The sequence below is a fragment of the Ranitomeya imitator genome, chromosome 6, assembly GCF_032444005.1.
Source record: "Ranitomeya imitator isolate aRanImi1 chromosome 6, aRanImi1.pri, whole genome shotgun sequence".
Lineage (NCBI taxonomy): Eukaryota > Metazoa > Chordata > Amphibia > Anura > Dendrobatidae > Ranitomeya > Ranitomeya imitator.
This window is the reverse complement of record NC_091287.1, coordinates 533,654,816-533,943,173: the sequence shown is the minus strand read 5'-3', so window position 1 is coordinate 533,943,173 and position 288,358 is coordinate 533,654,816. Positions and strand designations below refer to the sequence as shown.

The following is a 288,358-nucleotide window of genomic DNA, read 5'->3' as shown; positions in this document are numbered from 1 at the left end:
TAAATGGACTAAAGATCAGCCACAAAGCACTCCTCTGTCTCCTCGAAGGACCCAACGTCCGTACATTACACAGGTGCTCCATTGATGGGTATCCGGTAATGCCTTCATTTCCCTGTGGGGGCGCTGCAGGAGAACTGAACATTTGTTATCCAGTTCCCATAATGATTAAAGTAGGTTGTCGATAGGCAAACAGTCATTAGCTGAATTTTGTGTGGCCTTCTAAAAGTGATTGCCATTTTTACTCTATGTACGTTCAACAATACAAGACCCATTCCTAATAAAAAAAAGTCATTGATATTTAATATATGATAAGGTAAAATCAACAAAAAATGAAAGATAAGGTAGAAAACCAAAAAAGAAACCGGTGGTAACATGATCAAGTATACTAAACACAAATGTAAAATGCGAAAGCACATGGAAACACGGGAATCCAATGCAAAATAATCAGCTGAAATGGCAGAAAGAGCGAGACAACTTATAAAGTATTAATGTAAAACAAAAGCAAAAAGGACATATAAAGTAATGCAGCTAGTCCGCCATATACTATAGTACACCCCATAGACAGATATAATATGCAAGGATACATGTAAAGAAGATATGTTCAGGCCAATTAAAGTAAGTGCCCATCCGGTCCTGTGTGATGAAGAATAACCCAAGGTAAGTTTGAACAAGCTCTTATTTTGACTTGTCGAATTACATCTCTTTTAAGGGTATCCTCCCATATTATATCCACCTTTATATCTATGTCTACTTAGGCTTTGAGCAGCATTAGAACAGGATTTCTATTACTTTTGTTGCACATTTGACTGTTCCCATTTAGATATAAACTAGGTTGCATGTGGAACTTCTCTTAAAGAAAAGCTGTATTTTGTCATAAATATATATAATTTTTTTTTTTAATCTGGTTGAATGCCACTGTTCTAGTGAATCCGGCGCTGTTTTTATTTTTTTCCTGCTCCTCTCCTTTCCTGAGATATGACCCCTTTTTCTCTGTAAACAAATCTAGTCTTTTTTTCCTAGGTGGGCGTGGTCATCAACTCTTCTTTGTGGGCGTTTTTATAAAGAACCACGCCCAGTGCACTAAAAACACTCTATTTAAATACCAGGAAGATGAGGCTATATCTCAGGAACTGGAAGGTGCTGGAACAAAAGAAAAACAATGCTGGATTCAGGAAACAGTGGCACTTACATCAGGGGAAAAAAAAACATATTTATGGCAACTGATTAATACCCTTTAAGAAGGTGACAATTGTAACATAACTTATATATCTAATTGAGGAAAGTCAAATGTGCACCATAAGCAACATAACTTCATTTCTAATACTACTACAAGCCAAAGTACACTCAGACTTAAAGGTGGATATATTATGAAAAATGTACGATCACTTGGGGTTTGGCTGCTGAGACCCCCACTGATCCCTTAAACTGAAGAATCATAATTCGCAGATTAAAGGGAGCAGTAGTGAACATATAGATAATGAATGGAGTGGTCGATACACATCATATATCATACACATCATTACTGCTCCATTAAAATGATAAAACCCTACCCTTGGGATCGTGGCGGTCCTGCTTTCAGACCCTCAAGGATCATACATTTATCATCTTGTCTGTGCATAGATAATATATGTTGTTTATTATAGGACAGCGCTACATATATTTTTGCATACAATGCACAGAGAAGCAATGATTTCCCCCTAAATATTTGGAGCCACATGATACAGACCAGTTGCTATATGTACATTAAATCTTTCTAGAATAAGCTGATATTCATATGTGTACATGAGGAATAACACTCATTTTTCCATTATATGACTCGCAGAATATGGCATTTTTCCCCATTTATTCTCTTCTATAAGACCTACCTCCAACCTTCACTTGACTCTGAGCTGGCGGGTTGAGACTACCTATTATGGAGGTCTCCAATACACAGCAAACACAGATATGAGGGATTCCTGCTCTCATTTTTCTATGTAGCACATATTCAGGAGCAGCATGGAGGACATTTCACAGCAATACTTAGAAGTGTTACTGGGAATCCAGAACTGGGTGTGATAAAACACTTGCTACGAACGAGCAGCAGCACAGAGAACAATGTAAAGCAGTACTTAGCAGTGCAACTGTGAATCCAGCATTGTGGAGAGATAAACACTTAAAAGCAGCAGCAGCAACACCGAACTGTGGGTGTTTCTCTGCATCTCTTTCTCATACTACTCCATTATAATCCTCCATTTTTGCACCCACACATCCTCGGGTGCTCAAAGTACTAAGTCTAATCCCCAAAAAGGAGAGCCAAGTTGTAGAAAAAGGAGGATAATTATGAGCCAAATTATTTCCCAGCAAGACCCCCTGAAGGGACAAACACACATATATGTTAACTACACAGTGATAAAGCCAGCAAATAGCAGCACAGAATATTTAAAAGCGAGGAATATGCTGACCTTGTAGATTGCAATAGGTGGCTGTAATTGGATCTCTCAGTGAGCTGGTAATGTCATTTTTTGAGAAACAAGGCTTTTTCACGTTTTTTCACAGTAAATTATAAATTCAGGAGGCAAGGGGAATGGTATGAAGTGGCTCCTAAGTGGAGAAAGAAGAACCATACCTTTCTGACAAGGAATATTACAAAGTTTTTTAGATTTGCTCGTACTACTGATTTATGCAAAGTGTGTTGAAACCACAGTGACCGTTTAATTGTAATAACCTGGGATTACCAGACAGAACAATCATGGTGACCAGTTTGTCTTGTACAGAGATCTTCAATTTTGAGACAAATTGACACATATCCAAGAAAAGACATGTCGTGAGGAATCCTGGTATGACTCTTTTTGTAAAAATAGCTCTTAGTGGAGACCCCCTTTAAATATTTTTATAATATATGCTTCTGCTTTATTTATGACCCGTACCATAAAAAAAAACTCTTTTCCATCCATGAACTCAAATGTTCTGTAAACACACAGTAAATACTTCAGATACAATGACCAAAAAAAGAAGTACAATCTCCGCGAGAATTCTGAAAGGAAATGAGTAATGCAAGTTCTGAATTCATTTCGGCCAGGAAGCATGGGTCCTTACAATCCACAGTCATGCTCTATGATTGGAGCCAAAGCTGCTTCTTATTTTTAATAATTATTTTTATTTTCTTGGCCGGCAAAATCCTGATGACAAATGCTTCATATCCTCCAAGTTCCCTTTGTCTAGAAATCCAGGGTACAAAGTAACAAAGAGCTTGGGTTTCCTCCAAGAAGTGTAACAATGCATGAAGTATCTCCTGTTTTGTTCAGAGGGTACACGTGTTGCTACCAGAAAGGCACCTAATACACACCGGGGGTGACTTGTACCCGGGCCAAGAGTCATCCAGTGTTTATGTCACATGACTGGATGGCTGACTTTTGTACAGTAAGAGCAAATGAGGATATAACCGCTTTTCTTCAGCTTTCAGGGAAGGAACTGTACAAGATAAACTAGTCTAAACTCCCTGTGAGCATAGGCAGAACTGGAAGGCTACCGGCTGGTGTTTGAGGCTTGCTTAGGTGGATTGGGTAGAGTATTTAGATGCAGGGATAAAGGAATGAATTAAACCTGTTAGACAAGTCAAGGGAAGTCATTTTCCACCCATGCTCTTTTGTGAATAATGAAATTGGGCTTCTCACCCAAGCACTAAAGTGCACAAGGGTGTAATCTATTTCAAACCCTGTTTTTTTCTGTAGTGCTGTGCTCTAAATTCGAGTGTGCTTAAAGTGACAAGTGCCACAAAAAAGTGCACTGGAATATGATCAGTAGTAGTTTTCTCCAACAGGGAACAGACCCCCAATAAATCTATCCCCGCCCCTTCGAGCCTGAATGCCACAACGAGGGTCAGGAAATAGTGGCCTTTCCTAGCTGAAATCAAGGGAGACCCAATTTTGCTCTCTGTGGATGCCTGAGTTCCCACCTAAGCAAAACTATGAACCATCTAACTAGGTCGTCTCCCCTCTCGAGAGAAGAAAGCCAGGAGCTTTCAGAGGGTTGCAGAACCTGATGGCCATACAGTCACCCCCCTAGAACAATTGGAAGGGAACCCATAAATGAACCATATACTGATAGGTCATAGATACTGGGAAACATGTGCAAAAGGTGACACTAAAGTGAAAAACAATTATATAAATAGTAAAGGTTTTCTAGTGTGATACTAGTCGGACATTCAATTGGGAATTTAAAATTTCTACACTCTAGCCATAAGACCCGAACTGGGTGTGTGCCCAAGAAGAGTGAAAAGTTAAGGTGTAGGAGAAACAAAACTCAAGTGGGTTTCCCAGGTTCAGTGAGTTTGGGCACCACAGAGTCACCACTCCAGGATGACTTCGCACCTTGGGTTCTCAAACTTACCAAATCTAATGACCTCAATCCTGGAGGGCCAGTAGTATCACCACCGGATGACTATATAATACATCCGGAATACTGCCCAGTGCACTGTATCTAGTGTGCATGATGTACCTGTGACAATATAGCATTTAATCTTAATTATGCAGACGTATATTTTCAGTAGGCCGGGAAACATAAGCAATTATCTTTATGTTGACTATAGAATTTATGGGTTTTCTTAGGTTTGTCAAGAAACACAGACTATTGTTTGTATGAGCCTGGATGTTGATTTTTGAGTTGCTGTTAGCTATAGATCATTGTCTGCTATCTTTGATAAACAGTGACATAGGGTAATTGAACAATAGGTGTTTGTTAGTATGTTGAATACACACCATACAAGGCCAGCTAGTTTGTTGATATGTTGTTGACCTGCAAAACAGAGAAGGGTGAACTAGGCAGATTGATTAAATACTTAAACAATGCAAGTTAATTTCATCACACCTTCCCCTTGACCTTGACCTGTGGATGATGGCTTGAAGGACAGTTGTGAACTATAAGGGGGACATGCCTCAGTTTCAGCAGTAGCTTGATAGAACAACAGCCAGGACACCATGACTCCATAAAGGAATACTCTATAAGGACCACATGGCTCCATCAAGAGATACACAGATTTAACATTGTAGAGGATGTCAGCATAAGGGACCACGACCCCAGCTGAAAGAACACAAATCTGCTCCATTCACTATGACTGAACCCATGGATTCATTCATAGAATCCAGGTTGTGACCTTCCGGTTGCCTATGACTCTCCGGTCACTTGGCCCCATGGAAAGATTTGGGGAAACAAGGTTGGGATCATCTGGTCATCTGACCCCATGGATACGTTTGGAAAAGCCAGGTTGAGACCATCCGGTCACCTGGCTCCATGGAGATGCCCGGGAAAATCAGGTTGGGACCCTCCGGTCACCTGATCGTGTGCCTCAATGGACTGTCAGCTTACTAAGTTTGCCGCTAGTCAGCCCTGGAAGTCCCGAAGTCACAGCTGCTCTAATCTCAGTGAGCCAGCGGAAGGGTGGGACTCTATAATTCTGCCAAATCTTGGCAACTTTGCTGGGATTGTTCAATGTTTATTGTCTGCTTGGTGATTCAATAAAGTATTGCCCCACTGTTTTGCCCTTACCCTGTGTTGTCTAAGTAGTATTATGCTCAAGGAAAAAGGTGAGCAGGTGCTCATTGGGTTGAGCCCTGGTCCATGGAGTCTCGGGCCAGCAGACTAGAGAGCCCACTGACCCCCATGTCTCCACAGTACCAATCTACTAGCGTTGCAGAGGCCAAAGCCGCCTATTCGAACGATACTACTGGACCACGGTGTGAATTACTTGTACGATGGACTCCTCGCCAGAGACGGACTACACCTCAACAAACCTGGGAAACACACATTCGCCAGAAGACTCGCTACACTCATCAGGAGGGCGTTAAACTAGAAGAAGAGGGGACGGGAAGAAAAACATTAGACTTGAACAAAGAAGATCCAGGAAAACATACTCAGAAGGGAGGTAAGAACATTTCTAAAACAATCCACAGCGAGGAGATTGGAACAAAACAAAATCCTCTAAACTGCATGCTTGCAAACGCCAGAAGCCTGACAAACAAGATGGAAGAACTAGAAGCAGAAATATCTACAGGTAACTTTGACATAGTGGGAATAACCGAGACATGGTTAGATGAAAGCTATGACTTACAGGGTTACAGTCTGTTTAGAAAGGATCGTAAAAATCGGAGAGGAGGAGGGGTTTGTCTCTATGTAAAGTCTTGTCTACAGTCCACTTTAAGGGAGGATATTAGCGAAGGAAATGAGGATGTCGAGTCCATATGGGTCGAAATTCATGGAGGGAAAAATGGTAACAAAATTCTCATTGGGGTCTGTTACAAACCCCCAAATATAACAGAAACCATGGAAAGTCTACTTCTAAAGCAGATAGATGAAGCTGCAACCCATAATGAGGTCCTGGTTATGGGGGACTTTAACTACCCGGATATTAACTGGGAAACAGAAACCTGTGAAACCCATAAAGGCAACAGGTTTCTGCTAATAACCAAGAAAAATTATCTTTCACAATTGGTGCAGAATCCAACCAGAGGAGCAGCACTTTTAGACCTAATACTATCTAATAGACCTGACAGAATAACAAATCTGCAGGTGGTCGGGCATCTAGGAAATAGCGACCACAATAATGTACAGTTTCACCTGTCTTTCACTAGGGGGACTTGTCAGGGAGTCACAAAAACACTGAACTTTAGGAAGGCAAAGTTTGACCAGCTTAGAGATGCCCTTAATCTGGTAGACTGGGACAATATCCTCAGAACTAATAATACAGATAATAAATGGGAAATGTTTAAGAACATCCTAAATAGGCACTGTAAGCGGTTTATACCTTGTGGGAATAAAAGGACTAGAAATAGGAAAAACCCAATGTGGCTAAACAAAGAAGTAAGACAGGCAATTAACAGTAAAAAGAAAGCATTTGCACTACTAAAGCAGGATGGCACCATTGAAGCTCCTAAAAAAACTATAGGGAGAAAAATACTTTATCTAAAAAACTAATTAAAGCTGCCAAAAAGGAAACAGAGAAGCACATTGCTAAGGAGAGTAAAACTAATCCCAAACTGTTCTTCAACTATATCAATAGTAAAAGAATAAAAACTGAAAATGTAGGCCCCTTAAAAAATAGTGAGGAAAGAATGGTTGTAGATGACGAGGAAAAAGCTAACATATTAAACACCTTCTTCTCCACGGTATTCACGGTGGAAAATGAAATGCTAGGTGAAATCCCAAGAAACAATGAAAACCCTATATTAAGGGTCACCAATCTAACCCAAGAAGAGGTGCGAAACCGGCTAAATAAGATTAAAATAGATAAATCTCCGGGTCCGGATGGCATACACCCACGAGTACTAAGAGAACTAAGTAATGTAATAGATAAACCATTATTTCTTATTTTTAGGGACTCTATAGAGACAGGGTCTGTTCCGCAGGATTGGCGCATAGCAAATGTGGTGCCAATATTCAAAAAGGGCTCTAAAAGTGAACCTGGAAATTATAGGCCAGTAAGTCTAACCTCTATTGTTGGTAAAATATTTGAAGGGTTTCTGAGGGATGTTATTCTGGATTATCTCAATGAGAATAACTGTTTAACTCCATATCAGCATGGGTTTATGAGAAATCGCTCCTGTCAAACCAATCTAATCAGTTTTTATGAAGAGGTAAGCTATAGGCTGGACCACGGTGAGTCATTGGACGTGGTATATCTCGATTTTTCCAAAGCGTTTGATACCGTGCCGCACAAGAGGTTGGTACACAAAATGAGAATGCTTGGTCTGGGGGAAAATGTGTGTAAATGGGTTAGTAACTGGCTTAGTGATAGAAAGCAGAGGGTGGTTATAAATGGTATAGTCTCTAACTGGGTCGCTGTGACCAGTGGGGTACCGCAGGGGTCAGTATTGGGACCTGTTCTCTTCAACATATTCATTAATGATCTGGTAGAAGGTTTACACAGTAAAATATCGATATTTGCAGATGATACAAAACTATGTAAAGCAGTTAATACAAGAGAAGATAGTATTCTGCTACAGATGGATCTGGATAAGTTGGAAACTTGGGCTGAAAGGTGGCAGATGAGGTTTAACAATGATAAATGTAAGGTTATACACATGGGAAGAAGGAATCAATGTCACCATTACACACTGAATGGGAAACCACTGGGTAAATCTGACAGGGAGAAGGACTTGGGGATCCTAGTTAATGATAAACTTACCTGGAGCAGCCAGTGCCAGGCAGCAGCTGCCAAGGCAAACAGGATCATGGGGTGCATTAAAAGAGGTCTGGATACACATGATGAGAGCATTATACTGCCTCTGTACAAATCCCTAGTTAGACCGCACATGGAGTACTGTGTCCAGTTTTGGGCACCGGTGCTCAGGAAGGATATAATGGAACTAGAGAGAGTACAAAGGAGGGCAACAAAATTAATAAAGGGGATGGGAGAACTACAATACCCAGATAGATTAGCGAAATTAGGATTATTTAGTCTAGAAAAAAGACGACTGAGGGGCGATCTAATAACCATGTATAAGTATATAAGGGGACAATACAAATATCTCGCTGAGGATCTGTTTATACCAAGGAAGGTGACGGGCACAAGGGGGCATTCTTTGCGTCTGGAGGAGAGAAGGTTTTTCCACCAACATAGAAGAGGATTCTTTACTGTTAGGGCAGTGAGAATCTGGAATTGCTTGCCTGAGGAGGTGGTGATGGCGAACTCAGTCGAGGGGTTCAAGAGAGGCCTGGATGTCTTCCTGGAGCAGAACAATATTGTATCATACAATTAGGTTCTGTAGAAGGACATAGATCTGGGGATTTATTATGATGGAATATAGGCTGAACTGGATGGACAAATGTCTTTTTTTCGGCCTTACTAACTATGTTACTATGTTACTATGTACTCTTGATCTTAGCCAAAAGGCCAAGAAGCTATCTTTCTCAAACTCTGTATGTGACAATTAATGTCTCCTGACCATTTCTTAACCCTCTAATAAAAAGCTTCTGCGAGGAACAATGACAAGTGGTCACCTATCGCAAAAGCTTCGGGAGACAATTTTGCATCTGCACATCCTCTGATACTCAAAGTACCAAGTCTAGTATTTTCAAAAAGGAAAGCCAAGTTGTGAAGCGGAGGATCATACTAATTAGTCACACATTCCCCAACTAGACCCTCATATGGGACAAATACACAGGTGCAAGCTAAAAACACAGTGGAGCAGTCAGCAAATAACAGAAGCACGGAATAGTTAAAGGGGCGGAATATGCTGACCTTGCACTTGCCAGGGAAGACAGTGCTGAATGTAAAACGGGCAGCTTCATATTGAGTTAATCGGAGGCATGAATAGGCTTCCGAGCAGCACAGAGCATTTTAGCAGATGGTTGTGCTGACCTTGTAGTAGACAGTGAACTGCATCTAGTCGTGCTTTTGGGGTGCGAACTGCTGGATGTAACAGTGGCAGTATCATTACAGGGATGAAAATGATGTCCAGTAGCACAGAGTATTGAGCAATATTAGAGAGAAAAGGAGTAAGGTCTCCTAAAGCACAGGAGATGATAAACCTGTCCACATGCAATTACGATAGTGAGGACTGAATTTACCCAGCATCCTTCACCATGTCCTTAAAATGCATCCTTAGCCAAGAACCGGTTGATTGACATATGAAATGGATATTTAACTCCTGTGCTCCCAGGCAAGCGTGAATCAAAGCAAGTATTCCGGACAGCTGTAGGGCTATCATGAAATCCTATATGAACACAAATAATGAGGCCGGCACCAGAAAAACTCAAATGATCTCTAGGGTTACCGGCCATTTGGTGTGACAAAGAATGCTGACCACTATCTTCCCGTAACCTCTGCTCCTGGAAAATCTGTCAGGTTATATTTGGTCAGCACGCCCCCTTACCTCACTCAGCATTCATAGGTCTTATTAGCTCCATGCACAGGCAGGGCGGCCCGGGCGACTTCCATTACACAGCACTTCCACACATAACTTACCCATCTAATTTAGAAGTGGGCATTGGCCGGTAATCTAAGACCCTTCTATTTCTAGATAACACCTTAGCATTGTAAATGATTGATGCCATATGCATAAAAATAGGGCCCATGAGAACAGCACAGCCGGATCATGGGATTTCTCCTACTGGGAAGGTTGAGCTTGTTCTCAAAGCCAACATTTGAGAAGAGACATCAGGGACATTCTACAAAGCGAGACGTGTTTTATCTTATGCTTACCCACTTACATAGGACATGGCCTCAACCTGTCACCTGTCAAGGATCGCATACCTCTATTTATCACATCTCATTGACCCACACCAGAGTATCCTTACAGGGGCTGTCCAGTCACAATATATTGATGAAATATCTGTGCGATATGAAACATTATTATATGTGGTGGATGCAGGGGGCCATTATTATATGTGGCGGATGCAGGGGGCCATTATTATCTGTGGAGGACTCACAGGCCATTATTACATGTGATGGATGCAGGGGGCCATTATTATATGTGGTGGATGCAGGGGGCCATTATTATATGTGGAGGACTCACAGGCCATTATTACATGTGGTGGATGCAGGGGGCCATTATTATATGTGGTGGATTCAGGGGGCCATTATTATATGTGGTGGATTCAGGGGGCCATTATTATATGTGGTGGATACAGGGGGCCATTATTATATGTGGTAGATGCAGGGGCCTTTATTATATGTGGTGGATGCAGGGGGCCATTATTATATGTAGTGGATGCAGGGAGCCATTAATTTTATGGTGCAATATTGCTATTTTATGGGGAAACTCAGCTTGAATTATTCTATGTGGAGGACTCGGGGGCTATTGTTATATGTGGAGGATTCAGGGACCTTTATAATATGTGGATGATTTAGGGGCTATTGTTATATTTCAGGAACTCAGGGACCAATATTATATGTGGCAGACTAAGGGACTATTATTATATATGAGAATGTTAGAGGCCATTATTATATGTGGAGGGCACAGGGGCTGTTATATGTGGAGGACTCTGGGGCCAATATAATATGTGAGGAACTTAGTGGCTATTATTATATGTGGAGAACTCAGTGGCTATTATTATATGTGGAGGACTCATGGGCCATTATTATATGTGGAGGACTCAGGAGCCATTATATGTGGAGGACTCTGGGGCCAATATTATATGTGAGGAACTTAGTGGCTATTATTATATGTGGAGAACTCAGGGGCCATTATTATATGTGGAGGACTCATGGGCCATTATTATATGTGGAGGACTCTGGGGCCAATATAATATGTGAGGAACTTAGTGGCTATTATTATATGTGGAGAACTCAGTGGCTATTATTATATGTGGAGGACTCATGGGCCATTATTATATGTGGAGGACTCAGGGGCCTTTATTATATGTGGTGGACTCTGGGGCCAATATTATATGTGGAGGACTCTGGGGCCAATATTATATGTGAGGAACTCAGTGGCTATTATTATATGTGGAGAACTCAGGGGCCATTATTATATGTGGAGGACTCATGGGCCATTATTATATGTGGAGGACTCTGGGGCCATTATAATTTGTGAGGAACTTAGTGGCTATTATTATATGTGGAGAACTCAGTGGCTATTATTATATGTGGAGGACTCATGGGCCATTATTATATGTGGAGGACTCAGGGGCCATGATTATATGTGGAGGACTCTGGGGCCAATATTATATGTGAGGAACTCAGTGGCTATTATTATATGTGGAGAACTCAGGGCCATTATTATATGTGGAGACCTCATGGGCCATTATTATATGTGGAGGACTCTGGGGCCAATATTATATGTGGAGGACTCTGGGGCCAATATTATATGTGAGGAACTCAGTGGCTATTATATGTGGAGAACTCAGGGGCCATTATTATATGTGGAGGACTCATGGGCCATTATTATATGTGGGGGACTCAGGGGCCATTATTATATGTGGAGGACTTAGGGGCCATTGTAATATGTGGAGGATTCTGGGGCCAATATTATATGTGGAGGACTAATGGACCTTTATTATATATGGAGGTTTCAGGGGCCATTATTAGATATGAGGGACTCAGGGGCCAATATTATGAGGAGAACTGAGGGGTGATAATGTCAGTCTTGGTCTTTGTATATTGATTTTGATTTTTCAATAACAGCATGGTCACCTGCTGAAGTTCCCCTTTATCAACTATAATTAGGGTGCACCACTGTAGCTTTAAGCATAGTAATCTAGCATAGGGCCCCCCTCAGATCTGATTTGTCCCCCTTCCTCCATACTGGACCACTAGCTATACTTCTGACTATCAGAGTTTGACTTGAGCGCAACAAAGAATCCCTTATTACTCAGGTGGACTAGTCAAATCTAGGCATTTGGTACCAGAGTTTTAACACAATCCTTTAGGGTTCTGGTGGACCAGACCAAATATTTTCAGAGTTTGACTTAGCAACATCATAAAATGGCTTAGTACTCTGCTAGACCAATCCAATCCAGACAGTTGATACCAAAATTAGATTAAATGCTCATCTGCCTTCAATTGCCAGAAAGACTCATGACATTGTCCCCACAAGGCCAATAATTGGCTTAATTGTAATTGGCCGTAAAAGCACTTGACTTTCAATATATCCTTGAATGCAATACCCTGGTAGCAACGGTTCACTGGACAATGGTGTCCTCTCCAATCTGTCGGCCTCCTTCCTCTTTCAGCCAAATAAATAACTCAACAGACAAAGTGCTTTTTGTCACCGAAGGCTGTCTACGTGTCTTGACCATGAAGGAGCCATTCGTCAGTAAATGGTAATTGATATCAGTCACCAATGTTTGGAGCAAGCCTTCATTTAGAGCAACACAACTGTCACATGAAAGACCAAGTCTTCCAGATGAGAGGATCAATGACAGATGGCCGACCATGGTAATGAGGCTTCATTATTAATAGATGGCAACCCTACAAGTACTATGCAGTGCAATGACTGGGAACCTAAGAGGTTTCTAGCTAATGCTGGACATAAAGCGTGGTGAGGAAGGAAATCCCAGAGACTTAATTTCAGAGGACCAAAGATATCAGTTGAGCTTTGGTTCTGGTGCCTATGAATTCCAGTAGCATTAAGAGATGCCATTGTCAAACTCTGAGACCAAAGTTGATGTCTATATTAGGTGATAATTCTCACGAGTAACCAACTATTAGTCAAGAAATTTGATATTTTCTTGTTTTAAGAAAACCGAAGGTATCATAGATAAACCTGTAAATTCTGAATAAGGGGGGGATTTTTGTATAAAAATGACTGAGACTGCTAATAAAACACTAGTTCACATATAGCTATGGGGAAATTCTCAAACATCTCAGATTCTGAGGAAATTAACTTGAATTGCACAGGCGAGATCTTACTCATCATTTGTTCTCCAATATGTTCATGAAATATCAACAGTTCACCAGTAAGGCAACTTGATCATTTAATGTATGTTATTTTTTATAAAAATCATCTGCTAAAAGTAGTTATTTAACAAGTCAAAAGAATTTCGACCAAACCGCTGCATGACCAGCTCTACCCTCGCCTACTGTATTCTCACCCATCCCTTGTAGATGGTGAGCCCTCGCGGGCAGGGTCCTGTCTCCTCCTGTACCAGTTATGACTTGTATTGTTTAAGATTATTGTACTTGTTTTTATTATGTATACCCCTCCTCACATGTAAAGCACCATGGAATAAATGGCGCTATAACAATAAATAATAATAATAATAATTTTAAGCCACAATTGTCCAATTGTATTTTATACATTTTCAAGTCAATTTAAGGAAGTACAATGGAACCCTGAAAAGCTATTAAATAGAGTTAACTTAATTTATTCTAGTGGAAATGAACTGGATTTTAATTTTACAAAATTCCATATTCTTCAGAATGCATTTTTTTTTTGTAACTCACTGCGTCAATTTAGGAAAATGGCAGCCGGCGGCGACCAGCTGCTACAGTGCTGAACTGTAAAGGTCCACCATGGCTTGTTTTCCCTTGTAGTGTCCTCAGTGCGTCTTCTTACTGCCATGCTCTGAAATCCTTTGCATCTTGACATTAGGCTTGGACTTCCATATAGGCGAATGCGCATTAAAAAGTCGGGGCGACACGGTTATGATGTGTGCTGCAGCCCTATCACTTGCACTATAGGCTGGGACTTCCGACCAAGCAAGAAGATGCCCAGGGTTTCAGCATACACACGTTAAGAAGAAGCACAAGGATCATAAGGCAGTGGAGATGAGCATTTTTATCTACAACTAATGATAATTTTTCCTTGGGATTTCACAATACCACAGAAGCACAATAAGCTGCATTCAATTCGCGGAGAATACATTTCCTGTGAATCCAATTTCCCGTTAAAAAATTCACACCATTTGGCTTATTTCAAAATCTTGTTAGTTCCACTCATCTCCACTTTTAAACATTTGGTAAATTTTAGATCAACAGGGCTGTCCAGTTTAGAAAATACAATTTTCATACACCTCAATGGGGTTGTCCACTACTTGGACAACCTATTTTTGATCTAAGTGTTTGGTCTCCATAAAATAATAAAGCCCATACTCGCCTCCCGTGCTGGCGCCGCTCCCGTGGTGTTGGCCCTTGCGGTCCTGGGGCTCCCATGCGATTGTTTTTAACATGTGACACCTGCTCCTAATCACACCATGATTGGGCATCACAGTTTCCACTTTCGGACAAATTGAACATGGACAGGAAGTCCAGGTTGCAGCTTATCTCCAACTTCCTCTTCCTGCACAATTCAACAGGGACACCATCACTGATCGGGCGCCGGAGTCATTTGTTTGGGTTTCTCAACACTTAATCAAAGTGGAGAACAGTTACAAAGAGCATCTCTCTTTCTGGAAGACCTGTCCAGTCCTGCATTACACACACAACCCATTGATTTGTATGACCATTGTGTAATGCTTGATTTTCCCTGTGGTGGTGCCGCGGTGAAACTGAAAAATTCCTGCTAGGTTCCTTCACAGATCAAAGCTCATTGTTGGAGGTCTCAGTAGGACAAACCTATATGATGAGATTTTTATCAAATGCCTTTTAGGGATTGTCCAAAGTGGTGTGTTTTTTTCCACTACTTTTAAAAGATATTTTCTTGATTCTTTAGGAAGGCAAATTATTATTTTTTTTCCCCAAGATACCTTACATTTACAACTTCATAGTTCAGCTGGATTTTCCAGTAATCCTAATTCTTAAAGTGGTTGTCCCAGGGCTAAGATATTGATGACCCACCTGTTGGAATAGCTTTTAAGGTTGAAGGTAGACTTAAATCAATCGAGTTCAACCAACAGCCTAACATATTCATCCATAGGAAGGTGAAAACTCCATGAAACGGATCCTACGGGGAACATTCCTACTTGACATTCCCACATACGGCAATCAGACTAGAATAGGTCATTGATATTAGGTCAATGGAGAATCTGACACCTGACACCCCCACAATCATTGGGGCATTGCCGGGAATCACAACACCCTACACTATGTAGGGGACAATTTCGAGTACTAAAGCTCAGCCCCTACTGAAGTGAACGCAATGAGCTGCAGTACCAAGAACTGCCAATACATTGTGTATGGCGCGCTGCTGTTCCGACTCATGTAATTCTGTGGGTCATGGTAACAACCGATTGATCAGGGTTCCAGGTGTTGGCCCCCTAATATTGATGACTTTTCCTAATTATATACTATTAATATTATAGACCTGGGCAAACCATTTCATTCTTAAAAAAAAAAATACAAAAAGACCGATTTTTCATCATATCGTGGGCAAATCTTCACAAGTAGTCATTGACTTCATGCCATACATACGCAACTGCCTGTAGCTTGGGATATAAAGGGATCTAGGAAGTCCGTTGTTACAGAAAAAGCAAAAAAATCCAAAGTAACATTAAGGGCAACACAGGACACAAGCAACAAGAATGAGAAATGTCTACAAAACATGTTGTAAGTGAAGGATACATGGAGAAGTGGAGGGAAGTCTAAGACTCAGCTAAAAGGACAATACCAGGAAAGATTTGTCTTAAGATTTGCTTTGGAAATCTCACGTAGGTAATGCGTAGATACATTGGGTTAAGGCAGGACAGCGTTGAAGGGTAATCTAAATATTATAGCAATATAAATAGCTGGGTTACAGCAGGATGAGGCGAGCTAAAATGGAAGAAATCTACTCGAGAGTCTAAACTATAATAAGATCTCTACGGACAAATTTATATCTAAGCTTAAAGAGATTGTCCAATAAAAACTTATAACCTATTCACAAGATGATAGTTGGAACTTTTGACTGCTGGGACCTCTGCAGATGCCAAAATGTGAAGTCCTGTGTGAATGGAGCCATATTACCTGTGCGTGTCATTCACTGTCTATACTCACTATTGGCCCTATAGACCTGTACAAGCGAATTAGTTGGTGATCACCAATGTTCAATCTTGCGCCATTAACACAGGACAGTTTAGAAACCAGATACTCATGATCAGTGGAGGATCCAGTCATCGAACCCCCACATTTATTAGCTTCCTGTGGATAGTGGGTAAGATTTTTATGTCAATAAAGGAAGTGATTGTAAAAAAAAAGCCTCTTTTGAAATGGGTGCAGATAACTTTGTCATTTGTAGAAGAACGGAGACAATTTACCAATCATCAAAGGGGGTTGTTACAAGTTTAAAAGGTATATCCTATCCTAAAAGGATAAGGTATAACTTCCCAACTGTTGTGTGGCCGACCACTGCAACCTCCACCAATCCCGAGAACAAGGGTTCATGTGAATGGAACGGTGGTTAATCATGTGCACTTCCGATCGACGTATTCTTAATGGGTGTGCCAAAGTCCAACCAAGCGCTATTCTTCAGTTTCCCAGTTGTTGGGATCACAAGAGGTCCCTGCAGTCAGACTCACAGTGATCGGAAGTAATCCATTTACTTATAGATAGGAGATAAGTTCAAAACTTGAAACTACCCCCTTTTTAAACTGGGCCCCACAGTTGGGTCATCTTTTGCTACCCCAGACAGGAGTGCTTAGAATTGCTTACATTCTCATTGGACCATTTCAATTTTTGGTCACTATGTATTACCTCTGGAGAGGGGAGTCTCTGACATTTATTTGGCACCACACAGAAAAAGTGATAGTGCCTTTCCAACGGCTACATATCATGGCTCTATGCTGGGTATTCCCTCGAATTGAAAAGCTTTATAAGACGTTTTTCCCTTAGGAAGTTTATCGAGTTTGGAAAACCCTCATCATATACAGGGTGGGCCATTTATATGGATACACCTGGGTGGGCCATTTATAAAGATACATCCAAAATGGCCGACTACAAAATGGCCGCCATGGTCACCATCCATCTTGAAAAGTTTTCCCCCTCCCATATACTAATGTGCCACAAGCAGGAAGTTGATATCACCAACCATTACCATTTTATTTAGGTGTATCCATATAAATGGCCCACCCAGGTTTATCCCCATATATGGCCCACTCTGTATATCTACTCTTAAACAGTGAAGACAGAGCCGGTAGTAAGAGTATCTCTGACTCTGGAGGACCTGACCTGACCTGTCCTGCATTACACAGACCATACAATGACTAGAATGGGCACTGTGCAATACATAATTTTCCTTGTGGAGGCGCTGCCGGAAACAATTACTGCTAGGTTTCCCCACAGATATCAGCTGATCTCTGAGCTTTATGATCAGCTTATTATTAAGGTACACTGATGGCAATTGTACACACCACTGATGGATCATTACTTCTAGGTCCTGTTGGCTGTACTGGGAAGAAGAGTGGCACATAAGCTGTTGGGAACAGAGACTATACAACATATCAGAGGTCTTTGGTCAGTGCTGTAGTTCCTTTTTATACCCTTTTGATTATCAATTCAAACCCCCAATATGCTAATGTTTCATTACCCTGAGGACATCTCTTCCATTAGTCTGAAAGTAAAATCAATATCAGACACATTCGATTAACTTACACCCAGGTCTGTGCTGTCCTCAGCATTTTATAATTTTTGCCTGAATGGCACATACAGCCATAATTGATTTATTGAATCCAGGGTTTCTCTTGTGCTGCACCTTTTTTTCAGAGTGCACTACCATAGATAATCAGGCTTAAATGGAACCTGTCACCTCCCCCCCCAGATATTTTTAACTAAAAGAGCCATCTTGTGCAGCACTGGTGCTGCATTCTGTCAAGGAAGCTCTATTAGTTGGGGTCCCTTCATATGCGGAACTATTCATTTTTATAATTTGCCCCTCATACCTGTAGTCTGCCTAGGGGACATGTCTTTTCCCCCCCAGACACAAATGCCTCCCAGCCATCCCTCAGCCCTTCTGTGCGCTGGGCACCTCCACCTCTGCAGTCATTAACGTCCCCGGCGCCTGCGCTGTAAGTTTTTTTTTTTCGGGCATGCGCAGCTTGCGCTGACCTTCGACTCCCATCACATGATGGGAACTTACAGCGCAGGCGCCGGGGACGTTAATGAAGGAAGTGGAGGCTGCACCCAGCACTCGGAGGGCCAGAGTGATGGCTGGAGGGGCCTTGGTGTCTGGGGTGAAAAGACATGCCCCCCGGACAGACTACAGGTATGAGGGGCTGTCACCGGGTCCTTCTCCAATTCCAAACAATCAACAGAGCGAGGGAAGTGTGAACAATCTCAAGACCTTTATTATAGGCAAAACTAGAAAGGTCCATAAACAATCCACCTTACTGAGGATACAATAGTCCAGAAAACGAATGCAGTTCAGTAACAGGATAAAATGTCCAAGGAGATGAGAGTCCAATAATCCAGCAGAGGATAAAAAATCCATATGCTCCCCTTTCTCTCTGACGTGCTGTGATCACACCATGCTCACCACATAGGAACTGACTTCCCAGCTCCTGTCCTCCCCAGCCCCCTCCTTCTGTCCAGGGGTAGTCAGACAGGTTGGGATGGTTTTCAGGCCTCCCAGACCTGACAAAGGGGCCTCGGGGATTAAGGCACTACAGGGGGTCATCAAGAGGCATAGATACAGTCAGGCTGGAGACAGTAAAGGTACCTTCACACTCAGCGACGCTGCAGTGATATAGACAATGAGCCGATCGCTGCAGCATCGCTGTTTAGGTCGCTATAGAGACGTCAAACACAGCAGCTCCAGAACGATGCAGGAGCGATCCTGTGACGTAATGGCGACTCACTTATCATTGTAGCTGGTTGTTAGCTCCATGTAAAACATTGCTGGCGTCGTTGCTTTTGATGTCAAACACGACGATACACGCCGACCTGACGACCAAATAAAGTTCTGGACTTCTAGCTCCGACCAGCGATATCACAGCGGGAGCCAGATCGCTGCTGCATGTCAAACACAACGAGATCGCTATCCAGGACGCTGCAACGTCACGGATCGTTGTCGTTCTCCTTGTAAAGTTGCTGAGTGTGAAGGTACCTTAAGTGAGCTAATTCAATTATCAGCCTTTTGGAAGGTAATTGAGACTCTAGACAATATGGGGAATACACGGAATGATACAGGGCAACAAGAGAACACTATGAAAAGAAGTAAAATATAAATATACACAAAATGATACCCACATAACATATCACACCATCACAGGGGCAAATTATAAAAACGAATTGTTCAGCGTTGGAAGGGACCCCAACTAAAAGAGCTACCTTGACAGAATGCAGCATTAGTGCTGCACAAGGTGGCTCTTTTAGTTAAAAACACCTGGGGGGGGTGACAGGTTCCCTTTAAATGTGAATGTCCTGAGTTTCTTTTTTAATGGCTTTACGCTTGATGTCAAGACATGGAGACTTGATGATGAACACTCTGTAAGAAGATCGATCTTGTGCAACCCTAGATAGGTCTAGCAGGGTCTTCTCAGCCATTATCTTGACTGTATCAAGCCATTGAGTTGCTGATCTTCCTCTTCACCTTGTTTCTTCTATTCTTTCGACCATGATGTCCTTCTCCAGTGATTGCTCTCTTCGTATGATGTGTCCAAAGTAGATAAGCTGTAGCTTGGTGATCTTTGCTTCGATTTACATGATTTGTTCCAAAATTGATTTGCTTCTTACCATCCATGATATTGATAACATATTTCTCCGGCAACACATTTCGAAGGAGTCCATTCTTCTTGTCTTGTTCCTTTATCGTCCAGGTTTCACATCCATATGTCCTGTAAACCCACATATATATTTGGTGCTTCTGACTCCTTTAAAACTTTTACAGGTAACTAGTATTATAGCCATTAGTTTAATCATTGGTTAAATACATGACCTCATCCTCCTCACCTACACCTGCCCTTTACAACCTATTTATCATTCATTCACCATAGTCACATTACTTCCTCTTAATGTTCCCGTGCCCTTCTCATGTTCAGTTTTGCTGGCTGGTGTTTATAGAGATAAAACTTCAGCAACTTTGCGACTAGAATGGATTTAAAATCCTCGACCAAATTTTGTATACAGCTCCTCTGCTAGAGCTGTGTGGCAACAGACGTGGCCTTATCCTGCCCTCACATAACCTTCTTTCCACCTGTGTCCTACTCTTTGTATTGTGGCAAGAAGGGGATGAGCGTTATGAGCTGGATCTCAGGGAGATATTATAATGTGCGCTGGACTTTATTCCCTAGTTTTTTTTTTGTGTGTGTTATTATATCAAAGCCATTTGCAAAACTGCATCTTTTTTATTTTAGATGAGGTATTAAACATAGCATTTAGGGGTTTTAGAAGATAGATACCTTTATACTAAAACAGTGCCATAGCTGTGCAAAAGTTGTGCTTGGTAGTGCAGCTCATCTTTATTCAATGGTTATTGACACCTTTTATATGAAAAAAAACATTTTTCCCATGTGTTATTGGTTGTCTTTAGTTCATAAGATTGCACTAAGATTCACTCTGCATATCTACATTTATTTTCAGACCCTCTGATCTACAGCTTGTGGCCTAATCCAAGCTTCAGATTTTTCTCTTGTGGGAGTGCCTCTCTCAGTAATATAGGCTGGATGTGAGGCCTTTATGTATCCAGATTGATGCTACCTTCTCCTCAATATTGCTGTCACGACACAGCTGTCGGGTGACCCTGAACCAGGGGCTGCTCTCCTGGCCCTAATACTAGGGGGCGCCCTAGCTCACCCTGATCCCCGGGATACTTCAGATGGCGAAGATGCCCTTTACTTATCTCCTAAGTTAGCCCTTGTCTGTTCTCTTCTTCCACCCAGGGAAGAGGAGGCGCTACTGTGCACCTCAGTACACCAACCCGATAAACAGGGCAACAAAGACAATGGAAAACTGAAAACTCCACACACACAAAATATTCACTCACATGTAACAGAGGAATCCATCAGAGTGTTGGAAGAGGAAGAAACCAAAATAGGGAAAGATAAGGAATTATCAAATGTACAAACCAAACAACCATCACTTATAACTCCTCCAGCAATCCTTCTCAAACCAATTTCTATCCCTTCTTTAGACATGCAGCAAAAAGCCAACTCTGATGAGGATTAGTAATAGAGTCCAGTATAGGGAAAAGGAGTGGCTAACCAAGCACAGCTGAGAACAGGGATTTCCAACATGGCCGATAAACCCTGCTCTGCCGGAAGAAATAAACACGTTTAATAAGATGGAGAAGTGCTTCTTCTCAGTGCAGGAGCAGAGAAGGAGAAACCAGACGCTTCAGTCTTCTGACTCCGTTCCATTACAATTACTCTTATTTCGTGCTTATCTATAGGAAGTTTTCTCTGCCCTCCATAAAACTTTAAAGGGAATCTGTCACCCCATTTTTGGCCTATAAGCTGCAGCCACCGCCATCAGGGGCTTATCTACAGCATTCTATAATGCTGTAGATAAGCCCCCAATGTATCCGGAAAGATAAGAAAAACAGGTTATATTATACTCACCCAGGGGGCGGTCCCGCTGCGGTCCGGTCTGATGGGCGCTACGGTCCGGGTCCAGCGCCTCCCATCTTCATGCGATGACATCCTCTTATTTGCTTCCTGTCGCGCCGCCGGCGTACTTTGTCCTGTTAAGGGCAGAGTAAAGTACTGCAGTGCACAGGCACCGGGAAAGGTCAGAGAGGCCCAGCTCCTGCGCACTGCAGTACTTTTCTCTGCCTTCAACAGGGCAAAGTACGCCTGCGCCGGAGCAGCAGCAGGAAGACAAGAAAATGACGTCATCCTATGAAGATGGGAGGTCCTGGACCAGACCGCGACGCCCATTGGACCGGACCGCAGCGGGACCGCCCTTGAGTAAGTATAATCTGACTTGCTCTTCTTCTCTTTCAGGTTATATCGGGGGCTTATCTACAGCTTTACAGAATGCTGTAGATAAGCCCCTGATGGCGGTGGCCGCAACTTATAGGCCAAAAGTGGGGTGACAGATTTAAACACTTTCCTCCCTTTCCATGGCAGATTCTGTGCAAACTCTACCCCCATCTTCTTGCTATTTTTAACATTGATAGAAGTGTGGTTGTATCACAGATAGAATAGAGCCATTAGATCCAGGAGCTCTCGCGTATTGCAATTTACAGACATCTGCAGGAGCTAAAAGGTAGAAAATTTTCAATAAAACTAGTTAGAAAGTTGCTTCCAGGAGTTGTCCAGTGACTGCAAGTCACAGAAGATGGGTGATCCGTGAGTGTCCCACCACCAAGACCGGCACCAAACAGGGTACTTTTACACTCATTACAAATTTGCCGAACCACCACTCCATTGATTATTTGCACAACTGCCGGGAAAAGCCCCATAGGGAACTAATGGAGTGCATGTCCCACTTGTGTCCTGCTGCTCAATTCTAACAAAGAGCCAAGTTTCTCATTTTTCCGATTGGCATGGGGCCTAACTGATAAACAGATTATAAACTATCCTCTGGATAGGTGATAACTTGTTTCCACCATACGACTCCTTAAACTGTGGAAGCAAAGGAATAATAATAAAAAATTGTGTGACTGTGGAATTAAGTAAATGTGGCTGATTTGCAATACCACACATAACCTGTGGATGGGTGTGGCACTGTTTATTAACAAAAAAAAATACACACATGTTTTTATAATAAAACAAAAAAAAAATGAGGCGGGCATAAGCCGATATAGATGTAGTGCGTAAAAAATAGTTCCTACTGTAGCCATTTTACAGAAAAAATCTAAGAAAAACAAATTGAGCATATGCCCTGTAGTAAGTAAATAGTAATAGTACATGTAAATAACATGGGGGTCTTAGTTAACACTATTTGGATCCAAAAAACATAAACGCCATCCCACGTGACAAGGTGTACTCAATCGGGATGGTCCTATCCTGTCTCTAGTACTATAACCTTACCTTGTGTCAGCCTACCTCAATGTATATAAGGGCAGAGCAGGACATGGAACCCACTATTAAGACACCTGCCCATAAAAAGATAGCATGTGTAGCTAAAAAATTGGCGGCCATACTACTGTTTGTATAAAGCACAAGAAACTACAGTAATATATAAGAGCACGTTCACACAGATAAACCCAAGAAAAAATATTTTTAGAATCCTGTAGAACTGCTTTAATATCCGTATGTAAAATCCAACACGATTTTAATTGTATAGTGGTCAAAAATGGGAAATTTTAGGCAAGTTTTTATGCTTGGCGCCCAAAATGTGCTTTCAACTCAACTATCCCCAATTTAGTGATTTTGAGGAAACCTACATTGTGCACGTCAATGGGTCATTAATTGACATCTGGTATAAGCGAGAGGACATAAAAGGAGCTAGAAAATATTTGGGGTGACTACTGGTATCACCGTAATGTCATGTCTGGTTACGGCACAGTCTACGTTGTCTCGCTTTACCTGCAATGAAGCTGAACTCACAATCACTACCTGCTCCTTCTTGTTCTCTTGCACAACCATGAGAAGGTTTAGAGAACAAGGATCCTGCCTATGTGGGAAAATCAAAGGATGGGGCAACATGCCCTTTGCCAAAATAAAAAAAAAACGCAGAAAAAAAAGAAACTGGTTTTGGCTTTAGGGCTCGGGAGCGTGCCAAGGCACACAGTACACTGAGTCATTCTTAACGCTTGATCCCGTGGTGATCACAGATCATTTCCCATGACTGGCTGAGTGACGTATGGTCAGGTAGAGCAATATTTACATACTCATTCAATACTTGTGAGCTGGGAGCGAGCGAACGGAGGGAAAAAAAGGCGCGCTTATTCTATTGTTGGAGAAGATTGCAAACCGCGGGTAATGTCTAAGGCTGCAAATATGTGAGGCACTTCTCCTGGCGGGAACAGAACACCGCATTGTGCGAACTGTGCCAAAGGCTAATCGTTAACCCCTTTGTTCCTTTAGTGCATTTCCGATTCTTTGGTGTTTTGAAGCTGAAGGTTCCAGTAACACATAAAAAACCGATACAAGCTCCCTATTTCTTTTATTATTATAAATTGTCACTGTTCTGCTTGGATGCAATACGACACCTCTTTACTTGCCGGTCAAAGCTCCTTAGCACACAGTTTGAGTCTGTCTCAGTTGCCCATGAAGTATACAATAAACCCCTAGAGATCATGTTCCGACTCTTTCTTGTCCCTCTTGTCACATGACGCCGGAAAATCAGTAATGGTGAATCTGCACCAAAATGTACATAATCCAGGTGGCGCTCATAGCAATCTGGTAGTGGCAACCATAAAAGTCTGCTGGAGACCTCTGGTTGTCATGCCAACCCATCGGTGACCCGCAGTTTTGTGACATGGGCGCCGGTGGGCGTGATTTCCGGCACGCTTGCCAGAAACGTGTTATATGCTGCTGTCAGAATTTGACAGCGGCATTTAACTAGTTAGCAGCCGCAGGTGGATCGCGATTCCACCCGCTGCTGTTAGAGGCACATGTCAGCTGTTCAAAACAGCTGACATGTACCAGTAAAGATGTGGGCTCAGCGCCAGAGCCCACATCAAAGGGAGGGAGTCAGACATCGACGTACTATTTTCAATGGAAAACATGAGATCTCATTTGGCTGGATGTTTTGGTATCCACGAGGTCAATCTTCTGTGCCTTTATAGACTTTCTACTAGGCACTGCTCCTGATAGCCAGTTTCCTACTCCACACTGATGAGGGGCAAAACCCCCGAAACAGCTGTCTGTGGATGGATACCATGCTTGGCATAGGTGGTTTTCCTTTATTGGATGTTTTCCTTTATTGGATGCTGCCCTTCCCTTGGTTGTTCCTTCCTGGGGAAAGGCCTGGCTATTCACTGCCTGCGTTGAGAAACACGTGATGGTGTCTCTGCAGCTCCTCTACATAAGTTTAAGTCATGACATTACCTCTTAGACCCTGTCGGAGGCTTTTGATCCAGCCAAATCAGCCCTCTTGCATTGCACTCATTAGGGGCAAACAAACACCAAGAAACACATCTGCAATTAGAGCATCTGGTTTGGCTTTTATCATAAGTCAAGTGGCAAGGCTCGTTAAAGGGTCAATATTAACTGTTATGATTTCTACTTCCAATAGGTGGCACAAGAGTTCAAGTCCTCTTCCTCGATCCCTATTTAATTGCCAAGAGCAGCATTGCATCGCCTATAACTTTCCTTACACTGGCTAGACACTTAGCAGACGGAGAGATTTTACCCCTTAAGTCCCCAGAGGCTTCTCATCCAGCCTAATCATACCGCTTGCTTTGCACTGATGAGTGGTAAACACCCAGAAACACGTCTGCAAAGAGAGTGATTAGGATTTTCAAACTCATGTGGCAAGGCTCGTTAAAGGGTCGATATTGACTTTTAGTATCGCTACTTCCAATAGGTACAAGTCCTCTACCTCTCTGAGTAGACATGATAATGTGCAAACTGTAAAGCGCTGCGGAATATGTTAGCGGCCGCTAAATAGAAAAAATAAATAAATAAAGATTATTATTATTATTATAGACCTGAGCTGTGCTTTTGCTGTAAAAAGAATGGATAAAAGTCGCACACAAATCAAAAGTGACTTGCATTGAAGTCTATGACAAGTGAGTCACATGCAACTTATGAAGAGTGACAGAAAATACAACACAGTTGTAACTTTGTGTCGCAAATGACACCATAGAAAATCATTAAAAAAGTGATGTAGCAATGTGTCACTGCGATTTGAGTAACATAAGAAAATATCGGTCTAAGGTGTCCTATGCTAAAGAGTGTTGTTGTTGGAAAAATATATTGTAGGCCTCAAACTGCTAAAACATATTGTGGGCCTCAAACTGTCTCTGTTTCCCATAGCAACCAGTCAGAGCCCAGCTTTCATTTCTTACAATGGCTTTGAAAAATGAAAGCTGCACTGTGATTGGTTCTTACGTTATACACAGAAAGGTGTGTTCGTCCCCTATAGTCTGTGTGCGCCATGTAAAAATGCAGCATGTAAACAAAGCCTCAGACACGAGAATAATAACCAGCCACATTTACATCACCACTGAAACTGACATAAATGTTAATAAAGTAACTTACACCACAGGCCTCCTGCTAAGAAGGCCTTCATTAAAACATCATAAAGGGGCCACCTTGTGATGCTAATCCCTTCTGTCTGGGAACTCGGGGAGTTTAAGATGTTGACATGTAAAAGGCCATTACATAATCTCTTCATTCAACAGTAAAAAGGCATTAAAATGAAAGAGGTAATCTGTACAGTAAATATTAAGGAGGAATAATATCGTCAATTTTTTTTAGATCCCGCGACATAAAAGCCGCCTTTTCGTTTTCAGACTAAATAACAACTTTAATAAAGCACTTTATTCTCTGACAGCGTTTGCTTTGGATGAACACAGAGCACCCGGCGAATAAAAGATTGTATCAAGGTCGAGCAGTTACAAGGTTATGAATCTAGACGTTATCCAGCGAGTCTCATGGACACGAGCGCCTCTGCCTCGCTGAAGATGTTCCCAAAAATGGCATCATCTACTGCGCTCTGAAAACGTACAAGCGGTATAAGTTATGCCAAGACCTATAGACTAACACTTGGTATATACAATCAGTGGCCTCGTGGGAAAGTGCACAAAGCATGCCTATTATTACCGCCACACTGTGCTGATAAATAATACTGCCATATAATACCCACTAAAAAAAGTGCACAAAGCATACCGCCACACCGTGTACCTAAATAATGCTGTCATATAATGCAAAGCATACCGCAACACTGTGCAAATAATTAATGCTGCCATATAATGCCCACCAAAATAATGCACAAAGCGTACTGCCACATTGTGTAGATAAATAATGCTGCCACATAATGCCCATCAAAATAATGCACAAAACATACCGCCATACAGTGTAGATTAAAAATGCTATTATATAATGTTCACAGCATACCGCCATACCACATAGAAAAATAATACTGCCATATAATGCCCACCAAAATAATGCACAAAGTGTACTGCCACATTGTGTAGATAAATAATGCTGCCACAAAATGCCCATCAAAATAATGCACAAAACATACTGCCACACTGTGTAGATTAAAAATGCTATTATATAATGTTCACAGCATACCGCCATACTACATAGAAAAATAATACTGCCATATAATGCCCACCAAAATAGTGCACAAAGTGTACCGCCACACTGTGCAGATAAATAGTGCTGCCATATAATGCCCACCAAAATAGTATCACATATTTTGTCCTTAAAAAGCATTAGCCATCGAGTATCATAGGTATATCACCACCTGAAATAGTGCCACACATAGCCCAAGGAGCCTCATACCAAATACCACCTTCCTAAAATAATACTAAACATGCCACCTAAAATAGTTACTAATTAGTGATGATCGAATAGCTTTGGATAAGTGCTTATCCGAATAGCTATAGTGCTTACCTGGATACCTGGAGCGTTCCCAATAATCAGCTGTTTGGCGTCACAGCTGCATGTGTCGCGGCGGTGTGACAGTCACAACACATGAATGGAGAGCCTGTGTGTTGTGACTGTCAACCCCATTACTAATATATAGCGGAATAGGTACTAAAATAATGTCATTGGTATAATGGAATGTAAAATAGTGGCCGACATGCCATGGTGTTGGTATAGTACTATCTTAAATACTGGCTGACACATAGTAGCATTGATGTAGTGCCACCAAACATAGGGGCTGACAAATAGTGTCATTGGTATAATGGCACCCAAAATAGTGATATTGCCATAGTGCCATGTAAAAAAGTGGCCGACATACACTGTAGCATCAATGCTATAGTACCACCCAAAATAGTGGCTGACATATCGTAGAATTGGTATAGTGCCATCTAAAATAGTGACATACATACAGTGGGCATTGATATAGTGCAACCTAAAATCTTGACATACAGTACATATAGTGCCTTTGGTATATTGCCATGTAAAATATTGGTGGGCATGTAGTGGCGTTGGTAAAGTACCATCTAAACTACTGGCCAACACATAGTAGCATTGGTAGAGTGCCACCCAAAATAGTGGCATTGGTGTAGTGCCATGTAAAATAGTGGCCGATACGTAGTGGCATTGATATAGTGCCAACCAAAAGAGTGGTGAAATAAAGTGGCATTGGTGAGTGCCACCTGTAATAGTTGCCGACATTCAGTATCTATGATACAGTACGACCTAAAATAGTGCCTTTGGTATAGTGCCACCTAAACTAGGCAGAGACATATAAAGCCTCTAAAATAGCCATACACCCCAGAACATAGCCATTTTTATGGTCACTTCTCCCCATTCCAACATGGCTATGGGCCCGACTCAGATGGGTGTGGAGAAATATACATGAGGCAACAGGTAGAATGCAAACTAAATCTAGGATGCCACTTACAAAATGGATGGAAGGGCAAAGAGCATATGCCACCATTTCGTCCTGCGGTCAATTGATCCAGTTTAGCTGTTAAAATCACAACCGGATTGGAAAAATCAGATTGGTTAAATTTGCTAATGACACAAAGCTAGAAAAGACAGGTAATACTAGAGAAGAGAGAGGATTCAAAAAGATCTAAACTCACTGGACCTGTGGGCAGCAACTAACAGAATGATTTTTAACAGGAATTGATGCAAAGTCCTACATCTGGGCAATAAAAATGAAAAAGCATATACAGAATGGGAGGAATAGAACTAAGCAACAGCGCGTGTGAAAAAGACTTGGGTATACTAATAGATCACAGACTGCACATGAGTCAACAGTGTAATGCAGCAGCAAAAAAGGCAAACAGTTCTAGGATGTATTAAGAGAAGAATAGAGTCAAGATCACGTGAAGCAATTATCCCCCTCTACTCCTCCTTGGTCAGGCTTCATCTGGGCAGTACATGCGCACCACATTGACAAACTGGATGAAGTTCAGAGAAGAGCTACAAGAATGGTGAGCGGACTGCAAACTATGTCCTATGTTGAACGGTTAGAAGATTTGAGAATGTTTAGCTTGCCAAAGAGAAGACTGAGAGGAGACTTAATAGCTGTCTACAAATATCTGAAGGGCTGTCACAGGGTAGAGGGGTCATTATTCTCATTTGCACAAGGAAACAAGAGAAACAAAGGAATGAAGCTGAAAGGGAGATGATACAGATTAGATATTAGAAAAAAGCTTTTTGTTAGTGAGGGTGATCAATGAATGAAACAGGCTGCCACGAGAGGTGGTGAGTTCGACTTCAATGGAAGTCTTCAAACAGAGGCTGGACAGACATCTGTCTGAGATGGTTTAGTGAATCCTGCACTGAGCAGGTGGTTGGTCACGATGACCCTGGAGGTCCCTTCCAACTCTAATATTCTATGATTTTATGATCATTGCTTATACGTTTTAATGATGTGATTATTGGGTCCAGTGGCATGAAACCTCCTGGGAAGAAAGGAGTCATGGGGCTGTTTTATCCCCATAACCTCCTCTTTCCATATACCCTCGTATACTTTACCCCATAGTTCTACTCTCTTCCCTTTCCTGGTAGGACCTCGGTTGATTTACAGTATCCTGATACTTCTGGTTCATGAATGTGACCCTGCGTTAAATGTAACATTCCCCCTACGCCTTTCAGGGTTTATATGAAACAGTTCTGACGGGTGTAGTAATGTGGGAAACGAAGGTAACAGCTGAGAAGCCCAGTAGAGGCATACTCGGAATGGTTTACGAGAATGTGGGGCTTGCTAATGATATAGTTAGTCTAAGCACCTACTAATCTGCAGCAGATGACTCGTCTTCCAACATTCAAAGAAACGTTTCCTGTCTTGGTTTATGGATCGACAGAGAAAGTCAATTAAAGAAATCTCCTGAATTTTGAATAGTCATTTCCTCTAAAAATGAGAATGTTTCTGCAAGATGTGGACTATGAGGGGGTGTAAGGCTCAGGACATAGATGCCTTTGCTTTATTGCCAAGTGTGGAGCATGCTAGAATAGGACTACCAGGAGAAGATTTCCTTGCTAGTAGTTGGGTGTAAGAACAGTGTCTGCGTCCTGTATCAAAAATGGGCCCTACAAGAGCGGCTGTAGTTACTTTACATAGACTCTTTTTTATAGCTGGACATTGATAACTATGAGCTAATCTTTTCGAAATTTGCGTCAAATTTTCTGTGATTTGCTTTTGGGTGAATCCTGCAAAATGGTGGCTGTACGGCTGTCATTATTTCTAGATAGTAAAGGGCCAGGAAAGGATGAAAAACACCTATTTCCACCCGGCCCAGTCATCTTTTTTGGTCCCATCTAGTCTTCAGTGGTAAAAAAAAAAAAACACATCACTAAAATGCCATAAAGAGAATCACATTGGGAAGAATTTTTTAAAGCGAACCTGTCACTTCCCATAAATTAGTTTTTTTTTTCACCTGGTGAAAATGCCGCTGTTCTCCTGAACCCAGCATGGTTTTTATTTTTTTGCTCATGTGCCTCTCTGTTCCTGAAATATGGTCCCCTCTTCTCTGTATACAAATCTAATCTTGTTAGATCAACCATACTCTGTGGGTGTCCTCTTGAAGACCACACCCACTTTGCTAAAAAGACTAGATTTATATACAGGGAAGAGGAGGCCAGATCTCATTAACGGAGAGGAGCAGGAACACACGAAAAACATTTCTGGATTCAGGAGAACAGTGCTATTTACACCAGATTAAAAAAAGACACAGTTAAGCCTAATGATAGATCCTCTTTAAGATTTGTGAACTAGAATTGTGGCAAAAAAAGGTCGTAAATGTTGGCGCATTCTTTATCTGCACAAAAATGTATTACTTGTATTATGTTTTCCGCTTCTCTTATATTAAAAAAAAAAAATAGGATGGGGAAAGGTACAGAGCGCCCACAGCCGAACAAATTTACTATAATTTACTACAGAAACGAGGGTAAATTATATTACCAATCATTGTAAGCTTTGATTTTTATGTATGGACTGTCAATTAAAAGATGTAACTAATAAGTCATGTCAGACTAACTTAATTTCCTTCTATGACAGAATCACTGACTGGGTGGATCAGGGAAATGCTGTAGATATAGTTTTTCTTGACTTCAGCAAAGCATTTGACAAAGTATCTCACAAAATCCTTATTGAAAAAAATTACTAAATAATGAATGGACAAGTCAACTGTTAGGTGGATTTATAACTGGCTTAGTGATCGGACCCAAAGAGTGGTCGTAAATGGCCACACATTCAGTTGGAAGAATGTCTCAAGTGTGGTAGTACAGGGCTCTGTCATGGGCCCTGTATTGTTCAAGATCTTTATCAATGATTTAGATGAAGGAATTGAGGGTAAACTGATTAAATTTGCTGATGACACAAAGCTAGGAGGGATAGCTAATACTAGAGAAGAGAGAGATGATGAGAGGAATAGGGCTAAGCAATAGCACATGTGAAAAAGACTTGCGTATACTAATAGATTATAAACTGAACATGAGTCAACAGTGTGAGACAGCAGCAAAAAAGGCAAATACAATTCTGGGATGTATTATCAGAAGCATACAGTCTAGATCACGTGAAGTCATTATTGCCTTCTACTCCTCTTTGGTTAGATCTCATCTGGAATACTGTGTCCAGTTCGGGGCACCACATTTTAAAAAAGGCATCAGCAAACTGGAGTAAGTTCAGAGAAGATCTACCAAAATGGTGACTGGTCTGCAAACCGTGTCCTATGAGGAACGGTTATAGGATCTGGGAATGTTTAGCTTGTAAAAAAGAAGACCGAGAGGAGACTTAATAGCTGTCTACAAATATCTGAAGGGCCGTCACATTGTAGAAGGATCATCTTTATTCTCATTTGCACAAGGAAAGACTAGAAGCAATGGGATGAAACTGAATGGGAGGAGACACAGATTAGATATTAGAAAAAAAAACTTTTTGACAGTGAGGGTGATCAATGAGTGGAACAGGAAGCCACGAGAGGTGGTGAGTTCTCCTTCCATGGAAGTTTTCAAACAGAGGCTGGACAGACATCTGTCTGGGATGATTTAGTGAATCCTGCTTTGAGCAGGCAGTTGGACCAGATGACCCAGGAGGTCCCTTCCAACTCTACCATTCTATGATTCTATGATGTGTGTTTCTTAATAAATTGAGGCATATCTTACATCAAAGCACAATAGATTAAAAACTGAGTATGAAATGCAAATCTTATGATGATTTTACAAATGTTGAAAGTTATCCCATTGTTATGATAGTCTAGCAACTCACTCGAGATGAAAAATAAAGCTGAAAACTGCAACTGACGCTTCTAGTTCCTGTACAGACTAGAGATCCTGACCCTGCAGTCTCTAGTGGTTCCTGCATGGACAGAGATTGCTCTAACCACAGACTAGGAGATGGCAACTTGGACCTATGCTTCATGAAAGGCCATCGAGCGCTTCAAGTTTCTTCTAAAGAACCGGATGGTAGAGCAGAGTGTAAATTACATACAAAAGAGAAAGTGTGCTGAAAAAAAGGAAATATTCCAGAGTGAATAAAATAAACCAAGAAATACAAAACAAATTATAAAGTACGTACTGTTAGAGAATATGCTGCCTACTTCCTAAAAAGAAACAGAAGGTAGGTACAGAGTAAAGAACAGAAACAGCAAAGGGAGAAATCTTGGCTGGAATTTCTCTGACTGGCGTTAAATTACAGGAGAATGGCTGAACATCCACATGAAACTATCACCAGAAGGAAATAACAGCAGTGCTAGAGAATATAAAGCCGCACCAGAAAGGTGATAGGGCAGACAATTGAAAACACCCATGTTATGCTAAACAGTCTACAGCCAGAATAACAGAAACTAAACATCCGGAAAAAGAGGTGTTTCCTGTTGTGAATTCTGTTGTCGGGCTCCCTCCTGTGGTCATGAATGGTACTTCGGCTGGTTCTGTCCATGGACTTCCTCTGGTGGGTGTTTCTGAGTTTCACAGGTGACAAGGTTAATTCGTTATCTGCTGCTCTATTTAACTCCACTTAGATCTTTGCTCCATGCCACCTGTCAATGTTCCAGTATTGGTCTAGTTCACTCCTGGATCGTTCTTGTGACCTGTCTTCCCATCAGAAGCTAAGTTCCAGCTTGTATTTCTTGGGTTTGCTATTTCTCTGTCCAGCTTGCTATTTTATTTGTTGTCTTGCTTGCTGGAAGCTCTGGGACGCAGAGGGAGCACCTCCGCACCGTGAGTCGGTGCGGAGGGTCTTTTAGCGCCCTCTGCGTGGTCTTTTTGTAGGTTTTTGTGCTGACCGCAAAGTAACCTTTCCTATCCTCGGTCTGTTCAGTAAGTCGGGCCTCACTTTGCTAAATCTATTTAATCTCTGTGTTTGTATTTTCATCTTTACTCACAGTCATATGTGGGGGGCTGCCTTTTCCTTTGGGGAATTTCTCTGAGGCAAGGTAGGCTTTATTTTTCTATCTTCAGGGCTAGCTAGTTTCTTAGGCTGTGCCGTGTTGCATAGGGAGCGTTAGGCGCAATCCACGGCTATTTCTAGTGTGTTTGATAGGTTTAGGGATTGCGGTCAGCAGAGTTCCCACGTCCCAGAGCTCGTCCTTATTATCAGTAATTATCAGGTCATTCCGTGTGCTCTTTACCACCAGGTCCATTATTGTCCTGACCACCAGGTCATAACAGTTTCCGCTGTGGCTTGGAGGACAGAGAAGCTGACCATAAAACAGGCCCAAGGGTTCGAACCAAGGAGCATGACACCTGTATCTTATGAGCAGGGGATAACTTTTTGACCACTTGGGGTCCAGATGCTCAGTGATCCCGAGCATGTGCACCTCCACTTTATTCAAGATGGGGCTCTATGGATAGGGCATAACTTTCGATCTGGCGAAAACACTTTTAATGAATTCTCCCCATTATTTGTAGCATGTTTAATATTTCACCATAGTCGTAAAAGTTTCATCCTACTCTACAAAAAATCCTGGAAAAATGGGGCAAAAATATGCATTTTTTAACTTATTTTTTAACCCAAAAATGTCTTCATCAGGTGTCTATGGTCATTTACTCTTACCATTCCAGGTTGCTCTGAATCCCATGTACAGGGATCCTGTTACATGGCTTACCACCACTTTTTCAATTTGACTACTTTGCAATTTAGACCTCAAATAAAGAAAGTTATTCAGATAAGTAACAAACAGTTGGTAAAAAAAAAAAAAAAAAAAAAACTTGCCGAGAAATGATCCGGAATCAGAGTCAGCAGGAATCGAGCAGACACGTTTATTTTAAAGCTTTTAAAGGGATTACCGTAGGTTGTTAGTAAACTTTGTAACCTGATGTTCCAGGTCACAGGGACTGCCCTGATTTGCCCCTTATCTCCCTGGGTTCTTCTAAATGGGATACGGAACAGCAGGTGTCAGATATCATGGATGGGAGACAGGCATTCCGGGATGTTCATCCCATCAATAGGCAGCAGAAGAGGGGATCTTGGATGTGTTTGCAGGACTGATCGCTTGCATCGAAAGATTTTCCAAGGGCAGCATTATTATAGTGCACTTTGAAATGTTCTCAAAACTTTGGTTTATTTTGTCTCCCGTTCCTAAATAGTAAAAGGAAAGTATTTATACAATGCTTCATGTTTGCCAGAGCTTGTAATATGCACACGCCAAGCATGGTGAGCGGGGGCTTACCGCACGGGAAGCTTTTACACCTTGTTGTGCACAGTTTTGCAACTTCGATTGGTTTCAAAGACTTGAGGTGGTCATACAAAGTCAGCCAAACCTGCCAATTTTTGGAAAGGATTGATGATCATCCATCCAAAGTTTATGATGGTGCTTTAACATTTCCACAACTGCAGGTGTTGAGGAAAGGAAGAATCGGGCTGTTGGATTCGCAGGTATCTGGCAGCGGTTTAGACTTCTCTTACAATTCCGAGCACATGCACTCTCGACTGAATAGAGCATGCAGTGGGCCAGGAGGAAAGACTGTTGACTGAACAAGCCAAGAACTGCATGTTTTCATTAAAACCCTGCTATTGTCTTCGGTCTGGGGAGACCGATTTTGAACTTTGGTATTTTTTGGGGTGTTCAAGATGCGGTTCTGAAACTTGTGGTTGATTGACTTAAATGAGGATGGGTCGGTCGGCCACGGGTTTCAGAGCCGCATCTTGAATATTTTAAAGAATATTGAAGTTCAAGACAACAGCGGGGTTAAATTCCAACTCACTGCCCCAATGCTTGCCTCATCCAATCACACACGTGTTGCCAGACACCAAAAGCATCTGATTAATTCCCATGTGAACAAAGGATGGGGCATGTTGAAATCCAACATGCTCACTCCATCCTTCTCTTAACATTTGCTAGTGTGGGAGAGAGTCAAGACTCCCCGCCATACATATTTGATGGTCAGTCAGCCACACTGAAATTGGCAGGTTTGGTGGCCTTTTGGTTGTTGACTGTGTACGGACACAAGTTGGGCACCATGTATTATCACTAGTTCTTCCCAGACAGACAAACCCTTCATTATTACAGCATATAGAAGCTATACAGAGATAAGTCATCAAGTATGGTGGATGGAGTCATTGACATCAGGTGATGGCCCAGCGTACGCTTGATCAACTTTTTCTAGGAGGTTTCTCATTGATATAATTTGTCAAGGAGATTGACCTTCACCGATACTCAGAACATCGAGGTTGCAATCCAATCAAAGCAGGCCACCCTTCTTACTTACCATATCAATTATATTCTATATTGAAAATATATTCAATGGATAAATCAATATAATGGCCCGCAAAATTTGGGTAAAATTTACAATTGGCATCTGGTATTGAAAACCTTTTTATTTTACCAATAAGAGAATCTGGAGTTCATACGTGTGAAAGGCCATTATTGAAGATCCCAATTACCCAGCATGGTTGCAAAATGCATCTCTCATTTTGGAGGATCCATATTGGCCGGCATTACAGAGACAATTCACTTAGAAATACATCATAGTTCATATTCCCTGTGGTGGTGCTGTTCTGGAACAGATCACCTATTTTAGAGATCTCACGCAGTTTACAGATGAATGCCAGAGGGTCTCCGAAGTGGGGCACCCTGTACTCAGCGTTTCTTCACCTGATGCTTCTATTCATAAGAGAATGGTTGGTGTAGTTCAGAAGAGTTTTATAGTTCTTTTGCTCAGTGACACATGCAGGCAGCAAGCAAAATCTAAAATCCATTTTACTCAAGATAAAAAGAATTGACCGTGCACTGAGGGGTCAGATTAACACTGCCTATTGAAGTCTATGGAGTAAAGAGAAAAAGAAAAGGAGCAGAGTTTGAAAGACTGGCAACTGCCTTTGGTAAGTCTTTTATCTTACTCTAGAGCTGGATTCACAGCTAAGCTGCTCAGTACGCTTTTGGTAAGCCTTTTATCTTACTCTAGAGCTGGATTCACAGCTAAGCTGCTCAGTACTTCTGTAGAGAGACAGGAGAGCAGGAATCCCTCATGTCATGTGTGAGCTGTGTATGGGAGACATCATAGCAGACTAATGTCCACCCACTAGCTGAGAGAGAACTGAAAATTGGAAGTAGAACCTGCAGAGGAAAAATGGGTGAAAAATGCAAAGAACAAGCATATAATTGCCAGATTCAGTACTAGTCCTCATGTACATCAATGGCACCTGAACCAGATACACTTTAACAATCCCTACTGTGGGGGTCCTAAAGGAGAATATGACAGAACCTATGAATAAACATTTTTTGCTACCAAAAGTATCTTTAACTATGGCAGACCTGACTTATTCATTCATTACAGAGCAATCTTGTGGATTTCAACGGATACCGTGTAATTCTTCGTTAAAAAAAATAATAATAATAATAATCAGCCTATTACCAAGGAATCCTTCTGACAAAAAGATTATTTATTAAGCACTAAAATAGATTTTATCATTTAAAACCTTTATATTATTCAGGACTCAAATAATATAATCTGCATAATATACTGCCAAATACTGCACATAATATCAACATATATAATACAAAAAACTGTCAGATATAGCACAAATCTAACAAGTGTCTGCCCAGGGGCCCCTTCTGTACATTCCTGTGCATTTGACCATTTATTGCTGCTTTTCAAGTAGGAAATGGATTACAACTGGATAACTCTAATGGCAGCCTGCACTAGCCAGCTGCCGCTGTGGAGAAGAAGCTATTGTGTGCCGCGGCTAAGGAAGACATTTATGAATCGGGGCTGACAATGAAAATGTCACATAAGACAAGTGAAAGCGGCTCAGCCGGCTTCTCAGATCAGACGTGTCTCACTCAAAATACACCCTGGGTCTAATTCCCTTTTTGCTCTGCATCCTTCTCTTTTTTTTGGACTCCTCCTCTCCTCGCACTCTGCAATTGTGCGACATTCTTTGTTTTCACATCTGTCCACCGGCTGGCAAAATATATGTTATCAGATCACTGATCGCTTGATGAGAGCCATTAGCTTTCTATTAGGATATGACAAATAACCCCCCCACCAATACCCATTAAAACAAAAAGCCAATTAATAGGTTAATATAGGAGTCCCTGATCAGACGCTCATTCATTAGCTGCAGCACCTCTTTATCTCATGGACTAGGCACCTTCATGCATGGAAAGACCACTGATTTCAATTTGCACCCACTAAATAAATGTTCCATATGTTTCAAAGCTTACCTGTCATCCAGTACTTTCCATCTCCCATCAAGTCTTACTTGTCATTCAGTACTCTCTATCTCCCATCAAGTCTCATCATCCAGTGCTCTCCATCTCCCATCAATTCCTACTTATCATCCAGTATTCTCCATCTCCCATCAAGCCTTACTTGTCTTCTAGTGCTCTCCATCTCCCATCAAGTCTCATCATCCAGTATTCTCCATCTCCCATCACGTCTTATCTGTCATCCAGTACTCTCCATCTCCCATCAAGTCTTACTTATCATCCAGTACTCTCCAACTCCCATCAAGCCTTAATTGTCATCCAGTGCTCTCCATCTCCCATAAATTCCTACTTATCATCCAGTACTCTCCATCTCCCATCAAGTCTTACTTATCATCCAGTACTCTCCAACTCCCATCAAGCCTTAATTGTCATCCAGTGCTCTCCATCTCCCATCAATTCCTACTTATCATCCAGTACTCTCCATCTCCCATGAAGTCTTACCTGTCATCCAGTATTCTCCATCTCCCATCAAGTCTTACTTGTCTTCTAGTACTCTCCATCTCCCATCAAGCCTTACTTGTCTTCTAGTACTCTCCATCTCCCATCAAGTCTTACTTGTCTTCTAGTACTCTCCAACTCCCATCAAGTCTTACCTGTCATCCAGTATTCTCCATCTCCCATCAAGCCTTACTTGTCTTCTAGTACTCTCCATCTCCCATCAAGTTTTACTTGTCATGCAGTACTCTCCATCTCCCATCAAGTCTCATCATCCAGTGCTCTCCATCTCCCATCAATTCCTACTTATCATCCAGTACTCTCCAACTCCCATCAAGCCTTAATTGTCATCCAGTGCTCTCCATCTCCCATAAATTCCTACTTATCATCCAGTACTCTCCATCTCCCATCAAGTCTTACTTATCATCCAGTACTCTCCAACTCCCATCAAGCCTTAATTGTCATCCAGTGCTCTCCATCTCCCATCAATTCCTACTTATCATCCAGTACTCTCCATCTCCCATGAAGTCTTACCTGTCATCCAGTATTCTCCATCTCCCATCAAGTCTTACTTGTCTTCTAGTACTCTCCATCTCCCATCAAGCCTTACTTGTCTTCTAGTACTCTCCATCTCCCATCAAGTCTTACTTGTCTTCTAGTACTCTCCAACTCCCATCAAGTCTTACCTGTCATCCAGTATTCTCCATCTCCCATCAAGCCTTACTTGTCTTCTAGTACTCTCCATCTCCCATCAAGTTTTACTTGTCATGCAGTACTCTCCATCTCCCATCAAGTCTCATCATCCAGTGCTCTCCATCTCCCATCAATTCCTACTTATCATCCAGTACTCTCCATCTCCCATCAAGTCTTACCTGTCATCCAGTATTTTCCATCTCCCATCAAGCCTTACTTGTCTTCTAGTGCTCTCGATCTCCCATCAAGTCTCATCATCCAGTATTCTCCATGTCCCATCACGTCTTATCTGTCATCCAGTACTCTCCAACTCCCATCAAGCCTTAATTGTCATCCAGTGCTCTCCATCTCCCATCAATTCCTACTTATCATCCAGTACTCTCCAACTCCCATCAAGCCTTAATTGTCATCCAGTGCTCTCCATCTCCCATCAATTCCTACTTATCATCCAGTACTCTCCATCTCCCATCAAGTCTTACCTGTCATCCAGTATTCTCCATCTCCCATCAAGTCTTACTTGTCTTCTAGTACTCTCCATCTCCCATCAAGCCTTACTTGTCTTCTAGTACTCTCCATCTCCCATCAAGTCTTACTTGTCTTCTAGTACTCTCCAACTCCCATCAAGTCTTACCTGTCATCCAGTATTCTCCATCTCCCATCAAGCCTTACTTGTCTTCTAGTACTCTCCATCTCCCATCAAGTTTTACTTGTCATGCAGTATTCTCTATCTCCCATCAAGTCTCATCATCCTGTGCTCTCCATCTCCCATCAATTCCTACTTATCATCCAGTACTCTCCATCTCCCATCAAGTCTTACCTGTCATCCAGTATTCTCCATCTCCCATCAAGCCTTACTTGTCTTCTAGTGCTCTCCATCTCCCATCAAGTCTCATCATCCAGTATTCTCCATGTCCCATCACGTCTTATCTGTCATCCAGTACTCTCCAACTCCCATCAAGCCTTAATTGTCATCCAGTGCTCTCCATCTCCCATAAATTCCTACTTATCATCCAGTACTCTCTATCTCCCATCAAGTCTTACCTGTCATCCATTATTCTCCATCTCCCATCAAGTCTTACTTGTCTTCTAGTACTCTCCATCTCCCATCAAGTCTTACTTATCTTCTAGTACTCTCCAACTCCCATCAAGTCTTACCTGTCATCCATTATTCTCCATCTCCCATCAAGTCTTACTTGTCTTCTAGTACTCTCCATCTCCCATCAAGTCTTACTTATCTTCTAGTACTCTCCAACTCCCATCAAGTCTTACCTGTCATCCAGTATTCTCCATCTCCCATCAATTCCTACTTATCATCCAGTACTCTCCAACTCCCATCAAGTCTTACCTGTCATCCAGTATTCTCCATCTCCCATCAAGCCTTACTTGTCTTCTAGTACTCTCCATCTCCCATCAAGTTTTACTTGTCATGCAGTACTCTCTATCTCCCATCAAGTCTCATCATCCTGTGCTCTCCATCTCCCATCAATTCCTACTTATCATCCAGTACTCTCCATCTCCCATCAAGTCTTACCTGTCATCCAGTATTCTCCATCTCCCATCAAGCCTTACTTGTCTTCTAGTGCTCTCCATCTCCCATCAAGTCTCATCATCCAGTATTCTCCATGTCCCATCACGTCTTATCTGTCATCCAGTACTCTCCAACTCCCATCAAGCCTTAATTGTCATCCAGTGCTCTCCATCTCCCATAAATTCCTACTTATCATCCAGTACTCTCTATCTCCCATCAAGTCTTACCTGTCATCCATAATTCTCCATCTCCCATCAAGTCTTACTTGTCTTCTAGTACTCTCCATTTCCCATCAAGTCTTACTTATCTTCTAGTACTCTCCAACTCCCATCAAGTCTTACCTGTCATCCAGTATTCTCCATCTCCCATCAATTCCTACTTATCATCCAGTACTCTCCATCTCCCATCAAGTCTTACCTGTCATCCAGTATTCTCCATCTCCCATCAAGCCTTACTTGTCTTCTAGTGCTCTCCATCTCCCATCAAGTCTCATCATCCAGTATTCTCCATCTCCCATCACGTCTTATCTGTCATCCAGTACTCTCCAACTCCCATCAAGTCTTAATTGTCATCCAGTGCTCTCCATCTCCCATCAATTCCTACTTATCATCCAGTATTCTCCATCTCCCATCACGTCTTATCTGTCATCCAGTACTCTCCAACTCCCATCAAGCCTTAATTGTCATCCAGTGCTCTCCATCTCCCATCAATTCCTACTTATCATCCAGTACTCTCCATCTCCCATCAAGTCTTACCTGTCATCCAGTATTCTCCATCTCCCATCAAGTCTTACTTGTCTTCTAGTACTCTCCATCTCCCATCAAGTCTTACTTGTCTTCTAGTACTCTCCAACTCCCATCAAGTCTTACCTGTCATCCAGTATTCTCCATCTCCCATCAAGCCTTACTTGTCTTCTAGTACTCTCCATCTCCCATCAAGTTTTACTTGTCATGCAGTACTCTCTATCTCCCATCAAGTCTCATCATCCAGTGCTCTCCATCTCCCATCAATTCCTACTTATCATCCAGTACTCTCCATCTCCCATCAAGTCTTACCTGTCATCCAGTATTCTCCATCTCCCATCAAGCCTTACTTGTCTTCTAGTGCTCTCCATCTCCCATCAAGTCTCATCATCCAGTATTCTCCATGTCCCATCACGTCTTATCTGTCATCCAGTACTCTCCAACTCCCATCAAGCCTTAATTGTCATCCAGTGCTCTCCATCTCCCATAAATTCCTACTTATCATCCAGTACTCTCTATCTCCCATCAAGTCTTACCTGTCATCCAGTATTCTCCATCTCCCATCAAGTCTTACTTGTCTTCTAGTACTCTCCATCTCCCGTCAAGTCTTACTTGTCTTTTATTACTCTCCATCTCCCATCAAGTCTTACTTGTCTTCTAGTACTCTCCATCTCCCTTCAAGTCTTACTTATCTTCTAGTACTCTCCAACTCCCATCAAGTCTTCCCTGTCATCCAGTATTCTCCATCTGCCATCAAGCCTTACTTGTCTTCTAGTGCTCTCCATCTCCCATCAAGTCTCATCATCCAGTATTCTCCATCTCCCATCAATTCCTACTTATCATCCAGTACTCTCCATCTCCCATCAAGTCTTCCCTGTCATCCAGTATTCTCCATCTGCCATCAAGCCTTACTTGTCTTCTAGTGCTCTCCATCTCCCATCAAGTCTCATCATCCAGTATTCTCCATCTCCCATCACGTCTTATCTGTCATCCAGTACTCTCCAACTCCTATCAAGCCTTAATTGTCATCCAGTGCTCTCCATCTCCCATCAATTCCTACTTATCATCCAGTATTCTCCATCTCCCATCACGTCTTATCTGTCATCCAGTACTCTCCAACTCCCATCAAGCCTTAATTGTCATCCAGTGCTCTCCATCTCCCATCAATTCCTACTTATCATCCAGTACTCTCCAACTCCCATCAAGCCTTAATTGTCATCCAGTGCTCTCCATCTCCCATCAATTCCTACTTATCATCCAGTACTCTCCATCTCCCATCAAGTCTTACCTGTCATCCAGTATTCTCCATCTCCCATCAAGCCTTACTTGTCTTCTAGTGCTCTCCATCTCCCATCAAGTCTCATCATCCAGTATTCTCCATGTCCCATCACGTCTTATCTGTCATCCAGTACTCTCCAACTCCCATCAAGCCTTAATTGTCATCCAGTGCTCTCCATCTCCCATAAATTCCTACTTATCATCCAGTACTCTCTATCTCCCATCAAGTCTTACCTGTCATCCATTATTCTCCATCTCCCATCAAGTCTTACTTGTCTTCTAGTACTCTCCATCTCCCATCAAGTCTTACTTATCTTCTAGTACTCTCCAACTCCCATCAAGTCTTACCTGTCATCCAGTATTCTCCATCTCCCATCAATTCCTACTTATCATCCAGTACTCTCCATCTCCCATCAAGTCTTACCTGTCATCCAGTATTCTCCATCTCCCATCAAGCCTTACTTGTCTTCTAGTGCTCTCCATCTCCCATCAAGTCTCATCATCCAGTATTCTCCATCTCCCATCACGTCTTATCTGTCATCCAGTACTCTCCAACTCCCATCAAGTCTTAATTGTCATCCAGTGCTCTCCATCTCCCATCAATTCCTACTTATCATCCAGTATTCTCCATCTCCCATCACGTCTTATCTGTCATCCAGTACTCTCCAACTCCCATCAAGCCTTAATTGTCATCCAGTGCTCTCCATCTCCCATCAATTCCTACTTATCATCCAGTACTCTCCAACTCCCATCAAGCCTTACCGGTCATCCAGTATTCTCCATCTCCCATCAAGTCTTACTTGTCTTCTAGTACTCTCCATCTCCCATCAAGTCTTACTTATCTTCTAGTACTCTCCAACTCCCATCAAGTCTTACCTGTCATCCAGTATTCTCCATCTCCCATCAATTCCTACTTATCATCCAGTACTCTCCATCTCCCATCAAGTCTTACCTGTCATCCAGTATTCTCCATCTCCCATCAAGCCTTACTTGTCTTCTAGTGCTCTCCATCTCCCATCAAGTCTCATCATCCAGTATTCTCCATCTCCCATCACGTCTTATCTGTCATCCAGTACTCTCCAACTCCCATCAAGCCTTAATTGTCATCCAGTGCTCTCCATCTCCCATCAATTCCTACTTATCATCCAGTACTCTCCATCTCCCATCAAGTCTTACCTGTCATCCAGTATTCTCCATCTCCCATCAAGTCTTACTTGTCTTCTAGTACTCTCCATCTCCCATCAAGTCTTACTTGTCTTCTAGTACTCTCCAACTCCCATCAAGTCTTACCTGTCATCCAGTATTCTCCATCTCCCATCAAGCCTTACTTGTCTTCTAGTACTCTCCATCTCCCATCAAGTCTCATCATCCAGTACTCTCCAACTCCCATCAATTCTTAATTGTCATCCAGTACTCGCCATTTCCCATCAAGCCTTGTCATCCAGTACCCGCCATCTCCCATCAAATCTTACCATCCAGTTCTCTCCATCTCCCATCAAGTCTTACTTGTCTTCTAGTAATCTCCATCTCCCATCAAGTCTCATCATCCAGTATTCTCCATCTCCCATCACGTCTTATCTGTCATCCAGTACTGGCCATCTCCCATCAATTCTTACTTGTCATCTAGTGCTCTCCATCTCCCATCAAGTCTTACTTGTCATCTAGAACTCTCTATCTTTCATCAAGTCTTACTTGTCATCTAGTACTCTCCATCTCCCATCAAGTCTTACTTGTCATCTAGTACTCGCCATCTCTCATCAAGTCTTGTCATCCAGTACTCGCCATCTCTCATCAAGTCTTCTCATCCAGTTCTCTCCATCTCCCATCAAGTCTTGTCATCCAGTACTCTCCATCTCCCATAAAGTGTGTGGCCAGGTTCACATTGCGTTTGGGCGATCCAATTAACGGATCCGTTACTTAGTGGCATTAATGCTATGTAACGGATCCGTTAAAGTGCCCATAGACTCCCATTATCGTAACGCATCCTAACGCATGTCAAAATCGGCATGCATTAGAGATGATGCGTTACTTTGTGATGCACCCTTGAACGCGGTCTACCGCGTTTTCGGGTACATTAGGTCTAATGCTCTGCAAACGGACGTGTTTGCTGTGCATGCTAACGCATGCCAAAGCAATGTAACCATGCATTAGCGCATGTGTAAGCGCGATTGTATAAAAAAAGAGATTTTGTGCATCAGTGTTAGCGCATCCGTTTAACGGATCCATTAAAAGGATGGCACTAACGCGATGTGAACCTAGCCTTACTTGTCATCCAGTACTCACCATCTCCCATCTAGTCTTACTTGTCATCCAGTACTCGCCATCTCCCATCAAGTGTCATCATCTAGTACTCTCCATCTCTTATCAATTCTTATCATCTAGTACTCTCCATCTCCCATCAAGTCTTACCTGTCATCCAGTACTCGCCATCTCCCATCATATCTCATCATCTAGTGCTCTCTGTCTACCATCAATTCTTTCTTGTCATTCAGTACTCACCATTTCTCATCAAGTCTTACCATCCAGTACTTCTCGTCTCAGAACAGTTCTTATCATCCAGCAATCTCCATCTCCCATCAATTCTTACTTGTCATTCAGTACTTTAAATCTCTTATCAATTCTTATCATCCAGCACTCTCATCTCTGATCAATTCTTATTTGTCATCCAGTACTCGCCATCTCCCATCAAGTCTCATCATCTAGTGCTTTCTATCTACCATCAATTCTTTCTTGTCATCCAGTACTCTCCATCTCCCGTCAAGTCGCATCATCCAGTACTTCCAGTCTCCCAACAGTTCTTATCATCCAGCAATCTCCATCTCCCATCAATTCTTACTTGTCATTCAGTACTCTCCATCTCCCATCAATTCCTATCATCCAGCACTCTCATCTCCGATCAACTCTTATTTGTCATCCAGCATCTCCATCCAGCACTCTCCATCTCCCATTAATTCTTACTCATCATTCAGCAGCAACCATCTCTCAACAATTCTTACTTATAATTCCGTTCTCTCCATATCGCACCAAGTCTTACTTGTCAACCTGTACTTTCCTTCTCCCATCAGTCATTTGGCACTTTCTGCTTTCCATCAACTGTTCATCCAGAAATCTCCCTCTCCTATCAATTCTTGCTTCTCATGCAGGAATGTCCATCTTCTACCATCTTGTACTCATCATCTAGTACTCTCCATTTCCCATCAATTTTTATCATCCAGGCAGTAGTTTCCATCTCCCATCAATTACTTCTCATCGAGTACTCTCCATCTTCTATCAACACTTAATCATCACTCAGTACCCTCCCATCTCCCAGCAAGTCTTCATCCAGTACTCTCCATCTCACAGCACTCTCTATTTCATATTTTTAGCTATCACCAGTACTCCCCATCTTTCATCCAGAGATGGATTATAATTGAGGGAAAATTAGGCAACTGGCAGAGGCCCAAGACTATTGGGTGCCATCCCTGATAAGATTGCCATATTAAAATCTGAAGTGTCAGTGGCGCAGTGCCGTGAGGCAGAGGTAGTTTTATGTAGCTCCCATGCCTTCCATATGCAATTATGCCTGCATCTTAGGGATGTGGATAGAATTAAACATAGCAAAGGGTGAGATCCTCTGGAGTGAAAGGGTGGACAGCAAATGGGGGATGCAGTCGGTAATTAATTATAGAAGAGGGAAAGAGGCAGTGATGGGTATTGAATGGGGAGGGGGGGAGAGGCACTGTTGGTTATTGGATGGGGGAGAGTTCTGGTGGGTTACTGGGATGAAGAAAGACAGTGGGTTATTAAATGGCAGAAAAAGCCACAGCGGGGGGGAAGAGAGACACAGTGGGTTATGAATTTGGGGGGGGGGGGAAGAGAGACAATGAATTATTAAATGGGGGGAAAGGTGCACAGTGGGTTATTGAATGGGGGAAGACAGACAGTGGTTTATTGAATGGGGAAGACAGAAGTGGGTTATTGAATGGGGGAAAACAGACAGTGGTTTATTGAATGGGGAAGACATAAGTGGGTTATTGAATGGGGGAAGACAGACAGTGGTTTATTGAATGGGGAAGACAGAAGTGGGTTATTGAATGGGGGAAGACAGAAGTGGGTTATTGAATGGGGAAGACAGAAGTGGGTTATTGAATGGGGAAGACAGACAGTGGGTTATTGAATGGGGGAAGACAGAAGTGGGTTATTGAATGGGGAAGACATAAGTGGGTTATTGAATGGGGGAAGACAGACAGTGGTTTATTGAATGGGGAAGACAGAAGTGGGTTATTGAATGGGGGAAGACAGAAGTGGGTTATTGAATGGGGGAAGACAGAAGTGGGTTATTGAATGGGGGAAGACAGAAGTGGGTTATTGAATGGGGGAAAACAGACAGTGGTTTATTGAATGGGGAAGACAGAAGTGGGGGTATTGAATGGGGAAGACAGACAGTGGGTTATTGAATGGGGAAGACAGAAGTGGGTTATTGAATGGGGGGAAACAGACAGTGGTTTATTGAATGGGGAAGACAGAAGTGGGTTATTGAATGGGGAAGACAGACAGTGGGTTATTGAATGGGGGAAGACAGAAGTGGGTTATTGAATGGGGAAGACAGAAGTGGGTTATTGAATGGGGGAAAACAGACAGTGGTTTATTGAATGGGGAAGACAGAAGTGGGTTATTGAATGGGGAAGACAGACAGTGGGTTATTGAATGGGGGAAGACAGAAGTGGGTTATTGAATGGGGGAAGACAGACAGTGGGTTATTGAATGGGAAGGAGAGGCAATGGGTTATTGAATAGGGAGAGAAGAAATGGGCTATGGAATGGGGGAAAGAGGCACAGTGGTTAACTTAATGAGGCGGCAGTGAGTAATGAATTGGGGGAGCACAGTGGTAATGGATTTATATATTTAATAGGAGGGGGTGCATAGTTTTAAATTTATATTTTTTAATTTAATTTTATATTTAATTTTTTATTTTAATTTACATTTTTTGTTTTTATATTTTTCAAATTTTTGTATACTAAATTTGTCTTTTTTGGGTGAGGGAAAAGTGGCTATCTAGTTTTTAGGGCAACAAAGGCCTCTCACATGTTTTCAAATCTACTATTATTTTCTACAGAATTTGTTTTATACTTTAATCTATTACTAGCTCATCGCTGGTAGAGATTTGATATTTTTATGCATAGACGGCCAGAAATGTGCCTACATTTTTTAAAAGGTGTATGCTATGAAAAATATTACAAGAATGCTGCATATATATTTTTCATTATTTCTTTCTTGACTTAAAGATTTCCTCAGCGGGTGGAAGTGACCTTTTAACCGTTACCATTCCAGTTTGCTCTACCCACTCCACTTACAAGGATCCTGTTTCACAGCTTGAACCGACTTCCTTCTTCAAACCTCTCACACAGAGAGACATAGTGGGTTATTGAATGGGGGTGGCACTGTAAGTAACTGAATTGGGGGCAGTGGTTAATGATTTGGGGGGTGCACATAGTGTAGTTGATAGAGGGATGCACAGTACTGGCTCATTTATTGATATATATGTGTTATACAGTGGCTAATTATATATCAATGATGTGGTGCACATTTGTATTCAGTGGCGAAAAGTGAGAGCTTTTTTATTCAAGTGTCATGGTCTGTGCAGGAAACTCTACCTAGACAAATCCCGGACTGTTGATGTAGATGTGAAGGTCTGACCAGATGGAACAGAAATGAAAGAAAATGGCTCCAATCAGGTGGAATATCAACGGAATGTTACTGAGCATAAATCTAATGATTCTATATCTATGCTGTATGGCCTACTCCCTGACGATGGGAGTAACAATCTTATTTATAAAGCAACCTTCCTTATTTCGTAGTGTCCTCCTTTATGTGTCGCACCTTGTACTGTTATAAAGGGCTCTCCATTATTAAGTATTCAGCTATCCATTATTAAAAAGTATGTTACTTTACTACATATTGTGTTGTACAATATTGCAGTGCCCTCCCTTATTATGTGTAGCGTCATTCATTGTTATATCGTGCCCTCCCTTATTATGTATAGTGTTTTCCACTGATATAGCGTATTCCCCATTATTATGTATTCCGCCATCAATTATTACATAGCATGTTCCCTTGCTACATATAGCATTGTACATTATTAGTGTCCTCACTTATTACGTATGGTATCATTCATTGTCATAGTGCCCTCCCTTATTCTGTGTAGTACTTTCCATTGATAAATATTGTACTCTTTCATGAATTGCGTCATCATATGTATGACAATCCCTTACTGCATACATATAGTCTACATACACTTCATTCTTTATTATCTATAACGCCATCCTCCTTACTACGTCGTGTATCTGATGCCTCCGATTGCAATTTTTATAAGTGTGAAAATTTCCAAAGCCTAATGTTTCTTCACCAGCATTTTTTTATTGTCCCTGAAATGTGCACCTGAACAACTGTATGTTCATAATGGGACTCATCATTTGACTTCTCCTGGCACATAACTTCCACTGTCAGGGGTCAGGGAACCTGTCACATAACACATCAGTTGAACAAAGGGACCACACAGTCTGAACTGCCCAGGGCAAGCAACCCTTGCTTCCATCAATTCTTACTTATAATAATACTTAAATAATCACTCCTCCTTCCATCAAAGTTTTTTATCCTCTTAATTTATTGCAGTCAGCATACTATACAGCACTGTGTACTTACAATTGCTCTTTTTGCCTTTCTACCCAGTTAATTCTTCTGTTTTCCCTGCTCTATGTAGAAACTGGAAGTCTCTTCTGGTAACAAAAGTCATTTTTATTTATAGGTTAGGTATGAATATGTTGTATGGGAATCCCTAAAATATTTCTATAGTTACAAAGGCAAGGTTTTGTAAAGCGTTTCTTCCATGGCGTAACTTGAAGAATGTGGGCTTCAATGCAAAAGAATGGCGCCCCCAATTATTGCAAGTCTTTAATAGTATTAGTCTTTTTCTATAGGCACAAATTGGACTTATTGGGCCCCCAAGGGCCTGAGTGCGAACTATTGTAGTTACGTCCCTGCCTTTCTTTCTATCTTCCTTCTCAGTAAGACGTCCATCATCTGGTTTTTGGATCATGAAAACAGGGATCCTTCGTGAATGATGCGGTAGAGAGCACGTGCGACCACAGCTCAATTCACTGTGCAATTCGCGAAGTTTACACTTGCTCACAATGCCTAATTCATGCAGATGACTTTGTGCCCCCCATTCTCAGGATCGGTGGGGTTTTAGCAGTTCTATCCCTGGTGATCAACCGTTTATGATCCATCTGTGGTAAATGTTTATGGCTACCTTTACTAGTGTAAAGCAAAAGAGACAAAGTGACATGTTCTACAGGGTGGGCCATGTATAAGGATACACATAAATAAAATGGGAATGGTTGGTGATATCATCTTCCTGTTTGTGGCACATTAGTATATGGGAGGGGGAAAACTTTTTAAGATGGGTGATGACCATGGCGGCCATTTTGAAGTCGGCCATTTTGGATCCAACTTTATTTTTTCCAATGGGAAGAGGGTCATGTGACACATCAAACGTATTGAGAATTTCACAAGAAAAACAATAGTGTGCTTGGTTTTAATGTAACTTTATTCTTTCATGAGTTATTTAAAAGTTTCTCTTTGTTTACAGCCATTGACATGTCTCAAGAGGTTGACACGTGAGGAGCGGATAGAAATTGTGTTGATGTCTGGTGAATGCAGTAACGGGGTCATTGCAGCAGATTTCAATACAAGACACCCTACGCAAGAAAACTATCACCATTCCCATTTGATTTAGGTATATCCATATAAATGGCCCACCTAAAAAAGTTTGCCTCATCACTGAACAGAATGTTCTGTGTAAACTGAGGGTCCTGTTCCAATTTTTGTTTTGCCCATTCTGCAAATTCAGCGTGCCGATCTGGGTCATCCTCGTTGAGATGCTGCAGAAGCTGGATTCTGTAAGGGAGCCATTTGTGAATAGCTAATATCCACCATAGGGATGATCGACTGTTGCCACAATGGCACTCTGAATTTCTATCCGCTCCTCACGTGTTAACCTCTGCGATATGTCAATGGCTGTAAACAAAGAGAAACTTCTAAATAACTCATGAAAGAATAAAGTTACGTTAAAACCAAGCACACCATTGTTTTTCTTGTGAAATTCTCAATACGTTTGATGTGTCACATGACCCTATTCCCATTGGAAAAAATAAAGTTGGATCCAAAGTGGCCGACTTCAAAATGGCCGCCGTGTTCACCACCCATCTTGAATAGTTTTCTCCCTCCCATATACTAATGTGCCACACGCAGGACATTGAAATCACCAACCTTTCCCATTTTATTTAGGTGTATCCATATAAATGGTCCACCCTGTATTATGAATAAGTTGAGCTGTCGGGCAATTCTCTACAATTTCTGCATGGGGTCTTTCCCGCACCCCTTTATAGGGGTATATCACTAGAGACCATGTTTTAATCTTTGTGTCCAATTTTTGTGCTTTTCAGCAATATTATTATATAATTACTAGTGATGAGCGAGTGTACTCGTTGCTCGGGTGGTCTCAGAGTATTTGTTAGTGCTTGGAGATTTAGTTTTCAGCGCCTCAGCAGCATGATTTGCGGCTACTAGGCAGCTTGAACACATGTGGGGTTTCCCTAGCAACCGGGCAACCCCCACATGTACTCAGGCTGGGTAGTAGCTGTAAATCATTCAGCTGCGGCGATGAAAAGTAAATCTCCGAACACTAACAAATACTCGGAGACTACCGAGCGTGCTCAGGAAAACCCAAGCAACAAGTACAGTCGCTCATCACTAATAATCACCAACCTGCTCAGACTCTTAGAAGCAAATCTTAGCAAAACTCTTGGGTAGGGATGGGTCTTTTGGTACCTGACCTGAACTTTTTGTAAAAAAAGAACCTGAACCCCTTTGAAAATATGGTTACCCAAACTGGTAAGGAAAAAAAAAATCTCTCTCCCCTTACCCGAACACTGCTCTGGACTTCAGCAGAAAGTCTGTGTTCGGCTTTCAGGCCCAGTCACTGTCCTGTATGAAGACTAAACATTTCTGTTTGAGTTTGCCAATCTATACTCTTGGGAGCCTCCAAAGTCTATTGCAACCTTGTGAAACCAGCGCTTATGGAAGGTTGTCTTATTATCATGGCTTAAGTTCCGATTTGCTCTTCTGTATGAAGAATATCAGAATTTTTTTCATTGTTTATATTTCTTACTTCCCTTCCGAAAGTACAAATGACCTTTTTAAGCTATTACACTTTGTGCTTCCATCAGTGACTGTTTTGCTTAATTCTCCATGCAGTATTACATTTTGTAGTACCTTTTCACTTCTGCTTTTGAATAAACACGGATGTGAAAATTGGCCTCGTGCTCGAATAAAGTTGATTTTTCAAGATATTATGGTCAGCGTGTGGCCTTATATACCTTCCTCTTCTACCTGGAGATCTCCAGCTGGTGCTAAACTACAACACTTAGGATCCCCTGTTAGCACATTATAGTTTCTCAACAGCTGTAGAGCCGAAGGTTGGAGACCATTGCTTTAGCCCAGAGGTACCTTTCGTCCATAATCACATATGATGTATCTTCAAAAATGATCATCTAGGCCCATCCTTGACAACGACTGCAGTAATTATGTGCCTTATCAAGGGCATACATACGATAGAGGCAGCCTCCTGGAGAAACAAGTGCTTAGGTGACATGGCCTTTGTGAAGTTTGCTGTAAATTTTAATTGGTGGTACAGATCGATGCAAGGATCTCCTCTCCATTTATCTTACAACATTAGTAACGCAAAGGCTAGCTTAACTCTCCTGGCAGGTTCCAAAAAGAAGAGATCTCCCAAACTCTCGAAAGAGTTGGGAAATGTCACATATCCCTCAGAAACCTCCCGGAAAGTAGCTCTTTTGGAGATTTTCTTTGTGAAACACTTTAGGTCGTTCCTCCGTTAGACCAAACTTTGGCATCCACATGAATATTTAGCGGGAAGGAAATTGGACATTCCATAAAAAGACATGATTATTCAAAAACAAACCTCCCACACAAGCATAACCCATGATTGGCAAGTATGACATGGTAAGTAGTTTAGGACAAACCCCTCAAATTATCAAAGTTTTATTTCAGCCAATGGAACATGTTACGGCACAATGAGAATGTCTTGATAAATATAATTTATCAGCAATTTCCAGCCAATTCATCATTAGGAAACATCAGCAAAAAATTGTAGAAATCACAAGAACAGTGGTCTTCAATTGAATGCAAACCCCATCATTACAAGTAACCATGCCCCTTACAAAAAAGGTGGAGGCCACCATTCCACCTCTAGAACTAGGATCCCAGATAGCAGCTGTACATAGTAGAGATCGGGGTACATGCATGGTGCTCTCTAAGTTTTGAGAGTCTAATAGGGACTTAGAAACCACCAAGTCCAATACAATGAACCCCTCAAAGTGGCCAGATGCTCCCATCAGCTATGAGAACGTTTGTTTGTCTGACACCAATTCTGGACAGCCTCTGCTCAGTTCAGTCAATTTTTCATGTGTTCTATGTGGTGAGAGGAGAATAATAAACTTCTGCCAGACACCTATCTTATCTCCCTTGAGAACATTCATATTAGATGGCCAAAAGTGCCAAAAGTCGTGCCAAAAGTGGTTCAGCCAACAAAAGTTTAACCTGTATAACCACCTTTAGACTTCAAAAACGAGACACATGTGTGCAATCACCTCACCAATTCTTTTGGAGAGGGTCACCCAACAGCCATGAGAGACCCTAAAATGTGGCAAACACAAAAGGTGAAGAGCACTGAATATACTCCCAACATAATTAGAAACCTTCAGGGTGTAACAAAAGAATGCTGGGTGGGTCATTTTATAGGTAATGACTTGGGTATGAAGAGGAGTGGAGGTACCACTAGATCCTAAGGTGATGAAGACACAAAGACATGTTTTCCTTTACGCCCTTCCTGTTTTCAAGAAAAACAATATGTCCATCTGGGTTAGCTCAGCTCATGGTGCAAGAAAAACCTACTCCAGGCCACAAGTGAGGACACAGACTGTAGAGGGCCCATGTGCAGGAGCAATATATGGGCCCTTGGTAGTCCAACAGCTCATTATAATGTCCACCCATTTGGTAGGTAGAAGTGGGCCCATGTATGGAGGGCCTGCCACAACCAGGTTTTTATAGGGTAGTTGGGAGTTAATGATGCATTTAAAGTGTATGACAAGTTCATAGGAACATCCAAAAATGAAGCAATAGCGTGCAACCAATTTTTTTTGTAGATTAGGCCTTCAGTCTAATCTCCTCCAGAACCCTCAAGGTAGTCCAGTGCTTTTAACAAACTGACATTTTACCCCAACTAACGTTGCAAAAATATGCCAAAAATTGAAATTTCCATCAAATTCCGAGAGCATTTCTCCCACAGGTAGAATTCCTTTGCACGCATCTTGCCGAATACCACCGGATGCTCAGTGTAAAATAAGGTGCTTTTGTTTCTCACACCCCAGCAAATTCTTCACATGTCAAGTACTCGGTGCGGCCAGTTGATCCAGGAGCTCCACATACTGCACTGCCAGTTGACAATACAGAATGTGCTCAGCCGTTTCCTGCTGCGTGGCCTCGGTGAATTTCTTTGATCTGTAGTACAGTAGTTGGATGGTGGGGGGTGCCATCCCGGTAGCATAGACGTTCGGAACCATTCAATCCTTTCAACGACTTTACTCATTTAAGACTCGAAGATGCAAACTACAGAGTCATTTGTACTGATTTTTTCCATGTAGTCTTGCTTTTTGAGATGTTTAGTCCTGACTTGGTGGAATCAAACAGGTGACTTGTGGATATTTGCCATGTGGTTACTCTCACTTTCGTTACAGCAGACACGCACCTAGACAAAACAAAAACAAAACAACTCAATCAGAAAATTATTCATTCACATAGGCAGTAGTTATTCTGCAGGGAGGGGGAGGAGGGAGGTGAAGCTGAACTGTCCTTATTGCTCATTGTCAATGGTGGATCCTGTGTAACATGACTCCAGTTTGGGGTTATTTTTTAGTGTAACCATTGACTCTGATGATAATTATTATCTGACGCAAGCCACCCATACACATTAAATAGCTGTCAGGTAAACAATTGTTTGGCGCATGGATATCTTGGTGGATATCTTTTCCATCCCGCTAGGCCGAGCACTCCTATATTATCGAATAGAGACTCTTTTAGTGGTGGCTTATCTCATTGAGATCAAAAGGACCGGCAACCCGAAATCAGACATGCTGATCCTTATGAAGTTGGAGGAACCAATGCACATTAGACTGTTGGCTCAACCTGTCGATATCGATAGGATCAGGCAACATTAAGCCCACCCATCAAACTAATGGCGGCTATGGCCGTCCATATCGAAGGATTCAGCTGACAGTTCAGTGTGGATGGTGGCCTACGACAGATAATGTTGGGGGAAGTCAAGGATCCGGCATGTCCTATTTTGGACGGCCAAATATGTTTTTCCTTCCTGAGATAGACCACAACCAAAAATGTCTGACAACTATACAAAATGTATCGGGGTCTTCAGTTCCTCAGTGTACACAGCACAAACTGAAAAGTGAAGGTGATAGTGAATCTTCAATGATGTTTTCATTTGCCAACTCCCCCTTCACACAAAAATATTGCTTTCCATGCACCAGCACTGAAAGGTCGAGATGTACAGTGAGGAGCGGCCATTACTCTAACTATTAGGTACCGCACCCAATAGAAGGCCAGCAAAATAGTAAAATAATTCTAGGCCCCAACTCATCAGCTACAAACTAGAGGACAGGATCTCTTTCGGATTCAGGGGTCCACAAAAAGTCTTGTCAATTCCCTCCCAAAAAGTGTTTTGTTTATGAATTTCTTTTTTTTTTTTTTACATTAATTACTGTCTGGGCGCAGTCAGACGGCTGTATAAATCGGACGGAAATTGGGACAGAGTGAAAGGACTTGCCGGCGGCTCTCCCTATCAGACAATGACAGCTGCATAGAAATAATCAGGCTGGCAGAGCCGCCGGCCAGTCTGTGCACTGTGTTTCCATCTTGGTATGATTTATACCGCCATCTGACTGCGCCCTTTAACAAAGCTCACAGCCGAGATTGGGTAAACTAAACAAGGCAAAATCAAATTCTGAAGTTGCCCATAAAGTCAAAAATCTGCAGGTAAAAGGAAGTAAAACGTGAGAGTACTCAATAGGCTCTGCAGTGACTAAACAGAGGAAAGATAATACCGACATAAGGCACATACAAAATATCGCCATACAGTGACCCCAGAACAGTTTTATATAGTGCCAATATTTTATTCACATTAGCCATAGAGTGAAGTCAGAGCTGTTTTGTATAATGTCCACATAACGCTGCCATATAGGTTCACAGTAAGTAGGGTTTTTTTTAAAAGTGCAAAAATAATACCGTTATGCAGTGCACATAACAAATCCGTGAACCCAATACTGTTCAATAGAAAGCTAACATAATGCTGACATACAGCGCTTACAAAATAGAGCCAGAGTGAACCAAAAACAGCTCAATGCAGTGCAAAAATAATACTGTCATACAATATATAAATAATAGAGCAATAAAGTAAAGCCAATATAATTCTATACAGCGGAAAATAAAACACCGATGTACAGCGCTTACACAATAAAACCATACAGTGAACTTATAACAGCTTTCTATAGTGCAAAAATAACACTGACATACAGCGTTTACACAATAGAGCCAGAGATTCAACCCAATGCCGTTTTATACAGTGCAAAAAAAATAATGCTAGCTAAAAAATACCTCCACAGAAGGGCTGGAGGGGATTACATGGTCTGCACTGGGTCATCTGTGTGTTGTGGCTCTTGAAGCAATGACTCCAGCAGCAGTCCACTCCTTGTGAATCTCCCCCACATTTTTGAATGACCTTTTCTTAACAATCCTTTCGAGGCTGTGGTTATCCTGGTTGCTTGTGCACCTTTTTCTACCACACTTTTTCCTTCCACTCAACTTTCCATTAATATGCTTGGACACAGCACTATGTGAACAGCCAGCTTCTTTAGCAATGATCTTTTGTGGCTTCCCTGTTATGACCTGGTGGTGAGGACAATAAGGACCTGGTGGTTAAGAGCCCACGGAATGACCTGATAGTTACTAATAATACAGGACAAGCTCTGAGACGTGGGAACTCTGCTGACCGCAGTCCCTAATCCTATCACACACACTAGAAATAGCCGTGGATTGCTCCTAACGCTCCCTATGCAACTCGTCACAGCCTAAGGAACTAGCTAGCCCTAAAGAAAGAAAAATAAAGCCTACCTTGCCTCAGAGAAATTCCCCAAAGGAACAGGCAGCCCCCCACATATAATGACTGTGAGTTAAGATGAAAATTACAAACACAGAGATGAAATAGATTTAGCAAAGTGAGGCCCGACTTACTGAACAGACAGAAGATAGGAAAGGTAACTTTGCGGTCAGCACAAAAAACTACAAAAAGACCACGCAGAGGGCGCAAAAAGACCCTCCGCACCGACTCACGGTGCGGAGGCGCTCCCTCTGCGTCCCAGAGCTTCCAGCAAGCAAGACAAAAATCAAAATACCAAGCTGGACAGAAAAAATAGCAAACAGAGAAAAATAAGCAGGAACTTAGCTTCTGCTGGGAAGACAGGTCACAAGAACGATCCAGGAGCGAACTAGACCAATACTGGAACATTGACAGGTGGCATGGAGCAATGATCTAGGTGGAGTTAAATAGAGCAGCCAGCTAACGAATTAACCTCGTCACCTGTGGAAGGAACCTCAGAAGCCGCAGACCCACTCACAACCACCAGAGGAAGCCCATGGACAGAACCAGCCGAAGTACCATTCATGACCACAGGAGGGAGCTTAACAACAGAATTCACAACAGTACCCCCCCTTGAGGAGGGGTCACCGAACCCTCACCAGAGCCCCCAGGCCGATCAGGACGAGCCAAATGAAAGGCACGAACCAGATCGGCAGCATGAACATCAGAGGCAAAGACCCAGGAATTATATTCCTGACCATAACCCTTCCACTTGACCAGGTACTGGAGTTTCCGTCACGAAATACGAGAATCCAAAATCTTCTCCACCACATACTCCAACTCCCCCTCAACCAACACCGGGGCAGGAGGATCAACGGATGGAACCACACGCGCCACGTATCTCCGCAACAACGACCTATGGAATACATTATGGATGGCAAAAGAAGCTGGAAGGGTCAAACGAAATGACACAGGATTGAGAACCTCAGAAATCTTATACGGACCAATGAAACGAGGCTTAAACTTAGGAGAGGAAACCTTCATAGGAACATAACGAGACGACAACCAAACCAAATCCCCAACACGAAGTCGGGGACCAACACAGCGCCGGCGGTTAGCGAAACGTTGAGCCTTCTCCTGGGACAATGTCAAATTGTCCACTACATGAGTCCAAATCTGCTGCAACCTGTCCACCACCGCATCCACACCAGGACAGTCCGAAGGCTCAACCTGCCCTGAAGAGAAACGAGGATGGAAACCAGAATTACAGAAAAAAGGCGAAACCAAAGTAGCCGAGCTGGCCCGATTATTAAGGGCGAACTCAGCCAAAGGCAAAAAGGACACCCAATCATCCTGATCAGCAGAAACAAAGCATCTCAGATATGTTTCCAAAGTCTGATTAGTACATTCGGTTTGGCCATTTGTCTGAGGATGGAAAGCCGAGGAAAGACAAATCAATGCCCATCCTAGCACAAAAGGATCGCCAAAACCTCGAAACAAACTGGGAACCTCTGTCCGAAACGATGTTCTCCGGAATGCCATGTAAACGAACCACATGCTGGAAAAACAACGGCACCAAATCAGAGGAGGAATGCAATTTAGACAAGGGTACCAAATGGACCATCTTAGAGAAGCGATCACAAACCACCCAAATGACCGACATCTTTTGAGAGACAGGGAGATCCGAAATAAAATCCATAGAAATATGCGTCCAGGGCCTCTTCGGGACCGGCAAGGGCAAAAGCAACCCACTGGCACGAGAACAGCAGGGCTTAGCCCGAGCACAAGTCCCACAGGACTGCACAAAAGAACGCACATCCCGCGACAAAGACGGCCACCAAAAGGATCTAGCCACCAAATCTCTGGTACCAAAGATTCCAGGATGACCAGCCAACACCGAACAATGAACCTCAGAGATAACTCTACTAGTCCATTTATCAGGGACAAACAGTTTCTCCGCTGGGCAACGGTCAGGTCTATCAGCCTGAAATATTTGCAGCACCCGCCGCAAATCAGGGGAGATGGCAGACAAAATTACCCCCTCTTTGAGAATACCCGCCGGCTCAGGAACACCCGGAGAGTCGGGCACAAAACTCCTTGACAGGGCATCAGCCTTCACATTCTTAGAGCCCGGAAGGTACGAAACCACAAAATCAAAACGGGAGAAAAATAGCGACCAACGAGCCTGTCTAGGATTCAACCGTTTGGCAGACTCGAGATAAGTCTAGTTCTTGTGATCCGTCAAGACCACCACGCGATGCTTGGCTCCTTCAAGCCAATGACGCCACTCCTCGAATGCCCACTTCATGGCCAACAACTCTCGATTGCCAACATCATAATTGCGCTCAGCAGGCGAAAACTTTCTAGAAAAGAAGGCACATGGTTTCATCACCGAGCCATCAGAACTTCTTTGCGACAAAACAGCTCCTGCTCCAATCTCAGAAGCATCAACCTCGACCTGAAACGGGAGCGAAACATCTGGCTGGCACAACACAGGGGCAGAAGAAAAACGACGCTTCAACTCCTGACAAGCTTCCACAGCCGCAGAAGACCAATTGACCACATCAGCACCCTTCTTGGTCAAATCAGTCAACGGTTTAGCAACACTAGAAAAATTACTGATGAAGCGACGATAAAAATTAGCAAAGCCCAGGAACTTTTGCAGACTCTTCACAGATGTCGGCTGAGTCCAATCATAAATGGCCTGGACTTTAACAGGGTCCATCTCGATAGTAGAAGGGGAAAAAATGAAACCCAAAAATGAAACCTTCTGAACTCCAAAGAGACACTTAGACCCCTTCACAAACAAAGAATTAGCACGAAGGACCTGGAACACCATTCTGACCTGCTTCATGTGAGACTCCCAATCATCCGAAAAGACCAAAATATCATCCAAATATACAATCAGGAATTTATCCAGGTACTCTCGGAAGATGTCATGCATAAAGGACTGAAATACTGATGGAGCATTGGAAAGCCCGAATGGCATAACCAGGTACTCAAAATGGCCCTCGGGCGTATTTAATGCTGTTTTCCATTCATCGCCCTGTTTAATACGCACAAGATTATACGCACCACGAAGATCTATCTTGGTGAACCAACTAGCCTCCTTAATCCGAGCAAATAAATCAGACAGCAGCGGCAAAGGGTACTGAAATTTGACTGTGATCTTATTAAGAAGGCGGTAATCAATACAAGGTCTCAAAGAACCATCCTTCTTGGCCACAAAAAAGAACCCTGCTCCCAATGGTGACGACGATGGGCGAATATGACCCTTCTCCAAGGATTCCTTTATATAACTCCGCATAGCGGCGTGTTCTGGCACAGATAAATTGAACAATCGGCCCTTAGGAAACTTACTACCAGGAATCAAATTGATAGCACAATCGCAATCCCTATGAGGAGGTAGGGCACTGGATTTGGGCTCATCAAATACATCCCGGTAATCCGACAAAAACTCCGGGACTTCAGAAGGGGTGGATGACGAAATAGACAAAAATGGAACATCACCATGTACCCCCTGACAACCCCAGCTGGACACAGACATAGATTTCCAATCCAATACTGGATTATGGACCTGTAGCCATGGCAACCCCAAAACGACCACATCATGCAGATTATGCAACACCAAAAAGCGAATATCCTCCTGATGTGCAGGAGCCATGCACATGGTCAATTGGGTCCAGTACTGGGGCTTATTCTTGGCCAAAGGCGTAGCATCAATTACTCTCAATGGAATAGGATACTGCAAGGGCTCCAAGAAAAAACCACAGCGCCTAGCAAGCTCCAAGTCCATCAAATTCAGGGCAGCGCCTGAATCCACAAATGCCATAACAGAATAGGATGACAAAGAGCAAATCAGAGTAACGGACAAAAGAAATTTCGACTGTACCGTACCAATGGTGGCAGACCTAGCGAAACGCTTAGTGCGCTTAGGACAATCGGAGATAGCATGAGTGGAATCACCACAGTAAAAACACAGCCCATTCCGACGTCTGTGTTCTTGCCGTTCAGCTCTGGTCAAAGTCCTATCACATTGCATAGGCTCAGGTCTATGCTCAGATAATACCGCCAAATGGTGCACAACTTTATGCTCACGCAAGCGTCGATCGATCTGAATGGCCAAAGACATAGACTCATTCAGACCAGCAGGCATGGGAAATCCCACCATGACATCCTTAAGGGCTTCAGAGAGACCCTTTCTGAAAATTGCTGCCAGCGCACATTCATTCCACTGAGTGAGTACAGACCACTTCCTAAACTTCTGACAATATATCTCTACCTCATCCTGACCCTGACACAGAGCCAGCAAGATTTTCTCTGCCTGATCCACTGAATTTGGTTAATCATAAAGCAATCCAAGCGCCAGAAAAAATGCATCAACATCACGCAATGCCGGATCTCCTGGCGCAAGGGAAAATGCCCAGTCTTGAGGGTTGCCACGTAACAAAGAAATAATGATTTTCACTTGTTGAACAGGGTCACCTGAGGAGCGAGGTTTCAAAGCAAGAAACAATTTACAATTATTTTTGAAATTCAGAAACTTAGATCTATCCCCAAAAAACAAATCAGGAATTGGAATCCTAGGCTCTAACATCGGATTCTGAACCACAAAATCTTGAATGTTTTGTACCCTTGCAGTGAGATTATCCATACAAGAGGACAGACCTTGAATGTCCATATCTACACCTGTATCCTGAACCACCCAGAAGTAAAGGGGAAAAGAGAGACAAAACACACTGCAAAGAAAAAAAAATGGTCTCAGAACTTCTCTTATCCCTCTATTAAGATGCATTAATACTTTGGGCCACCTGTACTGTTATGACCTGGTGGTGAGGACAATAATGGACCTGGTGGTTAAGAGCACACGGAATGACCTGATAGTTACTAATAATACAGGACAAGCTCTGAGACGTGGGAACTCTGCTGACCGCAATCTCTAATCCTATCACACACACTAGAAATAGCCGTGGATTGCTCCTAACGCTCCCTATGCAACTCGTCACAGCCTAAGGAACTAGCTAGCCCTAAAGAAAGAAAAATAAAGCCTACCTTGCCTCAGAGAAATTCCCCAAAGGAACAGGCAGCCCCCCACATATAATGACTGTGAGTTAAGATGAAAATTACAAACACAGAGATGAAATAGATTTAGCAAAGTGAGGCCCGACTTACTGAACAGACAGAGGATAGGAAAGGTAACTTTGCGGTCAGCACAAAAAACTACAAAAAGACCACACAGAGGGCGCAAAAAGACTCTCCGCACCGACTCACGGTGCGGAGGCGCTCCCTCTGCGTCCCAGAGTTTCCAGCAAGCAAGACAAAAATCAAAATAGCAAGCTGGACAGAAAAAATAGCAAACAGAGAAAAATAAGCAGGAACTTAGCTTCTGCTGGGAAGACAGGTCACAAGAACGATCCAGGAGCGAACTAGACCAATACTGGAACATTGACAGGTGGCATGGAGCAATGATCTAGGTGGAGTTAAATAGAGCAGCCAGCTAACAAATTAACCTTGTCACCTGTGGAAGGAACCTCAGAAGCCGCAGCCCCACTCACAACCACCAGAGGAAGCCCATGGACAGAACCAGCCGAAGTACCATTCATGACCACAGGAGGGAGCTTAACAACAGAATTCACAACACTTCCCCTCCTTGTGGAGTGTGTCAAAGACTGCCTTCTGGACATCTGTCAAGTCAGCAGTCTTCCCCTATATATTATATGAGTTTCACTTTTTTATTGAAGAACACATATATACACACACACATACATTATATATATACATACAGTACAGACCAAAAGTTTGGACACACCTTCTCATTTAAAGATTTTTCTGTATTTTCAAAACTATGAATTAACACATGTGGAATTATATACTTAACAAAAACGTGTGAAACAACTGAAATTATGTCTTATATTCTGGATTCTTCAAAGTAGCCACCTTTTGCTTTGATGACTGCTTTGCACACTCTTAGCATTCTCTTGATGAGCTTCAAGAGGTAGTCACTGGGAATGGTTTTCACTTCACTGGTGTGCCCTGTCAGGTTTAATAAGTGGGATTTCTTGCCTTATAAATGGGGTTGGGACCATCAGTTGTGTTGTACAGAAGTCTGGTGGATACACAGCTGATAGTCCTACTGAATAGACTGTTAGAATTTGTATTATGGCAAGAAAAAAAGCAGCTCAGTAAAGAAAAACGAGTGGCCATCATTACTTTAAGAAATGAAGGTCAGTCAGTCCGAAAAATTGGGCAACCTTTGAAAGTGTCTCCAAGCGCTACAAAGAAACTGGCTCACATGAGGACCGCCCCAGGAAAGGAAGACCAAGAGTCACCTCTGCTTCTGAGGATAAGGTTATCCGAGTCACCAGCCTCAGAAATCACAGGTTAACAGCAGCTCAGAGACCAGGTCAATGCCACACAGAGTTCTAGCAGCAGACACATCTCTACAACAACTGTTAAGAGGAGACTTTGTGCAGCAGGCCTTCATGGTAAAATAGCTGCTAGGAAACCACTGCTAAAGGACAGGCAACAAGCAGAAGAGACTTGTTTGGGCTAAAGAACACAAGGAATGGACATTAGACCAGTGGAAATCTGTGCTTTGGTCTGATTAGTCCAAATTTGAGATCTTTGGTTCCAACCACCGTGTCTTTGTGCGACGCAGAAAAGGTGAACCGATGGACTCTACAAGCCTGGTTCCAACCGTGAAGCATGGAGCTGGAGGTGTGATGGTGTGGGGGTGCTTTGCTGGCAACAATGTTGAGGATTTATTCAAAATTGAAGGCATACTGAACCAGCATGGCTACCACAGCATCTTGCAGCAGCATGCTATTCCATCCGGTTTGCGTTTAGTTGGACCATCATTTATTTTTCAACAGGACAATGACCCCAAACACACCTCCAGGCTGTGTAAGGGCTATTTGACCAAGAAGGAGAGTGATGGGGTGCTATGCCAGATGACCTGGCCTCCACAGTCACCAGACCTGAACCCAATCGAGATGGTTTGGGGTGAGCTGGACCGCAGAGTGAAGGCAAAAGGGCCAACAAGTGCTAAGCATCTCTGGGAACTCCTTCAAGATTGTTGGAAGACCATTCCCGGTGACTAACTCTTGAAGCTCATCAAGAGAATGCCAAGAGTGTGCAAAGCAGTCATCAAAGCAAAAGGTGGCTACTTTGAAGAACCTAGAATATAAGACATCATTTCAGTTTTTTCACACTTTTTTGTTAAGTATATAATTCCACTTGTGTTAATTCATAGTTTTGCTGCCTTCAGTGTGAATGTACAATTTTCATAGTCATGAAAATACAGAAAAATCTTTAAATGAGAAGGTGTGTCCAAACGTTTGGTCTGTACTGTACTTAGAAAATTCCCAACGTGTCTCTGGTACAGGAAGGCTTGAAAAGTCCCACAATAGGAAGGTGCCAAGGTCATCGTCTTGTACATGAGATGATGACCTTGCAGTATTTCATGATCATTAAATTACACATTTCATTACAAAATGTCCATACAAACCAGGCTGCGGCCTCTGACCTCTAGATCTGACCTTACACTATATCTAGATATGGCTTCTGTCGATGCACCAGGGATCCATGAAGTTGGACAATGGAAGTCTGAGTACTTGTGTAAAAAAGCTTTTAAGAAAATGAAGTTGTGGAGAAAAGACATAAAGAGACACATTCAGAAATGAGATCCTGAAACAACCCGGCCTTTATTACACTGTGCTGCTTTCTGTCCACACACTATAGTACAGATGCTTGTAATATTGATCAGGTATGGGCTATGTATACATGAAACATCCTGCATCACCCATACATCGGGCTGCAGTGGAGTTTGTTGTAGTCCGTTCATCAGATGTTACCTGACATTGCACTACCAAGCTACAGTATATGTCAGATCTTACAGAGATACATATGGAGGAGAACAGAAGATAATCTTTACCTCCTCGATTCATTCAGGCTTGTATTACTTCCTCTTGGTGATGAAGTCATAGATATACCTTCTGGCATTCTACCACCAGAAATACATGGAAAAATTTATCAATACTTGGTGTGACCGCTCTTTGCCTTCATCACTTCTGTTATTGCCACTTGCACACAGTTTTTATAGGAACTCATCAGGACATTGTTCTAAACATCTTGGAGTACTGACCCCAGATCTTCTATGGATTTGGGCTGCTGAGAAATACAGGTAGATATTTATTCAATATGGAATATCATCAGGGAGGTTTCAGGAGGATCAAGAGGCATCTGATTGGCTCCAAATTTATTTTGCAGCCAGACAATGACCACAAACATACAGCCAATGTCATTAAGAACGTAGAGTGCAGGAAGCGATGATCCGGCCCCGCAGAGCTCTGATCTCACGTCATCCAGTCTGTGTGGGATCAAATAAAGAGACAGAAGGATCTGCACAAGTAACATCCACAGAAGATCAGGTGTCAATTCTCCAAGATGTTTGCAAAACCTCTCACAAACAGAGGTAAACACCGGGGAGTAGAGGATGGGGTAAAACCAAAGTAGGAGAAGGAGAGGAATTAGCATACAACCAAATCCTAGCAACATTCTCCAATAAATCAAAATGCCTTCTCAAACAACAACGACAAACCACCATCTCCTAAACCATGCAGCATGAAGCTATCTCTGACAATGAGTGCTTGCCATGGCCCAGAGTATAAAGGAGACGGGAGCGACTAGCAGTGAACAGCTGAGAGCCTTAATGCAGGAAAGCTTCCAAGAGCTCTCAACTAAGCAGATTAACCCCTGCACTGCTAAAAGAAACTTGCACCCTTTAATATGAAGGTGAAGTGCTTCTAAATTGCGCAGGAGTAGGAGAAAACAGATCCTGTGGTCTTCAGGCTCTTCTTTGTTGCGGTAAACCCATGACCAAATTATGACAAACTGCATCATATAACAAATCAGTTCCCATCTTCTGTTACTATTATATTATTATTTTCCATACTATTATTTGCAGTCTCCTTTTACTTTGAATATCTAAAACCTCAGTGACATCTACAGTCATGCCCAGTCTGTCTCATGATCCTCTGGGTTTATATAACGTTACTGGTCACCCTCTCGGTTAAGTTCAGATCAAAGTAAAGCATTAAAAGACCAAACATAAAAGTCTCGGGAGGTTGGAGATTTCTGGAAGAGTCACTTTTCCTGTAAAAGCGTCACCATGAGCGAGACAGGTGATAGATGTTCCCGGGAACCTGTGATATGAAACCCGAGAGGTAATTACTACTCAATTACCTACTTAGGCCCTTGACACGAATGATATAAGTGGCAGCAATGGATGAATGGCCTCTCCGGGATGAATAGACCTGGCCGCCGCTCATCCAATATACAGTATGTATACGAAACAAAAAAAAATAAAATAAATAACACACGAGAGAAAAAGCGAAGAATGGCTTTGATATCTGAGATTAAAGAGAAGAGTTCAGAGTGGAGGAGTTTGTGGATTATGATCCAGGCTTTCATCAGTGAAACCCAAATTACCAACTACACTCACAACCCTATCATATCCTCTGTGGCGCGGCACAAGTTACTTATTACAGAGCCTTCGATACCGTCATCTAAGTTTCAGGGAAATGAACGAAACCAGATCCTGGCTTTTCAATATATTTTTTTTTTATTTTCACCCTTTTTCCCCAGGGAAAGATCAGCTGTCGGAAACACATGCCTGACGATAGACAAAAACAGAAAGAGAGAAAAAGAGTCCTACGTGAACACAGTGACCATCTGGTCCAGAATGCTGAGTAATAAGATCTAATGAAATCTTCATCCCCGGCCCACCAGTCTGACGGTTTTTAACTTGGCCACAGCCGGGAAGTAGGAGCTGCCAAGAGCCAATTTAAAAGGAGTGCTGTGTTTTGGAAGAGCTAAGTCCAAGAAGAACACAAGCCGAGATTTAGAAACCACAGCTGATTTCCTCTACCCCCCCTCAAGGGCACATTCCTTGTCTCCAGTCTATTGAACATGTCATTGAGGAAGTAGACAATGCTCGTTCTCTCGCTCATACTCACCCACCTTATGTTTTCCATTTAAATGAGTTGGCAAGAGTTACTTCTCTCCACCAGACTTCACCTAGAAGTCATTTTACTTTCTTTTAGGAGCGAAGGAGGGGGGGGGGGGTTAATATTGGGAAGGGAGAAGCTGTTTCGCCCGGATGTGGATTCCTGAGAAAGTAGTGAAGATTATAAGAAATTTGTGTTTTGGTTGAATCATTTCTTCTGTGTGGCATTAGTGGGCGAATAAACCTTTCTTGCATTAGAGATACACAGGCATTCCTGGTCTTGTGGGTTTGACCATCATACAAGAGGAACATTACAAATTTATGTGGTCACTACTAGACATAAATCTAAAGAATGCTTCAAAGAACATTAAAGAAAGTCAAGTACACGTAGAGTTTTGATTAGATGAGACCCACCTTATGGTTATGGGTCATGTCGTTTTCAATACTTCAAGAAGGACATGGCACTTCTTAATTGAATTCCTGTAAAGAGTAAGAAGTGTGGAAAAACTCACAGGTTTTCTTAATAGACTATTTGACAAGGGGTGGGGCATTAGACTTGGTTGTCCCACCCATGAGGAACCATGCCCGTTGTTCTACTACTTTACAGTCTGCCCCTATGAAACATTCAACCTATACATAGACTATCTTCTACTGCATAACACCACTTTGTCACTAGACTTCACCCAAGAATCATTTTACTTTCTTTTGAGCATTAAGAGGGGGGATTAAAATTAGGAAGGGATAAGCTGTTTTGGCCAAATGTGGATTCCTGAGAAATTAACTAAGATTATAAGAAAGTTGTGTGATAACCGTGTTTAAACCATTTCCTCTTCCTGTGTGGTATTCATGGGTGAAGAAAGCTTACTTTCATGGAGATACAACGGCAATCCTGGTCCTATGGGATTGATCATCATTCAAAGGGAACACTAAATTAATTTGGTCACTCTCTAGTCATAAATAATTTAATGAGGAAGACCAAATAGTCATGGAAAGAGAGTAAATGAATTACAAGTAGTATTTTGAGATGAGACCCCATTATGATGGTGGGTGACGTCATGTCTAATAATTAAAAGGTTATTCCAAAAAATATTTTTTCACAAAGCATAGTAATTGCATATTTATTAATATACTAGCTGAAGAGCCTGGCGTTGCCCGGGCATGGTAACTAACTGTGGTTAGTTATAACAAAATATAATGATTATCCTCCATCTCATAGTCCCCTGCCCATATACCCAGCATACATATCCTCCATCCCAAAGTCACGTGCCCATATACCCATCATATATTCATACATAACCTCCATCCCATAGTCCCGTGCCCATATACCCATCATACACATCCTCCATCCCATAGTCCCGTGTCCATATACCCATCACACACCTCCTCCATCCCATAGTCCCATGCCCACATACCCATCCTCCATCCCATAGTCCCGTATCCATATACCCATCACACACATCCTCCATCCCATAGTCCCATGCCCACATACCCATCCTCCATCCCATAGTCCCGTGCCCATATACCATCACACATCCTCCATCCCACATAGATCCATGCCCATATACCCATTATGACATCATCTTCGCCATGGCAACCATTCTGACATCGTCATCACCATGGCAACTTATTATGACATCTTCGTCACCATTGCAACCATTATGACATAACCATCACCATTACATCCTATTATGACATCATCGTCGCCATGGCAATCATTATGACATCGTCGCCATGGCAACCTTTATGATATCATCGTCGTCGCCATAGCAACCATTATGACATCATCATCTATACACAAACACATACTCGTTTTTATATATAGATAGCGTAAGCACAAAATAAAGTTTCCTTTTTGTACCTTGGGTCTTTTTTTATTTCCATCTGCCAGTCTGTGCATCCAGCTTCACATAGCTGAATGGGTGAGCCTATTGTTACACTACTAAAACTACATTTGCCAGCTTCACCTTGCTTATACTCAGTGCTACAGACTCCTCCCTCTGCTCTGTGTGCCGGACTAATCTCAGCTCTCTGAATTATCATCAAGCTAATCTAAGTGTAGAATTCATCTTATGTTTCTGTGTATTCTCCGCTCTTGTACAGTAACCTGCCTGATTTTATCTTCTGCCATCTACATCAATATAGCTACCTGTGTGTTTTTACACAATTGTTAGCAGGTTTATAGCACAGCTCTACTTTCCTGCACTGCTCCAAAATGGGGCTTGTAATAATTGGGCAGTGCAGCTGAGACACAAGCTGAGCTGTGCTTGTTGCCTGCTGCAGACTGATCAGTGATGTAAAACTGCAAATGTCATTCAATTGATGCACATAGCAAAGGATTATCTTCTGCCATATACATGAATAAAGAAGTATTCGCAGTTTTACATAACTGATCTGTCAACAGCACGCAACAAACACAGCTCAGCTCTGTGCTGCCTAGTTATTACATGCTCTAATTTCGAGCAAGTGCAGGAGAATTGAGCTCTGCTAGAAACCTGCAAACAAGTATGTAAAGACATACAGTACATGTAGCTATACTGATGTAAATGGGAGAAGATAACATCAGTAAGGCAGGAATTGTACAGGAATATGCAGTGTGCTGGAGCATAGTGTATTCTAAAGGTAGAATATACTCTGACAGAGATGGTGGCAGAGCAGAGCTTTACTGGTAGGAAGTCAGCTGAGAGAAACTGCAATGTGTATGATCGAATAGGTGCAGAGGAACTGCAGCAGGATAATTGTGATGGCAACTGAAGGATAAGCAGAAACAGAGCCTGGAGGGTGATATGTTAAAAATGGGTCAGATTTAAAAATATGTTTTATTCTGAAAAATGTCTAAAGATTTGTGTACATTATTATACATCCACATTGTGAATTTGGGAAGAACCCTTTAAAGGAAGAACAAGACACTTAATTCCATTCTTGCAAAAAAAGAAAATGTAGCATAACCTAGAATCTAAGGAGAGGCGGAGCCTTGTACTGAGTTGTCCTGCCCACAAGGAACTCCGTCTACTTCTCTATTACTATATTGCTGCCTCTATGAAACGTTTAGCCTCTACATAAATTATCTTCTACTGTGTAATCCTACATTTTCTCCTAGCAGTGAAAGGGATGAAATTACTGGTCCAGTGGGTTACAGATAGCAAACTACAGACTACAAACTGTTATGTGATCCTGCACTTTTCTATTGCTTCACTCCACCTGCCCTCTCTCCTTGCCAACCCACAAACAATAGAAAAGGGGCCGAGTATAAGAATAACACATGACTGCTGTTATCTGTAGTAAATATCCATGAAAAGTCATAAGTAGGTCTGCAAAGGAGACGTATATGCAAAATGGAAGTACATTTGTAATCAAGATTAGAGTTGAGCGAATATGTTCGGAATCGGTCGCCAAATTTGAATTTGCCATATTTGTGCCATATTGGTACCCTATTTGTGCCAAATTTATGTTTCATGATTGGTTCCGAACATGTTCGTTCATTTCTACTCTCATTGACTCCAATGACATTCAGCTGTGTTCGGCAAACATTGCAAAAACAATATTCGTCGCCAAATATAATCGGAACCGAATTTTGAAAAATTCGCTTAACTCTAATCAAGATTATTTGCAAATTTGCTTCATCATTGTTAGATGTATTATAGCATAAAAAGTGACTTCAAAAGTATACATATACTGCAGATTTTAATTAAATACACCTAACTTTATTTAACTAAGAACCAGGGCCTGTGTTCGCTAGGTGTCAGTCCGTTGGATGTTGAGCAGAGTCAAGTGTGCTGCTGGTGAGTGACCAGCCAAAATGTGAGCTAAAGCTGGGAAAGATACAAGCCAGGATCTCTCTATGAATGGATACTGGGGAAGTGAGCAGTCTGTTTGTTAGAGCTACAGAGAAACGTGTGGAAGCTGCAGCCTGTTCAGTGCGAACCCAGAGCTGAACATTTCTGTTGGGCGCTGGAAGCTGCTGGAGCTCAGGCTGAACGTGACACCGAGACTGGTGGGACCATGCCTCTTCTGTGTATGAAGTTTGCTCTTGGAGAAAGACAGTAATCTGTTCGGGGAGCCAGCAATAACATATACGTGCCCTATTAAGTGAACTGTTAATTTGATGTATTAACTTTGTGCCCAAAAGAAGCTGTTTTGGGATTTAATCCCTTGAAGTTTTATGAAAGCAATAAAACTGCACCTGTTTGGACCATATCATTGCCTATGTGAACAGTAGTGCCTACCAGAGAGATGAATCCCTACAATGACTATATGACTGGCTGCACAGATGAGATTTTTAGGAAAGCAGAAATAAGGAACTAAGGGATTGGAATTAGATCTGACCAGTCCCTAGATAAACAGTACCAGGAGCGTGTGGGAGCTGCTTATTCTAAGACTTATTAAGAAGTCAGGAATTAGAGTTTTGACCCTAATGATTGCATGTCTGACATGTTTCATGTCATTGGCCAGATTTACAAGTAGGACGAGTGGGTTGGGGCATGCCTCCTGGCCCCACAGTTTGCCCTTTTTGGGGTATTAAGTAGACTCAATTGTACATATACATTTATTTTTTTTACATCAGTCGTTCTTGCATTTTTCAAAGGCAATCAATTGGAAGATTGCATTATTATAGCCTAATGCAGATATTTGCTGATGAAGAGCCGCTGTCATCCAGTTATCGTGATGTGCGGGAAGGAGATGACGACTTTTGGCTACGCTGCTGCTGGTCGGGAAAAAAAAATAATAGAAGAAATCAAATGCATTGTTTGTAATTTTTCAAAAGCCAGTCACAGATCTCTAACTAAAACCCCAGCAGGATTCACATTCCACTTTGTTGAGGCACAGTTCAAGCCAGATAAAAAAATTCCTAACGTATCAACAGCAATATCCTAACTGAAGTGGAATTTCCCCTATTAGTCACTCACAGAGCTCTGCCCTGACCATGAAAGAAGGATTCGGTTACTGTGTTATAGGGGAATCACGCTGACTGCGCTCCTAAAATTTTAAAAGGATACACAGGTTCCTCTCCCCCCTCCTCCAAAAAACACATGTAAATAGTCGTCTGTCAAGTAAAGCTATCTTTATTACCCATCAGGCCTCTGTCTGTTGTTCATGTACAAGTTCTCCTGGTCTCCAAAATATAGCTACCAAAATATAAAAAAAAAAAAAAAAAATCAAAAAGGTGCTCCAAGAGTGTTACCCACAATATAAACACAGTGACCAAGGAATGTTTCACTGCCTGGGTTGTGACCCGGAACAACTCCGTACTTGTAGGAATTAAGGGCCGCTGTATCGGCACACCACTAGGAACAAACGCATTCAAACCAAAACATGAAAAAAGTGATGATTCCCACAGAGTGAAGACAAGGACGATTGTTCTCTGGATCCTTATTCATGACACTTATTTCGAAGCAGAGTTCGAAACACGTTTTATTAAGATCCAGAGAACATAGATCCTTGTCTTCAGTCTGTGGTCGCACCTGGGAATCACCACTTTTTCATGTTTGGTTTAGAAAAAAAAAAATTTTTACTCATCTCTTCAGCCCCTCCGTGCCACCCGAAAGATTCGCCTGGAAATCCCTGGACCTCTCATGTTGAGCAGTGACCTCTGACTTTGATGAGGGCCCCGGAAGGATTGTGGGCAAGCGCGCAAAAGGTCACGTTGTCAAGATGTCACAGTTTGCATCATGACATTGCGAGCAGATTCAGGACCCTCCATGCTAAAGTGAGAGGTCTGGGGATTCGAGCTCTAGCGTCACTGATCTGAAGATGTGACAAGGAGTGGATGGGTGACTGTAAGAAGCAGTGGGGCTGGAGAGGTGATCGAGGAGGAAAGTATAAGGATTTTCTATGTTTATTATGCTCTGGGGCCTCCAAAGACCCTTGAACTTAATAAGTGACCTTAAATTTGCAAAGAAAAACTTTTCCGCAAATCGAAAATCCCAGGAAAATAAAATGCGTGAGTAGGTAAATTAGAATTTTGCCTGATCAACTCATCTCTAGTGCAGACATTGATTTTTTTTTCCTGTACATTCCTTTTTTTTAAATGTGTGTTTATTACTTTTTGTAGTTACGTTTTTGAACTTTTTAATTTCAGTAAAACAGAGGGGCTACATTGACAACCCCAAGAGAAATGTCTGTTTGTTTTTTAATAGACCATTCAAGGGAAAAAGTCCAAAAGACTCTGAAGTGAGACGGCCCGGGAACCCGAAATTTTGTGAAACCATTCTTCAAAGACGTTTATTTTTTGAGTTATTGAGTACATTGAAAGGAGATTCCAATATATTGAAAAGAAAAGATGAAGTTGTGCAGAAACATTTAGGATTCCCATTGTCTTGTGATCCCGACCTTTAATGATTAGCGATTCTAATTTTACTTCATAAGATGAAATACGGGTTCTAAGAACTTGATTGAATTCACGATTGCACCTGTGATGAGTGAACGTAAACTGGAGAAATAGCGCAGGAGTCTGGGAAAGTGGCAGAGGGCGAGAATCCCGTAGTGTTTGATCTATTATTACTACTGGGGGAAGCTGGTAATCAGTAGCGCCGTGCAGAGGAAGCCTCATCATTAGTATGATACACACTGCATATGGCAGGGGAAAGGTAACAGAGACTTTTGCCGGAGGATAAGATTGCCAGTGAATGCGTTATGAGGCCGAGTGGAGAGGAGCAGAGGGAGATGCGCTAATTAAATGTTGATAGCTGAAGGAAAGATCTGATTGAGGATGGAAAGTTAAATCACTTCTGTGCATAGGAAAACATGCCTGGGAAAAATTAGCAAACCGCCGGTGGAAACCAGCGTTTGCAAATAAATTAAATGTTGGGATTAAAGAAAAATCAACAGCAATGTATAATATATTCTGAATCTGTAAGATAGTCAAGACCATTGCGGAAATTTTAGCGGAGGGTGCCAGCGTTCCCAGACCTCCAACCTTACTGTTAGAACATCATAGTGCAGGCATCATCACATCAGGCAGAAGGCTGGCCACACCGAGCAGACTGGCCATGTCTGGCAAAGTCACGGCAGGTCGGCCAAGTCTGGCAGGATCCCGGCAGGCCAGCCACATCTGGCATGGTCCTGGCACACCTGCCACATCTGGTAGTGTCTCAGCAGGTCAGCCAACATTGGCAGAGTCCTGGCAGGCCGGCCACGTCTGACAGGATCTTAGCAGGACGGCAACCTCTGGCAGTATTTCTTAACATACCTAGCATTTTAGTGATACACCATAAAACCTTGTTGAAGCCTACAAAGTTCTTAAGAAGTTATGAGGGAGCACAAAAGCCCCTTTCCTATATAAGAAAACATGGCTTTAAATCTCAAGTAATGACTGAGAGGTCATAATACACATGTAATGTGGGGCCCAGGAACTTCTAGCTAACTTTCAAGGTGTTATACATTGGGCTGGAATGTTTGTTTGTCTCACACACCCATCTCACCAATGCTTATTCTCCAAAGGCTATTCCAAACCTTGACCAAACAGATCGGTTTACAAAATTGCCTTTCTGCAATTTTTGAGTCAAATATAACATAGGGGGATCCAAGAAGGACTAATTAATTAGTGTAAGGGGGTAGTGTGGATCATATTTACTTTGAGATGGTCCATAAGTTCCTTCCACCCAAGCTGATATCGGGAGCAGATTTGAATTCAAGCTTCATTTCAAGGTTTTATTATAAGGAGGCTGGTACATTTAGCCAACGTCACCCTTTGCATCAATGCTTATACTCCAATGACTACTTCCACCCTTAACAAGAAAGATAGTTTTACAAAATTTCTGCAATTCTGGAGCCAGAAGAAAAATAGGGGATCCACATTCCACAAGGATCACTTATGAATCAGGGTTTGGAGGTAAAGTAGATCATATTCGTTGAAAGTCAAGTTACATTTCAAGGTATCATGCAAGCAGTCCATGACTTTTGGTTGAGATCATCCAATGTTTGTTCTCCAATGGCCATTTCCACTCTTGACCAGACAGTTGGTCCTACAGATGGGGGACAGAGGAAAGTTAGTAGTTGGTCAACCGCTTACAAAAAAAAAAATTCAGAATTATTAAATTGGGTAAAGCAGTCGTCTTCTGTGACTCGAAAACTGATCTCTAGACCAGATTTGAATTTCCATGATGCTTTCAGTACAGTCGATAAAACCTATCCCAAGCCTTATGACATTGCCATGACCTACTGTACTTTCACGGCATAGTCCAAAGCTGCACAGTGATTCTTTCAAAATGCAGTAGAGGAACAGACTGTTGTTGAAGAGCCAAAAACTGTGACCCACAAGCTCCTCTTCCCTTCTTACAAACTTGAGCCAATCAGGTATCTGTCCTAAAGTTATAAAAGGAGTAGAACAATTTTTGGGGGGTGTTTGGAGAAAGTTTGGTCAGGACTTCAAAGATCATGTAAAAATGTTTTTGGGCTTAAGTATTGCTTGTTCCTTTGTAAACCAGATAGTAGGGTAACATATTTAACCAATAAAGATGTGAATACTTATGCACTGTACTAATGTAATATAATATTTGAGGGCATGAATAATTCTTACTGGTCTGAAGGAACCTTTGATGATTAACTAGTAATTGGAAGGTCTTATTTGTGTAATTTACATGGAGCTAATGATCTCCCACCATGCTTTGCTCACCCTGCCCTACACTGGTTTTCATGCATCTCAACCATGGGCTAAAGCGGTGGACCAATATTACAAAAACCCGGTTTCTTTTTTTTAACCAAAACATTAACACATCTGTCCACAGGTTGTATGTGGCTTTGCATCTCAGCCCCATTCCCTTCAATGCAGCTAAGTTGTAATACCAGACATTACCTATCAACAGGTGTGGCGCTATTTGTGGACAAATGCAGCCATCGTTTTTATTGTACTGCACAACCCCTTAAGCTAAAATCATCTGCCAGGAGCTCACACGGATAATACAAGGGCGTTCTATAATTACAGGATGGCATATGTGACATGTCTGATGGTAGTTCTCATGCATTGACTAGAGATATGCCTTGTATGACTATTACCAGGAGTCGTCCCACACTCGTAGTCGCTGACAAGCTCTGATTGCTGCTCACTTGCCAAAATATGTGACATAACTCAGATACAACACAGACACTGAGGGGGAATGACAAAGAATGGTACCGATAGATCCAGGTGGTCCGCCATAAGTGACCCTTCAGGTGCTGCAGGGAACCACATTGGAAGGTTTTATACTGTATTTATATGATATGTACACGGTAACACGGAGGCCATGACCGTTTTATGGTAAAAAATACTATTATTATATCACTATACATTTATATAGCGCCATTTATTCCACGGCGCTTTACATGTGAAACGGGCAAATATAAACAAGCACAATAAACATGAGCAATACAAGGCACACACAAGTACAGAAGGAGAGAGGACCCTGCCCGCGAGGATCTAGCAGAATTAAAACAAAAAAAACTCTCAAGGATCGATGAACCCAAGGTATTAGGACACCTCTGCTATATGAAGCCAATCATGACTTGACCACGACTAAAGACTGGATGTCCACTCCTTCACAGGGGCCCACCGGAGGATTCCCCTGTTCTCCTGTGGGCCAGTCCAAGCTGCTGTCAGATTACAAAGCAAAAACATTTAAAGACCCAAACTCTTTGTAGAAGTCACTACAATGTGTAGGTAAGAACCAGGCAAGTAAATAGGAGGCAGATGACCCAAATTACCTAGGTGTCCAAGCCACTATCAATCTGCCCCAGTTTAGAAAAACTGGAAAATTGAACAGAAAAAAAATCCAGCCTGCAAGATCCTTGCTTCCATCATCTGTACCTATGAGCCGTGTGTCAACAATGCGGACCTTAATTCTAATGTTTAGGGACACTTTTAGTAGTACCGAGACCATTGGCAAAAAAAAAAGCCCTACAAAACACATATAGAACATTCAATCTCCAAGCACTGACCGCCATGTTTCTATCTGGACTTAGTACTTCAAGTCAACAGTAACAGCCAGAGAGCCGTCATGCCATCTTTAGAAATTTAGGAAAGTAATTCAGGCATTTGTAAAATTAGAAAGAATCAGTCACCAGATTTATGACACCCCAGCACAAAATAAGGACAAGGACCCCGATTCTAGCGCCGGGTCACTTACTGGCTTAAGTTTGATAAATCACTGTTTTATCTGCTGTAGCTTTGCTAGTCTTCTCAGTGATGAGCTCCTACTATGTAGTCCTCAATATTTATGAGCTCTGACTGGCGCTGACCACCAAAACAGATTGACAACTTTTTGCCTACACACAGTATAAGCAGTCAAACAATGGAGAAGGCAGGCTTATGTAGAACTCATCATGAGAATACCAACAGAGCTGCAGCAGATAAAAAAGAGACTTTCAAAACAACAGCAAGAAAACCAGTAAGTGACACATTTCTGTTATCCAGGGTCCCTGCCCCCTACATCATGTTGCTCTCAGATTAGGAATCATATACCGTTTAACATATTCCTTTTAAAGAGAATCTATCAGTAGGATCAACCCTCATAAGAAGTCTATATGGGCATGCAGGTCATAGGAAGCTGAATAAAATGACACCTTGATATCTGGGATCCAACATCTTATTCCAGAGAAATCCACTTTTTTCTTAATATGAAAGTCCGTCCGTATCACTTATTGCTCCCATAAGCAGTGAAACAGAAAAAGCACAAAACTAATCATATATCAATAAAATCATTATTTTATTAAACACATTTAAGATAAACTTCTTTACAAAAATCTATTTCAACCATAATACCTCAGATGTGAGGGACCGATAGGCTACTAATCACACAATTACTGAGTTTTAGCAGTAAATAGTTATTGTTCAACCCAGGCTAAACAGTAGAATAATTTCTACACCTCTCCAACAGCGTTGTGTGAATCCACATTCATTGCATGTAGAGGGTGATAAAGCTCCAGCCAATACAATTTAAACTCCTAAATACTGCAACATAAAATACCACCATGATCCATAGGGCCCTTTAAACCCCATGAGGCACGCCCCCTGAAGAAGTGTGGACGAAACGCGCGTCGGGGTAGAGGCACCGGGCATTCTTCACACGGATCTGTAAGTATAGCAGTGGTTATTCAATTTCCATTATGGCTTCATTGTATAGCTAGCCTCATGGGGTTTAAAGGGTATTATGGCTGAAATAGATTTTTGTAGAGAAGTTTATCTTAAATGTGTTTAATAAAATAATGATTTTATTGATATATGATTAGTTTTGTGCTTTTTCTGTTTCACTGCTTACGGGAGCAATAAGTGATATGGACAGACTTTCATGCTGCTGATAGCACATATGTATGATGGGTCATTAAGTTGATTAAATGTTTTTTCTTAATATGCAAATTATCGGTTAAGATCTATGGGCCAGTCATAGATCTCCCCGAGAATCTGCCTCCAGAGCTTAAGCTTATTTTGCATGAAAGAGGGATTTCAAGTGAGAACAGGAGAGAGGACTGTCAGTCATTACATGTATCACACTGGTAACGCCTCCTCTTATGTAAAAAATTTCCTCTGGCGGCAGATTCTCCCAGAGATCTATGTCCGGCCCATAGATCTTAACAGCTCATTTACATATTAAGAAGAACATGGATTTCTCGGGAACCATCCATCAGATTCGCAGATATCAAAATATAATTTTATTCTACTTTCTGTTACCTATATGCCCATGGAAGGGTTGATCCTACTGACAGATTCCCTTTAAGTTCATCTGTGTCTTCCCAGGCATCTGACCTTACGGTTAGAAATTCATGGCGCAATGATAGCACCATCAGGAATTTCACCTTTTACTGAACCATACTTCCTGGCGCACAACAGCTGGCAGTGCCAACTCTCACTGACAGGTTCCTAGTACACTGCAGTAGTTAATAAACTTCTTGAGAAGCTAGTAAGCAAGGAGTTCTCTGCCATCTTGGGTCAAAAGATGGGCATCAGAGGCTTTATGGAAGGGCAGAAATAATACTTGCCTTTCATCCTAACTGCCAAATATTTCAATGGAGAGGACAGTGGACACGTGTGGAGTCTATTCCACTTAGCCACCTCTCATACATGGCCACCACCGGCCACAAAGGCTTGCAGAATGGGAGCCAGAGTACTACGCTTGATCTCCCAGAAGTAGGACCCTCACCCAAACTTCTTTTCTTTTTTGGGGGGAGGGTATCCAATTAGCAAAACCTTTTTAGTTTTATCTATTTGGTGCCAACCAATATGGCCCCCGATATGGTTTTCATACAACCAACCTTTCTCTGCAGATTTATAAGATCAGGGTTGTATCACTCCACGAGTAGGCTAGAGGACAACCTCTCTTGTAATCACAATGGTGGACATATTAGTTGTCACAGGCTTCCAGAACCTTTTTACTTTTTCAATTCCTCGCTGTGTTACAATGTGAGGTCTTGGCATCCACATCCATCTGATACCTAGAAAAAAAACCTGTGTTTGGTGTGTGGTTACAGCCCTCAGCCGGGTCTGCTGGGTCCGTGTGTGTCCACACAGGGCACTAAAAGATTAAACGTTTTGTGAGTCGGTGTTGTAATGTGTCTGCAATGTGCCAACACGGTTTTTTCAAGTTCACGCAATCATGTGTAATTCTGCACTGGCACACAGTCTCCCATATTGTTGTTGTAATCCTAAGATCAACTATGTGCCTTTCCAGCTCACCGGGAAAAGTACGGGAAAAAAAGAAAGGTCTGCTTTATTAAAAACACAACCCCGCGCTCTCCTCACGTCGCCTTTGACCTTCTTTTGTTAAACAATGACCATGGGAAAACAATTCAGGAGGGTCAGTGGTTATGGTAGAAGTTTTCTAACTTTCTGGGATGGAGCAGCACTGGGGGTACACACACACGCAAATGCCCATCCTGTATTCACCCGATTTACCCCCAAAATGCTAATTTTGACCACCCTGTGGCTACTAACGTAATGGGAGCAGCTTTCACTCTCATCCGTTACCTCTTTAACCCCATGTATACACACCATGAGCCCAGAAGTACCATGCCACATATATATGTATTGGCGATGCTAAGGGTTCTCAGAACAAAGATTCCCACAGTTCAACCCCTTAGGCTACTTTCACACTTGCGTTTTTTGTAATCGCAATCCGTCGTTTTGGGCAAAAACGGATCCTGCAAATGTGCCCGCAGGATGCGTTTTTTGCCCATGGACTTGTATTAGCGACGGATGCGCATGCGCGGTAGAAAATGGCGGATGCGACGTAAGAAAAAACGTTCCCTTGAACGTTTTTTTCATGACGACGGTCCGCCAAAACATGACGGATCCATTGCACGCCACACGTCGCGTCCGTCGTGCAACGGATCCGTCGTGTTTTGGCGGACCATCGGCACGAAAAAACGTTCAAGAGAACGTCTTTTCGTATGTCGCGTCTGCCATTTTCTACCGCGCATGCGTGGCCGGAACTCCGCCCCCTCCTCCCTGGACTTCAGAATGGGCAGCGGATGCGTTAATAAACTGCATCCGCTGCCCACGTCATGCACAAATTTCACAACGTGCGTCGGTACTTTGGCCCGACGCTTAGCGACGGACCCATAACGACGCAAGAGTGAAAGTAGCCTTAGATGCAGCATATAATAACTGTAGCATCCAAGTAGTTAGATAGAGGGAGTGGAAACTGATCATAGGGGTGCTAAAGCATCGTTATAGCAGCCCAATGAGCACAGATGTACCATGCCACATATATAAGTATTGCCAATGCTACGGGTACTCAGAACACCAATTCCAACAGTTCAACCCCTTAGATGCAGCAGCTAATAACCGTAGCATCTAAGCGGTTAGACAAAGTGTTTAGATAGAGGGAAAGGGAACTGATCATAGGGATGCTAATATATTGTTATAGCAGCCTGGGGACTAACAATGGACTTTATCGCTTCCTTCTTTGTATTGCTATTAGAATCTGCTAAGTTTCATTCATCCGCCTCTTAAAAACATGTAATAAAAAGGGATTGGAAAAAAAAATGTTAGTGATGAAAGTGTCATCTCACCATAAAAATTAAAAGCCGTAACATAGCTCCGTTGATGGAAAATTAAAAAAAAAAAAAGTTCCTGCACTTAGAATATGGTAAGACCAAAATAATTTTTTGTTTTAATTGTCCAAAAATATTCCAATGCTAAAAAATTGTATAAAAAAAACAAACAAAATTCTCAATTTGCTATCCCACTTTCCACCACCAAAATAATGACAACATAAGTTTTTCAACGCATTCTATGCACCCTACCAATCTGCCACTTAAAAATACAACCTATCCTCATGGAAAAATGCAACAGTTATGGTTTTTGGAACTCCACAAAAAGAAAAGTAAAAGCCCCCCATGGGGCTTGGATGAGGAATGCTTGGCCCCGCTTTGTATATAAGGGGTTAATTTAGTAAGTAGCTTGCGTCTGAAAGTTTAGGGGTGGGGAATAAGGAGTAGAGGGTTTAGGGCTTTTCGGATTGGTTAGTGGGAGGGTATATAAGTTTGTTTTGGTAAGGGGTTGGGAAGTGGTTGGTTTTGGTGTTGGTTGGACCAATACTTATACATTTCCAAAGTCAAAAATGGTTTGGGGGCCCCAAAAAGTTGTATCCTCAGGAGATTAAGATTGCCTTAAGAAAATAACAAAAAAGACAAATCTTCCAACATTTGCCAATGTGTTGATGTGAGGGGGTCATTAAATTCTTAAGAACTTCCTGTAGCCTTCAATTACCGGCCAAGAACATAAATTGTGCCCATCATCCAATTGATCATGTTATTTCTAGGAAGGGTTGAAGTAAAAAAAGAAAAAAAAAAAACTTTAGCTACCAGCTGTTCCTCACATTTTAAGAACATCTGTACAGATTCTGGGCAAAATATCCAACAACACCAATCCTTGATTGTCCCTCGAACCCCCCTCCCCCACCAAAAAAATGGCTGACAAAAAAATGTAATATCTGTAGATAGTAGGAAAGTCTCCGCGTGTCTGGTATCTCTCTGACATGGGCTTCAGTAGCTGCTGCTCAGGCTGTACACAGGGTGAACTATTTTTGGGAATAGCGAGATCTATGAGTGACTGTTATACAATCTTGGCAGTGAATTGCCCGTGTTCTGTGTCGGAATTAGTGACAAGTAATCATGCCAGATGGAAGAGAGGTCACTCAGAGTATAATTTTTATTGCAACATTAACCACAAGCTGTTCCTTGTGACGTTTTTTTTTCTATGCTTAAAGAAAAAAAGAAGAATCGACTCTGACGTTACCATAGATGAGCATGGACTTGAGGTTCAGGTGTCATCTCATTGCTGCTTTTAATTTTTTAAATATTTTTAAAATAGATTTAAAATCCTGTTTGTTCTCGAGAATGGAGGAATTATTAAATGTTATTGTTTACTGCTTTTTGCCTAGGTGACCGACCACCTGCAGTGCATCAGTTCCATTTAAAGTAATTCCCCATACGCTCCTCTAATGCTGCTGAGGCAAAAACTGCCTCTGCTTGCAACAATATTCTGGCCAGCAGCTTCTTAATATCGCCGATTCAAAATGTTGGTCAATGAGGAGCACACCGGTCCCCTGCTTCTTGGCTTCCTTCTTACTAGGGGGAATAGCGTGTTACTGAATGATTATGGATCAGAGTCATTGTGGGGTTGTTTGCCAGAACTTTGCACCCTCGCATGCTGCAAGCAGAGGCAGCTTTGCTTTTTCTAGTATCGAAGGAGTGCAGGGGGAGTTCCAGAGATTTGCCCAACTTCGGAGCAATTGTGAGAACAACCCTTTAAACCACTTCCTAAATGATAGTCGACAGGTATATGGCGAACAGACTATACATATTTTGCGTTAATCATATGAACCGTTTTCCATATGGAAAATTGTATCATGGGACATATTGTCACTATAATTCCCTCTGACAACAGTAAAGTTTATACTGTGATATTAGTATTTACCAGTAATGACCAAGATTTAATTGATTTCCACAGTGGGAACCAACTGTAATTATAATTAAAGGACTATCAACTGTTAGTTTGGTTGGGTTATTAAAGGGGTTGTCCAGTAACATACAGTATATGACCTATTTATAGGATAGGAGAGAACTTTATGATCGCTGTAGGGTCTGACCATTGGGACGGCCACGGCTCACGAGAACGAGGCATCCAAAAAAATTCTGTGCATGGAGCATGTGCAAACACTACTCTATAGGAGTGAAGGTCGCACATGCCCAGTGGAGCTTCATTTATACAGGAGATTTTGGGCCCTCTATTGTTGGGGTCTTAGCTCCTGGGCCCCAACAATCATACAATTTGATGATAAATGTTGTTCTGTGCAGAACCCCTTTACTAGTAACCTGCTTGTTTTGGGCTCCTCATGTACTCCACTTTATACGCTTCTCACAATAACGAGGCTGCCATTCGGCACAAGATCTTTTTCCAGCTCCACGCAGAGCTAAAATATTGACGGAAACATGTAGAACTTGCGGTTTCTTATGTGACCAGCATGGTATAAAGAAGAATGAGCTACCCCGATTAATAAATAGTTTTTTGGGGGGAGGAAATAAAATTAGTTCTACTAAGAATTTATTGCTCATTTTAGCTTTAGGAGTCCAGTGGGCGGTCCTAATCAGTGATTGACAAGCATTCCCTGTATCAGTATCTAGCTGTTAGACAATGACTTAGATTTGGCATCTTACAGAAAAGAGGGCCACACGGTGACAATTTTCCATAGAGCTGTATGCATGAAGAAGAAAATATCACAAGGAAAGGTATTGACTTTTAATGGACACCAATAAGGCAAAAATGATCACTAGATCATCTGATTTTCCAATTTATCAAAGCAGCATATCAGATGGAGTATTTTATAATTCTCCAAAATGATACTCCTTTATTCACCCATCCCCCATGGTCCTACCACAATCATCAGGTGTCGATAAGCTGCGTGTTAACAACTAGTGGGATCCAGCCAGTGCCGTATTTGCCACTAGGCACTTGAGGGCACGTGCCTAGGGCGGCAGGATGTGGGGGGGCGGCACCTGAGCCAGGCAAGGTGTTTTTTTTTAAAGTTTTTTTTTTTTCCAGCACAGGAGATGGTGCGCAGGGTTAAACCGAGCTTGTGATAATGCTTTCCCCTACATTTTCCTAGATACAAAATAAAGGTGATAATAACATCAAGTCTCGGCGCTAACGGCAAAGTAATCTCGAAATCTAACGGCAGTACAAGAACTGGGCCCAGTGTCAGACTGGGCTGGCAAAGGCCCACCAGTAACAAACTCCAAGGCCCCAATTTTCAGCTACATGAAAATATGACTATATTCAAATTTCTATAGCAATAAAATGGGTTGATTGATGATTCACTACGTACAGACAATGGCAGCATCCTTTTTATTCAAGCGTGTTGTGCCAACTACTGCTCATTTAGAGAGAAGGAGAATCGTGTTCTGCAAAAGTGGCCCACCGGAGGATTCTCCTGTCATCCTGTGGGCCAGTCCTAAGCCTGACTGGGCCTATAATGATCTCTTCTTTTATAGTCTTAGTCTCATATATATTCTGTATTAGAATAACATGATTTTTCTTTTAGGGGTTTTCCAGTCATAAAATTTTTCATCCCCCATTAACTAGGTTAAAATAATAAACTCATAGGTTAATCACTCTCCTCAGTTCCAACGCGGCTTCTCCGGTTTTTATTGACAGGCTGCAGCGGTAACTTCCTGCTTACAGAACAGGTGACAGCTGCAGCGATTATGCCAATGTAGGCGGCACCAGCCACTGAGCCCAATGATTTGCTGCAGCAATGTAGGCGGCACCAGCCACTGAGCCCAGTCATTTGCTGCAGCAATGTAGGCGGCACCAGCCACTGAGCCCAGTGATTTGCTGCAGCAATGTAGGCGGCACCAGCCACTGAGCCCAATGATTTGCTGCAGCAATGTAGGCGGCACCAGCCACTGAGCCCAATGATTTGCTGCAGCAATGAAGGCAGCACCAGCCACTGAGCCCAGTGATTTGCTGCAGCAATGTAGGCGGCACCAGCCACTGAGCCCAATGATTTGCTGCAGCAATGAAGGCAGCACCAGCCACTGAGCCCAGTGATTTGCTGCAGCAATGTAGGCGGCACCAGCCACTGAGCCCAATGATTTGCTGCAGCAATGTAGGCAGCACCAGCCACTGAGCCCAGTGATTTGCTGCAGCAATGTAGGCGGCACCAGCCACTGAGCCCAATGATTTGCTGCAGCAATGTAGGCAGCACCAGCCACTGAGCCCAGTGATTTGCTGCAGCAATGTAGGCAGCACCAGCCACTGAGCCCAGTGATTTGCTGCAGCAATGTAGGCGGCACCAGCCACTGAGCCCAATGATTTGCTGCAGCAATGAAGGCAGCACCAGCCACTGAGCCCAATGATTTGCTGCAGCAATGAAGGCAGCACCAGCCACTGAGCCCAATGATTTGCTGCAGCAATGTAGGCGGTACCAGCCACTGAGCCCAATGATTTGCTGCAGCAATGTAGGCAGCACCAGCCACTGAGCCCAGTGATTTGCTGCAGCAATGTAGGCGGCACCAGCCACTGAGCCCAGTGATTTGCTGCAGCAATGTAGGCGGCACCAGCCACTGAGCCCAGTGATTTGCTGCAGCAATGTAGGCGGCACCAGCCACTGAGCCCAGTGATTTGCTGCAGCAATGAAGGCAGCACCAGCCACTGAGCCCAATGATTTGCTGCAGCAATGTAGGCGGCACCAGCCACTGAGCCCAATGATTTGCTGCAGCAATGAAGGCAGCACCAGCCACTGAGCCCAGTGATTTGCTGCAGCAATGTAGGCGGCACCAGCCACTGAGCCCAGTGATTTGCTGCAGCAATGTAGGCAGCACCAGCCACTGAGCCCAATGATTTGCTGCAGCAATGTAGGCAGCACCAGCCACTGAGCCCAGTGATTTGCTGCAGCAATGTAGGCGGCACCAGCCACTGAGTCCAATGATTTGCTGCAGCAATGTAGGCAGCACCAGCCACTGAGCCCAGTGATTTGCTGCAGCAATGTAGGCAGCACCAGCCACTGAGCCCAGTGATTTGCTGCAGCAATGTAGGCGGCACCAGCCACTGAGTCCAATGATTTGCTGCAGCAATGTAGGCAGCACCAGCCACTGAGCCCAGTGATTTGCTGCAGCAATGTAGGCAGCACCAGCCACTGAGCCCAGTGATTTGCTGCAGCAATGTAGGCGGCACCAGCCACTGAGCCCAGTCATTTGCTGCAGCAATGTAGGCGGCACCAGCCACTGAGCCCAGTGATTTGCTGCAGCAATGTTGGCAGCACGAGCCACTGGGCCCAGTGATTTGCTGCAGCAATGTAGGCGGCACCAGCCACTGGGCCCAGTGATTAGCTGCAGCAATGTAGGCGGCACCAGCCACTGAGCCCAGTGATTTGCTGCAGCAATGTAGGCGGCACCAGCCACTGAGCCCAGTGATTTGCTGCAGCAATGTAGGCGGCACCAGCCACTGAGCCCAGTGATTTTCTGCAGCAATGTAGGTGGCACCAGCCACTGAGCCCAGTGATTTGCTGCAGCAATGTAGGCGGCACCAGCCACTGAGCCCAATGATTTGCTGCAGCAATGTAGGCGGCACCAGCCACTGAGCCCAATGATTTGCTGCAGCAATGTAGGCAGCACCAGCCACTGAGCCCAGTGATTTGCTGCAGCAATGTAGGCGGCACCAGCCACTGAGCCCAGTGATTTGCTGCAGCAATGTAGGCAGCACCAGCCGCTGAGCCCAGTGATTTGCTGCAGCAATGTAGGCAGCACCAGCCGCTGAGCCCAGTGATTTGCTGCAGCAATGTAGGCGGCACCAGCCGCTGAGCCCAGTGATTTGCTGCAGCAATGTAGGCGGCACCAGCCACTGAGCCCAGTGATTTCCTGCAGCAATGTAGGCGGCACCAGCCACTGAGCCCAATGATTTGCTGCAGCAATGTAGGCGGCACCAGCCACTGAGCCCAGTGATTTGCTGCAGCAATGTAGGCGGCACCAGCCGCTGAGCCCAGTGATTTGCTGCAGCAATGTAGGCGGCACCAGCCGCTGAGCCCAGTGATTTGCTGCAGCAATGTAGGCGGCACCAGCCACTGAGCCCAGTGATTTGCTGCAGCAATGTAGGCGGCACCAGCCACTGAGCCCAGTGATTTGCTGCAGCAATGTAGGCGGCACCAGCCACTGAGCCCAATGATTTGCTGCAGCAATGTAGGCAGCACCAGCCACTGAGCCCAGTGATTTGCTGCAGCAATGTAGGCGGCACCAGCCACTGAGCCCAGTGATTTGCTGCAGCAATGTAGGCGGCACCAGCCACTGAGCCCAGTGATTTGCTGCAGCAATGTAGGCGGCACCAGCCACTGAGCCCAGTGATTTGCTGCAGCAATGTAGGCAGCACCAGCCACTGAGCCCAGTGATTTGCTGCAGCAATGTAGGCAGCACCAGCCACTGAGCCCAGTGATTTGCTGCAGCAATGTAGGCGGCACCAGCCACTGAGCCCAGTGATTTCCTGCAGCAATGTAGGCGGCACCAGCCACTGAGCCCAATGATTTGCTGCAGCAATGTAGGCAGCACCAGCCACTGAGCCCAGTGATTTGCTGCAGCAATGTAGGCAGCACCAGCCACTGAGCCCAATGATTTGCTGCAGCAATGTAGGCGGCACCAGCCACTGAGTCCAATGATTTGCTGCAGCAATGTAGGCAGCACCAGCCACTGAGCCCAGTGATTTGCTGCAGCAATGTAGGCAGCACCAGCCACTGAGCCCAGTGATTTGCTGCAGCAATGTAGGCGGCACCAGCCACTGAGCCCAGTGATTTCCTGCAGCAATGTAGGCGGCACCAGCCACTGAGCCCAATGATTTGCTGCAGCAATGTAGGCGGCACCAGCCACTGAGCCCAGTCATTTGCTGCAGCAATGTAGGCGGCACCAGCCACTGAGCCCAGTGATTTGCTGCAGCAATGTAGGTGGCACCAGCCACTGAGCCCAGTGATTTGCTGCAGCAATGTAGGCGGCACCAGCCACTGAGCCCAGTGATTTGCTGCAGCAATGTAGGCGGCACCAGCCACTGAGCCCAGTGATTTGCTGCAGCAATGTAGGTGGCACCAGCCACTGAGCCCAGTGATTTCCTGCAGCAATGTAGGCGGCACCAGCCACTGAGCCCAGTGATTTGCTGCAGCAATGTAGGCAGCACGAGCCACTGGGCCCAGTGATTTGCTGCAGCAATGTAGGCGGCACCAGCCACTGGGCCCAGTGATTAGCTGCAGCAATGTAGGCGGCACCAGCCACTGAGCCCAGTGATTTGCTGCAGCAATGTAGGCGGCACCAGCCACTGAGCCCAGTGATTTGCTGCAGCAATGTAGGCGGCACCAGCCACTGAGCCCAGTGATTTTCTGCAGCAATGTAGGCGGCACCAGCCACTGGGCCCAGTGATTAGCTGCAGCAATGTAGGCGGCACCCGCCACTGAGCCCAGTGATTTGCTGCAGCAATGTAGGCGGCACCAGCCACTGAGCCCAGTGATTTGCTGCAGCAATGTAGGCGGCACCAGCCACTGAGCCCAGTGATTTTCTGCAGCAATGTAGGCGGCACCAGCCACTGAGCCCAGTGATTTGCTGCAGCAATGTAGGCGGCACCAGCCACTGAGCCCAATGATTTGCTGCAGCAATGTAGGCGGCACCAGCCACTGAGCCCAATGATTTGCTGCAACAATGTAGGCAGCACCAGCCACTGAGCCCAGTGATTTGCTGCAGCAATGTAGGTGGCACCAGCCACTGAGCCCAGTGATTTGCTGCAGCAATGTAGGCAGCACCAGCCGCTGAGCCCAGTGATTTGCTGCAGCAATGTAGGCGGCACCAGCCGCTGAGCCCAGTGATTTGCTGCAGCAATGTAGGCGGCACCAGCCGCTGAGCCCAGTGATTTCCTGCAGCAATGTAGGCGGCACCAGCCACTGAGCCCAGTGATTTGCTGCAGCAATGTAGGCGGCACCAGCCACTGAGCCCAATGATTTGCTGCAGCAATGTAGGCGGCACCAGCCACTGAGCCCAGTGATTTGCTGCAGCAATGTAGGCGGCACCAGCCGCTGAGCCCAGTGATTTGCTGCAGCAATGTAGGCGGCACCAGCCGCTGAGCCCAGTGATTTGCTGCAGCAATGTAGGCAGCACCAGCCACTGAGCCCAGTGATTTGCTGCAGCAATGTAGGCGGCACCAGCCACTGAGCCCAGTGATTTGCTGCAGCAATGTAGGCGGCACCAGCCACTGAGCCCAGTGATTTGCTGCAGCAATGTAGGCAGCACCAGCCGCTGAGCCCAGTGATTTGCTGCAGCAATGTAGGCGGCACCAGCCGCTGAGCCCAGTGATTTGCTGCAGCAATGTAGGCGGCACCAGCCACTGAGCCCAGTGATTTGCTGCAGCAATGTAGGCAGCACCAGCCGCTGAGCCCAGTGATTTGCTGCAGCAATGTAGGCGGCACCAGCCGCTGAGCCCAGTGATTTGCTGCAGCAATGTAGGTGGCACCAGCCACTGAGCCCAGTGATTTGCTGCAGCAATGTAGGCAGCACCAGCCGCTGAGCCCAGTGATTTGCTGCAGCAATGTAGGCGGCACCAGCCACTGAGCCCAGTGATTTGCTGCAGCAATGTAGGCGGCACCAGCCACTGAGCCCAGTGATTTGCTGCAGCAGTCACATGCACTGCAGTCCTAACGTCACCACTGCAGCCTGTCGATAAAGAGCAGCTGTGGAGAAGCAGAGCTGGACCTGGGTTTATTATTTCAATTTAGAGGTAATGGATGTGAAGGAAAAAACCTATTCTAGGAAAACCCTTTCGAACTTTTTAAATATTGGGAAAAATTTAAACAAATTGGAAAAAGTTGTAAATATGGGCTACATTTTTGCTTTTTTTTACTATGGTCAACAATAAGGGTTTTGGTTCATGCTCAGCAACATTTAGAGCCTAAGTTTAGACAATGGGGCAACGATGGGCATAAACCCATGCTGTTTGGGACAGTCCAGAATCTTCAGGCCTTTTCCCCTACTGGCCATGTGCTTTTTATAATATTGCTCCTTATATTTATGGCAAAGGGTCCATTGGGCACCCTCAAGCATTAGGACCCATGAACAACTAATGCCTGCTATTCCCATTGAAAATTGAAACAAAACCTCTATAATTTGGGAAGTCAGGTACAAAAGAAGGCTGCAGTGTATCAAAAGTTTTCTATTGGCATTACAGTTGTGCCTCACATCTTAGACTATGTTCCCCAAGCTAAAAGTGTTTAGGCCCATGTGAGAAGATCAATACTATTGAAGAACCATGAAAACTGGAGGCCAAGAGCTTCAAGTAATACCCTTGCTGGAATTCCTACCTGCCCAGAACCGCGGGGGTGGGACTGAGGAAGGTCATTTGGATCCCATTGGCGTATACTAATAAAGGTCTTAATAGGCCATATCCTACATGAACAGAGATGGCAGAATTGATTTGTCAGGTTCGAAATTTCCAACGATCAGAATAAATTGTATTTCTGAGAGACAATAGAGAGAAAAAAACCCCAGGAAAGATAAGTAGAGAAAACTTTTTCACATCTCTCCACGGCGAGAAGACAACCGTAAGACAATTGTACTGTAATGTATTTTATGACAATATTTGTCTATACTTTTCCTTATAACACCTAAGGCAAAAAATAGTCTTTTAACCTTTTCCAACCACCTGTCAACCTATCAATCAGAAAAAAGCCTTAAATTTCGGCTAACCTTTGATAGAAACCTTGCTGGAAGCGAGGAAATAAACTCAGCTGTGCTGTCTCAGAGTTTTCACAGAGTTTCACTGGAGGCAATTTGTGGATTTTCCAGCTTTTTTATCAGTTTGAAGCCCGAAGCACCAACACAAACATTAAGGTAGAAGACATAGGACTCCGACACTGAAAATTTAGGACACCCCATGTAATTTGCTTTATATTACCTAAAAGTTTGGAAGTTCTGAGCTTGTGAACCCTATTTACAATGGCCAAGAGGACAGCTCTACCACCAGAAGACCCTTAACCTCCCAAGTAACATTCTTCTCTTGAGTATTCCTTGTCCTACAAGATTAGCCATTTTCCTTCTTCCTTCTTAGAAATGTGTTTATTTTTGTAATAGACGTTAGATTGACATTGGAGGAACAGGTCAACAATTTTATGTGATTGGGATTTCATCACGAGGCTCTGACTACAGATGTTGGGTAAGAAAAAAAAAGATAGAGCATGGCGGATTTCAGCATATCGGATCCTTTTGTCCTCATGGGAAATAAGTCCCTGAGAAGGGTGTTCGGCAGTTGCTTATTCCCCTCTCCCCAATGAGAACACGCAAGGTCAACCAAGTTTGTATGACTATGTTGGGGTCAAGAGAAATAGGTGCCAGATGAAAGAAATTGGCAGACAACATTGAAGGTGTAGGGCCGCCATTAACCCACTTCTTGATAATAGCTCCTATACATATTATAAGAACGTTGTTTGAACCCGCCAATTTCGGTGGGATCAGCTGACCCTATGATGTGTAGAGTGGCCTAAAGTCAAGAAGTTGCTAATGGTGGCAATATATCTTAGATGTCGTTTGAGGGAGAGAATGATTAGAACTTTCTCATTTTAATGGCCGATCCCTTTGTTTTTAGGGGAGTTAAGCTACTTCCGGAAGAGTCTAGCAGCCGCTTGAAGATACATGATTGCACGGTTGGATAGGATCAAGTAGAAATAAGAAAAATGTAGGGGAATAGCTAAAGGTGCCGCAAAGGGTAGCAATCATGTCATTTCCCCAATGACCAGGTAGGAAGACACATGGAACACGACAGGTAGGGAGGTCATATTGTATATTTTGACTCAAAGACCAAGAGGTTTATTCTCTGCAATGTTTTGGGTGGTCATCCAAAATCCACCTCTTCACCACATGACAGTCAGGCTAACTGCCATGCCTTTCTCACCAAAAACGTAGCTGACAGGGAATCCTAGTCTGGCATGTGTATAAATACCCCTCCCAGATCCAGAGAAGCCAGCAATATTAACCCTGAGAGAGCAGGACATGAACCATGTCCAATACCATGACAGTTTCTTTGACCTGCCAAACTGAAGTTTTCATCTTTGCCCAATTCTAGGGCCATAAGATCGAGTCGTGGATGACAATTCTTACAACACGTGGACATTAAGAGTCTTCATCCAGAGAAGAATCTTATTTTAGAAATAGGTGAAATTTAAGAAAACATTCGTAGAAATGCAAAGGAAAAGGTTTTTGAAGCAGTGATAAGAGTCAGGCGACACCACATCCTGTTCTTAGATAAAGGTAGCATGTAACCGCCGCTCTCGAGAGTTTGTGCATATTCAAAGTAAAGTTGGGGTTTCAAAGTTAATTTAAATGGCTGATGCTAAGATATTCTCCTTCCCTTAACATATATATAGTATATTATAATGAGGACGGAGTTATCGGGGTTTGTGAGGTAGCAGTTACACCTGAACACTGGTGTCCATAGTGGCCCAAAGACTATTCGGTTAAACCAGTATAATAAATGGTAGCAGGTAGGCGGTCGCCCTTAAAACAAAAGTCTTATCACCGTGAATGTATATAATTAAATTAATTAGCACAGAATTTTGGACCTATTTAGGGGTGGTCCCTATGAAGAGGAAGTATGCTCTACAAGACAATGCCACCAATAGTAAAAAGGAGGTGACCGCCCCCTTGGATGCAGCTATGGCAGTGCTGGTTATGCAGTTTAGGATGGAGCATGAAGCTATTTTACCTTTATAGGTTACAAAGAAGCCCAGAGCACACACTGGAAAAGTCTGGCTTCCCCACTCCCCTCTTCCACCTATCATGGGCCATTTTTATTACTTGTGTCTCCTTATTTGGCAGAGAGGTGTTTGGCCCTCACAGATGCCAGAAGTGTTAGACTGGGTTAGCAGAGGCCCATTAGTAACATTTATTCTTTGGGCTCACTGTTCAGCTACATGCTACATGCACTGTTATGGACCTGGTGGTTAGGAGCACCCGGAACGACCTGATGGTTAAACTCACACAGGACAAGCTCTGGGAAGTGGGAGCTCTGCTGACCGCAACCCCTAATCCTATCACACAACTAGAAATAGCCGTGGAGCGTTCCTAACACGGCCTAGACGCCTCTTCACAGCCTAAGAGCTAACTAGCCCTAGAGACAGAAAATAAAGCCTACCTTGCCTCAGAGAAATTCCCCAAAGGAAAAGGCAGCCCCCCACATATATTGACTGTGAGTAAAGATGAAAGTCACAAACACAGAAATGAAACAGATTTCAGCAAAGGGAGGCCAGACTTACTAAACAGACTGAGGATAGGAAAGGTATCTTTGCGATCAGCACAAAAAACTACAAAAAGACCACGCAGAGTGTGCAAAAAGACCTCCGCACCGACTCACGGTGTGGAGGTGCCACTCTGCATCCCAGAGCTTCCAGCTAGCGAGACAAAATCATGATAGCAAGTTGGACAAGGAAACAATGAACAAATAATTAACTAGCAGGGACTTAGCTTCTGCTGGAGTAGACAGGTCACCAGAAAGATCCAAGAGCGAACTGAACCAGTACAAGAACATTGACAGCTGGCAAGGAGTAACGATCTGAGTGGAGTTAAATAGAGCAGCCAGCCAAAGAATAAACTATGTCACCTGTGGAAGGAACCTCAGAAGCAGCAGCTCCACTCACAGCCACCAGAGGGAGTCTTGGACAGAACTCGCCGAAGTACCATTCATGACCACAGGAGGGAGTTCGATAACAGAATTCACAATAATGCACCTGACCCTTTTACACAAATTTATTTTTGCTTCTATGTAATATTAACTTAGCTAGCTAGTTTAATGATTAGATTATACCTTTTTCTGCAAGTTGCGAAATAAGTGTAAGAGCGATATTCATTAGCATTCTTACACATGGGGCCCACCAGAGAATTTTCCTGTTCTCCTGTGGGCCAGTCCGAGCCGGAATGCCAGAGCTTCAGTATAGCTGCAGATCCTGCATATTTAATTACTGGAGTCATCAGAGACATAGCTTGAAGCTTCTGAGTCCCAGAGTAATACCTTATTTCCACAAATCATGGGCCATTACAACACTAAAATTCCTTCATAGCCAATTTAAGCCAGTTGGCTATTGTAAGATTTACCGTAAATCTTTGTGGCCGCCAAACATTTTTAGTAGTAGACCTGCCCCTTTAGATGCCACACTCATTCCTCACTCTGATCTCCACCTCTTTGTGACATCGGGGCACAAGAAACCTTCTGTAAGGAGATTTCCTCAAGATTTCATGGAGACCAAAAACGTTACTGATTTTTCTGCAAAAGTCTCCCCTTTTTCTAGAAGAGTTGGCAAGCATGGTGTATCCTTATATGGCTGAGGCCCCAGGACCTGACTGCTACCACTCACAGTCCTCCATCCCAAAGCTACACTTATGGGGCTAGGGCAATGAACTTAATGGGGTTGGACGGTGAAAGCAGGTTATCATCGATCTCCAGGATATGTGATGATAACTTGCTGATCAATGGAGGTCCGACCTCTGGGGTCCGTACTGATGAGCAGAATGGTCAACTATTACACCAGTTAAAATAGAGTACCAGTGTGCATGCTCAAATGTTGTTCAATCCATTCCCCATGGGCTGCCAAGCGCTGTGGTCAACTTTATCCGGTAGCCCCATATAGAATGAGTGGAGAGGGTCCATTTTGGAATGGAGATAAAAATTCCCAGAAGTCGGAGCTCCACCAATCAGTAAGTTATCACCAATCCTGTGGATAGGATTTTTTTTTTTTTTCAATGGACAACCCCTTTACTTCTTGCCCCAATTACAGAAAAAACAATTTACGACATTGATCACCCCAACCACCAACAGCCCTTCCAGAGATTCCCTAGGACCCGGAGAGGCCGATTCTTGATACATCAGAGGAATGCTTCTGCTACAAGTATAAAAACAGGAGTCCTCGTTGTCATTTATGAGCCAGACAAGTCGCTCTCTTTGAACTTCTGGACTCGCATTACATAATCTATTCTACATAAGAAGAAAACTTTCCGATTACCACAATGGCAGGTTAATTACGAATTTCGGCACTGTGGGAACCCAAACAAAAGTACGTACTAATGACTCGCTGGAATCCTCTCCCTGCTTGTTTTGTAATAAGGTTATTATTGCTGATGGCTTAGGAGGGACAGAGTGCATATATAATTATACTAATGTCTATCCAGGCTACGGGAAATTAGTAAAGCTTGAAGTAGGAGGGATCCAGCCAACAGACATTACGCAATATGGGTGACAGCGGCAGAAATGTGAATGCAAAGTCAATGAGTAGCAGGTTATTTATTTCCATGACAGATCTGATGGCGTCAAGGTGCGAAAATCTGCACGAAAATGTCCTGATGCATGAGATTAGGGTTGCAAAAACCACACGAGCAGGATGCAGATTATGGTTGGATTTCATACTGATTTCGAAGCAGAATCCAGGGTTGCCAAATGTATTTTTTTTTCTGGACAGCTTATTTAACCTTTAAAAAAAAATCAAGGACACCTGAAAATAATTTTTTTACAGACAGAGCCATATAATTTCCCTAATTTTACGAACTGTTCTGGAATTTCTGGACAGTTGGCAACCCTGGCATAATCTGTGGCCAAATCTGTGTCAAATCCTCGTGACCTAACCTTATTGGATTACCCAGCCCATATGGGCATAGCCCTTTCCGCTACATATTCTCTATGCTCCATGCTGTCAGCCATATAGTCGTATCTATCCTATTTTTCACTTGATCCATTCGGAACGTAGAGCAATTCCAAAAATGGATTCGAATTAGGGAATTACTATATACGTAATTTAGCAAACGTAGAGTTTGTTTAAAAGGTGACACCAATTTTTTTGTTTAGCCATGGCAGAGGAAAATCCTTTACGGACGCTCATCCAAAGGGTGTCTTCTTATATGACAAAGGTGACTGCGAGTCCCTCTGGCACCAATGACCGTAAGACCATAGCAAGACTGTGGTTGCAAGAGTGTCTCTTGCTTCCAAGAACAAGTGGGGGGAGGGTTCAAAGCATTGAGACACCTTACGATTAATTTATTATTGATTTCTATGCAATTTCATTATAGATCTGCATGACTGTTTCAGAACTATTTGCCTTACTTGAAGTCCTTGAAATTATTATTGACCAACGGAGATACTTTGGAATGGACCATGACCAACTCCAATCAGATCCCAACTTTGTTGATGTGTTTAGAGCATAGCAAGGGTTTTCATCCCAAGCCATCATAAATACCATCTGTCTGCCACAATACTGTTTTATATAGTCCCTGAGGGAGGAAGAGTATGGTGTCAAGTAGAGTAATCTCCGCTCATTTGACCTTGTAAGGCCATGACAAAAGTAGTGAATGACTTCCTTGTAATAAGCTTCGGACCCAATTCTGATCCTACACCAGATGTTTCTGCAGCATATTTTCATTTCCCAAATATTCTGCATACAGTAAAAACTCAAAAAGACCTTCTTAAGACCACCCCTCATCTAGACCTGACTTTTTGCATTCCCTTGTGTTCTGCATATCAATTTGGTCATCTAGGAGGTTTTGAAAATGTGGGTGATAGTCGAAAACAGGTTTTACAGTACTCAACATCTGAAGATCTACCTTGACCCTTTTATAAACCCAATAAATGGTGAAAAAACATTAAGTCATCAAAAAGAGCTTCCACTAATACAAAATATCAGCAAAAAATAACCGTTCAACCCAAGTACATTCTCACAGTATTAAGATTAGTTGATTAGTGTTTTCTCCAATAGAAATATGAGGGGAAACAAAGTGACTCAAAGGGCATCATCAAAATTCTTTGAAAAGAAAACTCAGCCACCTAGATAAAAGGGAATTGATTTGTAAAATGTTCCTTGCGGCTTCAAGTTTCTTCAAGAAGCCCGTCCCTACAGAAGATCATTTTAAACAACATTTTAATTGCTCATCTTAAAAAAGATCCAATAGTTTCTCCATTAAGATGTTTCAGCATACAAAAAGGTGCTAGCAGATTATGAGTGTGCAGGAAATCTCTGAGTTGAGGGTTCTACCAATTAAGGGTCTATATGGATCTTCCAGCTAAATATCTTTATTAAACCCGCAGTTGAGGTTCTACAACAAACTTCCCGTTGAAGATCTACATGAAGCTTCCAGCTAAGAGTTGACATGGACCTTTCAACTAAGTATCAACAAGGACTGTCCTGCTGAAGGTCTACATCAGTTTTTCAGTTGAGGATCTTCACAGTTATCTCAGTTATGGGTTTACCTGGATCTTACAAATGGGTGGTCTTCCAAATGGGGATCTACATGGGCCATCCAGCTAAGAGACAACAATTAACTTTCCAAACAAAGACTCTAAGGGTACCGTCACACAGTGCAATTTTCATCGCTACAACGGTACGATCCGTGACGCTCCAGCATCGTAACAATATCGCTCCAGCGTCGTAGACTGCTGTCACACTTTGCAATCTACGACGCTGGAGCGATAATTTCATGACGTATGTGCGATGTAGAAGCCGTTGGTTACTATGCGCACATCGTATACGATATATGTTACACCATGCGATCATGCCGCCACAGCGGGACACTAGACGACGAAAGAAAGTTTCAAACGATCTGCTACGACGTACGATTCTCAGCGGGGTCCCTGATCGCAGGAGCGTGTCAGACACTGCGATATCGTAACTATATCGCTCGAACGTCACGAATCGTGCCGTCGTAGCGATGAAAATTGCACTGTGTGACGGTACCCTAAGTAGATATTCCAGCTAAAGGTATTTGTTGATCTTCCAGATGAGGAATTGCATGGACCTTCCAACTAAGGATCGACATGGTCCTTCGAAACAAAGGCTCTACATGGATATTACAGCTAAATTTATATGTAAGTTTTCCATATGAGGATCTACATGGACCTTCCAGCTAAGGGTCGACTTGAACCTGTCAAAGGCTCTATGTGGATATTCTAGCTAAGGGTACATGCAGATCTTCCAGTTAAGGATCTACATGGACCTTCCCACGCAGGGTCCACGTGAACTTTACAGCTGGAGATTTACGTAGATCTTCCAGTTGAGAGTCTACATGAACCTTTTAATATAGTCAAAAAAGGAGAATGTACACAGAGATAAGTCATTTACGCGGAATATTTTGTGACTAATGAGATACTTCTTGTAGGAGGTTGGCTTTGGAACGGAAAATGTGAAGTAAGACTCTGCCCTGTCCTTCAAACCACACTTCAAACCACACATCCAAGCTCTTTCCACCTCCTGTCGCCTCCAGCTCAAAAATATCTCCAGGATCCGTCCTTTCCTCAACCCCCAATCTACTAAAATGCTTGTGCACGCCCTCATCATTTCCCGCCTTGACTACTGCAACATCCTTTTCTGTGGCCTCCCTGCTAACACCCTTGCACCTCTCCAGTCCATCCTTAACTCTGCTGCCCGACTAATCCATCTCTCTCCTCGCTACTCCTCCGCTTCCCCCCTCTGCAAATCTCTTCACTGGCTCCCAATTCCTCAGCGTATCCAGTTCAAATTGCTAATACTGACCTACAAAGCCATCCACAACCTGTCTCCTCCATATATCTCTGAACTAATCTCTCGATATCTTCCCTCACGTGACCTCCGGTCCTCCCAAGACCTCCTTCTCTCCTCCACACTTATTCGCTCCTCATCCAATCGCCTCCAAGACTTCTCCCGAATATCCCCCATCCTCTGGAACTCTCTGCCCCAACACGTCCGACTATCAACCACAGTCGGATCCTTCAGACGGAACCTGAAAACTCATCTCTTCAGGAAAGCCTACAGCCTGCACTGACACCGCTGCTGCCTCATCACTATCGAAGCTACCGCCTCACCAACACCGGAGCTACCGCCTCACCAACACCGGAGCTACCGCCTCACCAACACCGGAGCTCCTGCAACCCTCAACCTACTGTCTCCTTCCCCATAATCCTGTAGAATGTAAGCCCGCAAGGGCAGGGTCCTCGCCCCTCTGTATCAGTCCGTCATTGTTAGTTTGTTTACTGTATGTGATATTTGTAACTTGTATGTAACCCCTTCTCATGTACAGCACCATGGAATCAATGGTGCTATATAAATAAATAATAATAATAATAATAATAATAATAAAAGTAAGGGACATGGTCAAAGTTTAAGGAAAGGAACGTAGTTTCCTAACCTAATTGCATAAAAAGGGAACCACTTTGTATATTGTTCATGTAGGAGGTTTCATTTAGGCGTTCAGCCAAGTCTGCATAGATCCCTTATTATTTGTGCTTCAGTATAAAGTAATGTACCTAGAAATTCACCAGATAGGACATTGCCTGGTCCTTCTATACATAAGGTGTCCTGGGTGTCACAACGAGGGTGTGGTGAGGGTGCAGAGCAGGTGACACCAGCTGAGAGGGGAAGGGCAGGTCCTTGGCTTCATGACCTCTGGTGTCACTACCTTCTTGGTTTCCTGTATTTGCCTTTTTGTGTATGTTTGTTGCATTGTTCTTTTGTACCAATCAGAGCTGCTATGTAAACATTATAGAAAACATATGTACTGCTACATTGTTACTTTGCTCATCTTAAAAGTACAGACATCAGTGCAAAAAACGCATCAGCTTAAATATGTAATATTTTTATCTGATGTAAATGCCGCTGTTTTCCTGAATCCGGAGATGTTTTTCTTTTGTTCCTGCTCCTCTCCGTTCCTGAGATACGGCCTCCTCTCTCCTGCATATAAATCTAGTCTTTTTAAGACAAGTGGGAGTGGCCTGTGGACAAAATCTAGAAAACTACACCCTGTTGGCTAAATGACTAGATATATAATAAAGGAATAGGAGGCCATATCTCAGGAACGGAGAGGCGCAGGAACAAAAGAAAAACATCGCCGGATTCAGGAGAACAGCGGCATTTACACCAGGTAAACAATACAAAGATATGGCAAGTGACCTCTTTAGCCAAATTAAATTCAAAGAAGAAGGGCATGAGCCAAGGAATTTTTCCAGCTTTAGAAGACTTAGGGTATATTCATACATTGCGTTTTGCAGCTTTTATTCAATCATAAAAAAAACACAGCTCTTTATATTATCAGCAAAGTGAACCAAATCTCCAAAAGTTTCATTCACAAAGTGCGTTTTTTTCCTTGTTTTTTTTTTTAGCTGCAATGTGTTTCTTTTTTTAAACGACGGCTTGTCAATTCTTTTTGCATTTTTCATCCCCCAAAAAAAAACCCGCAAGTAAAAAATGCATCAATAACACATTTATAGTAAGCAACTTTTTTTTTTTTACTGCCAAAATGTGCATTTTTAGGGCAAAAAAAACCAAAACACAATAACGCAGCATGTGAACATATCCTTACTGTATAATTGAGGTATTTTAGAACTTTCTAATATTCTTTATGTTTCTGTGCCTCTTTTATTTACTACGGTATATAATATCGAAATAACACTTCTCAATCCAAAAATTAGGGAAGGTCCATGCGCCCAAAGATTAAGATTAGTGGTTCCCCCTGCCACAGTGACTGCACAGTTCACATATACAATGTCTTGTATATGTCCATTGATGTCATTTTATTCATTTTTTTACATTACATTTTGGGTGATTTATTTTTTTTCTAGATGAGTTTTAGATGTTTCATGTCTTCTGTAGCTCATATATATGTGCAAACATTACAGTTTTACTGCGGAAAGGGCGCAGACATCCCGCAAACTTCTTCCCACCAAGCCCCCCGGTTTCGCTTCGACGCGGCACAGTTGTTCGGGTCCTATTGCTTTTTCATAAAATGATTGTACAGAACTACAAAGATGAATCTGCACCTCTACAGTTGTGATATTAGTCGTCCTCATTCCTGTCTGCAGGGAGCGATTTTACCGAAGATCTAGTAACGGAAACGTACACTCGTCTCATTCTGGTAGCACAGAAATGATTGACTTTCCGTTAATAAAGAAGCCACGCACACGTAATCGTGACCAAGGCAGAGCAACAAAAAAAAAAAAAAATCAGTATGAATTTGCAGTTTAGTATTTTGGAGTTTCCTTTGTACCTTTATGTAAAAAAATTCTGAACGGTGAACTGATCACTTGGAGCATCCACAGAAGAAATTAAGGAGATAGGTAGCCACGTACAGGAATCACAACAAGTCCTTGCAGGCTCTAATATGTCATAGTTGGGGGCTTGCTAGGCCTTAGATTGGGTGTTGCATCCATCCTAAAAAATAAAAAAAAATGCCAAACAGTGCCCAGGCCATCAGAGAAAAGGATGTCCCATACAATATCTATTGCATTGCAAATTTAGAAATTGGTATGCAGCTATTGCCCACTACAAACAATCCCTTTTACTTGATCACATTCCCCATGACACTAGTTCAGGGGTGCACAACATTTTTTGGTCCAAGGGCTGCATCACCATACTGAAACAATCCTAAGATCTGCAAAAAGATTTAATGGGAACTTACATAAATACATCACCAGAACCACCATCAGTACATTAATACATCACCAGAACCACCATTAGTACATTAATACATTACTAGAACCATCACCACCATTGGTACATTAATAAATCATCAGAGCCACCATTAGTACATTAATACATGACCAGAACCATCATCAGTACAATAATTCATCACCAGAACCAGTCAGTATACAAATACATCACCAGAACACCATTAGTACATTAACGCATGACGAGAACCATAATCAGTACATGAGTACATCACCAGAACATTAATACATCACCAGAACCACCTTCAGTACATGAATACATCACCAGAACCACCATCAGTATATTAATACATCACCAAAACCACCAATAGTACATTAATACGTGACTAGAACCATCACCACCATTGGTACATTAATAAATCTTCAGAGCTACCATTAGTACATTAATACATGGCCAGAACCATCATCAGCACAAGAATACATCACCAGAACCACCATTAGTACATTAATACATTACTAGAACTATCACCACCATTGGTACATTAATAAATCATCAGAGCCACCATTAGTACATTAATACACGACCAGAACCATCATCAGTACAAGAATACATCACCAGAACCAGTCAGTATAAAAATACATCACCAGAACACCATTAGTACATTAACGCATGACCAGAACCATAATCGGTACATGAATACATCACCAGAACATTAATACATCACCAGAACCACCTTCAGTACATGAATACATCACCCGAACCACCAGCAGTACATTAATACATCACCAAAACCACCATTAGTACATTAATACATGACTAGAACCATCACCACCATTGGTACATTAATAAATCATCAGAGCCACCATTAGTACATTAATACATCACCAAAACCAAGTTTTGAGTATTTGAGGAGGATTTAGAAAGATTCTACTCAGTTTGTGCTTTAAAAAAATAAGTGTAAAGATATGCTGACTTGCACAGAGTTTCTTCATGGACCGCTTACTAGTGCCTGCACATCTCCGCTGCCTCTGCGGCACTGCTGTGCTGAGATCACAGTGTGCTGACCTCATCACGCTGCTGCACGTCAGAGTCGGGGCTTACTAGCGCTCCTGTACCCAAGTCCTGGTGCCCAAGTGTTGAAATGTATTCGTGAATACATTTCAATTTGGCAAAAAAAAGAGTCCACGGGCCGCAAAGAAAAAAACCGTGGGCCGTATGTTGTGGAGGCCTGTGCTAGCTGATGATAAAAGGGAGCCTTGGTATAACCTGGTACAAAATGTTGCAAGTTAAACCTATTCTTGCCTATAGTTGATCCAAAGGAAGCTGTAAAAGCCAAAACCACCATTAGGGGCAGCAGAGGAAATCAAAAGATCTAATTAATGTGTCATCATCAACAATGATCCCCCATAGAGTGAAAAATGAAAAAGGACGGATGGAAGAGGGGGGGGGGGGGGTCTCGTCATTAACTCCATATTCTCCAACAAAACTTAGAGATAGGGATAAGTCCTTTAAGCTGAAAATTATCAATAGGGACCATGGACGTCATCACTAAAGGAAATCCCAAATCTCTGCAGTGTCACCCATGTAGTGCATTACTATTATTTTCGGTACTATACTCTGTGAGCGGATATAGACGTATATGTCTGGTAAGTGAGCGCTCTGTGGTGTCAGTGTGCACAGAGTGTACCAGCCTAATGTAACTGTTCTGTACTGAGCATGCATGTAGTGAGCTTGCATATAATTACTGTATACGTAACAAGCGTCTATAGGGGTTCGTAGATGTAGTCAGTGTGTATGTGCAGGTATCTAAAGGTGTGTATATGGTGAGAGGGGATATGTAGGCATCTGTATACAGCATGTTGATATCTGCTTTGTGGCTTCCCCTCCTTGTGGAGTGTGTCAGTGACTGCCTTCTGGATTTCTGCCAAGTCAGAGTCTTCCCCATGATTGTGGAGCTGCTGAAACAGACTAAGGGACCTTTATAAACGCTTAGGAAACCTTTGCAGGTGTTTTTTGTTAATTATTCTAATTTACTGAGATAATGACTTTTGGGTTTTCTTACCTTTTGGGTTTTTCAACATTAACAGAACTAAACACTAGAAATAGATCACTCTGTGTGTAATGACTCTATAGAATATATGAGTGTCACTTTTTGTATTGAAGAACTGAAATAAATTAACTTTTTGATGATATTCTAATTTTGTGAGAAGCACCGGTATATTGCATGTGTCTATGTACATATAGTGAGAGTGCATGTAGCTGACTGTATACAGTATATAAGGAATGTGCATGTGTAGATGTCTGTATATAGTGAGCGTGCACGTGTAGATGTCTGTATATAGTGAGCGTGCACGTGTAGATGTCTGTATATAGTGAGCGTGCACGTGTAGATGTCTGTATATAGTGAGCGTGCACGTGTTGGTGTCTGTATATATATAGTGAGCGTGCACGTGTAGATGTCTGTATATAGTGAGCGTGCACGTGTTGGTGTCTGTATATATAGTGAGCGTGCATGTGTAGATGTCTGAATATAGTGAGCGTGTAGGTGTCTGTATATAGTGAGCGTGCACGTGTAGGTGTCTGTATATAGTGAGCGTGCACGTGTAGATCTCTGTATATAGTGAGCGTGCACATGTAGATGTCTGTATATAGTGAGCGTGCATGTGTAGATGTCTGTATATAGTGAGCTTGCACGTGTTGGTGTCTGTATATATAGTGAGCGTGCACGTGTAGATGTCTGTATATAGTGAGCGTGCATGTGCTGGTGTCTGTATATAGTGAGCGTGCACGTGCTGGTGTCTGTATATAGTGAGCGTGCACGTGTAGATGTCTGTATATAGTGAGCGTGCATGTGCTGGTGTCTGTATACATAGTGAGCGTGCACGTGCTGGTGTCTGTATATAGTGAGCGTGCACGTGTAATGTCTGTATATAGTGAGCGTGCACGTGCTGGTGTCTGTATATAGTGAGCGTGCACGTGTTGATGTCTGTATATATAGTGAGCGTGCACGTGTAGATGTCTGCATATAGTGAGCGTGCACGTGTAGATGTCTGTATATAGTGAGCGTGCACGTGTTGGTGTCTTTATACATAGTGAGCGTGCACGTGTAGATGTCTGTATATAGTGAGCGTGCATGTGCTGGTGTCTGTATATAGTGAGCGTGCATGTGCTGGTGTCTGTATATAGTGAGCGTGCACGTGTAGATGTCTGCATATAGTGAGCGTGCACGTGTAGATGTCTGTATATAGTGAGCGTGCACGTGTTGGTGTCTTTATACATAGTGAGCGTGCACGTGTAGATGTCTGTATACATAGTGAGCGTGCACGTGTTGGTGTCTTTATACATAGTGAGCGTGCACGTATAGATGTCTGTATATAGTGAGCGTGCATGTGCTGGTGTCTGTATATAGTGAGCGTGCATGTGCTGGTGTCTGTATATAGTGAGCGTGCACGTGTAGATGTTTGCATATAGTGAGCGTGCACGTGTAGATGTCTGTATATAGTGAGCGTGCACGTGTTGGTGTCTTTATACATAGTGAGCGTGCACGTGTAGATGTCTGTATATAGTGAGCGTGCACGTGTTGGTGTCTTTATACATAGTGAGCGCGCACGTGTAGATGTCTGTATATAGTGAGCGTGCATGTGCTGGTGTCTGTATATAGTGAGCGTGCATGTGCTGGTGTCTGTATATAGTGAGCGTGCACGTGCTGGTGTCTGTATATAGTGAGCGTGCACGTGCTGGTGTCTGTACATAGTGAGCGTGCACGTGTAGATGTCTGTATATAGTGAGCGTGCACGTGTAATGTCTGTATATAGTGAGCGTGCACGTGTAGATGTCTGCATATAGTGAGCGTGCACGTGTAGATGTCTGTATATAGTGAGCGTGCACGTGTTGGTGTCTTTATACATAGTGAGCGTGCACGTGTAGATGTCTGTATATAGTGAGCGTGCATGTGCTGGTGTCTGTATATAGTGAGCGTGCACGTGCTGGTGTCTGTATATAGTGAGCGTGCACGTGCTGGTGTCTGTACATAGTGAGCGTGCACGTGTAGATGTCTGTATATAGTGAGCGTGCACGTGTAATGTCTGTATATAGTGAGCGTGCACGTGTAATGTCTGTATATAGTGAGCGTACATGTGCTGGTGTCTGTATATAGTGAGCGTGCACGTGCTGGTGTCTGTATATAGTGAGCGTGCACGTGTAGATGTCTGTATATAGTGAGCGTGCACGTGTAATGTCTGTATATAGTGAGCGTGCACGTGTAGATGTCTGTATATAGTGAGAGTGCACGTGTAGATGTCTGTATATAGTGAGCGTGCACGTGTAATGTCTGTATATAGTGAGCGTGCACGTGTAATGTCTGTATATAGTGAGCGTGCACGTGTAATGTCTGTATATAGTGAGCGTGCACGTGCTGGTGTCTGTATATAGTGAGCGTGCACGTGTAGATGTCTGTATATAGTGAGCGTGCACGTGTAATGTCTGTATATAGTGAGCGTGCACGTGTAGATGTCTGTATATAGTGAGCGTGCACGTGTAATGTCTGTATATAGTGAGCGTGCACGTGTAATGTCTGTATATAGTGAGCGTGCACGTGCTGGTGTCTGTATATAGTGAGCGTGCACGTGTAGATGTCTGTATATAGTGAGCGTGCACGTGTAGATGTCTGTATATAGTGAGCGTGCACGTGTAGATGTCTGTATATAGTGAGCGTGCACGTGTAATGTCTGTATATAGTGAGCGTGCACGTGTAATGTCTGTATATAGTGAGCGTGCACGTGCTGGTGTCTGTATATAGTGAGCGTGCACGTGTAATGTCTGTATATAGTGAGCGTGCACGTGTAATGTCTGTATATAGTGAGCGTGCACGTGTAGATGTCTGTATATAGTGAGCGTGCACGTGTAGATGTCTGTATATAGTGAGCGTGCACGTGTAGATGTCTGTATATAGTGAGAGTGCACGTGTAGATGTCTGTATATAGTGAGCGTGCACGTGTAATGTCTGTATATAGTGAGCGTGCACGTGTAATGTCTGTATATAGTGAGCGTGCATGTGTAGATGTCTGTATATAGTGAGAGTGCACGTGTAGATGTCTGTATATAGTGAGCGTGCACGTGTAATGTCTGTATATAGTGAGCGTGCACGTGTAATGTCTGTATATAGTGAGCGTACACGTGCTGGTGTCTGTATATAGTGAGCGTGCACGTGCTGGTGTCTGTATATAGTGAGCGTGCACGTGCTGGTGTCTGTATATAGTGAGCGTGCACGTGCTGGTGTCTGTATATAATGAGCGTGCACGTGCTGGTGTCTGTATATAGTGAGCGTGCACGTGTAATGTCTGTATATAGTGAGCGTACACGTGCTGGTGTCTGTATATAGTGAGCGTGCACGTGCTGGTGTCTGTATATAGTGAGCGTGCACGTGCTGGTGTCTGTATATAGTGAGCGTGCATGTGCTGGTGTCTGTATATAGTGAGCGTGCACGTGTAATGTCTGTATATAGTGAGCGTGCACGTGTAGATGTCTGTATATAGTGAGCGTGCACGTGTAGATGTCTGTATATAGTGAGCGTGCACGTGTAATGTCTGTATATAGTGAGCGTGCACGTGTAATGTCTGTATATAGTGAGCGTGCACGTGCTGGTGTCTGTATATAGTGAGCGTGCACGTGTAGATGTCTGTATATAGTGAGCGTGCACGTGTAATGTCTGTATATAGTGAGCGTGCACGTGTAATGTCTGTATATAGTGAGCGTGCATGTGTAGATGTCTGTATATAGTGAGAGTGCACGTGTAGATGTCTGTATATAGTGAGCGTGCACGTGTAATGTCTGTATATAGTGAGCGTGCACGTGTAATGTCTGTATATAGTGAGCGTACACGTGCTGGTGTCTGTATATAGTGAGCGTGCACGTGCTGGTGTCTGTATATAGTGAGCGTGCACGTGTAGATGTCTGTATATAGTGAGCGTGCACGTGTAATGTCTGTATATAGTGAGCGTGCACGTGTAGATGTCTGTATATAGTGAGCGTGCACGTGTAATGTCTGTATATAGTGAGCGTGCACGTGTAATGTCTGTATATAGTGAGCGTGCACGTGCTGGTGTCTGTATATAGTGAGCGTGCACGTGTAATGTCTGTATATAGTGAGCGTGCACGTGTAGATGTCTGTATATAGTGAGCGTGCACGTGTAGATGTCTGTATATAGTGAGCGTGCACGTGTAGATGTCTGTATATAGTGAGCGTGCACGTGTAATGTCTGTATATAGTGAGCGTGCACGTGTAATGTCTGTATATAGTGAGCGTGCACGTGCTGGTGTCTGTATATAGTGAGCGTGCACGTGCTGGTGTCTGTATATAGTGAGCGTGCACGTGTAGATGTCTGTATATAGTGAGCGTGCACGTGTAATGTCTGTATATAGTGAGCGTGCATGTGCTGGTGTCTGTATATAGTGAGCGTGCACGTGTAGATGTCTGTATATAGTGAGAGTGCACGTGTAATGTCTGTATATAGTGAGCGTGCACGTGTAATGTCTGTATATAGTGAGCGTGCACGTGCTGGTGTCTGTATATAGTGAGCGTGCACGTGCTGGTGTCTGTATATAGTGAGCGTGCATGTGCTGGTGTCTGTATATAGTGAGCGTGCACGTGTAGATGTCTGTATATAGTGAGCGTGCACGTGCTGGTGTCTGTATATAGTGAGCGTGCACGTGTAATGTCTGTATATAGTGAGCGTGCACGTGTAATGTCTGTATATAGTGAGCGTGCATGTGCTGGTGTCTGTATATAGTGAGCGTGCACGTGTAGATGTCTGTATATAGTGAGAGTGCACGTGTAATGTCTGTATATAGTGAGCGTGCACGTGTAATGTCTGTATATAGTGAGCGTACACGTGCTGGTGTCTGTATATAGTGAGCGTGCACGTGCTGGTGTCTGTATATAGTGAGCGTGCACGTGTAGATGTCTGTATATAGTGAGCGTGCACGTGTAATGTCTGTATATAGTGAGCGTGCACGTGTAATGTCTGTATATAGTGAGCGTGCACGTGCTGGTGTCTGTATATAGTGAGCGTGCACGTGCTGGTGTCTGTACATAGTGAGCGTGCACGTGCTGGTGTCTGTATATAGTGAGCGTGCACGTGCTGGTGTCTGTATATAGTGAGCGTGCACGTGCTGGTGTCTGTATATAATGAGCGTGCACGTGCTGGTGTCTGTATATAGTGAGCGTGCACGTGCTGGTGTCTGTATATAGTGAGCGTGCACGTGTAATGTCTGTATATAGTGAGCGTACACGTGCTGGTGTCTGTATATAGTGAGCGTGCACGTGCTGGTGTCTGTATATAGTGAGCGTGCATGTGCTGGTGTCTGTATATAGTGAGCGTGCACGTGTAATGTCTGTATATAGTGAGCGTGCACGTGCTGGTGTCTGTATATAGTGAGCGTGCACGTGTAATGTCTGTATATAGTGAGCGTGCACGTGCTGGTGTCTGTATATAGTGAGCGTGCACGTGTTGGTGTCTTTATACATAGTGAGCGTGCACGTGCTGGTGTCTGTATATAGTGAGCGTGCATGTGCTGGTGTCTGTATATAGTGAGCGTGCACGTGTAATGTCTGTATATAGTGAGCGTGCACGTGTAATGTCTGTATATAGTGAGCGTGCACGTGCTGGTGTCTTTATACATAGTGAGCGTGCACGTGTTGGTGTCTGTATATAGTGAGCGTGCACGTGCTGGTGTCTGTATATAGTGAGCGTGCATGTGCTGGTGTCTGTATATAGTGAGCGTGCACGTGTAATGTCTGTATATAGTGAGCGTGCACGTGTAGATGTCTGTATATAGTGAGCGTGCACGTGCTGGTGTCTTTATACATAGTGAGCGTGCACGTGCTGGTGTCTGTATATAGTGAGCGTGCACGTGCTGGTGTCTGTATATAGTGAGCGTGCACGTGTAATGTCTGTATATAGTGAGCGTGCACGTGTAATGTCTGTATATAGTGAGCGTGCACGTGCTGGTGTCTGTATATAGTGAGCGTGCACGTGTAGATGTCTGTATATAGTGAGCGTGCACGTGTAGATGTCTGTATATAGTGAGCGTGCACGTGTAATGTCTGTATATAGTGAGCGTGCACGTGCTGGTGTCTGTATATAGTGAGCGTGCACGTGCTGGTGTCTTTATACATAGTGAGCGTGCACGTGCTGGTGTCTGTATAAGTGAGCGTGCACGTGCTGGTGTCTGTATATAGTGAGCGTGCACGTGTAATGTCTGTATATAGTGAGCGTGCACGTGTAGATGTCTGTATATAGTGAGCGTGCACGTGCTGGTGTCTGTATATAGTGAGCGTGCACGTGCTGGTGTCTTTATACATAGTGAGCGTGCACGTGCTGGTGTCTGTATATAGTGAGCGTGCACGTGCTGGTGTCTGTATATAGTGAGCGTGCACGTGCTGGTGTCTGTATATAGTGAGCGTGCACGTGCTGGTGTCTGTATATAGTGAGCGTGCACGTGTTGGTGTCTTTATACATAGTGAGCGTGCATCACTCTGAATTGGAGGATGGGGGGACAGAATATTTGCACTTTGGTCACCGGTGGGTTAATCTGACGCACTGTACATCCTGATACATTGTAACAGTTGACCCATTGTTGTCCGCTGTTGCCGTGGAGACGATACCTGTCAGTGATGGTCCCCGCTGTACCTGCGCGTGGCCGGTGATACAAGACACGTCGGTGCTGAAATATCCATCAATTTATGAATACGGCGAAGGGAAAAAAAATATTTTCCGGATGAGTGAATGCGGTGACTCCGGAGAACGTTCCCCGGATTCCGATCCTATTCATCCACGATGGGAGGGAGCGATGAATGAAGATACTGGCTCCAAATATATCGTCAGAACTCGGAGCCAAGAATCCAGCCTCCTCCAGGAACCCGGCCATCCACGGACGCCAATGATTGTAAATCCACGGGCAGAGTCCACAAATGCCACTGGGGGAGAGGTGGGCACAATGTAGCCCTGAAAAAAAAACACAGAAATAATCAGCAGCTGATTGGAGGAATTCTGGGGAGAGGCACAATATCTATAGAGGATGAGGGTATCGTCAGGACCATAAAGGGTTAAAGAAATACGCTGACTTTTTACGTTTACTGGCCCTTTAAGAGAATGATGAGGACCTAGGATACTGTTCTACCTAGTGTGAGGTCAGAGGGGCGGGGCATGACCCAGCCAGTCAGAGCACCAGCTGGGGAACTTGGGTCAGGCTCCACCCCCTCTGCCAAATTTAGTTTTATATCATCTTCTTAAAGAGCCAGTCGCGCATTTTTGTATAGAACGGTTATCACAAATGCACAAACGTGCGATAAAGTCGGATTCTAGACCTTTATTGATTAACACTTCAGCCAAACCTTTTACCCCTTCACGACCTTAGGTTCATGTAAGCAGGGCTAGCGACATGTTTCTGGTAAGCGCAAGGTAAATGCCGCTGTCAGAGATTGATTATGGCATTTAACATGTTAACAGCCAAGGGTGGATCACAATTCCACCCACAGCTGTTAGGGGCAGATGACAGATCATGATCATGTGTCTGAAAAGATGCGGGTTCGGCGTCAGAGCCCGCATCAAAGGGAGGGCGACCTAGGACGTATCCATACATCCAAGGTCGTAAAGGGTTAAACGACCGATAGAGAACAATATGCTGCATTCATCAGCACAGAAATTAAGACGTTGTAAGTAATGTCCCTTTAAGAGATTTTGACAGTGCACCTTAATGGATATATATTCGAAACCCCATTAAGCAAACACAGATCTTGAAAGTTATAGAATCCCAGGAAGTTCCCCTACATGTAAAGACAGAAAAAGCCATTAAAGGGGGATTCCCACTACAGACTTCATTGGCCTCCGTATAGACCTCCCAACATACTGCACCGCCACTTTAAATTTCTGCTGACTATGTGCGGCGGTTAGCTTTGATTTCCCAGACTTTACCATTCATTGCCACTTATTGTATATTGGCCATATAATTAGCAATATGGAGGAAGCAGAGCTGAGCTGGTGTGGTGTCGCAGAGCTGGAGTGGTGTCGCAGAGCTGGTGTGGTGTCGCAGAGCTGGTGTGGTGTCGTAGAGCTGGTGTGGTGTCGCAGAGCTGGTGTGGTGTCGCTGAGCTGGTGTGGTGTCGCAGAGCTGGTGTGGTGTCGCAGAGCTGGCGTGGTGTCGTAGAGCTGGCGTGGTGTCGTAGAGCTGGTGTGGTGTCGCAGAGCTGGTGTGGTGTCGCTGAGCTGGTGTGGTGTCGTAGAGCTGGTGTGGTGTCGTAGAGCTGGTGTGGTGTCGCTGAGCTGGTGTGGTGTCGCTGAGCTGGTGTGGTGTCGTAGAGCTGGTGTGGTGTCGCTGAGCTGGTGTGGTGTCGCTGAGCTGGTGTGGTGTCGTAGAGCTGATGTGGTGTCGCAGAGCTGGTGTGGTGTCGCAGAGCTGGTGTGGTGTCGTAGAGCTGGTGTGGTGTCGCAGAGCTGGTGTGGCGTCGCAGAGCTGGTGTGGTGTCGTAGAGCTGGTGTGGTGTCGCTGAGCTGGTGTGGTGTCGCTGAGCTGGTGTGGTGTCGTAGAGCTGGTGTGGTGTCGCTGAGCTGGTGTGGTGTCGCTGAGCTGGTGTGGTGTCGTAGAGCTGGTGTGGTGTCGCAGAGCTGGTGTGGTGTCGTAGAGCTGGTGTGGTGTCGTAGAGCTGGTGTGGTGTCGCAGAGCTGGTGTGGCGTCGCAGAGCTGGTGTGGTGTCGTAGAGCTGGTGTGGTGTCGTAGAGCTGGTGTGGTGTCGCAGAGCTGGTGTGGTGTCGTAGAGCTGGTGTGGTGTCGTAGAGCTGGTGTGGTGTCGCAGAGCTGGTGTGGCGTCGCAGAGCTGGTGTGGTGTCGCAGAGCTGCTGCAGTGTCGCAGAGCTGGGTTTGTCATGTCACAATAGTCAATGGTCCAAACAAAGAGTCAATTTTGCAACTACAAAGAGATAAATTCAGCTCAGCTACATCGGCGGGCGCTGATCCTGTCATTTACCACAGTTGTACAAAGCAGTAACATGTTAATTAGCCCTGAGCTCTTGGCAAAAAGAAAGCAAAAGTCAGCTTTAATCCATGTGTAGATGAGAAGCCAAGACGCCTCTGGTGAGCAGCCAGCCCCCTCCCAGCCCCAGTACATCCCTCTACGTTACCAGACATTTCATCAGCCCCCCAGTACATCCTTCTACGTTACCAGACATTTCATCAGCCAGCCCCCTCCTGCCCCCCAGTACATCCCTCTCTGTTACCAGACATTTCATCAGCCAGCCCCCTCCCGCCCCCAGTACATCCCTCTATTACCAAATATTTAATCAGTCAGCCCCCTCCTGCCCCCAGTACATCCCTCTCTGTTACCAGACATTTCATCAGCCCCCCAGTACATCACTCTCCATTACCAGATATTTCATCAGCCAGCCCGCTCCCGCCCCCAGTACATCCCTCTGTTACCAGATATTTAATCAGTCAGCCCCCTCCTGCCCCAGTACATCCCTTCCATAACTAGAAATTTCATCAGCCAGCCCCCTCCCACCCCCCAGTACATCCCTCTCCGTAACTAGACATTTCATCAGCCAGCCCCCTCCCACCCCCCAGTACATCCCTCTCCGTAACTAGACATTTCATCAGCCAGCCCCCTCCCAACCCCCAGTACATCCTTCTCTGTAACTAGACATTTCATCAGCCAGCTCCCTCCCACCCCAGTACATCCCTCTCCGTAACTAGACATTTCATCAGCCAGCCCCCTCCCACCCCCAGTACATCTGTCTCCATAACTAGATATGTTATCAGCCAGCCCCCTCCCACCCCCCAGTACATCCCTCTCCGTAACTAGACATTTCATCAGCCAGCCCCCTCCCACCCCCAGTACATCTGTCTCCATAACTAGATATGTTATCAGCCAGCCCCCTCCCACCCCCCAGTACATCCCTCTCCGTAACTAGACATTTCATCAGCCAGCCCCCTCCCGCCCCAGTACATCTCTCTCCATAACTAGATATTTCAGCAGTCAGCTCCCTCCTGCCCCCCCAGTACATCCCTCTCTAACTAGACATTTCATCAGCCAGCCCCCTCCCACCCCCAGTACATCCCTCTCCGTAACAAGATATTTAATCAGCCAGCCCCCTCCCTCCCCCAGTACATCCTTCTCCCTTACCAGATATTTAACCCAGCCCCTTCCCACCTCCAGTACATCCTTCTCAGTTACCAGATATTTCATCAGCCAGCCCCCTCCCGCCCCCCCAATACATCCCTCTCCATTACCAGATATTCATCAGCCAGCCCTCTCCCACCCCAGTAAATCCCTCTCCGCAACTAGATATTTCATCAGCCAGACCCCACCCTTCCCAGTACATCCTTTTCCGTTACCAGATATTTAAGCCAGTCCCTTCCCACCCCACTATATCCTTCTCCGTTACCAGATATTTCAGCCAGCCCCTTCCCACCCCCAGTACATCCTTCTACGTTACCAGATATTTCATCCCGCCCCCAGTACATCCCTCTCATCCTAAATATTTTGCTAGAGATGGCGGTATTATTTATGACCTCAATAGCAGGATTATGGCCGAGATACAGTGTATAGAAGCATTATATAAGAACTATATGATAGTATAGATAATGGAAGGTAAACTGGGCAATTTACTAAAAAGAAGGAAGACCGATTCCCCAAGAGCAAACTAGAATCATTCTTTTATATTTAGCTGTATATGGCGGTAATATTTAATAGCACGATTATGACAGAGCTACTGTACATGGGAATATTACCCTATGTAAGAACTATATGGCAGTTTTATCTTGGCTTTTAAGGTGTGATATTGTTCACACTCTTTTGGTACTACATGGTTTTATGTGGGTTGAACACGGCAGTATTATCCTGACACTATATGGCAGCATTATATGAACCAAAATGATGAAAAGCTGTATAAAAATGGCAAGTAATGGCCCTATTATATATTTTTTTAAGAAAGTTTAGATATGCTATCAGGGTTTGTCACAAACACACAAATGTGGGTGCACATTGTAACAGGATGTACAAGATCTGCCCATCAACAGCGTCCGGCAGAAGAAAATGCTGCAGAGCGGAGTTGTAGGTGGAGAAGCTCCAAGTAACAGTAATAATGTGAGTGCTGATTGGCTTCATGTCAACGGCAAATCCGTGGCAGAAATCCGCGCGTCGACCTGGGATTTCTGCCATATCTGTAGGATATACCGTAAATGACTGACAGATGTGGTCCCACCGCTGTAACTAACCTATACCTCAAGATTTGGGCCCCATTAGCTTTTTGGAGAATGATGAAGAAGCTGCGCATGCGCCATCGTCTCCATCCATTTCTAAGGGAGTTCTCCATTCCAAACCGAACTCAACGGTGTTGGCATCCCATTCTCAACAGATATATGGTTACGAAACCTCCACCTAGAACGGGGCTCCGTTTCGTTCAGCAGTCTCCATACATTTCTATGGCCGCTCTTTATCTCTAGTAGTGAGCTGTAGGGTTTCTTTCTACCATGAAGAGGATGCCGCGCATGCGCAGCCATATCCTTACATTTCCTTGCATTTCTATGGGAGTTGTCCATTCCTGTAAGTTCATAAAGGGACCCCATTATTCCAGAGAGATGCGAGTACCACCTCCATCTAGAACGGGGCTCCATTTTGTGTTTTTAGGAAAGAAGAAACAGTCTCAATACATTCTTATGGCCGATTTTCATCAGTAGCAGTGGGGCCTTTTTCTGCAAAGAAGAGGATGCCGCGCATGCGCAGCCATCTCCGTAATTTCTATGGGAGTTTTCCATTCCGGTACGCCCGTAATGGGACCCCATTCTTCTAGAGAGACGTGGGTCCCACTGCTGAAACCGGTTGCAGTTTGCGTTTAGGAATAAAAAGATGGCCGAGCACGCAAAGCAACGTCCATTATTTTCTACTGCTGGTCTCCATCCCTAACAGCGGTCAACAAGGCCATGACCTCAAGGGAGACGCGGTCCCACTGCTGCAACCTACATCTGAAATAGGGTTTACATTGCGTAGTTTTTGGGAATGAAAAGAAGGTTGCGCATGCGCAGCCCTCCCCATTAATTTCTATTGCAGTTCTCCATTTCCATACATTCGCAAGAAGGTCCCATTTCTTCAGATAGATGTGGGCTCCATCGATGAAACCTCCATCTAGAACGGGGCTTCATTTAGTGTTTTTAGGAACAAAGAGGTGGCCGAGCATGCGCAGCCACCTCCATTAATTTCTATGGCAGTTCTCCATTTCCATAAGTTAGCAAGAAGGTCCCTTTTATTCAGATACAAAAATAGGGAAAAAAGGGGGAGAAAATAAGTCAGCTCACCGATCCCTCAGCAGTGCAATAATGTCCACGCATGGAGCCACCTTGGTCATGGTCGTAGTCCAGAGCCAGCAATGAAAGAGGACAAATAATCTCCAGCATGGATCTTCTAAAAAGTAAATTTATTGGAAACATTTTAAAATGCAAACATTTGCTAAAAAGAGATGGGGGTCCCAGGTGGTCAACGCCGACGTATTTTGACCATCAGGTCTTAGTCATGATTCATTCAGATAGATGTGGGCTCCACCGAAGAAACCTCCATCTAGAACGAGGCTTCATTTAGTGTTTTTAGGAACAAAGAGGTGGCTGCGCATGCACAGCAAGCTCCATTTTTTTTAGGTCTGCTCTTTGTCTCTAGCTGCATTCAACAGTGCCCTATTCTGAAGGGAGATAAGGTCCCTCCAATCCACCCAACGTGTAAAATATTCTTGTATTTTTTGGGAACAAAGAGGTGGCCGCGCATGCGCAGCAAGCTCCATTTTTTTAGGGCTGCTCTTTGTCTCTAGCTGCCTTCAACAGTGCCCTATTCTGAAGGGAGATGCGGTCCCACCGCTCCACCCAACGTGTAAAATGTACTTGTGTTTTTTGGGAACAAAGAGTTGGCCGCGCATGCACAGCAAGCTCCATTTTTTTAGGGCTGCTCTTTGTCTCTAGCTGCCTTCAACAGTGCCCTATTCTGAAGGGAGATGCGGTCCCACCGCTCCACCCAACGTGTAAAATGTACTTGTGTTTTTTGGGAACAAACAGGTGGCCGCGCATGCGCAGCAAGCTCCATTTTTTTTAGGGCTGCTCTTTGTCCCTAGCTGCCTTCAACAGTACCCTATTCTGAAGGGAGATGCGGTCCCACCGCTCCACCCAACGTGTAAAATGTTCTTGTATTTTTTGGGAACAAAGAGGAGGTCGCGCATGCGGCGCCATCTACTTACATTTCTATAGGAGTTCTCCATTCCTAACAAGCGACATACCCTAAAGAGATGCGGGTTCAACCGTTGCAACCTAGGTGGCTTCCATTGGCTATTTTATGGAAAGAAGAGGTGGCCGCGCATGCGCAGTCCTCTCCATTTATTTTCATGGCCACTCTCCAGTTCGAAATTTGCGCAATGTCACCACATAATACTCCTGAATGACAAAGATGATTGTAACCCAGCTTTCCCAGGAACAGATAGAACCATAAAAAGGTGAATATAAAGGTAAAAATGTTGCTTCTGTGTTAATTAGGGACAAGAGATTTGTGAGTGCAGCAGCGGCTTCCCACCGAGGACAGTTCTTCTATATATATTTGCACATCCAGGGCCCCGAGCGCACCCATCAGGACAACATCCTCTGGCACTGGGTTAAGAACAGTTTGGCCTCTGGCGGTGTCGGATGTTTTTCTTAAGGGCATACATCCAACGTAAAGCTGCAATAAATAAGAGAAGATGTTCGGGAAAAGACTATATATGGAAAGAAGTCTGAGACGCGAGGGATAGATTGCAGTTAGGACTGAGGCGCTGCCTCCGATAGACGAGAGGGAATGTCATTTTCATGAGAACGGCGATGGAAGATTTTATACACAGATACTCGGCCGAGGACAGAATGAGGACAAGTCGCACCGGACTTGGGAAAAGGGTCAATTCCCAGCCGCAAACTTAGTATCTCTCGGATGCCGCAAATCTGAGACGGCCACTCGGCACATGAGAGTCCACATCTTATTACCATTCAGGCCCTAAAAGCTGAATGATAAATTCACCCCTGCTACATCCACAGTTCACACAGGGATACAGGAACCCAACAAGTGTGTCTGTGTAATGTTTCCCAGAGGTCAGTAGGGTCCAGGACCCATGGGTGGTCACTCTCACGACCTAGAGTCCAGGAGATATTTCCATGCTCAATGGGTTACCGAGGGTCGAAATTAGGAATCTCAAATCCTAGAATTCCTAAACCAGCTCTTAATTAATGCTCTAAAATTATGGCCACAAAGGTTAATAACACAGTAATTATATTCTTGTACATGGGAGCAGTATTATATTATTTATATTCCTGTACATGGAGCAGTATTATAGTAGTTATATTCTTGTACATATGGGCAATATTATAGTAGTTATATTTTTGTACATAGGAGCAGTATTATAGTAGTTATATTCTTGTACATAGGAGCAGTAATATAGTAGTTATATTCTTGTATATAGAGGCAGTATTATAGTAGTTATATTCCTGTACATAGGAGCAGTATTATAGTAGTTATATTCTTGTACATAGGAGCAGTATTATAGTAGTTATATTCTTGTACATAGAGGCAGTATTATAGTAGTTATATTTTTGTACATAGGAGCAGTATTATAGTAGTTATATTCTTGTACATAGGAGCAGTATTATAGTAGTTATATTCTTGTATATAGAGGCAGTATTATAGTAGTTATATTCTTGTACATAGGAGCAGTATTATAGTAGTTATATTCTTGTACATAGAGGCAGTATTATAGCAGTTTTATTCTTGTACATTGGAGCAGTATTATAGTAGTTATATTCTTGTATATAGGAGCAGTATTATAGTAGTTATATTCTTGCACATAGGGGCAGTATTATAGTAGTTATATTCTTGTACATAGGAGCAGTATTATATTAGTAATATTCTTGTACATAGGGGGAAGTATTATAGTAGTTATATTCTTGTATATAGGAGCAGTATTATAGTAGTTATATTCTTGTACATAGGAGGCAGTATTATAGTAGTTATATTCTTGTACATAGGGAGCAGTATTATAGTAGTTATATTTTTGTACATAGGAGCAGTATTATAGTAGTTATATTATTGTACATAGGAGCAGTATTATAGTAGTTATATTCTTGTTCATAGTGGGCAGTATTATAGTAGTTGTATTCTTGTATATAGGAGCAGTATTATAATAGTTATATTCTTGTACATAGGGGCAGTATTATAGTAGTTATATTCTTGTACATAGGGGAAGTATTATAGTAGTTATATTCTTGTACATAGGGAGCAGTATTATAGTAGTTATATTTTTGTACATAGGGGCAGTATTATAGTAGTTATATTCTTGTACATAGGAGCAGTATTATAGTAGTTATATTCTTGTATATAGAGGCAGTATTATAGTAGTTATATTCTTGTACATAGGAGCAATATTATAGTAGTTATATTCTTGTACATAGAGGCAGTATTATAGCAGTTTTATTCTTGTACATTGGAGCAGTATTATAGTAGTTATATTCTTGTATATAGGAGCAGTATTATAGTAGTTATATTCTTGCACATAGGGGCAGTATTATAGTAGTTATATTCTTGTACATAGGAGCAGTATTATAGTAGTTATATTCTTGCACATAGGGGCAGTATTATAGTAGTTATATTCTTGTACATAGGAGCAGTATTATATTAGTAATATTCTTGTACATAGGGGGAAGTATTATAGTAGTTATATTCTTGTATATAGGAGCAGTATTATAGTAGTTATTTTCTTGTACATAGGAGGCAGTATTATAGTAGTTATATTCTTGTATATAGGGGCAGTATTATAGTAGTTATATTCTTGTACATGGGGACAGTATTATAGTAGTTATATTCCTCTAAATAGGAGCAGTATTATAGTTGGTATATTCTTGCACATAAATGGCAGTGTTATAGTGGTCATAATCTTGTATAAGTAAGGATTATATGTGAGCAGCTGACTAAGAATTGTATTCTTAGTAGATGATTCCTGTTTCATGTATGGACTCAGCCATAAACGACATCTCAGGTGTTTTTCTGTCCCTCAGGTAATCTGAGGTTATGTTGTGTCCTGTGAAGGAGATGATGTACGGTGATGACTGATGCGCTGTGTTTTCTACTCCCACCATCAACGGTTAGAAATTAACCACTAACAGAATCTGCCAGTGGGAATTCCTGATTCACACTTTTCTATGAGAACATTATTTGAAGTATGAGTAACTTAGAAGTTCAAGGTTGTGGAGAACAGAAAAGATTTTAATTCCCGAAGAAAAGCCTTTCTTGGACATGACCACACAACCCAGAGGTCCTCCCCAATCAGGATCAGGGCAACAACTGGGTCATGTTGGATGGAGATAACAAAGGTTTCTGACTTTCAATTAAGCAACCCACCATGTTACTTTTGGAAACCAAAGAAATACAACTCCTACCCGTGGTCTACTGCCAAAGCTCCCAGGCCCCAATGCAAAATCTATCCACCCACCTTGTGATATATATATACTAGCTGTACTACCCGGCTTCGCCCGGGTTCATAACTGCTGTTAGCAAAATAGAATGTGTTAACAAAAATTTATTCTGCACACAAAAACCACAAAAGAAATAGACAGAAATGTAATTAGCTCTTGTTCTCTTGTCTGCAAGCCTCGCTTCCCTCTGCTCAGAAAGTTCATTGGCTCTTGAGGAAGCAGCTGTTGTTCTCATGTGTGTCAGCCTTGTTTCTCGGTCTTCACATTTTTTATTGGCCGGTAATGCAGCTTTTCTTTTCGCATCAGCTGACGTTCGTGCCATGGAATTCCTTTTCTTATGAGGCATTATTGTGGTAAAAGTAGTCTGTAACTGGCAGTTTCTATATCCTCTCACATAGAGGTAATGTGACTGTCATCAGCATTTCCACCAACACACCGTAACTGACATGCTATTACCTCACACAAGCTTTGTTATACTGAGACTGTCCTTTGTTGCCTATATTAACCAATCGGAGCTCAGATTAATTAACTGTAGCAAAACAGAAGCTGAGCTGTGATTGGTTGCTATTGGCAGCCTGATAAATTCCCAGCCAACAGGAAGCCCTCCCCCTGGCAGTATATATTAGCTCACACATACACATAATAGACAGGTCATGTGACTGACAGCTGCCGTATTTCCTATATGGTACATTTGCTGCTCTTGTAGTTTGTCTGCTTATTAATCAGATTTTTATTTTTAAAGGATAATACCAGACTTGTGTGTGTTTTAAGGCGAGTTTCATGTGTTAAGTTGTGTGTGTTGAGTTGCGTGTGGCGACATGCATGTAGCGACTTTTGTGAGATCAGTTTTGTGTGGCGACATGCGTGTAGCAACTTTTTGTGTGTCAAGTTGCATGTGACAGGTTAGTGTAGCAAGTTGTGTGCAGCAAGCTTTGCGCATGGCGAGTTTTGCGCGTGGCGAGTTTTATGAGTGCTGCGTTTTGAGTATGAGCAAGTTTTGTGTGAGGCAACTTTTCCATGTGTTGCAACTTTTGTGCATGTAGCAATTTTTCCGCGTGTGCAAGTTTCGCGTGTGGCGAGTTTTCCATGAGGTGAGTTTTGCATGTGTGGCTAGTTTCGCGTGAGCCTAGCTTTGCATGTGGCGAGTTTTGCGCGTGGCGAGTTTGGAGCGGCGACTTTTGTGTTTCGACTTTTATGTGGCGAGGTTGGTGTATGTGTGGTGAAATGTGTGCTGAGGATGATATGTGTTCAAGCACGTGGTAGTGTGTGGCGCATTTTGTGTGTGTGTTCATATCCCCGTGTGTGGTGAGTCCCACCTTAGCAACTGTACGGTATATACTCTTTGGCGCCATCGCTCTCATTCTTTAAGTCCCCCTTGTTCACATCAGGTAGCTGTCAATTTGCCTCCAACACTTTTCCTTTCACTTTTTTCCCCATTATGTAGATAGGGGCAAAATTGTTTGGTGAATTGGAATGCGCGGGGTTAAAATTTTGCCTCACAACATAGCCTATGATGCTCTCAGGGTCCAGACGTGTGACTGTGCAATATTTTGTGGCTGTAGCTGCGACGGTGCAGATGCCAATCCCGGACATACACACACACACATTCAGCTTTATATATTAGATATACCTGTAAGTCATCTCCCCTGTATATAGTATATACCTGTATGTCATCTCCTCCTGTATATATATATATAGCTGTATATCATCTCCCTGTATATAGTATATACCTATATGCCATCTTCTCCTGCCTGTCAATTTGCCTCCAACACTTTTCATTTCACTTTTTCCCCATTATGTAGATAGGGGCAAAATTGTTTGGTGAATTGGAAAGCGCGGGGTTAAAATTTCGCCTCACAACATAGCCTATGACGCTCTCAGGGTCCAGACGTGTGACTGTGCAAAATTTTGTGGCTGTAGCTGCGACGGTGCAGATGCCAATCCCGGACATACATACACACACACATACACACACACATTCAGCTTTATATGTTAGATTAGTGGTATCAAACTACGTGACCTTTGGTCCCTCATTAAACAACCACGGCCCGGGTGCAGCTGTTACACCTACCATAGTTATGCCCAGTTTTTTCATATGCCACTTTTTGAGTGACCCTAAAAGTCCCTACAGAAGACATGTCCCATATCTCCTCCTTTGTCCACTATGATGGAACAAAAGGTCATTTTGGTCCAAATGGGAAGACCAGGGACAATTTGGGGGCCTGCCAAAGATCCCGCATTGTGGTACACAAGCTTCAAGTGAAATCACTGGTCCTCAAAGCAAGAAAAGTCTTGGGCAAAGCACTCCCCTCATGTAACCACTGAGGAGGGCATAGCATACAGTCACAAAGGCGTTATTGGCACACTGATTAGTTACTGTCCTGCAGCTCAATCTGAAACCATGGCGACTTGATGGATGAACGCTGTAAGATGGTGGCCAGACAAGTCCTTAAGAGGAGATATGTATCATCGAGGTTGGTAACTTTAGTGATGAGAGCTCGGGAAAGCATGATCCAGCACATATAGTGCTGAGAGAGTTATTAGGGCATTCCAGTGTTGGGTTTTATGAGCAGTCAAAAGAGATGGGTGGCAATGACAGCTCACATATCCCCACCCCAAGGGCGTGGTTTGGCAGATAAAATGGAAACCAAGTGTCTCATTCAGTGACTGGATATGGAGATGTGTGTTGGTCTGTGCTAAGGCCTAAATAACCAGACACTATCCTGAGCGGGCGGATCCGCAATATTGTATGGACTTTTTAGTTTGCATTTTCACCTTGTGCCAGAAAATGCTGTTCTTTTGTTTGCTTATGCTTAAGCAGGTTTATGGAGTTTTAATAAACCTGCCAGGACGTTTTATCGAAACTGCTTCCCGTGCCTACCTCAATCGCAGCTGAGCGAGTACAAACCTCTACAACACTGTGTTGGAAAATTGATCTTCTGCAAGCCTAGATAGGTCCACCATGGTCTTCTCCACTGTTATCTTAATAATATCAAGAAATTGGTTTGCTAGTGTTCCACTTTACCTTGTTCTTTCTAGTCTTCCTACCATGATGTCCTTCTCCAGTGATTGCTCTCATCATATGTTGTGTCCAGAGTAGACAAGTCATAGCTTGGTGATCTTTGCTTCTAGTGACATATCTGGCTTCATTTGTTCTAAAATCGATTACCTTGTTCTTCTCGCCTTCCATGGTATTGATAACATCCTTCTCCAGCACCAAATTTCAAAGGCTTCCATTCTTCTTCATGTTGTTTCTTTATCATCCAGGTTTCGCATCCATATCTTACTAGAGAAAACAGCAGATTATCTAAGAGTCATGTCTTCCTCGATTTGAAGGCCTTGTCCAGTGGCTTCATTGATGATTTGTCCATAGCTCTTCTCCTTCCGGTGTCATTGAAGCATCTTGAGTGAACATTGATACGAGAAGGTTGAAGTCCTTCCAGTTCATCGCCATCCATCTCAAAGTCGGGTTACTGTAGCCAAAGCAATATTAGGGTACAGATAAAGGAGTGTGTTATGTTTGCTAATGACAGGTGTTATGAAGGCAATCCAGAAACACAGTGTGCTTAGCGATCAGAGCGCACACAGTGATCTGACAAATACCCAAAAATACAAGAACGAGCTCTGAGACGTGGAAACTCTGTAGACTGCACACCTGATCCTATCCTAAACACAACTAAAAGCGGCTGTGGATTGCGCCTAACAACTACCTAGGCAACTCGGCACAGCCTAAGAAACTAGCTAGCCTGAAGATAGAAAAATAGGCCTGACTTGCCCCAGAGAAATTCCCCAAAGGAAAAGGCAGCCCCCCACATATAATGACTGTGAGTAAGATGAAAAGACAAAACGTAGGGATGAAATAGATTCAGCAAAGTGGGGCCCGATATTCTAGGACAGAGCGAGGACAGTAAAGCGAACTTTGCAGTCTACAAAAAACCCTAAAGCAAAACCACGCAAAGGGGGCAAAAAAAACCCACCGTGCCGAACTAACGGCACGGCGGTACACCCTTTGCGTCTCAGAGCTTCCAGCAAAACAAAAGACAAGCTGGACAGAAAAAAAAGCAAAAAAAAAGCAAAAAGCACTTAGCTATACAGAGCAGCAGGTCACAGGAACAATCAGGAGAAGCTCAGATCCAACACTGAAACATTGACAAGGAGCAAGGATAGCAGCATCAGGCGGAGTTAAGTAATGAAGCAGTCAACGAGCTCACCAGAACACCTGAGGGAGGAAGCTCAGAAGCTGCAGTACCACTTGTGACCACAGGAGTGAATTCAGCCACAGAATTCACAACAGGAGTGCAAAAAAGGGAGCCCAATGGAGTGTCAATGATAGGGTCATCCTGTCCTTCTCTGCACAATATTGAGTTTTTGTCATTGATGGTCCATCGTCCCCCATGTCTACAATCCTGGGACTGACACGTATATTGTTATAGTGTTTGACAGCTGTTTGTGCAGAATCTCCTGGAGCAGGAAGCAGATTGTAAGCACAATTCCCTGTGTAATGAGTGTGGAATTGGTGAGTCAGCGAGCGCAGCATTATCCACCTCATCTAACAATGGGCCAGAAAAAAAAGAAGAAAAAAACATCTCCCAGGACCGTCCCTCTCCACTTCAGGCACCATGTTCTCCCCTCTGTAAATCAGCGCGGCTTTCCCGGCCCGAAAATTCTTATCCCAGCTTTATTTCTGTCTCCTACAAAAGCGAAATGTCAGTGTCATTTCCTGAACATCTGCCGGGCACACGACGGCGACGGGGACAGAAGAATGGCTCACCCTTGGGTCAACTTTCACTGCAGACATCGAAGGAGACTGGGTCATGCCAACAGAAAATGACAATGCCCCCGAGTCTTCCTATGCATAATTAGGACAATGGCCGGGGCCAGAATGAAATGGGAAATACCCTTTTCTGCATGGAGACAGTCAGTCGTCGGTTCGGCAAGGAAAGCAAACAGAGGAATACAAAGACGCTGCTGGCATTTCAGCGTTCCAAAAATAAAGGGGATGCTAAAAATGCCTGCGGTACAGATGGAGCAGAGCGGAGCGCGCGCATGGTACACAAAGCTGTATTTCTCGGGTGAAGTTTGCATAGGACTGCAGGTAAAGAATACAGCAGTCAGTCATCTCAGTGCACAGAATAAACCCAAATCATAGTGATATAGTATATATTGTAGCATATACATATTTATTGTATTTATATTATCTATAATCCCCCGGCATGAGTACAATATTATACAGTGCATGAGTTCCCAAATCAGCAGAGATTATTATTCTGGTGTTTTTTTTTTCAGATTTTACCTTTTCTCCATCTGCACAGTCCTATCCTGTAATCACAGACAGTGATAGCACATAAGCAAAGAAAAATAGTAGGAAAAAAAAAAAATCAGAAAATGAGAAACTGAGGATGAATGTTTAGTTTGGCTCTCTGATTGTACAGTGGAAACCATCAGCAAGGCCAAATTTCATTTTTTTTAATTTACGGTACTTAAAAACAAGATCTGACTAGTGAAACATTTTTCCATAATGCGAGGTTGTCCACTACTCTCTCAGTGATGACGTATCCTTAAGGTACTGTCACATTTAGCGACGCTGCAGCGATCTAGACAACGATGCCGATCGCTGCAGTATTGCTGTGTGGTCGCTGGAGAGCGGTCACACAGACAGCTCTCCAGCGACCAACGATGCCGAAGTCCCCGGGTAACCAGGGTAAACATCGGGTTATTAAGCGCAGGGCCGCGCTTAGTAACCCGATATTTACCCTGGTTACCAGTGTAAATGTAAAAAAAAACAAACACTACATACTTACATTCCGGTGTCTGTCGCGTCCCCCGGCGTTCTGCTTCCCTGCACTGTGTAAGCGCCGGCCGTAAAGCAGAGCGGTGACGTCACCGCTGTGCTCTGCTTTACGGCCAGCCGGCGCTGACACAGGAGGAGTGCAGGGAGGCAGAACGCCGAGGGACGCGACAGACACCGGAATGTAAGTATGTAGTGTTTTTTTTTTTTTTACATTTACACTGGTAACCAGGGTAAATATCGGGTTACTAAGCGCGGCCCTGCGCTTAGTAACCCGATGTTTACCATGGTTACCAGTGAAGATATCGCTGAATCGGCGTCACACACGCCGATTCAGCGATGTCTGCGGGAGTCCAGCGACGAAATAAAGTTCTGGCCTTTCTGCTCTGACCAACGATGTCACAGCAGGATCCAGATCGCTGCTGCGTGTCAAACACAACGATATCGCTATCCAGGACGCTGCAACGTCACGGATCGCTATCGTTATCATTACAAAGTTGTTCAGTGTGAAGGTACCTTTAGGATAGGTCATCAATGTCTGATCGGCCGGAGTCCGACACCCCCCGGTACTCTCACCTGATCAGCTGGTCTCGGTACAGGACTTGTCCAGTTATGGATTACCCAGTGAACCCATAGGTTGAAATGCGCAATTCCAAATTTCACCTGCGGAAGCGCTACAGGGAAATTAATCACTTGCTGCCAAGGCTTCTCGTATCACTGAAGATCTCAGCAGGAGGACACTTAGTGCAGAAGTTGGGATCATCCAAATGAGAGAACCTTGTTAGGAAAAAACATATCTTCTCAAATTTTTGGGTTCTCTACCTTCATATACCCTATAAAGGATTTCTTTGTTAACGGGGGGCCTGGGAGGGTCAAAATTCAGGATCAGGACCTTTATCAATTCCAAAGTGAAGAATAGTTAGACGTAACATCCCTCTCTCTCTCTCTAGAGTACCTGTCCTGGATTTTAATAGACAGTCCATGGACTGGAATGGACACAGTGTAATTCTTCATTTCTCCTCCGGGGTCACTGCTGCAAAATTGAACACTTGCTGCTGATCTTCCCTGATCACTGGAGGTCTCAATAGGAGGACACTTTTTTGATTAAGGTATTGGATTGTCCAAATTATAGAACGCCATTAATGAAAAATATTCTGTATATCTTCCCAATCTTGGTCTCTCGAGCTTCTCAGAACCATCAGAACATTTTACAACTTGCCTGAAGAGGCGAGCTGACATCTTTTGCGCTGCACAGGCTGCGACCCCCGAGGGCGCATACCAAGATAACTGCTGTCTTTTAGTTTCTTTGTTTATCTGGATAACTTCCACAACTTCTACATTAAAGTACACCCCTCGTATACCGCCCGGGGCGTCCGAGAGAGAGAGAGAGTGTTATTTTTTTTAAACCACCTGATCGTATTAAAACATACCAGGTAAAATGTGGAAATGTTGGTTACAGTGGCCTTTAGGCCCCAGCTTATCGCAGAATTTCATGCTAGAGAGGACCAGGGCTGAACACTAATCCTGTGTGATAGCATGATTATCTGTACTCTGCCCTGTGGGTAGTAGGTAGGGAATTCGGATTCCATTCTGCAATTATGTAATTGCCCGTAAGTAGGGTGTCATGCCTTTGGTGATACTCAACTTTAGGAAAAAAAAAAGAAAGACTTATTAAAAGTCTCCAGGGATTCTCTTGTTTTTCTATCATTTAAAATTCTCAGAGGTGATGACTTTGCACTGCAATAGGTCATCCGCTTCAGACAAACCCTACTTTTTAACAGCAATTTAATTACAAACTGTCCTCCTGCTAAGATTCCAAGCGATCAACTTTGATCTATAGGGAAACTGACAGAAAGTGTTCTATTTCCCTGCAGCACCTCCACTGGGGAAATGAAGAACTACACTGTGTCCACTCGCATCAATGGGCTGTGTGTTATGCTGGATAGGACGGGTCCTCCAGAGCGAGAAATGCTTTTTGTAACTACTATCCATTCTGGCCAAGAGATGAAGATACTGAATTGGACCTTCCTCTATGAAATTACCAGTATGATTAAACAAAAAAAACCAACACCTTAAAAAAATCCCCCAGTTATTTTTTGATCCAAAAAACATGTAAAACTAGTCCTAGGAAGAATGGAAGAATGGATATGAGAACTTCCTAAATGATGAAAAAAAAATATAGATGGAGACCTTCATGATGCAGATATCCAAACAATTTCCATTTTTCTGGTAATGCATCATTGGCAGAGCCTATAGCAATTGTATGCTATTCAGTCTGATCCAAAAGAGGCCCCAAGGGAAGGCAAGTGATGGGGATGTGAAAAGATTATCTCCCCAGTAGTGTACTTCTTAACCTGTTGGAAGTATGGTAATTCATTAACTGTTATTCTTTCCATTTTGCCTGATTAGGACCCATCTATTGCAGAACTGGGTCAAAGTATAGGCAGAGTAGGCAACAGCCTGTTCTAGGCGCCCCTCCACTCACTCCCTCCTATCTTTGGATCCTCTTTTGCTGACTAGTACTCATGAGGTCATATGGGCCCTTTCCCTATTCTAGGCGCTCCTCCACTCACTCACTCACTCATTCATTCACTCACTCACTCACTCCTATCTTTGGATCCTCTTGTGCTGACTAGTACTCATGAGGTCATGTGGACCCCTCCCCTGTTCTAGGTGCTCCTCCACTCACTCCCTCCGATCTATGGATCCTCTTGTGCTGATTAGTACTCATGAGGTCATGTGGACCTGTCCCCTGTTCTAGGCGCTCCACCACTACCTCAGATTTTTGGATCATCTTGTGCTGACCAGGCCCTCAAGATGTTATGTGTACCCATCCCCTGTTCTAGGTGCTCCTCCACTTACTCCCTTCGATCTTTGAATCCTCTTGTGCTGATTAGTACTCATAAGGTCATGTGAACCTGTCCCCTGTTCTAGGCGCTCCTCCACTTACTCCCTCCGATCTATGGATCCTCTTGTGCTGATTAGTACTCATGAGGTCATGTGGACCCCTCCCCTGTTCTAGGTGCTCCTCCACTCACTCCCTTCGATCTTTGGATCCTCTTGTGCTGATTAGTACTCATAAGGTCATGTGAACCTGTCCCCTGTTCTAGGCGCTCCTCCACTCACTCCCTCCGATCTATGGATCCTCTTGTGCTGATTAGTACTCATGAGGTCATGTGGACCCCTCCCCTGTTCTAGGTGCTCCTCCACTCACTCCCTTCGATCTTTGGATCCTCTTGTGCTGATTAGTACTCATAAGGTCATGTGAACCTGTCCCCTGTTCTAGGCGCTCCTCCACTCACTCCCTCCGATCTATGGATCCTCTTGTGCTGATTAGTACTCATGAGGTCATGTGGACCACTCCCCTGTTCTAGGCGTTCCTCCACTCCCTCAGATTTTTGGATCATCTTGTGCTGACCAGGCCCTCATGATGTTATGTGGACCCCTCCCCTGTTCTAGGTGCTCCTCCACTCACTCCCTTCGATCTTTGAATCCTCTTGTGCTGATTAGTACTCATAAGGTCATGTGAACCTGTCCCCTGTTCTAGGCGCTCCTCCACTCACTCCCTCCAATCTATGGATCCTCTTGTGCTGATTAGTACTCATGAGGTCATGTGGACCACTCCCCTGTTCTAGGCGTTCCTCCACTCCCTCAGATTTTTGGATCATCTTGTGCTGACCAGGCCCTCATGATGTTATGTGGACCCATCCCCTGTTCTAGGTGCTCCTCCACTCACTCCCTTCGATCTTTGAATCCTCTTGTGCTGATTAGTACTCATGAGGTCATGTGGACCTCTCCCCTGTTCTAGGCGCTCCTCCACTTACTCTCTTCGATCTTTGGATCATCTTGTGCTGATTAGTACTCATGAGGTCATGTGGACCCTTCCCCTATTCTAGGCGCTCCTCCACTCACTCCCTTCGATCTTTGAATCCTCTTGTGCTGATTAGTACTCATGAGGTCATGTGGACCCTTCCCCTATTCTAGGTGCTCCTGCACTCACTCCCTTCGATCTATGGATCCTCTTGTGCTGATTAGTACTCATGAGGTCATGTGGACCCTTCCCCTATTCTAGGTGCTCCTGCACTCACTCCCTTCGATCTATGGATCCTCTTGTGCTGATTAGTACTCATGAGGTCATGTGGACCCTTCCCCTGTTCTAGGTGCTCCTCCACTCACTCCTTCCGATCTTTGAATCCTCTTGTATTGACCAGGCCCTCAAGATGTCATGTGGACCCCCGAGTCTATCACGGGTAGCTAAAAAATCCACTTATTATCTGACCAAAAACTCAGACTCCTAATTTAGACATACACCATGCTTTACACTGCAGATCTGCTTGTTCAGATTGTTAGCCTAGCATAAATATTTCTATTAAAGAATGATTATGAAGATATAAAGATTATCCAGTAATTGACAGTAATTATATGAGATTCCGTAAATGGAAATCCCCCTTTATATTTTTTAGTACAAAAGTCCTTTTGGCAAATTAGATAATTTTCAAGCACGGACTCACAAGAAATTGTGGTGTTATATGTGTGAGCCAGCGATCTCAGTGATTTCTTTTTTATGAGCCCAGAAAAACCTGGATTTTGGTAGTGACAGTCCTCTCATGTGAAAGGAACGTAATCACTTAAGATGGAAAATCATTACTTACTGGAGAGATGGCGGCAGCCGTGTGTAATGGATAAATAGTGAAAAAAAAAGAGAGTGCAGCCTATATATACCGTGTATTGTACACACTGTAAATCTGGGAATGAAATTTACAGATATTCTCAGAAAACGTTCTTGTGAGCACAGACTGACTAAAGGTCTGACAATAAGCTGAAGAAGACGGCACCTTCATCGGATCCCGGTACAACTAACACATCTACAAATCCACAGCATTACTTTTATTTTTCCTTTTTTTATTTCTAATTTATTATGTCATTTTAAGATCTTGCTTTATAGTAAGTATAGCTCTTATGGCAGATCCGCCAGCATAGGGACTGTGAAATTTAAAGCCCAATTTACGTATGGAAGATAATAGAATTAAGATTTATAGGGATGTTTACAGGGTTGCCCAGTTTCAAAAAACCTAGTTCAACCCATCCTTATAAGATGGGGTCTTCACTCTAGAATCATCTTTTGCTCTGGAGGACCTGTCCTGTCCAGACAATCTATTGATGTGAATGAACACTGTGTAATGCTTCATTTCTCCAGTGGTGGCACTGCAGGAGAATAAAACACCTAATATCAGGTTTCCTCCCAGATCACAGCTGATCAGTGTGATCTTTGATTATTAAAGTGACAATTCCAACAAATAGGAACTATCCAAAGTGGAGAAGCCCTTCAATATGGATGCTGTGTATTCATGAAGGGGGCTGACTTGCTCAGCTGTTATCAAGAGAGCCAAACAAGAGCTGGCCACATTGGACAACTCTGTCAATATTACGTATGGAAATCATGGAGGGGTGTCCTCCAAATATACCTACTTACCAGCAGCCACAGTGGAGAGCAACTATAATATGGCAATGGTATTGTATTATGTGGCCATATCATGCATTTACATGGGCACCATATAACACTATATTTCAATACGGGTGGGGAAGTCTGGGGCTTCACCCCATCCCATTGCCTCCACATCAGTATCATGCACATCACAGCCAATTTAAGGGATTCTTTAATTTCAAAGAACATTTACCCCAAAGAGGATCGATAACGTAGAGACATTCAAAATATTTACTTCTGGTCCCATGGAAAGGGTGATCTACGTCAAGCCAACCAAATTCCTATTCCTCAACGGGCAACAGCCAAGGGCTAATGCTGTTGTTCTCTCCTATGAGATAGGAGAAATGGATGAAGGTCTGGAACAACAAGGCCTTGGCTTCTGCAACCCAAGAGAGTGGGATGTAGTGCTAAAATTCAGCAACTGTATGGGGCTTTATTTTGATTGTTTCATTGAGGCTGAGCCTCCTACGCTCTACTTGTGTCTGCGATGTAGAAGAGGGGACTGTGAAACTCATACTTGCCAACGTTTGAAGGCAAGCAGGTTGGAAGAGTCGTCCAACGACTGAAGTCTTGCCCCCTCATGACCATTGCTCACCACCCCGAATGAAGAAATCTGCATTAGCTTTCGGGTATATTCAGTATTGACCCACAAAGGAAGTCCAGGAAGACTCCCCTTATTTTGGTACCCTGTAATACTGTAGGAAAAGTTGTAATTGTGACCATGTTGGTTAAACAGACAGAGACTCTCTGCATTAGTTTGGTGTTTATAGTCCATGCCAGGTCAGAGGAGACGGTCTTCAGTTCTGCGGTCGGTATTTTTGTCCTGGCATGCTAGGAGCCTCATGTGCTTGCTAGGCCCCATGGCATGAGGCCGCCAAGGAAAACTTGACGTCGATTCGAGGCAGCACAAATATTTTGGTCAACCCAATTGTCCAAAACCATTTCATTCAACTAATAGAGGGTCCAATGGAGTTTTTAATGGAAGAAGACAATTTAAGACCAAATATTTACAGGTGAATTTTTAGAAGGAAAAAAATTAAATGTTTCTAGAAATAGAAATATTATGGGATACTGTGATTTGTCTCATGTTTCCTTTGTTTTTGGAAAAAAGACAACCACAAAGCAATGGTTTAATAAGAACGGGCTGACCCTACAGAGGCCATCCTCTGCACATGACGGCTCAGGTAGAGACAGATTCATTAATCATCTCCATGATGGCGTAACGGAAGTTATCTCAACCTCTCAAATATCAGCAAAAAAACAAGCGAAGCAAAATCGACATTTATAGGGCTAAAATGTTCTCATCCTTTGGAAAGGTTATTTCACCTGCAGACCAACGCCACCGTAATCCCTGTGAAATCCCCGGCGCTCGCTTTCCCTATAATTAGCATTAAAAGAAGTATTAACTCTTCTGGATTTTCGGAGGGAAAGCAATAAAAAAGGAGACAAGTGGTTGGTTTGTGATGTTATCGGCACCAGGAATTGAAAACAAAGATTAATAAAGAGAAAAAGAAAACTACGAGAAAGAGGATTTATTGGGTATAATTATATGGTTCGAGAGATGACAGAGTCACAGATGATTTGTAAGAACAATCATGGTTGTGCAATAGAAGGTAGGAATGTCCTGACATAGCAATTCACATAACCCTAGATGGTTACTCATGAAAGAGCGGCTTATCTACATAAACCTTCTAGGAAAGAGTATCAAGGTGGATCACTAGTAGAGTAAGAATAAAAAGAATGACTGCTCAAACCATCACAGGTGCTCGGCACACCATTGGCATGGCCAAACTCTTCAGCACACTTTCTTATTACTTATTTTGCATCTATTCTCTCCTCCTTTTTCTTGATTGACAGCTCTGACAGGAGCCAGAAAAGGGAGGCGATGTATGGAAATCAAGAAGGTGGGAAGCTGCACTGGACTGTTCAACCACACCAAGGGTCCACTGAACACAGTTGTTTTGCATTGACGGACTCCCTTTAAAGATGGTAAAGGTTCTTAGACTAACATTTTTTAGGGGACCTTTTATCGATGTCTCATGTTTGAGAGTTACCCATGTCACCCTGTACACCAGTGTTCCCCAACTCCAGTCCTCAAGAGCCTCCAACAGGTCGTGTTTTCAGGATTTCCTTAGTATGGCCCAGGTGATGAAATTGTTGCCTGTCTAGGTGATGGAATTCCCACCAGTGCAATACTAAGGAAATCCTGAAAATATGACCTGTTGGTGGCTCTTGAGGACCGAACTTGGGGAACACTGCTCTACACTGAAATCTAGGGGGGTAATGAGACAATAACTTCCTTAGACGGAAAAGCTATATCAATCAAACTTGGGTACAGTTCACAATTTTCTGGCACTGTGCTAAAATTTCAGAAACAATCCCTGCCCTGCATGTCCCAGTAGGAAAAAGGGGTGAGGTTTATGCAAACCTCAACCAAAGGTGGATGTTCACCTCCGTTTTTGCCTGTTCCAGTATGCTAGCAAATATGCATGAAGGCATCTCCACCACTTCTTGGTTGGACAGGATTTTCAAACCGTCATAAGGGGAAGTCAATGTTCCCCAGATGTGGAGGTCCCATGTGTGAACATAGTATACACTTCTCATAGAAATAGTGGAAGAACTGAAACAAATTGGCTCTCATGGCAAACTTTTAAAAGGACACCAACTTATAAGGCTCTACAGGTCGTGCCTCCTCAGTATGGGTCACTAGGTAAGATGTACCTACTTAAACAGATGGATTTAGGACAGATAGGGAAGGACGGTAGGTGATGGAGATCATCAAGTTGGTGAAAGCCCCATGGCATGTGTCCCTTGTGCCCTCTCTATAATCCACCCCTTTACACTAGTTAAAATTGTGTTTTGCAGTACTTTAGTCTTGGGTTTGAATATGATCAAGAGGAACATATGGAAGGTGCTTTCTTCTCATTGGTTTCCACTTGATTAACTAGTTGGCCATCATACTCCAAGTGCATACTGTAGGTCAAGTGGCTTTCCATAAAAATGGCACAAAATGTGGATATGAGCTAGAAAGAGAAACTGTGAGCCCCCACTGAAGACAGAGACAGCTTTTTGAGGAAAACAGCCAACGAATTCAATGGAGAGGGGTACAGAATGCTGTATGTTGGCACAACTTCCTAAAATAATTGAGAGATCTATGAAACCTTCGAAAAGCTTGTCCCAGTGATATACAGAATTGTCAAACTGACTCTCAGGTGATAGAACGAGAGGCAGCTGACACTTAGGATACTGAATGATAACAAAATGGCACCCAGGGTTCAAGAGGACTAGAAAAACTCAAGGTTCATAGTAGACTTTACTTTAGGGAAAGGACATAAATATAGATAACAATTACTCTCTGAAGTAGTCCTAGCAATGTCAAGGTTACTTTAGGCCTCCAGTTGGCTCTTCGGGTCCAACACCAACAGTTTGGATATGTCAACATTTTAAAACCCTATGAACCCATCTTACGTTAGGCCCCAGATCAGTTGTCGGTGGCTTACGTCAGGTAGAATAATGTAATTGATGGCCTGAAATTACACATGCCTGTTCGACATTCCTCCTGACCATTATTTGGCTGGCTCCCTCATACAAATCTGACCACTGGCTGAATTCACCCATATTGTCAGGTTCGACCAACATAAGTCTAATGTGTTTGGCTAGCTTTAAAGGTTTAAATAGAGAGGAAGAAATCAAATTCAAAAGGACCCTAGTCCAGTGGCCACATCAGTACTGCATGGTCACCAAAAGGGAGACCTGCAAACCAACTCTTACCGGCCAGCATACCCGGTTTTACTTTTGACTAGCTGACATGGCAGGGCGTCATCATTGCATCTTGATGCGCACATAATGTAACATTAGGCCGGTTAATCAAAAGAGAAGTGAGGGACCCTAACAAGTACAAGGTGGAAGTCAAAGAATACTAATGTAGCCATTACATGTGGGTCCTACAAATTTGTTTCCCCATCTCTATTATGGGACTTTTTTGGTTTTATCATGTTGGACACCAATAATCAATGATTTATTATGACATTTCACACTAGTAGAATTGGCTTAGGCCACCAGGACAGTCATCAAGACATTGTGTAACCAAGCAAATAATTAGAAGTGAACACAATATTCTCCTTCAGGGTACACCGCTCAACGACACAATCTGATTAACTTCCTACATCAAGACCTACTTTATGAATTGTGACTCACACAAAAGTGTGTGAACCTTGTAAATTAAACAAGTCCAAAGAGACTACAGGAGACTGTTTGCCATGGTCAAGGCAGTGGACGACCTCTCCCTCAATGCACACTTGGCACGCTGTGTGTAATGGAGATCACCATGTGCCAAGACTGACGCTGCCGAGCAAGTCAATAACTGTAACAGAGGAGACAGTCCTGTTGGCACACAATGCTTGTACAGCATTACTCAGATTTTGGAGCCATTTTACCTGTCCAAGAAAATTAGAATATCATCAAAAAGTTAATCTATTTCAGTTCTTCAATACAAAAAGTGAAACTCATATATTACATAGAGTAATTACACACAGACTGATCTATTTCAAGTGTTTATTTCTGTTAATGTTGATGATTATGGCTTACAACCAATGAAAACCCCAAAATCATTATCTCAGTAAATTAGAATAATTAAGAAAAAACATTTGCAAAAGCTTCCTAAGAGTATTAAAGGTCCCTTAGTCTATTTCAGTAGCTCCACAATCATGGGGAAGACTGCTGACTTGATAGATGTCTAGAAGGTGTCACTGACACACTCCACAAGGAGGGTAAGCCACAAAAGGTCATTGCTAAAGAAGCCGGCTGTTCACACAGTGCTGTATCGAAGCATATTAATGGAAAGTTGACTGGAAGAAAAACGTGTGGTGGAAAAAAGGTGCACAAGCAACCGGGATAAGAGCAGCACCTGTATGTTACATGGAGAACTTATTGAGTTTAGTGAAAGATGTGTAATACTTAACCCCTTCATGACCCAGCCTATTTTGACCTTAATGACCTGGCCGTTTTTTGCAATTCTGACCAGTGTCCCTTTATGAGGTAATAACTCAGGAACGCTTCAACGGATCCTAGCGGTTCTGAGATTGTTTTTTCGTGACATATTGGGCTTCATGTTAGTGGTAAATTTAGGTCAATAAATTCTGCGTTTATTTGTGATAAAAACGGAAATTTGGCGAAAATTTTGAAAATTTCGCAATTTTCACATTTTGAATTTTTATTCTGTTAAACCAGAGAGTTATGTGACACAAAATAGTTAATAAATAACATTTCCCACATGTCTACTTTACACCAGCACAATTTTGGAAACAAAATTTTTTTTTGCTAGGAAGTTATAAGAGTTAAAATTTGACCAGCGATTTCTCATTTTTACAACGAAATTTACAAAACCATTTTTTTTAGGGACCACCTCACATTTGAAGTCAGTTTGAGGGGTCTATATGGCTGAAAATACCCAAAAGTGACACCATTCTAAAAACTGCACCCCTCAAGGTGCTCAAAACCACATTCAAGAAGTTTTTTAACCCTTCAGGTGCTTCACAGCAGCAGAAGCAACATGGAAGGAAAAAATGAACATTTAACTTTTTAGTCACAAAAATTATCTTTTAGCAACATTTTTTTTATTTTCCCAATGGTACAAGGAGAAACTGAACCACGAAAGTTGTTGTCCAATTTGTCCTGAGTACGCTGATACTTCATATGTGGGGGTAAACCACTGTTTGGGCGCACGGCAGGGCTTGGAAGGGAAGGAGCGCCATTTGACTTTTTGAATGAAAAATTGGCTCCACTCTTTAGCGGACACCATGTCACGTTTGGAGAGCCCCCGTGTGCCTAAAAATTGGAGCTCCCCCACACGTGACCCCATTTTGGAAACTAGACACCCCAAGGAACTTATCTAGATGCATAGTGAGAACTTTGAACCCCCGGGGGCTTCACAAATTGATCCGTAAAAATGAAAAAGTACTTTTTTTTCACAAAAAAATTCTTTTAGCCTCAATTTTTTTCATTTTCACATGGGCAACAGGATAAAATGGATCCTAAAATTTGTTGGGCAATTTCTCATGAGTACACCGATACCTCACATGTGGGGGTAAACCACTGTTTGGGCACATGGTAAGGTTCGGAAGGGAAGGAGCGCCATTTGACTTTTTGAATGAAAAATTATCTCCATCGTTAGCGGACACCATGTCGTGTTTGGAGAGCCCCCGTGTGCCTAAACATTGGAGCTCCCCCACAAATGACCCCATTTTGGAAACTAGACCCCCCAAGGAACTTATCTAGATGCATATTGAGCACTTTAAACCCTCAGGTGCTTCACAAATTGATCTGTAAAAATGAAAAAGTACTTTTTTTTTCACAAAAAAATTCTTTTCGCTTCAGTTTTTCATTTTCACATGGGCAATAGGATAAAATGAATCCTAAAATTTGTTGGGCAATTTCTCCCGAGTACGCCGATACCTCATATGTGGGGGTAAACCACTGTTTGGGCACACGGCAGGGCTCGGAAGGGAAGGCGCGCCATTTGACTTTTTGAATGGAAAATTAGCTCCAATTGTTAGCGGACACCATGTCGCGTTTGGAGAGCCCCTGTGTGCCTATGCATTGGAGCTCCCCCACAAGTGACCCCATTTTGGAAACTAGACCCCCCAAGGAACTTATCTAGATGCATATTGAGCACTTTAAACCCCCAGGTGCTTCACAGAAGTTTATAATGCAGAGCCATGAAAATAAAAAATAATTTTTCTTTCCTCAAAAATGATTTTTAGCCTGGAATTTCCTATTTTGCCAAGGGTAATAGGAGAAATTGGACCGCAAATGTTGTTGTCCAGTTTGTCCTGAGTACGCTGATACCCCATATGTGGGGGTAAACCACTGTTTGGGCGCACGGCAGGGCTCGGAAGGGAAGGCACGCCAATTGGCTTTTTAAATGGAAAATTAGCTCCAATCATTAGCGGACACCATGTCACGTTTGGAGAGCCCCTGTGTGCCTAAACATTGGAGATCCCCCACATATGACCCCATTTTGGAAACTAGACCCCCAAAGGAACTAATCTAGATGTGTGGTGAGGACTTTGAACTTCCAAGTGCTTCACAGAAGTTTATAACGCAGAGCCATGAAAATAAAATAAAAATTTTATTTTCTCTAAAATGATTTTTTAGCCTGCAATTTATTATTTTCCCAAGGGTAACAGGAGAAATTTGACCCCAAAAGTTGTTGTACAGTTTCTCCTGAGTACGCTGATACCCCATATGTGGGGGTAAACCACAGTTTGGGCACATGTCGGGGCTCGGAAGTCAAGTAGTGACGTTTTGAAATGCAGACTTTGATGGAATGCTCTGCGGGCGTTACGTTGCGTTTGCAGAGCCCCTGATGTGGCTAAACAGTAGAAACCCCCCACAAGTGACCCCATTTTAGAACCTAGACCCCGAAAGGAACTTATCTAGATGTGAGGTGAGCACTTTGAACCCCCAAGTGCTTCACAGAAGTTTATAACACAGAGCAGTGAAAATAATAAATACGTTTTCTTTCCTCAAAAATAATTTTTTAGCCCAGAATTTTTTATTTTCCCAAGGGTTACAGGAGAAATTGGACCCCAAAAGTTGTTGTCCAGTTTCTCCTGAGTACGCTGATACCCCATATGTGGGGGTAAACCACTGTTTGGGCACACGTCGGGGCTCAGAAGGGAAGTAGTGACTTTTGAAATGCAGACTTTGATGGAATGGTCTGCGGGCGTCACGTTGCGTTTGCAGAGCCCCTGGTGTGCCTAAACAGTAGAAACCCCCCACAAGTGACCCCATTTTGGAAACTAGACCCCCCAAGGAACTTATCTAGATATGTGGTGAGCACTTTGAACCCCCAAGTGCTTCACAGACGTTTACAACGCAGAGCCGTGAAAATAAAAAATCATTTTTCTTTCCTCAAAAATGATGTTTTAGCAAGCAATTTTTTTGTTTTCTCAAGGGTAACAGGAGAAATTGGACCCCAGTAATTGTTGTCCAGTTTGTCCTGAGTACGCTGATACCCCATATGTGGGGGTAAACCACTGTTTGGGCACACGTCGGGGCTCGGAAGGGAAGGAGCACCATTTGACTTTTTGAATAAAAGATTGGCTGGAATCAATGGTGGCGCCATGTTGCGTTTGGAGACCCCCTGATGTGCCTAAACAGTGGAAACCCCTCAATTCTAACGCCAACACACCCCTAACCCTTATCCCAACTGTAGCCGTAACCCTAACCACAACCCTAACCGCAACACACCCCTAACCACAACCCTAACCCCAACACACCCCTAACCCTAACCACAACCCTAATTCCAACCCAACCCTAACCCTAAGGCTATGTACCCACGTTGCGGATTCGTGTGAGATTTTTCCGCACCATTTTTGAAAAATCCGCGGGTAAAAGGCACTGCGTTTTACCTGCGGATTTACCGCGGATTTCACCTGCGGATTCCTATTGAGGAATAGGTGTAAAACGCTGCGGAATCCGCACAAAGAATTGACATGCTGCGGAAAATACAACGCAGCGTTTCCGTGCGGTATTTTCCGCACCATGGGCACAGCGGATTTGGTTTTCCATAGGTTTACATGGTACTGTAAGAAGAAAAACACCGTGTGCACAGCTCACAAATTGGTGCTAAAACTTAGGTTCCCAAACCGTCAATACATGTAATGTAAAAGTTTAGCACTCAACTTCAGTAACCGTAGACACAATCATAACCGTGAAAACGATTTATTAGTAGCACCATGGTGCTACTAATAAATCGTTTTCACGGTTATGATTGTGTCTACGGTTACTGAAGTTGAGTGCTAAACTTTTACATTACATACATGGTACTGTAAACCTGATGGAACACTGCTGCGGATCCGCAGCGGCCAATCCGCTGCGGATCCGCAGCCAAATCCGCACCGTTGTGCACATAGCCTAATTCTAAAGGTATGTGCACACGCTTCGGAAAACGCTGCGGATCCGCAGCAGTTTCCCATGAGTTTAGATTTCAATGTAAACCTATGGGAAACAAAAATCGCTGTACACATGCTGCGGAAAAACTGCACGGAAACGCAGCGGTTTACATTCCGCAGCATGTCACTTCTTTCTGCGGATTCCACAGCGGTTTTACAACTGCTCCAATAGAAAATCGCAGTTGTAAAACCGCAGTGAAATGCGCAGAAAAACCGCGGTAAATCTGCCATAAATCCGCAGCGGTTTAGCACTGCGGATTTATCAAATCCGCTGCGGAAAAATCCGCAGAGGACCAGAATACGTGTGCACATACCGAAACCCTAACCCTAACCCTACCCCTAACCCTACCCCTAACCCTACCCCTAACCCTACCCCTACCCCTAACCCTACCCCTACCCCTAACCCTAACCCTAGTTCTAACTCCAACCTTAGTGAAAAAAAAAAAAATTCTTTATTTTATTATTCTCCCTATCTATGGGGGACAAATGGGGGGGGTCATTTACTGTTTTTTTATTTTGACCACTGTGATAGATTATATCACAGTGATCAAAATTCACATTGGAACGAATCTGCCGGCCGGCAGATTCGGCGGGCGCACTGCGCATGCGCCCGCCATTTTGGAACATGGCGGCGCCCGGGGAAGAAGACGGACGGACCCCGCCAGGATCGGTAAGTATAAGGGGGGGGAGATCAGGGCACAGGGGGGGGGAGATCAGGGCACGGGGGGGCGTCGGAGCACGGGGGGGGAGGGATCGGAGCATGGGGGAGAGTGATCGGTGTGCGGGCGGGTGGATCGGTGTGCAGGGGGGGTGGATCGGTGTGCAGGGGGGGTGGATCGGAGCACGGGGGGGATCGGAGTGCGGGGGGGTTTGATTGGAGCACGGGGGGGTGTGATTGGAGCACGGGGGGAGCGGACAGGAGGACGGGGGAGCGGAGCACAGGACGGAGGGGAGCGGGCCACAGATCGGGGGGCTGGGGGGGGCGATCGGTGGGGTGGGGTGGGGGCACATTAGTATTTCCAGCCATGGCCGATGATATTGCAGCATCGGCCATGGCTGGATTGTAATATTTCACCATTTTTTTAGGTGAAATATTACAAATCGCTCTGATTGGCAGTTTCACTTTCAACAGCCAATCAGAGCGATCGTAGCCACGAGGGGGTGAAGCCACCCCCCCTGGGCTAAACTACCACTCCCCCTGTCCCTGCAGATCGGGTGAAATGGGAGTTAACCCTTTCACCCGATCTGCAGGGACGCGATCTTTCTGTGACACAGCATATGCGTCACAGGTCGGATTGGCACCGACTTTCATGACGCATACGCTGTGTCACAGGTCGGGAAGGGGTTAATTTCTCCTGTGGAGGCACTGCAGGGAAGATGAACACTTTTACACAGAGACTGGTTGGGGACTGAGAAATGTCAGAACCAGAGAAGTGGAGAATCCATTGGGTGAATAGGAGTTTGTTTTATTACATTTTTTGCCAATTTCAGTCTTTTTGTTTTTTTTAAACCCCCTTTTTTCAGGACTTCAAAAATGATGACCTATTTTAGGATAGATCATCAATAGAAGGTTGGTCGGAGTCCAGGGATGTGCCTGGTAATTAACGGGGAGGACATAGCCCTTAACGGAGTCAGTGGTCTCTTTAACCAGCTGATCAGTAGCACTTTCGAGGGTTGCACCAAAACCGATCTGATAGATACTAACATAATATAGATCCATTAGCCAAATTCTCATTTGCCTGTCTTCACTCATGTCTTCTCTATACACACAAATCTGTCGCAGTCGAGCGTTCTTGTGCTTTCTAAGTGGAGAACGAAGTATGTATGTGGAAAAATAAAACAGGATTGGGTCAATACATTTAATCACTTGGTCCTTATCTCTCCAACATCAATGGTCGGAGAGAAGTTAGGAGGTCCACATACACGTTAGATGGTTGGCCAATCATGTTAAGGTTGGTGGGTTTGGCCGACTTATCTAAAATGTATGGGGAATTATCACAAAAGTCTGGAAAAACGTTTTTAACTCCTGCAATAACTGTCGATAGGTACAGTTAACTAATTTAAAGGGGCTGTCTATGGTGGACAATGCTCTTTACAAATTCTTAGAATATTTAATCAGCTGACAAAATAACAAATGATATCTAGCTTCCGGCAATAAAAATCTCCAGAGATGCGGTGAGCGCCAGAGCTGGAGGTCACGATGATCTGGAGACGAGCCACGTACTGTAAATATAATAGTATCACATGGTGTACCGTGCAGAGCACCGCCGAGAGGGCTTTGTTGACAGGAAACAATGTTGCACATGTTTATCTCACACACAGTTTCGCCTTTGTGATGATTACATCGTCATCGCCATCCTCCACTGATCATGGTCACGTGGGCCGTTTGGCCCTGAATGGATACAAACATAATATTTATCTGGGAAAAATCCTTGGCTCTCACCTTCATGTCCAGGGGCCTCACAACACAAGATATATCCAGGCTGACGCGCCGATATGTCATTATTTAATACGAAAGACCCTGGATTTCCTTTGTGTTTGGAAATACACAGACTCTCAGTAAGTCCCCGGTCAATAAGTGGTCCGCCTTGTAGGAAATTGACCAAAACATTACAAACCAAGATCTTTATACTGAAAGAATAAGACTAGAAATGTAGGAACGAAGGATATAAGAAAGTGAACAGCCACGATTGAGGTCATTAAGACCCTCTGCCACATAAGATAGAGTCACAGCATTTAATCATTAAGGGGGTTCTCAAATTAAAGGGTCCATAATCTAGCTATCCTTAAGCTGCTCGGTCCTCATTGGGTTTAAAGAGGATAAGGAGCTTAAAAGGCGTTCATTGGATTCAAGAAACATCAAGAAGTGTCAAACTAATTTTGAGTTTATGAATTAATGAGCTTAAAGTTATTTTTGAGATGATTGAGGTCTATTAGAACAACCAAGAACTTTGTCAGTTCTTTGGTCACCATTGAGCTACAAAGTAAATAATGAGAGTTTTAAACTATCTTAAAATGCCTTGGTCATTATTTGGTTGTAGGGAAGACCAACAAGATTTGTTCTATTTTTGATATGTTCGTTATCACTAGACTTCAGGAAAGACTAAATAGCTTCTGAAGTCTATGGGTGGACGACAAACTCACATTTAGTGGCCAGTGTCAGGCAGCTGCTACAAAGGCAAATAAAATAATGGGATGCATTAAAAGAGGCATAGATGCTCATGAGGAGAACATGATTTTACCTCTATACAAGTCACTAGTTCGACCTCACTTAGAATACTGTGCACAGTTCTGGTCTCCGGTGTATAAGAAAGACATAGCTGAACTAGAGCGGGTGCAGAGAAGAGCGACCAAGGTTATTAGAGGACTGGAGGGTCTGCAATACCAAGATAGATAATTACACTTGGGGCTACTTAGTTTGGAAAAACGAAGACTAAGGGGTGATTTTATTTTAATGTATAAATATATTCTCTGCCGTATGATGTGGTAATCAGTGATTCCCTATTAAAATTTAGGAGGGGACTGGATGCCTTTCTTGAAAAGTATAATGTTACAGGTTATACATATTAGATTCCTTGATAGGGCGTTGATCCAGGGAACTAGTCTGATTGCCGTATGTGGAGTCGGGAAGGAATATTTTTCCCCAATGTAGAGCTTACTGTTTGCCACATGGTTTTTTTTTTTGCCTTCCTCTGGATCAACATGTTAGGGCATGTTAGGTTAGGCTATTGGTTGAACTAGATGGACTTAAAGTCTTCCTTCAACTATGTTACTATGTTACGTTTTGACTCCCCAAAAAAAACCTAAAGGGATTTTAGCTACAGTACCTTCTCAGTTCCTTGGTTCACCACTGGAACTTCAGAACCTCAAGCTACCTTCAAAGTTCTTTGGTCATCATTTGGCTTCAGCGAGTTTTATTCTATTTTTATTTTCTTAGTGCATTAGGCTTCAAGGAGGACTAATGAGCTTTAATTTACTTCTGAGGTTTTGGGTGTTCTGGAAGCCAAAGATTCAGCAAGGAGCTCAGAAGTAACTTAAAGCTCATTAATCTTCTTTAAAACCCAAAGGTGTCTAGTGATGACCAAGAATCTTGACGTAGAACCAAAGTACCTTTGTTCTCTTGGATATCAGATCATGACTAAGGAATTTTGATGGTAGCTGCAGTGCAAACTTTTTGTTTCACCTTATAGCCTTCTCTACTCCCCTCTCATCTCTTCTTCCCATAACCGCATCCAAGACTTCTCCCGTGCTTCCCCCATACTCTGGAACTCTCTACCCCAACACATCAGACTTGCGCCTACCATAGAAACCTTCAAAAAGAACCTGAAGACTCATCTCTTCCGACAAGCCTACAGCCTGCAGTGATCCTCAACCTACTGAACAGCCGTACAGCCAGCTCTTCCCTCTCCTAGTGTATCCTCACCCACCCCCTGCAGACTGTGAGCCCTCGCGGGCAGGGTCCTCCCTCCTTATGTACTCGTGTGCCTTGTTATCTGCTCATGTTTAATGTATTTGTCTATATTTGCCCCGTATTCACATGTAAAGCGCCATGGAATAAATGGCGCTATAAAAATGTATAATAATAATAATAATAGCCCTAGGATGACTAAGGAACCGAGAAAGTAGGTGGAATACACTTGAGTGTCCTGGGAATCAAATAACGATCAAAATATCTTGCATGTACCTTCTCAGTCCCTAGGTTACTATTAGGCTACAATGGAGTTTCAAGCTACCATCAGCTGGTCATCATTTTGGTTTCCAAGAGGATAAATGAGCTTGGGCTCAACTTTTAGTTTGTTGGTCATCATTGGGCTTGAATAAAGATCATGGAGCTACAAATCAATTTGAGGTCTTTATTTGGTTGAATAATCACGTAGCTTCTAGCTACCTTCTTACTTGGCGCCACTGGACGACATGGTGCACCAGAAAATCTTAAGCTACATTCAAAAGATAATTGGTCAACATTTTAATTTCAAGGAAGACTGAGGATCATCAACTTACTTAATTGATCATTCTTGGGCTTTACGATCAAAGAGCTTTGTTTTCCCTCCGAGTTCCTTGTTCATCAGTGTTTTTCATGGAGGACCAGAGATATTTAAGCTACTTTCATGTGTCCCATGGGAATGAAGTGGTTCATTAACCTAAAACTTGATTAATCCATAATGATCTTTTCTTAAATGTCATGAAATTGCTAGAACATTAGCGTGATATTCTGAGGACATTATAAATATGTCCACAAAGTTGCCTTGGTCAACGTAGGATTTTTGCTCTCAACTAAAACTGATCAGATCCCAGTTGTAGGCAACAGGGTATACAGTATATCTGGAGCTCTTGAGTAGACTGCTATATAGATTATAGTTTTGTGAGAAAAGATTCAATATACTTTGATTCCACACCACCCCACTCCATTTTAAATATTGCAAAAAATGCTATTTACTTGCAGATATTGGTTTAATCTGCAGGTACAGAGTATTACAATGCTGCCCAACCTCCATACTGAAAGTGCTGAAACAAAGACAAAATTAACTCATTTCCTACAGGGAGCCACCGGCTTTCAGTCATAGTCACTATACTGTGAGTGAAAGCTATAAACAAGCCTTTGAATTTTGATTAACAGCTCACTCTGCACAGATGCGCTACAATGCCAACTGTCAATTAAAGTGTCATGTCGTGCTTACAGCCACCGCTCGCAGTATAGTGACTGTAGCCTCTATGATCACGCCCATGACTGAAAGCCGGCGGCTCCCGGGAGGAAGTTAATTTTCTCCCAGCAGCTCCACTTTCAGTAAGGTGAATGGACAACATTGTAACTCTATTTACCTGCAGATCAACCCCATATCTGTGAGGTGAGAGATTTCTTTTAATCTGTGCTTCAAAGTCCACTGGGCGGTCCTAATTAGTGATTGACAGCTTTCTCTGTATGTACACCAATTCCAGAAAGTTGACTATGTAGACTAAAGGTACCGTCACATTAAGCGACGCTGCAGCAATCTAGACAACGATGCCGATCTCTGCAGCGTCGCTGTGTGGTCGCTGGAGAGCTGTCACACAGACAGCTTTCCAGCGACCAACTATGCGAAGTCCCCGGGTAACCAGGGTAAACATCGGGTTACTAAGCGCAGGGCCGCGCTTAGTAACCCAATGTTTACCCTGGTTACCAGTGTAAATGTAAAAAAAAAAAAACAAACACTACATACTTACATTCCGGTGTCTGTCGCATCCCCCGGCGTTCTGCTTCCCTGCACTGTCTAAGCGCCAGCCGTAAAGCAAGAGCGGTGACGTCACCGCTGTAATCTGCTTTATGGCCGGCCGGCGCTGACAGTGCAGGGAAGCAGAACGCCGGGGGATGCGACAGACACCGGAATGTAAGTATGTAGTGTTTGTTTTTTTTTACATTTACACTGGTAACCAGGGTAAATATCTGGTTACTAAGCGCGGCCCTGCACTTAGTAACCCGATGTTTACCCTGGTTACCAGTGAAGACATCGCTGGATCGGAGTCACACACGCCGATTCAGCGATGTCTGCGGGAGATCCAGCGACGAAATAAAGTTCTGGCCTTTCTGCTCTGACCAACAATGTCACAGCAGGATCCAGATCGCTCCTGCGTGTCAAACACAACGATGTCGCTAGCCAGGACGCTGCAACGTCACGGATCGCTAGCGATATCGTTGTTAAGTCGCTCAGTGTGAAGGTACCTTTAGGGTTCTTTTAATGAATAAACGGTGCACTTGTATCTTGTGATTGGCACATGATATAAGACATAGGATGAGAATCGGGAATGAAATGGTTGAATAGTGAACATTACATTGTAACATCATGCATCGTGATCACACGGATAGTTCGAAGTGTGGACGATCAAATCCTATACACATAATTACGAATATATGAATATAAAGTATAGTACAAACGTTCTCGATAATTCTGTACAAAGAAAATGTAACCGAATTAGCGATAAAATGTTTAATCATAAATTCATGAAATTGATTGACAGCAGCACCTACAACAATAATGATGAACAACGCGGCAGGAATATGAGCCCGATCCAATCCTCTGACTGCTGTTGATCAATCACCGAGAGCCGCACATATTCAGAACTTGGATCTCCGCTCCTCCTTGTTGATGGTCAAATGATTGATCGCTTGTTCAATCTCCATTCACGTTACACAATTTCCGAAAGATGAATGAGATTTTTTTTTGACCATTCGCCCAAATAATTTTATGCACGATGGACGAACTTTTTTTTGGACACGTCGATCAGTTGTCACATTACTCAATTATCGTGAACGATGGGTCGTTACGTGTTAGAATGTGACGTTATCGGCTGGTGTAAACGCACCTTAAGATTCTTGAGTTGATACATCACGGTGCTTTTCCCAAATATTCATCACCCATCACATGGTTCTAGTTTTATAGAAATACATTTTGATCCTTCCATAATTGAAAGTCCTACAACTTTTTAATATAGTTTGCATTAAAATTGTTCACCGTTTTTAATACCTCTCCATCTTGACTTGTTACTGCAGCAATCAATTAATGTCAGCAATTGGCTGTGAAAAGTATTGGGTCTATACAGGTTCATATAAGAATGTCCAATCCAGTGACAGCAATCAGAGATACTGACAATAGGGAGGAATTCCAACAGAAGTGCATTAGAAAGTTGCAGACTCTTACAATGACTAAGCTCAACCTTATAGGTCAGGACAAGTCAGCATGACGAGCAGGACGCAGCCGCCATATGATGTAAGACAATGTAACAGCCATCTGTCATGTAATTGCTTGTGCTGGAGATTTGTATCTGGGTCGTCTTATAGTCACAACTATTTACGGAAACGTCTATATAAATCCTGTACTGCAGGAAGGTAAAAGACATACACAGCCCCTATATACAGTATAAGCACCCAAACAGTCCTTTATATTATTATTATTATTATTTATTTATATAGCACCATTGTGCTAGTCTCCACATAGCCACATATATACAGTGTAAGCCTCCACATAGTTTGCTACATGCAGTATGAACCCCCACAGTTCCCCTATATGTAGAATATATGTAGAATATGAGCTCCATTTTACCCATATACAGTATGAGCCCTCATATAGCCTCACTATATTCAGTATGACCCCCTCACAGCACCCTATATACAGACACACATCCCACATATTAAAAAAAAACAACACATACTCACCTCGCTCACATTCCCCCACGCGTTGTTGTGACGTCATTGCATCTGCTGCACACCCTGATTGGTGGAAGAAGGAGCCGGCAGCTCACTCCTCCATCGCTATATTAATGCATGGTGTGGACAATCCGCCATCGATTTCAGCCATTCGGCTGTCTCAGTCCACATGAAGGAGTGGAATAGCCAGAGGGACATATGTGGCCCACGTGCCACACTTAGCGCAAGTCGACTCTAAAGGATTAGCATGGTGGTCTCTGCATTTGCAGGAGCAAAGGCAGCCATACAAGTTAGATGGCTGTTGTCACGGACTCACGGTACTGTTGCAGGATTTCTCGGGGAAAGGGGCTTTTCCCTATCCCTCCTGCTAGGGGATGCCCTAGTCAATCCCTGTCCCGAGATTACCCCAGAAGGTGAAGATGCTGGGGTCATACGATTTGTGATGCTCCTGAGTTATCCTTATCTGTTCCCTCCCCTACCCAGGGAGGCATGAGGCCGAAGTGTATAGGATTACACTAACCAGATAAACAAGAGAAGATAAACAGGGAATGAAAACTGCAATCATACAAAATACACTCATCAAACAGAGTGGGACACAAGGGAGGAGGAAGGATAGGAAGGATAATTAGAATAGGAGAGGATGAGGATGTGCGCACAGACAAACTCCTTGCAAAAATCACCTAAACGACTCTCCAAACACCTACTCCAAACACTGCCCAACTCCTCTAAAAGCAAACCAGGCAGAATGAACCATCACTGGCAACTCCTAAGTGCAAGTGGCAAGCATATATACTAGGGGGGAGCGGCCAACACTGAACAGCTCAAACAATCCATGATAGAGAGCTCCAAGGGATCAACTGTGCTGATTAACCCTAGCAATTCCAGAGCAAAGGAAAACTGCACTGTTTAGTATGATGGTGAAGCAGTTCTACTCGGTACAGGTGTTTGTGTAACCAGACGCCTTAATCTCCTGGCCCCTCTCTGTCACGTATCTCCGTGATAGATGTTAGCCACATGACGCTACTGCCGATAGCCATCTCAGCTGTCTCATACACAGGAACAATCGATTGGACAAGTGCTCCTGGGAGTTTTCAATGAGAAGGTTGATGACTGACAAGTCAGCTGGCGGCTTATCTCTGGGAGAATGGCATGATCGGTTGTGTCCGATCGACATCTCTCCAGATGATCACACCAGTCGACCAGACCCCTCGACGTTGGCGGGTTCACCCAACATTAGTCTAATGAGTATGGGGCTTTAATATATCTCATATCTATCAGTTCATGCATCTGATATCTATCCATGTATCTCAGTCTGACTCATAGCTATTTAGTTAATATCTAACATATCTAGACAACTCCTATCCATCTACCAATTAATCCATTCATCCGTCAAATATCTATCTCTTACCTAATATGTATCCCTCTAGTATCTATCGACTCATCTCTACCTATCCATCTAATCCATCCATCCAATCCATCAGTCCGTCCATCCATCCGTCCAATCCTTCCGTCCATCCAATCCTTCCATTCATGCAATCCTTCCATCCGTGCAATCCATCCATCCGTGCAATCCTTCCATCCGTGCAATCCATCCACCCGTGCAATCCTTCCACCCGTGCAATCTTTCCATCTGTGCAATCTTTCCATCTGTGCAATCCTTCCGTCCGAGCCATCCGTCCGTCCAAGCCTTTCGTCCAAGCCATCTGTCCGTCCAAGCCATCCGTCTGTCCGTCCGAGCCATTCATCTGTGCAAGTCATCCATCCATCCGTCCAAACCATCCATCCATCCGAGCCATCCATCCGTCCAAGCCATCAGTCCATCCAAGCCATCAGTTCATCCAATACATGTATCACATTTCAATAGGAATTGAAACTAAGTAGCATTGTATTCCTAATCTGGCCCTGGGGCTCTGAGGAGTGCCGAGGTTAGCAGAGGACTGCAGGAAATGCTATGTAATGAGAAGATCCATGATAATTGATTTATATGCATTTATCTCCAGCTGGGACGAACTCTGGAGCTTAACGAAGATGCAAAAATTTACAAATAAACAAATGAAATAAACAGAAAGGAACTTTATAAAATGTTTGACAACAAAAAAAATTCCTTGAATGCGGCATGCAGATGTAGATTTTACTACTGGAACCTTTCCATGTGAAAGTCTGATGCTGAGAAGCTTTTGTTTGTCTGTGTTTGTAAACAAATATTCAGTCTGTGGTCCCAAAACCCCCCCAAAACAACAAATTCTTCCATTGTTGAGTATATCTTCATCAGTCTCCTCACCCACATTTCCTGTTCTCCCATATGGCACATATATAATGGCGCAGGAGGCATCAGTAGTCGCTTGCTAAAAGCAATGCCCCTTACAACCTGGGACTACATCATAGTATTGTATGGCAGTATTATTTATACACCATTATAAGGGAAGGGGTACAATTTTCTGTCTTCACCCATGTAAAGTGCAGATGCTCCCTCTGGCATCCACCTGTTGGGGTCGCCAACAGAGGCTACCACACAGACAAGACCTACAATGTTACCTACATTTTCTAGACTTAAAATTTTCTTTTAGTCTAGAGAAGCCAAAGTAAAAAAGAGGTAAAATTCCTGCCAAAAACTAAAATATCCAAAAAGTTACAACAGAATGACTCAAGAATTTACTTATCTCTCTTATATAGAACCTACGAATTCTGCAGAGCTGTACGGGCATTATCTACGCTGTCCCGATTGGGGCTCGCAATCTACAATCCCTATCAGGATGTCTTTGAAAAATGTGGAACTTTTGGATTTTGGGTGGAAGTGGTCTCCAGTTTGGCATCAGGTTCCTACTGATCTCTGATGCCTTTTTTTCCCCCCTTAGCCGCCCATCATCATATTATCACTTGGGTGTGAAATTGGCACATCCTGAGAAAGAGAATACTCAGCAGCCAGGAAGAGGAAGACATTTGTTGGGACAAGAGCCCCAGAGAACGTAGGCCAGAAGAATGGATGGCTTTCATCACAAGGATGTGACACCACATTACGGCTTTGGCCCAGTTGAAGGGCTTTATTTTATTTTTTTGCGACTTTGTCACATTGATGTCACATGGATCCTTTCAAAAACATCCTGCTCCTTCCTCCCTGATGTTTTTCTCTGCTAATAAAATATTGACAAACAGGAGACCCGGCCAATCCAAAAATGGGAGACATACAAAATAGCTCCTATGGGGGGTCAACAGAAGGTACAATCTTGTGTTTGATCAGGGTCAGGAACCCCTAATCCCTCCACAATTCCCCCACAATTGTTTAGTCCTCTTGGGGCTGAACGCAATTAAAATTTTGTAAGTAAGCGCAAAGAGGGCGTTATTATTGTCCGAATAGTCAATAGGGGATGGAGTTGTCCTTATTCTGGTTATCAATAGGGACACTTGTAACCTCTATTACAATGGTCATCAATAGACTGACCAGGGGCTCGGAGGTTTTGTTCCGAGCTCAATAGGACCCTGGATGTCAATGAAGCCCATTAGTTTGTTTTGTTGCCATTTACTATTATTTAGATGAGTGGTCTTAAAGCTGGATCTCTCCAGTTTTAGCTTATACTATAACTCCCACTATGTCCTGACGACAGTTGATATGCTGGGAGTTAGGGTTTCGGCGCAGGTTTAAAGTCACAGATTGGAAAAACTCTGATATACAGCTCTGGCAAAAATTAAGAGACCGGTGCAAAATGTTCAGTTTGTCTGATTTTTCTCTTTATAGGTATATTTTTGAGTAAAATGTAAATTGTTCTTTTATTATATAAACTACTGACAACATGTCTCCGAAGTTCCACGCAATAAATGTATTTTTTTTTTTAAAAAAAGGAGAAATGGTCCAAATTAAAAATAACAGTGCTTTCATACCTCAAATAATGCAAAGAAAACAAGTTCATAATCATTTAGAAACAACAATACTAATGTTTTACCTCAGGAAGAGTTCAGAAATCAATATTTTGTGGAATAACCATGATTTTTTATCACAGCTTTCCTGCATCTTGGCATGCTTTCCACCAGTCTTTCGCACTGCTTTTGGGTGACCTTATGCCACTCCTGGTACAAAAATGTAAGCCGTTCTTCTTTGTTTGATGGCTTGTGACTGTCCATCTTCCTCTTGATTACATTCCAGAGGTTTTCAATGGGGTTCAGGTCTGGAGATTGGGCGGCCATGACAGGGATTTGATGTGGTGGTCTATTAATTTTTGCCAGAGCTGTATATTATTATTATTATTATTTATTTATTTATATAGCACAATTACAGTTACATAAAAATTACAGAAATCACTAGCAGTAAGTAAACAATGACAGACTGATACAGAGGGGTGAGGACCCTGCCCTTGCGGACTTACATTCTACAGGATGGTGCGGAAGGAGACAATGGGTTGGGGGGTTGCGGCAGCTCTGGTGGTGGTGAGGAGGCAGCGGGGTCAGTGCAGGCTGTAGGTTTTCTTGAAGAGGTGGGTTTTTCAGGTTCCGTCTAAAGGATCCGAATGTGGTTGATAGTCGAATGTGTTGGGGCAGAGAATTCCAGAGGATGGGGGATATTCGGGAGAAGTCTTGGAGGCGATTAGGTGAGGAGCGAATAAGTGTGGAGGAGAGAAGGAGGTCTTGGGAGGACCAGAGATTACGTGAGGGAAGATATCGGGAGGTCAGAGATATATGGAGGAGACAGGTTGTGGATGGCGTTGTAGGTCATTATTATGCTAATTATGCAGATTGTCTCTTCAGAGAAGAAGAGAGCTAGAACTCTAGTGCCACCTATTGGAAGGTAGCAATCCTACAAGTCAATGTTGACCCATTAACGAGCCTTGTCACATGACTTAGGATAATAGCCAAACCAGAATCTCAATTTGCAGACACTGTGTTTCGGGGTACAGCCCCTCGTCAGTGCAAAGCGGAGATCTAGCTTGGCTGTGTGAGAGGCGTCAGACCGTTATGCAAGAAGTATCGTTTCTCCTTGCGGAGATCGACATGCTAAGCATAGGTCATAATTAGCAGTTTGAACTGGATACGCTGAGGGAATGGGAGCCAGTGAAGAGATTTGCAGAGGGGAGAAAAGGATGTTGCAGTAGTTGAGGTGGGAGATGATGAGGGCATGCAAAAGAATTTAAGTAGATTGAGGGTTGAGGAAAGGATGGATTCTGGGGATATTTTTGAGCTGGAGGAGACAGGAGGTGGAAAAAGCTCGGATGTGCGGTTTGAAGGACAGGGCAGAGTCAAGTGTTATTCCGAGGCAGTAGACTTCCGCTACGGGGGAAAACGTGATGTCATTAATGGTGATAGATAGATCAGGTAAGGAAGATCTATGAGATGGAGGAAAGATGATGAGTTCAGATTTGTCCACATTGAGTGTGAGGAAGCAAGAGGAGAAGAAGGAGGATATGGCTCATAGACACTCCGGGATTCTGGACAGCAGAGAGGTGACGCCTGGGCCAGAGAGGTAGATTTCAGTGTCATCAGCACATAAATGGTCCTGGAATCCATGGGACTTTATGAGTTGTCCCAGGCAAGTGTATAGATTGAAAAGAGTAAGGGACCTAGAACAGATACTAGGGGGACTCCAACAGAGAGAGTGTGGGATGAGGAGGTGGGAGACGCTGAATGTGCGGTTGGAAAGGTACGAGGAGATCCAGGATAGGGCGAGATCTTTGATGCCAAAGGAGGAGAGGATCTGTAGTAGGAGGCAGTGGTCAACTGTGTCAAAAGCAGAGAACAGGTCTAGGAGGAGGAGTATAGAGTATTGTCCGTTAGCTTTGGCTGTAAGTAGGTCGTTAGAAATTTTGATCAGGGTAGTCTCAGTGGAATGGTGGGGATGGAAACCAGGTTGTAGATTGTCAAAGAGCAAGTTACATAAGAGGTGGGAGGAAAGTTCAGAGTGGACGTGCTGCTCCAGTGACAGGGAGCAGCGATATTGGGCGATAGCTGGACATAGTGGTTGGGCCTAGGGTTGGCTTTTTAAGGATAGGTGTGACTATGGCATGTTTGAAAGCAGAAGGGAAGGTACCAGACGTTAGTGATAGGTTGAAGAGATGGGTTAGGGATGGGATAAGTGTGGTGGTGAGTTTGGGGATTAGGTGGGATGGGATGGGGTCTAGTGCACAAGTGATGAGGTGTGATTTGGAGAGGAGACAATTAAGCTCCCCTTCAGTGATGTTGGACAGGGAGGTTATGGGGTTTGGGCATTGGTCTGGTATACAAAGGGGTTGTAAAGGTTGAACAATAAAGACTTGCATTGTTTGGGCAATATAATTTTTGAAGTGTGTGGCAAAGTCCTCAGCAGAGATGTGGGAGGTTGGAGGGGGCAGTGGTGGGCGGAGCAGGGAGTTAAAAGTTTTGAATAACTGTTTGGGGTTGGAGGAAAGGGAGAATACAAGGGTTGTGAAGTAGGCCTGTTTAGCAGAGGTGATAGCAGATTTGAAAGTGAGCGTTGCCTGTTTGAATGCAGTGAAATCATCTTGCGAATTTGTTTTCTTCCAAAACCACTCTGCAACCCTGGACACTTGATGGAGATTTTTAGTGATGTTATTGTGCCAGGGTTGTCTATTGATACGTGGCACTCTGCCATGAATGAGAGGGGCAACCATGTCAATAGCTGATATGAGAGTGGCATTGTAGAAAGCAGTGGCACTGCCTGTGTCATGTAGCGAGGATATGGATGCCAGTGGAGAGAGTGTGGGTGTCTAAGTGTGCAAGCTTTCTGTGTCGGTGCGCATGTTGCTGGACATGGGTGACAGGTGAGGAGGATAGGGATGAGAAAGTGAGCAGATGGTGGTCAGATAGAGGGAGAGGGCAGGTGGTGAAGTTAGTTAGAGAGCAGAAATGGGTGAAGACCAGGTCTAGTGTTTGTTCGTCTGTGTGGGTGGCTGCGGAGGACCACTGAGTAAGTCCAAAAGATGAAGTAAGGGACAGAAGTTTGGAGGTTGTTGACTGAAGGGTATCAGTGGGGATGTTAAAGTCACTCATGATGATAGTGGGAATGTCAGTGGAAAGAAAGTGAAGAAGCCAGGTAGAGAATTGGTCAATAAAGGCAGTGGCCGGGCCCAGAGGTTGGTATATGATGACCATTTGGAGGTTGGAGGGAGAGTTGATGCGGACAGAGTGGACTTCAAAAGAAGGGAGGATAAGGGGGGGTAGAGGTGGGATTGGGTTGAAGGTGCAGTTAGTGGAAAGGAGAAGACCCACTCCTCCACCATGTCTATTGCTGGGGTGAGGCGTGTGGGTGAAGTGGAGGCTGCCATAACACAGTGCAGCAAGGCAGACGGTGTCGGAGGGTATTAGCCATGTTTCTGTGAGGCTGAGGAAGGCAAGCTTGTGAGAGAGAAAAAGGTAGTTAATCACATGAAGCTTATTGCAGGTGGAGTGGTCCAGTGAGAGGGAGCAGGGGTGTGGGTGTCAGGGGCACGGGTTTTAAGTTGGAAAGATTGCGGTAGTTAATATTAGATAGGTAGCGGTAGGAGGGGGTAGTAATGGGACGTCTGAGTTGTCGGGGTCCAGGATTGGGAGATATGTCGCCAGCAGTGAGGAGAAGCAGAGAAAAGGAGAGCAGGTTGGAGAAAGAGAGTGGCCAATATAATCATGTCCTGAATTTGTAGCAGGAAGAATGTAACTATAACAGTTCCCAAAATAATTGCAATATAGACATGCCAGGTACAGTGAAAATATTAAAATCTTTCTGTAGCAGGCAAGTGACAATATATTCATAACTTCATGCTTCCTATCGCCCAGAGACTCCAGTTCAAAACCCTCACAATGACATACAAAGCCATCCACAACATGTCTCCTCCATACATCTGTGACATGGTCTCCCGGTACCTACCTACACGCAACCATCGATCCTCACAGGATCTCCTTCTCTACTCCCCTCTCATCTCTTCTTCCCACAACCGCATCCAAGACTTCTCCCGTGCTTCCCCCATACTCTGGAACTCTCTACCCCAACACATCAGACTCTCGCCTACCATAGAAACCTTCAAAAAGAACCTGAAGACCCATCTCTTCCGACAAGCCTACAACCTGCAGTGATCCTGAACTTACTGAACCGCCGCACAACCTGCCCAACCCTCTCCTAGTGTATCATCACCCATCCCCTGCAGACTGTGAGTCCTCGCGGGCAGGGTCCTCCCTCCTTATGTCCCCGTGTGCCTTATTTTTTGCTTATGTTTATTGTATTTGTCTATATTTGCCCCGTATTCACATGTAAAGCGCCATGGAATAAATGGCGCTATAAAAATGTATAATAATAATAATAATAATAATAACAGTACCAGACATGATGCCACTATACTTTGTAGTAGACTAGACCTAATTCCAATAGAAATGTAGCAGATATTGAAAATAGTACAGTATAATAGTACCAGACAAATGTAGTACCAATATAATAGTGTCAGACAAAAATGCTAATATAATAATGCCAGACATGGTACCAGTGTACTATTGCCAGTACTGAGACTATAACAGTACCAGATTTTGTGTCAATATACAGCACAAGCAGCCATTGTACCAACGTAATAGTGCCAGATATTGTGCTAATACAATAGTATCAAACATATAGTAGCACCAAAATAAAAACATCACTCATTGTACCAATACAATAGTGCCTGTCATAAAGGTACTATAATAGTGTCTGACCCAATGCCAAAATGATAGTATCAAGCATAGTGACAACATAATAGTACCAGGTGTAGTGCCAGTAGGAAAGTACAGGGCATAGCGCCAATATGTTAGTGTCAGTGCAACAGTATTAGACTAAGTGGACTATAATAGCACCAATATAATACTACCGTACAATACAGTGTATCAATTTAATAGTGCCGGACATAGTGCCAATATAATAGTAAAAATAGTAGCACCACTCACCGTATTAATATATTAGTGCCAATATATTAGTACCAGATAGAGTGCCGATAGGATAGGAGCAGACATGGCAATATACTAATGCCAATGAAACTGTATACGACATAGTGCACTATATATACCCACTATAGCACCAGATATAGTGCCAATATAATACATTGTAACAATTTAGTGGTGCCAGACATTGTGCCAATAAAATAGTATCAGACATAGCAGCAAAATAATAGCACCAGGCACAGTACCAAGATACTAGTGCCAAAACAGCAGTGCCCGGCATAGTGTACTTGAACTGTATCTGACCTAGTATCAATAGAATAAAAACAGATATAGCTTCATTATAATACCAGACAATGCATCATTTATGATTGGATTAGTGCCACTTTTTGTCAAATGTTTACTGTTTAGCATCTTTTATTTTTCACCATTTTTATAGTTTTGCTTTTTTTCCTTTCTCTTTTATGTGTTCTCCTGCTGTTGTTTTTTTTGTGTTTCTTTTTTTAATATTCACCATTGTGATGCAGAGTTTAGTGTTTCCAGATGTTTTCGCCTGATTCATCATTTGAGAGTTTTCAAATAATAAAAAAAAAAACTTAACAAAATTTGCCGCATATGTACTGCATGCAGTCCTCTCTTGGAGTAATTTTATGTACGTCAGTTGTTTTGGCGGAATGTTTGCACGATGTACATAGCAAAACATGCAACTTATTGCACTAAAATTTCCAGAAATGAGGTTGTCCTCTTGTCTTTTGCTAAAAGTCTGCAGTCGTGCTGTGTGACTGCAGACTTCTGAATCCTCCAAGGTCGCACACCGCACGCTGTCAGCATTCTCTGGTGCCGGTCATGTGACAGCAGGTTTGCGATTTCTATGCTTCCAACAGGCGATTTGAGCGAGACCACACAGTTGGAATGTGACAGGAAGTATGGAAATCGCATACTTGCTGTTACGACTCTGTTATCAGCTGTCCCAGGACCAAGGGCTCCTTCCCTTTCCCTAACGCTAGGGGTGCCCTAGTTTGCCATTTTCCCAAGATTACTTCTGATGGTGAAGACACCTGGGCCACGTACCTTGCCTTATTTCTTGAATCTTCCCTCATTCTGTACCCTTCCCCCACCCAGGGAAGATTGGAGTAGTACAATACCATAATACACCAGACTAACAAGGTAATATGAACAGGGATAAAGGAAAGTACAAATCATGCAAATATCCACACATAAATAACAGAGGTAAACACGTGAAATAAAGAATGAGGTAAAACCAAAGTAGGAGAAGAAGGGGAATTCTCACACACTCAAAACCTAGCAACAGTCACAGATAAATCCACCAAACACCTTCTCCAATAACAACCACAATGTCCAGCCATGCAGCAAAAGCTAGCTCTGACAATAAGTGTTAGCCAGGGCCCAGATTATATAAGAGATGGGAGTGGCTAACAGTGAATAGATGAGAGCCTTAATGTAGGAAAGCTTCCAGCTCTCAACTGAGCAGATTAACCCCTGCACTGCTAAAAGAAACTTACACCATGCTTCTAATCAGTAGAGGACTAGGAGAAATAAGACACTGAAGTCTTCTGGCTTCTTACTATTGCGATAAACCCGTGACACTTGTGGTGAAATGACTGGCACCGAAGAATCCTGACAGTATGCGGTGTGCGCACTGTGAGGATTCAGAAGTCTGCAGTCACAGAGTGACCATAGACTTTTTTCAAAAGACCGAACAACCTCTTTAAAGATAAAAATAAAGATCAATTTTTACTTTATGCAAAATTCATTTTGGAGAATCTGGTACCAAAAAACGGTAACAAAAACTACAAGATGAAAGAGAAAAGTGACTTCTAAGAAGAAAAAAAACGCAAATGATTAATGGTGGCCACTGTGTACATAGTTGCAGTGGACACTGTGAAAATATAATTGTACTTGACATAATGTGTATACAGTAGCAGCAGACGTAATGCCAATAAAATACTACCAGGCAGATTTCTCATAGGGGCTCAGGATCTTCCAGTTCTTCTGATGAGGATTATCATGACTTTCATATGTTCTCGATCTATAACTATAGATATACACCCAGCCTAATACTAAATGTTAATACAATCCGTTTGAGCGCCTCCCTGGCTGATCGCAATCAGTTTTTTTTTTTTAGCAGCAACCAAAATCTTTTGAATCAATAAAGAAAATGTTGAGAAATGTCCGATATCGCAAGCCAACGCTAGTAGATGGCAGTCAGCCGAGTTCCCTAAAACAATGCATCCTTTGTGCCGACGTTTGTAAATAAAAACTCACAATAAAGCAGATAAGATCTGATATCTGTCGAGTAGACCGACCACGTGATGAAAATGTGTCCGAGCGAGTCGGAAAGAACGCGTCACCACGCCAATGGATAAATCGAGTGATCTGTGACGGCTTGGACAGCGGCCAACTGTCTACTCTCTTGTCCGTAGGATTGCTTTTGTGTATGCAAAGCTTGACTTTGCAGTTTTATCCTTATCTGCTTCCGTGAAAGGAAATCGATAAAGATATTGATTTCTTCTTTTCTTTTGGTTGGGTAAACAGAATCACATAAAATTAGTAAAACAGATGCAGGTCAAACTGGCGGCCCCCCATTGAAATGTGTGATGGAAATAGGGACACCCAGCTTGGACAACCATCTTCATTACGCAATGGTAACGAGCGCAAAGTCAATGAAAACAACATGAAAAAAATACAAAAAGTCCCTGACAACTGAAGGTTCTCATCTTGAGTAAACCTTAACTTATCTGGCATTTTAATGTGTTTGCTTTATCAACATTTGGTCTTGATCCCTGCAGCTTTTGGACTGAAAGATGTCTTGCCTGCAGGGGGTGGACAGAAACCTGAGGGTCTGATAATGACCGCTTAACCCCCCCTCCCCACTGTCAGACAAGAGCAATAAAGCCATTGCTTTGCAAGTTCTCTTTGCATGCACAAATTGTTGACACCCTTTCTTTGTAGTGGATGTTGAATTGCCCACATTCTTTCCCTATAACAGAATGTACTTTCTTCTATCAGATGATCCTCAAGGTAACATGGATCTCAAGCATCTTGGTGATTGAGCTTCAGAACGTTGTAAAAACAAAAAAAAGTCTTGTGAGCTATTCGGCTTTATAAATCTGGCCATACACATTAGTCTTTTGTCAACCGAAGCCACCAATATCGAAAGATTTAGCTAATGGTCTAATGTGTATGGGGACGCCGGCAAACTGAAGGTTGGGAGAGATGTCAATCAGGCATGTCCGATCGCAGACTGCATTGTCCTCCCAGAGATAAGCCACCGGATCAACGGGTCTGTCAGCGGATTTCTCGTAGAGAACGAAGAATCGCTCTGCTGAACGAACGCTTCTGTGATCGGAGAAGTCAGCTGAGATGAATGTTGGCTGAACGATCTTTCAGCCGACAGTCATCAGATGACCAACTAATGTGTATGGACAAATTGAAAGGGAAAAAAAAGACTGCAGCCTTGAGCTAAAGGCCATAAACAAGGGTAGATTGGAGCATAGAAAATTGATTGAGAACTCAAGTTTGACCATTTTTGCACAGTAGATTTACAGGATGGACCTAGCGGACTGAATCGGTAGACCAAAGTTGGCCAAGAACAATGATGTTGGAGACTTTCTAATAAGAAAAAACATTGGACCCACAACTTCCATCTAGAACTTGATCTTACATCTGACCATCATTGTCAAGAGAAGTAGAACTGGCAAAGCAAATGTGGCACTCTCTAACTCGAGGAGAAACATACTTGGCAATCTCTTCAGGACTGGCAAGATTACTAAAGGTCTATCAGGGAAGAAGGTCCATAGAAACCCCAAAATGCTCAAAGTGGTGAAAGAGCCAGAGTCCCATGGTTTGTGCCCTTCCAATAATTCATTCCCGATCCCATGATGGTTTGTGATCATCATAATAAAACACATTTTAAAGGACCTATGACTTCTTACTCTGTCCACAAATAAGTCTTCATGGGAGCAAGGAAATATCCCAATGGTTCATTTGTTAGATGAGACAAGAGATGTACCATGTCATTTTATAGCTGTGGGGTCCTGTTGGCACGATGGTCAAGGAGCATTTTTAGGGCCAAAATCCCTTGAAAAGTTTTGAAGCAGATTATGCATAAGAAACATGTTAAACTTTGAAGGGGTTTTCCAGGATTTAACAACTGATTGATGGGGGTTCAACCACTTACCCCACTTCTGTGCCAGCAGTGGACGGATATAAGTGATAAACGACACAGCTCTTTGTCTCCCATTAATGTAAATGATAAAAAGCATTACTTGGCACAGACTACTAAGCAATGGACCCCGATGCTGCATTTCCCCCTCTACATTGCTTATATCTGGCAGCCGATGGAGTAGATTTCAACTGATTGGAAGGAGTACCGGGTGTTGGATTCCCACCGATGTCAAATCGATTAACTAAGTTGCTAAAAAGGTAACCCGACAGCTGCCCCAACACCACTAAACCATTATCAATCTTACAAGCCATTTTTTGTGGCTTATCAATTGCCAAATTAATATAAGATTAACTTTGAGGTGCATTCACGCTATGAAAATTAGTTGTTGACTAGTCAGGGGGGCATTGATTACCCTTGTGGGTGTGTGAGCGTCATGATTTGTAAGAGCGACTTTATCGACTGTCCGATGGCCATTCCTGCGACTGGATGAGATCTTTGGACATGCGCAATGCACTGATGAGGCCGGGGGATGGACACCCAGCTTCACTGTGCATTTCCAGGGAGGAAGAACATTGCGTGCTTGCGCAATTTCTGCAAAAAGCCAGCAGTAATGCAGCTTCAAACGAAATTTTATATATTCAGTAATTGGTAAGCCACAATATTGGGGTTGTTAGAATGCAGGGAAAGGTTAGAGATGAGATTATCGATTTGCGGGACTTGGGACCTTTCAGCATCCCTGGCGCAGGTTTTGACTAGCCAGGGCTGGAGCGGCTTCATTTGTGCTTCACATCTCACACAAGACATTTCGATAACTCAAATGCCGTGCGGAGAACAGTGGAAAGTAAGAGATTCGCAAATCTCAACTTCCAGGTACCACTGACCTAGATGCTGGCCCAAACTCCTGCTAATCGATCTCTCATCTCTAGTTACTATACATTCCTACATGGTGGCGGTTTAGGACCTTTAACATCCCAATAGTTTCATTAGGGGCTAAAATTTTAAAAAAATACCATAAATTATCATCAAATGCTAACAAAACTTTCGACAGGCTGCAATTCATATCACTGCAACCAGGTGGCCACATCTACTATATAATTGTCTAAGGGTCACTGCCGTCTGTGTCTGTCTGTCTGTCACAGATATTCATTGGTCGCGGCCTCTGTTTGTCATGGAAATCCAAGTCGCTGATTGGTCGCGGCAAAACAGCCACGACCAATCAGCGATGGGCACAGTCCGGAAGAAAATGGCCGCTCCTTACTCCCCGCAGTCAGTGCCCAGTGCCCGCATACTCCCCTCCGGTCACCGCTCACACAGGGTTAATGCCGGTGGTAACGGACCGCGTTATGCCACGGGTAACGCACTCCGTGTGTCCCCAACTCCCTGTGTGTCCCCAACTTTTTACTATTGATGCTGCCTATGAGGAAGGGCACAATTATATGTCAATTACGTCATTGCTTGACTGTGTCTTATGTAAAGTTGCTCTTTTTCATACCAAAGGACCATTGGGTATAAAAAGGTATCTGCAATGCATCTAATCACTGCTGATAAAATTATGCCAAGGCCAGACAGAGCTTTCAAAAAGATTTGCTTGTTTGCCAATCACATTTGCGCCTTGTGTTTAGACATTGTTTTTGCATTTCAGACCATGGAGTCCTTACAACCAAAACAGCAGGGGAGAAAATAAATCACACCCAAATGTTTTTGTTTTTCCTGACCAGTTGTCCTGTACTGAGGTTAATACACAGCATTGCAGACAGCTGTAGAGTATTTGAGAAGTTGTCTTTTCTGGTCTTCAAGGCTCTGTCTTGTTGATTCAGGAGGTGAAGAGGATTTAGGTCTTATCTTAGTCAAGGAATAACCAGTATTAGCAGTTTGTCTTATAGTATGGGGGTTGTCTGTCCTTTTAAATCCAAATCGGCTTTTCACACATTCCTACCCAACAATAAGTAACAAGTATTTAATTGCAAATTAGCCAGAGGTTCTAGAAGTCTTCTAGTCTATTGTGACTTCTGTCAGAAAGAAATACCAGAGATATGTGCTAGACCTGCCTAATCCCTAGGCTCTTTGGGTGGGTGCAAAAGTGTTTGCATAGCTATGTTAATAGAACATAACACATTACCCGGGTTATATAGAAAGTTATGTAACCTCTATTGTTAAATGTCCCTCCTTAGGATATGAGGTCTTTCGAAGAGATCACCCATGAAATGGGACAACTTTCAGTCTAGGTTATCATTCTTGGCATTGATTTGCATCCAAAACCAAATTTTGACTCATATTATTACTGGTTGATCTTTGGTTCTCATAAGAACTGAAATTTGAGTTTCCTTAGAAGCAACCAAAAATGGGAACCATCAAAAAACAGCTTATAGATGTAACATAGTAACATAGTAACATAGTTAGTAAGGCCGAAAAAAGACATTTGTCCATCCAGTTCAGCCTATATTCCATCATAATAAATACCCAGATCTACGTCCTTCTACAGAACCTAATAATTGTATGATACAATATTGTTCTGCTCCAGGAAGACATCCAGGCCTCTCTTGAACCCCTCGACTGAGTTCGCCATCACCACCTCCTCAGGCAAGCAATTCCAGATTCTCACTGCCCTAACAGTAAAGAATCCTCTTCTATGTTGGTGGAAAAACCTTCTCTCCTCCAGACGCAAAGAATGCCCCCTTGTGCCCGTCACCTTCCTTGGTATAAACAGATCCTCAGCGAGATATTTGTATTGTCCCCTTATATACTTATACATGGTTATTAGATCGCCCCTCAGTCGTCTTTTTTCTAGACTAAATAATCCTAATTTCGCTAATCTATCTGGGTATTGTAGTTCTCCCATCCCCTTTATTAATTTTGTTGCCCTCCTTTGTACTCTCTCTAGTTCCATTATATCCTTCCTGAGCACCGGTGCCCAAAACTGGACACAGTACTCCATGTGCGGTCTAACTAGGGATTTGTACAGAGGCACCTTAGGCGAAAAAAAAGAATGTTGACAGACATTTTTTCTTCTTGGCTTGCTAGACTCCCAACTGAATCCATGTCAAAATGTTGAGAGACCTTTTTAACTTCTTGGGTTGCCAGACTCCCAACTGAATCCATGTCAAAGTCACATTTTGGAGAGGTAGCAACTCTGAAGCATATAGACACCAATTGGATGTCACTAATTGTGAAGACCCCCTTAGACAAAAGAGACAGCCATGTTCCTGCTTTTCAGTTAGATTGAGTATGACTGCCAAATGCCCATCGTTAGGTCCTTGTTTTTCTGGGAGATGGATGGCCAAAAAGGTCCTTTGTGCCTATATTCCTAATATACACAAATGCTGTCAAGATCATCAAATTTTGAATATTCATCCTCTTAGCTACTCCCTCTTTAAGGTTTCCTAAGTCAAAAGTTATCATGAAGTGAAGGTTGAAAGTGGCTCCCCTAGTTTTACCAAGTCGTTTGCTCATATTTGCCCCTTGTGTCCTCCATATAATAGATCTTTATTACCAATAACAGTCCATAAAGTGAGAATCCCTTTCAGAACGCTCATGCTCGTTGACACACAGTCGAATTCTTCCTTACATTTCCATGGAATTTCCAACAGGACTCAATTGTCAAAAAACAAAACAAAATGTCCTCCTTGGGTTGGCCAAATATAAGACAGAGATGACACACCATGCAAGTCAACATTTACTAGAGGTGTGTTCTCTACTGATTAATGCTTCCCTAGCCTTGACCACCATAAAATGTGCAGGCCCATGAACATGAATGCAAAAAGTGAAAACTGTGCACGCCAACGACCTCTTCGTGAGAGTCAAAGGACGGAATTATTTTGTGTTAATAAACACTATCAATCACATTTTTCTTTTTGGGTTTGGAGGTCTAAAACAGAGGATTTTTTGGGGGGGTATTAATTGAAAAATTTATTTTTGGATGAAAAAATGTTTTTGAATCTTTTGTTTTTTAAAGTTTTTTAAAGTTCTGAACTAAAATTAACCAGTTGCATGGAACTAAAGTTTACTTAAGTGATTGCCATGGGAGACATGCAGTCTGCAAATGTGACAGCTGCAACACCCTGGGACAAACATGGGCTGGAAGAGTTTGGCAGTGGTCAACTACACCTATCTGTGAGGTGTAAACACAAAGGAGCGATCTGTGAAGAGTATCTCCAGAACTGGCACTGGTTCTTAATCTTTGAAGTTCAAAAATGGTGTCCTACAAATCTCAGAAAACAACTGGGGAGACGGGACCTAAGATGTGGTTTCTCCAGCAAAGATCATCCCCTACATCCCATGGTGGAATTGGATGGGTCTGCTTAACCCTTTAAGGACCCGGAAATTTTTCATTTTCACCCTTTTGTTTTTCCTCACTTTGTTTCAAAAGCCTTTTTTTTTTCTATTGACAAAACTATATCGGGGATTTTTGTTTTTGTTGGACGAGTAGGTGGTTACTGACCCATTATGATATACCTTCAGGAAGTCGTCTGCTTGACTCCAAGTTTATTTTGCAGCTAAACAACGACCCCAAACATCCAGCCAATGACATTCAGAGCAAGGAATCCTGGAAGTGATGATCCGGTCTCCCCACAGAGTCCTGATCTCACATCATCCCGTCTGTCTGGGATCACATGAATAGACAGAAGGATCTGCACAAGTGACATCCACAGAGGATCTAAGGTCAGGTCTCCAAGATGTTTGGAACAATCTCCTGCCAAGTTCCTTCAAGAACTGAGTGCAAGTGACAAGTACCAAGAAGAACTGATGAAGGGAAAGGGCGGTCAGAAAATATTGATTAAATTTACATTTCTCTGTTATTCATTAATTTTTCATTTTGTTAATCACCACTCAGTCGGCTCTTCCGATATTTCTTCGAGGATGTAGAAAAAGATCTGAAGCTTGAAATACCTGATTAACCCCTTACCGGCATCGGACGTACTATACCGTCCGATGCCGGCTCCCCTGCTTTGATGCAGGGCTCCGCGGTGAGCCCGCACCAAAGCCGGGACATGTCAGCTGTTTTGAACAGCTGACATGTGCCCGTAATAGGCGCGGGCAGAATCGCGATCTGCCCGCACCTATTAACTAGTTAAATGCCGCTGTCAAACGCAGACAGCGGCATTTAACTACCGCTTCCGGCCGGGCGGCCGGAAATGACGTCATCGCCGACCCCGTCACATGATCGGGGGTCGGCGATGCTTGTATATTGTAACCATAGAGGTCCTAGAGACCTCTATGGTTACTGATTGCCCGTCGCTGTGAGCGCCACCCTGTGGTCGGCGCTCACAGCACACGTGCAATTCTGCTACATAGCAGCGATCAGCAGATCGCTGCTATGTAGCAGAGCCGATCGGGTTGTGCCAGCTTCTAGCCTCTCATGGAGGCTATTGAAGCATGGCAAAAGTTTTTAAAAAAAGTTTAAAAAAATGTGAAAAAAATAAAAAAAACATAAAAGTTTAAATCACCCCCCTTTCGCCCCAATCAAAATAAATCAATAAAAAAAATATCAAATCTACGCATATTTGGTATCGCCGCGCTCAGAATCGCCCGATCTATCAAATAAAAAAAAGTATTAACCTGATCGCTAAACAGCGTAGCGGGAAAAAAACTCGAAACGCCAGAATTACGTTTTTTTGGTCGCCGCGACATTGCATTAAAATGCAATAACGGGCGATCAAAAGAACGTATCTGCACCGAAATGCTATCATTAAAAACATCATCTCGGCACGCAAAAAATAAGCCCTCAACCGACCCCAGATCACGAAAAATGGAGACGCTACGAGTATCGGAAAATGGCGCAATTTTTTTTTTTTTTTTTTTTTTTTTAGCAAAGTTTGGAATTTTTTTTCACTACTTAGATAAAAAATAACCTAGTCATGTTTGGTGTCTATGAATTCGTACTGACCTGGAGAATCATAATGTCAGGTCAGTTTTAGCATTTAGTGAACCTAGCAAAAAAGCCAAACAAAAAACCAATGTGGGATTGCACTTTTTTTGCAATTTCACCGCACTTGGAATTTTTTTCCCGTTTTCTAGTACATGACATGCTAAAACCAATGATGTCGTTCAAAAGTACAACTCGTCCCACAAAAAATAAGCCCTCACATGGCCAAATTGACGGAAAAATAAAAAAGTTATGGCTCTGGGAAGGAGGGGAGTGAAAAACGAACACGGAAAAATGAAAAATCCCCCGGTCATGAAGGGGTTAAATATCATCCTTCAGATTCAATAGAACATTGTTGACCTAAGAAGCTCTATTGCACCAAAAGAGGGAAATGTAATGTCCATTTGTCAAGATGTTCGCTGTAAATATTGTCAGTGATAACTTCCGCAGAACAGCAGCTCAGTTCAGACAGTTCTGAAGAAAATCATTTCCTCTTGCAAAGGTTAATCTTGCGTAGACGCCAAAGACTGATAGTCGAAAGAACACACATCTTTAAATGATCATTTCAGGTGACTTTTCAGAATAAGTCGTGTATGTACACGAGGAATAACACCATTTCTGGCCACTATATTACTTGTATCCTGCATTTATAACCAGTTTTCCCCTATGCAGGCTCTAATTTTCTGTCGCCTCTGAGCTAGTGGATGGAGACTAGCAGCGATAATACCTCCCATGCACAGCACACACAGAGACATGAGGGATTCCTGCTCTCTTGTCTTTATGTAGGAAATATTCACAGGCAGCAGTGTGGAGGACATTATACAGAAGAACCAAGCAATGCAAATGTTAATCTAGCAGGAAGGTATTAGAAGACCCAGAAACGCCACCTGGTCTCTCTCTCTGCTCTCCTTCTCACCTTACCATCTCCATACACTTCAATGGGCAGTTGTAATCTGATCCCTCAGTGAGATGGCCATGTTTCAGTCTTGGACAAATTGGATTTTAGATGTGTTTTAGAGTAAATGATATTGAAGTGGGGAAGATGTGGCTCAAAATTGAGGAAAGAAGCAAATTCTCTCATAAGACATGTTAAAAGTTTTTCTTACTTTTGTTTGCACAATTGATTTAAAGAGGTGGTCCACTGAAATCTTTATTGTGCGCGTCGATTTAAACCATTGAAATAAGTATTTTTTCAAATACATTCTTTTTTCATGTTTGCCTGTGAGTGGCGCCATCTCTGCTCGTTCCGGGTCGATCACATGAGACCCGGCTGCAGCCGCCGGTGATATCCGGTAAAATCACGTCATCTTCTAGACTCTGGAAGTTGAAGATGCATCATCGAGGCGTGATCCAGTCTTACTCGGATCACGGTCAGTCCCCTTGATTGACTGAGCTGTGGGCGGTGTTTCACCGCACGTTATAGCCCAGTATCGAGCGCGCGCTGTAGAAGATCTTACTCTTTCTCGGCTTTCATTGGCACATGCTTGCGGGGCTCTGCTAATGAAAGCAGAGGCGAGAGGAAAAAAGACCAAGGAACCTTGAACATGCCTACACGGTCTATAGGGTAGGAGGCCAACTGCAGACAAGACTGGAGATTAACATTCGGCTCCTCCCAATCCTTGTAAGAGAGAAGACAGCGAAGACCCCACCAAATGTGTGGTGACAATACATACATGTAGATCAAGGAATCTGAGATGAACCCAAAACGCTATGGTAATGCTAATCCTAAAAAAAGAGAGAGGGGAGGCACTCAAAAAGTGCAAGAAACATTAGACATTCATACTGTTCATTGGGGGACATCAAGAGCAGAGTCCTCATAAGAATGTTGGAGTTGGAAGGGACCCTGTTCAATGCAGGATTCACTAAGCTATCTCAGACAGATGTCTGTCCAGTCTCTGTTTGGAGACTTCCATTGAAGGAGAACTCACCATAGAATCAGAGAATGTTAGAATTGGAAGGGACCTCCAGGGTCATCATGTCCAACTCCCTGCTCAATGCAGGATTCACTAACCCATCTCAGACAGATGTCTGTCCAGCCTGTTTGGAGACTTCCATTGAAGGAGAACTCACCATAGGATCATAGAATAGTAGAGTTGGAAGGGACCACCATGGCCATCGTGTCCAACCCCCTGCTCAATGCAGGATTCACTAAACCATCTCAAACATGCTTGTCCAGCCTCTGTTTAACGACTGCCATTGAATGAGAACTCACCATAGAATCATAGAATATTAGAATTTCTAAGGGATCTCCAGAGTCATCATGTCCAACCCCCTGCTCAATGCAGGATTCACTGAACCATCTCACACAGAGATGTCTGTCCAATGTCTGTCTGAAGACTTCCATTGAAGGAGAACTCACCACCTCTCGTGGCAGCCTATTCCAGTCATTGATCACCCTCACTGTCAAAAAGTTTTTTTTTCTACATCTATAATCTTGAGGCTACATTTGCCCTTGAGGCACAAAACAACTTTCTCTATTTTTCAGCCACTGAGCTTTAGACCCGATATCCTGATTTCACCCCAGATCAGCAGGTCCAATAACTCTTGTACAGACCAGTCGTGTTATTATTGAAAAATGCCGTCTCTCTTTCTTGTGTCAATTAGTTGACCGCAATCATTCATGTTTGCAAAAAACAAAAAAAAATATAAACTTCAAAAACAAAGATCCCTAGAGGTCAATGCTCTATAGATTAGCTGTCGGCGACCGAAACTCACAGTCTTCTGCTAGCAAAAAAAAAACAAAAACTGCCGCCTGGGACAGTTTGTTTTGTGATTTCGTGTGATTGGAGTCAATTAGAGCGTACACTACACACACACAGCGGCCTGTGAAGAGCTGCATAAGGCGGCCATTGAGTTACACACAGATCCCTTTCACGGCCCCTTACATCATTGCTATTTTGCAGAAGATTCCACTCAAGGAAAAAAGATCTGTGTGAATTTCAAACATGTGTAAAGCATACGGCCCGCGAAACGTGGCGAAAATTCCTCTATCTATATCAAGCTTTACGCACGTCTAGATACTGGGAGAGGCTTAAAATAGTAAGGGGACGTCTTCATGGAAAGCGATAACTTGATAGTCTTCTTTCATAGAGAGCTTAGAATAGTAATGGATGAGGCAAGGAGTTAAAAGCTATGTACACCCTGGCACGCTCTTTTTTTTTTCAGTTCATTTGCTTCCAAAGTGCAAATTTTACTTTCTAAATAGTTTCCGTGGCAAAATTTCTAGCGCCGTGCTGATGTAATTTATTAAGCTGCAAAATCAATCAGACCTCCTGTTCCGAATTGCTTTCTCGTCTCTCCTGTGAAACCTCGGTGTATGAGATAGCAGAAGGGTTGTTGAACACAGATCTCCACAGTGCAGAAAGGGGAGAAAGCATGCACAGTCTCAGGGAGGACAGAGAAAACAGGCTGTAGATGAGGAAGAAAGCACACGAAGAGGAAAAAATGTGCAGGATAGAAGCTGTGCCGATAAACGAGCTAATGACGACAGCTGCATTATGCAGAACTCACTTCCAGCCTATATTACTAGGAGGGAAACTCCCAAAAGTGATACACCTGGATCAGTTGGAAAACTGGAAATCAGGGAATGGAGGAATGAAGATCGCAGACTGAACTAAAGGTAACCACAAACATAAGTAAAAATCGTTTCGCCCGCACAATATATACAGCACGGGTGATGTGACATGTATAAAACACATTTTCAGAGGTATGCAGGGGCTCCTATTATGGTACAAAGGGGTTGTGGGAATCCCAATTACATTATTTTACAGGTTAATAAGGAGCAAAACTAGTTACAGGTTCCTTAAAAAACTTGGGCCTCAGTACTGGAGAGGGGAATCTGCAAAATCGAACATTTTGATTGGAGACGTCTCGATCTGGCCAAATTTAGTAAAAATGAGTGCAAATATAAAAGACTGCCTGCACCCCAGAGAAATTCTTGTGTTGGTCAGAATTTTTTGAGTTGGATAGCAAACGTATTTGCAGTCTCGATTCATTAAATCAATTTAAAGTGGTTTTCCAGATTTTAGAAGAAAAAAAAAAATGGTGCCCTCCCCAGTCTTTGTTAATCTCCTGCATATATCATTCACATTAGCGCTGCAGACAATCATTTGCCTCAACAGCAGCGATCCTGGTGTGTATTACACACGACCGTTGAAGCTAATTTGGTTGTGAAGGCCATGTCAATAATGTGATCACTGGAGGAAGTGGAGATCGGTGAGAACAACCAGAATGGCGGAGGATTCGAGAGTTGAGTTGAGTTTTTTTTTCCCTCCATATTTTAACCCTTTTCCTGAAGAGGAATCGATGTGAATACTTTTCTGCCCAATGATGACAGAAGTATTCTGGGAGTGATACCTTTCTTGGCTAACCAGAAAATAATATGTTTTCAAGCTTTCAGAGCACAGAGGCTCCTTCTTCAGGCAAGATTATCTGGTAGATAGGTAATCTTGCCTGAAGAAGGAGCCTCTGTGCTCTGAAAGCTGCAAACATATTATTTTCTGGTTAGCCAATAAAGGTATCACTTCCAGAATACTTCTGTCACCATTGGGCAGAAAAGTATTCACATCGATTTTTTGGCTAACACGGTACCACAATACAATTTGTTATTGTACATCCTGAAGAGGAAAAATGCCAGAAATAAAACCTTTAAATTCTCCCATCATCCTGTCAACAAGCACGGACCATTCCCGCCCTACGGTTGAAGATCTCATTTTTTTTATGGTCATCCTGAATAGGTTTTGTGTTTCGAGTTTTCCCATGACTTTTTAACTTCCCCAAGACAAAATTCCGTAACAAGAACATCAATGGTGGAACCTTCCAAAAGAAAAACAAAGACTTCTCGGCCCACCTGTTGTGCGTGCATTTACATCTCAGCCCTACTGCCCTGATAAATGACCCTCGTGTTTTCTTTTTTTTCATTTTCCCTTTCTTTAGTGACCTGAAGAACTTTTAGTTGAAGTGTCACCAATGAGCCGTAAAGAGCAATCAGTGGAGGTCCTTCCTGCCGCCTACTATATTACATGCCATCACCTTTGCATCCCTCAGTCCATGCATGGTCACACTCAAGGAAAGTGAAATGTCCTGCTTCAGTAGACCCTGTCTGTTTACATTACCTGCTACAGCAGAAGAGCGGAAATTCACTCCCTGCTCGGCTAAGCATCATTAACCTCAATGAGAGCAAATAACCTGCCCTGATAGGGACCGTTCAGGGGTGCAATCTTTCATCCTCAGGGTGAGGAAGGATTATCTTTTTATTAGAATATACTCCCTTACAGAAGCAACGGTAGCAAATTATTCACGGACAGGGCCACACACTGGTCGGCGGCGAAGCATTACCAAATATAATGACATTTCTTTTAATTCAGAACTTGTATAATATGGAAAACTGCAATTGGAGACTGGGCCGAGATTAGTAAATAACCAGATGGATACCCTTGAGAAGTCTCTTCGACATGCCAGATGTCTTGTTAGAAGATAGGGCCAACATTTATAACTTTCTTAGATTGTGAAGACATGCTTCTTTTCTATAAGACATCATATAATCACCTGAGTATCACCCTCTGTGGGAGGCTTGTGCAGTGCCACATGAGGTTTGCCAATTTTTCCGTGAGTCCTGGAGGTCTCTTCTTTGGGAGCCTCTCAGATGTTATGGGAGAGTCGTCAAGCTTCATAGCGTAAGTATAGGCCACATTGTCCTCTGGCTAGGAATTACTCAATGAATGTGGAGCGCCCCCATGGGGCCGTGGGGTACTCGGTACCGGGTCCTACGGTTCACAGGGGGATGTCACGGTGGCTGACCCGGTCCATGGCCCTGGGACATCCGTGTAAAAGGGAAAGGTCTTTAAAGGGATAAAGTTTGTGTTCGTGACGCCACCTGTGGTATTCGGTCAGGGTGACCGACGCTGCTGGATACCTTCCCACAGGTGAAGTATGTCCCCAGGGCTTCCCAGTGTGTAGATGGTGGATGGTGAGAGGTGCAGAGAAGAACGAGGACACAAGGTTGCAGTCTCTTTACCTTTACTGAAGACTTCAGCATCCACAGTCCAGGGCACCAGATCACAGGGCAGGCAGAGTCCGGCCGGTTTGGAGGCAACTCCAGAGTCCCCTTGTCCAGGAGGAAATCAGTAGCCTTCCCTTGCACTGCAGTGTTGTAGTTCCTTACTGCTTAAGGCTTCACATAAGGTCCTCACAGATGTAATGTCTTTCTCTCTGTCCCCCATATAGGATAGGACAAACCCATATGACTGGTGGCTTGAGGCTGTTTATAGGGACTCTAGCATGCCCCGGCCTCCAAAGGTTGCCACTGTGCCTCCTGGGTGTAGGGCGGACAGGCAACTTGCAATTAGCTGTCCTGATGGTCTCTGGAGCAAAGCATAAAGCTCTTTACTCCCTCAGTGTTCCGGCTACCGGGCTTCTGCGCCTCAGAAGGAGGCAGCCTGTGTAGGGCTGGTCCCCTTCTGGTATCCTCTCCTTTGCTACGACTTCCTTCATCCTCGCTGCAATACAATTCTGCCTTCTGAATGTCTCTTTCTAGGAGCTGCAGCTCTTAGGGCATGCACAGCTCCGTGTCCTTTCTCCTTCATTCACTGACAGGATCCAACCCCTGTCAGGGACCAAATAACTGAGCTGAGCTCAGCCAGCAACTAACTAACTTTCCCTACAGGTGACCAGTTTTACCTATGTGGGGAGTGACCTAATAAATAGGTTCAGGAGCTCCCCCTGGTGGCCTGGAGTGTAAAATGTGTTGCAAGTTTGTGATACCTGGATGCAGTTATCCTTCTTTGCCTCCAAACATAGTATCACTCTCCCCAAGAGGAAAGCAATACCACTGTGGCAACCAGGACCCTGGGGCGCCGCAAATGGACCAAAAGTGGCTCTTTTGACCACTCAAGAGACCTGATCCACCAAGTCCAGAAGCAGGTGGATATTTGAAATGGTTGCCTTCAAGAAATGTCACCTTTGGGTATGAAGAGTACAGTAACACTTTCTCAAGGCCCGACCGTGACCATTCAGCTTTTGGCAAGAGTAGAAAGTTCGACTGGAGATTTGGGAGGGGGGGTGGATATAATAAATCTTCATCTTAAAAACTATTCTCTTGGAAAGTATAGACTTTGTGCTGAGGATCTCTAAAGAAAGGTCCAACACATTCAAGGGCAAAAGCCTGGCAAGTTTCATGTCAGGACGGACAGTGATCCAAAGAGGAAAAAGTTCACATAAATCCAAAGTAGCAAACGACAAATAAATAGAAAAGAATCTTGCTGCTTAGATATAGTTAAAGTTGCCAATCCTCCCGGAAAATCCTTGAAAAAAGGGGGACACCTCTAGACAACTGTTAGAGATAGCAAATCTCATAGGGGCACAAAAAGCCTCCTGAAACTTGCCATGAAGACATTTTTCAGGTAATGTGTTAAACCAGGATACATTATTAATCAACTATTCAGGGGCGGGAATCGGGGAATTTAGAGGGTGCATAAGAAAATGGGTAGCGGCTATGAGAAAACATTTGGCAACACGCTTCACAAAGTGCAACCATGCACTTCCAAGAAGAAAAATTATCCAAGTGTGGTTACAGATGCCAGATGGCAATAAACTTGGCTTACAAGAGTGAGTCCTAATGCTGTATTTCAAGGTCCGTATACAGACCACAATGCACGAACTGATCGCCTATGTAAAGTTTGGGTTGGGAGATCAGTAGTCAGCCAAGCCTTCCGGTCCATATATATGTTTGACCCGGCCCAAGATGTAGCAGACATCATGCATCTCCCACATAAGAGTCCAAGAGAGACTACGACAATACATCGCTATCAAATTTTGCTCTTCTTTCCCTTCTATACAGACATGACACTACGTTGGTGCGAGTAGCAGCACGAAGCGCGAGAGTGGATGTAGCGAGTCATTTATCTCAATCTTCTCACAGCATGAACATTACATGAGGCCTCGCTAACAGACCGGGCTGCAGCAATGAGCACAGTGCATCAAGTCTAATTTAGAGGGTCAGCGGTTCTGCCAGTAATACACACCGCTGCTTGGAAGTGAAATATGGAATTATCTCTCGCGGCTTTGCTCATTGACTGCTGTGATTTAATAAATGGTCATGTTTATGGAAGATATGATCGCGTTGTTCTTTCACTTAGCATCGCTATAGTACTATGATGCTCGTTAGTTTGAAAGGACGGACCCCAACCAATTTGCCCATTTTCACAGGGATTAAAAGAGCAGAAACAACAAATCATAAACATGTATACACAAGTCATGGCCGATACATGATGCAGCTTTTCTTCTAAGACACATGTAGGGTGATATCTTGGACATCATCGACCAAGTGTCTCGTCATCAGGGTCATCAACAAATGTTGGCCATCATCTTGAGATGGAAGGCCAGTTGCCGTCCATCGCGGCAATAGAAAATCTGCTATTATAAAGATTATTTAATATAATGGCATTTCTCCAGACCTTTATATAACACTAGATGGTGGCACGATTCTAACACATCGGGTATTCTAGATATAGCACAGCCCACGCAGTATATAACACAGCCACGTAGTATATAGCACAGTGACGTACTATATAACACAGCCCACATAGTATAGCGCACAGCCCACGTAGTATATAACACAGCCCATGTAGTATAGAGCACAGCCCACGTAGTATAGAGCACAGCCCATGTAGTATATAACGCAGCTTACTTAGTATATAACACAGCCCACATAGTATTTTGCAGTGTGGGCACCATATCCCTGTTAAAAAAAGAATTAAAATAAAAAAGTTATATACTCACCTTCCGGCGGCCCCCGGATCCTGGCCAGGCCTTGACCGATGCTCGTCACGACGCTCTGTTCCCAGTAATGCATTGCGGCAATAACACGTAATGACGCGAGACCGCTACGTGATCTCGAGTCATTGCCGCAATGCATTCTTGGGACTGGAGCGTCACGAGAACCGGGAAAGGCTGGCGCGGACGGCGGAAGGTGAGAGTATAATTTTGTTTTTTTTTTAAATTATTTTTAACATTATATGTTTTTACTATTGATGCTGCATAGGCAGCATCAATAGTAAAAAGTTGGGCACACAGGGTTAATGGCAGCGTTAACGGACTGCGTTAGACTGCGTTATGCCGCGGTGTAACGCAGTCCTAAAACGCTATGTGGGCGCTGACTGGAGGGGAGCATGGAGGGGGCACTGACTGGACTGAAGTAAGGAGGGGCTAATTCGTGGCCAGACTGTGCCTGTCGCTGATTGGTCGCGGCCGGCTGGCCGCGACCAATCAGCGACCCGGGATTTCCGTTACAGACAAACAGACGGAAGTACCCCTTAGACAATTATATAGATAGAAGAGATATAGCCATGGCTCTATCCACATCCTTTTTGTGTATGCACCGGTGGAGCTTTCACGAACATGTACCTTCCTATCTTCTGGATACACATTGTAACCCTCTTTTGGTATAACCTGAGCATATACTGGCATACTTTCTGTATATAGAGATATGCAGGTATAAAAAAAAAAGAAATGCCAAACAGTTAACGTTTCTAACAATGGGAGCCAATGGTCAACATAGTAGTAGCCTTCGGCTGGTGAGGGCTACCAATGTAAATCTCCGACAGAAAGAACAGAGTCAGAACAAAATGTTTACCTTCGTGACACATGTCAAAAAGAAGAGAACATCACATAATTATATTTGTGACCTGAACATATCAGGATAACACGGTGTGAAATTTCATTATCTCTCTAGGTGATCAGATTTGACCCAACACTACGTGGGTCACGCCGTAATGCCAATGTCAGTACCCTATTGGCCTTTCATGGAAATGTTCAGCCGGATCAGTTTTTAGAATCCTGACCTCTTGATTTGGTGAAAGAACTGAGAAGAAAAAAAAACAATCGTGGTGCTCTGTACTTTCAAGGAATCAGACCGTTGCCATTATTTGCCGTTAGGTTCACATTTGCCAATGGAAGAGGGCAAAATAAACAGCTCCGTAAACAAGGTCAGTCATCACTGAATCATGAGGCCAAAGTGAGATATCAGCAAAACAGCAGCAATAAAGTGATAGCGGCGGCTCGTGAAGTTATGTTTTGTGCAATACATAATTATTATACAATGCACAGAGATTGCAAAATGATATTTCACAAATCTACTAGAGCCCCGGGACTTGGGTTATGGTAGAATACCTTGCAGGCCTCAGGACTTGGATTAAATCCTTTGGTAGCCTAAGGACCTAGGATAGAGGTATCAAACTAGACCCGGGACTTGGGTTAGGGTAGAGAACCCTAGCTGGCACAAGGACCTGGGTTTGATAGAGGTATCTGGATGGCCCCAAGACTTGGGTTGTGGTAGAAGTATCCAGCTAGCCACAAAACTTGGGTTGGGGTAGAGGTCCCTGGCTAGGCTCAAGACTTGGGTTATGGTAGAAAAGTTTTATTCTCATGTTGGACTAGCTATCCCATTCTGTCTTGATCTCCAACAATGTTTTCAAGAGGATTTGAATGAAGTTAAAAGTTTTTTATTATCAAGAAGATGTGCTGGATCATTATGGATTAACTTTGCATGCGGCCTTGAACGCTATTCCATGCACCTTCGTGGATAACTGCACCTGCTGTGGACAATTCAAGAGTGAGCTGATGAACTTTTTTTTATCATTTTTGGGGGTTATGGTAGATGTATCCAGCTAGCCACAAAACTTGGGTTAGGGTAGAGGTCCCTGGCTAGCCCTGAAACTTGGGTTAGGGTAGAGGCCCCTGGCTAGCCATGAAACTTGGGTTAGGGTAGAGGTACATCAACTGACTCCAGGAGTTGGGTTAAGATAGAGGTACAAAGGTGGCCACAGGACTTGTGTTATGATAGATGAACCTTGTTGGCCCCAGGACTTGGGTTGGGATAGAGGTACCAAGCTGGCTCCAGAACATAGGCTAGAGTAGAGGTACCAAGCTTTCCCATGGACTTGGGTTAGGTTAGAGGTATAAAGCTGGCTAGAAGACTATTGATAGGGACCTCTGCTTGCAAGCCCCAGGATTTTGGATAGGTCAGAGGTACCTACCTGGTCCCTGGAACTGAGTAAGAATGGAAACACCTAGCTAGATGCATTACTTGGGTTAGGGTAGAGGTACCTAGCTGGCCCCGGGAATTGAGTAAGAATGTAGTCACCTAGCTAGACCATTACTTCTGTTAGGGTAGAGGTACCTAGCTGGTCCATGGACTTGGGTAAGTGTATGTACCTCCAGGTTTTGAACTTCTGTATCTGGTCCAATGATTGATTCGCCAGATGAAGTTTAGCAGGAAGGAAATAATACAAAATCTCAATAGATTGTAAATATCTTGTAGATTGTGAGCCTTCACGGGCAGGATCATCTCTCCTCCTGTACCAGTTATGACTTGTATTGTTTAAGATTATTGTACTTGTTTTTATTATGTATACCCGTCCTCACATGTAAAGCGCCATGGAATAAATGGCGCTATAACAAGAAAAATAATAATAATAATAAAAATATAAGAAAAAATGTTCACGTTTCAGAACCAGCAGCAGGTGAATTGTCCATATGCTCAGGTATCATTACCATTTATAATTAGGCGCCGTCAGCCGCATCTCCCTTGTTAATGCATCCTGTCTCTGTGTATAAATGTAATTTAATTAATACAAGCAACACTTCAGGCACCAGGGATGATCCCTCAGGCGAGAACTTTTCCCAGTCGCCGCATACAGAATCAGATCAGTCACAGGGAAATCACATGGAGACAGTGTGACACTGCGGAGACAGCACCTCGAGGGACGCAGTCTCTGGTTACAAATTCTTGACGTTCATTTCATATTTATTCACTGGACTCATACCAAGGAAAACATTCAGATTATTCAAGTGGAGACCCGGTTGTGTGTTCTGGCTGAGCAGACGCAGGGTAATTGGTCATTACACTGAGGATTTGCAATAAATGGTAATTGGCGGTATTACATGGACTCTTAATTGTAGGGCACACAGTAGTTAACTCATGTACATAGACTGCACCTTGTTGTTTTTAGGTTCATGATTCTGTATTGACTAAGTTCTCAGTATATGTTTCTAGCAGTCAGAACGTCACCACTAGATGGAGCTTATTAGCTTACTGTAAAATTGAGGTTACAATTACCCAGCTAACGCCAGGAAGTGTGAGAAATACCCAGGTGATCCCAGGTCAGGTTAGGGTAGATGTACCCAACTGACCTCAGGAAGTGGATTAGGGTATGAATGTCTATCTGGCTTCAGGACTTGGGTAAGGGTATGAGTACCTGGCTGGCTCCAGAATTTGGGTTAAGGTAGAGGTATCTAGAAGGTCTTAGGACTTGGGATATGGTATGAATACCTACTTAGGCTAAGGGTTTGGGTAACAGTAAAAGTACCTAGCAAGGGTAAGAATGTAGGGTAGTGTAGAGGCACCCAAATATCTCCCGGACTTTGGTTATGGTACGAGTACTTGGCTAACCCAAGAACTATAGATTAATGTAGAAGTACCTCACTGGTCCTGGGTCGTGGGTTATGGTATGAGTATCTGGCTGGTCCAGGACTTGAATTAGGATAAATATACCTAGCTGGACCCAGGACTTGGGTTAGGGGAGAAGTAGCAAGAAAGCCCCAGGACTTGGTTTAGGGGGAGAAGTAGCAAGATGGCCCCAGGATTTGGGTTTAGAGTAGAAGTACCTAGCTAGCCCCAGGGCTTGGTTTAGGGGAGAAGTAGCAAGATGGCCCCAGGACTTGGTTTAGGGGAGAAGAAGCAAGATGGCCCCAGGATTTAGGTTTAGGGTAGAAGTACCTAGATGGTCCCAGGATTTGGTTTAGGGGAGAAGTTGCAAGTTGGCCCAAGGACTTGGTTTAGGGGAGAAGTAGCAAGACGGCCACAGGAAGTGGGTTAACACATGAGTACCAGGCTGGTTTCAGGTCTTAAGTTGGGATATGGGTTGGGGCAGCTAGATCCAGAACTTCAGTAAGTGTACTGTTACTACCACATCAGTGGCTCTTTTCTGGTACAACAGCTCAACTCCCATTCACTCAATAAGAACTGAGGTGCAGCGTGTAGTGTTCTGGCTCTGTACACTGTGGATATCCCTCCGCAGTGGACCTAGTAAGAGTGGATTAGTGCATGTGCCAGTGTCAGACCCCCCAACTTATCAATTTTGAGACAAATGAAGCCAGACATGTCACTCGAAGCAAGGATCACCAAGCTATGATGTGTCTACTTTGTACACATCATACGAAGAGAGCGATCACTGGAGAAGGACATCATGGGAAGAAGAATAGAACAAGGCAAAGAGGAAGACCAGCAACCCAATAGCTTGATACAATCAAGATAATGCGGAGAAGACCCTGGTGGACTTATCTAGGCTTGAACAAGATAGATCTTCCTATAGTGTTCATCCAACAAGTCGCCATGACTCGAGATTGAGCTGAAGGCCATTTTTATTACTATCATTATTATTATTAATAATAATATTATTATTAATATCAAGGATAGGCCATCAGTATATTAGCCCTAGATAACACTGCTGTATACTACGTGGGCTGTGTTAGATACTGCGTGGCTGCTATATACTACATGGGCAGTGTTATATACTGCGTGGGCTGTGTTATGTACTGTATGGGCTTTGCTATATATTACGTTGCCACTGTTATATACTGTGTGGGCAGTGTTATATACTACGTGGCTGCTATATACTGCATGGGCTGTGCTATATATTACGTGGCCACTGTTATATACTGCATGGGCAGAGTTATATACTACGTGGCTGCTATATACTGCGTGGGCTGTGCTATATATTATGTGGCCAGTGTTATATAATACTGCGCCTGTGTTATATACTGCATGGGCAGTGTTATATACTACGTGGCTGCTATATACTGCGTGGCCTGTGTTATATACTATGTCGCCTGTGTTATATACTGCATGGCTGCTATATACTGCGTGGGCAGTGTTATATACTATGTGGCTGCTATATACTGCCTGGCCTGTGTATTTTTATTATGTGGCCAGTGTTATATATTGCGTGGCCTGTGTTATATACTACGTCGCCTGTGTTATATACTGCGTGGCTGCTATATAATGCATGGGCTGTGATATATAGTACATGGCTGTGTAATATACTGCGTGGCTGCTATATACAGCATGGGCTGTGTTATATACTGTATGGCCACTATTATATATTGTGTGGCCTGTATTAACGCATCAGGTATTCTACAATATGTATGTATGTATGTATATAGCAGCCACATAGTATATAGCACAGGCCACATAGTATTTGTCTCTTATATACTACATGGCTCCTATCTACTATACGTGGCCTGTGCTATATACTATGTGGCTGCTATATACATACATAAAAACATATTCTAGAATACCCGATGCGTTAGAATCGGGCCACCAACTAGTACTGTATACAGTAATAGAGGTTCTAGAAGATTAGACAGACATTGCTGTCTTCATCCAGAAACAGCGCCACCCTTGTCCACAGGCCGTGTGTGCCATTACAGCCTGGTCTATTTGCATAAATGGAGTTGAGCTGCAATACCAGACACAGCCTGTGGATAAATGTGGCGCCATTTCTGTAAGAATATAGCCATGTTTTTCTAATTTCATACACCCATGTACTTGACAGTCAATTGGATATCACAACCAGAAAATCTTCAATAATTTGATGCTGCAATTCCTTTTCTCTGACAAATAATAGACGAAAATGATATTAACCTTCCGTAATTAACAAATATAAAGATAAGGTACAACGAATGTGATATCAAAATCTCCTCTGGCCAAAAAATTCCCGTCCCTTAGAGAAAAAAGCAAAGTCTCAGATATAGCAGCGACAGATCAGTGAACTGGAACAGAAATAAGGCCGTACCCGGAGCGATGAATCCGGACTGAATATTCATTATACAACCCCGGGAGCTGCGCTTCCATAAATTCCATTACCTTGAACTTGGAAAAAAAAATCAAAATAACCAATACGAAAAATCAACTTGTGGGACGTTTCCACTAATGAGCGGCCGTTAACTATTGATCTGGACCGTTCCAGGCGGCTAATAAGAGATTTACACGCTCTCGTAGTGATGAGATTCACTCGTGAAGGAGAATTTAGAGAAAGTAAAGGAGGCCACGCCTGAAAGCTGCATCAAATACAGAAAAACTACCACTTGTAACCTATCAAGAGGTAAAGTAACACTAAAGGAACAGCACAAAAAGTAATAACAGCAACTCTCCACTGGTCTACGTCTCTAGTGTGTGGTTTTAACACAACTTACTGCAGCAGGAGCCTCCCCCCTCCATCCTGTTTGTAGTAGGAGAAGCCACACCCCTTCATAAAGAGGGCAGGATTTTAAAATGCCACCAGCTGAAGACAACTTACTGCAGCAGGAGCCTCTCCCCTCCATCCTCCTGTTTGTAGTAGGACAAGCCACACCCTTTTGTAAAGAGGGCAGGATTATAAAAGGCCACAAGCTAAAGACATTTTACTGCAGCAGGAGCCTCTCCCCTCCATTCTCCTGTTTGTAGTAGAACAAGCCAGTAGTAGAAGGCAGGATTTAAGAAAGTCACCAGGCACAGCTGAAGACAACTTACTGCAGCAGGAGCCTCTCCCCTCCATCCTCCTCTTTGTAGTAGGACAGGCCACACCCTTGGTGAAGAGGGCAGGATTTCAGAAGGTCCCCAGCTGAAGACAACTTACTGCAGCTGGAGCCTCTACCCTCCATCCTCCTCTTTGTAGTAGGACAGGCCACACCCCTTGGTGAAGAGGGCAGGATTTTAGAAAGTTACCAGCTGAAGACAACTTACTCCAGCAGGAGCCTCTCTCCTCCATCCTTTTTGTAGTAGGATAAGCCACACACCTTGGAGAAGAGAGGAGAACAATAAAAGGCCACCAGCTGAAGACAACTTACTGCAGCAGGAGCATCTCCCCTGTGTCCTGTTTGTAGTAGGACAAGGCACACCCCTTCGTAAAGAAGGAGCAATTTTAGAAGGCCACCAGCTGAAGACAACTTACTGCAGCAGAAGCCTCTCCCCTCCATCCTCCTCTTTGTAGTAGGACAAGCCACACCCCTTGGTAAAGATGGCAGGATTTTAGAAGATCACCAGCTGAAGACAACTTACTCCAGCAGGAGCCTCTCTCCTCCGTTCTCTTTGTAGAAGGACAAGCCTCACCCCTTGGGGAAGAGAGGAGAGCATTACAAGGCCACCAGCTGAAGACAACTTATTGCAGCAGGAGCCTCTCCCCTGTGTCCTGTTTGTAGTGGGACAAGCCGCACCCCTTGGTGAAGAGGACAGAACTTTAGAAGGCCACCAGTTGAAGACAACAGCTTCTTTTCACCCTCTGTGTTTTCTCTCTAGGCGTCAACACCAAAACTTGCATACAAAACTTATTGAAATACTTCTAGAGTGATGAAAAGACCCCCAAGCCGCCACCATGATTACACAGTGCAGTCTGGGGTGTAGCTGTAGGGGGTGTAGAAGTAGCGGTTGCTCCTGCACAAGGTGCTAGATAAGAAGGTGACAGTTATATAGATGTGGGCCCTATTGAGGAATTTATCTTGTGGTCCATGAACTTCAATTTACAAGATAAACCCTGAATGAAGAATAAACTTCAGCCACGAGTCCTTCCATCACCTCACCCAGCCAATTACTCCGGACACGGCGATGACCCGACTTATAAATCCTTTCCTGCCGCAGCCATGAGTCAGATGACAGTAAGGACGGCAGCGCTGGAACAACATTAGTGAAATCTAATTAGAGGAAGGTTTCCCATCGCTGAGGATCTATCGAGAAAGGAATTTGTTATATTCCTGGTGCCATTAATCATGACATCAGTACAATGCAATCAGCGTTCACTCAATGGTAAGAGACGTGAAGGAACAATAAGGAAGAGTCACTGTAAAATGCTGCTCAGCTGGACCGTAAGCACGGATTCATGTGACGGTGCAATCTCACAAGTGACACCGGAGGAATATCCTGAGGCTTCTGGGCCCCAGTGCAAGGTCTGTACCAGAACCACAGTGCCATGTGTAATAGATTGTCCTGTTGGGCACCAAGTCCGGGCACGACTGTTACCTCTGCGCCCCAAGAAAGCCCATGGAGATATATGTCCAAAAAATAGGGTGTGGATTTAGGGGAAATATTTTGGAGACATAATCCATAATGTCCTCGTGGAAGCACATCCCGAAATGTTGACAAGTATAGTGACACAAGTATCTCTCTACTTAGAAGGTACATGATAAGTGATAGTGGGGGTCTGACTGCTGGGACCTGCACCGATCCCGAGAACTGGACTCTGAAATGGCTTGTGAGAATGAAGAAGTGGCCAGGCAAGCACCACCACTTGGCTATCTCCAGAAGTCCCATGGTTGGGACCCCAACCAATCCCGAGAATTAGGCTTGGCATTGCCTCGTATAACTAGAGCAGTGGCTGGGCATACAAACCACTGCTCTAGTTATACGAGGCAATGCCAAGCCTAATTCTCGGGATTGATTGGGGTCCCAACGGTCAGACCCAATTTTGATCAACAAGATCTTAAGATTTGAATAACCCTTTAATACCCTCACGAAAGCTACTCAAGAAACCCCAACATTCGTAGTTTCTGCAGTGTAGTCAACCATATTAGCAGATTTTGTCTATTGCCTAATCATCGATATGGTCCTCTGCTTTCCTCTCGCAAATCTCCCTGGCAAAAAAATGAAAGGGGCTTTTCAATGGTCAGTCTGAAAGCGCGTGTGTAATGATTAATCCGAGCCAGGACCATACTATTGGGCGCGGCCTCGCTCCATACAAGTTGAAGGAGCCAGGGCGCGCCCACTGACCGGGAGTATGTATAGCTGATACATACCCTCTAACTCAGAAACTGGTTCACAGCGCATGCACTGGGGGGATTCAGAAGTCTGCAGTCACACAGAGTTACTGATTTGGACCGGACCACCCATTTAAGGAAGGGCACGAGGAAGGAAAATTATATGCATGGCATGTGATCGAGCAAGTCACCAAAGTAAAAGAGTCGAAAGAGGAGATAATCCAGCTCTTTGTTCCTTTAAAATCCATCAATTATTGAAGCAATCCTTTAAAATCTAGCATCATGTCATACAGCACAAGTGTCACCAGCTTCCCCAGGGATCGGTAAGCAGACGCGTTTCGAGCTTAGTGGCTCTTATTCATTGTCTTGAGGAAAAGACCCCCAAAGACCACTGTTTAGTGTACAGTGTTACTCTCCTCCCACAGGCAGTCGGAGAAAGCCATAATTTAACATAAAATCCTATGCTCTCTTATGAGATGACTCTGCTGATTCTGTCCTAGTCTATACGGCAAAGCTGACAACTGATCTTACAAAAATACATAGCATAAGGAATAAAGAGATTTTAAAAATTCTAATAATGGACAACTCCTTTAGTATGCATTACCAGTATAAGCACAATTCTTCTAGGGCAAACCAGTGGTTCGAGTTTTGATATGGGAAAATTGTATGGATCAGCACCTCCAGCTACATGAATCTCCACAATCTCAAATGACTTGGCAGTCTGAGTATACAAAATGTCTCTACGATAATGCTGAAGCAATTAGGTAGAGAAAGGAAGTGTTGTCATGGGGAAGAAAGGAAGTGTTGTCATGGGGAAACATGAATAGAGGTCACCCGAACTGGATTCCAACTCCATAAGCCAAGCCCTATTTTTCAAGGCAATTAAAGTCGATTACAGGTGGTTCCAGGTGAAGAACAACTCATGTTTAGTCACCAAAAAACCTATCCAATAAAAAGGGGATGACCAAAGTAGACAATTCCTTTAAGACATAAACAGTTAAAGCCAAAGATAAAAAGCCAACTCACCCGTATATTAAAGCAACCATCCGAGGACTTATACAGCACCTACATAAGTCGATCACGTCTGGTTTCTGATCTTCTTTATCCAACACATTAAAGGCTTGTAGATCTTATCTGAAAAAAAACACAAGCATAAGATGAACAAGCCATAAAGCAAATATTTGGTTATATATTCTATTCACTCATTAACATTTAAAGGGATCCTACACTGAAAGCACCTGCCCTAGAAGTCAAGATGATAACGACAAATTGGAATAGGAAAAAAAAAAAGAAACACTTTCCCTTTAACAACCTGTATAACAGATAGAGTATGGCAGGGTAGGTATGCTTTGTGGCAGCTGCAGTAAATGAAAGTTAATAATCAGAAAAGTCTTCATAGTCCAATAAAGGCAAAAACATGGCGTACAGCCCATCGCTCAGACACAAGAGCATCAGCATATGAAGAATGATCAGCATGTTTATCATATACAGTTAGTCCAATATAGCTATAAGTTAATATTAAATCCATTGCTCTTTAATGAGATGGCACTGCTGACTCTGTCCCAGTCTATACTGCAAAGCTAACAAGTGAGCTGCAGGAAACAAGAAACATTATTGTTATTATTATACATTTTTTATAGCGCCATTTATTCCATGGTGCTTTACACGTGAAAGGAGCATACATAGACAAGTACAATAAACAGGAGTAAAACATGGCACACACAAGTACAAAAGGCGGGAGGACCCTGCCCGCAAGGGCTCACAGTCTACTGGGGATGGGTGAGGATACACTAGGAGAGGGTAGAGCTGGTTGTGCGGCGGTTCAGTAGGTTGAGGATCACTGCAGGCTGTAGGCTTGTCGGAAGAGGTGGGTCTTCAGGTTCTTTTTGAAGGTTTCCGTGGTAGGTGAGAGTCTGATGTGTTGGGGTAGAGAGTTCCAGAGTATGGGAGAAGCACGGGAGAAGTCTTGGATGCGGTTGTGGGAAGAATAGATAAGAGAGGAGTAGAGAAGGAGATCTTGAGAGGATCGAAGGTTGCGTGTAGGTAAGTACCGGGAGACAAGGTCACAGATGTATGGAGGAGACAGATTGTGGATGGCTTTGTATGTCATTGTGAGGGTTTTGAACTGGAGCCTCTGGGCAATAGGAAGCCAGTGAAGGGTTTGGCATAGGGGAGAGGCTGGGGAATAGCGGGGAGACAGGTGGATTAGTCGGGTAGCAGAGTGTAGGATGGATTGGAGTGGTGCCAGAGGGGAGGCCAGAGAGTAGGAAGTTGCAGTAGTCGAGGCGGGAGATGATAAGGGCATCCACTAGCGTTTTTGTGGTTTCATGGTCAAAGAAAGCACGTATCCAGTAAATATGTGTTCTTTTTTAAATTATTCTTTTCATTTTACTTAAGGGTTAAAATATCCCCAAAATACAAATGCTGGAATGAGATTTATGATATGGTATAATGAAGATTACCAGATTATCATTCATGAGGGCTGACCAGTAAACTAAGAACACGCTGCGCCAATATTTGTAACATGAGACGAGCTTTGCGATAATGAGAGATTGTTATTTAGAGGAAATACACGCGATGCTCCCTGTAACCTTTCCTAAATCGTGAAGAGCTTCCAATTCGCCCGAACAGTACTCCACGGACGCCAGTGCCAGCTGCTGCCAGGAATAAGGACGGGCCAGAACAAAAGGGTTTACCATCAGACCTCGCGCTCTATATTGTCCTCATATCTCCCTCTGGAATTGTTCAATTCTCTTTTTCCAGCCAGGGTCTATTTTAAGCCTCCATTTGTTAACAAACATGATTAAATACCTCTCCGCAATGGCTGCTGCGTGCTCGCCATAAAATAGGATCCTGCTGCCGGATTTTCAGGACGCTGCCGTTTCTATCAATACGATTGGGCTACATTTTAAAAGGAACGGTCGTAAATCTCAGAAATGTCACCTTCCTTCTGTACAGAGCAAGCACATTCCACAGAATTAAGAAAAATATGCTTGAAGGATTTTTCCACCGCTCTCATTTACATAGAATAGACCAGTCAATAAATCAATATCTGATCAGTGAGGATCAGAATCTTGGCATCCCTGACGATCAGCTGTCAACACCTTCCTTTTGTTTTTTTGCCAGGTAGAGCGCCTCACGTTAAGTTGTCGTTGTGTTTGGTACTGCAGTTCATTTTCAAGTGGAAGAGACTGAGCTGCAGTACCGAGCACTGCCACGATCAAATGTGTGGCGCTGTACCTGGTGAAAAAGAAAAAGCACTGCAGCAACTTCATTGTTGATTGTCATGAGAAATATCCTGACTAATCAGAATATATAGTCATGAAAAATTCCTTTAAATGGCTAGAGAATCTCAAAGAACAATTCCTTATTACCAGGGAACCAGCTTTTTCTAATTGCTCTTGATTACAACCCTCTAATGTCACCAAGCTCTCACTTCATTTGGGCTGAGCCACAATACCAGACCAAGCCTATAGATAAAAGAGGAGCGGTTTCTGTAAAATCCCAGATTGGACATGTATAATGTCGCCAACAATGGGGTGGGGGCAGTCATGAAGAGGCAACATCTACGGTATATTTTTTTCCATGAGGAACCCTAAAGGGGAATTCCATTGAATGTATTCGGAAAACAACTAGGCACATGATCCAAAATTCACCCGGAGTTCGACTCATTGCCTTGAGGACCTAAGACGCCTCCATCACCCAACTTCCCAGTCTTGTCTGATTCGATCAATCTATTTATATGTGACCCATGAACTTCCACAGAGGAAGGAAAATCTTGTAGGAACATCTGAAAGAATCCCAAAAATGTTTAAAAACTTTTTTAAAAGTTTTCTCTGGGTACAAGAACTTCTGTTTAAGTTTATGGCAGCTTTCTAGGACCACCCAACTCTTAATAATTGGGATCTCCTGATGGCCATGGATAAACCTATACACCCCAGAAAAGTTGGAGAAACAAGTCCTTGGCCATCTTCTGTAAGGTCTGAAGATCCTTCTATAGGAAGAAATGAACATTCATAAGATCGTTCTTCCCAAACAGCTTTGACGATCCATGTGAGTGGGCCTGTGAGCGTGCGTAAGTCGACTTGTATATGGTCAATCGGCAATCATCATTCGGCCAAAATTGACTCATCTAAATGGGCCTTTATGGAGTCACTAATTCGACCATCTCCACAACTTCTAGACTTTAGTAGAGAGCGCCACAAACGCCCAAATCAGTCCGACTCAGGTGCAGTGCCGGACTGGTTTAACAAAGGCCCACCGGTAACATTGATTCTTGAGGCCCACTGTTCAGCTACCTGCAAAATTAACCTGACCTTAGTGCACAAATATACTTATTTAATGAATGATTAGATTATACCTTTCTCTGCAAATTGTGAATCAAGTGTAATAGAACTACTCATGAGCACTCCTTCACAGGGGCGGCCTACAGGAGAATTTTCCTGTTCTCCTGTGAGCCAGTCCGAGTCTGCCCTTGAGAATAGGCCTGGTGTACAGTTGATCACCATTCATAAACAAGCCCAAATTGGCCCATCTAAATGGGTCTCTAGTGAGTCACTGACTGTCTTTTATTCAAGTACCGAGTTTGCGCCGTCTGGTCCCTTGGGCTTTTCCAGACCATGCTCGGCATCTCTTCTTCTTTTTTGACGAACTAGGATGACGTCTCCCGCGTCACCCACGGTGATCGCCGTCTCTCACCTGTGCGGTTAAGTCATTGACCTGAGCAAACGCGCCTCGCTCTGCCCTACTTCACTTCCATGTCGCCAGCTCCTTGAGGAGCCGCTGGCTGCTCAATAAGGCCAAGCGAGGCGCGCCTGCTCAGGTCTCTGATCCAACTGTGCAGCTGCATGACTTTCCGCTGTCATTCATTTCCTTCCATCAAGAAAGAAGTGGCGGTGTTTGCAAAAACTACAGGAGGCACCGGGCGCGATCCGGATATACCCATGCCAAGAAGAGACAAAAGCGCCATAAAAATGCAACATGCTTAAAAGTGCAATGAAAAAAAAAATGTAAGTAAGCCAATTTACTTAATGGGTGCAAAGAAAATCTGCAACATCAAAAACTCAAAGTGGGAAAGTCAACAAAAAGGACTTATGCAGAATTGTGAATTCAGCTCTGGAGCATTCCTAAAAAGCAGCCTGAAAAAAAGGGGTGTTGCAGGAGTTCGAGTCCAATATGGCCTTTTACTTAGTTGCAAACCTCAAGGTTTACATCATGAATCGTAGCAATGCGTGGTCGGCTGCTATAAACTAAATTGACCTCAGCGCTCGCTCGTCTGAGTTTCAGCTGGGGACTGGCGTGCCAAACATTCTGCACAGAGCTGCCAGTTTTCATACACTTGGAAGATGTTCAGCATCTGACGGGGAAGTAGCTGCGGAGCTTTCCTGGAAAAACGAGCAATCCAAAAAGGACTCGGTGACCAATTTCACAACACCTCGCTCCAAGATGGGAGGAGCCGCTTACCCCCAAATTAAAGGCTAAAAAAAGTTTTAAGTGTCCCTCTCTCTTGGGCCAAATCATTTTTTTCTTCTGCAGAATTTTGGTTAAGTTCAAGGAAAAAAAAAATGCTGTTTCCATTTCAGGAACTACCCGAGCAGAACGATTACATAATATCGAATTATCTGCTCCACTTCTGTAGCCCGGAGTGACGCCAGGGGGTCTGTAGACAAATGGCTCAAGACAACTTTCCATGGGTGAAATATTGCAAGACTGCAACCAACAGCATAGATACTACAATGATCAGTATTGTGAAGAAATAACAGTGCCATACAGTGCCAATAATAGCAGCATTCAAGAAAAATATTTGCGCTATAGAATTTCCAGATAATTTCAGCATAAAATGCCAATATAATACAGTTCCTAAATAAAACTATTATAATAAGTAGTACCAGCATACAGCGACCAAATAGTACCACCATACAGTAACAAATTAAATTCCTATCATAATAGTGCCACCATGCAGTGCCCAAATAAAACATTCTTATAATAAATAGTGCTACCATACAGTATCCAAATAAAATCATTTTATAATAAATTAGTTCCACCATACAGCGCCCAAAGAAAACCATATTCTAAAAAAAAATAGTACCAACATACAATGCCCAAATAAAACTTTATAATAGTACCATCATACAGTATCCAAATAAAACCATGTTATAATAAATAGTACCACCATACAACTCTCAAATAAAACCATATTATAATAGATAGTACCACAATACAGTGCCCAAATAAAACCATATTATAATAAATAGTGACACCATGCAGTGCCCATATAAAGCCAGATTATAATAGTACCACTATACAGTGCCCAAATAAAACCATATTATAATAAATAGTACCACCATACAGTGCCAAAATAAAACCATATTATAATACATAGAAGCACTATACAGTGCCCATATAAAACCATATTATAATATTACCACTATACAGTGCCCAAATAAAACCATATTATAATAAATAGTACCACCATACAGTATTTAAATAAAACCATATTATAATAAATAATACCACCATACAGTGCCCAATTAAAACCATATTATAATAAATAGTTCCATGACACCATACTAAAATACCACCATATGGTGCCATGACACCATACTAAAATACCACCATACAATGCCATGACACCATACTAAAATACCACCATACAGTGCCATGACACCATACTAAAATACCACCATACAGTGCCATGACACCATACCGAAATACCACCATGCAGTGCCATGACAGCATACTACAATACCATGATACAGTGCCATGACACCATATTAAAATACCACCATACAGTGCCATGACACCATACTAAAATACCACCATACAGTGCCATGACACCATACTAAAATACCACCATACAATGCCATGACACCATACTAAAATACCACCATACAGTGCCATGACACCATACCAAAATACCACCATACAGTGCCATGACACCATACTAAAATACCACCATACAATGCCATGACAGCATACTAAAATACCATGATACAGTGCCATGACACCATACCAAAATACCACCATACAGTGCCATGACACCATACCGAAATACCACCATGCAGTGCCATGACACCATACTAAAATACCATCATACAGTGCCATGACACCATGCCAAAATGCCACCATACAGTGCCATGACACCACATTAAAATACCACCATACAATGCCATGACACCATACTAAAATACCACCATTCAGTGCCGCGACACCATACTAAAATACCACCATACAGTGCCATGACACCATACTAAAATACCACCATACAGTGCCATAACACCATGATAAAATACCACCATACAATGCTATGACATCATACTAAAATAACACCATACAGTGCCATGACACCATTCTAAAATACCACCATACAGTGCCATTACACCATACTAAAATACCACCATACAGTGTCTAAACAGCAACATAATAAATACCACCATACAGTGCTAAATAATAACATATCATACTGAAATAATACGACAATAAAATGCCCAAAAGGAACCATACTAAAGTGATATCGCCATACAGTGGCCAAGTAACTTAATATTAGCCTGAAATAATGCTACCATATAGTACCCAAGTAAGATCATAGTATACTACAGTAAAATAATACCACCATACACTGCCCAAATCACATTATTATGAAATGCCACCATACAGTGCCCAAATAACAGAATATTATACGAAAATCCCACCATACAATGCCCAAATGTAAACTATATTATACTACATAATACCACTATAATATGCTCAAAATGATACAATAAGATACAAAAATAATGCCAACATATATTCTTAGTAAGATTGGGGGGGTACTATAGATAGTAGCTCAGGAAGACCTTAAATGTCTGAAATTACATACAGGTTTTGGGTGGTATTCTCTTCTATGGGTCTAAGCTGCAATACCTGACACAACCCATGGACTGGGGTGGCGCTGTTTCTGGCAGAAAGCAGCCATGTTATTCTGATGTAGAGCAATTTTTGGAGCGACTGTCAATTACAAGGATATTGAGCAAAGGGAAGAGAAAAAAAAACCAATGACCTTTTACCCATAGAATGGAAACGGTGTCAGCTGCTGACTAAGCAAGGTGATAAATTGTGCGAGTGTCGCAAGAGCAAGAGGAGCTCTGGGTTCGGCTTTGAAGAATGAATGATTGATCACTCAGTGATTACTTTTTTTTTTGAACTGTCAAATTGGAGTCACAGACATCCTTTGTCACCAGTCAAGCTTGGTCAACAGACTTTTTTTCTATATTATTTTAGTGGATTTATTAAACTTTAACATCCAGATATAGAGCAGCCCAGCAACCTGCACTGACAGAAAATGTAAAACTAGGCGTGCAAAAATCAAAATTTTGCTTTAGAAAAAGAAAAAAAAAAGTCTGGAATCTTCAGATAACAAAATCATCTATTGTTTTGTGTACACAGCTCCAATGCAAAATCATGTACATCAGACACATTTTAGCTGCTAGTTTTAGAAACCTGTCAATAGTGTGATTCTAAAGGCATATGATATCACCATACTTCTTACTGGTCTTCTACTAAGAACTGCAGAGACATCTGAGGTCACAGCAGGCCAATGGCCTTCATATGCAGCAGATTACATATACCTGATGAAAAAAAATCAAGACTGGATTTTCTTACAGAACTCTAATCTTTCACAACCATTTTAGTATACGGAATGAAAGGGTGAATCAAGCTGCCATTAAACAGAAGGTAAAGGGAGAGAATACTTTTACAGGGAAGGTCCACTGAGCCCAGAGCTTGCAACAGGAATACGTATGCAGAAAATACTAAAGAACTGTGAGCACAGACACACCTCCAATGCACTTCCAGACTAATCTGATGATGATTTACAAGCATCAGTACATGGACTAACTACAAGACAGGTATTATTTTTATGGTTGCCCTTCAACCTACACAGCCATACCATTAGTTCCCATGACAAAACAGACCTGACTTAAATGGGTCAGGAAACAGTCAGACATCCGTATAACTCAGATGAGGATCGCACCACAAAGCTCGGACTGGCCATCAGCTGTGAGAACTGATGGCCAGTCCAAGCATTGCGTTGCGATCCTCATCTGATTTATATGGCCGTCTGATTGTTCCCTTTGTGAGAATTTCTCTCATTCTACTCTTCTCATTTTTCCTTAAAATACAGGTGCACCATTGCCATGAAATACCGTATTTTTCGGACTATAAGACGCACCGGACCATAAGACGCACCCCAAATTTTCAGAATAAAAATAAGGGAAAAAAAATGTTTCAAATGGCGGTACGTCTTACAGTCCGAATTCAGCTTACCAGTGAAAGGATCGGCACAGGTGGAGAAGTGGTCACAGGGGTCTTTCGGTGGTCCAGGCTGGTGCATTGGCCTCCAGGAAATCCCATCCCAGGCTGGTGCTCTGTGCTTCGGCAGGGGTGGAGGCTCTGTGCTTCGGGGTAGTGGCTGTGCTCCGGGGCAGGCGCTGTGCTCCGCTCCAGAACAGTGGCTGTGCTCTGGAGCAGGGGCTGTGGTCTGGAATAGTGGCTGTGCTCCGGAACAGTGGCTGGGATCCGGGGCAGGGGCTGTGCTGCGGGGCAGGGGCTGTGCTGCGAGGCAGGGGCTGTGCTGTGGGGCTGTGGCAGCAGCTCTCTGGGCTCAGTGAGAGCTCCGACGGCATTTCATCAAAGCCCGGGGGCCACCCGCTCATCCGTTAATGGCATGGCCATGTTGCGGTGGCCTCCGAAAACATGGGCGCCGGGAAAATGGCCGCCGGCTGGCGCACGCTCAGATTCAGATCTTGTTGCCGAGCTCTCGCCCCGAGATCTCGGGAGACGAGATCTCGTTGACAAGATTTGAATCTGAGCGTGCGCCGGCCCGGCGGCCATTTTCCCTGAGCCCATGTTCTCGGAGGCCACCGCAACATGCCATTAACGGATGAGCGGGGGACCTCCGGGCTTTTTTTAAATGCCGTCGGAGCCCCCACTGAGCCCAGAGAGCTGCTGCCACAGCCCCACAGCCCCACAGCACAGCCGCTGCCCGCAGCACAGCCACAGCCGCACCAGCATGGGAAGACAGGCTGCATCGGGACCGCCGCCGCTGCCGCATGATTTGTAAGTATATTGCGACTACAAGACGCACCCCCATTTTCCCCTAACATTTTTGCGGAAAAAAGTGCGTCTTGTAGTCCGAAAAATACGGTAATAATTCCAATATGTTTTCTCTGATATTCTTATATGTGAAGCTGCGGGCTCTGGGGTCAGTAGGCCTAACCTGTAAAGCCATTTTCTCTTCTTTTAGAGATTCCTTTAAATTTCCAGAGTGTTTATAAATCCTAATGCAACGATATAGTGTAACTTTAGCATTCTGCTAATATATACCACTCCATATTTCTAGATGTATGTTGCCATCATACCCATGAATTACAATTTTAAGTCCATATATACCAAATATGCACTCAGTCTTCTCCAATTAAACACTAGGTGAAGCCTTATTGGAAAGTACATGCAAACTGACAGCAGACACCCCAGCGAGCAGAATAGGTGGTGAGGTGACATACCCGTCAAAACGCACCGAACCTGTTTCGTACACAAGTTTTTCCAGTGACCTCATATCTAAAGAATGAAGAGCGAAGATGATGCCATCGGCTGTTATAGGTTTAGAAGACAAAGCAAGATATACATCTGTAAAAATGTGATATGGAATGAAGGTTACATCTCAGCAATGAGAAAAAGTCAGGAAGTATAGCTGGGAACAGGTGGAACTATCTCGTATGAAGTTTACAGAGATAACCAAGGAACTTTGATCGAGTGGTGAGAATTATCTACTAAGTGCTAGACAAAGATTTACATTGTTCCGGACTCTGAAGTGGTTATATCATCCACAGTGACTGGACCTAACATATTAGTGAAACCATTGAGCATAGGCATGTGCCTTACCAACCAACCAACCAACATGAAACCATCTATATCATTAAGGAACCTTCTTGTGAAGCATCCAGTCAACAGCCAGTCTTAAATTTACAAAGAGGACCTGATTTTTGCCATAAAGTGAATGAATTTGCTCTTCGGAAGTCACCGTTTTGTTTTGTTTTTCGTTCCTACGCCTCACCATTCCTAAGATATTCTTTTCTGCATATAAATGTAGTCTTCTTGGCTAATGGGATGGGTCCACAAGAAAACTCCCATGAAGAATTGTTGAGGACCATGCTTCCTTAGCTAGATTTATATACAGAGAAGAGGGAGTCATATCTCGGGAACGGAGAGGTGCCGGCTCAAAAGCAACGCTGGAGTTAGGAGAACAGCGGCATTTACAACACCTAAAAGTATTATATTTTTATTAAAAATGACATGTCCTCTTTATGCAGGAAGAGTACACATCCCATATTGCACCATGCCTTAGTAAAAACAGTCACGAGTGATGCTGATGACCAAGAACCAAGTGAAAGCATAGTCCCAATTCAGGTTAGTCTTTTTTCTTCTATATCAAATGGGCAGTATGGACCGACAAAGGGTTCAACGTATCTATAGGCCCTAGAGAGTAAGGTGTCCTTCTCTCCAATGAGTCATGGTGAGGGACTACCAAGCATTGTCTCTCTGGTTGGGTATGATGGCATGATTAAGCACCAAGAGGAAGCCCAATGTGGGTTATTGCCATAGACTCCGCACAGTTTTGTGCAGTCTCTAGTTTCAATGAAGTGCATTTGATTTGGATTTTTTTTATATTAAAATTGTTATTTCATATCATCCTGTCTCCATATGGCCTGATCATATTAGTAATGGGCAGAGAATATTTTTGAAGTCTGGAACATGAAGATTATAGGCTTGGGTGGCTGGTATAACAATGATCCGTCAAACAGGTTTTAGAAGTTGAAGGTTCGTAAAATATTCCAGTATACTTTCCTCAAGAGAAGATAAAAGACAGCCCTGAAGCCTGAGGCCAGGTAGTGATTGGTATTAATTGTATCTGAGGATGGCCGGGTTATCTGCAGGTCCCAACACATAGCACGTACACTCTAATAAGCTATGAAACATCGAGAGTAGAGGACAATTTATGATAGGACAGTATTGGACATTGAGCCTTGGTCCAATATCATTCACGATTGGGTCAACATAGAAAATTTCTACAGCCTTTAATGACAAGTTGGTTGCCTTACTTGCATTGGTGTAACTTGCACTCTGTTTTAATCCAGTCCAGTCAACAATTCCTCAATGTATGTTTTGTAAGCATTGGAGTTGAACCAATTTAAGGCCAGCGTGGTGACCATCAATGATATTTTGGCCATGGTTGAAAACTGGAAGAGGGAAGGTCCTACAGACACCCACCATCCTCCACTGCCATTCTTTTCTTTAAGATGACCATAAAGTGACAATCAAGTGTTTCGGCTCCAAAACACTGTAGCCCAAAACATCTGTTGGAGCACATTCATGTTGATGCAGCTGGGAGAGGAGAGAAGCGTCTATGTCTATCAGATCCAGCATTAGCTTATGAAGGTTAGAGTGAAGCAAGTGGACGTCATTTTTTAAGACCATGAACAGTTTAACAAAGTCAAGATATGTTGAAAGACTTTGAGTTCCTGGGTTATTGACTTCTTGAAGGTCCACTGAAGGTCATAGTCACCATCAGTGGTGGAACAATAGAGTCTGGAAGTGCAAAAATCATTGCAAACTTTATATGTTCTCGATGAATTTCCTCTAGTTTCAAGACACGCTGTACAAACAAACTGATACATTTGTAAAATGTTAAAATCACTAAAGACGATTTTCTGAACGACTTATGATGCACAGTTGGTTTGTGAAAGCTGTCATCTTGGCCAGCAACACCATAAGAAATACTCAAACTTGCCTGTCCCGATCTGCCTTGATCTGAAACTTGGGATGACCTCGACTAGCTTTCCATTGATGGAGGGCACATCTAACAAAAGCCACCCACAAGTTGATTGAAAAATATCTCCAAAGGCTTCGCTTGACTATGAGTGAAAATGGTGACCAAATTTGGTTAGCGTTAGTAGGCACCAGTCAAAACATTGACGTTTCGGCGGTCTATAACATCTACCGTGTGAGCAACACACATACAAATGTACACAATAAGGTATAAAAATTAATCAGTCACTTTAAATAGGTGGCCAAGGCTAGAAAAACAATTCCACGCACCTTTTTATGAATTATAGCAGAAACAACCCCAGAAAAATGGACTTATATATAAATATTAGACAAAGTATATTGAACATAAAATCGCCTTTATTAAATAGACATTGGCAAACAGTAATACTAATTAAAACGAAAAATGTGCACGCGTCTGGACAATTACTCCAGCAAAAAATGTATATCAATTATATAAAAGTTTTAAAAAATCCTAAAATAGAAACCGGACCAAAGGATGATATAATTTATATCTATATTGCTGACAATTAAATAAATACCGTAATCATATATTGGCCCCGCAAAAAAGAAGAAAATAAGATGCTTAAGGAATTTTATGGATGCATAAAATGTTAAAAATCATAAAAAATGTGTGTAGATGTCAAACTCATTTAAATACAAATCTCAGCGTAATATAAAGTGCAAAAAGTGCATAGCCATCATTAGGACAAAAACTTGATTTATGAGACTTAACTCATAGTGAATGGCAAGAGAGTGAAACAAAAACGTCACCATTAATGTGGATCCATATTGGATTGTGAAAGGTGCAGGAATGCAGACAAAAAAATCCCACAAATATATAAGGGCAATTCTGGGGCAATTTACCTTTAAGGTCAGATCCGGTGGAGTCACAGACAAGGCGCACACCTCGACGCGCGTTTTCAAATTATAAATCCTTCGTCAGGGGGTCTTTTGATAAACTTTTTATGAATTAATAGAGGGGGGATCCTTTGGCAAAAGATACTCCACTTGGAGTGGAGAGCAGATTCATTGGGTGTATCCTGCTTTGGAGGACCTGTTCTGTCGTCCAAAGGATCTGTTCCGTTCTCAAAAATGGCCTGTTCTGACCTCCAAAACTACCTGTTCTGACCTCCAAAACTACCGGGACAGTATGTAATACTTAATTTCTCCTGTAGTGGCGCTGCAAAGAAGCTGAACACTTACTGCAACAGATCAGAGCAGATCACTGGTAACCACTGATCACCTTGTAATCAGCCTTTGGTCAGGGGACCTTTTAAGCAAGTAGTGACTGTCCCAAGTTGGCAATAAATAGGATCAGCCAGATTTCTAAAAAAAATATCAGGTAAATAATTGTAAGTGATCCCCTGTATGGATTTCAATAGAAAAAGCAATTAAACCAGTCGTTCCGTAACAAAGTAAAATGTGAATATTTCATGTAAATTGTAGCCTTTGTGATCTTTATTACATGCTATTGATTACCATTAAAAGGAAACAAGTTTTTCCTTTTAAAAAACCAGTCTGCCCCGAATGCTTTTCCACCTCCCGGAGGCCAAGAATGAGATATAGAGATTGCTCTTTATGAGTGTATAATGTTCATAATTTACCAAAATTATAGATAGTTATTTAACACCAGGCTGTACTTTCCCTTTAACCGGTTGTGCACGTGTCGCCACAGGCAGCGCAATACATAAAGTGTTAGGTAAGGCCGCGTAATGTAGGTATGCTGACAGCACAGACAAACTGCTATTTATGACGGCCCTAAGCGATCTCACTCGATCTACGACTGCATTCTTCATCTCAGCCTTGCTATGCAATAGACATGACACGTTGATGGGAGATCTGTGCTCCCGGCCTTTCATGTATAAATGTACGAAGTTAGAAAAGTATCTCTCAAATATATGAAACAAGCCCGTAACTCCGGAGTCAGTGGCTGCGAGAAGCTGAGAACACCTTACATCTACTTTCCTTCAGAGGGCCATCAGACACTATACTTGAAGGTTGTTTCTAACATAAGTTAATAAAATGTTGTAAATTATGATAACCATTAAATTTTACGGTCCAAATTTCATTACATAATTCATTTTCAGATTGACCCAAGCTCCAAATCCTTCTGTTGTAGGAGTGACCCTCCCAGGAATATAGGCTGGATGTGAGCTCTGTATATATTCATTGTGCCAAGGTTTTCAGTAGCTTATATCAGCACAGCTTTTATCCTGCACTTATTTCCTCTTCCTCCTTTTCTACAAACTCTTTAGACGGTCTACTTTCTGATACTTTCACTTCAGTGGTATAGCTTGAAACTTGTGGGCCCCAATGAAAAATCTCCAATAGGGCCACCAACTATAAAACGTATTTAATAGCAATCTTTTTATATGGGTCAAAGGGACGTTTTGGGCCACCCTAGGCTCCAGGGAGCAGATGCAATTGCAACCCCTGCACCTATTATAGTTACACCCCTGTTCCCCTCCCTGTCCCTGCCATGATCTGTGTAGCCCTCATTCCTGTGCCGTCCTCCTTCCTCCAAAGGGTTCCAATGTAATACAAGTCACCGGATGCAACGTGCAGATGGACACGAGGCGGAAACAGGCAATAAACTATTTATGTCTTCCGATACGGCGGGAACGTACAGCAGTTAGAAGACAGTTAAACAATATCAAACAGCGTAAGCACAAGTGAATTATACAATACGGAACATACAATAGGTCGTAGAGTTCAAACTGAATGAAAGGGAAGTCTCTTAGGGATTACACTACATTAGGTCTTCTCGGGGGTCACTGGGTTTTCCTGCTTGCCGCAAGTCCTCCTGACAAAGTCTATCAAGGAATGTTGAGCCTCCTTTGCTCCAACTCATCCACAGCCCACCTGTTGTCCTAGCCCAGGCTCAACCGTGTACCATACATCAATGCCGGAAGCGACAGCCCGGCTCACTCGTGTTTCCCTCCTATCACCACTGGTCGAACTTTCATCACGGATCTTAGGTTATAGACAGACTGTGGGTGTCTCCTTGGCTTGAGAAAAAAAAGAGGGCCGAGCACTGGTTCTCCACTGGTGTCATCTAGGCTGACTGGTGTAAGATAGAGGTTTGGGCCTTGACCGGCGCAGTCTGGGATCTGGGTCTTGACCAGCGCAGATCGGATCCTCAGGTTTTGACTGGCATAGTCAGGTCTTCAGCTCTCACTTGGCGATGTCTGGACTCTGTCTGAAGCGGCCAGCACCCTGCTGGTACACGCTTTCTGCTGAGGACTGTCACTCTGACTTCAGCGGCATCTCTGGTCCACGTCTGCACATTTCTCTTTCTTGGCGCCAAAGCCCCCCGTGGTTTAGTGCACAGAACCTTTATATTCAGGAACTTTGTCATCAAAGGCACCTGACTGGGTGTCACATTTGAACTTATCATCCCAGCAACTCTCCCTGTTCTGGTTGGTTCCACTTTGTCTGGATAGCAGGTGGTAACCTTCTCGAAATAATGATTCATCACACCATGATCCTTCAGGAGTATGGTCCCCTTCTCTTATACCAGGAGCAATTTTCAACACGACTATGCCAAGCCACGTTTCTTGTGCTACTGTGAGCAGCCTGCATAGCCTAAATGTGCTATCTCATCCTGCAGCATTTCCAGATTTGTTCCTATCAAGCACATCTGGGACGTCATTGGTCGGTGATTACACAGGAGATGCCAGCAGCTGATATTGATGACTTGCCCAAGTGCATTAGCATGGCAGAACCTTCCTCAGACAACCATTAATAACTTCACTGATATCAACCGAGGCTGTAAGTGCCAGGATTTCTGTGCATGACTCATACTTCTGACTAAATATTTTGAAAATTTTCTGAAAATATATATATATCATTAGCAGGTCTATTTGTTCTGTGATTTCCATAAATCTAGGATTTTTATATTTTTTAGTGTTGCAATTTCAATATTGAGGATTGTAATTTATTTACTGCTGGTATATATTTTTATATATGGTTTAGTCACCGTTAGTATATATTTATGTGTGTGGTTTACTTATTGCAAGTATGGGTAACACTGCAAATTACCACTTATTAAACTTCTCTGTTCTTAAAAACGGAGGGATTTTTAATTTCATAATTTTAAGCTAATTGCCTATGTAACTGGTCACCCTGCAGTCTCAGAGTGGATGGTTACTTAAGCAAGGAGCGTGCACCAATCGAGCTGATTCTGTGCTTTAGCTGAAGCTTGACGAATTGCTGGGCTTGGCCAGTCTCTGTTTCCGTGCGTTCTCCAATGTTGCAGAGGCAAAGCTGCCTGGGAGAGCACTCAGTTTGGACCACCGGCACAACCATGCCACCAGCCCGGGTTGTCAATATTCAGGACCGCACCAACACAAGCAACCGAGAAACAGAGGATTGGTGCGCTCCAAAAGATACAGGAGAACCCTTTTAATCTAGAGAAGAACAATATTAGATTTTATTTTTGCCCAGACTTCTTAATATTTTTCCATTTTTGGGATTGAGATGCCTCCATCAGCAGAAATGCTTTATTTGGCACTGTGTTGGGGGATCCACCTAAGCTATCTACAGATATTAGATACGCTCCTGTATTTATAGAAAGCACCATCCAACCCTGGGAGGATTCGAGGATTGCAAAAATGAAAACAATTTTTCTGTAATGACCCAGGAGTAAGTAAAAAAATTTCTGTAAATCAGAATCCTGCAGGCAATTCGAAAATTTCCTCAGCCAAACATAGAAGATTTAGTGTGTCTTCTGTCCTACAAGGCTGGAGGCATCTTGTGGAGGGACAGGTCAGCTTCACGTTGAATAGTTAGATAAACACTTTGGCTTTTCAGCTATGGCTCCTGACTGCTAAATACTCAGCAAAACAATGTAGAGAATGCAAGAAAGCTGACGAGAAATGTAAAGCTTGGTCTCCAATCCTCTTATAGCTGGACCTTCGGCCACCCCAAACACTTGATTTTCACACGAAAAGGAAATTTATGGAATTTCACAAGTCCAAAGTTCTGGGGACAACAGTTAAGCCCAGACTTGTCATTGTATGAATTTTAGGTTGGGGGAAGGAGACATTTTAGTACCTAATGAGAAAGTCTGAGGGGCTCCTAGAAAAAAGCTGTTTGAGTAGGAAGAGTTCGTTTTCCCTGCACCACCTCCGCAGGGGAAATTAGTAATTACACAGTCCTAGTATAAATAGTTTAATACATGGAAGAGCCAGGTATTTTAGGATTTAAAGAGATCAGTGATATTGCTCTCTGTTCTGGCAACTCGGCGGGAATCCTGAATTGGGGAACCTCCCATGCCAAGTTAAAGGTACCGTAACACTAAACGACTTACCAATGATCACGACCAGCGATACGACCTGGCCGTGATCGCTGGTAAGTCGTTGTGTGGTCGCTGGGGAGGTGTCACACAGACAGCTCTCTCCAGCGACCAACGATCAGGGGAAAGACTTCGGCATCATTGAAACTGTCTTTAATGATGCTGAAGTCCCCGGGTAACCAGGGTAAACATCGGGTTACTAAGTGCAGGGCCGCGCTTAGTAACCCGATATTTACCCTGGTTACCATTGTAAAAGTAAAAAAAAAAAAACACTACATACTCACATTCCGATGTCTGTCACATCCCCCACCGTCAGCTCCCCGCACTGACTGTGTCAGCCCCGGCCGTAAAGCAGAGCACAGCGGTGACGTCACCGCTGTGCTCTGCTTTACGGCCGGCACTGACAGTCAGTGCAGGGAAGCTGACAGCGGGGGATGTGACAGACATTGGAATGTGAGTATGTAGTGTTTTTTTTTTTTCTTACTTTTACAATGGTAACCAGGGTAAATATCGGGTTACTAAGCGCGGCCCTGCACTTAGTAACCCGATGTTTACCCTGGTTACAAGTGAACACATCGTTGGATCGGCGTCACACACACCGATCCAACGATGACAGCGGGTGATCAGCGACCAAAAAAAGGTCCTGATCATTCCCTAGCGACCAACGATCTCCCAGCAGGGGCCTGATCGTTGGTCGCTGTCACACATAACGAGATCGTTAGCAGGATCGTTGCTACGTCACAAAAAGCGTGACGTTGCAACGATATCGTTAACGAAATCGTTATGTGTGAAGGTACCTTAAGGCCCCCCATATACAATAGACTATAGTCTGCCGAACTAGCTGGTATTGACAGGTCTAATCTGTATGGGGAACCCAAACATCTGATTGTCAGGAGAAGGAAAGAGAAGGATCTGAAATGTCCAATTTCCTTCCTTCACTGCCAGAGAGAAAAAGCGTCCCTGTGTATGGGAAATTCGGGCAAGAAATCTACTAGACGAACCACCGGCCGACAGCTGTATACCGTCTGTAGAGGGCTTAAAGGCCCACGTAATCATTACACTAATGTCTGCCAAACCAGATGATATCGACAGATCTAATGTGTATGGGGACCTCAACAGATGAATGTGAGAGAAAGGCTGGGGGTAGGATGGAAGAAAACAGTAGGATCCAGAATGTCCAATTTCCTTCCTTCACTGCCAGAATATGGAAGTCGGGCAACAAAGATACCAGACCAGCTATCGTCCAACAGCTATGTAGTGTCTATAGGGGGCTTAAAGACCCCCATACGGATTAAAGTTGTACTAAATAGACAATCTCAACCAAATTGATCATTCATTGTTCGATTTTTAAGGAGTAAGCAATTGATTTTTGGGTGATGAACGATTGTAGTTGTCGGAAAGATATATCAGACATGCGTGATATTTTTGTACGACTATCGTGCCTGGCATAATGTGTAGGTGCTGATCGTTCAGAAAACTAATTTCATTAGCACTATCCCACTGATTATCGAACCCAGAAATTTCATCTAAAACATATATGTTTGAAACCAAAACCAAGACCAAACCGCTGCATGACCAGCTCTACCCTCGCCTACTGTATTCTTACCCATCCCTTGTAGATTGTGAGCCCTCGTGGTCAGGGTCCTCTCTCCTCCTGCACCAGTTATGACTTGTATTGTTTAAGATTATTGTACTTGTTTTTATTATGTATACCCCTCCTCACGTGTAAAGCGCCATGGAATAAATGGCGCTATAATAATAAAAAATAATAATAAAAATATATGTTATACCGCATAGAACTGTAGAACAGGACGGCACTAGAGCGATACCGCTTTCAGAAACCAGGACGAAAAATATAGGATCCAGAGTGCTAGGCGTCATGCATGCTAGGGGGTATTGGTGCTCAGCATACTAAATGAAATCCAATAGTTCGTATATACACATAAGAGAGAAAATATGCGGCACTCACCCCAATTCAGCAGTGAAAAGCGTGAATTTTAATGGAAAACATAGACAGATGAAAATCCGTTACAACATCAGGTAAGCAGGAGGGTGCGGTGTTGGAGCTTGGTCCAAGCTCCAACACCGCACCCTCCTGCTTACCTGATGTTGTAACGGATTTTCATCTGTCTATGTTTTCCATTAAAATTCACGCTTTTCACTGCTGAATTGGGGTGAGTGCCGCATATTTTCTCTCTTATGTGTATAAAAATATATGTGCAGTGTCATTGGGAGTGTGTCCGATGCGGTTGTGCACACGAGGATTTGTACGAGCGACGAAGGATCTTTCATCGTTCGATTGTCATTGCACCATTATTCCATTTCTATAACCCCTTCATGACCCAGCCTATTTTGACTTTAAAGACCTTGCCGTTTTTTGCAATTCTGACCAGTGTCCCTTTATGAGGTAATAACTCAGGAACGCTTCAACGGATCCTAGCGGTTCTGAGATTGTTTTTTCGTGACATATTGGGCTTCATGCTAGTGGTAAATTTAGGTCAATAAATTCTGCATTTATTTGTGATAAACACGGAAATTTGGCGAAAATTTTGAAAATTTCGCAATTTTCACATTTTGAATTTTTATTCTGTTAAACCAGAGAGATATGTGACACAAAATAGTTAATAAATAACATTTCCCACATGTTTACTTTACATCAGCACAATTTTGGAAACAAAATTTTTTTTTGTTAGGAAGTTATAAGGGTTAAAATTCGACCAGCGATTTGTCATTTTTACAACGAAATTTACAAAACCATTTTTTTTAGGGACCACCTCACATTTGAAGTCAGTTTGAGGGGTCTATATGGCTGAAAATACCCAAAAGTGACACCATTCTAAAAACTGCACCCCTCAAGGTACTCAAAACCACATTCAAGAAGTTTATTAACCCTTCAGGTGCTTCACAGCAGCAGAAGCAACATGGAAGGAAAAAATGAACATTTAACTTTTTAGTCACAAAAATTATCTTTTAGCAACAATTTTTTTATTTTCCCAATGGTAAAAGGAGAAACTGAACCACGAACGTTGTTGTCCAATTTGTCCTGAGTACGCTGATACCTCATATGTGGGGGTAAACCACTGTTTTGGCGCACGGCAGGGCTTGGAAGGGAAGGAGCGCCATTTGACTTTTTGAATCAAAAATTGGCTCCACTCTTTAGCGGACACCATGTCACGTTTGGAGAGCCCCCGTGTGCCTAAAAATTGGAGCTCCCCCACAAGTGACCCCATTTTGGAAACTAGACGCCCCAAGGAACTTATCTAGATGCATAGTGAGCACTTTGAACCCCCAGGTGCTTCACAAATTGATCCGTAAAAATGAAAAAGTACTTTTTTTTCACAAAAAAATTCTTTTAGCCTCAATTTTTTCATTTTCACATGGGCAACAGGATAAAATGGATCCTAAAATGTGTTGGGCAATTTCTCCTGAGTACACCAATACCTCACATGTGGAGGTAAACCACTGTTTGGGCACATGGTAAGGCTCGGAAGGGAAGGAGCGCCATTTGACTTTTTGAATGAAAAATTATTTCCATCGTTAGCGGACACCATGTCGCGTTTGGATAGCTCCTGTGTGCCTAAACATTGGCGCTCCCCCACAAGTGACCCCATTTTGGAAACTAGACCCCCCAAGGAACTAATTTAGATGCCTAGTGAGCACTTTAAACCCTCAGGTGCTTCACAAATTGATCTGTAAAAATGAAAAAGTAATTTTTTTTCACAAAAAAATTCTTTTCGCCTCAATTTTCTCATTTTCACATGGGCAGTAGGATAAAATGGATCATAAAATTTGTTGGGCAATTTCTCCCGAGTACGCCGATACCTCATATGTGGGGGTAAACCACTGTTTGGGCACTCGGCAGGGCTCGGAAGAGAAGGCGTGCCATTTGACTTTTTGAATGGAAAATTAGCTCCAATTGTTAGCGGACACCATGTCGCGTTTGGAGAGCCCCTGTGTGCCTAAACATTGGAGCTCCCCCACAAGTGACCCCATTTTGGAAACTAGACCCCCCAAGGAACTTATCTAGATGCATATTGAGCACTTTAAACCCCCAGGTGCTTCACAGAAGTTTATAACGCAGAGCCATGAAAATAAAAAATAATTTTTCTTTCCTCAAAAATGATTTTTTAGCCTGGAATTTCCTATTTTGCCAAGGATAATAGGAGAAATTGGACCCCAAATATTGTTGTCCAGTTTGTCCTGAGTACGCTGATACCCCATATGTGGGGGTAAACCACTGTTTGGGCGCACGGCAGGGCTCGGAAGGGATGGCACGCCATTTGGCTTTTTAAATGGAAAATTAGCTCCAATCATTAGCGGACACCATGTCACGTTTGGAGAGCCCCTGTGTGCCTAAACATTGGAGATCCCCCAGAAATGACACCATTTTAGAAACTAGACCCCCAAAGGAACTAATCTAGATGTGTGGTGAGGACTTTGAACCCCCAAGTGCTTCACAGAAGTTTATAACGCAGAGCCATGAAAATAAAAAAAAAAATTATTTTCTCAAAAATGATCTTTTAGCCTGCAATTTTTTATTTTCCCAAGGGTAACAGGAGAAATTTGACCCCAAAAGTTGTTGTCCAGTTTCTCCTGAGTACGCTGATACCCCATATGTGGGGGTAAACCACTGTTTGGGCACATGCCGGGGCTCGGAAGTGAAGTAGTGACGTTTTGAAATGCAGACTTTGATGGAATGCTCTGTGGGCGTCACGTTGCGTTTGCAGAGCCCCTGATGTGGCTTAACAGTAGAAACCCCCCACAAGTGACCCCATTTTGGAAACTAGACCCCCAAAGGAACTTATCTAGATGTGTGGTGAGCACTTTGAACCCCCAAGTGCTTCATAGAAGTTTATAATGCAGAGCCGTGAAAATAATAAATACGTTTTCTTTCCTCAAAAATAATTATTTAGCCCAGAATTTTTTAATTTTCCCAAGGGTAACAGGAGAAATTTGACCCCAATATTTGTTGTCCAGTTTCTCCTGAGTACGGTGATACCCCATATGTGGGGGTAAACTACTGTTTGGGCACATGCCGGGGCTTGGAATTGAAGTAGTGACGTTTTGAAATGCAGACTTTGATGGAATGCTCTGCGGGCGTCACGTTGCGTTTGCAGAGCCCCTGATGTGCCTAAACAGTAGAAACCCCCCACAAGTGACCCCATTTTGGAAACTAGACCCTGAAAGGAACTTATCTAGATGTGTGGTGAGCACTTTGAACCCCCAAGTGCTTCATAGAAGTTTATAATGCAGAGCCGTGAAAATAATAAATACGTTTTCTTTCCTCAAAAATAATTATTTAGCCCAGAATTTTTTATTTTCCCAAGGGTTACAGGAGAAATTGGACCCCAAAAGTTGTTGTCCAGTTTCTCCTGAGTACGCTGATACCCCATATGTGGGGGTAAACCACTGTTTGGGCACACGTCGGGGCTCAGAAGGGAAGTAGTGACTTTTGAAATGCAGACTTTGATGGAATGGTCTGCGGGTGTCACGTTGCGTTTGCAGAGCCCCTGGTGTGCCTAAACAGTAGAAACCCCCCACAAGTGACCCCATTTTAGAAACTAGACCCCCCAAGGAACTTATCTAGATATGTGGTGAGCACTTTGAACCCCCAAGTGCTTCACAGACGTTTACAACGCAGAGCCGTGAAAATAAAAAATCATTTTTCTTTCCTCAAAAATTATGTTTTAGCAAGCATTTTTTTAGATTCACAAGGGTAACAGGAGAAATTGGACCCCAGTAATTGTTGCGCAGTTTGTCCTGAGTATGCTGGTACCCCATATGTGGGGGTAAACCACTGTTTGGGCACACGTCAGGGCTCGGAAGTGAGGGAGCACCATTTGACTTTTTGAATACGAGATTGGCTGGAATCAATGGTGGCGCCATGTTGCGTTTGGAGACCCCTGATGTGCCTAAACAGTGGTAACCCCTCAATTCTACCTCCAACACTAACCCCAACACACCCCTAACCCTAATCCCAACTGTAGCCATAACCCTAATCACAGCCCTAACCCCAACACACCCCTAACCACAACACTAACCCCAACACACCCCTAACCATAACCACAACCCTAATTCCAACCCTAACCCTAAGGCTATGTGCCCACGTTGCGGATTCGTGTGAGATATTTCCGCACCATTTTTGAAAAATCTGCAGGTAAAAGGCACTGTGTTTTACCTGCGGATTTTCCGCGGATTTCCAGTGTTTTTTGTGCGGATTTCACCTGCGGATTCCTATTGAGGAACAGGTGTAAAACGCTGCGGAATCCGCACAAAGAATTGACATGCTGTGGAAAATACAACGCAGCGTTCCCGCGCGGTATTTTCCGCACCATGGGCACAGCGGATTTGGTTTTTCATATGTTTACATGGTACTGTAAACCTGATGGAACACTGCTGCGAATCCGCAGCCAAATCCGCACCGTGTGCACATAGCCTAATTCTAAAGGTATGTGCACACGCTGCGGAAAACGCTGCAGATCCGCAGCAGTTTCCCATGAGTTTACAGTTCAATGCAAACCTATGGGAAACAAAAATCGCTGTACACATGCTGCGGAAAAACTGCACGGAAACGCAGCGGTTTACATTCCGCAGCATGTCACTTCTTTGTGCGGATTCCGCAGCGGTTTTACAACTGCTCCAATAGAAAATCGCAATTGTAAAACCGCAGTGAAATGCGCAGAAAAAAACGTGGTAAATCCGCCATAAATCCGCAGCGGTTTAGCACTGCGGATTTATCAAATCCGCAGCGGAAAAATCCGCAGAGGACCAGAATACGTGTGCACATTCCTAACCCTAACCCTAGCCCTAACCCTAACCCTACCCCTAACCCTACCCCTAGCCCTACCCCTAACCCTACCCCTACCCCTAACCCTACCCCTAACCCTAACCCTACCCCTAACCCTAACCCTACCCCTAACCCTAACCCTACCCCTAACCCTAACCCTAACCCTACCCCTAACCCTAACCCTACCCCTACCCCTAACCCTATTCTAACAGTGGAAAAAAAAAAATTTCTTTATTTTTTTATTGTCCCTACCTATGGGGGTGACAAAGGGGGGGGGTCATTTATTATTTTTTTTATTTTGATCACTGAGATAGATTATATCTCAGTGATCAAAATGCACTTTGGAACGAATCTGCCGGCCGGCAGATTCGGCGGGCGCACTGCGCATGCGCCCGCCATTTTGGAAGATGGCGGCGCCCGGGAGAAGAAGGACGGGACCACGGCTGGATCGGTAAGTATGATAGGGTGGGGGGGGACCACGGGGGGGGGGATCGGAGCACGGGGGGGGGGAATCGGAGCGCGGGAGGGGTGGAACGGAGCGCGGGGGGCGTGGAACGGAGCACGGGGGGGCTGGAATGGAGCACGGGGGGGTGGAACGGAGCACGGGGGGGGGTGGATCGGAGTGCAGGGGGGGTGATTGGAGCACGGGGGGGTGATTGGAGCACGGGGGGAGCGGGCACGAGCACGGGGGGGAGCGGAGCACAGGACGGAGGGGAGCCGGAGCAGTGTACCGGACAGATCGGGGGGGTGGGGGGGCGATCGGAGGGGTGGGGTGGGGGCACACTAGTATTTCCAGCCATGGCCGATGATATTTCAGCATCGGCCATGGCTGGATTGTAATATTTCACCCGTTATAATGGGTGAAATATTACAAATCGCTCTGATTGGCAGTTTCACTTTCAACAGCCAATCAGAGCGATCGTAGCCACGAGGGGGTGAAGCCACCCCCCCTGGGCTAAACTACCACTCCCCCTGTCCCTGCAGATCGGGTGAAATGGGAGTTAACCCTTTCACCCGATCTGCAGGGACGCGATCTTTCCATGACGCCGCATAGGCGTCATGGGTCGGAATGGCACCGACTTTCATGACGCCTACGTGGCGTCATGGGTCGGGAAGGGGTTAATGGAAGTCTTCACACAAGGCTGGGCACACATCTGTCTGATGGTTTAGTGAATCCTGCATTGAGCAGAGGGTTGGACACAAGAAACATGGTGGTCCCTTCCAACTCTAACATTCTATGACTGTCATCTCATGTACGGCCTGCAGTAATAGCAAACCTTGCAAAATAGAGGCGATTAGGATCTTATGAGTTTATCGTCACCTAATAAACTTCCTCAAAGTTTAATATAACGAACGTTGTGTAAGAATCACTGGGAGGAACATTCACTTTACAAGATGTGTACTGTCTATGAATATACACAGCTGAAAATAGGCAAAAAGATGCACAGTAGATTGATGGATAGATACTCTGTGTCCACCCGTCCGTCTATCAGTAAATAGAGAATTTATCCATCAATGTGTCCATCCATCCGTTTATCTGTGAAATAGAAAGCTATTCCACACTACAATCCAGCTATGTATGTGCCGTGGTAGATCGGCTCACTCAGCTGTACATGGAGGTAGACACGGGAACACTGTCTCTTTAAGACCTTCACTGGTTTATACTGGCATAAACTGTGGTGAGGTAAAAAATAAACACGACCCTTTGAGCGAAAACAGGAAAACAAAACAAAATGGTATCATAAAGCACACTCCTTCTGTTAGCCGGGTTCTGCCCGCTCAAGACTAGCAAAACATACGGTTCAGGTTAGCACCAACACGAACACTTTTCTGGAGTTAGCCTCTCCAGACACACTGAACACCGAATGAGACTGGAGGCTGAATAGTTAAACCCCAGACCACACCGTGGGGTGGAGATAAAGTGGACAACCTCCCACACACCTCTATGGTTGTCCACAAAAACCCGGCCCTTAAAATGGTCGATTATCCCCTCTCAACGCAGTGTGCTGAAGCAAAGTTCTGGGTTTCAAATCACTGAAGCTAATAGCCTCAGTGAAACGTATCTCCCCTCCAACACTTTGCCAGTGACTTTGTCACAGTGACTATTTATGTATCTATCCACCTTGATCTCTCCATTTATCTTTCCTTCTGGTCATCTTGTATTGTATTTATCCATGAGCAGACACAGATAATGAGATGGAAGATACATGGTATCTAGATAGTTACACTGACAGCCATATATCCATCTTCCATCTCATTATCTGTGTCTGCTCATCCAAACCTCTATTAATCTGAGACACACGAGACATCGCTTTGTCAGGCACAGGAGAAGCCGTCAAAGTCAGATTTTTGGTGCTGGTGGTATCCCAAAGGTCCTACTGCCACATAAGGCACCAGTAATATATGGTCATTATCTCTGGCAGGTGCAGACAACCATATTTTCGGTTGGAAAGCGATCCGACAAAAAAACGGATCACACTTGGACCAATGTTATTCCATGTGGCCGTGTATGTTTGATTTTTTCCTAGAATTGGGCCGGTGCTCGGGTTAAAAAAAAAAAAAAAAAAAAAATCGCAACATGCCCGGTTTGCATCGAATATTTGGCCATGAAAGTCATTGAGTTTGTAGAAAACGTTGAGCTGCACTTGGATGAGGTCTGAGTGAGGTCAAATTTTCAGACTCACACAATGGAGAAGATGGAGAAAATTCAATGGAGAAGATGGAGAAAGATTTTAGGATTTTGGTAACTTCGCTTGACTTTTTTTTAGAAACTTTTACAGACAGCACCTGAAAAATAACCCTAAAATTTAGGAGTCAATGAATTTAGGCTTTTTTGCTCCAGAATTCCTGATATTGATCCATCCCTGGGAGCAGAACAATAAATACTACCAACATGGATTCCCATAATTTTCCAAAATTTAAGATATAAATTAAGCAATACAATACTGCAAAAATCAGATCTGGGACATTTTATTTGCAAAAAGTTCTAACCTAAAACGACAACTCCCATACATTACACGGTCCCACAGACCACTTCCCTTTTGTGTAGGAAGTGGGCGAATCCTATAAGTTGCACATGAAGCATAGGACAGTACGGCGTCTTCTCCCACGTTAGGTGGAGGATCTTCCATTGTTTATGCTTTGCAAAAAAGAAAAAAAAAAAAAAAAAAAAGAGCATGAACCGCACATCCCAAAGTCATACGTTGATCTAAAGCCGCTAGGCAAAAATTAATATAACTGAATATGAGGTTTTCAGTTTAACATTCTGATCAGACTGTATGAAGCCCACTGCCACTTCACGGCAAACCTCGTAGTGGGTCCTATCGCCCTAACGGAGCGGAGCCGTGCGGCGCCCACCGCCACAGCGGCCATGCACCAGCAGGGCGGACGGCCTGTTGCCCCACAGCACCCATGCTGCGAGACTGAGCCCCCATGACTCCAGACCGCGCCGCCCCACCAGCACAAAGCCACAGCAACAATGGCCGCCACACAGCACCAACACCAAAATGAAAGGAGCACTTAAACTCACCTTCCTCCAGCTCTTCAGTGAGAGCCAAAATGGGCTAGACCCCTAACTTTGCAGTCTCCTGCTAATTAAAATCACCTGTGCCAAATGGGAGGAGTGCTGGTCCAAGAAGAAGACTAGAAGTGGCAGTGGGCTTCATACAGTCTGATCAGAATGTTAAACTGAAAACCTCATATTCAGTTATATTAATTTTTGCCTAGCGGCTTTAGATCAACGTATGATTTTGGGATGTGCGGTTCATGCTCTTTTTTTTTTTTTTCTTTTTTGCAAAGCATGTTCTAGTCTTCTTCTTGGACCAGCACTCCTCCCATTTGGCACAGGTGATTTTAATTAGCAGGAGACTGCAAAGTTAGGGGTCTAGCCCATTTTGGCTCTCACTGAAGAGCTGGAGGAAGGTGAGTTTAAGTGCTCCTTTCATTTTGGTGTTGGTGCTGTGTGGCGGCCATTGTTGCTGTGGCTTTGTGCTGGTGGGGCGGCGCGGTCTGGAGTCATGGGGGCTCAGTCTCGCAGCATGGGTGCTGTGGGGCAACAGGCCGTCCGCCCCTGCTGGTGCCTGGGCGCTGTGGCGGTGGTCCGCTCCGTTAGGGCGATAGGACCCACTACGAGGTTTGCCGTGAAGTGGCAGTGGGCTTCATACAGTCTGATCAGAATGTTAAACTGAAAACCTCATATTCAGTTATATTAATTTTTGCCTAGCGGCTTTAGATCAACGTATGATTTTGGGATGTGCGGTTCATGCTCTTTTTTTTTTTTTTTCTTCCATTGTTTAGCTATTTTCTATAGACCCGGTGATGACCTTTGGGCAGAAGTGAAGTGACAACGACCAAGTTCTCAGGGTTCTAAATGTCCAGCCCAATATATTCTGCCCCATCGGAACAGAGATTAGTAACGTCCCCTAGAACATGGGCAGTAATTTTCCGCCATACTCTGCACATATTGCTTTAGGGAATGGCCGGGGCACACAGATTTCTATCAGCCGGTCAGGAATGTGGACTTTAATGAGAATGCAACATTTCTTCTCCAGTAAATACTCTATATATATTCCAGGCGGGGAACGGCAGTGTAAAGTCGCCATGTCCAGGCCAGACAGGCCAACTACCGTGCCTGGACTGTTAGTATGGGGGGGATATGTGAATCAAATTCAGCAATGTCCAGAAATCAATATAATCTGAGAAGCAATAATTCAGAAAATCCAAAAAGTCAGTTATTAAAAAAAATATCTAAAGGGGTGGTCTTTCTGCACCGTATGGACACTGCTGCGCGTCTCCCACACTGGAGGACTTAGTGTACCATTGCCACCAATCTATGTCCATGCAATACCACATCTCTCCAGCAGTGGCCGCTGTAGAAGAAATGTGACGCTGGCCAGACCTACAGTATGTGGATAAACTTGATCACAAGGATTAAAGTTCTGAGCAGATAACACAACCCTCTTTACTTTAACTTGCTTTTTGCCTGCAACCCCCCAGAAATTCCAGTTTTCAGATGAAAGATAAACCCGAAAATAATTGAGGTTGGAGGTCAATTTGGCATATTTGGATCAATGGTGCCTAAAATATATTGCGGAGAGTGACATGCAAAGGTGAGAAGAAGAGGACTAGAACTCTAGTGCCACCTATTGGAAGTAGCAATCTCTCACCCAGCCAAACCAGATCTCACACTTTGCACTGATGAGGGGCAGTACCCCGAAACACACGGTCTGCAAATTGAGATTATGGTTCCGGCTTTTATCCTAAGTCATGTGACGAGGCTCGTTAAAGGTTCGATAGTGACTTTTCAGATTGCTGTTTCCAATAGGTGGAGCTGGAGTTCTTGTCCTCTTCCTCTCTGAAGAGACAGTTTGCATATTGAATATATTGGTATTCCTTAAAAGTATTAAATTGATCTGTAATATGGATGTTTTTCCTCATAGAAGTCAATGGAGTAAAAAAGTATGGACCAGTGTCCCCATAGACATCAATAGGGTCCAAAATAGGGAGTCATTATTTTTTATTCTATTGACTTATATGGGGAGAATGAAATAAGTTGTCTCCTATCTTTAGGGTCGGGCATACCTTACTAAATCACTAAGATGTGAATTCTGGGATCGGTACCAATTCCAAAAAAGGGTCCTGGATTCTGAGAACTGGACTCTGCAGACTGCTATAGACTGGAGGTGCACATGCTCATCCTCCAATCCATTCACTGTTTATAGGACTTCTGTCAGTTCCATAGACAATGCACATGCTCACCCTCTGCACCATCTATTTTCACTGAAGAAAACACATGGCAAACAAGCCAAGAAAAAACTACCAAAACAGTCCTATGTACATATAAAAGTGAAAATACTTTATTGATGAATAATAATAAGGACAAAAACAGCCATCAGGCCAAGAGATGGCATGCAATACATGTAACCAAAACTACAAAGGTAAAAAACAACAGGTGTGCACACATGCCGGAACCACTCAACATCAGATACTACTACAAATTAATCTCCCCGTCAAAGTATGGCGGTGTAGGAGAGGGTGCCTAAAGAGATATGTATCTCAGCTCACAAAGAAAATGGTGCTCTGGAAGTCAGAGCAACATCACATATCAAAAATGAAAGTGAATAGCATGCATGATGATAACTATACCTTATTGTGAGCGGCACCAGTGTGGGGGTTCCTGGGATGTGTGCACACACCCCAACGCACGTTTCGGATGTTATCCTTCCTCAGGGGGCATAGTGAGTGGTGTCGCTATCTATTTTCTATAGATCCATCTATTTTCAACAGCCAATCCTCGTTAGTATAGTGGTAAGTATCCCCGCCTGTTACGTGGGAGACTGGGGTTTGATTCCCTGACGGAAAGGCCTCTTATATTCTCACAGCCGATCCTCGTTATTATAGTGGTAAGTATCCCCGCCAGTCACGTGGGAGACCAGGGTTCGATTCCCCGATAGGGAGACCTCTTATATTCTCTCAGCCAATCCTCGTTAGTATAGTGTTAAGTATCCCCACGTGGGAGACCGGGGTTCGATTTCTCGATAGGGAGGCCTCTTATATTCTCTCAGCCAATCCTCATTAGTATAGTGATAAGTATCCCCACGTGGGAGGATCAGGGTTCGATTCCTCAATAGAGAGGCCTCTTATATTCTCTCAGCCAATCCTCATTAGTATAGTGATAAGTATCCCCACGTGGGAGACCAGGGTTCGATTCCTCGATAGGGAGGCCTCTTATATTCTCTCAGCCAATCCTCATTAGTATAGTGATAAGTATCTCCACGTGGGAGACCAGTGTTCGATTCCCCGATAGGGAGGCCTCTTATATTCTCTCAGCCAATCCTCATTAGTATAGTGGTAAGTATCCCCACATGGGAGACCAGGGTTCCTCTTATATTCTCTCAGCCAATCCTTGTTAGTATAGTGGTAAGTATCCCCACGTGGGAGGACCAGGGTTCGATTCCTCGATAGGGAGGCCTCTTATATTCTCTCAGCCAATCCTCATTAGTATAGTGGTAAGTATCCCCACGTGGGAGACCAGGGTTCGATTCCCCGATAGGGAGGCCTCTTATATTCTCTCAGCCAATACTCATTAGTATAGTGGTAAGTATCCCCACGTGGGAGACCAGGGTTCAATTCCCCGATAGGGAGGCGTCTTATATTCTCTCAGCCAATCCTTGTTAGTATAGTGGTAAGTATCCCCACGTGGGAGACCGAGGTTTGATTCCTCGATAGGGAGGCCTCTTATATTCTCTCAGCCAATCCTTGTTAGTATAGTGGTAAGTATCCCCACGTGGGAGACCAGGGTTCCATTCCCTTACTTTGAGGCCTCTCATATTCCCCCAGCCAATCCTCGTTAGTATAGTGGTAAGTATTCCCCGACGGGGAGGCCTCTAATATTCTTACAACCATCTATTCTCTCAGCCAATCCTCATTAGTATAGTGATAAGTATCTCCACGTGGGAGACCAGGGTTCGATTCCCCGATAGGGAGGCCTCTTATATTCTCTCAGCCAATCCTCATTAGTATAGTGGTAAGTATCCCCACATGGGAGACCAGGGTTCCTCTTATATTCTCTCAGCCAATCCTTGTTAGTATAGTGGTAAGTATCCCCACGTGGGAGACCGGGGTTCGATTCCTCGATAGGGAGGCCTCTTATATTCTCTCAGCCAATCCTTGTTAGTATAGTGGTAAGTATCCCCACGTGGGAGACCAGGGTTCCATTCCCTTACTTTGAGGCCTCTCATATTCCCCCAGCCAATCCTCGTTAGTATAGTGGTAAGTATTCCCCGACGGGGAGGCCTCTAATATTCTTACAACCATCCATTTTTGGCTGGCTCGGACTGGCCCACAGGGGAGCAGGGAAATCCTCCGGTAGGCCGCTGTGAAGGAGTGCTGATGAGCAGTGATCTTACACGTGATTCATAATTTGCAGATAAACTTATCATCCATCCAATCATTCATTAAACAACCTAGCCAAATAAATATTACATAGAAGCAAAAGTAAATTTGTATATTAGGGTCCGGTCATGTTTGCGTGTAGCTGAACAGTGGGCCCCAAGAATTGATGTTACTGGTGGGCCTTTGCCAACCCAGTCCGACACTGGTTTTTGGGATCCAGCAGTCAGACCCCCAGTGAGTGTTAAGCTATTCCCTATCCTATTAATATGTGATAGTTGCAATTTTGGGAATAACCCTTTAATTGACCAGTTCAAACCCAGACAGGATAAAAGGGAGAGCAAAGGAGTCAAATGTACTGGGGGTCCGTGCTATCCTGGGACCTCCACCACCCACCTCAGAGTACATGTCTAAGAACTGCACTAGCAATGATATGTGGGTAGCATACGCTGCCGGTATTATGGTACATATGGCAGCATTAGTTCACTATTTGGTATACAGTATTGTGGTGGAATTATTGTGTATTGCATGGCGGTATTATTCCGTTCTTGACCATGTTGTGAATAGACTTTTTTTTCGACCCAGATCGAACCCAATTAGTCAGTAATCCTGTCCACAGAAATCAACATTTAGGAAGCAAATTGCAAAAGACACAAGATTGGGAAATCGGAACCCATGTGTTATTCCAGCTGTCCTGAGGACGGGTTTAACTGCTCCTCTGCATGCAACGCGCTGGTAATGTCAGGGAAGATTATGTAATGAATTGGAAGGCGGCCCGGCGAGAGAAACGTCCACCAGAGACTAGGAAGGTTCTTAGGAAAGGAGGAGAACATCAGTTCCCATAAGAGTTTTTCTTTTTTTCTTGATGGTGCTATGTTTAGTACAGAAATAGAGCTTAACCTCATCTATCCTGATGATGGCTGAAATACTCTGCGCTGCTGGCGCCTTTACTGTATGTTCATTTCAGTTTAATATTAACCCCACAGTGATGGATTGGCCATACTACATAGAAGATAAGTCTTAATGATACTACCATACAGTGCCCATATAATACCGCCATACACTTAGAGGGTTTTTTTAACATTTATGATCACTGCTTTGTATCCATATATCACAGCAATCTGTTATCGGTGTCATTGCTGAAAAATGTAGGGTCATATAAGGGTATAAATAATACCGCCATGCAGTCCATAAAATATAGCGATACCTTTATAGGAGTTCACAATATGGTTTTGGTGGTGCGGGTTCTTCAATGGTGGAGGTCCTGGGGCAATTTGCAATGCTATATAAAAAAGGCTTAAAAGGGGTATTCCCATGTCCAAGATCCTATCCCAACATGTAGTAGGTGTAATAATAATAATATTAGCAAATTCCTCCAATTAGAAATGTAGTATAGTTCTTCTGATACGCTATGTCTCTTTCTTCATGTCCAGGCATAGCAGGACCTTAGGTATCCATGGTTATGACCACTAGCAACTAGCTTATTGTCACAATATTAGTGGTCGTAGCCATGGATACCTAAGGTCCTGTAATGCCTGCACATAAGGAAAGAGACATAGCTAATCAGAAAAACTATACTACATTTCTGATTGGAGGTATATTCTAATAATATTATTATTACACCTACTACATATTGGAATAGATCTTGGAGATGCGAATAACCCTTTAAAAATTCCCTTTAAAAAGGGGACAGAATGAAGGAGCGATGGCATTGGGTAATGCAGGGCATATATTAGGCAAATGGAGTAAACTGCATAATATAGCAAAAAGCTATTACTTGCCTAATAAATTCCCCATCAGTCTAGAGTCTCCTGCCTCAATCACGTGCCATCCACCCACATGACTGCTGCAACGAATCACTGACTGCACTGAGGTCACATGGGTAGGTGATAGGTGACCACAACAGCCAGTGGCCTCAGTGATGTATGGCATGTGATCACTACTGCCAATCAGAAGCCTCCATTATGTATGGCATGTGATCACTACTGCCAATCAGAGGCCTCCATTATGTATGGCATGTGATCACTACTGCCAATCAGAGGCCTCCATTATGTATGGCATGTGATCACTACTGCCAATCAGAGGTCTCCATTATGTATGGCATGTGATCACTACAGCCAATCAATGGCCTCAGTGGCATACTAACATTATTACCAAAGCCAGTGATTGGCTGCAGCAGTTACATGTGATTAGTGCAGGGAAACAGGGGAGTGGAGATCCCTGGAGCAGCGGCACAGGACTGGTGGGAGGAATTATCGGATAAGCAATGGTTTTTTTTGTTATTTTATGCCATTTGTTTTGCAGATTCTGGAAACCTTTAATTCTGGGAATATCTGAGATGCAATGTCCCCGTTCAGAGGTCTCCCCCTTTAAATCCTCATTACGCATTCATGGGTCTGGTTCAGTTTTCAATGTTTTTCTTGCATTGCTGATTAATATTCTTAATATAATCCCTAACAATATTGCATTACTTTCATATGTTTGGATAGAACATACTTGGAGGGGAGAGCGCCGCGCAAAACAGCAAGCTTAGAATATTTCCCTCCAGTAAGGCAGCCCATAAAACACACAGCGAGCGCGGGGGGCTGCCAAGAATATCTGGCCAGGAATGGAAGATTCCTGCTGCACCCACACAACACTCTGCTGTGAGAAATGCAAGACCGCTGAGCCTGGGGCCCCGCTCGCTGTGGTGGGCACCCACACATGTGTAGGTTCCATAGAAAGGAGACTAGCATACAGCTTTACAGAAAAAAGGGGATAAACGAAGAACAATATAATATTACGATGGACAGGTCAATGCACACTGCTTTCCTGAAATACTCTGCACTGCTGGAGAACCTGCTCTGTCCACTCTACCATGAGACATTCCCATGCTATTCACTGGTCTAGGCTCCTTTAAATCACGTCAATGGTTTCGAAAAAAATCAATACATCCCATCTCCTTAAATCCTCTGCACTGCTGGGAACCATGCCATATTCAACACAATCAGGGAGGCTGATCGGCTGTGTGTTCGGGGATCGTTGTCCTGCTCCAGAATAAAGGAGGAGACGCCATAAACTCCTCAGTGTCATTTTATATGGAATGTTTCAGTGTATCCCAGTGATTTTGAGAATATTTTTTCGTGACACATTGTACTTTATGTTAGTGGTCAATTTTGGTCGACAAGGTTTTGAGTTTATTTAGAAAAATCTCAAACATTTGTAAAAAAAAAAAAATTCCCCCCAAAACATAGCAACGCCATCAGTGAGGCGTCTGATTGGCTGTGTGTTCGGGGATCTTGTCCTGCTCCAGAATAAAGGAGGAGACGTCATAAACTCCTCAGTGTCATTTTATATGGAATGTTTCAGTGTATCCCAGTGATTTTGAGAATATTTTTTCGTGACACATTGTAGTTTATGTTAGTGGTCAATTTTGGTCGACAAGGTTTTGAGTTTATTTAGAAAAATATCAAACATTTGTAAAAAAAAAAATTCCAAACAATTAGAAACTTTCACACTTTGAACGTTTAGCCCTATAATCCACATGGTCAGACCACACAAAGTAGTTAATAAAGAACATTTCCATCATGTCTGCTTTACATCAGCACCATTTGTACAATTTTCTTTTACTTTGTTAGGCTACTTTCACACTTGCGTTGTTTGCTGTACGTCGCAATGCGTCGTTTTGGAGAAAAAACGCATCCTGCAAATGTGCTTGCAGGATGCGTTTTTTCTCCATAGACTTGCATTAGCGATGCATTGCGACATATGGCCACACGTTGCATCCGTCGTGCGACGGATGCGTCGTGTTTTGGCGCATCGTCGGCACAAAAAACGTTACATATAACTTTTTTTGTGCATCGAGTCCGCCATTTCCGACCGCGCATGCGCGGCCGGAACTCCGCCCCCTCCTCCCCGGACCTTACAATGGGGCAGCGGTTGCATTGCAAAACTGCATCCGCTGCCCCCGTTGTTCATTTTTTTTTGCAGTTTGCGTCGGTACGTCGGGCTGACGCATGGCGACGGCCCTATACCGACGCTAGTGTGAAAGTAGCCTGAGGCTGTTAGAAGGTTTAACAATTGCAAAAGTAATTTTTCTTTCTTTTTTTTCAAGGAAATTTACAAAACTTATTTATTTAGCGACCTGTTCAGTTTTTAAGTGACTTTGAAGGTCCTGTGTATTGGGAAACCCCAAAAAGTGATACCATTTTAAAAACAGCGCCCCTCGAAATATTCAAAATTGCAGTCAGGTACTTTATTAACTCTTTACAAGCTTGTCAGGAATGAACACAAAGTGGCATGAAGGGAATGAAAAAATCATATTTTTACCACTGAAATGTTGCAAACTATAGCTGGCAGACACCAGGGACATTACCAAGTCTTGGATTCTCATGGCACACCATCAGGACCACACAATCATGATCTCTGGGTGCCAATGGTGTTAAGGAGGGAGCTTCCTCTCTGATAACCATCTAGATGCTGCTGTCACTATTAACAGCAGCATCTAAAGGGGTATAAATGGCCACGGCCAATATCGATCACGGTTGGTGCAGCAGGTTGTCCGCTGAGGCATTTTCACCCATCGGCGGATGCTATTCTCTTATATCTCAGGTTAATAAAAAAATAAATATTGGTGGTCAATAATGGGTTAAGAACGATCTTCAGTGTAAAGAAGAACGAGGAGTCCTGGAAGTGATGATCCGGACCTATAGAGCCCTGATCTCACATCATCTAGTCTGTCTGAGATCACATGAAGAGAAAAAAGGATTTCCACTAATGACATCCATTGAAGATCTGGGGTCAGTTCTCCAAGATGTTTTGGAACAATCTCCTGCCGAGTTCCTTCAAAAACTGTGAGCAAGTGACCAAAAAGAAGTGATGGAGGCGACAGGAGGTCACAAATATTGATGTGATTTAGTTTTCTCTTTTGTTCACTCACTTTGCATTTTGTTTTTTTTGTTAACTAATAAATCAAGAATGCTTTCAAGTGTTAATACTTTGCAACATACCGCATCAGCAAAAAAACCGTTTGCACAGCCCTGCATGTCCCTGATTTGAACACTTCTTTCAAATTAAAGGCCTATTAATTCTAGCTGCCCAATCCTTATCTCCCCTGCACCCTTTGTTGAGGGGCGAGTGGTGAGGGCCACATCAGATATCACAAGTAGTGAAGAACTCTATCACAAGAGGGTTCATTTTAGGGCAAGACTGACCATCATCCTTCTGGTTCTTTCAGTCTTGGGTCCAGGGGATTTTACAGCTGTACTAATGAGGAGAGATAACATCAGCAATGAGTGGAGATATGAGGACCCATTATGGATCAGGTCAAGTGTTCATTGGGGTCATTACTGAGAATATGCACTTATCTGTTTCAGGTAGCACTTACTCCAGTGTGATAGGCGGCTGGGAGTGGTCAGATTATCTGAGGCTTTCATGTCCATATCCACACAATGGCCACAGACCAGGCATCTTGATAAGGAGCGGCCAAACTAGATTTGGAAGGAGAGGACAACTTCCCTTCTAGATAATATATTTACAGACCAATAAAGGAGAGCAAACATTTCCACCTATATTTACCAGAGGAAGTTAAACTATCGGCTAATGATGATGAACTTATATCACCCCGTCAAATTACCCAAATGCAATATTGACGATTGACAGATCTGTTTGCATATAAAACTCTTCATCCTGCTGGTGTTTCCACAAGTTTATGCACTAGAGGTAACAAATACTAAAATATAGTAATATTGGTGTAAGTCTACCTTCATATAATGTGTATGGGGGGGGATCATGACTGTACCTCAATATCAGATGTCAAGGAACAGGAGGGTTAGGTGGTTGGATGTCATCACCCAACGTACACACACTTAGGTGGCATATCACCATGAAGTCCTACTATTGGGACCCACTTGCCAATTGGGCTACAATGGTAACAGATGTAGAAAAGAGCTCTACCACTTCGTCCCAAGTTTGCTTCAATTATTGTCAATGGCTGACCATGTGGCTTCCAAAAACGCCAAATCGAGCAAAAGAGGATGAAGAGGCCAACACTCAACAAGTGACTCACAGAAAGGTTCCTTAAAAAAAGAGAACCTCTATCAAAAGGCGCTTAAGAGCAGCACAATTTTTATGTTGGATTCATATGAAAGAAAAAATTTCAAAGAAAAATGAATGTGTGCCTCCGTATATAATCAGAGCCATACAGAAGTACAGCAATGCCCTCAAGAAGATGATTATGGGTGCCGTATTTTGGTGCTCCACCTCTCGGACGTGAACCGATGTGATAAGTATCCTGGCACAATCAGCCAAAGATAGGACTTGACTATTCAATTCTGTGAAATGCAACCTTGCGATCTCTGTAAAAAGCTGCTGAACATCTGTAAATGTTGGTCCTGGTACAAGAATCTTTTCCTAGAAAGCAACCAAGAAATATTTAACTATCACTGTTCTAAGTTATGAACTGAGGCATCTCTTTTGTGCTATTTGCTAAACATTGAAGCCATGAGTTGTCCAGAAGATCACGATCGATTATAAAGAAAACTCTAGTCCAGGGGAGGTCATCACATCAGAAGTTGTCATGAGAGAGGGTCATTGAGCCAAGACCATCAGAGGTCTATTCTGAACATCAATAGACTGAAATTGAAATCTACACAGTTTTACCTCCATTCGCCCAACTGGACCGTCCATCCGCTTATAAATTCCTTTTCTATTTTGCATAAATAATCCTCCTTTGAAATAGGTCATTCCTCATTGGTACCACCTAAATTTTTGTCTAGACGAAAGGGCCAAATCCGATGGTGCAAAACCCATGTGCCATGGTAATAAAAAGTAATGAGGGAACATGGACCTACAAGAGGTTTATGAGGAACCTTGGAGACTTGCTTATTCTTCTAGGAGTTTGGGCGGTCTTCATTTTTTTCCAGAAACATCCTAGACATTCCTGAAGACATCCGACGAGCCTCTCTGTCATCAAAGACAAGCCATTTTTAAAATAAATCTGCCATGTGGATCTGACTTCCTAGACCTTAGACAAACTGTCAGTGTTGCAATAATAAGCTATATCTAACCAAAAATCTGAATTTTTTTTGGCCGTTCGGCTAAAAGGCCATGTGTGTAGTATATGAATGATTGAGTCCACCTGAGTAGGCACTACTCTTCATTCTGGCTCATAGAGAAGGGTCTCAACAACCTTGTTAAGCTTACACACTCCAATGTGTTTCACGGCCCTATCCTTCTATATCTTGATGGAGGTCACAATGTTTGGACAACTTATCACATGTCCCTCCTTTGAGTATTCCTTCCTTTGGGCAACACATTTATTTTGCTAATTTCCCAGATTCTAGTGAATATCAGGATTCCTTTGGTAGAGCTACTAGATGTTGTAGCCATGGAAATCACAACCTATGCAATAAAAAAATGGGATGACCAATGAGGAAAAACATGGAAGCCTTGACCAAGTTAACATGAAGTTTCTACTTCCTACAAAAATTACCATAGACAGATTGAAATGTTCTTAACACTGATTGCAAATCATTATTTGCTGGTTTTAGGAACACACAATCCCAATATATCTCATTAGCACCACAAATATAGAAAAGGTAAAGGCAACCATCATAACCGAGCCCCCAGAAATTGAGGGACAATCGTCAATTCAGCCACATAATGTTGCAGGATAATGACTTCTTCTATGATACAAACTAAGGAAGGACTCTTTGAAGACACATAGCTTTAAGATGTTACGGAGTCTTACAGGCCACATGGAAAAGAAAATTGTAAAAATGGGTTCTTCTCCAGAATGAAGAAAAAAATGTCACTAGTTCCATCAATTGGGTTAGCTACCCCATAAGTCAATATCAACCCATATAAGACCCTTGAAAAATGCTTCAGGGTAGCTACCTCAAATAGAAGACACTAGAGGCATGTTTTCTTCCATGTGAAGGAGAACTAATTTGCAGACTAATTGTACAACTATAGATAAATATATTTCCTATAATTATTAAAAATCTGGAATAAATGTCTACGGGTGTAGTATGCCCACAAGTAGCTTTTGTACCAAAGTTCATGGGCATCCAAGCTTCTTCTTACTTTTCCAGAACGAGGTATATTAATTATTACTCTCCCCGAACAGAACTAACTTTAGATAGTAGTCATTGTAGGTCAAGAAACGTTATATATGTAGCAGAGCATTGTGAGAAGAAAAGTTGTCAATTACTCATCGTCTATCGAAGCCCCATGATGAAGTGTGGTAGCCGCGCTTCCAAGTAATACCTCGGCCAAGGTCGTAACATCCGTAAACCCACCTTCTATTCCAATACTGGAGAAAGAAGGTAAAAATAAAGATTTTGGCATCCGATCTAGAAAAGTAACAATATGTTCTGAACTGGATCCCTGCCCAAAGTCACATTCCCCTATACAGACTGAATTGGAAATCACTAAGAACAGGGCTCAATTATCCCTTTTTTCCCTGCCGTCTAGATACCTTCATTTATTTGTTGAATTTCAATCAATTAACCTTTTTAGTACTGAAAATCCACACATGGGTAAACATTGACATTTTAAGACCATAGGTCTACAGTGTCGTAGGAACAGGGGTTGTAAGGGTCCCTGTAGCTGGAAGGCCCAAAGGTTAACATGCTCCCTAGAAGAATGGTGGTCCTGTAAGTCACTGGAGAGGAGGTGCAATAAAGATGGAAGAATGACCTGATGGAGTGCCACTGCTTGTTTGTGATGTCATCAGAGGTTTGGTGGTAGATCTAGCATTTCTGCGGGTTCCAAAATCCTCAAACTGGGCCTTTGTTGGGCTAAAGGGCCTCTAAAATAATCAGTCCATTAGTTTCAGAAATCAAAACCCATAGAAGATGTTGAGGATCCATTCACACCCAACACCGAGATCCAAAGGCAGCTCAAAAGTTCTTACTACCCAACAATTTTCATTATCACTGGACTATAGTATGGGTAAAACAGGTAAGGTATTGCTTTTTTTTTTAAAGTTCAACGTGCAAAGTACATCAAATTTGAGTGAATGTATGCAGATCTATCTAGACATGCAGAGTAGATGAGAAAGCCCCTTAAACAATCGAGTCATACTGGAAGACGAATGAAAAGAATAGACAAGTACCTGCAGATACGGGAGGCAACTTATGACCAAGAGGTAAGAGATCTGGCCTAATGTACCATCAAAACAATCAAGTAAAAAATATGACTAAACTGAAAAGGCTCCATAATACCCTAAAATATCATATTCAGAGTGGTGCAGTGGGTAGGAACACCAGTACTGAAGTAGAAATAAAGATGGCAAGGTGATTGACTGTCACACCATAAAGCCCAACATTACACAGATTGACTGCAAAGTGAGGGGTCAGATTACAGCCCTTATTTTACTCTACAAATAGGGGAGGAGAGATGGTTAATAATGAGCAGAGTGAGAGACAGAAAGATTATGCTGAGTTTTATAACAATCACTCAAGAGCTGGAGTCACATCAACACAGCACAATACTTTCTTTATAATGTCCTCCAGCTGTTGCTGCTGCTTCTCTCTGTTTTCCAACTAAGGAGAGAAAAGGAGAAATCTCCCGTGTATATGTGGGCTGTGCATGGGAGACATCATAGCAGCTAGTCTTCACTCACTAGTTCAGAGTCAATGGCAAATTAAAAGCTAGAGCCTGCAGAGGAGAAAACTGGTGAAAATATAGGATACAAGTCATATAACGGCCAGAGAGTGTGTTATAACTCATGTACACACTGGACAGCTTATTCTGAAAAGTTAGTTCTAAGTGTGGTTATATCATCATACTTGTCAGTATCATGCACCTCAGCAGATATGTATTCATCATCGTCCCCTATCAACATGCATTGTAGAAGGGCGTTTCAAAGTCATGTAGGCGAATTGCCCACTCAAGATTCCCTCAATGGGCCAGACGCTCTGTGAGTAGCTAAAAAATAAAACAAATCCTACATAAAAAGTCAGACTGGTCCACTGGAGTGCCAGATAATCCTTTACGGATGGGCCCAGGTTCTGACACATGAAAGGGTCCTACATTTTAGAAGAAGATAATCCAATTTGTAGGTGACATTGGAGCCACTTGCCACTGAAGTCTATTTCAAAGAAGAGTCCAATAAAACTTAAGAAATCTTATAGAGGACCTGTCCAGGGTAAGCAGTGATAACTACAGGGAGATTCGCTCGAAAGAGGACCCCCAAATACTATGCAATACTAGCAATCTGAACTCCCACAAAAATAGTCAATACTGGAAGTGATCTGCTCTTACTGCTATTCACATTACGATATGGAGCTTCATGTTCTTGAATGGAGCAGCAAGTTTAATGGATGGAGGAATAGCAGCAATTTAACTTTTGATGTTTTCCTTCAGATCCTCCTCAGTATGAGACTTGTCCCGAAAGACTTTTACTTTCAACATATCCAAAGGGAGAGGTCTGGTGGTGTCAGATCTAGAAACCATGGAGGCCAAAGGCCCTTTGAAATTACTCTGCTGCTGGGAAAAACCCTTAAATTCTGCCATCGTGCAACACATTCTTCCATCATCTAGTTGATTCACAAACTATTCAAAAATATCTAGGCACACATCGGTGTTCTTGGAGGTGTCAAACAAAATGGGGCCTATGATGCGCAACCGAGACAACCGAGTGGTTTTTGGTAAGTGGCAAAAAGATTTTCAGTGGCCCATAGACAAGTGTTTTGAGAGTTAACAAAACCTGACAAAATGGAACCACATCTCACCAAAAGAACCATGTGTTCAATATTCCTTCACAGATGCCTGAAACCACTGCCTGTATCTCACTCTCATCTCTATATTACTCACATTGACCTCCTGAACGATGGCGTCATGATATGCTTGCAATGTTGCCCTTTCTACAGTTCTTTGACATGTGGAATAAGATTTTCCAGTCTCCTGGGCTACACGTCTCAAAGTATTCATAGACGACTGCTCCAGATGATGTTGCACATCACCAATTGTTTCCTGAAACATTTTCGAACACCATGGGAAGGGATCGATGATACCATCATTTCCAGTTTCTGTACCATCTTCTGAATTACACTCTTTGACGACATGCCCTAAATTCGTTTTAACGTTGATTAAACGAATTGGGGAGCCAACGGCTTCGCACCACGAGGATTCATTTTTCAATACTGTACACCACCATCTTGATGAGAAGTCAAGTGAGTGAATGTAAGGGCTACGGAGGTATGTAACCAGAAATCCCAAATGGAGGTTGAATGTTGCAACGGCTGTCTGGCGCCTACCTCATTGCTCCAATGTGGCTTATTTGAAGCTCCATATACTGCGGAGCACATTGAGCATTGTTTCGCTCAGTCTGCTTCATCTGAGCGAGAGTTAAATAAGAGGAAAAAAATATGCATATTTGCCTCTAGGACCACGCCACTCTTGCAATTCTTTCCTGGCGGTCTGGTGACATTAGCTACAGCGGTTACACGACATGATCAGGGGATCTCCGCTTTGATGGAATACTAAAAGGCTGCAGTCGATCAGCAGCTGCTAATTCGATTTTTCCATCATAGAGCATTTGGGGGTGTATGATGTCGTTAATGTGCTGCGGAATATGATGGCGCTATATAAGCAACACATAATAAATGAATAAATGAATAAAATGTAGTATGCTCAAGAGCTGAGTCTGCTCCACACAGGGCAAATGGAGCCATCTCAGATCAAGGATAGGTCATCAATGTCTCATCGGCATGGCTCAAACACCCGACACCCCCACCGATCTGCTATTTTCGTTGCTGCCATCCGCTGACCGGAAGTACTCACTTGTGGAGCTACTCAGTCTTCTTATAATGGCTGCTTCAGGGTACTACACATCCACCTCCGATTCAACTCAACAGGAGGCAGATGTGCAGCCCCCGGCCGCGGTCACCATCAGAAGACTTCGGTCGGCAGCTGCTGCTGACACGGATAACAGCTGACTGGCGGTGTGCCGGGTGTCGGACCCAAGCCGGTCAGATGCACTTAGAAGTTATCACTTCAGCCGGAAGCCCTCTGAAGAACCCTGTAACCGCCATCTTGGTGCTCATGTAAAGCCCAGTTACAGGCAGAGCTTTATAGGAGACTATGATTTGTACTGAAGAATTGCAGTATATTCTACAAGGGATTACAGGTTCATGTCCTTTATGGGGACTGAACAAATGAGAATTAAAAGAAAGTTTTTAAAGAATATGAAATTAAAAAAAACAACCATAAAAATTATTCTTTTTTTCTCCCATCCAAACTAAAAAAAAAATTGTAAAAAAAAAAAAAATTCATATTACTATTAATAATAAGTCATCATCATCTATCAAAATATCAAGTTAATTGACCCATAAGGTTAATGATGTCCTTAGAGACTAGAACACACCCTGCATAAAATAAGCCCTCATACGGCTGTTGACAAAAAAAGTATGTATTACTCTCTCTCTCGTCTTCTGAAGACCAAAATCGCAAAAAAAAATAAAATAAATAGTCTACAGCTGAAAGGAGTTCAGTATTAAAAGCTTTGTGGATTGATACCATTTTTGGAGCATTTCTACTTGTACAAAAAAAAAAAATAACGCAGTTAATTTTCAGGCCTATTGTGTGATAATTTGTCGTTTCCACGGTAACGCAGTACCTGTTCCCGACATATCCACAGTGCCTTTAATCAAGGGATTCAATGCTAAAAAAAGGGAGACTGAAAGCAATGTGACAAGAAATACATTGTTCGCATCAATTTAGTAGGATTGGTCTTAGAAGGGGATGGAGGAACCTGAGCCATTGTGGCTAGTATTGGTGCAAACCTTGGCAATTGAAAGGGCTCAGTGGAGCAAGGTTGTGGGGCCTAAGGTAATGGGTAAAGTAAGGTTGTGGGGGGTGCCCAAAAACATTGCTCGGAGGCCGTCTGAAAAGTCGCTGTGTGTTGTCATGGAGATTGGAAACTATAGGAGTCTATAGTCAGCACTAGGTATGTGATCCGGGGGTCCTGTTTTTTACGTCATGCTCGGTGAGATATCATTTCAAAGCAGTGACGACAGAAATCATCAGAGGACCCATTTACACATGGAACATGGCACTCCACCCAGCAGACATTGACCATGTCACATATAGACCAATCCCGCCGGGCCGCGATCAGTATACTCCTCTCCTTGAAATACTCCTGCAATTCTTTTGCTTTCCCCATGACTCACAATCCAGAAACATCAGTGGCTGGATGAAAGATGCAAGAGTCTGTCTGGATCTCAGAATCTCATTCAGCTTTTATGCACACACTGATTATAAATAAACAGGTCACAGGTTACCTTTAGTAGCCATTCAAACCCATTTGTGTCAGTTTCTGTGCATGGATGTCATTTGGATGCTTTGGGTTGTCATTATGATTTAAAAAGAGAAAACACAGTAGTTTGACAATAAATGGCTTCACCCAACCACTAACTATGAGTGGAGGAAAAGTTCTGGTGTTATCATTCATATTCTCTGAAAAAGGCCAAGAAAGCAAAAATTCTGCCGCAGTATGTAAACTTTTGAGCACAACTTTATACAGTACAGACCAAAAGTTTGGACACACCATCTCATTTAAAGATTTTTCTGTATTTTCATGACTATGAAAATTGTACATTCACACTGAAGGCATCAAAACTATGAATTAACACACGTGGAATTATATACTTAACAAAAAATGTGAAACAACTGAAAATATGTCTTATATTCTAGGTTCTTCAAAGTAACCACCTTTTGCTTTGATTACTGCTTTACACACTCTTGGCATTCTCTTGATGAGCTTCAAGAGGTAGTCACCGGACATGGTCTTCCAACAATCTTGAAGGAGTTCCCAGAGATGCTTAGCACTTGTTGGCCCTTTTACCTTCATGCTGCGGTCCAGCTCACCCCAAACCATCTCGATAGGGTTCAGGTCTGGTGACTGTGGAGGCCAGGTCATCTGGCATAGCACTCCATCACTCTCCTTCTTGGTCAAATAGCCCTTACACAGCCTGGAGATATGTTTGGGGTCATTGTCCTGTTGAAAAATAAACGATGGTCCAACTAAACGCAAACTGGATGGAATAGCATGCCGTTGCAAGATGCTGTGGTAGCCATGCTGGTTCAGTATGCCTTCAATTTTGAATAGATCAACAACAGTGTCACCAGCAAGCCCCCCCACACCATCACACCTCCTCCTCCATGCTTCATGGTGGGAACCAGGCATGTAGCGTCCATCCGTTCACCTTTTCTGCGTTGCACAAAGACACGGTGGTTGGAATCAAAGATCTCAAATTTGGACTCATCAGACCAAAGCACAACTTTCCACTGGTCTAATGTCCATTCCTAGTGTTCTTTAGCCCAAACAAGTCTCTTCTGCTTGTTGCCTGTCCTTAGCAGTGGTTTCCTAGAAACTATTTTACCATGAAGGCCTACTGCACAAAGTCTCCTCTTAACAGTTGTTGTAGAGATGTGTCTGCTGCTAGAACTCTGTGTGGCATTGACCTGGTCTCTAATCTGAGCTGCTGTTAACCTGCGATTTCTGAGGCTGGTGACTCGAATAAACTTATCCTCAGAAGCAGAGGTGACTCTTGGTTTTCCTTTCCTGGGGCGGTCCTCATGTGAGCCAGGTTCTTTGTAGCTCTTGATGTTTTTTGCAACTGCACTTGGGGACACTGATCCTAATTTCTTAAAGTAATGATGGCCACTCATTTTTCTTTACTTAGCTGCTTTTTTCTTGCCATAATACAAATTCTAACAGTCTATTCAGTGGGACTATCAGCTGTGTATCCACCAGACTTCTGCACAACACAAATGATGGTCCCAACACCATTTATAAGTCAAGAAATGCCACTTATTAAACCTGACAGGGCACACCTGTGAAGGGAAAACCATTCCCGGTGACTACCTTTTGAAGCTCATCAAGAGAATGCCAAGAGTGTGCAAAGCAGACATCAAATCAAAAGGTGGCTACTTTGAAGAACCTAGAATATAAGACATATTTTCAATTGATTCACACTTTTTTTGTTAAGTATACAATTCCACATGTGTTAATTCATAGTTTTGATGCCTTCAGTGTGAATGTACAATCTTCATAGTCATCATGAAAATACAGAAAAATCTTTAAATGAGGTGTGTCCAAACTTTTGGTCTGCACTGTATATATACATACACTGTCCCCATTGCTGTTCTGCATAGGCGTGAGCCCCCTCAGACAGATAATTGCAGAGTCTGGCTATGGATACAAGTTCAAGAGTGAAAGTCCCATCAGCCACCTCCTCTACATGGATGACATCAAGCTGTATGCGAAAAATGAACGAGACATCAATTCACTGATCCACCTGACAAGGATCTACAGTGAAGACATCAGGATGTCCTTCGGACTGGAGAAGTGCGGACGGTAGTAAAGAGAGGCAAGGTAGTCAAGACTTATGGAGTGGAATTACCAGCAGGGCACATAGCAGATGTACAGACATGCTACAAGTACCTCGGCATCCCACAGGGATACGGTAACCATGATGAGGAGGCAAGAAACGTAGCAACTTCCAAATACCACCATCAAAGGGTAAGGCAGGTCCTGAAGAGCCAGCTCAATGGGAAGAATAAAATCCACACCATCAATACATATGCCCTGCCAGTTATCCAATACCCTGCTGCCATAGTGTGCTGGCCAAAAGAAGAGATGGAAGCTGCAGATGTGAAGACATGAAAGCTTCTCACAATGCATGGAGGTTTCCACCCAAAGTCTAAGGTTTCTTTTACACATACCGTGTGTTTTGCAGCCCGTTATGGCGGGCCTTTTTTGCGGGGAGTGTCACCACAATTTTCACGGTCTGCCCCAATAACGGATGACAAAAAACTTGCGGATCTCCGTTTTTCGGGTTTCCAATACTATGGAAGTAGTATTGGAAAAAAAATCAGCATTCCGCAAAACTGGATGTCACGGTGCACTGCAAAAACAAGCAGTGGGGAAAAAAGTATTTAGTCACCCACCAATTTTGCATGTTCTCACACTTAAAAAAATAAGAGAGGCCTGTAATTGACATCATAGGTAGACCACAACTATGAGAGTCAAAATGAGATAACAAATCCAGAAAATCACCTTGTTTGATTGGCAGGATTTATTTTGCAAAGTATGGTGGAAAATAAGTATTTAGTCACCTAAAAACATGCAAATTTTCTGGCTCTCACAGATCTGTAACTTCTTCTTTAAGAGGCTCCTCTGTCCTCCACTCATTACCTGTAGTAATGGCACCTGTCTGAACTTCTTATCAGTATAACAGACACCTGTCCACAACCTCAAACAGTCACACTCCAAACTCCACTATGGTGAAGACCAAAGAGCAGTCGAAGGACACCAGAAACAAAATTGTAGCCCTGCACCAGGCTGGGATGACTGAATCTGCAATAGGCAAGCAGCTTGGTGTGATGAAATCAACTGTGGGAGCAATAATAAGAAAATGGAAGACATACAAGACCACTGATAATCTCCCTCGATCTGGGGCTCCACGCAAGCTCTCAACCCGTGGGATCAAAATGATCACAAAAACGGTGAGCAAAAATCCCAAAACCACATCGGGGGACCTAGTGAATGAACTGCAGAGAGCTGGGACCACCATAACAAAGGCTACCATCAGTAACACACTACGCCGCCAGGGACTCAGATCCTGCAGTGCCATACGTGTCCCCCTGCTTAAGCCAGTACATGTCTGGGCCCATCTGAAGTTTGCTAGAGAGCATTTGGATTATCCAGAAGAGTATTGGGAGAATGTCATATGGTCTGATGAAACCCTCGTAGAACTGTTTGGTAGAAACAAAACTCGTTGTGTTTGGAGGAGAGAGAATGCTGAGTTGCATCCAAAGAACACCATACCTACTGTGAAGCATGGGGGTGGCAACATCATGCTTTGGGGCTATTTCTCTGCAAAGGGACCAGGGCGACTGATCCATTTACATTAAAAAATGAATGGGGCCATGTATCATGAGATTTTGAGTGCCAACTTCCTTCCATCAGCAAGGGCATTAAAGGTCAAACAAGGATGGGTCTTTCAGCATGATAATGATCCCAAGCACACCACCAGGGCAACGAAGGAATGGCTTCGTAAGACACATATGAAGGTCCTGCAGTGGCCTAGCCAGTCTCCAGATCTCATCCCCATAGAAAACCTTTGGAAGGAGTTAAAAGTCTATGTTGCCCAGCGAAAAGCCCAAAACATCACTGCTCTAGAGGAGATCTGCATGGAGGAATGGGCCAACATACCACCAACAGTGTGTGACAACCTTGTGAAGACTTACAGAAAACGTTTGACAACTGTCATTGCCAACAAAGGACATATAACAAAATATTGAGATTAACTTTTGTTAATGACCAAATACTTATTTTCCACCATAATTTGCTAAATAAATCTTGACAAATCAGACAAGGCGATTTTCTGGATTTGTTTTCTCATTTTGACTCTCATAGTTGCGGTCTACCTATGATGTCAATTACAGGCCTCTTTCATCTTTTTAAGTGGGAGGAACTTGCACAATTGGTCGCTGACTAAATAGTTTTTTTCCTATATATATATATATATATATATATATATATATATATATATATATATATATATATATATATATATATATATATATATATATATATATATATACACATATATATATATTTACACACACACACATATACATAAAGATTGTGTGTATGAGGATACTGTAATTATATATACACACACATATAATGCAATGTTCTCATATACCTACATACAAGTACAACACATACTACATATATCATATCAAGCATTACTGAAAGCCCGTGACCCCCCTAACATCACGGTGAGATCATTCGGTGGATCGACATCCCAGGGCTCTGTGCTTTGCATGCATGCAATCCCTCTATGCCATGTGCTCCGAAATTAATGGCGCTCCCTCCATCCTATTTAACGCTGTATTCAGTTAAAGTAAACAAGGAAAAAAAAAACAACCTCCGTTATAAAATGATTTCTTATTGCCGATCGACCCGATCAGAACAGTTACTTTTACTTTCGTAATCAATAAACAAACATCCAATGACATATCACATGTATACACGCATATATACATATACACGCACACTATACAAGCTACGGCATAGTCAATATGAAGGTGTATTCAGCAAAGGGTTAAAAATATCCGAATTAGGGTTTTCTATTAATATAACGTATCAGCGCTAGGCCACAGCTATGGGATATGGGCAATCGAGGTTTTTTTACGGAGACTTTTATGCGAAAATGGAAAAATATCGGCTTGAGGATGGGAGTCCGGGAAAAGCGAAACGCTATTTTTGTCATTTAGGGGGGGGGGGGATTAGGTTGGGTTTTTTCGGGAAGCCATCTCTACCTGGAAGAGAAAAATATTCTAGAGACGAAGGAGTTACCTTAACGGACGGACACTTACCCATCGGAGAGCCTTTAACCCTTTAGTCCCGGGATCACGTAATCCTTTGGAAAATAAAGTTGCAGAAATGATAAATCCGCAATAAGACCGTCTTCCATGTGCTCATTGTAGCACGCGCTCGGCTCAGTTGAACACTCTGCTGTCGACCAGGGCCTGACGTCACATGAATACAGACAGGCAAACACGCACACCCCCTGCCCTGAGTGACACAGGCGCACACTGGCTGCAGGCTGCGGAGAGGCATCAGAGCCATGCATGTCTCCTGGCCTGACAAGTCCCCTCAACTTTCCCAGCACATGGGTCATGCTTCCTCTGTGCACTGCTCGTAGACCATGTGCTGGGCAGTCAGCAGCTTCACCCTGTGGGAGTGGAGGGAAGGGGGTGTGGGGAAGGCAGCTGCACATTATAAGGGCAGATTCACACGCCGCAGATTTGCTGCAGAAATTTCTGTGATTTGCAATGAGTTCAGGTCGTCTGAGCGGAGATGTTTGGCAATGAGTTCGGAGCGATGGGAAAGTCCCAGAAAATTCAGCAAAAAATCTGTAATAGAGAGAGGTCACAAAGATATACCATGCAGAGTGAGGTTATACATACACGTCATGCAGTGTCGTATCAACTGCACATTAAGAAATATACCAGAAGTGACCAGAAGGTGAGAACTACGACTGTTTACTCACTGCAGCTTCCTGTTCATCTTCCCTCACTTAAGGTACCTTCACCCATAACGATTTTGTTAACGATATCGTTGCAACGTCACACTTTTTGTGACGTAGCAACGATCCCGCTAACGATCTTGTTATGTGTGACAGCGACCAACGATCAGGCCCCTGCTGGGAGATCTTTGGTCGCTGGGGAATGATCAGGACCTTTTTTTGGTTGCTGATCTCCCGCTGACATCGCTGGATCGCCGTGTGTGACGCCGATCCAGCGATGTGTTCACTTGTAACCAGGGTAAATATCGGGTTACTAAGTGCAGGGCCGCGCTTAGTAACCCAATATTTACCCTGGTTACCATTGTAAAAGTTAAAAAAAAACAGTACATACATTCTGATGTCTGTCACGTCCCCCGGCGTCAGCTTCCCTGCACTGACTGTCAGCGCCAGCCGTAAAGCAGAGCACAGCGGTGACGTCACCGCTGTGCTCTGCTTTACGGCCGGCGCTGACACACTCAGTGCGGGAAGCTGACGGCGGGGGACTTGACAGACATCAGAATGGTTACCCGGGGACTTCGGCATCGTTGAAGACAGTTTCAACGATGCCGAAGTCTTTCCCCTGATCGTTGGTCTGTGTGACAGCTCCCCAGCGACCACACAAACGACTTACCAACGATCACGGCCAGGTCGTATCGCTGGTCGTGATCGTTGGTAAGTCATTTAGTGTAACGGTACCTTTACTTTTCACTATGCTTACAGACGCCCCTACAGTTATTGCTCCACTAATCTTTACTCTCCTTCACTAACCCCAAACCCTGTCACCTACCAGACAGATATTTATCTCCTTCCCTTTTACCCCCTTCCAACCCTGACATAATAATAATAATCTTTATTTTTATATAGCGCTAACATATTCCGCAGCGCTTTACATTTTTGCACACATCATCATCACTGTCCCCGATGGGGCTCACAATCTAAATTCCCTATCAGTATGTCTTTGGAATGTGGGAGGAAACCCACGCAAACACGGAGAGAACATACAAACTCTTTGCAGATGTTGTCCTTGGTGGGGTTTGAACCCAGGACTCCAGCGCTGCAAGGCTGCAGTGCTAACCACTGCGCCACCGTGCCGCCCCGGTGCAGGCCTGCTCCTAAACTTCAGAACCATCCTTCAAAAACACAAAACAAGCCACTTGTTTGCTCTCTCTTTGCTTCTCCTCACTGCAGGACACATATCACCCAATTTTGGACCTCCACAGGTGCTACCCCCTATCATTTACCCTTCCTATCACTCCTCATCTACTAAAACTACCACAAACCCCCCAATATCATACCCATTCACTTGACCCCCACTTCACGGCTCCCTCTCTCTGGAGCTCTTTGGAAAACCCATTCCATTTGCAATAAGCTCATGTCATTCACTACCTCTTTATGTTCAGCAACATATCCCTACTTGGCCTCACCAAAACATGGCTGACACCTTCTGACACAGCCTCCCCTGCTGTGCTGTGTTATGCTGGCCTTCACTTCACCCACACTCAGTTGGTCTTCTCCTTTCTAACAACTGCACCTTCAACCCAATCCCACCTCTACCCTCCCTTATCCTCCCTTCTTCTGTCCCTATCTACTCTCTCTTCACCCATGAAATAGATGTCATAAACCATCCCTCGGGTCTGAACATTGCCTTTATCAACTACTTCTCTACCTGGCTTCTACACTTTCTCTCTGCTGACATTCCCACCATCATCATGGGTGACTTTAACATCCTCACTGACATCCACCAGTCAGCAGCCTCCAAACCCTGTCTTTGCTTCATCCTTTGATTTTACTCAATGGTCCTCCACAACCAGCTACACAGACAGACATACATTAGATGTTATTTTCACACCCCTCTGTTCCCTATCTTACATCACAACCTCACCTCTCCCCATATTTGACCACCATCTACTTATATTCTTGTCCCTGTCCTCTTCACCTGACTACAGGTCCAGTAACTAACCCCCCCCCCCAGAAACCTCTCACACCTCAACATTTACACACTCTCTGATTCTCTTCTGCTGCTCATCACCATATCCTCACTCCACAACACACATCAGCTATTGACTCAGTGACCCCTCTCATGCATTGTATAGTGCGACAAATCAATAGACAACCCTGGGGCACCAACCTCACTAAAAAGCTATGGCAAGTTCCAGGGTTGCGGAGCGGCACAGGAAGAAAATGCACTCGCAGGAAGACAAACAAGGTACTTCACATTAAAGCTGGCCCTCACCTCCGTTAAATAGGAACACTTCACAACTCTCTTATCTTCTTTATTCCATAGCCAAAAACAGTTATTCAGCACTTTGATTTCTTCCTCTGTCCATCGTTGACCACCCTCATTTCTGCAGAAGACAAAAACAAGATCGACCAAATCAGGTAAGTCATTACTGATCAACCATCACAAAACATATGAATAACAGTCCACTGCCCTTCCCACATAACCTTCCTGCTCACCATCACTGAAAGAGGGCTTACTCATCTTCTCTCCAACTTGCACCTTGCCATTTGTACAATTAAGCCCATTCCATTCTCTCCCCCAACCTCACCACCACGCTTATCCCAACCCTAACCTATCTCTTCAACTTATCATTTACTTTTGGTACCTTCACTTTTGCTTTCAAGCATGCCACAATCACATTTATCTTGAAGAAGCCAACCCTTGACCCAACCTCTACATCCAGCTATTGTCTCGTATCGCTACTCCCATTGGTCTCCAAACTCCTTGAACAGCACGTTCACATTGAACTTTACTTCCACCTCTCATCCAACTCACCATTTGACAACCTGCAGTCTGGCTTCCGTCCCCACCATTCCACTGAAACTACTCAGATGAAACTTAACTTACTGCAAAAGTAAGCAGACAATTCTCTATATGCCTCCTTCTAGACCGGTCCTCTGACTTTGACACGATCGACCACTCCCTCCTACTACAGATCCTCTCCTCCATTGGCATTAAAAACATTGCCCTCTCCTGGATATCCTCATACATTATTAACCAAGCTCGGTGGACGGTCCTGTAAGTTTAGGGTTGTAGTTGAGCAAATGGAGTTTGGTATTTGGTCAAGATTAATGGTGTCGTCATTGCTGAAAACAACAGGCAGATATGTACTTGTACCATAAGGGAGGCATCTGACTGGCTCCAAATTTATTCTGCAGTGGAACAATGACCCCAAAAATTCACCCAATGTTATCAAGAACAAGGAATCCTGGAAGTGATGGTTTGGCCCCATAGAGCCCCAATCTCACATCATCCAGCCTACTTGGGATCACAAGAGGAGTCAGAAGATCTTGGGTCAGTTCTCCAAGATGTTTGAAACATCCTCTTGCTGAGTTCTTTCAAAAACTATTCAAGTAAAAGTATCTACAAAAATTGTTGAAGTCAAAGGGCCGTCACTAATGGGATTTAGATTTTTTTTTGTTCATTTACTTTACATTTTGTCTGTTGTTTTTTTAAAACTTAACTATTAACACTTGTATTGTTAAAAGTATTTGTACTTCGCAGCATTTTTTCCACACCTGCCTACAACTTTTATGCACACTATGACAGAGTCACTGGTGAAGTGATGGAGCGGAGATTCGTTTCACTGCACAGGATGGAGTCAGTGATGAAAAACCAGAATAGTTTCCTCCAGCACACTACGTATTGGGACAGTTTATTGAAAGTTATATTATGGGCTTATTTTAGTCAACATTCATAGAGCGGGAGGGAGAATGTCCACGCATCTCCACCTGCAGTGTCCTGACAGGACCCATGTGATGTCGATATCGTGATCAATCACATGATGGAGGAGTCACATAGTCTGGGCTTAAATGGCTGACTGCAAAAGCTTTCAGTGTTCAGTGTGTGCCTGTAGAGAGCACACTCCAGGAAGGTGTGTGCTAAGCTTGCAACGCGAATATTGCTACCTGTGAGCGGGCTGACCCCCATTAGGAAAAGGACTGTTTCGTTTTTCTTTATTTTGCCCAGAGGGCTGTGTTTATGTTCCCAAGTTTGGTTTATGCTGTCTACAATAAACCAAGCCCTTTCTTAAAGAGACAGTGTTCCAATCATACCTCTGTGTCTAGCCAAGTGAGACTCTAGTACAGGTGGTAGAGAATGCGGGCAGCGTTTCCAATGAACACATGTGACGGTCACAAGCTAGTGTATGATGGCTAGGCAAGATGGAGGACCTGCTGAAACATCTGCTACATGCATAGCAGTTACAACATCAGCAGTAATTACAGCAGCAACAGATGGTGCAACAGTAAGCTGCTTTTTCAGTAGATGCAGCAGCAGCACCACCAGCAACTCCAGCAGCAGACTGACTTGCTTACAGAGGTGGTTCGTGGAAAGCCGGCAGTCCCTCCCCCAAGTCCAGGTGACGACATGTGCGTCCGGAAGATGGTAAGACAAGCCATGCAAAAAATGACCCCAGGTGATGATGTGGAGGCCTTTTTGACTGTGTTCAAGTGAGTAGCGGAGTGTGAGAAGATACCGCCAGAGCAGTGGGTGGAGGTGCTGGCCCCCATTTGACTGGTGAGCCCCAGATGGCCTAGTATGATTTGCTATTACAGGATGCGCAGGAGTATGCCAAGTTAAAGACTGAAATTTTGGCATGTGCAGGAGTGACTATGTCAGTCAGCGCACAAAGGTCCATCACTGGGAATATTATGGGGACAAACAGCCTTGGTCCCAAATATTTGACCTACGGCATCTCATGCAAAAAATGGCTGCAGCCGGAATCCTCCACTCCAGCCCAGATGGTCGAGTGCGATGTCATGGACAGGTTCATGCACTCCCTTCCTAGGCCGCTGCAGACATAGGTTGCAGAAGGAGATCCCCAAAATGCAGATGAACTGGTGGGCCTAGTGGAACGGTTCCAGGTGGTTGAGAGGTCCCTAAGAAAGTCAGGGGGTGGTGCATCCTCATATTGGGGCACCCAGCGAGAAATGGAGCCCCAAAAGAGGGGTAGTAAAGCTACCACTTGGGAGAGTCCTAGATCCTAAGGGGTTACTGAGGGGTTGGCAAAAGCCACAGGTAATGACTGGCTTTGCTGGAGATGTCACGGTTCTGGACATATAGCCCCCCGTTGGCCCTTGTCCTCCAAAGAGATGGACAATAGCCTAGGGAGGCACTGCTCCTACTATGTCTACCCTGTCTGCAGTGTGGGCTATCTGCTCGGTGAGGGGCCACAGGCATGTCCTGTGTCAATAAATGGGGTGCTGGTGAAACCCTGGTAACGGCCACATTTCCCCATTGGTTGATCCTGGGGAAACACGTGGGTGTACGCTGTATCCATGGGAACTCCAAGGACTATCCTGTCACCAGAGTGTTGGTTAAAACAAATCAGAGTACAGAGTCACATGAGGTCGGGGTGGTTGAGCATTTGCTGCACCCTGTGATAATTGGGATGAACTTCAGCCTTTTCTGGGACTTGTGGGGAAAGGCAGAGATATCAAAGGACATAGACAGGAGCCAGCCCAACCCTGTCAAAACCCCAACACAGTCAGATGGATGAGTTCCCCTTGTGTGTCCCGGCTGGAGACTAGGACGAGATGGTGACCAGTGAGACTGAAATTCCTGAACTGGGTTTTTCTGGCAGGAATTATGGGACTGCCCAAAGGCAGGACTTGACTTTGAAAAATATACTGGAAAATGTGACTGTGATAAATGGGGTTGCCCAAGAGCCGGAGGCCGACACCAGGTTCCCATACTTTGAGGTCAGTGGGGAGCTGCTATATCGGGTCAATAAACAGAGAGGAAGTATTGGAGCAGCTATTAGTCCCGGGACTCTATAGATGTAGGGTACTAGATCTGGCCCATGCTCATGTCTTGGGGGGCACCAAGGTGTTGATGAGACCCAAGAATGAGTCCTTCAGAGGTTTTACTGGCCTGGGTGTCACAGGGACATTATTAATTTCTGCCATTCCTGTTCTACCTGTTGGCTAACTGCCCCTGTATCCCACTTCCGCAGTCCCCTAGTTCTGTTATCCATAGTCAAAGTCCCGTTTAACCGGATTGCCATGGACCTGGTTGGGCCCTTAGATAAGTGCGCCAGGGGTCACCAATACAATCTTGTGGTAATACGTGGTACCCCTGAGAAACTCCTCTGCCCGGAGTTTAGCACAAGAGCTAGTCCATATTTTCTCCAGGACAGGCCTGCCGAAGGAGATCCTGATGGACTAGGGGACACCATTTATATCCAAGGTATTGAGGGAGTTGTGCAAGGCCCTCCAGATTACCCAATTTAGGACGTACCAGATGCAGACAGACAGCCTGGTGGAGAGGTTCAATAAGACCCTGAAGTCCATGTTGAAGGTCATGGAGAAGGATGGCCGAGATTGGGATTGCCTCCTGCCATACCTACTGTTCTCCAACAGGGAAGTCCCCCAGACCTCTACAGGGTTCTCAACGTTCGAGCTGTTATACGAGCGGCACCACCAGGGACTTCTAGATGTTGCATAGGAGACTTGGGAAGCAGAAGTTACAGCTCACTGGAGCGTCATCAAGCATGTGGCACAAATGCTGGACCAGATCGCAAAGATGATGCCAATTGTGAAGGAGAACTTCTTCAAGCACAAGAAGCCCAGGCGAGGGTCTACAACCGAGGCTGAGACAGTTTAGCCCTAGCGACCGGGTGCTCGTGTTGATCCCCACTGTGGATGGCAAGGTCCATACGAGATGGTCTAGAAGGTGAGTGATATCAACTATGAAAATCAGAAAACCAGGGAGAAGAAAGCCATACCAAGTGTACCACATCAACCTGCTGAAACCGTGGCGAGACAGGGATCCGGTAGAAGCAAGCTGCCTATGGGCCCATCCTGAAGCCAAGGTCTAGGAGGTTACAGTGGCAGAGACACTATCGCTGGCCCAGAAACCACAGTGCTGCGAGCTGCTTCAGCGGAACCGAGACTTGTTTTTGGATTTACCAGGATGTACGCAGGTGGTGGAGCACGAAATCCTGATGGAACCACATGTGAACCAAAGGCCATATTGGATTACTGAAGCTCGCTGCAAGGTGATCTCCCTGGAGGTGAAGAGAATGTTGAGCCTGGGTGTCATCGAGGACTCAGAGCGGCTGGTACATTCCTATTGTTCTGGTGCCAAAGCCAAATGGAGAGTGTTGCTTCTGTAATGATTACAGAAAGCTCAATGAGGTGTCCAAGTTCGACGAGTATCAGATGCCCCAGGTTGATGAGCTTATTGAGAGGCTAGGGTCACCCAGGTACATCACTACCCTGGATCTAACAAAGGAATACTCGCAAATTCTCCTGTCTCCAAGTGCCAAGGAGAAGATGTCCTTTTCTACACCTGATGAGGGCATTCAATATACCCGGATGCCGTTCGGACTACAAGGAGCCCAAGCCACCATAGAGAGGGCTATGGACCGGATACTAGTCCCTCACAAGTAGTACGCCGCTTATTTGGACGACATTGTGATTTTCAGCCTGGATTGGGGAAATCAACTGCAGAAGGTCCAGGTGGTACTCAATGCACTAAGGAAAGTGGGGTTTACCATAAACCCAAAAATGCACTCTTGGGATAGAGGAGGCAAAGTACTTGGGCTATATTGTTGGAAGAGGCGAGATAAAGTGGAGGCAATCCAGAAGTGGCCACAACCAGTCTCCAAAAAGCAGGTCAGGGCGTTTCTGGGAATTATGGGATATTATTGGCAATTTATCCCAAACTTCGCCATGATAGCTGCTTCCCTGACTGATCTTCTCATGGGCACAAAGTCGATGATGGTCCTCTGAAGCGGAGATGGCATTTCAGGAGTTGAAGCTCATACTGTGCAGACAGCCAGTCTTGGTCGTACCAGACTTCACTAAGGAGTTTGTGCTCCAGATGGACACCTACGAAGATGGTTTAGGAGCTGTGCTGTCCCAGATAACAGATGGCGACAAACACCCCACCTGAGTAGGAAATTCACCTCCTGTGTGGAGAACTATGCCATCGTGGAGAAAGAGAAAGATATTACCTGTTAGGCAGAAAGTTCAGGCTAATATCTGATTATGCACCCCTGGGATGGATGAGGGAAAAGAAAGGGAAGAATGCCCGGGTTACTAGGTGGTTTCTGGCGCTCCAGGACTTCACTTTCCATGCGGAGCACAGGCAAGGGAGGTTGCATGGGAACGCAGATGCCCTCTCCATATTTGACAGAGTCACTGGTGAAGTGATGGAGGGGATATAAGTGTCACTACACATGATGGTGTCAGTGATGTAAAACCAGAATAGTTTCCTCCAGCACAGTACGTGTTGGGACGTTTTATTGAAAGTTGTATTTTGGGCTGGTTTTAGTGGTCATTCATAGAGCAGGAGGGAGAATGTCCACGTATCTCTACCTGTAGTGTCCTGACAGGACCTTTGTGATGTAGAGATCATGTGATCAGTAACATGATGGAGGAGTCACATAGTCTGGGCTTAAATGGCTGACTGCAAAAGCTTTCAGTGTTCAGTGTGTGCCTGGAGAGAGAGCACTCCAGGAAGGTGTGCGCTAAACCTGAACCGCGGACATTGCTACCTGTGAGAGAGCTGACCCCCACTAGGAAAAGGACTGTGTTTCTTTTTTCTCTGTTTTGCTGTTTTGCCCAGAGGGCCATGCTTACGTTAAGAAGTTTGGTTTATGCTGTCTACAATAAACCAAGCCCCTTCTTAAAGAGACAGTGTTCCAGTCATACCTCTGAGGCCAGCCGAGTGAGTCGCTCTACCACAACATGTAAAGTGTCAAGGAATAAATGGCATTATAACAATAACATAGTAACAGTACTGTGCATAACTTGCAGTGTGGGGTAAGATATATCTATATATATATATAACTAGCTGAAGAGCCCGGCGTTGCCTGGGCATAGTAAATATCTGTGGTTAGTTATAGCACCTCACTTGTCTTATTTTCCCATCACGCCTCTCATTTTCCCAATCACATCTTTCATTTCCCCCCTCACACCTCTCATTCCCCCCTAACACTTGTCATTTCAACCTCACATCTGTCATTTTCTGATCACTCCACTATTTTTCCTCACTCCTCTCATTTTGCACTCACACCTTTTCATTTTCACCTCACACCTCTCATTTTCACCTCATCACCTCAGTATATACATGTTTTTCATCTCCCTTATATATAGTATACATCTGTATGTCATCTCCTGTATATAGTATATACCTGTATGTCATCTCTTCCTGTATATAGTATATACCTGTGTGTCATCTCCCCTGTATATAGTATATATCTGTGTGTCATCTCCTCCTATATATAGTATATACCTGCATGTCATCTTCTATATATAGCATATACCTGTATGTCATCTCCTCCTGTATATAGTATATACCTGTAGGTCATCTGCTCCTGTATATAGTATATACCTGTATGTCATCTCCTCCTGTATATATATGTACCTGTATGTCATCTCCTCCTCTATATAGTATATACCTGTGTGTCATCTCTCCTGTATATAGTATATATCTGTGTGTCATCTCCCCTGTATATAGTATATACCTGTGTGTCATCTCCTCCTGTATTAGACCTCGTTCACACGTTATTTGCTCAGTATTTTTACCTCAGTATTTGTAAGCTAAATTGGCAGCCTGATAAATCCCCAGCCAACAGGAAGCCCTCCCCCTGGCAGTATATATTAGCTCACATATACACATAATAGACAGGTCATGTGACTGACAGCTGCCGTATTTCCTATATGGTACATTTGTTGTAGTTTGTCTGCTTATTAATTAGATTTTTATTTTTGAAGGATAATACCAGACTTGTGTGTGTTTTAGGGCGAGTGTCGTTTGTCAAGTTGTGTGTGTTGAGTTGCGTGTGGCGACATGCATGTAGCGACTTTTGTGAGATGAGTTTTGTGTGGCAACATGCGTGTAGCAACTTTTTGTGTGTCGAGTTGCATGTGACAGGTTAGTGTAGCAAGTTGTGTGCAGCAAGTTTTGCGCATGGCGAGTTTTGCGCGTGGCGAGTTTTATGTGTGGTGCCTTTTGAGTATGTGAAAGTTTTGTGTGAGGCAACTTTTGCATGTGTTGCAACTTTTGTGCATGTGACAATTTTTCCGCGTGTGCAAGTTTTGCGTGTGGCGAGTTTTCCATGAGGTGAGTTTTGCACTTGTGGCGAGTTTTGCAAGAGCCAATTTTTTGCATGTGGCGAGTTTTGAGTGGCGACTTTTGTGTTTCGACTTTTATGTGGCGAGGTTGGTGTATTTGTGGTGAAATGTGTGCTAAGGGTAATATGTGTTCAAGCACGTGGTAGTGTGTGGCGCATTTTGTGTGTGTGTTCATATCCCCGTGTGTGGTGAGTATCCCATGTCGGGGCCCCACCTTAGCAACTGTACGGTATATACTCTTTGGCGCCATCGCTCTCATTCTTTAAGTCCCCCTTGTTCACATCTGGCAGCTGTCAATTTGCCTCCTACACTTTTCCTTTCATTTTTTCGCATTATGTAGATAGGAGCAAAATTGTTTGGTGAATTGGAAAGCGCGGGGTTAAAATTTCACCTCACAACATAGCCTATGACGCTCTCGGGGTCCAGACGTGTGACTGTGCAAAATTTTGTGGCTGTAGCTGCGACGCCTCCAACACTTTTCCTTTCACTTTTTCCTCATTATGTAGATAGGGGCAAAATTGTTTGGTGAATTGGAAAGCGCGGGGTTAAAATTTCACCTCACAACATAGCCTATGATGCTCTCAGGGTCCAGACATGTGACTGTGCAAAATTTTGTGGCTGTTGCTGCGACGCCTCCAACACTTTTCCTTTCACTTTTTTCCCCATTATGTAGATAGGGGCAAAATTGTTTGGTGAATTGGAACGCGTGGGGTTAAAATTTCGCCTCACAACATAGCCTATGACGCTCTCGGGGTCCAGACGTGTGACTGTGCAAAATTTTGTGGCTGTAGCTGCGACGGTGCAGATGCCAATTCCGGACATACACACATACACACACACACACACACACACACACACATTCAGCTTTATATAGTAGATGTAGTGCACAGTTGAATGCTGAGAAGCATAATTAAAACGTTTATGATTGTGGAAAGAAATGGAAGGGTCAATATTACTAATATTTGTGCACAAGGGTAGAATAGGAGGTGAAAGATCTATTGTTAATGTTTCCGTCATGTAGTGACAAGGGATTGTGGGCACCTACCTGATCCCTTGAACTAGGGGTGCCCTATGCTATTCCTGTCCCCCAGATTACTCCGGATGGTGGAGATGCTGGGGTCTCATATCTTGCTATGCTCCTGTCTTGCCCTTATCTGTTTTCTCCCTCTCACAAGGAGGTGTGAGGCCGAAGTGTATAGGCAAACACTAACCAGACAGACAGGGGTAAACAGACAGGGATAAAAGAAAACTACAATCATCCAAAAACACTCCCAAAACAACAGAGTGGGAAACAGGAGAGTTATAGGAAGGAAGAAACCAAATGGAAGAGGATAAGAATAAACATGCAAATCAACTCCATGTAGCAATCTCCTGAAAAAGTCTCCAACTGCCTACTCCACACACTGAACTCTATCCTACAACTCCAAACCAGGTAGTGATAGCTATCACTGGCAAGGTCAGAAGCAAGGATGATGGTTCTTATACCTGTTGGGAGTAACAAACTCAGAACAGCTGATAAAGCCCAAGACAGATAACTACTCCAACTAAGCAGTTTAACCCTTGCAGCACTAGAGCATACCACATACACACATTTCTACTATATACACAGAAATACACAGCTCTGCTACACACACAACTCTGCTAAATATACACACGTCTTTGCTTCATCACACAGCTCTGATATATATATATATATATATATATATATATATATATATAAATATATATATATATATATATATATATATACAGCTCTACTACATAATCACAAAGCCCTACTACATCAAAACACAAAACTCTGGACTGTATTATCTCTACAGACCTAATGATGAATTTTATCACTTGCTTTTGTTCTTTTTATAAGACCGAAATTTCGCCAAAAAAGTAATCTGGGGTTGATTTTTTTTCTTCTAATGTAGGTTAATATAGAGTTCAGGGTTTGATCTTGCCTGAGTCGGTAGACCTCTTACTACTAGAGGAGTCACTAAATGTCACAATTTTGACAAATCTTACTGGAATTCCACTCAAAAATAGTAAAGTTTCGGTGAACTTAATCAAATGCTTCCTATTTCATGTCACATAGACTTCCTTAAAAAAAATTACACTTCTTGCATATTAACATACAGAAACTTGGTTTAAGATAAATCAACGAGAAGCAAAGTCTTGGGACCCAATGTACTTATTACACCAGGGAACCATCTAGCTGGACAGAAGAGCGAATACTTGATATAGTCAGAGGGGAGGCAATGCGGGAGTTAGGCCCTTCCAGTTTTGTGGGTAGAAGGACACAACATCCAAACAAGCTTCTGGACCAGATCAAAGACAGAGTTGGCTTCAGACCCCAAAAAAATGTTTGATGGCCTCCAACACTTTTTTGGATGGAATGAAACAGCAAGTAATGACACTGCTGAAAGAGGACCTGTCATTTTCCATAAATATATAATATTTTTTTACCTAGTGTAAATGCCGCTGTTCTGGTTCCGGTGGTTTTTCTTTTGCTCCTGCACCTTTCCGTTAATGAGATGTGGCCCCTTTTTCATTTTATGTAATCGTAGTGATGTTAGCCAAAAGGGCGTCATTCAGAACTCTTTTCCGTTGATGACTTCCTGATGACCACGCCCAGTTGGTTACAAAAGAACACATTTATATATACAGGTAAGAGAGCGTCATATCTCAGGAACCGAGAGGCGCAGGAGCTAAAGAAAAACATCTCCGGATTCAGGAGAACAGAGGCATTCACACCTGGTAACATTTTTTCTTACATATTTAGAACAGGTGACAGGTACTTTGTAATTACTACTGCCCTAGAGCCCATAAAAAAAGCCATGCAGCGCCCTAATAGTAATCCTACAATGTGTGTGATCATCTGTAGACAAACGTTAAGTTGTCAGGTTGAAAAATAGACTGGATTGCGGAGAGGTATAAAGTACGTGTTACATGAAGGGAGTAGCAAATTCCAGTGAAGATGTCTGGGTCAGTATCTATATGGCTCTCAAGATGTTATTATACCTGCAATACAATTATACTACATGATTAGCTCTAATTTTGTGTTTTGAGTGGAGACATCGGTATTTCCAAGACATCACATCTTGGACATCAGACATCACATTTTCTCTTCGAGATACAACTGTCCTGTATACAGATGACTTACGTCAGTATATCATGGCAATAAGAAATAGAAGATGGTCTAGAGCTGAACCCTGACAGATAAAGCAGGTAGGGCTGAAGTAGAACCAGAAAAGGACTTACAGAAGATCAAAATATTTGGTGGAAGCCAAGAGAAACCATGACCATTAAATCCAATGATTGTTTGGAGGTAGGTGACTACTTACGATTTCGCTCAAGACCTCAATCTATGGGTCAGAATTGAAGGTCACTAGGTGTGATAGGCTTCCATTTTGTCAGACACGAGGTGCTCCTATCTGAAAGGAGTTGGCTCTATTTAGGATATCAAATCCAGTAGATGAGTAATTATGGAATAAAGGAAACACTCTTTTTTTTACAATCAGACCTGGCAGTCAAAGGTCTTTGGAAATCTAGATACATTTTGGTGGAATATTAAGGATCTTCCAAAAATGTCTAGGTTTCCAACGATCTCTCAATTGCCAAGTCTAAATCTGAAGGAAAGTATTGCATTTAAGCTATGCTGACTCATCCACTGGATTTGATATTGTGAGTAGACACAATCCCTTTCGGATAGGAGGGCCTTGAGTCTGCCAGAATGGAAGCCTGTCCTGCATAGAGACCCTAAGGGTACCATCACACAGTGCCATTTCGATCGCTACGACGGTACGATTCGTGACGTTCCAGCGATATCCATACGATATCGCTGTGTCTGACACGCAGCAGCGATCAGGGATCCTGCTGAGAATCGTACGTCGTAGCAGATCGTTTGGAACTTTCTTTCGTCGCTGGATCTCCCGCTGTCATCGCTAGATCGGTGTGTGTGACACCGATCTAGCGATGCGTTCGCTTGTAACCAGGGTAAACATCGGGTTACTAAGCGCAGGACCGCGCTTAGTAACCCGATGTTTACCCTGGTTACCAGCGTAAACGAAAAAAAAACAAACAGCACATACTTACATTCCGGTGTCCGTCAGGTCCCTTGCCGTCTGCTTCCCGCACTCACTGACTGCCGGCCGTAAAGTGAAAGCAGAGCAGAGCGGTGACGTCACCACTGTGCTCTGCTTTCACTTTACGGCCGGCAGTCAGTGAGTGCGGGAAGCAGACGGCAAGGGACAGACACCGGAATGTAAGTATGTGCTGTTTGTTTTTTTTTACGCTGGCATCGTTACCTCGACATCGTTGGTCGCTGGAGAGCTGTCTGTGTGACAGCTCTCCAGCGACCACACTACGACTTACCTACGATCACGGCCAGGTCGTATCGCTGGTCGTGATCGTAGGTAAATCGTATAGTGTGACGGTACCCTAAGTTCTGCTCCATAGATTGAGTAAAAAACTCTAAGAAGTCTTTAGAGATGTATGAAAACCAGATATTTATGGATCCATTAAAGTTAAGAGATGGGGAGCAGGACAGAATCAGTCAAGAATAAGCATCCTGAAGACTGGGGGAACAAGGACAATCTTTGGACCAGAAGGATGTATGGCAGGTGGAAAAAAATGAGATTAATATGGCTACTAAATAGGAGACCATGGAGATGAGAGAAAGTAAAGTAATTTTGTCTGGCTTAGAGCTCATTCACGCGTCAGTTTTCTCCTTCGAGTTCTATCCGTATTATTCACGGATAGAACTCATATCTATTAAAGGGAACCTGTCACCTGAATTTGGCGGGCTCTGTTAGCGGTCCGATGGGAGGTGTTTTCTGTTCTTTCATGCACCCCTTCCTTTCCCGCTGGCCGCAACATTGTCTTGAATTTGATTAGGTTTCCTCCGTAATACACGCGTGCGCAATGCAATCTCGCCTTGCGCACGCGCAGTATGCTTTGCCCAACTGCGGGCAAAGCCGAAAAGCATTAGTGTGCATGCGCAGGCGCACTATGTCCTGGAACACAGCGAAAGACTTCCGGGACAAAGTGCACTGGCCGGCCGTAAAGCAGAGCACAGCGGTGATGTCACCGCTGTGCTTTACGGCCGGCGCTCACAGTCAGTGCGGGATGCTGACTGCGAGGGACGCGACAGACAACGGAATGTAAGTATGTAGTGTTTTTTTTTTTTAGGTAACCAGGGTAAATATCGGGTTACTAAGCGCGGCCCTGCGCTTAGTAACCCGATGTTTACCCTGGTTACAAGTGAAGACATCGCTGAATCGGCGTCACACACGCCGATTCAGCGATGTCAGCGGGTGATCCAGCGACGAAATAAAGTTCTGGCCTTCTAGCTCCGACCAACGATGTCACAGCAGGATCCAGATCGCTGCTGCGTGTCAAACACAACGATATCGCTATCCAGGACGCTGCAACGTCACGGATCGCTATCGTTATCGTTCTAAAGTCGCTCAGTGTGAAGGTACCTTAAGAGAGAAATGCAACCCTAATGGTGCACCATAAAAGAGGATGGATAAGGGGGTAAATGTAGGTAGTTTCCGAGCCGTCTGCCCCATTGGGGTGCACTCTAAGCTAGTTAGATAGTTGGGTGCCTTGATATGGATTTTACATTGCAGGGCATTTTTCAGACCTTTGGGGGGTCAAAAGAATAAATTCACCCTCCGTGACTATTTTGCAGTGTAATGATTACATCGAAGCTCACATTTAGCGCAACCTTTGCCGCGTGTTCATAGCTCACGTGTGCGGCTGGTGTGAACAGTCCCAGCTGTCTGCACCGCGGTAAATAAATGAAACCCTATGTAATAACGCCATGTGTGATCAGCAAGTGGCACGTATGGGCTGGTTCTATGGACTCGTCCACAGCGAGGTGCCATGTGTGCCCTAGATTGCCACAAAAGACCAGGATAACTCTCCAATCAGAATTCTTGGATATTGGGGACGTCAGAAAACAGGGACGTGTAGGCCTGTTAAGATGATCAAACCCGATAGTTCTATAGTGGACTGGTATGGTCCAAGATTCAGGGCACAGAACAATTACACTTCTAATGGAGGAGGTTTTGCCAAGTTCTCTATGTATTATATGCCGACTAGTGTTGAGCGATACCGTCCGATACTTGAAAGTATCGGTATCGGATAGTATCGGCCGATACCCGAAAAATATCGGATATCGCCGATACCGATATCCGATACCAATACAAGTCAATGGGACATCAAGTATCGGAAGGTATTCTCATGGTTCCCAGGGTCTGAAGGAGAGGAAACTCCTTGCGTGGCCGCGACCAATCACAAGCCGCTACGTCTTTGAAAGCCATTAACGCGCTCATTTTTAAAAATGAGCGCGTTAATAGCTTGCGGTGACGTCGCGGCTTGTGATTGGTCGCGTGGCGGTCACATGGGCGGCCCGCGACCAATCAGAAGCCGGGACGTGATTCTCAGGTCCTAAAAGCGCTGATTTTGAACAACGAAGCCTGCCGGTTACCCGCGCTGAGTCCAGGGGCCGCCGGAGAGGTAAATATATCAATATTTTTTATTTTAATTCTTTATTTTACACATCTCTATGTATCCGATACCGATACCCGATACCACAAAAGTATCGGATCTCGGTATCGGAATTCCGATACCGCAAGTATCGGCCGATACCCGATACTTGCGGTATCGGAATGCTCAACACTAATGCCGACCCTGGCGAGGGGCAAATGGGGGACCACCTGAGATCTGTATTTTCTATCTGTGGTTAGAACGTCAGGTTAGAGCAGTGAGTATTCCTCCATGAGGGCCAATGAGGGAATATTTCATTAGAAAATGTCCAATTGTTTAAATCAAGTTCGTATTTAAAGTTTTTTTTTATCTTAAAGTTTGGTGATTTGTTTTTATCATTTTCTTATCACTTTCTATATATATTTCTCTCTAAGCTTAAGATACTTCCTATTCTGTAGAGATCACTTTTCCTCCTGTACAATGACTGATAAGACCTCTATATACAGTAGAATGCACAGGATTCAACATCCACAATAGGTGATGTCACAGCTCACCTCCTCCTCCTGTACAATGACTGATAACACCTCTATATACAGTAGATAGCACAGGATCCACCATTCACAATAGGTGATGTCACAGCTCACCTCCTCCTCCTGTACAATGACTGATAACACCTCTATATACAGTAGATAACACAGGATCCACCATTCACAATAGGTGAAGTCACAGCTCACCTCCTCCTCCTGTACAATGACTGATAACACCTCTATATACAGTAGATAACACAGGATCCACCATTCACAATAGGTGATATCACAGCTTACCTCCCCCTCCTGTACAATGACTGATAAGACCTCTATATACAGTAGAATGCACAGGATTCAACATCCACAATAGGTGATGTCACAGCTCACCTCCTCCTCCTGTAAAATGACTGATAATAACTCTATACACAGTAGATAACACAGGATCCACTAATCACAATAGGTGATGTCACAGCTCACCTCCTCCTCCTGTACAATGACTGATAAGACCTCTATATACAGTAGATAACACAGGATCCACCATTCACAATAGGTGATGTCACAGCTCACCTCCTCCTCCTGTACAATGACTGATAACACCTCTATATACAGTAGATAACACAGGATCCACCATTCACAATAGAGGATGTCACAGCTCACCTCCTCCTCCTGTACAATGACTGATAATACCTCTATATACAGTAGATAACACATGATCCACCATTCACAATAAGTGATGTCACACCTCACCTCATCCTCCTGTATAATGACTGATAACACCTCTATATACAGTAGATAACACAGGATCCACTAATGACAATAGGTGATGTCACAGCTCACCTCCTCCTCCTGTACAATGGCTGATAACACCTCTATATACAGTAGATAACACAGGATCCACCATTCACAATAGGTGATGTCACAGCTCACCTCATCCTCCTCCTGTACAATGGCTGACAACACCTCTATATACAGTAGATAACACAGGATCCACCATTCACAATAGGTGATGTCACAGCTCACCTCATCCTCCTCCTGTACAATGGCTGACAACACCTCTATATACAGTAGATAACACAGGACCCACCATCCACAATAGGTGATGTCACAGCTCACCTCCTCCTCCTGTACAATGACTGATAACACCTGTATATACAGTAGATAGCACAGGATGCACCATTCATAATAGGTGATGTCACAGCTCACCTCCTCCTCCTGTACAATGACTGATAACACCTCTATATACAGTAGATAACACAGGATCCACCATTCACAATAGGTGATGTCACAGCTCACCTCCTCCTCCTGTACAATAACTGATAACACCTCTATATACGGTAGATATCACAGGACCCACCATCCACAATAGGTGATGTCACAGCTCACCTCCTCCTCCTGTACAATGACTGATAACACCTGTATATACAGAAGATAGCACAGGATGCACCATTCATAATAGGTGATGTCACAGCTCACCTCCTCCTCCTGTACAATGACTGATAACACCTCTATATACAGTAGATAACACAGGATCCACCATCCACAATAGGTGATATCACAGCTCACCTACTCCTGTACAGTGACTGATAACACCTCTATATACAGTAGATAACACAGGATCCATCATTCACAATAGGTGATGTCACAGCTCACCTCCTCCTGTACAATGACTGATAACTCCGCTATATACAGTAGATAACACAGGATCCACCATTCACAATAGGTGATGTCACAGCTCACCTCCTCCTCCTGTACAATGACTGATAACACCTCTATATTCAGGAGATAACACAGGATCCACCATTCACAATAGGTGATGTCACAGCTCACCTCCTCCTCCTGTACAATGACTGATAACTCCGCTATATACAGTAGATAACACAGGATCCACCATTCACAATAGGTGATGTCACAGCTCACCTCCTCCTCCTGTACAATGACTGATAACACCTCTATATTCAGGAGATAACACAGGATCCACCATTCACAATAGGTGATGTCACAGCTCACCTCCTCCTCCTGTACAATGACTGATAACACCTCTATATTCAGGAGATAACACAGGATCCACCATTCACAATAGGTGATGTCACAGCTCACCTCCTCCTCCTGTACAATGACTGATAACACCTCTATATTCAGGAGATAACACAGGATCCACCATTCACAATAGGTGATATCACAGCTCACCTCCTCCTCCTGTACAATGACTGATAACACCTCTATATACAGTAGATAACACAGGATCCACCATTCACAATAGGTGATGTCACAGCTCACCTCCTCCTCCTGTACAATGATTGATAACACCTCTATATACAGTAGATAACACAGGATCCACCATTCACAATAGATGATGTCACAGCTCACCTCATCCTCCTCCTGTACAATGGCTGACAACACCTCTATATACAGTAGATAACACAGGATCCACCATTCACAATAGGTGATGTCACAGCTCACCTCATCCTCCTCCTGTACAATGGCTGACAACACCTCTATATACAGTAGATAACACAGGATCCACCATTCACAATAGGTGATGTCACAGCTCACCTCCTCCTCCTGTACATTGACTGATAACATCTCTATATACAGTAGATAACACAGGATCCACCATTCACAATAGGTGATGTCACAGCTCACCTCCCCCTCCTGTACAATGACTGATAACACCTCTATATACAGTAGATAACACAAAATCCACCATTCATAATAGGTGATGTCACAGCTCACCTCCTCCTCCTGTACAATAACTGATAACACCTCTATGTAGAGTAGATAACACAGGATCCACCATTCACAATAGGTGACATCACAGCTCACCTCCTCCTGCTGTACAATGACTGATAACACCTCTATATACAGTAGATAACACAGGATCCACCATTCACAATAGGTGACATCACAGCTCACCTCCTCCTCCTGTACATTGACTGATAACATCTCTATATACAGTAGATAACACAGGATCCACCATTCACAATAGGTGATGTCACAGCTCACCTCCTCCTCCTGTGCAATGACTGATAACACCTCTATATATAGTAGATAACACAAAATCCACCATTCACAATAGGTGATGTCACAGCTCACCTCCTCCTCCTGTACAATAACTGATAACACCTCTATATACGGTAGATAACACAGGACCCACCATCCACAATAGGTGATGTCACAGCTCACCTCCTCCTCCTGTACAATGACTGATAACACCTGTATATACAGTAGATAGCACAGGATGCACCATTCATAATAGGTGACATAACTGCAAGAGAAGTATGCTGCCTTCCAGGTGCGATGATCAAGGATGTGACCGATAGGATACCAAAGCTCTTCAGCTCCAAGGACGTCCACCCATTTCTTCTGATACATGTTGGCACCAATGACACGGCAAGGAAGGACCTACCGACAATCTGCAAGGACTTTGAAGAGTTGGGGAAGAAAGTAAAGGAACTGGATGCACAGGTAGTTTTTTCTACTATCCTTCCAGTAGACGGGCATGGCACCAGGAGATGGAACAGGATCCTTGATGCAAACAACTGGCTAAGACGATGGTGCAGACCACAAGGATTTGGATTCCTGGACCACGGTGTGAATTACTGGTATGATGGACTCCTCGCCAGAGACGGACTACACCTCAACAAACCTGGGAAACACACATTCGCCAGAAGACTCGCTACACTCATCAGGAGGGCGTTAAACTAGAAGAAGAGGGGACGGGAAGAAAAACATTAGACTCGAACAAAGACGACCCAGGAAAACATACTCAGAAGGGAGGTAAGAACATTTCTAAAACAATCCACAGTGAGGAGATTGGAACAAAACAAAATCCTCTAAACTGCATGCTCGCAAACGCCAGAAGCCTGACAAACAAGATGGAAGAACTAGAAGCAGAAATATCTACAGGTAACTTTGACATAGTGGGAATAACCGAGACATGGTTAGATGAAAGCTATGACTGGGCAGTTAACTTACAGGGTTACAGTCTGTTTAGAAAGGATCGTAAAAATCGGAGAGGAGGAGGGGTTTGTCTCTATGTAAAGTCTTGTCTAAAGTCCACTTTAAGGGAGGATATTAGCGAAGGAAATGAGGATGTCGAGTCCATATGGGTTGAAATTCATGGAGGGAAAAATGGTAACAAAATTCTCATTGGGGTCTGTTACAAACCCCCAAATATAACAGAAAGCATGGAAAGTCTACTTCTAAAGCAGATAGATGAAGCTGCAACCCATAATGAGGTCCTGGTTATGGGGGACTTTAACTACCCGGATATTAACTGGGAAACAGAAACCTGTGAAACCCATAAAGGCAACAGGTTTCTGCTAATAACCAAGAAAAATTATCTTTCACAATTGGTGCAGAATCCAACCAGAGGAGCAGCACTTTTAGACCTAATACTATCTAATAGACCTGACAGAATAACAAATCTGCAGGTGGTTGGGCATTTAGGAAATAGCGACCACAATATTGTGCAGTTTCACCTGTCTTTCACTAGGGGGACTTGTCAGGGAGTCACAAAAACATTGAACTTTAGGAAGGCAAAGTTTGACCAGCTTAGAGATGCCCTTAATCTGGTAGACTGGGACAATATCCTCAGAAATAAGAATACAGATAATAAATGGGAAATGTTTAAGAACATCCTAAATAGGCAGTGTAAGCGGTTTATACCTTGTGGGAATAAAAGGACTAGAAATAGGAAAAACCCAATGTGGCTAAACAAAGAAGTAAGACAGGCAATTAACAGTAAAAAGAAAGCATTTGCACTACTAAAGCAGGATGGCACCATTGAAGCTCTAAAAAACTATAGGGAGAAAAATACTTTATCTAAAAAACTAATTAAAGCTGCCAAAAAGGAAACAGAGAAGCACATTGCTAAGGAGAGTAAAACTAATCCCAAACTGTTCTTCAACTATATCAATAGTAAAAGAATAAAAACTGAAAATGTAGGCCCCTTAAAAAATAGTGAGGAAAGAATGGTTGTAGATGACGAGGAAAAAGCTAACATATTAAACACCTTCTTCTCCACGGTATTCACGGTGGAAAATGAAATGCTAGGTGAAATCCCAAGAAACAATGAAAACCCTATATTAAGGGTCACCAATCTAACCCAAGAAGAGGTGCGAAACCGGCTAAATAAGATTAAAATAGATAAATCTCCGGGTCCGGATGGCATACACCCACGAGTACTAAGAGAACTAAGTAATATAATAGATAAACCATTATTTCTTATTTTTAGGGACTCTATAGCGACAGGGTCTGTTCCGCAGGATTGGCGCATAGCAAATGTGGTGCCAATATTCAAAAAGGGCTCTAAAAGTGAACCTGGAAATTATAGGCCAGTAAGTCTAACCTCTATTGTTGGTAAAATATTTGAAGGGTTTCTGAGGGATGTTATTCTGGATTATCTCAATGAGAATAACTGTTTAACTCCATATCAGCATGGGTTTATGAGAAATCGCTCCTGTCAAACCAATCTAATCAGTTTTTATGAAGAGGTAAGCTATAGACTGGACCACGGTGAGTCATTGGACGTGGTATATCTCGATTTTTCCAAAGCGTTTGATACCGTGCCGCACAAGAGGTTGGTACACAAAATGAGAATGCTTGGTCTGGGGGAAAATGTGTGTAAATGGGTTAGTAACTGGCTTAGTGATAGAAAGCAGAGGGTGGTTATAAATGGTATAGTCTCTAACTGGGTCGCTGTGACCAGTGGGGTACCGCAGGGGTCAGTATTGGGACCTGTTCTCTTCAACATATTCATTAATGATCTGGTAGAAGGTTTACACAGTAAAATATCGATATTTGCAGATGATACAAAACTATGTAAAGCAGTTAATACAAGAGAAGATAGTATTCTGCTACAGATGGATCTGGATAAGTTGGAAACTTGGGCTGAAAGGTGGCAGATGAGGTTTAACAATGATAAATGTAAGGTTATACACATGGGAAGAGGGAATCAATATCACCATTACACACTGAACGGGAAACCACTGGGTAAATCTGACAGGGAGAAGGACTTGGGGATCCTAGTTAATGATAAACTTACCTGGAGCAGCCAGTGCCAGGCAGCAGCTGCCAAGGCAAACAGGATCATGGGGTGCATTAAAAGAGGTCTGGATACACATGATGAGAGCATTATACTGCCTCTGTACAAATCCCTAGTTAGACCGCACATGGAGTACTGTGTCCAGTTTTGGGCACCGGTGCTCAGGAAGGATATAATGGAACTAGAGAGAGTACAAAGGAGGGCAACAAAATTAATAAAGGGGATGGGAGAACTACAATAGATAGATTAGCGAAATTAGGATTATTTAGTCTAGAAAAAAGACGACTGAGGGGCGATCTAATAACCATGTATAAGTATATAAGGGGACAATACAAATATCTCGCTGAGGATCTGTTTATACCAAGGAAGGTGACGGGCACAAGGGGGCATTCTTTGCGTCTGGAGGAGAGAAGGTTTTTCCACCAACATAGAAGAGGATTCTTTACTGTTAGGGCAGTGAGAATCTGGAATTGCTTGCCTGAGGAGGTGGTGATGGCGAACTCAGTCGAGGGGTTCAAGAGAGGCCTGGATGTCTTCCTGGAGCAGAACAATATTGTATCATACAATTATTAGGTTCTGTAGAAGGACGTAGATCTGGGTATTTATTATGATGGAATATAGGCTGAACTGGATGGACAAATGTCTTTTTTCGGCCTTACTAACTATGTTACTATGTTACTATGTTACTATGTCACAGCTCACCTCCTCCTCCTGTACAATGACTGATAACACCTCTATATACAGTAGATAACACAGGATCCACCATCCACAATAGGTGATATCACAGCTCACCTACTCCTGTACAGTGACTGATAACACCTCTATATACAGTAGATAACACAGGATCCACCATTCACAATAGGTGATGTCACAGCTCACCTCCTCCTGTACAATGACTGATAACTCCGCTATATACAGTAGATAACACAGGATCCAGCATTCACAATAGGTGATGTCACAGCTCACCTCCTCCTCCTGTACAATGACTGATAACACCTCTATATTCAGGAGATAACACAGGATCCACCATTCACAATAGGTGATGTCACAGCTCACCTCCTCCTCCTGTACAATGACTGATAACTCCGCTATATACAGTAGATAACACAGGATCCACCATTCACAATAGGTGATGTCACAGCTCACCTCCTCCTCCTGTACATTGACTGATAACATCTCTATATACAGTAGATAACACAGGATCCACCATTCACAATAGGTGATGTCACAGCTCACCTCCCCCTCCTGTACAATGACTGATAACACCTCTATATACAGTAGATAACACAAAATCCACCATTCATAATAGGTGATGTCACAGCTCACCTCCTCCTCCTGTACAATAACTGATAACACCTCTATGTAGAGTAGATAACACAGGATCCACCATTCACAATAGGTGACATCACAGCTCACCTCCTCCTGCTGTACAATGACTGATAACACCTCTATATACAGTAGATAACACAGGATCCACCATTCACAATAGGTGATGTCACAGCTCACCTCCTCCTCCTGTGCAATGACTGATAACACCTCTATATATAGTAGATAACACAAAATCCACCATTCACAATAGGTGATGTCACAGCTCACCTCCTCCTCCTGTACAATAACTGATAACACCTCTATATACGGTAGATATCACAGGACCCACCATCCACAATAGGTGATGTCACAGCTCACCTCCTCCTCCTGTACAATGACTGATAACACCTGTATATACAGAAGATAGCACAGGATGCACCATTCATAATAGGTGATGTCACAGCTCACCTCCTCCTCCTGTACAATGACTGATAACACCTCTATATACAGTAGATAACACAGGATCCACCATCCACAATAGGTGATATCACAGCTCACCTACTCCTGTACAGTGACTGATAACACCTCTATATACAGTAGATAACACAGGATCCATCATTCACAATAGGTGATGTCACAGCTCACCTCCTCCTGTACAATGACTGATAACTCCGCTATATACAGTAGATAACACAGGATCCACCATTCACAATAGGTGATGTCACAGCTCACCTCCTCCTCCTGTACAATGACTGATAACACCTCTATATTCAGGAGATAACACAGGATCCAGCATTCACAATAGGTGATGTCACAGCTCACCTCCTCCTCCTGTACAATGACTGATAACTCCGCTATATACAGTAGATAACACAGGATCCACCATTCACAATAGGTGATGTCACAGCTCACCTCCTCCTCCTGTACAATGACTGATAACACCTCTATATTCAGGAGATAACACAGGATCCACCATTCACAATAGGTGATGTCACAGCTCACCTCCTCCTCCTGTACAATGACTGATAACACCTCTATATTCAGGAGATAACACAGGATCCACCATTCACAATAGGTGATGTCACAGCTCACCTCCTCCTCCTGTACAATGACTGATAACACCTCTATATTCAGGAGATAACACAGGATCCACCATTCACAATAGGTGATATCACAGCTCACCTCCTCCTCCTGTACAATGACTGATAACACCTCTATATACAGTAGATAACACAGGATCCACCATTCACAATAGGTGATGTCACAGCTCACCTCCTCCTCCTGTACAATGACTGACAACACCTCTATATACAGTAGATAACACAGGATCCACCATCCACAATAGATGATATCACAGCTCACCTCCTCCTCCTGTACAATGACTGAGTGCACCTCTATATACAGTAGATAACACAGGATCCACCAATCAGAACAGGTGAAGGGGGAATGTTTTTGTTCTTGACCACCAAAGAATATCACCCACAGATTTAATAGGAGCTTCGGGAACGGTAATCCTGTTTAAGTAATTAGTTAGCCTTAAACTGCACGGTGAACATAAGATGCCAGGAAAATGCGGGTCATTTTGCCCTCTTCTGTGAACATGACCCAATCTCTCATCTGTATTTATTTATATATAAGAATTACCTTGAAGTGCCGCAGCGCCCGCTGCCTCTTTATTTTCCATATTTAGACAACCTTGGCTGTTACGCACACGCTGAAGACACTCAGATAAGAGCAAAAGCTGGAAATGTTCCGCTGTGCTCTGTAATTACTCTAGGATCTGGTTGGTTACCATTACAAAAAAAAGGTGATTTTGCCAAATATTAACTCAGGACTTAAAAGGACACACGTTTTATGTGACCAGCACTGATGGCTGTGAATTTAGGAAAGAAAAAAAATAGAACATGTAGACAATACTATCTAAGGTTATATACTGTATGTGTAGTGTGCACCAGTTTCTTGGGGTTCAACATGAAAATTGAAAGCCAAGAAGAAATAGTGTCCTGTCCTGTTAGTCAGGAATGGAGCAGAGCCTCGAAAGAAGCATGGAAGTCTAGTCCTTCTATGGGGAAGTAAAAAAGTGTTACTCACCTGTCGTAGCTCTACCAGTGATCGCTGTCTTTCTTCTTAATACACCTATCTCTTTTCCTCCAAATGAGAACCTGTAATCTACTCTTCCAGATGCTACAGGCCGCTTCAGGTGGCAGGTGCCGCCTGAGTATTCAGGTAGTTCACGGTGCTACTGTGGACTTCTACTTAGTCTTGAACCTTTTGCCATAACCAGCTCTGGACTCTGCTAGAAACTCATCTGTGCTACATCGCTGAGTCTACGTTGCCCTATTGATGTGCCAGCTCTGCATTATTGCTCTATGCCTCAAACTCAGCTCTGTTACTTCACTGGACAAGCTCTGCCCCAGAACTTCCTGTACAACTCAGTTCTACTATTCTGGTTACTGAAACTGAGGTACCTCTGCTACTTTGCTGGACCAGCCCTGCTAAAAAAAAAGCCTTGATTCAGATAAATTCTGTAACTCAATACTGTGCTACCTCGCTGGACCTGCTCTACTGAAAACCCTCCGTAGAATTCTGCTCTCCTACACTGAGTCTACCTTGCTTACTCATCTCTGAGTTTACCTGGCTCCCTTGTGGATTACAACTCTGCTATGCCAGTTGATGCTCAACCACAATGTGACGGTTCTAAGAGGGAAAACGGAAAGTGGACCCTCTAGACCGCGACGACGAACCACCGAAGGACGAGCTGACCAGATAGACAGCCCCCTAAACAGGGAGAGTTAGGGGCAGGCCCGTGAGGGACTATCGCCACGGAAGCTGGAGGACCGGGATGGGAGAAGACCAAGAAGAGGCGGAGACGGTAGGACCACAGGATAGGAGAGTACTGCAGGGACACAGAACTGGCGGTTATGACAGGGACAAAAGGATAGCGGGTACACATCAACAACACAAACACTGCCGAAGCACTGCGGAGGCACAGGGACTGACGGAGGTACTGCAGCGGTACGGGGACTGACAAAGGTATTGCAGTGACACAGGGACTGACGGAGATACTGCAGCGGTATGGGGACTGACGGAGGTATTGCGGTGACACAGGGACTGATGAAGGTAATGCAGTGCCACAGGGACTGATAGGATACTGGAAAGACAGGATTAACCCAAGGTCAGAGGGTACGAACTCTCAGAGATCAAGGGCGGCCAGGAGCACTTGAAGGGACAAATGATCACCAGGCACGGAGAGATGGCAGGAAGCAGTTTAAATACCTTAAGGTAGCGCAGCACTTCCGGGTACCAGTCCTCCAGAACCATAGAGAGGACGAAAGGAAGCACCGACAGAGGATCAGAAGTGCGCGTGCGCAGCTCTGAACCTGGTATGCGCGCGTGAACGAGAAGTAGAGGCCAGAAGCGAGCGCAGAGGGAAATAAGCTGCAGAAGGGGAAGCGCGCCGGGATGATGAAGACAGGTAAGTATGACAGGGCTGAGGAGGCGGCAGCAGCGGCATGATACACAACAGTCTCTGTTATGCCAACTGGATCTCCCCACTGTACTAATGTAACAAGGTGGCACGGGGTGGTAGTCGTGGGCAAGTCTATTAAGCAACAGTCAGTGAACACTCCGTCCCCTTGCACATGAAGAGATGGGTACTCACTGTGTATGCTGGAATTCTAGTCCAATAAAGCAGCACTGAGCCACAGTTCTTTCCCAATAGTAGAACTTTAACAACGATGAAAAGAAAGAAGATAACGGTTCCTGCGCTGTCCCTATCCAGATACTCTGCCTCAACAGCTCCTCTCCGGTTCCAAGGAGCAAACAGTCCTTTAATGGGCACTTGCTCAGTCCTAGTGCCCATTCCTGCTGCCTGACAGTCCTGTGGTAGCACCTTTTCCCTCCAGGGGTATATGCCATGTGCAAGCCTGCCCGGGCTCTGTCTGGAGACAGGAACTTCCTGTCCCTTTGAGGCTGCTGATCCAGCGCCCTTAGTTAACCTCTTACTATCCCTAATCTAACATATGCATGTTGTATATTACAATGCACAATAGTAAAACATTAAGACAATGTCAGACATATTATTATTATTATTATTTATTAATATAGCACCATTGATTCCATGGTGCTGTACATGAGAAGGGGTTACATACAAGTTACAAATATCACATACAGTTAACAAACTAACAATGACGGACTGATACAGAGGGGCGAGGACCCTGCCCTTGTGGGCTTACATTCTACAGGATTATGGGGAAGGAGACAGTAGGTTGAGGGTTGCAGGAGCTCCGGTGTTGGTGAGGCGGTAGCTCTGGTGTTGGTGAGGCAGTAGCTCCAGTGTTGGTGAGGCGGTAGCTCCGGTGTTGGTGAGGCGGTAGCTCCGGTGTTGGTGAGGCGGTAGCTCCGGTGTTGGTGAGGCGGTAGCTTCGTTGGTGATGAGGCAGCAGCGGTGTCAGTGCAGGCTGTAGGCTTTCCTGAAGAGATGAGTTTTCAGGTTCCGTCTGAAGGATCCGACTGTGGTTGATAGTCGGATGTGTTGGGGCAGAGAGTTCCAGAGGATGGGGGATATTCGGGAGAAGTCTTGGAGGCGATTGGATGAGGAGCGAATAAGTGTGGAGGAGAGAAGGAGGTCTTGGGAGGACCGGAGATCACGTGAGGGAAGATATTGAGAGATTAGTTCAGAGATATATGGAGGAGACAGGTTGTGGATGGCTTTGTAGGTCAGTATTAGCAATTTGAACTGGATACGCTGAGGGAATATAACATATAAACACAGCATATGAATAACAGTAATACATATTAACAAAGTAGTTTATAGCCAAACTGTCAGGGCACTGCATGGGGTACACATGCCCGGCATACAGGAGAGAGGGAGCAACTGAGGGTCCCCGCCACCTCCTTATACCAACATCACCTGTCCATGCTCCATAATAGCTGTTCATCCAGACTGATGGCTCTTAGGATCTACCTCTCCGAGTGAGAAATAACATACGGTACCATATTAGACTGTCAACTGTCAGACAAAGAAGGAGGCTGACTTTGTCCAGGACCCACCCCACCAGCACCAATGGGAGCACATGAAAGCAAAACATGATGAAATAATTCTTTGTTTTTAAAATTACTTTAAAACATTTAGAAATGGTCTTTCAGGACTTGACAACCCCTTTAAGGTTGACCGTTGAAATATCCATGAGAAATACTGCTCATTTCAGTGTAAAGTAAAGGTACCTTCACACATAACGATATTGTTAACGATATCGTTGCTATTTGTGACGTAGCAACGATATCGTTAATGAAATCGTTATGTGTGACAGCGACCAACGATCAGGCCCCTGCTGGGAGATCGTTGGTCGCTGAATAAAGTCCAGACCTTTATTTCGTCGCTGGACTCCCTGGAGACATCGCTGGATCGGCGTGTGTGACACCGATCCAGCGATGTCTTCACTGGTAACCAGGGTAAACATCGGGTAACTAAGCGCAGGGCCGCGCTTAGTAACCCGATGTTTACCCTAGTTACCATGCTAAAAGTAAAAAAAAACAAACACTACATACTTACCTACAGCTGTCTGTCCTCCAGCGCTGCGCTCTGCACTCCTCCTGTACTGGCTGTGAGCCGGAAAGCAGAGCGGTGACGTCACCGCTCTGCTTTCCGGCTCCCAGACAGTACAGGAGGAGAGCAGAGAAGCAGAGCGCAGCGCTGGAGGACAGACGGCTGTAGGTAAGTATGTACTGTTTGTTTTTTTTTACTTTTAGCATGGTAACCAGGGTAAACATCGGGTTACTAAGCGCGGCCCTGCGCTTAGTTACCCGATGTTTACCCTGGTTACCGGCATCGTTGGTCGCTGGAGAGCGGTCTGTGTGACAGCTCTCCAGCGACCAAACAGCGACGCTGCAGCGATCCGGATCGTTGTCGGTATCGCTGCAGCGTCGCTAAATGTGAAGGGGCCTTAAGCCAACAACACACAGACAAATTCAACAAAATCATTGTAAATGGTTCAGCAGTATTGTACTGTATAATCCCTTTTTCTGAGGTTTACAATTATCACATTATTAGCGAAGTGTAGACCAAGCCTAAATTAAGTTACACCTTTAAGACCATTAACACTGTGACCTAAAATAGTCCCTCATCACAGGGTGACTCATTAGCCGGCAGAGTCATTCTGACACGGTGTTAAATTCCAAAGTCCAAAGTGTGAGTTTCTCAAAAAAGCCTGCAATCATTAATGACCCAATTCATGGAAACGGAGAAGCATGGAATAGCACTCATGTCCGGATAGAGGCCAGGAGCCAGTTAGTAAAATCTAAGAGCCCACATGATGTTTTTACATGTCAATAATTGTGAAGAACCTTAGATACATGGTGTGAGGGACTTCTTTGATGTGGCTGATGTATGAATGAACCCTCACAAAAGGTTATAAAAAGGACCCCTTCGGAGAGAGTCTTCAAAGATCGAGAATCTAATAAGTCCTAACTTGACTTGTCAGAACTCTCAACCATGTTGAGTGGACCTATAGAAAGCTTAAAGCTTCTAGGCCCCAAAGCAAAATCTGTAACAGACCACCACTTGCCATGTGCCATACTGAGGTCTTAAGGTACCGTTACACTAAACGACTTACCAACGATCACGACCAGCGATACGACCTGGCCGTGATCGTTGGTAAGTCGTTGTGTGGTCGCTGGGGAGCTGTCACACAGACAGCTCTCTCCAGCGACCAACGATCAGGGGAAAGACTTCGGCATCGTTGAAACTGTCTTCAACGATGCCGAAGTCCCCGGGTAACCAGGGTAAACATCGGGTTACTAAGTGCAGTGTCTGACGCGTGCGTGTGTGACGCCGATCCAGCGATGACAGCGGGTGATCAGCGACCAAAAAAAGGTCCTGATCATTCCCCATCGACCAACGATCTCCCAGCAGGGGCCTGATCGTTGGTCGCTGACACACATAACGAGATTGTTAGCGGGATCATTGCTACGTCACAAAAAGCGTGACATTGCAACGATATCCTTAACGAAATCGTTATGTGTGAAGGTACCTTTATGTGTCAGACAGACCCCCACAGTCAATATCTCATGCCACGAGCTGTTTTCCTTTTCTTTAGAACGCCTAGTAGTTGTCCATTGTTTAAGCTTTTTAGAGGGCATCTAGAAAGTCCTAACTTGGTGAAAGTGAACATAATCCTAATGGATCCCTTTTTTTTTAATGTGACCAATATTCCTGAGGCTCCTAGAAAACTAATAAGAATATCCTTCCCGACAATACAATACTGCCCCCTAAGAACAAAAATACCGCCTTACGGAGCCTGCATGGACATATCAAGCCTTCAAAGACAGTTTTCATTACTTTATTAGCATTGTGAAATGAGCAAGTGTTGGCACTATAATCCAATCAAACCAGTTTTCCAGTGGCACGCTGAGATCTGGCAGTACCTTATGTTAAAATTATCGTCCAAAATCTAATAGCTGCCAGCTGCGTTCTAATTAAACTAGAAAACAGAAGTCATCCAACAATTTTTTGTAATTTTTTTTTTTTTTATCTGGGCTGGAAATTATCAAATGGGCACCAGTGAAATCTGGGAATTTCCAGGGAAACATTTGGCTCCGCCCAAGCCAACAGATACCCCTTATCATTTGGGCCCCTCGGTCTTGGGCGCTGCACTCATGCAACGAGGTAAGACTAAGACTGTGCTTGCACTAGAAGATTAATTATAGTAAACCAAGGTCGAAAATTGAATCAAATTAGGTTTTTTTTATTTTATTTTATTGTAAAGTCAACAGATCTGCAAAGCACTCTTAACTGGACAATTAAACTACATTGTCTCCATATGTAATTGTATGAGCTGACGTTTCAATTCGGGGCTTAGGAGTCCAATGGGCGGTCATGATCAGCGACTGAAAGCTATCTCTGTGCACACAAACTGATTAAAATTACCTTCTTAACTGCTCACTTAAGTTCAGGGTCTTAATGTGAACAATACATTTGCTGTATTTGTTAAAATCTTCCATGTATTACTGGACCTTTGTTTTCTTGAAGTTAAGTTCCAATTTAATTATACAACCAACTAGATGGTGTACCGATTCTAACGCATCGGGTATTCTAGAATATGCATGTCCACATAGTATATTGCCCAGCCACGTAGTATATTGCCCAGTCACGTAGTATATTTCCCAGCCACGTAGTATATTGCCCAGCCACATAGTATATTGCCCAGTGACGTAGTATATTGCACAGCCCACGTAGTATATTGCCCAGCCACGTAGTATATTGCCCAGCCACGTAGTATATTGCCCAGTCACGTAGTATATTGTCCAGTGACGTAGTATATTGCCCAGCCACGTAGTATATTGCCCAGCCACGCAGTATATTGCCCAGTTACGTAGTATATTGCCCAGTCACGTAGTATATTGCCCAGTCACGTAGTATATTGCACAGTCACGTAGTATATTGGCCAGTCACATAGTATATTGCCCAGCCACGTAGTATATTGCACAGTCACGTAGTATATTGCCCAGCCACGTAGTATATTGCCCAGTCACGTAGTATATTGCCCAGTCACGTAGTATATTCCCCAGCCACGTAGTATATTGCCCAGCCACGTAGTATATTGCCCAGCCACATAGTATATTGCACAGTCACGTAGTATATTGGCCAGCCACGTAGTATAGTGCCCAGCCACGTAGTATATTGCACAGCCCACGTAGTATATTGACCAGCCATGTAGTATATTGCCCAACCACATAGTATATTGCCCAGTGACGTAGTATATTGCCCAGCCACATAGTATATTGCCCAGTCACGTAGTATATTGCACAGTCACATAGTATATTGGCCAGTCACATAGTATATTGCCCAGCCACGTAGTATATAGCACAGTCACGTAGTATATTGCCAGCCACGTAATATAGTGCCCAGCCACGTAGTATATTGCACAGCCCACATAGTATATTGCCCAGCCACGTAGTATATTGCCCAGCCACGTAGTATATTGCCCAGTCACGTAGTATATTGCCCAGTCACGTAGTATATTGGCCAGTCACATAGTATATTGCCCAGTCACGTAGTATATTGGCCAGTCACGTAGTATATTGCCCAGTCACGTAGTATATTGTCCAGTCACGTAGTATATTGCCCAGTCACGTAGTATATCGCCCAGCTACGTAGTATATTGCCCAGCCATATTGCTATCTCTGATTGTCCTAAGCGCACTAAGCGGTTCGCTAGGTCTGCCACCATTGGTACGGTACAGTCAAAATTTCTTTTGTCCGTTACCTTGATCTGCTCTTTGTCATCTTATTCTGTCATGGCATTTGTGGATTCAGGCGCTGCCCTGAATTTGATGGACTTGGAGTATGCTAGGCGTTGTGGGTTTTTCTTGGAGCCCTTGCAGTGTCCTATTCCATTGAGAGGAATTGATGCTACGCCTTTGGCCAAGAATAAGTCTCAGTACTGGACCCAGCTGACCATGTGCATGGCTCCTGCACATCAGGAGGTTATTCGCTTTCTGGTGTTGCATAATTTGCATGATGTGGTCGTGTTGGGGTTGCCATGGCTACAAGTCCATAATCCAGTATTAGATTGGAAATCCATGTCGGTGTCCAGATGGGGTTGTCAGGGGGTACATGGTGATGTCCCATTTCTGTCTATTTCGTCATCCACCCCTTCTGAGGTTCCAGAGTTCTTGTCTGATTACCGGGATGTATTTGATGAGCCTAAGTCCGATACCCTACCTCCGCATAGGGATTGTGATTGTGCTATCGATTTGATTCCTGGTAGTAAATTCCCAAATGGTCGACTGTTTAATTTATCTGTGCCTGAGCACGCCGCTATGCGGAGTTACGTGAAGGAGTCCTTGGAGAAGGGGCATATCCGCCCGTCATCGTCGCCATTAGGAGCAGGGTTCTTTTTTGTGGCCAAGAAGGATGGTTCGCTGAGACCTTGTATAGATTACCGCATTCTAAATAAGATCACGGTTAAATTTCAGTACCCCTTGCCGTTGTTATCTGATTTGTTTGCTCGGATTAAGGGGGCTAGTTGGTTCACCAAGATAGATCTTCGTGGTGCGTATAATCTTGTGCGTATTAAGCGAGGCGATGAATGGAAAACTGCATTTAATACGCCCGAGGGCCATTTTGAGTATCTAGTAATGCCTTTCGGACTTGCCAATGCTCCATCAGTGTTTCAGTCCTTTATGCATGACATCTTCCGAGAGTACCTGGATAAATTCCTGATTGTGTACTTGGATGACATTTTGATCTTCTCGGATGATTTGGAGTCTCATGTGAAGCAGGTCAGAACAGTGTTTCAGGTCCTGCGTGCTAATTCTTTGTTTGTGAAGGGATCAAAGTGTCTCTTTGGTGTTCAGAAGGTTTCATTTTTGGGGTTCATCTTTTCCCCTTCTACTATCGAGATGGACCCTGTTAAGGTCCAAGCCATCCATGATTGGACTCAGCCGACATCTCTGAAAAGTCTGCAAAAGTTCCTGGGCTTTGCTAATTTTTATCGTCGCTTCATCTGCAATTTTTCTAGTATTGCTAAACCATTGACCGATTTGACCAAGAAGGGTGCTGATGTGGTCAATTGGTCTTCTGCTGCTGTGGAAGCTTTTCAAGAGTTGAAGCGTCGTTCTTCTTCTGCCCCTGTGATGTGTCAACCAGATGTTTCGCTTCCATTCCAGGTCGAGGTTGATGCTTCTGAGATTGGAGCAGGGGCTGTTTTGTCGCAGAGAAGTTCTGATTGCTCTGTGATGAAACCATGCGCCTTCTTTTCCAGGAAGTTTTCACCTGCTGAGCGAAATTATGATGTTGGCAATCGAGAGTTGCTGGCCATGAAGTGGGCATTCGAGGAGTGGCGTCATTGGCTTGAAGGAGCTAAGCATCGCGTGGTGGTCTTGACTGATCATAAGAACTTGACTTATCTCGAGTCTGCCAAGCGGTTGAATCCTAGACAGGCTCGTTGGTCGTTGTTTTTTGCCCATTTTGACTTTGTGATTTCGTACCTTCCGGGCTCTAAAAATGTGAAGGCGGATGCTCTGTCTAGGAGTTTTGTGCCCGACTCTCCAGGTTTATCTGAGCCGGCGGGTATTCTCAAAGAGGGAGTAATTGTGTCTGCCATCTCCCCTGATTTGTGGCGGGTGCTGCAAAAATTTCAGGCTAATAAACCTGATCGTTGCCCAGCGGAGAAACTGTTTGTCCCTGATAGGTGGACGAATAAAGTTATCTCTGAGGTTCATTGTTCGGTGTTGGCTGGTCATCCTGGAATCTTTGGTACCAGAGAGTTAGTGGCTAGATCCTTTTGGTGGCCATCTCTGTCGCGGGATGTGCGTTCTTTTGTGCAGTCCTGCGGGATTTGTGCTCGGGCTAAGCCCTGCTGTTCTCGTGCCAGTGGGTTGCTTTTGCCCTTGCCGGTCCCGAAGAGGCCTTGGACACATATCTCTATGGATTTTATTTCAGATCTTCCCGTCTCTCAAAAAATGTCAGTCATTTGGGTGGTTTGTGATCGCTTCTCTAAGATGGTCCATTTGGTACCCTTGTCTAAATTACCTTCCTCCTCTGATTTGGTGCCATTGTTCTTCCAGCATGTGGTTCGTTTACATGGCATTCCAGAGAATATCGTTTCTGACAGAGGTTCCCAGTTTGTTTTGAGGTTTTGGCGAGCCTTTTGTGCTAGGATGGGCATTGACTTGTCTTTTTCCTCGGCTTTTCATCCTCAGACTAATGGCCAGACCGAACGAACCAATCAGACCTTGAAAACATATCTGAGATGCTTTGTTTCTGCTGATCAGGATGACTGGGTGTCCTTTTTGCCTTTGGCTGAGTTCGCCCTTAATAATCGGGCCAGCTCGGCTACCTTGGTTTCGCCGTTTTTCTGCAACTCTGGGTTCCATCCTCATTTCTCTTCAGGGCAGGTTGAGTCTTCTGACTGTCCTGGTGTGGATACTGTGGTGGACAGGTTGCAGCAGATTTGGACTCATGTAGTGGACAATTTGACCTTGTCCCAGGAGAAGGCTCAACGTTTCGCTAATTGCAGACGCTGTGTGGGTCCCCGACTTCGTGTTGGGGATTTGGTTTGGTTATCTTCTCGTCATATTCCTATGAAGGTTTCCTCTCCTAAGTTTAAACCTCGTTTCATTGGTCCGTATAGGATTTCTGAGGTTCTTAATCCTGTGTCTTTTCGTTTGACCCTTCCAGATTCTTTTTCCATTCATAACGTATTCCATAGGTCATTGTTGCGGAGATACGTGGCACCTATGGTTCCATCTGTTGATCCTCCTCCCCGGTTTTGGTGGAGGGGAAGTTGGAATATATTGTGGAGAAGATTTTGGATTCTCGTGTTTCAAGACGGAAACTCCAGTATCTGGTTAAGTGGAAGGGTTATGCTCAGGAAGATAATTCCTGGGTCTTTGCCTCTGATGTCCATGCTCCCGATCTTGTTTGTGCCTTTCATGTGGCCCATCCTGGTCGTCCTGGGGGCTCTGGTGAGGGTTCGGTGACCCCTCCTCAAGGGGGGGGGGGGTACTGTTGTGAATTCTGTGGCAGAGCTCCCTCCTGTGGTCACAAGTGGTACTTCGGCTGATTCTCTCTGTGAGCTTCCGTTGGTGGAGGAGAGTGGTACTGCGGCTTCTGAGTTTCCTTCCTCAGGTGATGTGGTGAAGTCGTTAGGTGCTGCTCTATTTAACTCCACCTAGTGCTTTGATCCTGGCCTCCAGTCAATGTTCTAGTATTGGACCTGTTTCCTCCTGGATCGTTCCTGTGGCCTGCTGCTCTGCATAGCTAAGTTCCGCTTTTGCTATTTTGTTTGCTGTTTTTTTCTGTCCAGCTTGCTTATTTGTTTTCTCGTGCTTGCTGGAAGCTCTGGGACGCAGAGGGTGTACCTCCGTGCCGTTAGTTCGGTACGGAGGGTCTTTTTGCCCCCTTTGCGTGGTTGTTTGTAGGGTTTTGTGTTGACCGCAAAGTTACCTTTCCTATCCTCGCTCTGTTCAGAAAGTCGGGCCTCACTTTGCTAAATCTATTTCATCTCTATGTTTGTCTTTTCATCTTTACTCACAGTCATTATATGTGGGGGCTGCCTTTTCCTTTGGGGTATTTCTCTGAGGCAAGGTAGGCTTATTTTCTTTCTTCAGGCTAGCTAGTTTCTCAGGCTGTGCCGAGTTGCATAGGGAGCGTTAGGCGCAATCCACGGCTGCCTCTAGTGTGGTTGGAGAGGATTAGGGATTGCGGTCAGCAGAGTTCCCACGTCTCAGAGCTCGTTCTATGCTTTTGGGTTATTGTCAGGTCACTGTATGTGCTCTGACTTCTATGTCCATTGTGGTACTGAATTACCAGATCATAACACCCTTGTAGTTCGGTCACATGACCGTGACGTCATGGCAGGTCCTTGTCGTGCAGGCGTGCAGGGTCTGTGATGACGTTGCGGTCACATGACCATGACGTCATGGCAGGTCCTTCTCCCATACATAGTAACATAGTAACATAGTTAGTAAGGCCGAAAAAAGACATTTGTCCATCCAGTTCAGCCTATATTCCATCATAATAAATCCCCAGATCTACGTCCTTCTACAGAACCTAATAATTGTATGATACAATATTGTTCTGCTCCAGGAAGACATCCAGGCCTCTGGAAGACATCATACCATCCTTGGCACCGGAACATGCCGCTTGCATGGAGCGGTCACCGGAGTGTCGCAAGTATATAATGATTTTTTTATTTTTTTAATCATTTTTAACATTAGATGTTTTTACTATTGACGCTGCATAGGCAGCATCAATAGAAAAACTTGGTCACACAGGGTTAATAGCGGCAGTAACGGAGTGAGTTACCCGCGGCATAACGCGGTCTGTTACAGCTGGCATTAACCCTGTGTGAGCGGTGACTGCGGGGAGAATGGAGCGGGCGCTGGGCGCTGATTGCAGGGGAGGGACTAATCGGACTGTAGCCGTCGCTGATTGGTCGCGGCAGCCATGACAGGCAGCTGGCGAGACCAATCAGCGACTTGGATTCCATGACAGACAGAGACCGCGACCAATGAATATCCGTGACAGACAGAAGCACAGACAGAAAGACGGAAGTGATCCTTAGACAATTATATAGTAGATGTAGGAGGAGAAGTTAGCTACTTCCTCCATCACAGCCCTAACCAACATTTCTTGTTTCCTAACTAGCCTAAGAAAAAATATATGATCTGTAACTTTATAGGTTAAATTAGGATGAAAACCATCATCAAAAGGAGAATTAATTTATGGAAGGGTCATCTGTCTGTGACTTATCGGCCACCCTCTGAGTGACAAATAAATGTATCCCCGTCAGTGCAAGTATGGCCGACAAGGCTTAAGGTACCTTCACACATAACGATATTGTTAACGATATCGTTGCTATTTGTGACGTAGCAACGATATCGTTAATGAAATCGTTCTGTGTGACAGCGACCAACGATCAGGCCCCTGCTGGGAGATCGTTGGTCGCTGAATAAAGTCCAGAACTTTATTTCGTCGCTGGACTCCCTGGAGACATCGCTGGATCGGCGTGTGTGACACCGATCCAGCGATGTCTTCACTGGTAACCAGGGTAAACATCGGGTAACTAAGCGCAGGGCCGCGCTTAGTAACCCGATGTTTACCCTGGTTACCATCCTAAAAGTAAAAAAAAACAAACAGTACATACTTACCTACAGCTGTCTGTCCTCCAGCGCTGCGCTCTGCTCTCCTCCTGTACTGGCTGTGAGCCGGAAAGCAGAGCGGTGACGTCACCGCTCTGCTTTCCGGCTCCCAGACAGTACAGGAGGAGAGCAGAGAAGCAGAGCGCAGCGCTGGAGGACAGACGGCTGTAGGTAAGTATGTACTGTTTGTTTTTTTTTTACTTTTAGCATGGTAACCAGGGTAAACATCGGGTTACTAAGCGCGGTCCTGCGCTTAGTAACCCGATGTTTACCCTGGTTACCGGCATCGTTGGTCGCTGGAGAGCGGTCTGTGTGACAGCTCTCCAGCGACCAAACAGCGACGCTGCAGCGATCCGGATCGTTGTCGGTATCGCTGCAGCGTCGCTAAATGTGAAGGGGCCTTAAATGTCAGACCATTACTTCCAGTCTAAAGACGGACCCTTAGATTAAAGTTGGCGAACCCGCCAATTTCAACAGAATTGGCTAACCATTTGATTTGTCTGGTGGCTTCCCATTTCTTCCCTGACAGGAGGTGTAGCGAAAAAAAGTTAAAAGCAAATTTGCCAAAATTCTAATTTGGCAAATTCAATCAAATTCGACAAGGAAATTCCAATTGCACCAAATTCACAGAACATATTAATGGTAGGCTAAAACATTTTTTAAAAATAATACTCACTTCTCTCTCCGGCCCTCACTTGTCACTCCCTACAGTCCAACATTGCTGTCTGGCGTCTTTAGTGCCCCTTTTGTTGGCTGGGCTTCGGAAAGTCCTGATGCTGCGGTGCGAAGAACGTCATGACGTTGTGTGAGGCCTAAACTTGACCTCGCATGACGTCGTGACCTCGCGTGTCCTAGTCCTTGCTGGAGGCGCTGAATTGGACAGGAAGAGAGGGATTGATGGATGAAAGAGAAGTGAGTATCACATGAATATATTTTGTTTTTTGCCTTCCTAGCCTTCAGAATTTAGCAAAATGGCTTGAGGCTGCTATTTCGCTGGGTTTGCATAAGTTGAATTGCAAAAAAAACTGGATTCTAGTGAATCTCAATTTTTTGTTCTCGAAATTCAAGGTGAATTTGATTCCGATTTAATATTTCCGCTCCACTCTAAACAGGCACTGTAGTGTGACAGCGGCTTATTATGCTGTCCCCACAGAAATCCTAGGGTGTATCGGCAGCTTAAGAAAATAGATGAATGAAAATGTGTTAAACCAACATTCCTCCAATAGTGGAGATTATTGGTATAGGCAGATGAAGGCTTTTTGAAAGTGAGGGTGATCAATGAGTGGAACAGGCTGCCAAGAGAGGTGGTGAGTTCTCCTTCAATGGAAGTCTTCAAACACAGAGGCTGGACAGACATCTGTCTGAGATGGTTTCGTGAATCCTGCATTGAGCAGGGTGTTGGACACAATGATCCGGAAGGTCCCTTCCAACTCTAACAATCTATGATTCTATGGTGAGTTATCCTTCAATGGAAGTCTTCAAACACAGGCTAGACAGACATGTCTGATATGGTTTAGTGAATCCTACATTGAGCAGGGATCTGGACACAAGAATCCTGGAGGTCCTTTCCAACTCTAACATTCTATGGTGAGTTCTCCTTCAATGGAAGTCTTCACACAGAGGCTGGACATACATATGTCTGAGATGGTTTATTGAATCCTGCATTGAGCAGAGGGTTGGACACCATGACCCTGGAGGTCCCTTCCAACTCTAACATTCTATCATTCTATGATACGAAGGCAATATGGGCAGTTGATTAAGACACTGTTTAGGGAGGATGGCAAATTTGATGCCACGATTAAAAAGTAATGTTCTACAAAGTATGGGCTCGCTCACAGGAGTGAATAAATCGGATGAGGGCAATCCAATGAAAAATCGGACCCAGTGTTATTCTATGGACAATGCACATCTGCAATTATTTCCTTATGCTGATGTTTAACCCCTTTGCGATCTCCACCATACTAGTACTGCAGGGGTTTCTTCCCTCCCTTTGATGTGGGCTCCGGCGGTGAGCCCACATTTTTCCAGGTACATGTCAGCTGTTTTGAACAGCTGACATGTGCCCGGATCAGCCGTGGGTGGAATCGCGATCCACCCGCGGCTATTAACTCATTAAATACCGCTGTCAAACTCTAACAGCGGCATTTAACGCATGCTTCCAGCCATCGGGCCGGAAATCCGCCCACCGGTGACCCCCGTCACCTGATCGTGGGTCACCGTTGGGTTGGCATGACAACCAGAGGTCTCGCTATAACTTGCCTCGTTGTTTCCCTTTAATAGCACTGACATACTGGAACATCTATGGCGATGAATAAGGCGAGTGCAGGTGTAGATTGCATTGCGTGCGTTGACGACTTACTTTGAGAACTTTTGCCAAGAGCTTTTTTTTTTGTTTTGTACTAGACTCCATAAGGTACAAGAACATAAATAAGTAAAAATAGCGAAAACACAAGATAAAGCCGTACGTAAGATAGCCGGCAGTTTCCCGGGAACCGAGGGCTGCAGATCCAGAACATCTGTTTCTTATTCCTTGCATAATATAAAAAAGTAATCTTAAACATAATAAGAAGTAAATGAAAAGTCTCAGCAGCACTGCCAGGAAGGCGGGAGGGTTGTGAAATCGAGCAGTTAGGATAAGGAACCTTTTACATCATGTAAGCATGGGACCCGTCTGCTGCTCTCTGGGTCCGGTGCTCATGGACGGAAACCGGGTGTTTCCTGACCTCCGGCCGCCTGCTGCACTGTCCGCAGTGTCATCATCTCTTGGCGCTGCAAACCACAGACTCGAGGCTTGTCAGGTTCTTCCTGCACATGTAGGGGGTAGCTATTTGCTACAGAAATAAATACTTTTGAGAACACTCTTAAAGGAGCTTTCTCCTTTAAACCAAAATCTCTTTAAGAGCCGCCTCCCATCTTTTATCAAATACCTGGAAATATCCAGCCTGAAAAACAATATACAAGGATGGTGCAAACTTGACAAACCTAACGAGGGCCTGGAGTGATAGATCCCCCAATGGGATGTTGGATTATTTGAGACAATCACTTTAAGTGCTACTACTACCACTTTAAGTGCTACCTACTTTTTAGCCTTCATTCTGGATGGAAATGCGTGGCGTTCTATGTAGTTACCACCAATATCCATTATCTGTACTGGATGCCGGCTCTATACTTTCATTTCCAGAATTTAGTTGATTCTAGCTTCAAACCGTATAAATGCCGGGGTCAATAATTAGCACAGCATCTAAGCGGTTAAATAGAGGATGTAAAATGTAAATTCATAGAGTGTAATCCTGTGGGCAGGATCCTCGCTCCTCTTGGTATCTGTTGAACTGTGTGTTATTCTGTAATGTTTAACTTGGTTTTTAGGAGTCTCCTCTGAATTGTAAAGTGATGTGGACTATGTTGGCGCTATCGAAATAAAAACCATTATTAACTGTCGGGTGCCGATAAGTTTTCATGGCCTAATATACGACGGACCCCAAGTCTGCCATAATTTATTGGGTCCTAAAAGGCTCCTTGTCAGAATAAAAATCATATAATACACACATAGCCAAGGCCTCTAAAATATATATATATATATATATCTCAAGCATTAAGAAGAGCAAAAAAAAAACAGAAAGTACAAACACAAATAAACCTGTTTCCACTTTCATAATGCTTCAATGTAAAAAAAAAATTACAAAAATTTACAAAATTTTTCCCAAGATCTAAACAATCATAATTATCTACATTGAAAAATCTAAGGCAGAATTTTTGTATTCTTCCCCAAACACCTGACAGACCTTAAATAGATGTATCCTTAAAAAGTAGCTCTTGTTTTTTGCTTCTTTTTTTTTTTGGAGGGGGGTTCTTTTATAAATCATTAGTGCATGTAAAAAAAATAAACCTTGTAATACATCTTATTCAGAAATACACTTTTTTTCTCATCTGCTTTGCTCATTACGTACCGTTAAAAGGAATCTAACGCTCAAATTGAGCTGGATTTTGAGTTGGTATACATGCAACATATAAACGCATGTTCACATTGGCCATTAAACAGAAAAAAGGTACAAGAAACCGAGGTGGGTGTGAAACATTGCGCTGCACTCGGATGTCACTTGAGTGCAGTGCGATAACTGTGGACGCCGGCAATGGAGGAGATGGAGAAATTACTTTCTCTGTCTCCTAAGCTCCCATGCTCTGTTGCTACATTCTTGATTAATTAGCATTTTAATTCATATGCAATTGACTCATTAAGTGCTCTGGGTGTGACAGAGCTTTTAAGGAGCTTCTGCCTCCAGAGCTTGTTTCCCCGCCCAGCAGCAGCCTCTTTAGCTTGATTCCTAGCTGTGTGATCTCAGACACCAGGCAAGAAAATCAGACTCAATTATGCAAAAAAAAAGCTGACACTGGGCCGAGAACCTCCTTGAGGAGGCAACAGCTTCTTAAGGTATGTGCACACGTCAGGTTTTTTTCCTGACAAAATCCGGAGAATTCTGGCAGAAAATCGCGTTTTTTTCCGCGCGGATTTTTCGCGGTTTTTGCGCTGATTTTTTGCGGAATTTTTGCGTTTTTTTTTTTTTTCTTGAAAGTCATTTTGGCTTATAAATCCGCAAAAAATCCACAAAAAGAATGAGCATGTCCATTTTTTTTGCGGAATGCGTTTTTTTTTGCGGTAAAAAACGCATCCATCTGAACAAAAAATCCAGAATGCATTCTAAATGATAGGATGCATATTTTTAGCGTTTTTGATGCGGAATTATAGCGTTTTTATAGCGAAATTCCGCAAAAAAAACGCTAAAAATCCGGACGTGTGCACATACCCTTAAGATCTCAGTCGCACCCAGAGCACTTAGCACCTAATTTGCATATGCATTAAAATGCTAATTTTTCAGGAATGCAGCAACAGATAGAAGATGTAAAAGTGTCAATGGATTTACATTTCAAAGACCTCCATGTCCGTATATGTAAATTGGGTGGGGGTTTTCATTTTACTGACAAATTCCCTTTAAGGTGGGGTATCGGAGAGAGCCGAAAAGAATCTTCTCTACATAATGTCACACATATACAGTGCAGCAAGCATCCAAATAATGTGACTGATATAAATTAGTTCCATAGGTGGCGTTTTGCTTTAACCAATATTTTCCCTCTAGGTGGAGCATAATAATTTATTACAGCTACAATAAAAATTACGAAAGTGTCTTGTCTCCCATAGCAGGTCTGTATACAAGGTACGAGAACTAAATCATCAAACATCCAATTAAAATGTAATTATATAGAGGCCTCTCCAAGCTGCCGGCATGTCTTGGAGAACCTGACATCCAGAAGTAACTCGTAGCTGGTAGGAAATGGAGTGTCTGCTCTCACCCACGGCACGCTGTATAATTATATGTCAGGGAGATGTACGGTGACTGATTGCCGTACAATAGAAATCTACTGCATCTCGGTGTAATGTCACTACATGTTCTATAGAATTATAGGATTGCAGAACGCGGCTTGCGACTAATGTTTACGAGCAACGGGCGGAAAACAGAACCCGCCGCATGGTAGAAATACTCCAGAGTCAGCGCCGGGCTTAGGCTCCATTCAGGAAAGTCTGGTTGTGATCGTCAAGAGTTTGTAAAAATATCAATCAAGTTTTTCAGAGGTTTTCCTTTGGAATTTTTGTTTTATTTTGCTATAATTTGATCTCCTGGTCATCTTCTCAACCTACCAGTCTATGTGATTATATCAGCATGTTCCCTACATGAACGTTCTCCAGAAGTTTTTTCTTTAGAATTGTATTTCTTTGATACAGTCTGATCTCCTGGTCATCTTCTCAACCTACCAGTCTATGTGATTATATCAGCATGTTCCTTACATGAACGTTCTCCAGAAGTTTTTCTTTAGAATTGTATTTCTTTGATACAGTCTGATGTTCTGGTCATCTTCTCAACCTACCAGTCTATGTGATTATATCAGCATGTTCCTTACATGAATGTTCTCCAGAAGTTTTTCTTTAGAATTGTATTTCTTTGATACAGTCTGATGTCCTGGTCATCTTCTCAACCTACCAGTCTATGTGATTATATCAGCATGTTCCCTACATGAACGTTCTCCAGAAGTTTTTTCTTTAGAATTGTATTTCTTTGATACAGTCTGATCTCCTGGTCATCTTCTCAACCTACCAGTCTATGTGATTATATCAGCATGTTCCTTACATGAACGTTCTCCAGAAGTTTTTCTTTAGAATTATATTTCTTTGATACAGTCTGATGTCCTGGTCATCTTCTCAACCTACCAGTCTATGTAATTATATCAGCATGTTCCCTACATGAACGTTCTCCAGAAGTTTTTCTTTAGAATTGTATTTCTTTGATACAGTCTGATCTCCTGGTCATCTTCTCAACCTACCAGTCTATGTGATTATATCAGAATGTTCCTTACATGAACGTTCTCCAGAAGATTTTCTTTAGAATTGTATTTCTTTGATACAGTCTGATGTCCTGGTCATCTTCTCAACCTACCAGTCTATGTGATTGTATCAGCATATTCCTTACATGAATGTTCTCCAGAAGATTTTCTTTAGAATTGTATTTCTTTGATACAGTCTGATGTCCTGGTCATCTTCTCAACCTACCAGTCTATATGGTTATATCAGCAGGTTCCTTACATGTACGTTCTCCAGAAGTTTTTCTTTAGAATTGTATTTCTTTGATACAGCCTGAAGTCCTGGTCATCTTCTCAACCTACCAGTCTATGTGGTTATATCAGCATGTTCCTTATATGAACGTTCTCCAGAAGTTTTTCTTTAGAATTGTATTTCTTTGATACAGTCTGATGTCCTGGTCATCTTCTCAACCTACCAGTCTATGTGGTTATATCAGCATGTTCCTTACATGAACGTTCTCCAGAAGTTTTTCTTTAGAATTGTATTTCTTTGATACAGACTGATGTCCTGGTCATCTTCTCAACCTACCAGTCTATGTGATTATATCAGAATGTTCCTTACATGAACATTCTACAGAGGTTTACCTTTAGAATTGCATTACTTTGCTGCAGTCTGATCTCCTGGTCATCTTCTCTACCTACAAGTCTATGTGATCACATCATCCTCTTCCCAAAATAAAAGTTTTCCATAGTTTATCCTCTAAATGACTAATTATCAGCTCCACTCTGGTCTCCTGGTCAGCTTCTCAACCTACAAGTCTATGTTATTATATCAGCTTGTTCCTTACATTATTATTATTATTTATTATTATAGCGATATTTATTCCATGGCGCTTTACATGTGACGAGGGGTATACATAATAAAAACAGGTACAATAATCTTGAACAATACAAGTCACAACTGGTACAGGAGGAGAGAGGACCCTGCCCGCGAGGGCTCACAATCTACAAGATGAACGTTCTTCAGAGGTTTATACTTTAAAATTGTATTTCTTTGCTACAGTTTGATCTCCTGGTCATCTTCTCTACCTACAAGTCTATGTGATTATATCAGCATGTTCTCTACATGAAAGTTTTCCAGAGCTTTTTCTTTAGATGATACATTTTCTGCTACAGTCTGATCTCCTGGTCATCTTCTCAACCTACAAGTCTATCGTGACCACATCATCCTGTTCCTAAATTAAAAGTTTTCCATAGTTTTTCATATAAATTACAGATTATCTGCTCACCTACGGTCTCCTGATCATCTGCTCAACCTACAGATCTATGTGATCATCCTGTTCCCAAAATTAAGGTTTTCCTGAGGTTTTTGCCTCTAGCTTAGTAATTCTCTTCTACAGGCTGATCTCCTGGTCATCTCCTCAACCTAAAGGACTGTGTGATTACATCAGCTTATTCCCCACAAATAAAAAGTTCTCCAGAAGATTTTCTTCAGGTCCTGTTAATTACCGTTACTATCTGATCTCCTGGTCATCTTCTCAGTCTACAATACCATAGGATCATATCAGCGTGTTCCCTAAATAAAAGATCTCTAGAAGAATTTTCCACCAGATCTGGTAATCTCTAAAGCCTCATTTACTGGTCATCTTCTTCGGATACAAGTCGGTCTGATTAATCGAATTTTCTGTAAATAAAATATCTACAGGGTCTTTTTTCCTCCAAACTTGTTTGTTTCTGCTTCGGCATGGTCTCCTGGTCATCCTCTTATTTGACAAGTCAGTATAATCACATCAGCATGTTTCCTGGGACGTTCAGAGCCTTCATTTAAACTATTTAATTGATCATTTTTTTTACAAATCCGTGAAAAAATAGACAGTAATCGTGAGAAATGCGATAGTAAAGAGTTATGGTCACCTTAATGCCAATGAATCCGCTTAGGAATATCCGGGAGCTCACCTTTCCTTTTTCTAGTAAGGCCCCCACACATAATAGAAGAAAGTCAACTTTACCCAATGATATTGGCGTGACTGAATGACCATCTGGTTTGTATGGGGACCTCTCAACTCAGCTGATGCCTAAGGAAGGAAACATTTGGCAGTTGTAATGCCTCATTTTTGTTTTCGGGGGTAAAATGCAATTGGTCTTCTTTCTCCATTAAAAACACATTGACACTCGACCGACCTGAATGGTCACATGTATGGAGGAATTGGGAAACATGGTCATCTCCTTAACGAATGTTCGACAGACATCTCATCTGTGTATGAGTAGGTACAAGTTCTGCAGACAGTATGAGAGATTGCTGTTATGCGTAGTAATTTACAGGTGACGCTCTTTCTGGTGAGATCCTTCATTTTTATCTGCTTTTGCATTTGGCCAAGATCTTAATGACGACTTCTTCCAGCTTTGGCTCTTCTGCAGAGATTACAAGAAGAACACATTTGACTTCTCACGCCTCCAGCATCCCTATCTATTTCCAACCTGAACAAACTCCTCATCCTGCTGTCACCCCAATAATGAGCCTATTGTTGTCCCATACGTCCCCATTACTGCACTAGCTTGTGCGCTATCTGTGCTCCTCTTAGTGCTCCACGTTTTAATAATGCCCCCCAAATGTGCCCCGTATATATAGTAATAATGCCCCCTTGTGCTTTCTAGACAGGAAAAGTGCCCTTTCAAAGCAATGGTGCCCTTTTTGCCCACCCCCCGAAAGCAATGTGTCCCCTTTTGACAGTCATAATACGCTGAGTGCTCCTATAAGTGTTACTGCAATCTAAGCATCAAGATAATAATTCATATTATTCCCTGTATGCCCCTAAAAAGTAATAATGCTCCCTTATAAATTAAATTACACTTCATGCACCACAAAGAATAATAAAGACTTATTAATGTCCAATAAAAAGTAATGATTTCACCAGAGCCTTCTCTTTACAATAATACCCCAAGAGCTCAACCAAATTGCCACTATATACAGTAATATAGATCCTTGAGTTCCCATACATAAAAAATTAAAAGTGCTACTAAAACATATAAAATAGATATACTGTAGCCACTTTTTGTAGTACTTTGCTCCTCTCAGCCTCCTCTATAAACAGCTCCTCTCAGCTTACTCTATATACAGCCTGCTCCTACAGGACATCAATCTTTTCACCTCACGTTACAAAGCCTGACCCTGCAATATATCACTCCTATAATTCCCCTTTATGTACAGTCTGTCACATGTTGACTGAACGTAGAGGCAAAGGGGCCCTGCAGTGCTGGGACCCTAACTCTCCCTGCTCCCAAAGGTACCTCTAAAGGTGAGGAAGCTTGGGCCACAAGCCTTACTGTTCTCCTCTTATGCCCTAATATGTCTTCTTTACCACCCCCAGGAAACCTGGTACAGGAATGCTATTGTGGTGCCCCTGAGGTCCAGTTGCCACAGAGGTACTGTACCTCATCCAGAGGTGTGGTATCCCACTCTCAGGTAAGGAGGGGGCACTACCCAGGACTCTTACCCCAGCATCCAACAGCTCTCCACACCAGTCAGGGCACCTGGGCATACCCTATGGGAGGTTGGCCTCATCCCAGTCTGGAGAGGGTTACTAGGTAGAGGGTGTGGGTGGAGAGAGTAGAGTTGTTATGGAAACAAGGGAGGAGTGAGTTAAAGGGTTAGACAGTTGGAGCAGGGGACTTGAGCAAAGAGGAGCTCATCCCAGCACCAGAAGACAGAGAGAGAAGTTGCAGAAAGTGAGAAAGAAAGAAGGGGTCCTAGGGGCACGTGTAGTGAGCAATCCACCCATGGGGCCCGCATCCACGTTGACCATCGCCAGGTGGAGGGACCAGGTCACAGTGGGGAACCGGCCCACAAGACTAGTGGAGGACTACAAGGCTCAGCTTGCAAGCTGGAGGCTGTGGCAGATGTAGGTGCCACAGCCACATCCATACATTCGCTAAAAAGGCTAAAAAGGCAGCCATACAGGAGCAAGGGGATGCAGAGGACGTCACCCGACAAGGTCCGAGGCTGCTGGCTTGGGACACTGTGTGTGAAGGCGCAGGGCAGGAGAGGTGGGAACCAGTGCAATGAGACGGCCAGGAAAGGAACATAAGAGAGGAGTCCTGTAGAAGTGTACCCCAAATTATCTCGGGGTTGGCTGGACCACAGACCCAAAGGACACAGCACATGGCTGGATACAGTAATCTGCAGAACTGTGAGTAAAGCATTGAAAACTGCACTCAGCTGTGTCCTCTGAATTATTCCTGCGCAACTTGCCCTGCACAACAACTATCATAACCATCATCATCACAATTAACACCCATATCTGCCCTGGGGACTAGCTCTGTCCATGGCAAGCTGAAACATCTTAGCTGCGTCACCAACTGCCCCAGAGGATCTGAATTGTAGTGTCGGCCACATTGACCGAACACCACGCGTGGCGTCACGTACAAATCCCTTATAAACTTTATTTTTCCCTTTTTATCATCTTTTTTCATTGGACGCCCAGGGCCATGGACCGGGTCACTGCTGCTGTGTCACATACCCCTAAGGAACTATCGGACTCGGCCCGAGTGCACCAGTGCCCTGGCGGGCGCTCCACTTGTGTATCAACATGTAAGACAAACAGGGATAACAACAAGCAAATAACATACAGAACATTCAACCTAAGAAAGAGAGGTATATAGGGAAGAGTTGGAATGTACAAACCAAATGGGAACAGGACAATGAGGAAAGCATACACCCAAAAACAGCCTGCTACAATCTCCAGCAGCAACAATGATCTCCAATGCAGCACAGCTACTTCAAGGAAATAGGAAATAGAACTTTCACTGGAAAGGAAGAGAAGGTCTGGCCAGATTTTATAGAGAGAGGAAATGACCAGGTCAGGAACAACTGTCAGATGGAGCTGCAAATTTCTAACCAGTATAGAAAGGGTAATTAACTTTTTCAGCCCCAAAGAAAACAAAATCTATTTGATATGAAACACAAACTCACAGACTAAATGAAAGACCTGCAATTCACAATACGTAACGTATTTCTAACCCCAGATCTCCCAGGAGGATGTGACCGACTCGTGACACAGTCTGTTATGGCTGGCAATCAGGCAACACAGCGTGCAGTAATCAGCGCACATACAGAGATCTGGCAATAACCAAAAACAATAGGACGAGCTCTGAGACGTGGAATCTCTGTAGACTGCAGTACCTGATCTATCCTCACACAACTGTAAGCAGCAGTGGATTGCGCCTATCAACTACCTATGCAACTCGGCACTGCCTGAGGAGCTGACTAGCCTGAAGATAGAAATACAAGCCTGACTTACCTCAGAGAAATACCCCAAAGGAATAGGCAGCCCCCCACATATAATGACTGTTAGCAAGATGAAAAGACAAACGTAGGAATGAAATAGATTCAGCAAAGTGAGGCCCGATATTCTAGACAGAGCGAGGATAGCAAAGAGAACTATGCAGTCTACAAAAAACCCTAAAACGAAAACCACGCAAAGGGGCAAAAAGACCCACCGTGCCGAACTAACAGCACGGCGGTGCACCCCTTTGCTTCTCAGAGCTTCCAGCAAAAGTTAATAGCAAGCTGGACAGAAAAAACAGAAAACAAACTAGAAGCACTTATCTAGCAGAGCAGCAGGCCCAAGGAAAGATGCAGTAGCTCAGATCCAACACTGGAACATTGACAAGGAGCAAGGAAGACAGACTCAGGTGGAGCTAAATAGCAAGGCAGCCAACGAGCTCACCAAAACACCTGAGGGAGGAAGCCCAGAGACTGCAATACCACTTGTGACCACAGAAGTGAACTCAGCCACAGAATTCACAACAGTACCCCCCCCTTGAGGAGGGGTCACCGAACCCTCACCAGAACCCCCAGGCCGACCAGGATGAGCCACATGAAAGGCACGAACAAGATCTGGGGCATGGACATCAGAGGCAAAAACCCAGGAATTATCTTCCTGAGCATAACCCTTCCATTTGACCAGATACTGGAGTTTCCGTCTAGAGACACGAGAATCCAAAATCTTCTCCACAATATACTCCAATTCCCCCTCCACCAAAACAGGGGCAGGAGGCTCCACAGATGGAACCATAGGTGCCACGTATCTCCTCAACAACGACCTATGGAATACATTATGTATGGAAAAG

General features: G+C 43.5%; 1 long non-coding RNA gene across 2 annotated transcripts; it reads right to left on the bottom strand.

Moving 5' to 3' along the window:
* Positions 1-52,705: 52,705 nt before the first annotated feature.
* LOC138643129 (uncharacterized) lies at positions 52,706-236,434 on the bottom strand. Of its 2 annotated transcripts, XR_011314135.1 has the most exons (5): positions 236,092-236,252; positions 185,903-186,010; positions 109,925-110,264; positions 74,753-74,850; positions 52,706-54,486 (listed from the first exon to the last, which is right to left on the bottom strand). It is a non-coding gene; the product is annotated as an uncharacterized lncRNA (long non-coding RNA). The 2 variants fall into 2 exon arrangements; XR_011314134.1 differs by lacking the exon at positions 74,753-74,850 and having other exon boundaries at positions 236,092-236,434.
* Between the last annotated feature and the right edge of the window lie 51,924 nt (positions 236,435-288,358).